The 227,761-nt window shown below is 39.7% G+C and overlaps 13 protein-coding genes and 1 long non-coding RNA gene across 48 annotated transcripts; 8 read left to right on the forward strand and 6 right to left on the reverse strand.

Annotated features, from left to right (window-relative positions):
• The first annotated feature begins 540 nt into the window (after positions 1–540).
• BZW1 (basic leucine zipper and W2 domains 1) lies at positions 541–9,805 on the forward strand. The gene is made up of 12 exons (XM_071434641.1): positions 541–678; positions 1,093–1,166; positions 2,923–3,099; positions 4,708–4,802; positions 5,048–5,113; positions 5,374–5,509; positions 6,083–6,192; positions 6,310–6,480; positions 6,746–6,892; positions 7,212–7,350; positions 8,172–8,294; positions 8,555–9,805. The coding sequence occupies exons 2-12, from the start codon at positions 1,103–1,105 to the stop codon at positions 8,584–8,586; spliced, it is 1,260 nt and encodes a 419-aa protein (XP_071290742.1). The 5' UTR covers positions 541–678; positions 1,093–1,102; the 3' UTR covers positions 8,587–9,805.
• Positions 1,563–21,894, reverse strand: PPIL3 (peptidylprolyl isomerase like 3). Of its 4 annotated transcripts, XR_011680347.1 has the most exons (9): positions 21,692–21,789; positions 21,077–21,123; positions 19,842–19,916; positions 18,936–19,029; positions 18,247–18,314; positions 17,739–17,857; positions 17,129–17,450; positions 10,648–16,889; positions 1,563–2,672 (listed from the first exon to the last, which is right to left on the reverse strand). XR_011680347.1 is itself a non-coding variant. In XM_071434648.1 (7 exons), exons 2-7 carry the CDS (start codon positions 21,077–21,079, stop codon positions 17,324–17,326), a joined length of 486 nt encoding a protein of 161 aa, XP_071290749.1. In that variant the 5' UTR covers positions 21,080–21,123; positions 21,692–21,789; the 3' UTR covers positions 10,624–17,323. The 4 variants fall into 4 exon arrangements, 3 of the variants coding, with proteins under 3 accessions (XP_071290749.1, XP_071290751.1, XP_071290750.1); XM_071434648.1 differs by lacking the exon at positions 1,563–2,672 and having other exon boundaries at positions 10,624–17,450; XM_071434650.1 differs by lacking the exons at positions 1,563–2,672; positions 10,648–16,889; positions 21,692–21,789 and adding an exon at positions 21,801–21,894 and having other exon boundaries at positions 17,052–17,450.
• On the forward strand, positions 21,833–27,314 carry NIF3L1 (NGG1 interacting factor 3 like 1). The gene is made up of 7 exons (XM_071434647.1): positions 21,833–21,972; positions 22,189–22,617; positions 23,332–23,494; positions 23,948–24,074; positions 24,454–24,592; positions 25,987–26,070; positions 26,938–27,314. Exons 2-7 carry the CDS (start codon positions 22,197–22,199, stop codon positions 27,120–27,122), a joined length of 1,119 nt encoding a protein of 372 aa, XP_071290748.1. The 5' UTR covers positions 21,833–21,972; positions 22,189–22,196; the 3' UTR covers positions 27,123–27,314.
• Positions 27,315–28,527: 1,213 nt separating this feature from the next.
• Positions 28,528–96,260, reverse strand: LOC139593573 (hyccin 2). Of its 11 annotated transcripts, XM_071434621.1 has the most exons (28): positions 96,126–96,260; positions 95,568–95,611; positions 81,791–81,897; positions 77,114–77,216; positions 76,165–76,243; positions 74,993–75,094; positions 69,096–69,275; positions 67,153–67,233; positions 66,439–66,554; positions 65,573–65,668; positions 64,611–64,727; positions 63,838–63,925; positions 59,833–59,992; positions 44,136–44,276; positions 43,765–43,851; positions 42,778–42,867; positions 41,473–41,504; positions 40,235–40,292; positions 39,175–39,359; positions 38,471–38,569; positions 37,432–37,541; positions 34,698–34,830; positions 34,201–34,297; positions 32,434–32,580; positions 31,334–31,505; positions 30,995–31,056; positions 30,186–30,304; positions 28,528–29,633 (listed from the first exon to the last, which is right to left on the reverse strand). In XM_071434621.1, exons 5-28 carry the CDS (start codon positions 76,213–76,215, stop codon positions 29,547–29,549), a joined length of 2,610 nt encoding a protein of 869 aa, XP_071290722.1. In that variant the 5' UTR covers positions 76,216–76,243; positions 77,114–77,216; positions 81,791–81,897; positions 95,568–95,611; positions 96,126–96,260; the 3' UTR covers positions 28,528–29,546. The 11 variants fall into 11 exon arrangements, with proteins under 11 accessions (XP_071290722.1, XP_071290717.1, XP_071290718.1 ...); XM_071434616.1 differs by lacking the exons at positions 28,528–29,633; positions 30,186–30,304; positions 30,995–31,056; ... (10 more) ...; positions 43,765–43,851; positions 44,136–44,276 and adding exons at positions 45,803–53,675; positions 58,477–58,644; XM_071434617.1 differs by lacking the exons at positions 28,528–29,633; positions 30,186–30,304; positions 30,995–31,056; ... (11 more) ...; positions 44,136–44,276; positions 96,126–96,260 and adding exons at positions 45,803–53,675; positions 58,477–58,644; positions 95,964–96,048.
• NDUFB3 (NADH:ubiquinone oxidoreductase subunit B3) lies at positions 96,165–99,544 on the forward strand. Of its 3 annotated transcripts, none has more exons than XM_071434653.1 (3): positions 96,165–96,247; positions 97,754–97,901; positions 99,280–99,544. In XM_071434653.1, exons 2-3 carry the CDS (start codon positions 97,756–97,758, stop codon positions 99,434–99,436), a joined length of 303 nt encoding a protein of 100 aa, XP_071290754.1. In that variant the 5' UTR covers positions 96,165–96,247; positions 97,754–97,755; the 3' UTR covers positions 99,437–99,544. The 3 variants fall into 3 exon arrangements, with proteins under 3 accessions (XP_071290754.1, XP_071290753.1, XP_071290752.1); XM_071434652.1 differs by lacking the exon at positions 96,165–96,247 and adding an exon at positions 96,344–96,482; XM_071434651.1 differs by lacking the exon at positions 96,165–96,247 and adding an exon at positions 97,183–97,206.
• Positions 99,545–100,670: 1,126 nt separating this feature from the next.
• On the reverse strand, positions 100,671–102,508 carry LOC139593588 (uncharacterized). Its single transcript, XR_011680348.1, has 2 exons — positions 102,371–102,508; positions 100,671–101,028 (listed from the first exon to the last, which is right to left on the reverse strand). It is a non-coding gene; the product is annotated as an uncharacterized lncRNA (long non-coding RNA).
• An 89-nt stretch (positions 102,509–102,597) lies between these two features.
• On the forward strand, positions 102,598–119,097 carry CFLAR (CASP8 and FADD like apoptosis regulator). 8 transcript variants are annotated; one of them, XM_071434628.1, is made up of 12 exons: positions 102,599–102,780; positions 104,117–104,239; positions 106,000–106,256; positions 107,160–107,265; positions 108,191–108,326; positions 108,490–108,587; positions 109,575–109,626; positions 110,348–110,403; positions 111,367–111,445; positions 113,758–114,253; positions 115,229–115,389; positions 116,799–119,097. In XM_071434628.1, exons 2-11 carry the CDS (start codon positions 104,198–104,200, stop codon positions 115,371–115,373), a joined length of 1,467 nt encoding a protein of 488 aa, XP_071290729.1. In that variant the 5' UTR covers positions 102,599–102,780; positions 104,117–104,197; the 3' UTR covers positions 115,374–115,389; positions 116,799–119,097. The 8 variants fall into 8 exon arrangements, with proteins under 8 accessions (XP_071290731.1, XP_071290730.1, XP_071290732.1 ...); XM_071434627.1 differs by having other exon boundaries at positions 102,601–102,780; positions 115,229–115,376; XM_071434630.1 differs by having other exon boundaries at positions 102,598–102,780; positions 105,825–106,256; positions 115,229–119,097.
• On the forward strand, positions 116,926–127,878 carry CASP10 (caspase 10). 3 transcript variants are annotated; one of them, XM_071434633.1, is made up of 8 exons: positions 116,926–117,057; positions 121,177–121,527; positions 121,671–121,770; positions 122,320–122,455; positions 123,324–123,412; positions 124,855–124,960; positions 125,739–126,243; positions 126,755–127,878. In XM_071434633.1, exons 2-8 carry the CDS (start codon positions 121,214–121,216, stop codon positions 126,924–126,926), a joined length of 1,422 nt encoding a protein of 473 aa, XP_071290734.1. In that variant the 5' UTR covers positions 116,926–117,057; positions 121,177–121,213; the 3' UTR covers positions 126,927–127,878. The 3 variants fall into 3 exon arrangements, with proteins under 3 accessions (XP_071290734.1, XP_071290736.1, XP_071290735.1); XM_071434635.1 differs by lacking the exon at positions 116,926–117,057 and adding an exon at positions 119,812–119,988; XM_071434634.1 differs by lacking the exon at positions 116,926–117,057 and adding an exon at positions 119,871–119,995.
• Positions 127,879–129,322: 1,444 nt separating this feature from the next.
• LOC139593578 (caspase-8-like) lies at positions 129,323–140,576 on the forward strand. Of its 4 annotated transcripts, XM_071434639.1 has the most exons (9): positions 129,324–129,689; positions 133,398–133,727; positions 133,928–134,033; positions 135,043–135,181; positions 136,621–136,694; positions 137,364–137,475; positions 138,494–138,664; positions 138,806–138,983; positions 139,723–140,576. In XM_071434639.1, the coding sequence occupies exons 2-9, from the start codon at positions 133,417–133,419 to the stop codon at positions 139,853–139,855; spliced, it is 1,224 nt and encodes a 407-aa protein (XP_071290740.1). In that variant the 5' UTR covers positions 129,324–129,689; positions 133,398–133,416; the 3' UTR covers positions 139,856–140,576. The 4 variants fall into 4 exon arrangements, with proteins under 4 accessions (XP_071290741.1, XP_071290740.1, XP_071290738.1 ...); XM_071434640.1 differs by lacking the exon at positions 138,494–138,664 and having other exon boundaries at positions 129,323–129,689; XM_071434637.1 differs by having other exon boundaries at positions 129,325–129,689; positions 138,494–138,983.
• Positions 140,577–143,249: 2,673 nt separating this feature from the next.
• On the forward strand, positions 143,250–148,037 carry LOC139593575 (caspase-8-like). 2 transcript variants are annotated; one of them, XM_071434622.1, is made up of 7 exons: positions 143,250–143,743; positions 143,990–144,095; positions 145,258–145,393; positions 145,483–145,598; positions 146,086–146,224; positions 146,687–147,188; positions 147,480–148,037. In XM_071434622.1, the coding sequence occupies exons 1-7, from the start codon at positions 143,265–143,267 to the stop codon at positions 147,613–147,615; spliced, it is 1,614 nt and encodes a 537-aa protein (XP_071290723.1). In that variant the 5' UTR covers positions 143,250–143,264; the 3' UTR covers positions 147,616–148,037. The 2 variants fall into 2 exon arrangements, with proteins under 2 accessions (XP_071290723.1, XP_071290724.1); XM_071434623.1 differs by lacking the exons at positions 143,250–143,743; positions 145,258–145,393.
• Positions 148,038–148,814: 777 nt separating this feature from the next.
• TRAK2 (trafficking kinesin protein 2) lies at positions 148,815–172,743 on the reverse strand. Of its 4 annotated transcripts, XM_071434608.1 has the most exons (18): positions 172,610–172,743; positions 166,733–166,854; positions 166,537–166,645; positions 165,346–165,540; positions 161,739–161,792; positions 160,899–160,969; positions 160,108–160,224; positions 158,755–158,964; positions 158,287–158,365; positions 157,547–157,677; positions 157,268–157,342; positions 156,511–156,648; positions 155,660–155,739; positions 154,573–154,776; positions 154,160–154,458; positions 153,605–153,889; positions 153,280–153,379; positions 148,815–152,741 (listed from the first exon to the last, which is right to left on the reverse strand). In XM_071434608.1, the coding sequence occupies exons 3-18, from the start codon at positions 166,571–166,573 to the stop codon at positions 152,063–152,065; spliced, it is 2,754 nt and encodes a 917-aa protein (XP_071290709.1). In that variant the 5' UTR covers positions 166,574–166,645; positions 166,733–166,854; positions 172,610–172,743; the 3' UTR covers positions 148,815–152,062. The 4 variants fall into 4 exon arrangements, with proteins under 4 accessions (XP_071290709.1, XP_071290707.1, XP_071290708.1 ...); XM_071434606.1 differs by having other exon boundaries at positions 166,537–166,854; XM_071434607.1 differs by lacking the exon at positions 172,610–172,743 and adding an exon at positions 172,458–172,574 and having other exon boundaries at positions 166,537–166,854.
• Positions 172,744–172,961: 218 nt separating this feature from the next.
• Positions 172,962–182,773, forward strand: STRADB (STE20 related adaptor beta). 4 transcript variants are annotated; one of them, XM_071434642.1, is made up of 12 exons: positions 172,962–173,098; positions 175,653–175,709; positions 176,048–176,128; positions 176,466–176,565; positions 177,189–177,310; positions 177,789–177,897; positions 178,357–178,480; positions 178,943–179,114; positions 179,536–179,640; positions 179,871–180,100; positions 180,669–180,711; positions 181,172–182,773. In XM_071434642.1, exons 2-12 carry the CDS (start codon positions 175,698–175,700, stop codon positions 181,322–181,324), a joined length of 1,251 nt encoding a protein of 416 aa, XP_071290743.1. In that variant the 5' UTR covers positions 172,962–173,098; positions 175,653–175,697; the 3' UTR covers positions 181,325–182,773. The 4 variants fall into 4 exon arrangements, with proteins under 4 accessions (XP_071290743.1, XP_071290744.1, XP_071290745.1 ...); XM_071434643.1 differs by having other exon boundaries at positions 177,819–177,897; XM_071434644.1 differs by lacking the exon at positions 180,669–180,711 and having other exon boundaries at positions 181,172–181,344.
• A 4,716-nt stretch (positions 182,774–187,489) lies between these two features.
• Positions 187,490–202,375, reverse strand: TMEM237 (transmembrane protein 237). The gene is made up of 13 exons (XM_071434655.1): positions 202,331–202,375; positions 200,012–200,043; positions 199,082–199,092; positions 198,502–198,558; positions 197,368–197,481; positions 196,877–196,991; positions 196,156–196,313; positions 195,414–195,537; positions 194,240–194,431; positions 193,252–193,325; positions 192,675–192,768; positions 191,749–191,870; positions 187,490–190,212 (listed from the first exon to the last, which is right to left on the reverse strand). The coding sequence occupies exons 1-13, from the start codon at positions 202,358–202,360 to the stop codon at positions 190,145–190,147; spliced, it is 1,191 nt and encodes a 396-aa protein (XP_071290756.1). The 5' UTR covers positions 202,361–202,375; the 3' UTR covers positions 187,490–190,144.
• A 1,080-nt stretch (positions 202,376–203,455) lies between these two features.
• MPP4 (MAGUK p55 scaffold protein 4) lies at positions 203,456–225,026 on the reverse strand. Its single transcript, XM_071434654.1, has 21 exons — positions 224,972–225,026; positions 224,302–224,423; positions 223,328–223,405; positions 222,539–222,619; positions 221,855–221,986; positions 219,779–219,860; positions 218,557–218,642; positions 217,503–217,574; positions 216,895–217,091; positions 215,734–215,798; positions 214,939–214,956; positions 213,875–213,913; positions 213,128–213,148; positions 211,877–211,891; positions 210,392–210,433; positions 209,421–209,591; positions 208,586–208,666; positions 207,539–207,632; positions 206,628–206,736; positions 204,886–205,020; positions 203,456–203,917 (listed from the first exon to the last, which is right to left on the reverse strand). The coding sequence occupies exons 1-21, from the start codon at positions 225,003–225,005 to the stop codon at positions 203,726–203,728; spliced, it is 1,866 nt and encodes a 621-aa protein (XP_071290755.1). The 5' UTR covers positions 225,006–225,026; the 3' UTR covers positions 203,456–203,725.
• Positions 225,027–227,761: the final 2,735 nt, after the last annotated feature.

Consider the following 227,761-nt stretch of genomic DNA (forward strand, 5'->3'; position numbering starts at 1 on the left):
CAGACAGACTGCCTACAGCCAGAAGGTATGATGAGACCTGCTGAGGTGACTGCTAGTGACAGAACCCGTGTTTAAACAGCAGTAGAGCAGGCCTGTGCTTTGCTGTGTGTCAGACGGGCACAGCTTGTAACTGATAGTCCTGTCTGCACACACTACAGTACGCCAAGTGCTTGTTACCACCAGGGTCTGAAAGAAGAAATTATTACAACTGCAAAGCAAATCTAGGGTCCAGTAGCACAGCAGGAATGGTACTGAAGTTCGATATACCGCGGGTTCTGGCGCTGGACCCGCACTTATCACCCGCGCTCCGTGGGCCGCAGATCGGGCCAGAGGGGAGGTGTCCCTGCGGTGTCGGGCTGGCTCCGCCGCAGGGAGCGCGGGGGGCACCGGGCGCGGTCACCCCGGGGCAGGGCTCGGCCGGGCAGCTCCTCTGGCCGGGCAGAGACCCCCGGGAGGAGCCAGGAGTCCGGCAGCACGCGCGGCGCTGAAAGAGCCCGCCCCGCTCCCCGCCCCTTCCCTTCTCCATCCTCTCGGGCGGGGCGGGGCGGAGCGCGGCCCTCCCCTCTTCCGCTGGCGTCGGTTCCGCTCGCAGAGCTCTCGCTGCCACCGCTCCTCGCTGCTGTTCCTGCCCGTCTCCGCTCCGGGCCGCTCGGGCATTTTCTCTCTGCCTTAAAGTCGGTGAGGAGATGGGCGCGGGTGGCGAGCGGCCGGCTGGGGCCGGCTGCGGCAGCCTGGGCCGTAAGGGCCGCGCCGCGCTGCGGTGGAGGCCGGGGAGGGAGGTGGTGCACCCCTTCTTCCTCCCCTGCACGGGTACCCGGGAGCGGGGCAGCCTTGGCGGCAGCGGAGGCACCACCAGCTCGGGCCGTACGGCGGGGCCGAGGGGCGAGAGGCGCGGGCACGGCCGCGGGCACAGGCACTGGCACCGCGCGGGCCCCGGCTCCGCCCTGCGGCCGCCTCCGCCCGGGGAGCCCGGTGCGTGCCGGGAGCCGGGCGGGGGCCGGCGCCGCCCGCAGCCGCCCAGCGCCGCGGGAGCTGGAGGGAGGAGCGGCCCCTGCCCGCAGCGTCCTCACGGGTGTCTCTGCTTCCTTGCAGGGTGTCTTTTATGAATAATCAAAAGCCGCAGAAGCCGACACTATCGGGCCAGCGTTTTAAAACCAGAAAAAGAGGTGAGTTATCGCGCCGTGCCCGCTGCCAGGACCGGCTGCCAGCGATATGTTTACGGTAAAACCTCGGTTTCTGTTAGTAAGCAAACCAGTGCCTTCATGCGTTCACCGTAAATTTTTTACATGAGACGATGCTAAGTGCAGAGTCTTGAGGCTGACTGGAACTTTCTCTGCACTAATAAAAATATTAGTATTTGGCAGTCAGAATTGTCACTGAATTTACTGTAATAACCTTTGCCTAAAAGATGGTCATTCTAGAACTCCTGAGTGTGTAGCCTGCAGGCAGAACGATCTAGTACCCCTGAATTACAGGGGAACTCCAGCACAAGCTTGTTGCAGGTTAATGCATACATCTAAGGAGTATCTAACATAGTAAAAATTTCAGTCTTAGCCACTGGATAAAACTTATATTTTCTTTTTTTTAATTTTTTAAAAATTGACAGAAAGAATCTACAACAAAATCCCACAAATCCACCTACCCACCTATCTTCCAGTCAACATCCAAAAAAACCCCAAAGTATGGGACATTCAGAGGCCTGTCTCTCTGCATGCACAGTTACTTCCATAAGAAGAGTTAGTCACTGAAGAGGTGTGATGAGTAACTTAATGTTTTGTGGAGCTTTTTTCCAGCCTGAAGAGGAAGTAGGGATGCTCTTAGAGTTTCTGTTCAGTACAGTTTTATTTGTATACCAACAGTGTTCTAGCTCTAACAGACAGCTTTAGGCATGCTGTACATGCAGAAGCACACTTGGATTTATAGAACCTGTTTGAATGTCAAAGCACCTCAAAAATCTCTTGAACATTAGAGTTTGCTGTGGTCTGTCCAGCAGATGAATGCCAGCAGCCAGGGGTTTAGTCTCTTTAAGCATTTAACCATAGTTTGGCTGTGAAGCAACTCTTCTGGAAGAATGAGCTCTGTGGTTCTACCCTGGAAAGTAACTGATCCAGTATTTCCAAACTGGCACCCAGCTTTTACCAGTGTGTTTATACTTGAATTGACACTGGACACCAGTATGCCCTACTAGGCTGCTAACAGAATTGGCTAAGCTGTGCTGTAGACAGCACTCAAAATAAGATCTGCAGTTGAGTTCTCTTACCTTTGGAAGCTTCTAATCTCATTATTTCCATAATCTAAGGACAAATTGAGATGAGAAAAAGTTGAAGACCTCTTTAAGGCTTTCTGTTAGTTATATGGGTGGATTTGTTGCATGTTGACTATGCCCTGCCTGTAGTAAAAACAAGGCAATGATCAGCTGATGTATCAGGTGTGAAGATGCATCTGGAGTGTTCTGCTTAACAAAAGCAAAGGTTGCTAAATAGCTCTGCAGTTAAGGCCATTAGGTTAGCTCCTGTGTCTACATTTCCCCCAAGCACTTGAGGAAAAGTTACTGCCTCAAACTCACCTAGCTGCAGGTTAAGATGAGGGGATGGTCTTCACAGCCAAAAAGTGAATTTCCAGGTGACTTGGATGTGATAATGGTACACAGTTTGTCAGTCAGAAGATTTCATCTGAAACAGAGAGACGCCCAAAAAGCTGAGATAAAACATGAGTAATTGAGTTAAATGTACAGAATTATCGGGGCGTGTATTAAAAATTGTCTTCCAGCTAAGTCTCTGGTTTTGGAGGGAAAGTGATCTATCATGAGAAGAGTGTTATAAGAATCAAACTGAGAAGTCAGGTAACCCGTATTAGAGCCAAGTAATGATCATCACAAAGAACTCTTAATGGGAATCTTATTTCAACATTTTTGCTTTACAGATGAAAAAGAGAGGTTTGACCCTACTCAGTTCCAGGACTGTATTATTCAAGGTTTAACTGAAACTGGCACTGACTTGGAGGCAGTAGCAAAGTTTCTTGATGCTTCTGGTGCAAAACTTGATTATCGCCGCTATGCAGAAACACTTTTTGACATCCTGGTGGCTGGTGGAATGCTGGGTAAGTCCCTGTGATGTGGCTGCTGTCAGCTTCATTCACTTCACTCTGCAAAAGCTACATTTCCTTTCAGTGCAAAATCTCTGCTAAAGAGCCCATTGAGTGTGTAGAACGGGGTTTGAGCTAATCTGTGGTAAACCACCTGATCATCTTGGTGCCTGAACAGTTACTGTAGAAATACAGAAATACTCTCTATAACCTGCCTCAGTTTTACTTGAGTCTGTTTGCATTCCTTGAAGTGTAGATTGTACAAACTCTGCTTAGAAGAAAGCACTTTGGATTTTTGGGTGTGCTGGGTGTGGTTGGTTTTGTTTGTTTGGCTAGTTTTTGCTGGTCGGGTTTTTGGTTTGGTTTTTTTTTTTTAACCAGGAGTAGATCTTGACTCTGATTGGGAACACTTCTAACGATGAGAGATGGGTGATTGCTTGTTTCAGATGCATGGTCTGTAGTAACACGACCAGTAGTTGCCCTGAAAGATTCTGACATGTTCCTATGATTTATGCACCCTGCCCTGTTATTTTGGAAAGGAAACTTGTTTACAGAAGGATCTGAAGTGCTTAGTCTTGGACATGCTGTTACAAATAATTTGTTGTTGACAGTAGCGAGGTCATGGGCTCTAGCAGCCATCAGGGAGTGAGAAATAAGAGGGTGGTAGAGTTGGCAGAAAACACAAGGACTGAGGAAGTGAAATGTGATGATGAAAATTCTTGCAAACTCAGGTACACGCTCTGTGTACCAAGAGGAACAGATGCTCACTAACCAGGTAAGCACATGCTGTAATTGTTACAATATGTGGGTTTACATTCAAGAGTCTTAACCAGTGCATCCTCCTGTGTTAGGAAGTGTTCCTTCTAGGAATGAGTCTGATGGGGAAGGGAAGAAGGCATTGCTGTTAGTAGTGATACGGGGTGCTTTACTCAACTCCCTGTCTGTAACAGGTAGCTAAGGAAGACCAGCTTTGATCTACAGTCAGAGGAAGCCACAATAAAAACTGACATCCTGTTGCCTTACCAGCTTCTGGTTTTAAAGTCATGTTTCTGACTAATTCATAACAAAGGAACTCCACTGTATGTAGAATGGCATAGAAATTGATGATGAGGTGTTCTGGCACCAGAGCTGGCGACCTGGATGCACTTTCATTAGTGAAGCAGCCTAAATAACTAAGGTTTCAGGCCCATCTCTGCAGCACTGAATTTTGAACTGTGTGTCTCTTCATGTCTTTCATGCTGTTGTGGCTTACTCTGTCGTGTAAAAGGCACGAAGCAGCGCTATTGCAGCAGACACTGAAAAGACACTTGCTGGAATTAAGCAGCTTCCTTTAAGGGAAGAGGAGCTCATGTGGCCTTGTTAACTTATATGGAAACAAGATGTGTTGTCAATCCCCTTAGCAGTAGGGGGCCAGAATAGTTAAATGTTCAAATTGAAGCTGATTGTAAAGTTCTGGTGCAGCAGTGGAACACAGGGGGATGTAGGGGTGTCTGTGGTGATCAGGTCATTGAGTTCCTCATGACAGGAAAATGTGTTGCATGCTATGGACGCTGGAGTTGTGCTTGGAGACTGCTCAGTGCCCTCACTGGGAGTAGCACTGCTAATGCTGAAATCCTCCTGCAGCCCCGGGCGGGACCCTGGCAGACGACATGACACGCACAAATGTCTGTGTGTTTGCAGCACAGGAAGACCTAGAAACCATGCAAGCATTTGCTCAGGTTAGTGCTGAAATTAGGGCAATTTCACTTAAAGCTGTTTAATGTCAAAAATTAAATGTTTGTGTAATTGTGTGTTAACATAAAAATAACGCATGGCTTTAAGCATACTGGAAGTGGTAGAGCAGCAGTGTTCCAAGCTGTGGTTGCTCTAAAGAGTTCAGACCTATTTTACTGAACTTAGTTTTTTAAAATTCAAATCAAATGATAGTTCACTGCAAAAGATAATGTACTCTATGTCTTTCTAGGTTTTTAACAAGCTAATCAGGCGTTACAAGTACCTGGAGAAAGGCTTTGAAGATGAAGTCAAAAAGGTATGGAGTGGTTTTTTTATCAGCAGACAAATAAACCTTCACATTCTGCTAGTTAATCACTCTGTAGAAGGGCTACATCATAAAATGGATTATTAAAATACAACCCTTCAAAGTTGTTCGTAGAAGAATGGCTGGCTTGCATGACTACGAGTGACTGATGCTTCTGCTAGCGTGATGAAACAGAAGTGTTTAACACAGGCAGTGGCTAAAGTTTAGTAGGAGGTGGTAGTTTTATGCAGCTCTTCTTACTTGTGCTGCAGTTGCTGCTGTTCCTGAAAGGGTTCTCAGAATCTGAGCGGAACAAACTGGCCATGCTGACGGGTATTCTGCTTGCCAACGGGACACTCAATGCATCAATTCTCAACAGTCTCTACAATGAGAACTTGGTTAAAGAAGGTAAGTGTGGCCCAGCTCCTCCCTTAGGAAGGGAGACAGAACCATGACAAGTAGGTGGAAACTGTGATGACATTACATCCGTGCAGCTCACAAGCTTCCTCTGGTGATAGATTGACTACAGGATTAGCAAAGGTAAATGTGATGCCCCTGTGAACCTGGAAGATCTTGTTAAGACTTGAGAAAATGAGTTTCTTGAGAAAGCTTGTGTGTAAGACTTCCCTGCCTGACACTGGGGGCTGCCAACACTAGTGTTGCCCAGCAAGGCACCACTGTATTTTTGAGAGGGACCTTTCAGGATGCAAAATGTGTGTCATGTCTTTAGGTTACTTCCTGAATTGCAGCAGGAAGAGTTGAGTTTGGTACAGGGAAGACTTTGTGATGCTGAGTTGTAGGAAAAGTCCAATTGGAGGCTGCAGTGTCCTTGGGCAGGGAGAGGTGCTGCAGACTGTGCTGGGGTTGGAAGCACAGCTGCTGCTCTGAGCACAGTCTGACAAATGAGGTACCCTGTACTCAGGCCTTATGGTTCCCTGTGTTTTGAATTTCACTAATAATAGAACTATTCTGACTGCACAGGTGTTTCTGCAGCTTTTGCAGTCAAGCTGTTCAAATCATGGATAAATGAGAAAGATATCAATGCAGTGGCTGTCAGTCTTCGCAAGGTAAACATGGACAACAGGCTCATGGTGAGTACCACTGGAACCACTCTGCTGTTCCATAAGCCAGTTTTGTGAACAGCATTTGCCAGCAAAGTACTCAACGCACATTTCTTTTACAAGAGAGTTGTAAAACTTTGTTTTCAGGAACTCTTCCCAGCCAACAAACAAAGTGTTGAACACTTCTCCAAGTACTTCACTGAAGCAGGACTAAAGGAACTGTCTGAGTATGTTCGGAACCAGCAATCCATAGGAGCTCGGAAGGAGCTGCAGAAGGAGCTGCAAGAGCAGATGTCACGGGGAGATCCATTCAAGGATGTAGGTGTTTGTACACGAGGTGCACGTGCTTTCTGTGCCTGTGTCTCTTTCATACTGAACTTAGCTCTCACTGGGAACTGAAATGATGAACTGGGGGGTGGGTTGATATGAGCTTTGTGGTCTTTCCTTAATGTCCTCAATCCTGCTGTATGATCAGGAAGGTTGGTTGTCATTCTGAAACCTTCTGGGTTACCTTTAGAAGAGAAGTTTTAATTTAGCTTAGTGCCATAAGTGGCCTCTCTGCTTACTCTTACTTTCCTGGCAGATCATCTTGTACGTGAAGGAGGAGATGAAGAAAAACAACATCTCAGAACAGACTGTGGTAACCATAATCTGGTCAAGTGTAATGAGCACAGTGGAGTGGAACAAAAAGGAGGAGCTGGTAGCAGAGCAAGCCATTAAGCATTTGAAGGTACTGTAACTTCAGTACAGTACTTTTGCACCCCTTAGGCCGAGCCTGTTTTTCCTTCTGTCTGCAGCTCCATTTTAAATGTTAAAGCTACAACTCTGCTAGTGCAGAGACAGAATGAGATGGGGAATTCTCCCCCTTACGAGGAGTATTACAGGCCTAGGGCCTGAGGCAGAGGCAGTGACTGCTGCAGAGCTGTTCTGGGGTGGGGCTGTGGTTTGCAAATTTCTAAGCAGTGGCTGATGGAAACTGCAAAACCAGCTTTAGTCAGGTGGTAAATAAGAAGTGTTCTGTGTCTGCCAATCTGATGTTCTTGTTACAGCAATACAGCCCTCTACTTGCTGCCTTCACCACCCAAGGTCAGTCAGAGCTGACTCTTCTGTTGAAGATTCAGGAGTATTGTTATGACAACATTCACTTCATGAAGGCCTTCCAGAAAATAGTGGTGCTCTTCTACAAAGGTAACTTTGTGGGGTTGTAGTTCCAGGGGTTTGTAGGTTTTTGGAGGGGCTGGTTTTGGTTGGTTGGGGTTTTTAAAGTTGCTGAAACAGGGGAGATCAGTGCTACAAGATTGCACTTCCTGAGCTAAAGAATTTTCTACCTCATGTTAGTAAAAATGCAGAGGTGCATGTGGCTGGCCCTTTGCACATGGGGAAGTGCAAGACAAAGATGCTGCCTGTCTACAGTAGATCTGCTTAAGAGTTGCAGAACAAAGCTAAATTTAGATTTTTAAGGCATTTTGTTAAGTTCCATGATCATTTATTCTTCTTAGTTCTCTTAAACATTGAGTGTGAGCAGCTGAAGATTGAGACCACCAATATGTTTCAGGCTCTTTTTAAATGTCTGATAAAAGGTGGTACTGAAAAAAACTAAGCTGTGCACCTATGGAAACTTGTTAAACTGAAGACTGTACTGTACTTGTAAAATCTAAACACCTGCACCACAGGAAGTGTTTACTTTGGACTTCAACAGAATTTGCATCTGTTCTTAGCTGTTAACTGAACCTTTGCTTAGTGTGCCATCTCAAATAACTCTAAAACACTCCCGACTGTTAGTGGGAGTGAAAGTGTAGCTCCTGGATACAGTACTGAGGAAACTCCCAGCATGAGGAACCATCCAAAATGCCTGGTTGTCTGAATTTCAAAGCTGAAGGCACTCCTAGTGCAGGTCTGTCCAGCTGTAGCCAGAGGAGTACGTGATGTTCCTAGGAGAGGAAGCAAAGGCTGCCGATCAGGTTCTCAGCAGTTCACTGTGTTAACACTGCTCTTGTCCATCTTTACAGCTGAAGTTCTGAGTGAAGAACCCATCCTCAAGTGGTATAAAGATGCCCATCTTGCAAAAGGAAAGAGTGTTTTTCTGGAGCAGATGAAGAAGTTTGTTGAATGGCTCAAGAATGCTGAAGAAGGTAACCATCGGCTTAGCTCCTATGTGAAGTTTGTTCATTTTGGGAATCCTAATGCAAATAATGCTGTGTTTGGGAGTGGAGGATGTTAATTGCCCCTCTGAGACTAGTGTGCCCCCTCCCCTGGTCCTGGCTAGAAAAGCCTGCCAGGACAATCCCTGTGGCTCCAGCAGCAGCTCTTGTGCAGGATGCAGGGCAGCAGCTGAGCTCAGGGCTGGGGGCTGAGCCATGGCCAGGCTGCTGATGAGGTCTCTCTGTTGCAGAGTCGGAGTCTGAAGCTGAAGAGGGCGACTGACCTGTGAAACTCTGGCCTCAGTAAAGCAAACAGGAGCTGTAGATAAGTGTCATGTCTCATGTGTCCTTCTGATTCTTACATCCTACCTCCCTGTATCAAGCATGATATAAGGGCTCTCATGGCAATTTATTTTAACTGTTTTCTATAGTTAATGGAATACTGGATACTGGATTTAGTTTTTAAAACCATGTTCAAGTAGCTTACAGGAGCTGTTAAATTTGACTCTTAACCTGCATTTGTCCTTTCAGTTACCTTCTACCTCCTGTATTTTCTACTGTAATAATGTAATATAAGGCCTTCCACGGTGAAATCCATGTCATCTGTTGGGATTTCTGTTTGTATTGGAGTAGATGTGATATGGTGAATGAGACCTAGGGCAGTCTGCTTGCAAATTAAACTACAAAAAAGCCTCCCAAGGGAAGAGGCAATGGCTTGTGTGGCACTGCAGTCTGTACCACCAAATAGCCCCTGTCATAGGTGGTTGTCCATGTCCCCAAGTACTTTGTCATCCATTTACCAGACTTCCAGCATAAAGCAATCCTCTATTCCAGCTGTGGGGAAGGTGGGAGCCCCGCTGCTGGAGAGAAGCTGTTGTGGTGGCAGGAATTGGTTACCATGCTGGGGCATGAAGAGTGGCATCTCTGAGCCTGCTGGCTGTCACAGCTGGTGGCCCATGTTCCTGAGGGACTGTCAGGTGCCCCTGCAGCTCTCGGGATGCCTTCCTTTTGCCTTTCCCTCATGGAAGCACAAGCAGTGCTGTTCCACACAGAGCTGCCCAGCAGCTTTCTTGAGCCAGGCACTGCTGCTGACAGGGCTGGGGCAGGGGAGCAGCTGCTTTGTGCTGCTCTGTAAATGCACAGCTGCTGCAACCTAAGGCAGCCAAAACACCACCCCTCCCCCTCTGAGGTTTAGAGATTCTTTTATGCTGGCAGCTCACACGCCAAACCAAACAACTTATCTGCTCCCTGAAACTTTAATTCCTAATGGAAATTCTCAGGACAGTTCAATTCAGAAAGAATGGGGAAAAAAAAGGTGAAGTCTATACTGTTGTAAGCTAACAGTGAGCATTAACCTGAAGTACTGGTAACCAGAGTACACCTACTAAAATAAATGAAAAAATTGGTCATCACAATGCAATCTGTTCAATACTACAGTGATCTTCCTTACTTTGTAACTTTTTTTTTAAGCAAATAAAGGCCATCCTTACACTTAATGCAAAGAGCTGTCTCTGCTCCTTATTTGAAAAGAAAGCAAAGCACCACTGATACTATAGAGTACAAAGCAGTGCTACGTCTTTTGCCTAATTCAAGGACTGTTGAATAAAATTAAATTAAAATACTACTTTGTTGCTATTAGGGTGCTCTTTTCCATGTTGAAAGTGCTAACATCCCCTGAGTTTGAAAACCAGGTTCATCTGTATATTAAGTAAGTTTTATGTCAGTATTTGGTAAGTATCCAAGAAGTCAGACTAAAAAGTAAGGCAGTTACAATATAACCAAATGTTTAAGTTTCTTTGGTCCCTGTGACTCAGCCTGCTTAGCTACAGGAGCCTGTGCCCTCTTTCTGCCTTTCAATGGAAAGAAAAGTGCTGCACGATAAGAGCAGTGCTTGTTTGCAACAAAATCCAGCATCTTCTGAACCACATCAAAGAGGTTCTTGTGGTCAGAATCCTGCCATGTCATGAATGCCTTCATGGAAATAAAATAATGTTTCGTTGTTTATCTCACAGTTATGCTTAAAGCTTCTGTCCTCAAGAGCATTTTCCCTGTCGCATCTTACCTTCAGTGTTGACAAGTATCTGCCACCAGGATTTTGTTCATCCCCATCCAGCTGTCTAAAGAAATTTTCATTTCTTTAGACAAACAGACTATTTTTTAATTTGATATTCTGTTTTGGCCCTTCAGTAGAAGTTTACCAACATTTGTGTTTGCAACTTGGGAACTGATCTGGGAGTAGTCCACCAGAGGAGCCAGCTTGTCAAAGAGATGACTGGGTCTTAAATCTAATCTGAAAATATTGAAAAGAAAACCATAGCAGTCCAGTACATAAAAATATAACTACCTGCTTTTATTTGCCATGTGGTATGGAAAAGACCCCAGTTCCTTGCCATGGCTCTGAAGGAAATCCAGAGAGACATTTTTGTTCATTGTTAGAGGAAGTTACCAATATCAGGAAGTTATCCGTTTTCACTGTACCCTGCAATCAATAATCACTTTCAGATTAAGGAAGAAAGAGGCAGTACTGATCTGTTTCCTGAAGTAAGGTGGAGTGTACTAGGTTTTGGCCCTTGAGGTTTTTTCCCCTTGACCCTCTTTTTTTTTTAACTTTGTTGATTAATCTCAAGTTTCAGCAACACTGTCAAGATGAGATATTTGAATTTTTTGATGGTGACAGATGAAGCTACATCTGTTACTAGCATGGCTTGTAAATTACAAATGTTAAGAAGGTGATCCTTCACACCAAGCTGCTGCCAAAATGTTGACTGAAAGCAATGTGTAGAAATGTTCTGTTCATACCGTTCCCTTGTGCCCACATCTCTTCAATGTGGCACCACGGAGGAAGGCAGCTGAAGTTCTTGCATAAATCATTCTCCTAAATCCCTGCCTCTCCAGCATATTTTGACCCACCTGAGGAGAATTACAGATGCTGCATCATCCTAAGGTTCACAGTAACTTACAGGAACTAGTGCTGCTCCAAGGTAGCAGTCCATGAGAATGCACTGCACTCCTAACGTGTCATGGCTGTGACTGTCCCAGTGCTGTGAAAGGATTCAGAAGGTTCTTGTTTGATACCAGACTCCAACCCAGTCCAAGAGCTCAAGAAAGAGAGCACTGTGCTGCTGGAGCACAGTTCCATGCATGTGACACCTCTCAAATGAGAGTGCAGCCTAACAGGCTGCTGTGGCCACGGCTCACTGCAGGAGCTCTGCACTGGCCTGGGGGCAGCAAAGTGTCTGATGCTTATCCTCAAATACTGCACACCCAAAGCCCATAGCCCTCATCTCTGACTGAAGGCAAAGGTGCCATAATTTTTTATTATTTTCACAGCTACACGTTTGCCTCTCCTGAAGAGATGGGATCGAACAGTGATTAGAAGAGTGATTAGATGAGCAACTATTTCTAATGAAGAATATTCAGATATACATTGTTTATAGCAATGGCAACCTTTTTTAAAAAGGTAGTTTTTTAGTACATGCTGACAATATAACCAACGTTCATCTATGCATAAAATACTAAAATTTTAAATATCAATTCTGAAAACATACACCTTATTATACATCCACCTTATACCTTATTATTGTTCCTAGAAATAAAAAACCCCACCCATCACCCTGTGGTATTTATGTATGCTATTAAAAATGCAAAGCAAACCAAAATAGACTTAAGGATTACCATTGAAGCTATTCTAGATTATTGTTTAAACTGTAAATATCTACTTGGACAACTGGTAATAGACAACTCTCATCAAGGCTGCAAATGCTCTCATCAGCAAATGCTGCACATTTACAGTGAAAAAAGGAAAATAAAAAAATGCAAGTTCTACAGAATAACAATCCCCACTCCCAAAGAAAAAAAGAAAAACAAAAGTCTTCTAAAAGCTCTCTCAGATCTTGCATTAAAAGCACTTACTGTACTGGTTTTGTGTGGCCAGGTTTTGGTAGCTGGCGGGACTTAGAGGGTTGGCTTCTGAGAGATGCTGCCAGAAGTTTCTCCCTGTGTCTGACAGAGCCAATGCCAGCTTTCTCCAGGACACAGGCAGCTGCAGCACAGGGGTGCCAGTGGCCACGGCTGGGCCAAGCAGAGATGGTGCTAACACCTCTGTGATAACGTATTTAGGAAGGAAAAAAAAGTTATGGCACCGATCTAATTGCACTCAGAGAATATGAGGAAGAGAATATGGTGAGAATATGAGGAAGAGAACGAGAGGAACAGCCAAGGTCAGTAGAGAAGGAAGGGCAGGAGGTGCCCCAGGTGCAGGAGCCAAGATTCCCCTGCAGCCCATGGTGAGGCAGCTGTGCCCTTGCAGCCCAGGGAGCCCAGGGATGCAGAGATCCACCTGCAGCCTGTGGAGGACAACACACCAGAGCAGGTGGATTCCTGAAAGAAGGCTGTGACTCCAGGGGAAACCTGTGCTGGCAGGGACCTGTGGAGCTGTAGAGAGGAACCCACTGGAGCAGGTTTCCTGGCAGACCTGTGATCCCATGGGGAGCCACTGGAACAGGCTGTGCCTGAAGACTGCTCCTCACAGAAAGGGAGCCATGCTGTAAAGGTTCATGGAGAACTGTCTCCTCTGGGAGGGACCCCATGCTGGAGCCAGGAATGGACTCTTCTCCCTGAGGAGGGACAGAAATAACTTGTGATACAGTGAATGTGCTCCCATTCCCTGTCTCCCTCCACTGCCTGGAAAGGAGGGAGGGAGGGGAGGATGATGCTATTAAGATTTTACTTTTCAGTATCCTGTTCTGATTTTGACTGGTAATAAATTCAGTTAGTATCCCCAAGTCGAGTCTGTTTTGCCTCTGATGGTATTGGGTGAGGATCTCTCCCTGATCTCATTTTGTGAACCTTTTGTTCCATTTTTTTCTCCCTAGTCCAGCTGTGGAGAGCAGTGACAGAGTGGGTGTGGTTTGGTGGGCATCTGTCACCCAGCAAGGGTCAACCCACCACATCTATCTAAGAAGTTAATAAAGTCTGAAAAATATTCTATGCATCTTGCACTTAGTACATCTCTGAGAGATCAGATCACCCTCTGCATTCTTGCATATTTTCCTTCAATAGCTCTTCTGGAACAGCAGCCAGACTGAGCAGCCAGTCAATGAACTCAAGTGAATTCAGGTCACAAAACAATTCATTCAGCAGGGAGATACTCAGGCATTCAGACACACACCAGGCCACAAACAGCAGAAGCAATTTCAAATTCAGTCCCTGCAAATCCACATAGTTTATGTTACAGGAGGAAAACATGGCAAGAAACAGATTTTCAGGTGAGATACTCAAAGTAGGAAAGCAACAAAAAATTACAATTATTTTTCTTTTAAAAGATTGGTTGACTGAATTTTACTTTATGATTTCAAGATCCCTATATTTTTCTTAAAGCATAGGGATTTAATAATTATCTTTTAGATATATATACACACATACATATTTTTAAAGAGTCTTGTGTCCAAATTAAACTAGCCATCTTAGGCAATCAAGATTAAATAACTTGTATGAATCTTTGGCAAGAAGCTATTTTTTTAAATCATAAAAGATATATGTTTGCTTTATGCTGTCTTGGCTTAAGATCTTAATTCAATTTACAAGTCCAATCTTCAGGTTTTTTAACAGTGTAACAAAAATCAGAAAACCCACCCTGCTAGTGGGAAGGCATCATCCATATTTAATTCTACAAATTTCTCACTGATACTTGAAAAAGTCAGTCTGGCATGACCCCCTTGCTCTTTCAGTGATACTTAATCAAAATCTAATTTAAAAGCGTGTCCTTGCATTTTAGAGTAGAAGCAAATGCTTGTCATATTATAAATTTTGAAGGCATGAAAGTGATGTCTGTATTTCAAGTACTCCAGTTGATGGCTATTGTTCATTAATCTGCTCAAATATATTTAGTGAACAAATAGCAGGACCATGTTCTGTGGTATCACAAGCATATGTACAAATGATACATTTTCACTGAAGGAAATGCAATCCCAGCAAAAAACAGTCAGCTACTAAAAGGAATAAACTTCTATTATCCACAGAATTCCCCCAGACCCACCAATTATTACTGACAGATGAGAATCTATCTTCTTAAAATAAAATAAAAAAAAACAAACTAAATTAAAATTGGTCCTATCACCTGTGGAGGTTTAGTATGACATGTATTATAAAGTGTCTTGTATTTCCTTTTGCCACCAGCTGTCCCATTAGACCAGATCCTTGGCTACTAGGATGCCCAGTGTCGGACATCCTTCCTCGGACTTGTGATTGCAAACTTCAAAACTGTGTCATTGACAACAGCCTCTTTCATTCACAGAATTGGTTTCTGAATCATTACTACAAAAACAAAAAGATCCAGTAAATGTAACTAAAATCATTCTAGTGCCCCTATGAAGGCAGCTTTTTATTTTAAGCTGCACGACATCTTTCTTGAAATACCTTCAACTCAAAAATTAATCTGGTATCGCACGACCTGATCATAATAATAAAATTTTAAAACATGCCTGCTGATATCAGAAGTCCAGAAGTTTTTTACCTGCCAGGAGTTTCAGAAAGATGGTTGCAGCACTTTTTCTCCTGTGCACTTCAGAATGGCATCCCTTTTCCATTCTTAGCACTGCTGCACCTTCTGCAAAGTGTTCTTTTTCTTTTATCCCTCTCAGGACCATTAGTTTGACTGGAATTCCCCAAGTGTAACAAACATATTTTACTCTTCTGAGTTACAATCCACAGACAAACATTTAATTTTCAAAGCCATTAATTATCAAATTTAAACTATAATGACTGTGTTTTTCCTCAACATCCCAGTTTTTGGCTTTTTTCTCTGCTCCTTCTTCCAAGTTATTTTTTCATTCAAGAGCTTTTTTCAAGTTAATTATTTTTGATAGGGGACCTTAAACCTATATCCTTCTTTAAAAAAGCATTTTAAAGACACAGTGTGGCTCGGACACTCCTGCCAACCTCCTCAGGCCCTCAGTGCTACATTACCCTAGGAAGAAGAAAGGCTTCTGTGTGCTTAACAAGGGCAAATATTGCCCGGGGGGTTTTCAAGATTTCAGTGAAGTTTTTCTGTGGGAGACAATAAAACTCGGGTTATCTCCCTGCCAGGCTGCCCATGAGGAAAAGCGAGCTAACTCCTCACCGTTTCAGCCCCAAGCCGAGTGCAGCGCCTCAGGCCGGAGCGCGGCGGCCGCTGCCGGCCCCTCAGGCCCCGGGCGGGCGGGCGGAGCGAGGGGGACGCGGGCCCGGAATCCCCGCCCCGGCGAAAGGCGCCGTGCTCGGCCCGAGCAGGGGCTCCGGGAGAGGCTCCGGGCCCGCCGCAGCGGCCGAGGCCATTTTCTGCCCGCCCGAGCAGGCGCCGCAGAGAACATGGCGGCCTGAGGGGGCGGGCGGTGGTGGGGGGGGCGAATGGGGACTCCGAACTGCGGAATGGCGATTGCTTACCCTGCCGGGGGGGCTGCTAATCGTCTCTGCACTGACCTGAAGACGGCTAGCGCTCCTCTGGAATCGCCTTACCGTATCTGACAGACAGAATACAATTTTGAAAAGTTTGTTTGTAATTTTGTCCCAATAGGATCACTCTCCTTTCAACCCACAACATTAGACTAAAAAAAAAAAAAAAAAAAAAAAAAAGTATCTACATTTAACGTATGTCCTCCAGAGAGCAAAATACTTGGTGCTGCTGCATTTCATACTTTCTATGTAACAACAGCCTTCTCTTTCTGGAGGAAAAAAATACCTGAAATTGTTTCCAGTTCAGTACAATTTTAAATTATTAATTATTTACAGTTCTTTTTGCACTGTAGGAAATTCCCCAGTATGTCCTTCCTCCTGCACATCAGTCAAGTGTGCCATTGCACGCTTCTGTTTACCTGCTACTGCTGCTGGTTATAAGAGATGAGCACAGAGCTAAAAGAATAAAATCCTTTACCTGACTGAAGCATTACACTAAAACATATTAAGCCTGGAACAAGGGCTGGGAGCTTAAAGCAACATTCCATGAAGAATATAGAAACTTCGTCCCCTCGAGCAAGTATTGATTAACTCTTCTCATTAGCTCAGTAATCTGCACCTGGCATACCTTTGCCTTTCTTTTGCAAATGAGTTCTTATTATATTAAGAGGCCAAGTCTCCAAATAATGGTCTGAAGCTGACTGCAAGTCAGCTGGATCTTGAGCCTCCCTAGGGTTACAAATCATATATATAAGAATGGGCTTTGCTAAGGGATGCTCACTGAGTGAAAACAGAATTAGGGGAAGAAGTCCAAAATGGCTCTTATTTGTTCAACACCATGTGACCACAGCCTTTTTGACAGTGCTCTTTATTTTGTTTATCCCCCCCTCTTTGTGCAAAAAAATCATGAAAAACAAGCTATGGTAAATCCATGTTACCTAGTTTCAGTCAACAGCTATGTAAGGACAGAAATACTTACTCTTTCATAGCAATAGTGTTGTGCCAGAAGCAGAAGAAGTTACTCCCATCTGTCTTTTGGGAAGGCTAAAGACGTTATCATTCCAACACAGCAGCACAAAAGCAAACACTCCTTTAAATATGTTCTTTAATCTTCTGGAAGGGAAAGGTTTCATCTGTTTATGACACTGCTCTCACCTAGGGAAAAAAAAATGTGTATCTTACTTTACTCTCTTGAGAAAACTGAGTAAGGAAGATGACACTTTATGAGAAAGTTTAACAAAACTGGTAGCATGAAATTATAGAAAGGACATTGCTTTAACATAACATCACTCAAAAAGATAATGCAAAAACCAAAGATTAGAAAAAAAAATTAAAGCTTTTTTATTTTACAAGTATAAAAAACAATGCTTAAAAACCAAAATGCTGGAAGATACTCTGGAAAATGTAGCTCCTGAAGCAGAAGACTTCTCTGTCACAACTCCCAAACAACATTAAAGATCCTGAAAATTCTGCATTCAATAAGCAAAGATATGATCCAGCTGAAGTAACCCTTTTTGATGGCTCTTTAAACCCCATAATCTGGGAATTATCTGACCAGTCTCTGCAGAATGTGTTGCAGCATTCTGTGGCTACAGAGCAAAGGGGTTGGCATGAATTGTAATGTCTTTAATGCGAACATCATTAAGAGGTCGATAGGTTTTCTCATTCACGGGCAGCTTCTCCAGCTCATCCAGGGTCTCCAAGCCATCAATAACTCTGCAAGAAAAACACAAGTGCTAGAAATTGCCTTCTAGTAATGATTTAAATTTCATAGTTGAGGTATCTCAAAACATTTTACAGTCAAGTATCCCAAGGCAAGGACTTTGCAAGCAAACGATACAAAATAAGACAACCAAAATATTTTATGTGGCAAATAACGTATTTTGAAAGGAAATATTAAGCATCCGTGACAGACTCCGAGAAGAAGTTCAAGCATTTGCACATGCCCTGAAATACTCAGGTCTTTCCCACACTCTGACAGAGGTGTGCAGTTGAATCACTTACTTTCCAAACACCGTGTACTTCATGTCCAGGTGTGGCTGTTTGCCGTAAGTGATGAAGAACTGTGATCCATTGGTGTTGGGACCATTGTTTGCCATGGAAACTACCCCACGGACACTGTGCTGAACAAGAGGAAAAACCTCAGCATGAATACACATCTGTGAAACCAGAACTAACCTGGGCAAAGTGCTCTATGGCCTAGAGCTCTTCCTCAATACCATTATTCAGAACAAATCTTGGTTGCTAATATATTCTATCAGAATCAGTAATTAGCTCCTCAAAATGGCTCTTACAGTGAAAAATTACTTCTTTGCCTTCAGTGCATGAAAAATGCTGTCAGAAATTCTTTTTGCTTCTGTCTTCTGTGATGAGAACACTCAAACCTTACTTGCCAAACACAGATATGCCTGCTCCTATTTTAATAATAAGCTATTGTTCTCCGACCAAGAGAAAATTATTGTAGAGAAAATTCAAATGAAAATGTAAGTGCATATTGAGAGCACAGAAATACCTTTAGATATTCACTGAATTCATCTTCAAACTTCTTGCCCCAGATGCTGTTACCTCCTTTCCCAGTGCCTGACAAAGAAGCACCACAGTAGAAATTATGGGATTTTCAGACTGAAGAATCCAGAAATTATGTTCTGTTACAGCATTTTACAACAAAGACCCTGGACAGCCTGCAATTAGTTTGAGGCAGGTACTTGACACTGCACTAAGACATAACTCTACATAAGGAACCTGTTAAGCAGCAGAACAAAACACTGACATATCCTCAAATTAAATTCAGTATAAGCATGAACAGACACAACTGAATCAGCTTTCTCCCAGACAGCTGACACTGTCTGTGACATTTTCCCCAAATGCTTTAGATGCAGCCTTTCAGGAAGAAACCACACAAAGCTCAGTAGTACCTGCTTCTACTTTGGTCAACAGAACCATCATATTTAGTGGAAACAGTTGGTAAAACTCAAGTTTGTAGAAAGCATGATTACTTAAAATTGGGGTAATGCCTGCACTTCTGTAAGCCCACCACAAAAAACAATCTCATCATAAAAAACACTTATCAACAATACAATAACTCTTATATTTTTACTTTACTTACATTTTGGTTTTAATATGCATAATTCCTATTTATTTCCTTACATGTTATTTTTATGTACATTTTTTCCACAGAAAAACCCAGACAGAAGAATTTACCTAGTGGATCCCCTGTCTGAACCATGAAGCCCTTTATATTTCGGTGAAATACGCATCCATTGTAGTAGTTACTAGCACAAAGAGCCAGGAAATTCTACAAAAATCAAACAAACCATATTAACAAACAACTGAAAAATAGTATTATCTTACTAAAATGGCAGCATTGGCAAGACCAGTGCTTTTATCTCTGCTTGGCTTTGTGACCATGCGAATTCCACAGAGTATTGCCACAGAGTAGTCATAAAGAAATCATAGCTAAAAAACTCCTTTGATAGTGTCACACACAAAGAATAAAAAGCTTTCAGTGCAAGGCTGTCTGACTTGAGGAACAAACAAGAAGTCTAAGACATGCTCTCAAGTATCATTCCCATTCAGCAATTTTATTTGTCACGTGTAATTTTGTAATCAATAACTTAATGCCTCAGCTTTTTCATTAGAATAAATGAAATTTATTTCAATTTCAGTTTATTGCAAAAATTCAAAACTGGGGTTCCTGACAAACTGTGAGTGAGTCTCACTCTTTCAAAGTAAAATCAAGTCTGTGAGGGTATGAGAAAACCCATGGAAATTTGGGAATCGCATGCTAGGTGCTGTATTTCGCCTTAAATAAAGCACCTTAAAGGTGCTGTATTTCCCCTGTATTTCTCACTTTGGGAGATGCTGGAACTTCAAAAGAAGCACCCTTAAATAAACCTTATCAAGAGAGAAACAGGCATGAAAGTCCAGGCAGTATGACAGAGTGCACAAGTTCCAGAGTGGAACAGACACTGCACCACCTTAAAATGTTGGTATTGCATTACATGAAAAGGTGAAATTGCAAAAGCCACTTCGCCTCCTCCACAGTCTTCACTATTTCTACTGCTTTGTTTCACCACTAGGCAATCGTACTCCTGGTACATGACTTACTTCACAAGTCTTTGGAGTACGCTCACAGAATAGTTCAATTTTAATATCTCCCACATCAGTATGCAGCGTGACAGCCTGAGCAAAAGGCAGAAAACAAGAACTAAATCAGCAATAAAATACTAACAGACACTGTTTTATTTCCCAGCCCCATCAAGAACATAAGCAAGTTTGCACTGCATATAACCACTGTTTCAACATTTGGCCATAAGCAAGGCTACTGTCACAACCAATCTGCATTTCCAGTAAAATCACCAGAAAGCACTCGGTTTCATCTCGTTTCAGGACAAATCAAGTTTGCCATGGTAATGCAGTAGCTGTTGCATGCTGTTACACTCCAGAAATACATTATTCATTTGCAAACAGGACCTACTCAGTCACTTGAACGTAAAGGTGAAAAATCAGTATTATATCTATTTTGGATGGTGCACACACCTTGCTGCTTTATAACTAGAGGAGTAACTGATGTCTGCAGCCTTTTGATTAATAAGGCTAGTTGGGAATGGCAGCATATATAATGTGCCTTCACAGACAAGTAAATCTTTAAATTAACTTGCTTTTCTTAAGAATTTATAAGTTACCTTCATAAAATTTAAAGCCAGTTACCCAGTGACCTAATCACATTTATCTCTACAGGCCATATATATCACAGTGCTTCCATGGGAAGTGCTAAACTATGCAAAAACAATTACTGTGGGGATAATCCTATAGCAAAACTAATAAAAATCAGCATCACACCGATACTGGCATACTGCTCCAAAAGCATACAAGCAAAGGAGATAGTTGTCCACAATGTACAAGAAGATGCTATAGAAGGTGTATGATCAGTTTAAGACATATATAGTCTTATCTCTATTTCTCAAATTACTATACTTTTAAAAAAGCCCATGAGTGCAGAGGTTTTCATATGTTGAAGCAAAGGCATGTTCTTGCAACTAGACTAATGCTTCCGTGGCAAAAGAAACCAAACTAGATTATCAAATACATGCCAAAGTAGCATTAAAATCTGGGATCTCTAAAGTGAAAGCATAATTAAGTTTTAGACTGATGTAAATCAACCTGTTTTCCTTTTCACAGTATCTTTTTTTATAAGTTTGAAATTAAAACCCTGAACTTTTCATGACAAACTCCTCACAGCATCAGAGTAAAACATGTATTCCTCTGAGATGGAGAGCAGCTGTTTGCTTTCCAAGAGATGACCATTTCACAAAACATATAAAATGTGCTTTTATTCTTACCATGCCTGCTCATCAAAATCTGAGGTAGCCTTCTGTACAGCGATTTCCTATAAACATAAGAAATTTGTTGGTTTTTTTTTTCCTGCCAATTCCCATTTGGCTTTGATTCTAAAATATTTGTTGGTTACATGCTTTTACACCACACATTTCTACGGTGCCATTCCAGTGACTCTGTGGCTAAATTTTTGCATTAAGCAACTACACAGCATATAAAGAATGAAAAATTACTAGAAAAAGACCACTTGGAGAACGGAGAAGAGGGCAAAAAACTCTTTCCTAGGATGAAAATTTATACTAAGCAATCAGTTTTTGCAAATATTATGGCAGCTGGCAGAATAGTAGATAGCAGAAATTCACAACTAAAAGCCACATGCCAGTACCTAACAGAAGTGTGATTTGGGGCGAACTCGTGACAGCTGTGAGTGCCTGCAACAGTCAGGTAACTGCACCCAATCAGACATTTTAAATCTTTGTAATACTTTCAAATGAAATGTTTAGAATGCCGGCAATAAAACCGCGGCTGCGTAGAAGCCGAGAGATTTACGCGGCAATAGCTCCTCTATACACCCGCCCTCGCCCGTGAAACCCCGGCCCCGTGTCCCCACCTCAACTCACCTGCCCCCGGCTCCCCTCACCCAGGGCAGCCGCAGCTACCGCTCCCTCCCTGCCCGAGGTACCGCCACCGAAATGCCGCGCACAGAACAGGCTCCGAGAATGCCTTAACCTGCCGGGGCTGATGCAGACCACCCCCGCCGGGGAGAAGCGGCTGCTCTCCCGCGGGCCTCAGTTCACGGCCGGCGGAACGGAGGGGCCGCCCCAGCCGCGCTGAGCGCGGCGGAAGCGGCGGGGCCGAGCGCAGGTCCCGCCCCGCAGCGCCGGCCCTGCTCCGGCGGGAGGTGAGCGCGGTGCGGCGGGAGGTGAGCGCGGTGCGGCGGGAGCCCCGGGCCGGGGAGGGCGCCCGGTGCCGGGTGGTGCCGGGGGTGGGGGTGGGTGCGCGGGCAGGCAGGCGCACTGACCGGCGGCGGGGCAGCGTCCGCAACCCGAGCGGCCGTGGCTGCTGTTTGGGCGGCGGGTTCCCCAGACCTAGGCCGGCCTGTGTTTGCCCCGCACAGGTCCCCGCATGCTGCTGCTCCGCTCGCCTCTCCAGCGCGTCCGTGCCTTGGGCCGCCCGCCCATACGCGCCCTCATGAACCTCCGGGAGCTCGTTTCTGCCCTGAATGACTTCGCATCCCCCGCTCTGGCTGAAAGCTGGGACAATGTGGGATTGCTGGTGGAACCAAGTCCTCCCCACACAGTGAACACCCTTTTCCTCACTAACGACCTTACTGAGGAGGTGATGGAAGAGGCAGTGCAGAAGAAAGCGGACCTCGTTCTTTCTTACCACCCTCCTATATTCGCACCGCTCAAGCGAGTAACGTGGAAAACCTGGAAGGAACGGCTGGTGGTCCGAGCCTTGGAGAACAGAATCGGGATTTATTCTCCACATACGGCATACGATGCCATACCTCACGGAGTTAATAACTGGCTAACAAAGGGACTGGGTGAGATTCTGTTAAGAACAAACAAATTAAAATTATTAAAGATGTATGCTATTTTAGGTGGGATCTTTCATCATTTGCCTTCCAGCTTTTACAGGTGTGATTTGAAGACTGTTTTTATTTTTCTTAATATTTTTATGGTACTGTAACCTTAAATACATTTTAGGACATTTATCTTGGTGGTACATGCCAGATAACAAACACAAGAGGATATTTTCAAATGCATGACTCTACTATTGGATGTATCTGGAACTGGTGGAGCATATTTATTGTCCACTGTGGTTGCAATAATATCACTGACTTTAAATCACCACCTTTCATTTATAAAGTACAACATCTCAATGTTTGCAAAGTATTTAAACTATGTGAAATTATTTTAGATTTTTATTCTGTATTGTGGCTCACAGATTACAATAGCTGCATCTTTTCCAGCCTGTCATACAAACTAGGAACTCTTTTTGGTTTTGTACAATCCTTAGGATGAAACTGATGGCATTAAGAATGGCAAATAATACATATCCATCAGCTTCTTTGGACTTAAGATAGACTGTGCCTAATGGAGACAGGAGAATGAAAAGCCCTCAGTTCTGGTCAGGAAAAAAGGATTTGAGTGCAAAATTTGCATCTTTGTGCCACATCTCTTTAAGATAAATGCTAAAACAGTGTTAGAATACTTACCCTGCTTTATAAGCCAGCAATCTTGTACTGTTTTCTCAGGCACCTGTACTTCTGTCCCACTGCATCCATCAACTGCGCCAAGCTCTCCAGCTGAGGGCACTCACCGGGTAGAATTCTGTGCAGATGCTGAGCATCTGGATGCAGTCCTGTCCAAAATCAAAGACATCCCAGAGACCTCTTGTCTCACTACTCTCCCAGTCAGGTATTTGCTCCACTCTCTAGTGTTGTATTCTTCCTATTGTTTGAAACAATAAGTTGCTGTAATTGTATTTTCCTTTCTAATAATTTTGTTCCTCTGTGCATTGCTGCTGTATTTTCCAGCAATAGAATGAGAAACTCAAGGAATGATCCTCCCTCTCTGGGCAATCTATGTCATGCTAAATGGTAATAGCAACTCAAGTCTAGCATCACACAGATTAGGGGTGTTAAAGAAGAGTATTAACAGGAAATTTGATGAGGACAGTTGAGTTAAGTTCCCTTATTTGTTTCTTCCAAGACAAGTTTAGGCTTGAAATTACAATACTGCCTTTTTTTCCTTTCTCAGTGGTAGTACAGCCACTAGGATAAAATAATAATTATAATGCTGTAATATAGTAATTACAATGCCAAAATTTTACCTAGCTTCTTAACAAGCACCAGGCATGTCTTTCTTCAGGGTTGAAGGTGAGGAACAAACACGAGTCAGTCTGAACTGCTCTCAGAAAGCACTGCTGGAGGTGATGGCATTATTGTCCCAGAACAGCCTTCTTTATCACAAGACCGAGATCCTTTTACTACAAAAGGTAACAAAATCACAAAATTTCTTTCTGTGAATGTATTACTTGTGTGAGCTCAGTACCTTAAACACTGAAATGTAGTAGTCAGTGGCATCACAGCTTTCCAGTGCTGCCCCAGTGCTCTGAAATACTGGCATATGGGAATTGGAAGCCACACCCATTTTCCAAAGCAATCAAACTATTTATGTGGCCTGTACTAATTCTTAAATCAGTTCCAATGGCTGGCATAGTTCATACGTTACATTTGAGAACATCACATACATACTTCTTGGTAAAGTTCAGTGTTGTTCCTGCAAGCCCAATATACTATTCATCCTGTGCAGTGTGGAAAGCAATGCAAGCATCTGGAGTCAGCCATCTCACAGTAATTTTCATTTTCTTTCAGCCTCTTCTTCCCCATACTGGAATGGGACGCCTGTGCACCTTGAGCGAGCCGCTCTCCTTGTCAGACACAGTGGAGCGCATCAAAGGGCACCTGGGGCTCTCCCACGTCCGCCTGGCCCTGGGGGCGGGCAGGACACTCGGTAAATGGGCTGCGATCCTCCTGGCCCTGGGGGCGGGCAGGACACTCGGTAAACGGGCTGAGATCCTCCTGGCCCTGGGGGCGGGCAGGACACTCGGTAAACCGGCTGTGAGCCAGACTGCCTGCCAGGACTGGCACTGCAGGAACACAGGGAGCAGCAGTGGGTGTATGACAGTGGGAAACACTGCTGTCTTCACCGGGTTTACTTCCAAGAACTAGAAAGCGCTGTTAAGAAACAGCATCTTAGAATTTTCAGTCGCATGAAAAGAATCTCATCTGTATTTTAATGGGACTCTATATTACACTGGCTGATGTGGTGAAGAAGGACAGTACAAGTTGAATGAAAGATATAATTTTTGGTAATTTATATAATGACTAAATTTTTTTTCCTGCCCAGGATATCAGGCACAAAGTTGTACTGTTTGATTGTATCTTCCCTTTTGTGACTGAATGTTAAAATTCAGAGCATTTTTAAGAGTAAGACACTCTATGTTATCATTATGAACACAGAACCTTGTTTTGATGAAAGGTGAAACTAGCTCAAATAGTGGGGTCATTAGTAAGATGTGGAATAAACATCCTCTTATCCCAGCTACCTATCCTAAAGTCCAAAGACCATAGCTGGTAGAATTTGTGAGAGTAAATTTGTTGAGAGCTCTTTGTAATTTAGAAGGCAGAAATCTTATTAGACTGACAATTGCACTAAAAAATTCCCAAACTACTTCAAAGCCTCTTTTTATGATGTGGTGTGACTCCACTTAAATCAACAGTAATTGCAAGGCAACATACTGTAAAACCTTAATAGATTTTGAAAACTCCCTGTGTTGTGTGTCCCCTCTCCTTAGTGAATATAATATATATGAAAAATTAAAATTCACGTCACTGTCATATATGTAATAACTTGGAATTAGCAATCACAGCAAATGGACAATTTTTATTGGCATGGAGCAGCTTTCAGCTTGCATTAAGACTGGTCTTCTGAGAGCTGAAAGTTAGGAACCAATGTATCTCAGAGGCAAAGAGCTGCCTTAGTGGCATCATTAGTTGGGAAACTAATGGTGGTGGAACATGAGTCCTGCAAAGTGTAGTGGCCTTCAGAAATCTAACTAACACCTCACTAGGAGAAAGGCCACCAGCAGCCAGCCTCTGTCCTGGAGTTTTCTAAAAAGTTTCCTGCCCCTTGGGAAAAATCTACCTATCACAGAGGATTTTGCTGTATTGTCAGAGGTGTTATAGGCCCGTGACTCTTTCAAACTGACAGATGTGTCTCTTCCTCCAACAAATTTACATTGACTCTAAAATCAAGATAGTAGTTAACTGAAACAATTACTAGCAATACACACGAGGGCTCAACAAAGGGGAAGGAGTTTAACTGTGGCACATTGTATCCTGCAGAATCACCAGTGAAGAAAGTTGCTCTGTGTGCTGGTTCTGGGAGCAGTGTCCTGAAGGGAACAGAAGCTGACCTCTATCTCACAGGTAATAGACTGCTGTTTCATTATTTTTTAAAAAATAGTCATTAGAGAAAAAAACAAACCCCAGCAAAAAATAAGAGGGTTGACTGGCTTTTGAAAGATTTGACCACTAAGAACTACCTGTTATTTATAATTGAGAAATAATTGGTTAGTTATTGGAATGACAAACTAACATTAAAGTAGAAATAATGTGGATCAATTGGCAGTGTGGCAGTGAAAGATACTTGAATTAAAATATTGATTTACAGCATTTATCTCAACAAAAAATCAGTGCGGATGGCAGTGAGTTGCAACTTTCATTCTGAGTATTTCTCCTTTGCCAACATATATTTCCTCTTTTCCCTACAGAATTCGCTAATGCAAAACAGAATATAATGTAGTCTACAGAACCTTCCAAAGAAACACCATAGTGTGTCTAGCCAAAGGGCCACTTAGTCCATTATTCTCTCGTCCAGCAGTGGGACGGCTGTCACAGCAATGTGAAAGCTGCCTTGCATTCTGTAGGAATTGCTGCCCCTTCTCCCCCTTGTGTGTAGCCCTGCAGAGCTGACCCAGAACTGCTTTCTTCCATCCTCTTTCCAGACCACTCTGAGCCGAAATTATTTTCTGCCGAAATTGGCAGAATTTACAACTACTCAAAGATGGCAAGGAATTTCTGTGGTTTGACCCAGCTGCATACAGGGTCTTTCAAAGGACCCTGGAACAAGAGTGTTCCACTTTCCTACTGAGCAGGTTGTGTTGCATTTCCATTATGGCCTATATTCCATTACATCACCAGCTTTTAGCTGAGATGCTCCATACATTGCAGAGACCTGGTTACCTGAACTGTACCATTTGTGATCTCCATGACATTTCTTTCTCAAAATGGCAGGAGAGATGTCCCACCATGATGTGCTGGATGCAGTTGCCAATGGGATAAGTGTTATTCTGTGTGAGCACAGCAACACTGAGCGAGGCTTCCTGTCAGAGCTGCGTGATGCACTCACCATCCACCTACAGAACAAAATCAACATCATTGTGTCTGAGAAAGACAGAGATCCTCTCCAGGTGGCATAGGGGGAAAAAATTGGAGAGAGAAAATTCAGTCAATAGTGTTATCTTGCACAGACCTATCCAATTGCGGAGCTTAATGAAGGTGCTTTCAATTGGTCCAGTACAGAATGATTGTACTATATGGTACCTCAAAGTCTGGGGTAGATTTTGTCATGTCAGAAAAATAAATGTTTGTTTTGGAATACCAAAGGTTCATTTACTTGATTACTGGACTGTACTTGAATAAATTTACTGTTACTGCTTCATGTTAGGAGATACAGCTGATAACCATGATACTCAAGGAAAAAATACATTACTTACCTCCAGATTTAAGCTTATGCAGCAGTTCTACCCTACTACAGCTATGTCAAATCATGTCAGTGCAAGCCACTGATATTTTATCTAACAAATTTCAGAAAGACTAGTTAATGAAAGGATGGACATCAACTGTTTGCATTAGCAGTTGTACTAAGGCACCACTCAGATGCAAATAAATACAGAACACAAAGCAAGTTGTTGGTACTAGTATTCAGTTGCACAATCAACCACTAATGCAGCTTTAAGGCTTTTCAAAAGAGAGATTCTCAATTCAAAAAAGCTTTGTAAAGTTGAAACTCAATTCCTTAACAAAGCTGTAAATTCACGTGCCTTTGTCATTTTCTTTTAAAAACAGTTTCTGTCAACTGTGGCTTTTAATTACAGGATTGCTAAAACTGAACAAGTAGTATTTTCACCACTGATAATGAGTTTAATTTTCCAAGTTAGTTTTTTCTGTTGAGATTTTTTTTTTTTAAGAAAAAATCTCACAGTTGTATACCCTACCATCTCTGGATGGTAAATATATTTCATTAGAAATTTGTAAAGATGTTAGCTCTCTCCTTTTAAGTTAATAAAAGTAGTTCATCAAGCAATGTCTCCATCTAATAATTGCATGTCTCGTTCCACTTAAATGTATTATCTGAAGCTACCTAGGCTACATAAAGGTCATAATTCTTACCAATACCATGAAGGCACCTCAATATGCTGAGAAGTGAGAAGGAATTTCTTCTATCCCAAGTAAAGGGAAAGGACCTATATGAAGAATCAAGTTGACAGTGGGGTAGGTAGATGCTCTAGGTTTCTAATACAAAAGTCAGGCCATACATCTCTTGCTTCTGTCAAGTACCAGGTGAGGGGCAGATAAGGTACTATTGCTCCATGGGATGTTTTGGTTCTATTTAAAAGCTATGTACTGGTATTAAAAGGTAGGCAAATGATTCTTGATTTTGATGTAAGAAACATTTAAAATGTAAAATATTTCTACTCCGTAGTTTGAAATCTTCTGCACAGATATTTGACATAATAATGAAAATGAAGCTTTTGCACAACTGCCAAAAGGATCTCGATCTTCCTGTAACATAAAAAGATTGTGAGAGACAAGACAAACTAATGAAAATTAATAAAGTACTTTATTTGATTGATTTGAACTATTACAACACTGAGCTGTAACACAGCTACCAAATATTAGGCATAGAGAGTCCCTGTAGTCTGGCTGGCAGACTACAGATGATGGAACTATAGAGCTTCCTCCCACATAACTGAGAAAAAAAGAATTGAAGAAAAGATGTCAAACTTCAGTAGTCTCCCAACCTCTAAAAGCTTAAAAAAAAGGGAGAGCTTCTAAGTGGCATTTAAGGCCTCCTCCAGGATCAGTGGGCATTCCTGATGTAAAAAATATAAATATACAATCAAGCTTTAAAAAAATAAACGAAAAAGCTTCATAGCCTCTTCATATTCCTGGATTGCACCTTGGAAAGTAGCAGGCAATGACATGAGTCCATCCTAATTTTGATTATCTAAATCTTATAAAAGGATGTTAGTTTGGGACAAGTCCTTCAGTTTTATTGCCAGAATTTACTAAGTCACCTGCAGCATCCCAAACCCACTCATATTCTCCTTTCCTCATGCAGTCAAGACAGGTCTTGTAGCATTATAAATCTTGTCTTCATACACTGGAAGCTAGTTTTGTCTAAATGGTAGAGGAGTACTGGATAGCACTCAGATGGGAGAATTTGCACCACTAGTACAAACTAAAGCTCTTGACCATCTTGTGATTTGCACTTCCCAAGTAAATTGCTCCAATAAAACCTTCATGTCTACTGAGGTAGAGAGCAGAAGGCACAATCTCACCAAGTTTGTTTTTCTGGCTGTGAGGTTGGATGCACAGATAGGAAGAAGGCATTGTCTGAGCTAAGAGACAAAGCAGACAAATCCAACCAGAGCGCAAGAGAGGCCTTGCTTACAGAATCATCATTCCAAACTACCTGAGGCAGTTGAACAATGAACAAGATTCATTAGAATTATTACTTATCAGTGCAGCAGCTGTGAGGCTGGAGAAAGAGATCTGAGCATAGGCCCCTCTCCAGCAGCCTTTGAGAGCAGTTGCTGTAGACACTGAGGACACAGATGTTACACATCTTCATCCTCTTTCTCTAAGAAGTCGGTCAAGGTACTGTCATCGACAGGAATTAGTAAGTATTCCACACCATCAGCTCCCTGAGAACAGACATGCACAGACATTGTCAACACCAGTGTACAGTGCCAGGCAAGCAACTAGACAGCACTGCAATGCTAGCATTTATCTGCAGTCTGGATTAGAGCTAGACAGCATTCTGAACAACTACATTACTGAAAACCTGGAATAGTTCACTGGAGCAACACAGGAAATGCACAAATACTGAGAAAGTCACTAAATGAGAAGACTGATGGGTTATGCTTGTCTGACACTACAAAGCTCCTCGACACTGTGTTCCTCTATCTTGTACTGCTATACTGCCTCATTATTATGGCAAGTCTGCATTCCTTCCTTATAGAAATAGAGGTAATACTATTGGAAGCAGACTGGCAGGCTCCATAGTCTGCTACTTCTCACAGTCTTCAAAGAAGACATGTAGGTTGCTGAATAAGGGTGTTGACAAATTGGAGGCATGGAAAGAGCTGCAATTACAGAATTTCAGCCCCTTGCCAGTTCCTACATGCTTAAACAACACAGCAAGTAAGCACCCTTTTTATTCAAAGTGGCTGAATAGAATTCTTCCCTGGACTCACCCGCTTGGTCCGGATCAGCTTGTGGTCCCTGAATTCTGTCAGCTGTGCCCTGAGTGTCAAGTCACTGTTCACAAGGAAAGCCTCCCGACACTGCTGGTAAAAATCTTGGAAAGACAGCCCTGGAGACAGAAAAAGGCAAGAACAAGAAACTGAAGTAGTAAGATTGTCAGGTTTTTCCAGGTCTAACACCACATATTATCCACCTGAAAGTCTTGCTTTGGCTTAGACCAGAGTGGCTACAGTATCATCACCTCTTGCAAGTATACAGCCAAGGTAATACTTCAATAATTAATGGAAAACAGCTCAATTAACATTTGAGTCACCCTGCTGCCTAATGGAATTTTAATAGGACTTTAAATGCACTTTCTACAATCGTTAATTTCTCTGAATTTCCAACTCGTCTATCTTGCTTTCTTTACCATTAAAATGTTATTCATATCCACTGCAACACCTATTACAGACAATGACAGAATATTCCAATATATTCTTGAAAGCAGGGGTATGTCAGAAGCCATTTATATAGGACATTTAAGTGCAAGTTATACAAATTCAGTCTTCATTTTAAATTTTTAAGCCCACAGTCCCTCACCAACAGTCTCAGTCATGTCTAAGCATGTAAAAGGCAGTCCTTCAAAGCCAGCCAGTCTATTGATTTCCCGAGTCAGACACAGTGCCACTAGAAAGACAGTGAGCCTCACTGAGACAACTGTCTGAGCACTTCTGTTGCTGGATGTGTAACCTGCATACCAAAACCCAGGGCTACTGTGAACAGCAACAGCCCAAACAAATGAGAAAAGGTGGGTACCTACCTGGATAAGATGGATTGTCCTTTTTCTCCAGCTGGTGCTGAGCAAGCAGTCTGAATATCCCTCTAAGTGAAAGGAGGAAAGGGGAAAATGAAAATAATAATATTTTTAAAGCAACCCAAAACTCCCACAGTTAGAAAATATTAACTAATTTTGCCTTATGCACAAAGAACCTGGTTGTCAATCTCATCACTGGATAAGACCTGCTATCCAAATTTAAAGTAACCAATCAGCTGGAAGCCAGGTCCTACCATCTTGGTCTGGAACACTATTATCAGAAAACACAGATTGCAAGGACTGGGTCCTTGGCAAGTGCTACTGTGAAGTGTAACAGAGTCTTACCTGGCATTGAGAGTGAGGCTATGCAGGACATGCATTAGGGAGCTCAAAGCCAAAGATCCAGACTGTTGTACTAAAAGTGAGTTCTCATAAGAGGTTTCTTCCACATAAGGATTAAATGTGGTTGTCTCATACCAAAGCCAGTTATAGAGGCTCAGCTTTGCCTGATCCCACACTAGACAGAGAGAACAGAAAGAGCAGACAAAACTGGGAGATTTATGTTTTCTAAGGTGTTAAACAAGCAATATTAAAATGCTCGTAGTTCTGGTGTAGGATTGAGGAAACAATATATGCTTGTGAAATTCACATTACATACACCCTGATAACTGCAGTTCCAGTAATATAAATTCTCAGCAACAAAACATTTGCAGGCATCCCTCTTCCATAGATACATTGTAAATCCTTCCGGAGTCAGGAGTGTGCAAACAATTTCTGGCTGTAGCTGGGAGCTCTAAAGCTCTACCTAGAGAGGGGGTAAAATAGCTGAAACAAGACCCTTCTCAGAGTGTGTGGAGATTCCTCCCTTGAGTGGGGATACCCCTCAAGGTTACTCCTCCAGGCTGAGCTAAAGAGATCTGCCCATAGTTGTTGGTATGGGTGAGTAAAATCAATTTCTACTTGTATAGTTTTTGCTAGCTTTAATATAATTGCTTCAATACTGCTTTAAAAAAGTGAGCTATACTAATTGTTACAGCTACCTGTGCTGTGTAGTAAATAATTCTGATTAGGATCTTTTAGTCTAATCATAATAGTAATCAATATAAGTAAGTTATTTAAGTATATTTGCTTTGCCATCCTTAATTATCCAACCTCCAATTCACAGTAAGTTCCTAAAATCAAGTGGTGCCAAAAGCTTGGAGTCTATTTGCATATTATGGTTAGTGGTATTTCTCAGTATCTTTACACAGTTTTGGTTCAACAGAGCCACACTCCCAATCAGGACTATACATACATCAACAGATCTGCTCCACACATCAACAGTAATACATACAAAGTAATAGTAATACATAGTAAGCAACATAGGAGCTTATGAAACATGCTCAGCAGCCCCAAAGCAGAACACAAATCCTTCTCTTGGCTAGATCAGGCCGAGGGGAACTCACTGAGAGGAGCATTGATGTGATCAATAGAGGCAATGAGGTAAATGCTAGGCAGGGAGGATAACTGTGCAAGGATCTGCTGACTTCTTTCTCCTCTCAACATCTGGCTGTCCAGGTTATGAATGAGGACATAGAGCTCTAAAGATGAATCTGCAAGGTCAGAAAAAACAGCAGAGAAACAATCAAAGAAACTGCGCACAAGCTGGTTTCCCATTCCCAGTGCAGTGTAGCACAAGTTTATTTCACCACTCTCCATATACATCGCTCCAATATTGCTTTCCTTGTACAACATAGTTTGAAGCTATACTGGGTGTTTCTGAGCACCTAAAAGGGCTTTTCTCAATTCGCTGTCATCACAGTTACAGGATTGGTTTTTTTCAGTTTAAGCTTTTCTGTTATAATCCACTTTCCACTTGCTCACAGCTTTATCAGGAATTGCTCCTTTAGCTGTGCTCCTTTTGCAATTGAAGGTCACTGAAATACATTTTAGAATGGAAGACTAAGCACAGTTTATTCAGATGCTTTTGATTTACATGACTAGGATCTTTAAGCTCCTCCTCACAGTAAAAATGCATTTTCTATTCAAGGCTGGATCTAAAGCATCTTAACTTCATTGAAAATTTTATTAAGTTCTGAAAAAAAGTTAGAGACCTAGCTCACATAATCCAACTGGTAGATGTTAGAATTTCCAGCTAGCTTCTTGCTGCTGTACTTATCCCTGGGAACAACTGTCATAGACAGGTAGAAGAATTATAAAAGAAAGGCCTCATAAAATCAGGCCTGCTCTGTTAAATTAATAGCTAGCCTGTCATTTCTTCTAAGTCCAGCTAAGTAATCTGCAAGTTCCCATGCGAAAACAATCTTGGTATGAGAGCTCATTAGTGAAAAACAACTAGCATCTGCGTAAACAATAAGATCTGTCTCATGAGAATCAAGAAGAAATATGTAAACTAGCTAAAAATACAGAAGTTTGATAGATATGCAAAATACCATGTACTGACCAATGAACTAAGTGTGAATGTATTGTCCAGCAATAAGATCTGACACAGGGCCTCCTGATAATCCTATATGACCCATACAATAAAATTTGGCTTTTCCTGCATGAAGAAAATGGAGTCTCGGTTGATTTATTCCAATAAACAACCATTTCCTGAGTCCAAAAATAATTCTAGAACTGTAACCAGTTTTTGGGCAAATCCATACATAATTGCCTGCCAATGAAACCAGTGAGATCAGCAATAGCAGACTGCAAGACTGACTTATGTACATTCAGGTAGGAACTGCTGTTACCCTGCCTTTTTCACTAAGTCCCACCAGAAATACTCATAAGGTAATGATGAAAACCAGAATGTAAACACTGAAACACCAATGCCATCCATGCACAATTAAGATTCCGTGGCTATCTGTGTATGAATATACAAGCAGTAAGACAGACATTCAGAAACAATTCAGCAAGCCTTTTGTGAGGCAATACCTGTTTAATTTTGCTTTTGAAACCAATTCTAACCTGCTTGTTTGCCACTGCTGTCCTGCTGTAAAACACTGACTGAGCTAACAGCTTACATGGGGTTGTTACACATGTATGTACACAGATACTCCTAGTGCATGCATGTTCTCATATATGTTGCATACATTACAAGCAAAAAAGTATACTAGCTACAATGCACTAAGTGTGACTGCCTCTATAAAAATTGTAGGGGAAGAAAATGTCCAGGCTCTCTTAACAGTAATAGACTCTAATGTTTTTATGCATAAAGTTAGTCATTTTACCTTCTTTGAACCTTTTGGTAATGAATTCTAGTTGGTCAAGGGGGCTGCGGAAGGTCCCTATATGGTCCAAAACCTCCTCTGTGATGGAGTTAAGAATCTGAAAAAGAAAACAGGAGTTCTTTATGAAGAGCTCTGACACCAAAGTGCAGAAAATCTTAAACTGAGCCCTTGGATACCTTGTGAGAGATAATCTGATTATTACCATAAAATCCCTAAATCAGTGAACATAAACAAAAAAAAATTATACCCCTTCTCAAAACAGTGACATAAAACAAGGCTTCAGAGTGATGAGTATCTATTCATGACAGAAATTACTGCAATTCCTTGGAAAATGTATGGGATCATTTCTTCAAAGTATTAGAAGAGAGAGGAACTGCTCTACAGAGTCTGTTGCTATAGAGTGCAGCAGGTTTCCTTAACATTTTACATTGAAAGACTCTAGGGGTATCTGTAACACAGGATGATTACATAAACCCACAAGCTTTTCCCCCACTTACAGATCTCACAGTGATGCTGGGGAAGTATCCATTAACCACCAGGTGAACAGAATCCTGGAGCAAAGAGGTACGAAACTTCTCCAACAGATCACGCTTTGAGCCCAGTCCATAAAGCACAATATTGAAACCCAAGCTGCAGAAAAGTGAGCAAATACACAGGATCAAAGAAATCCAAGTCTGGTTTAGGTCCATACATTCATCAAGCAAAACGATCCACTGCAATCTTGGTGTTAAAAATTTCACGTTTTGTCAACTCTGGGCTTACCTTAAGCTTACAGCTGATAAATAAGGTTAGCTACAAGGAATCTGGAACCTGGTATCCTAGCAAAAGAATCATTTTAGCCGCCTAGAGGCTCATAAACTTAGCAAAACATGGATGAAAGAAAATGCTGTTGACTAAGAAGAGAATACTTGATCTCCAACTTCAGGTAAGAAATGGTGATCAACACTCAGATGCATCCCCTCACCAAGTACTTTTATTACATGTTTACTACAGGTCACAGTAATTACAATAAAAAAAGCAAACCTTCATACTGGTTTCCCACTCTGATCCTCAGGCACAATTTCAAAACAAAATTACTCTATACTCAGGTCTATTCCTTATCCTGATTGTTCCACAGAAAGAGAGGCAGGAAAGCATAAAGACAGCCTGGTATGGAATTGTAGAGACCCAGAAGAGCTGACTTCAGTTGTATCCCTCACCCTCTTTCAGGCTGCACTATGATGTGGGAAATGCTCATTAGGCCTTAGCCTTGATGAACTGCACCTAGACTAAACTCCCAATGTGTTGCATGCCTAAAAAAGCAGTCTAAATTGAGACCCTTTTGAGTTCTCCATTATGGGGGGCTGCTGCATATTCAAGTCCACTCTCTAACAACATTTCAAGCAGTGGTCCAGAGTGAGATCTTTTTGAGTTCTCAATTCCCAGAAGGTAGTTGACTGATAGTATGTCTCAAACACCAATAACCAGGTGGCTGTGAAGCCAACCAAGTGGTAACAGACAAAAATAATTGGTAATAACCAAGGACTACTGGTACTAACATGCTGTGAGAAAAAACAAATTTTGGCAGGAGAAGGGGGCCCAGGTGGAAACAGGGCAAAGCCTTTCCATGAGAAAGAACAATGAAGTACAGTGCTAACACAGCAATCACTGGCAGGAAGTGGACATGGGACTGTAAGGTGGGACTGTGACTACTAAAGAGCCCCAAAGCCCTCTGACCCTTTTCCAGAAAGGCCTAAAAGAACAAACTGTGCATGGTAACTAATTAGCATAGAAAGTGACAAATCTGTCTTTGGGGCAGAGACACCTGCCCATAAAAAGACATCCCCCCTGAACAAGCTCAGGTGATGCCCCCCAGACCCTGGACATCTCATCAGCTGAACCAACACAGCTGGATCATAACTTATGACCTGGATCAATGCTGAATCCCAGATCACCATTCCTTCAGCTGGCTCAATGCTGGAGTGATGGCTGGTGAGCTATTTTTTGCTCTTTAATTCATCTCTCCTTTTTAATATTAAGCTCTTTAGTTTCTCCTTTCCCTTATCCTGCCCCTTTATCCAAAACCCAGTGCTGTATGCCTGTATAGTAGGTTAGGGACTACCGTACCAATTTCCATGATTTCCACACTTTTCCATGAAAGTGTGTGATCTACTAATAAAACTCTGTGATTTTTATGGACCCTCTGACTTCTGTCATAGCTTTTGACCAATAAGCATTTTGAATCTTAAGCACATCTTTACTTTCAGGAGTGGGTCATCACAGGAATCACAATGCTTTGTTTAGGTTTGAGAAGCAGGAAAAGCATTATCTTGATTAGAAAGAAGAGTATCAGGTTACTCAAATAGCACTGGGCAAAGGTAAGGTGTTCAACAGCTGTCACTGCCTTCATTGTCATCAAGGGATTTGTTTCTTCTGCTCTGCCAGATACATCTCTAACCATTTGCCCAGATCACCAAGTGACAGAACTCCTCCTCTTGCAAATCTCCCGATTTCAAAGCTGATGTCTCCTTCATACTCTCTGTCTTCCCCATGGATCACAAATTTCCTTATATTCCACTTCTTGTAAGCTTCCAAGGGTCTTTCTCATCACCAGTACTGGCTCCAGCCTAAGGGGTGGTGGTCTGCCTTCTTTAAGGTGCTTCAGAATCTCAAAGGTCTCTATAGTTTCATTTGCTCTCCTGAATGTTCACCCTTCTCCTTCCCATGAAGATACACACAAAGCCAAATAAAATTTATATTGCCAGTGTTTCCAAAAGCATTAGGGTTTCTTCATGCCCAGATCATTAGGTACCACAGGCACTGAAATAAACTGCTACACCACTAGAGATAGCCATAAACTGAAGACGGTGAGGGTGGGCTACTCACTACTAATTTGCTGCTGAGAACAAAAATGATTCCTCACAAAGAGCACTTTTCTCATAATTCATTTCCCCTGTTCTCTCACTATTCATGTTCCCTGTTTGTGAATGCCCTCTAGCTTGGTTTAGAGAGGCACAGGCAAGCTAAGCAGCTGAATGCAACTTCATTGCACTTCAGACATTCGGTTCAAGGAGTTAGATAGGATTTCGTCTACAGGATGTGCTAAATTAAATTAATGTCACCCACTTTTAAATTTAAGCAAACAATGAAAAAAATTTCCTCCTTAATTCATCCACAGGATGTTACAGACATGACGGGAAAAGGCAGTGCCTTTTAACTAAGCTTCTTCAGTGATTCCCCTTGGATACTTACTGTAATTGCAGCATCCATTTGGAAAACAAGGATTCATGTTGCTGGTTAAGGTCTCTAATTTCAGCAGCATAAGCAAGTGGAGCATTTTTCAAAAGATCATGCAGTGTTTGCTGTGTTGAGAAAGAGATGACAGTCATTCAAAGTTGAGAAGAAGCAAGAGAAACACCTGAAGTCCTTAAAACACCCTTGAGCATGCTCCCTTGTCTAGAGAGAACAGTTTTCATTGTCAGTGCACTCAGTTTGTGGTTAGTTTTTTTTCTCCCCATTAAGACCCCACTAGGCACAGTTTTGCTGCTGGAGATACAAAGCAGAAATTAAGTAACCTTATTATGGTAAACAGCAGCAAGACTAGGATTAAAACAAATGACACACTGTGTATTTTTCTCTTCACACCAAGTATGGAAAAACCACTACAGGAAAACAGATACACATGAAACTTACACATCACCAAGCACTGTACCAACAAGATACAACATCACATCCCTGGTCATGGGAACAAAGGCTCCAATCAATATGCTTAGCAAGGGTTCAGGTGTTTGTCACTACAAGAGAAAGCTCAAAACGCCCACCATCTTAAAAAAAACCTACAGCAGAAAGGATATAATTTGCAGCTGATAGCTCAATGTTGAAAAGCATCAAGAATGAAAGGATTAATTCAGCTTTCAAGATATGCTGTGATGCTGATGTTTAAACAGCACAGTAGCATGATAGTCAGCATCAAATCTACACTGGCCTCTCTTTCTCTTCAATTTTAACAGCTTTGCTTCCCACTCCCTTGCAGTAGAAGACAGTTGACACTGGAAAGGCAACTGCAATGTATCAGACAAAGTACTGAGAGACAAAACTGCTAAACCTTCAACTACTTTGAAGACAGCAGTAGCTTTAACACTGTAAGCCGTGATTTCCTCCCACAGCTGTTATGAAAGAACTTGTTAAAAATCCAGATGTTACTTTGGGCAGCAATTCCAGATAACAGCAGGGGAACACTATATCATAGGAATCAAAAACCCAGAGTCGTGTGACTCACTATGAACAGTACCTGATCCAATCTTCTTTTCCGCAGCTTCTGCAGCGTTCGGTCTGAAGTGAGCACTTTGGAACTGCTGTGAGCTTCAAAGTATTCCTCCACCAGATTGCCCTATAAAAGGACAGCAAGGTCAGCAACACTCCTCCTGTTACCAAGTTACCCCTCTCCCTAAGATGGCCAATGAGACAGAGGGCAAGGGTGAATACAGAAAGACAGAAAATATTTGCAAAAATGGCTTCTATAGCAACATTCTGCCAAAGCTAACCTAGTCAGATGATTCTTTCCTGAAGAGAGAGCCAGAAAAGAGATTCTGAGAGAGATAACATAACAGTAATTCTTAATTGGTGTGGGGATCCCGGTGCTGGAAGGAAGTGAGACAATTAAGCTGAACACCAAGCCAGAACAGTAATGTGCACTCCTTTTGGTACTACAGGAATCAATTTCTTCATCCTGTCCCAATACAAGGTCTCCTGCTCCGTGGACATCTTAGACTTCTCCTTGTGAAGCTGCTGATGCCAGCTGTGTTAGCACACAGGTTCACATGGTGCCTATCCACCAAGGATTACTCAGAAGTACAGCAAAAGCCAGCCCAGCTGGTCTGATCTGAAATGGGTTCAGCAGTTCTTCCCCACGGTCAGGTGAGGTCACTAACAGCTTATTGTCACCATACATTCCTTCATGTTTGCTAGCTCAGGGGGATATTTTTGCACACTCACCATCTTTTGCTCCTTATTTTTTTTGGCTAGGCTGTTTCTGGGAGGAGGTGTAGATGCAGCCTTAATTTTTGCTGGAGTCTTTTGATCTGATAAAACAGTGCTGACTTCCTTCTGTTCATCCTCATCTTCCTCCTCTGAGCAGGAAGCAGAATACTCACTCTCACTTTCCAAATAGGGATCTGGAGCTAGAGCATAGATTTTAAGGTTAAAAGCCAGGAATGACTTCTTACACAGAATTCATTTTGCACCATCTCACACACATTCTCTAGATGTTTTACAAGCACATGAATTCTTAATGTATTTCACAGAAAGGTAAAATCAATGCTTAAGAGAACTGCAAACACATATGGCCATTTCTTTTGCAGTTCTAGGATCACAAAGTATTGTTAAGTAAAGCCTCCTCCTTGATACCAACCAAGAAACATCATTGTACCATAAAAAGAGACTAAAAATGGACAATGGAATTCCCAATTTCTCTTAGCATCTCTATGTCACTTTTCCCAAATGCCAATCGAGCAGGCTGAGTATCTTCTACGTCACACTCTCCAAACAAGTTGTTGTGTAATACCTCTGTTAGCAGCATTGATTGAAGAGCACAGATGAAATCTGGCTCAGTCTTGGTCTCTCAACACAAAAGAAACAGAAGATGAAACATCAGGTACTAAACTCTCCTCTGCAATCATTCTAGTTTAGCCAACCAGTTATTGGAAATACTTTGACATGGACATCCCAGCCATCATCCAAAAGTTTTATGCCTGGTTCAAGCAATTGGGCCACACTAAATGTCAGCACAGGTAAGATTACTGAAAGTTTTTGATCATATTACTGAAGTTCAGTAACTCTGTGCTTCTAATCCTTCCACCTCTCACCTTAGCAGCAATCAGCTGTAGAGGAAAGGTCTACATGGATTTCCTTAAGGACATTTCTACACTCTCTGCAGGATAAATCAGGCTGTTTCTGTCACACTGCTATCACAGACAGAAGCTCAACAGGAAAACACTCTCCCTTGAACACAGTGCCTCACTGATTGTGGCAGCTGACAGCAAAGGCTGATCTTTACCTGCTAGTCTCTTTCTGAGTCTGTAAGGTGTGGAAGACACAAATTCTTTCTTTTTACTCTGGAACAGCAAAGAAAAAACATGCATTAAAAGAAACATCTCTCTCCTCTAAACTACCCTCTGCCAAGCAAAGACAGGTTACATTTCCAAACTATTTCAGCCCACATGAAACTGGGAAAGCAGAGGCAGTTAAGTATGGAGAGTTCTTGTTTTCCCATTCAGAGGGAGATAGGATCAAAGTTCCAAAAGGGGCTTAATTCTTTCAGCTCAACATGGAGAGTAGAAAACTGAAATCTCCAACCAAGATCCCAATCTTGACCTCTCAGGAAGAGCCAAACCAAAGCAATGACAAAATGGAAATGCTTCAGTCCCCACAGCAGTCACTTTCCACATCAAGCTGTCTACTCAAAGTCATCTGGAAGTCCTCTATGGAAACAACAACCAGAATGACAGAAGACCACTCAGCATACTAAGCCCAGAAGTACAGCAAAGCAATCCAAGCTGCCTGGGCTCACCAAGTTGTAGTGTCACATTTTCCTTACATATGTTTAAAGCACAGGCCTGACTTGGATACTGGATCAAGTCTGCAATACTTAGGAAATACTTTTGTTGATCCTGACAAAGTGGATGTGAAATCATCAAGCAGTGACTATGGCATCCCCAAAGAGCATGTCTTTTTCAGGTGTATCTCATCCTGGAACCTCATACCAGAAAAACTGTGCACACATTTCTGCTATGATGCTGTACTATTTTAGAAAGCCAGCTCTTTCACTCCATAGCCACCACAACTGGCAGCTCTGCATTGTATCTCTTCTTTATAAACCAATTGGTAAGTAAGAAACTGAACAGCATCACAGTTCTGGAACTCCTGTTCTAACAGCATTTCTTAAAATTAGGGCTGTTTCTTCCTTTAGTGAGAAACTGGAAAGCTGTGAGTTTAACTGTATATGAAGGGATTATCTAGCATCCTCACTTGTGTGATGCAAGAAAATAATTTCCACCCATGACAATTAAGCTGTCAAATCTATTATTTGCCCACTGACTCCAAACCCCATAGTCCTGATTAATGGTTCTCACTTAAGTTACTCCTTCTGGTTAGAACAGAAGAGACATCTCTACTGTGGAGTATGCTTTTCAAGGTCCTTTCTTTCCAGAACTGCAGTAATTGGCTAGTTCAAGTTTTACAAGTGGGGAAAAAAACCCAAATACAAAATCCAAGCAATGTAAAGTCATTACTCACCCTCTGCTGCACTTTGTTTGAACTTGAACGTTCTGAAAAGGAAGAAACAGCATTGTACAGAGTACTGCAAATTTTCAACACTGGCACAAGATGATCCATTAGAAAAACAGGCATTCACTGTTCAAAGGTATACTGGGCCAGAATATCAGCTCCCTAGATATATAATCCTGTGAGGGAAGCCTCTAGTTCCTCACAGGCAGGCAAGGAGAGAACAAAGAGAGTTGCTGGGAGGAATGGGTTAGAAGTGGAAAACTGGCAATGAGAATTGTAAATACGCTCAAGTGACCATGCAGCTGGGGATAGCAAAGACTCAAACAGCAATGCAGACAAACAGATATACCATGTCTATTGCTGTTTACCCTGTATAGGATTTGGGAAGTAGAACATCTGTGTATAGGTAACGCAGGTGTTTGGTAGATCTGGAGGCACCCTAACAGACAGATCAGAACCCAGTGAAGATCCCAGCATGGGGATAAACCATGGTGTGCAAAACCACTGATAGACCGGTGTGAACAGCAGGCTGGTCCTAGCACTGAACCACACATAAGGGTGCCTGCATCTCCCCTCATGTCCCTCTGCCCAGGTGTTGCTTCAGGAAGTTAATAGAAATAAATTTACTCTTTGCATTCTGGCTCTGAGTTTGTGGTGGCTCCAGCAGCCTGCCAGTGTCAGGTCACACAAGAGTCAATGTTATTACCACAGAAGGCAGCTGCTAATTCCTGGTCACAGCTTTGGGAGGCCAGGAAGGAGGAAGGGACTCCAGCTCCAGGAATGAAGCTGAAAAATGAGCTAATGTTCTCTCCCTGAGCACATCAAACTCCATTTCCAAGCATAAATGCACATCCTCTTGCCCGTGTTGACATGCATTGACTTCTCCCACCTGTATTTCTCCCTATAGCACTAGGTGTTAAATATTATATAATAAAGTGTGAATTTACACATGAACACCCACACACTCCTACCCAGTCAGTGTTTAACACACCAGCCCAGCTCGTAGCTCCCTCAAGTGCAAGTATTTCTACTGAACAGAAAGGAAGTCATTCATGTCACAGCAATAGATGAGAGACATGTTCACGTTTCCTCTAGAGCAGCAGGGCAAAGAAGAGATCTGACACCCGGGTGAAGCACAGGCCATGCACATCAAACTGTTCAGCCCATGTGTTAACCTGAATACTTAAACCCTGGTGTTAACTAGAATACTTGAGCATGAGAGAAGCTGGACCTCAAGCATCCACTCCACCACCCAAAGAGAAACATAACCCCCACTCGCTCAGCTTCAGTTCCCCAAACCATCACAGGACTTACTGCTGCTTTGAGGGGTTTTGGCCATCTTCTCAGGGCATTTGGAGTCATCAGGTGCCACATTCTTTTCTGGTGTCTGGGCTAATTGAGAAGCTGTAGGAAATAGGGGGAAGGGAAGGAAGGACATGTCAAGTACAAAACTTCCAGCTCTGGCTAGTCAGAAATGGAGCCATACACCTGAAATGCTCTCTTCATATTAATTCCCTAGATATTTCAGGAACTTCTAGGATTTTCTAACCCTAAAGGTGGCTGTATTCCTCAGCAAAGATTTTCAAAGGCTGAACTCATCAATTAATTAAGTTTACAAATATGGCTGATGGCAGAGCACATTTTGCTCCCTGGAAGACCACATGTCTTTGAATTAGAGCAAGGTTTGGTCAGGCTCACTTAGTACTTGAAGACTGCTCAGCTGGACATAACAGATCATCAGATACAGCAAACACATCAGCTCCCCAGGAAGAACTATTTACCTGTGTCTACTCCTTATCAGTACAGGCTGAAGTTGAATGACTGATGTGAATCTGAAATACCCTGCTAACAGTTCCTACCATTGTGCGACCAACAGCCTATTCCATGTAACAACACTGGCACTAACAGACCGTCACAGTATGACTTTCCTCAGTTTTCAAACTGAGTCATGGCTCCAGGAGGCAGCACCAGTGAAATCCCCCCTGCTGCAGAAGGAGGTCTAAGATGGGAAACACAACTTCCCAAGACACAGCAGAAACTAAGAGGCACCAAAATCAGTTTCTGTATAGTGATTCAGTAGGATGTTCCCTCTCCCTCAGCTCATCCTTTGTAGGACGTATCATTAGCTGTGATAAATAAACACTAATGAAGTTCAGATGATGCTGGACATACAAGGATTCTTCATGTGAGTGACAATCCCTTTCAAGCACCTTATCTGAACTGAAACAGTCCACCCTCTCTGGAACTGCTACCTTCTGCTTGCTTCTCCTAAGTCTGCAGAGAAAGAAGAGCAAAACATACCCAGTTCTGCCATTTTATTGGAGCGTTTGGGAGTCTGGAATGAGTACACTTCACCACCACTTATATTTGAGCCATTTCCCACTGGATCTGTGAAAAGACATGTTACTTGCAGCTATTTTAAAAGCACTGATAATATTCCCAACCCAAGAAAGATGGAATGTAACATTTCACTATTTGGCTTTATACTGCAGGTGATACAAAACAAATATAATAATAAAATCCTAGAATCATAATCTTCCCTTCTACCTGTTACCACAAGCACAGACAGGGCAGATTGAGCCCTCAAAAGCAACTTCACCAGCACTGTACAACCCTAACACTGAAAGAATCTCCTGAAGTCAGAGCTGTGTTAGGTTTTCCCCTGCTAATACCTTGGGCACATATTCCAAGAGCAGCAACATAGTTCTCTTCCAGGATCTCCTGAGCTTCGTTATCAGAAATATTCTCAAGCTTCTTCACAAATCTCTTGACATTGACACTCAGCTGAGCCTTGTCCTTCCGTACTTTAGTTCCTAGAATTGTAATAAAAGCTTTAACCTCCTGCCATTTCATTATTTCTATTGCAGTAGTACACAGCCACCCAACTTAAGAGACCAGGCTCCTGTTAAGCAAATCACTCAACAAATTCAACGCTGAGACGTCCTGCTAAAAGAACAGCTGGTCAATATTTGACCCTATAGCCATTCATCCCTCCTCCACCACAAATGCTGGCTCCTGCAGTCCATGAGGGTAAGACACCCATTTCAGTGAACACCAGCTCCACAGAGAGGAACCGAGAAATGACAGTGGCTCACACATCACAGTATCAAATTGCATGCAAAGGGGATGGTACTCATCAACCCTCATTTTTACCTAGAGAAGAGGAACAATTAGAAAATACCTCGCCTGTAGGCTGTCAGTACACTCATGGGAGACTGTAGGCTGAAAGCCCTCTGGAGACCATCTGCATGACCTTCTGCTCAAAGCAGGATCAGCAGTGAAGTCTGAAAGAAATGCTCCGTGCCTTGTACTGGCAAGTTTTAAGCATCTCCACAGAGGCTCCCCAGCTTAAAAGTAGTCAGAACCGCAGCAGAGCACTCCTACAGCATACACCTGCAGCTTCATTCCTCTTTGCCCGTGCGAGTTTTAACCGCGTCAGGCCCGAGGAGCTTCCCGGCTCCCTGCGCCGCTGCCCCGGCGCCCGTACACGCTGCTGCGGGGGGAGCTGGTACCGAGAGCTCGTACTGCAGCCTGTCCAGTGCCGGGCTGGGACAGAGACACTCTGACGGGAGCAGTCAAGCGGGGCAGAACGACCCCAGAGGCCTCGTCCTCCTGCAGAACCCAGCTCGGGTGTTGCAGAGCCCCTTTCCCGGGGCCGGCCGCGGCTGCTCGGAGCCCTCTCCCAGAGCCCTGGGAGCAGTGGGCGGCACTGGGCTGGGCTATGCCCCGGGCCGGCTGTACCTGCGTCGTCGGAGATGTGCCTGAGGACGTCTTCGTCGGGCACGAACTTCACCTGCAGGGAGCGGCGGCTGCCGCGCATCCCCTCGGGCCGGCTCATGGCGGCTCCCCTCACGTGGGCGCGGCCCCGCCGCCGGGGGGCGCTGCCGCCGGGGGGGCGCGGACCGGCCCCGCCTCACCCCTCTCCCCTCACGGCGCCGTTCCTGCGGGACCGGGGTCCCGCCCGCTCCCCGCGCCCTGGCAGAAGCGGTGGCAGCGGGAGGCGGAACCGGGCTCACGTGCCAGCCCGGGGCCGTCCCCGAGGCAGCCAACCCGGGCCCCGCGCCTTGAGGGACCTGTGCGAGAGCCAACCCGCACCCTGCTCCCAGCCCGCCTCGGCCGCGGGGCGGGACTTCCGCCGCCGGGCCCGCGCGCGCCCCCCGGCTCGTGCCCGCGGTCGCTGTGGCGACGCGAAGCCGCCGCGAGCCCGTTCCGGAGCAGCGCCGCCCGCCAGAGCCCCCTCACGGCTGCCCTCAGCGCCCCCCTCACGGCTGCCCTCGGCGCCCGTCCCGCCTGCACCAGCCTCAATCACACCTCTAAAAACCAGCAAGTCACAAAGTAGTCATTTCTGTTCAGAAACAGCACGATATTTATTTAACATCTTTATATATTTATATATATATATATATAATTTTTTCTGCATTGCAGATTGTGTCGAGTTTTATACATCTCTATTTACAATGATTTAAAATAATTATATTTCTTCTCTGGCAGGTATTTACAAAGTCAATAGTAACTACATTTCACATTTCAACAAGTCAACAGCATGAACCAGCTCAGTAAGACAGTTAAGATAATGGCTTACATGCACCAATAACATGATCTTCAATACGTGCCTTCTTCAGGACTAAGAATGAAGACTTTCCCTGGTCCCCAGGTTAAAAGACATCATACAGCAGAGGTCACGGTTATTAAAAACCTGTTTGATTTAGTCCTTCACCAGTACCGAATCCCAAAGGTCTGGGGTTCACACCAGCAAGCAGGGCTATGCTGGTCAAGAGGGGCTCACACCACCAAGCCATGTCCTTTTGCCTAGTCTTGTGTCCACAAGAAGTGGGCTACGTCCTGCTTATGCTCCTTCTATGAGATTAAATAATGCTAAAGTAGTAAAAATCCTCAGAAACCTTAGTTCAGAGAAACAAACCTGGTATGACGAAAAAAGTAAGAAAATAATCTTTTAATCCTCGCAGAATGTTTTTTTTTTTTTTGCTAGTAAAACTGAGAGCAAGTCCTGTATTCTTATAAGGACAAAAACAGATCAGGGGTAGAAATTGTCAAGTACAGGAATTACAAATTTTAAAAATGCAGCATGGCGTATATATCAATTTAGCTGTTGGGGTCTTCTAATAGCAAATAAAAGCTACCATAGTAAATCTAAAATGTATTAAGAGCAGCTGATTATTAAAAATCTTTATTAGCTTTTTCCTGGAATCTTCAATATGAAAAAAGTGTTAAATGACTCTGTTTTATTTAATCATATGGTATTTGTCCATAAATAACCAGCTAGTAATACCCACCCCTAAAGCATGTACTCTGTGCAAGAAAACAGAAGTAATCATTGAACACTGACACACACACACATCACACACCCCAGTACTAGGAATCTATTACTATTTTGACATGTTGATTTATCCTGAGTGGTTGTTAACTCACATCTACTGTATACTTGAAGCCACAAAGTTTTTACTACTTGCATTTTTCATAAACTAATAACATGAAATTCTAGCACGACCACAGTAACTGTCTAAACAGAAAGAACAGTGTCAATAGCCAGTATTTCTGTTACTCCCAAGTATTTGTTTTAGAACTAAAGGTAAAAGGTTGCTCTACTTTTTCTGTTTCATGATCAGTTCTGGGGAGGATGAAGACTCAAACACATAGGATTCACTACTGATTTGTAAGGAAGTTTCCATGACAAAGCACCATAGAGACACTTTACCAGCAGATACTTCTAAACAGAAATCTCCCCCTGACCATTTTGCCCTCTAAAATCAAAACCTGTGAGAATTCCAAACCACATTTTAAAGCAATTTGAATGTTGACTCCTGAACAGATTATTAATCACTTATTAAAAAGTTGTATCAGAATGCAAAGACAGTCTTCTCTAAAACTGCTTAAACCTTACAGACTGTAAAACACTGGGAGCTCATGCCCAAGTGGCTGCTCAACAAAACTTGATCTCATCACTCTGCTCATCATGCACAAGGTAAAATGTAGGGCAACGTTTTACTGTATGGATACAAAGCTTTAATATACATCTGTTCCCATCAAGCTCCTCACAGGAAAACCTTAAGAATCCTTTATGATAGAAGGGACAATTTATGGACCCATTTTTAATTCAGCTGGTCCCTCAGATACTACCTTTGGTAAAATCTGATGAACACAGTTAAATAAAATTCAGGGAAAGATATAGCCTAGAGAAAAATCAGTAAAAGGATGGAATCAAAATTGTATTTTTTTTTTTCATTAAATCTCAAATACAGATGACTAAAATGGGACAGATTTTTCTTAATCCTTTTCTGAAGCAGTAAGGTACCCTTAAGACTTGCACAGCTTTCTTCTAAACTTTTAATATCACAGGCCTTGACACTTGACAAACCTACTAGCAAGTTTATCTAAAATGGTTGGCAGTTGTTTTAAAATCTTGTTCCAAGATTAATAAAATTTCATAATAACTAGATGGAAAACCTGATAAGTATCAGTCTTGCAAAATCTACTTACTATTTTCAGGAACAAACCAAGTTGCTCACAGCTCACCATCATCTTCCACCACTGTGGAAGAGGCAGGCAAGTATTTTGTCTCTTCAGCTGGCCATGACAGAAATTCTGATAGACTGATACATGTATTCACTAACACAACACCCATGTCCTGATTTTCTACCCCGAATCATCAACAGAAAACTTTTCAACAGCAAAGTTTATCCAAGTGTCAGTTAGGAAAAAACAAAAATAATGAACAGAGATTAAGGCCCATATGCTAGAACCAAATAGCATTTAAAATACTGAAGATAATATAAAATATAAAAAATTATATAAATCAAGAATGTGATGCAAGTACAGAGGATCTGGCTTGTTTGCTTAGCATGCTTGAAAAGGAGTGATATTTTGCAACTTTAGTCCTGCAATTATCCTAAACAAGAAACTGAAATAAAAGAGGTACATTTACTCTTCTGATGAAAACTATTCCTATGATATAAGTATTTGTTACAAATGACATCTAGCTGATGGCTTTAATGTTATGTTAAACATGCCAAGGTAGCAAAATCTTTGGCAGTGAGAGAATTTAAGGATAAGATTATTAGATCTACTAACATCAAAGTAATTTCTTTCGTGTGCAGTACATACGTTTCATTCAAACATATTCCACTCTATTTTCCCCACCTCCTCTAGGATTATGAGCGCAGTACCCATACTGTACAGCTTGGTTTTTATGATTTTATTCAAAAAGTTACTCTGGATTCTCTCTTAGTCTTCAAATTAATTTAAATTTGTAAGCCAAGATAAACGTGTCTGGTTTGTGACCAAAGTTAAAATGCTGAACACTTAGAGGAGATAGCCATTGGTTCATGATAAAATAGGACAAGTTCAAACTCTTAGGTTAAAATACAGCCATAGCATAGAATTATCTATTCCAAAATTAATTTTTCAAAATATAATTCTCTGAACATGTTATACATTAAATATTGAGGAAAATTTCCCTGGAGCTACAATTTTCCAAGAACACTAATAAACTTCATTAAAGAAGTAAAACAAACCACATAGTATCTGAAGACAAAAAGCAGAGTTGGGGTCACCTTACTGCAGAGTAGCTTTACCACCACTAAGATGCAGGTTTCCCCCTTAATCTTGAAAAATACGTTCCTATTTACATACAGTATACACACAGTTGAGGCAATTGATTGTCAACACGTGACAAATGTATGCACCTACTCACACACAAGTAAACCTCACATGGTGAGAAAAAACCCTGTCCCAGTAAACTCCAGTATTCATAAGTAGTGCAAATAAATACTTTGTCAGAAAATATCTTTTTTTTTTTTCTCACTATATTGATGACTTTAATTACGTTAAAGCTAGCAGGAGTATGTTGGAAATGCATTTAAGACCAACACACTTGCAAACTACAAATACTAGATCTAATGCTTACTGGCTGCAACATGATGTTCAGCATTACAGAATGAAGTATGCTGTTAAAAAACTTCAAATTCACATCAGAAAGGGTGTTCAAAGAAAACTGCATTTAAAATAGACAGTGATACCAAAGAATCCATTTTATAAAATTTTCCAAATGAAAACTAAAGGGATAATACAGAAATTGAAACGGTCATTTTGCAACAATAATTTTAATAGGTATTTTTACTGCATCACTTTGCTCTCTGCTGAATGAAAGCATGATTCACCTTTCAAACACCTTTCAACCAAAAAGCTTCTCACAATAAATCCCTGAAAAGGATAATCAAGCTAGAGTTCACAATCCCAACATTTTGTATTTTCTTAAAATGATAAAGTAAAAAAAAATATATTGCAAAATGACAGCATATTGTGATGTGTATCAAGGAACATTTCATTTTTTCCTACTGAAGTATATGGATACATCAGAAAATAGAATCTACCCTTCCTCACCTAAGAATTGCATGTATGTGCATGCTTGCACATATATGGAGGGGAAAATCATAGTTTTCTGCTTCTTGTCCTTTTATAATGATGCAGTTGCACTCAAACAGCACAGAAATCTAAATCTAGTGCCTCCAGTACCAAATGTTCTAAAAGAAGACAGCAGAGTGAATTTAGGATAAGGAAGTTTGATTTAAGTCTAAACATTTGTCACAGGTGTCAGAAAATTTAAGTATGTTTTGTACTTTGTTTAGTCTTTAGCATATATAATCAGAAACCCAGCAGATTATTCCCTCCACCCATATCCCAAACACTTTTAATTTTATTTCTGTCACAGTACTTTGGAATGCACTGAACATAATGTATAAAGATTTGCTATGATCTTGCCACACCTTAGAGTGGTTTGAAACACAGCAGTAATGATAAACATGATACACAGCACTGCAGAGCCTCCTACTACAGCTGGTTTGGAGATACTTGGGATTACTCCATTGGGAAGGTAAATGTTCAACAGTACTTGGCTGAAAAACAATAAAACAAGCTCCCACAACTGAAACACTGCACTGAAAGGGTAATTTTTGAGAAGTCACAGATGTACCACATCAGCAGATAGAAACCATAATATTTTTAACAGGGATAAATTTGAACTCTTTTTAAATAGACTGATATGCAGTAGGTATATATACACAAGAACAAACCAAAATACAATGAATGAAACCAGAAAAAAAGGCACATGATCAAAATGAGAAATGTAAAAATAATTTAAAAGGTAGTTTGACTGAAGTTTTTGACAATTTGAATTTACACATGTACATTTGACTTCCCTATCTGAAGTCAGTAAAGCCATCTCACTTTCCTGAAATAGTTTTCGTAGTGTGGGACCCCACAGAAAAAAATTGCTTTTAAAAAAGGTTGTAAAATTTGACCTGATGCCAATTAAGTGCCCTAAAACTTCTGGAGAAGTGCATCTAATGACAAATATAGAAAGTAGAGAACCTTGCTAATGAACAACTATACTTTTTAAAATACTAAAACTAAGTAATTCTTAGAAAATTACCTGACACTCCTGACCTTTTCCTTCCCAAATATTTAAACAAACTTCCTTTCTGATAGTCTCTACAAAGTATAAACTTGGTACTTCCAGTCATGACTTATCAATTGTCTCCACTAGGAAAATTTTATTTTATAAAGAAGATTTTAACCATATACAGCTTTTGACATTTTTACAGAAATGTAAGCCTTGTAGCTTCATCTCAGCGTTGCCTTAGTTCCATTTGTGCATGACTGGTGGTCCTTAAAATCTATTTTCCATTTAGAAACTGTCAGGTTTTCCTTCTGATGAGTCTATTTACTCTTTACCTGAATTTCTACATCAGATGCCACTAAATTCACTTTATGAATGTATGATATGAAGACTAGGCTAGCAAAGTGACTCATCAAACCACAAAAAAAACTTGAAACATTTTAATGAATTTTAATGTAAATTTGGAAAAAAATCTATTTTAAATAAAGCTTTAAAAAAATCCCCACCAAAATCAACTATCAGCAATACCACACTATGTCGTTCATTGTTCTGAATATCTTAAAGAGTATCATTCAAAGGCAGCCTGCTGTTTGTAACTGCTTACATTTATCCTTCACAGTGACAGTGAAACAAAAGTGCCCACATAAAAATTGTAACTCTTTCCTGAAGGTTTACAGTTTGTAAACTTCCAGAATATCATACAGGACTTGAGCAGAGAGGATGAACTTTCCCCTTTTCTATCAATCCAAAAAGAGATACAGAGAGATGGAGAGAGAATGACGAACATTCTCCAGAGTAACCAGAAATGTGCTTCTAAGCAGTGTCCTCTGACATAAGTACCAGCCAGTGCCCACACACCAGTCATATACATTCGAGGCTTGGCTCAATGGCACGAGTTCTGCATTTTCTAGGGCAGGGCCAATCCACAAAAAATAAGAGTTAAAAAAACTCAAAAGATTATATATACCAAGGCAATGAAGTGTGATCCTTCTGGGGAAAAAAAAAAATGGACTGTCAGTACCCCTTTGCACAAACGGCATTGCTAGAAAAGCATTTCACATTGAAACTACAATATTCCTAGCAAAATATTGTCTCTATCCCTGAGACAGCACCTTGAGAGTATGGTCTGTCTGAACTATAGGATTCCTCAAATGACTCCACCACTGAATTCAGGGACATTGAGAAAGTAGCTGAAAGGGGTGGGGGTGTCCCAACAGCCACGGTACAAAAGACAGCAGCCTGAGAAATACTCTTTACCCGAATACACCTTTCAATTCGGTGATCAGCACCTCACAACAAAAACAGCAACAACAAAAATGAAGCAGAGCTAGCCATTATTTCCTGGGGAAGTAGTGTCTCCTTCCCACTTACAAACCAAATTGCTTTAACAGCATGGTGGTGTCTAACTTTTAGTCTAAATGCAGAATGACCCTGTGTCCTGGAGGGGAAGACATGTAACATTACAAATGGCTACAACGCCATTAGAAGTGCATTGTAACCTACATTATCAACCTAGAATCCTGTCTCCGAGGGAATACAGCTTCTTAATATGCATGTCTCAGTTGCTGAACATCAAAAGCTTCTGGGATGAGAGACTGGGGGCAGTCAAGAAAAAACTACCCTCATTTAATGAAAAAAGTGCTGTAGGCAGCCAGGAGCAGCAATGACAATCCCCTCCCCAGAATTGATTGCACAGACTCAGAGAGGTCCAAAGTCACACTAGAATCTCTGAGGCACTCCTGGTTCTGAGAAAGACAAGTCAGGATCCAGTAGTCTTTGCAGTACTGTAGACCGAGAAAACAAACCCGTTTCTATTTCTTAACAAAGCCAAAGCATCATCTCATAGGGATCACATTCACCATTTCCGCCGGTGTCTCCAGTCTCACAGTGTTGAAATGGGACTGATCAGCCTACGATGGATTGCACATCACCCAAAGAGAAAGGAAGGCATGGAAAAAGGCGTACAGTACATGATATACTGCTTCACAACCATGTTTACAAGGGGGAAGGAGGATGAAGGTGAGGGAAGAATTATTGCTGTTTCAGTAATACAGTATGATAGCTAAACCAAATGAAACGAGATCACAACAGTCAGTATTTTCACACTGTGGGATGATGGTTCATGTTTTGCCTAAGGATGAATTTGCCAGGGATTAAGGGGGAAGAGGGAATACTAAGGAAGGGAGTCAAAGTTACACCTGGGATATCAGCTGCATATTGAAACTTGGAGATCGAGACTGCTTGGTTAGGGGAGCTCCTGGGGAAAGGAGATCTTTACCTTCCCCAGCTTGGCCTAGCCGGTCCTCCTGTAGGCTGATAGTTGAAAACCGATTGGTGTTGCCAGCCGCTAGACTGGTAAAACCCTCTGTGCCAGCTCCAACACTGGAGCCTGCCTGACTGCCATTCACATAGTCAAATGATTTACTGGAGGAAGCACTGGCGGTCCTGATCAGGCCCAGACTGTTGGCTTTTGGCACCACCTGCCCAGCAGGCAGGCTGAGGTGTTTCTTAGTAGGTGTCATCTCAATTACATCTCCATCCAGGTCAGATGATTGGTGCGTGTACTGCTTTCGAGCTACTGAATCCCGAGGGCTCTCATTGGATTTTGCTGCAGAAGAGCTTTCTTTCTCCTTAGCAGAACGCCCACTTGCTGTTTTCCTTAAGCTGCTCTTCTGGGATACAGAGGATACAGGTTTGGTCCCAGCTGGCTGGCTGCTGAGGGAAGCTCCTGATGAAAATCCTTCATCAGCATCATTAAGGTTTACAGACTCCTCTCTTCCATTTACACCTTCAGTATCTATTAAGAAAAAAAGAAGCAACCAAAAAATCCCCAAACCAATCAGAAAACAGAGAATGCATTCAAGTTACATGAAGACAAAGATGTGCACAGAACATCAAAACAAACCTCATTTGCTAATCCGCTTGGATTCCACTTACCTAATTTTTTTTGGATTCTCAGCCAATTTTCCTGCCATATTTAACAGAGTCTAACAGTAAGTGCTCCCTGAGCTTGATTAGCCTTTCATCTGTAATACTTTTATCAGTCAGAATATCGTTCCCAAACTTTGTCTATAAACAAGAATTGGGCCCCATTTGGCTAATTTGTTTTAGCTTGGTCTGCAGATACTACTACTACCCATTCTCCTACTACATGCTCTTAAAAAAACCAAACTAAAACAAACCCAGCACCCTTTCAGTCTATTTTTATCCTATTTTGAGGCAAGATCTAAGGATCTCTTTCAGTCAGAGTAAGTTCTCGTGAGTGCTCAGTAAGCTTCAGAATTAGGCCACTTCCTAGTCTAACAATCACAATGTTCCAGCAGAGGTAGAAGGCTTCTCTTGTGTGTAGCTCGCACTGTGAACAACGTGACCATACTTTCTATTGGAGATTAACCTAATTCCTAGTTCTCTCTTCTCCAAAATTCAATCCTCCTTGAATTTACAGCAATCCCATCCAGGTATTTCTACCATATTTGCTTTTATCTCAACACCTACATTTTTCAGAGGGAAAAAAAAAGGAAACCCTTGCATTAAGAGAAATTAAATCTCTGAAACACTTTATGTTATAAGAACTGTGCTTTTGACTGGAATCTAAAAGGAAAATAAAAGCATTACAATATTATTTCTTAAATCCTTATTTTTAGGCTTTAAATATGATTAGGGCTGCACACAAATATTTTTTATCTTTTAATCTTATTCCAGCTTTTTTCTAAGCTCCAAGTTCTCAGAAGTTTTTGTTTTAGTAGAAAACTGAGCAGCATTCAAATTTCAAAACTAAAAATGGAGCAACAGTTTTTCTCTGTGTATCTCATTTCAATAAGAAAAAGGCATAAATTTTAACCATGTTAGCAAAAAAGGAGTCACGCAGACTACAAGAATTTTGCCTTTCTTTGTAAAAGCAGTAGAGTGTGATTATTTGGAGAAATACAGATCCAGCCCGGCTAAAGCCACTGTGGTGCTCTACTGTTAAGATTGTTGAACCCACTTGCTGCCAAGCAAAGACATTTAAATCTTTTTTGCAGAGTGGGAAAAACATGGCGGCAAGTATTTGAGAGAGTCTAATATTTGAGTGGAAGCTCATTCTCTCATGCTGAGTGTTAGCTAAGGAACATTTTACATCGTGGCAAACAGAACAGACAGAAAGCTTTTGGTGTTGTAGCTGCCTCTGTGTAGCAGGAATACTGCCTGATCCCATTTCACATTTCTGAGGTGTAATGCAAACCCAAAACTTTCCAGGGAGGTTTCATTACTCTGCTCTACATTTACTACTTCTTTTCAGGAAACTTTGCCCTGGAATTACCATCGCTGTGTATCGGCTTACAAAAGATATTTAGACATCTCCAAATCAAACCACTCTCAGCCTCTCTCAAAACAACGCAATGAGAGATGATTCTGTAGTTTTCAATAGTTCTACTTGACTCATTGGCCTCCCAGAAGCAGAAAAATAACATAGTTCATGTTACTGCAGTCTTTCTTCCTTGGTTAAGCCTTTTGCCTTAGAAAAAGAAGGTCCTTAGGTTCCCAGAGCAACTATTAAAATGAAGGCTGTGTTACTTGCTTTAACTTCCCCTAACCATATTTTAAATGCACGTACCTTCCCCACTTCCTGACCACCTTGTTTGGTAAAACTAGGCCTTCTTCTTCTCCTTGACACATACCTGTCTTTTCTTACACTAGACAGTGATATATTTTATCCACAATCCACACTGACATTCCCCCCTCCAACCTTCCCACACACAATCAAAGTTACTGATAAAAGTCAGACATTACTGGAACATACCAAAAGCAAGACCACTTTTTCAATTAACCAACATTTATGTTTCTTTAATATAACCATGCAAAGCTGGATGAAAGCATATCCAGTTACAAGCAGCAAGAGAAGCAGCTGAAGCCCCCTCTCAAGCCCTTCTTATTCAACATAAAGATGTGGAACTTGTAAGAAGTTGTCTCCAGACAACACTGCTAAGATTTTTATTATTACAAGAACATCAGTAGTTTTCAAAATTTATGTTAAAGCATTGCTGAGTAACAGGATGCTGAAGCACATGTCCTATTCAGGGACTGTGAAGCAGTCACACTGAAAAAGTGGCATTTTATGCATAGGAGACTTAAAGATAAGACTGAGAGGGGTTGTTGCAAGCTTTTGGTTGCTGCAACTATACAGAGGCCCAAGCTGCTCAGCAGTGCTCAAAAATGAAGAAGATAGAGAAGATAACATGCAAGAGAGTGTCTGTCTAGTCAGACCCACATACCTACAGAGGTTCCCAATGGGATTAAAGTAATTCAGCAAACACATTCTTTTCCTAATACATCTTATTTTTCCTCTAAAAACTGCCCTCAGAAATAATAAAAAATGTTTGAGTCCTTACATACTCTGGGAAGGAAAACAGAATGATGTAACGATGAAGTTTTCTCTTTTTTTTTGTTTGTTTGGTTTTTTGTTTTATGTTCCAATAGACCAATAAGACAATTTCAAAAGGAAATAAAATCTAAAAATCTACTCCCTTCCAAATGCTCTTTATTTTAAGGCCAAAAGAGAAAGTGACAGTGCAACCCAACAGAAATCACATCCATTGCACTACAGTGTGTATTCAAGACTCCCACTGTTCCTTATCAGAATAAATCCGTCCTCAAATAATTTGCTATTTGTACATATACACAACTAGTACTTTAGATACAGACTCAGTGTTCTCCACTGACCCAAAATAATGCACAAAACCACAGCTGCAATCACCCAGAAGCAGAATAGCTTGCACTGCATTACTGAGTTATCCCTGAAGTCTTGTCTTTTTCTACTAAAGGGGTCAAAACACTGATCTGAAGAAGGGGTTTTATACACCTTTTTAAAATGACTTTTAGCATGTTTATCCTTCCTCTATCTGAAGATTGAAAAGTCACTACAAGTGATCAGTCTTTCCTTGTGCTGTTTGACATCAAACTGGTATTTGTAAGAAAGAATTTTCTGGCTGAAGCTTTTTGTGAAATCAGCATTAGAAAACAAACAGAACCCTGGATATACATCCACAATTTTATGTCGATAATCAAGGCAAACTCCTTTCCTTGGCATTCTCCCAGATGCTATCAGCTGGAATACTCAGTTGGATCAAGAATGTAATTATACATTGCTAATGTTACAGAAGTAAATGGTATTCAATCCATTTGTACTGAAGCAGAGAATGTGGAATGATATGGATATATATATATATCCAATAATATGCCATATTATATCAATGGCTTCAAACAAGACTAAAATGCATCATCTTTATCAACTTCTCTTCCCACTTCCTGTCTGTCCCAGAAAGTTCTCTGCAGCTCAGGACTTCTCTATATCCTTCAAGTCATGCACATGCAAAGAGTTATAAAACGGAGTAAGATCAAGTGGAAAGTGAGTTTAAGAGAAGACAGGATCATTTACTGAGCATGCTCAAATTCACAATGCACCAAGTAGATTAAAAACCTGCACTAAATATTTTTATGCCACTCTCTTCTACTCTTTATTGCTGGATAGCAACTTTGTTCTGTGATTCTAAAATTAAGTCTCCAAATTCTCTCGATTGTTTCCTGAAAAACAAATCTGAAGAAGAAAAGTAGCCCATATCTGAATGTGCAAATAAATCTTATTCATGATCAACTAATGTCTTTATAGAGGCTGGAAACACCAAAGTTCACATACAGAAGAAGGCTTAAGATAGGAGAGTACTTGAAAATATGTTCATTTAAATCTGTAAGAAATTAATTCTCATCTCTGAGGAGAAATCATGATTCAAGTTCAGTACTTGAAACTATGTCTTTCATCAAGGAAATCCTCTTTACTCAAAAGTAGATGAACTTAAATAAAATTCTGCCACCTACTCTATCTGCTATTCTTGGCTGCCAAGCAGACCTCTGAAGCCACACAGCCCTTCATTTGTGTGGACAGCACAACTAAGAAAGAAAGAGTAATGGCTTCTAAAGTTTTTATAATTTCTTCCTGAAAACACAAGCACTTTTCTGGTGCTTGTAGAGCAGCCAGTTCTAAATGACTTGCACAAATATGACATTTCAATGAAAAGATGACTGACAAATAAAACATCAGTAACTGTATGCCTGTTTTAGATAGGCTTGACTTTCAATGGCAACAGGAGACTTCATTCTTGAAAACTTAAAAACTGCAGACTAACAAGACACTATTTTAACTAAAATGGAGCCAAATCCATTTATATTCTGTACTGTCTACTTTTCAGTGCTAGATTCATGTTCATCTGGTGCATATTTTTTCTTCTTAATATCAGATTAAACATGCTCAGTAATAGAGACTTTCCAAGCAATCCCAAAGCTCTTGGATATTACCCCTGTCTTTTTTTTTTTTTTTTGTGCCATGCCAAGCAGTGTTTCACCACACAGATGCAAGCCCCAGGCCAGCCCACATGATAACAAAAGGTAGTTCCTGACCTGATGTTAGGTATATAGGGGATGTGTGTATTGCAAAGAAAGCTAATACACCCTGGGATAGCGGAAACACACACTAGAATGGAAAGAAGTTCTGCTTGGGGATAGGGAGCCAGGATCCTCCTCCAGCAACTGCCTCACTGACTTCTGCCTCCTCATCTCTGTCCTACCCTCTGTTGTGGCTGCTGCCAAGGTGGGCTCCGGGAAGCCATGCTCAGGGGTCCTGCGCAGCAGCACCTCCCCCTCTTGCTCACGTTTGATCCCTAGGTCTGTGCAGCCGTGTTGGATCGGTGAGCCAGGAATGCTTGAGTCAGCCTCGATTGAGAAGTCAAAGCCATCTGGGATTCAACATATAACATTTTAGTGCTTTTCTATTCCTTTCTTGGCATTCCAACCCAGGCAGGGAAAATAGAAAGTTTATGCTGACATGGAACAAACACAAAACACTGCCCATGCGGAGTTAGAAGTGGTGAGAACACCCACAGAAAGGGACAGGTGGGCTGTACTGTAGACCAGAGACCAGCAAATGAGTAGAATGGCTGAATAGAACTACAGTGAAGACAAACACGACGCAGAGTCCTGAAAACAGGAGACAGCTACTTCTTGTCCTGGACATCCTGATTCAGCTGAAGACCAGAGGTCATCAAATCCTCTTGCACATGACCAAGAAGAATAATAAAAAATAAAAGGGGAAAGAAATGTACCACAGGAAAATATGCAATTCCTGTCTGCAGACTTTTTACTCTCAGTTGATTCTTATGTTATTCTCCTTTTTACCTTCATTGATTTATGCAGCTTTTTAAAACTAATATTTTATACATGAAGTAACAAAGCTTTAAAAGCAGACAAAGTGATTTCAAAGCAAGTTTTTTGCTACACCTACACTGAAGATGTCATCACATCAAGGTAAAGATCGCTACTTTTTTTTTCTTCATACAGTCAAGCACACTTCCATATGATGTAAGTACACACTGAGGAAAGACTAATTCTAAACTATCCAAACCTATTTTAGAGCTCCCCAATAAACTGGGCCATATGATGGCAGGTGTGATGTTCAGTTTGTCACTCTCCCACTGCCATCAGTAGCTTTAGGCAGCTGGAATCCTATTTAGGTCTGGATGTTAGCATTCATTCCCTGAGCTATTTACAATGGGAAGCAGTTGAGTTTTAGTGCAGATTAAACAAAGAACTCAAATTCTAAGCCACACTTTATCCCTACAATTTCACACAGTGTTACATGGAGAAAAAAGAAGCCTTAATAAACATTTTCCAGTTTCTCCATTTCCTCATCTACCTCACAGTTTATCACAAAATCAAAACCAAAACAAACACCCAAAATATTCATGTTCATGCAGTGCTCTGAAGATGTAAAGTATTATATACTATTATGGAGTATCACTTTTAAAAACAAACAAACAAAAAGCCCCCCCCAATGTTCTGTAAACATTCAAACTCAGAAGCCAGATTACAGTGACGATGATGATTACAGTAGGTAGTAATATGTGCTCCTGGCAGAGAAAGCTCACCTTCTCTCCTCCAGCGATGACGACGGATGGAAGCTGTAGTAATAGCACTCCGAGAAATTCTTGGAACTGTTGGAGTAACTTCTACTTTCAGTACCTTCTGGCCTTCTTGTGATGCATCAGGAGCATCAAAAGGCAGCGAATTCTTCATGGCATTTGCAACCTAAGACAAAAGTAAGATGCTGTACTACTACTGTCCTTGACTGCACTAATGGCAATATTGGATCTCCTGCTGGATACAGAAAGGAGAACAAGTAAGAATTGGTAATTATGTCAGATTCCCCTCAATGACCCCATGCCCAGGATTCAAGTTTGATTACACGGAAAAGCTCATCATAAACCTATTTGCAAAACCAGAGTTAATTTCTCCATTTTTTCGAGGTAATTAATTTTGTTCTATCTTTGCCATCTGTAGTGACAGACGTTAACAACATATACAGGAAGGTCTCCCTCCAGAAGAGACTGCAATATGACAAGGCAAATACCATTTATGTTTTATGACAAGGGTGTCAATATAACTAAGTCACAGCCCAAGCCAATGCAAACAGCCAGTGGCCTTGTGCACAGGGGGACAGGGCTGATTTCCACCACACCTTTCCCTATACCGCTCCCCATTCCTCCCTAAAAACAAGCCAAACAGAACCTAACCAAGAGGATTACACTGCAGGTACTTGCAAGATTTATTTAAGGGAAAAAAATGCAACCTAAGCAATGAACATCAAGTTATTAAAATACAATTAAAATAGGTTTAATAAAGATGAGTGTAATAGCCTATTATAAAGTCAGAAGTTATGTTTTGCAGCTTTGAGGAGAACAAGTGACTTCTTTTGACTTTGATGTTTTAATTGCTTCTTTGAGTTTCCCATAAAATGCTTTTGGGATTAGAGGTTTACTTCAAAAAAGACAAAAACAACTTTCAGCAATGTCTCTTACTTTACAAGTAAATTGTTCAAAAAAAGTGAACTTGTGTACCAGCTCCAGAAAAGCAAACTGCTTCTCTATGGCACGTACAATATTCAACAGTAACAAAGCTGATGCACACAAAGCGTTACTTAAAGCTTCAAAATCCCCCCTAAACCACAACCCACAAAATGAACACACCTTGATTTTCCAAAATCTTCTACTCACTGGAGCTGCTACCTTTTTTAAATAGATACTCTTGTCAGTATACCAAAAAAATCTAAAAATTCATAGCAAAAGATTTCTGCACTATGACAGGAATCGTGACAGAGCATTTCTGCTTGTTGAACCTTTTAACAGCTGGCCCTTTCTAGCAGCACAAACTGTACTTCTGGGGACTGAGGAAAACCATATGGAGATAAAAATCAATGCAACAGTAAATCTTTGAAACAATCTAAACAACCAGTCTGAATGAGTCACAGTCCTTGTCTGACAAAAACACCCTCAAAACCATGATCTTTCAGGATGCAAAAACACTTGCTCACGATGTCTAATCCAGCCCTGAAAGGCAGGAAAACAAACACACAGCACAATTCAGACTTGGCAAGCCAAGTCTGCAGTTATCAATTACAAAGGAAGGTTGGTTTCAGGCCAGATATCCACTCTTGCCTACCAGAAAGGAGCTCTAAGGAAAGAACATTCAATAAGAGCAGTAAGTGCATCAATAAAATACATTGGATAAAGCTGCTGTCACAATAGGGACTTGCTGATCCATGGGTCCTGTGCCCCAGACTTGGAAAACCTGTGTGTCTGTGCTCTGAAGACTGGGATTTCTGTGTCTGAAAAGCATGCAGAACTCTTTGTTCAGAGGAAAAGACTGACTGGAACCAGTCTGCTCCCCAGGTCCAAGGTGCTACTAATTCTGACACTTGGTGATTAGTTTGGCTCTGTAGAAACTCTCAGGTTTCTTGACCAGTACCCAGTGTTTGTTAACAGAAATACTTTTCTTAAGCCAGAAAAGGCTTTTCACTTGTGTTAATTCCTACTCTTTCCACTGCAGTCTCTGTATAAGAATGATTGATAGAAGACCACTTCTACATTACAGATATTTCACAGCTTTCTGATGCTCTTTTTCCACTTGGCTTTTTTTTAAAGCTTAGGGTTTTTTTCTACAGGCAGTAAAACCCTAAGTAAATAAGAGCATGGATCCACTAAATGGTCAAAAATGTTTCTCAAAGAAACAAACACAGGGATCATGATGTTCCTCATTTTAATGATGACTGATGGTATTCCCATAACTACACAAATAGGTACCAGAAAACAGGTATCTAAAAATAAATCTAATGTGGGGGTTTGCCTTAATATTAAATAGACTTCAAAGAATTTGCTGCTCTTAGGAAATCCTAGGCAGAAGCTGAACTTAGCAACTTTCCTGTGAAGCTTCCCAGATGATAGTTATTTGGCACTAGTAGTTTTAGGTTTAAAACACAGAATTTTATACTGCTGCTAAATTATACACAACTCATGAAGAATGCAAGGAGAGCAAAGGGCTCCAATCTTTGAAAATGTCAAATTGCTTGAATATACAGCATTAGGGAAAAGACATGCAGGTAATTATTTTAATAAAACGGACAATTTCTTCAACCTACTTTTAAAAAATGCTAGTAAAACAAGACAGGAAGCAGACAATGATCAGAGTATTTAAAAAAAACCACCTCTCTGAATAGGCCTACATGCATATGCAGGAAAAACCTGACAATCAGGAAGGGGTAAAAATTGGTGATATCATGATGTCACAAACAATGGGATAGAGAATCAATAAGAGCTTTAGAAAAAAAACAAAGACATTCTAGAAGATTCGTACAACTAGAAGTAATCTCTAAGAACAAATTGATTAAAAACGAACAATGAAAACTAAAAATTGTCATATCATCAAGTTCCAGATGCTCCTACACGCTTTTCAAGTGTAGTAGTTTGATAGGATGGCCCAATTCAGCAGGTTCAATATTTAATTTAAAACTTTCAATCTGATGGAGTGATGAGTCAGTTCCAAAAGAAACCAACTATTATAATAATTCAATGGATAGCAGGCATTTTAAATGCAGCAGTGTCAGAAAGCCTGTAGATAAATTGTACAGCCAATATTAATACCTTTGGAGAATAATTTGATGCAATTTAGTTCAGAAAAGAGTGATCTCAGATTGCCACATAAAAAGATTTTGCCAATCCGCTCCTTCGTCAGTTATGTCAAAAGCAGTGACATTTTACTGCTGTTAGCTCAGAGGAGGACTAAAGGCTTCTAGCCACAATTCTGATGCAGAAACTGAAACAGCAATCTAATGTACTTTATTCTCCTTAATTTTCCCTCTTCTTTTGATTCTCATTCCTACATCTGACAAAAATTTCTCCTTTCTCTCTTTCAACCTTCTCATCCTTCCCAATCACATCCACCTGCTTCCAGCCCAGTTTCACCACTTTCCCCATTTCTCTTTTTTCATGACTGGAACAGCAAATACGGTGAAAACTGAAGAAATCCCCACCCCAATGAGAACTACTTCATTTTACTGCTGGTCCTCCAAACAAGGTAAAGATTAGGATTTGTGTGATTTTTATCAAACAAAATCTGGCATTGACTCTGAGACTGGAGCTCCTTTTCACTTTCAGCTGCATCCTGCTATTGCTTTCTCTACTTTGTTATCAGTTAAAACCCACAGCTTATTCTCAACCCTAATGCAGGTCTAGAAGCAAAGAAAACACCTTTTTTGCAACCAATGCCCTGTAACATACAACTATTCAGTTAAGCTTCTTTGAACCACTCATCAGCGGCATATGTCAAAACAACATAAACATTTTGAGCCAACTATAATATAATAGCAAAATCCTAGCTTTCAATCTCAATGAGTCCTAGAAGATCCCAACACCCTGGCTTAATACTCAGCAGAAAAAGTATGGTATAAATAGCTACGTTGCAAACACCAGCTGTTAACAAATCACTTGCATTTGATTGTGCAGTGAATGGACACAAAAGCTTTCATTACCAGCCCACTTCAGAAACACTTCCATACTGCTCTTAACCAGGCCCATAAATCACAGTGGATTGTTTCTTACCAGCAGGGGCTGTGAGTAGAGTTCAAGCTGTGCTCTGTAAATTATGTCCTCCAACACCTCCTGGCCAAGCTCCCACTGACCATTATATCTAAAAAGTAAAGAGAGACATTTATCTTCTGCATCTTATGAAAACAAACTTGTCCTTTTTTCTCCCCAAATCCAGCTTTGCACTGCTCAGCTTATGCAGAAAATTCATCAACTGTATGTACACCACAGTGTACATTCACTTCTTTTAGCACTACAGCATATTTTGTTAACTTCTTGGTGTAACAAGAAAGCTCTTCCATGTTCCCTCCAAACAAGACAGAATTGATGCCATAATCAGGACAAACTTTAAAAAAACAGGGTCAATATGCAAACGCTAATGCTACTTAGCAGAACTGAATTTGCTCTAGAAATTATTTTTGCTACCTCAGATGCTCCTGACATTTAAGAGGTCTGCATTTCATCGGTTTATCTTGGCATCCAAGCTCATTATGCTTGTGAATGGAAGGTATCTGTGGTACTGGCAAGATGGAAAAAACTGAAACCAGAAGCCTAACTCTTTTCAGCACCTACTGCTGGCCCTTCATCACCTAATTCAGTGCTGACAAAAATATTTTCAAATTATCTGTTGGCTGAATAAGCAAGTAATGGGAAATATACTAATTGATTACAAACTTGTGTGCTATGAATCTAAATATTTTTTTCAATTATAAACCAAGTGGCATTTATATTTTAATTCATGTAAAAGCAGACCTTTCTCTTCAAGTAAGAAAACCCTGCCCACTTACATGGCGTAATAGACACCTGTGAGCAGCTGCACCATGAAGTCAGGGTCTAACACCACTCTACCACAGTGTTCTTTCCAGCGTTTCTCATGCTGCCGTGGAAATCCACTCACACACAGCCTAAAAACAACACCATTACAGGAAAGTATTAACTCCACAAAGAATACAAATGTCTTTATATCACAGAGATTTTAGTTAGTTTCAAATTTATTTTTTAAAATAAACACAGAACATTCTTATGCTGCAGTTTTGTAGCAGTGCCTTGATATGCAGCTCACTGAAAGTCCAGTGTTACTCCCATGTAGCCAATAATTCCTCCACCTGTTTTCCTCAAATCATAACCAGCTTCTAAAGAACAAGATGTTCTCCACTACCAGCCAGGAGACTCTCCCTAAAATTCAGTAACTGAAACTAATTTTCTCTATAGGAAATATTTCAGTGGTACAGAAGAGAAGTATGTCACCTCCCATCTAAAGAATAATGACAGCATGCAAGTCACCTTATACCTAAAGCAGATAACACACATATTATAGTCTTGATAACTGCTCTCAGCTGCCTTGTAAGAAATATTTCTGACTCTTGAAAAAAGGATCTGTCTTCCCATATACTGCCTACATTAAAACCAGGATAATTTATTATATCCTTATTGCATCAGTTTCCCATCTGAATCTTCATCATAGAAGCAACACATGGCCACTGATACATAGCAACTGTGGCACTGTCTCCAAAACAACAGAAATCTCCTGCATATAAAATGTTGTCTTGCTTCTCTACTCAAAGAACAGATATAATTTTCAGATACAGGAAAATTAAACATACTTGGCAAATTTAGCATAGCCACAAGTGAAAATGATGGAAGCATACCAAGAACCAATCTATCCCCATCAGAAAGTACTTTTCTTTACTGGATGAATATTTTAAAATCTACATGACCCTGAAGACTACTTCAAAGGCAAGTGTCTCACCTGGAACCCATCATACAAAGTGACTGGTAAGAAGAAGCAGGCATGTAGACAATAGCTGAATTGTAACACAGCATAAGAAAGCTCAGCACCTCAAACCTGAAAAGAGGAGAGCAAAATCTTACATTGTTTATATTCTTAATATTTCACTGAAATTAAACACAAGAAATCTACAATTCAGGCTCAAAAAGCACCCTACAGGAAGGGGTGTCAGAAGTAAACACACAAATCCTTTAATCCTCTTTCATTATAATTCACTAACTTGAAACAGGCTATCAAAGGTTCACTATAAACACTAAAATTTATTCTTCTGAAAATCCTGAAAGCCCTTAGCATATGCAGGAACTATGCAGGAAATGAGATATGGCATAATATTCGGACAGTTCTAGAAGTGGAAATGTCTGCAATGCATTCAAAATTATTTTATCAGTTTTCCCAGTGCTGTCTTTAGACACAGGTAAAGCTAACAGTCATTAAACAGCAGGGCAATTTCTCTCACTCCTGTTCTGTCTATTCACTTAGCTCCATTCCCTTTTTCCAGTAGAAAAAAGACTCACAGCCCCTGATCAAAAGCTGAATTTTGTTACACTTCCAGGAAAAATTCAATAGACAGCCATAAAACGAAAGATATTCCTTGAATCTGTCAAAGAAATGACAGAGAAGTTATTCTTCAAAATTAACTAGCAGAAGAACATACAAGGATGGAACAAAGAAAAAGAGAATTATACTCATGACTACTAAGGCTGTTCTCTAGATTTATTGCTGAGCACCTACTGCTGAGAAAGGACTGATCACAAAATAGTTTTGTTTTCTTTCAGGACTTGTCTCCCTAGTGAAGCACCTTTAATATTAAGAGTACATCCACCTACCTGTTCTGTGCTGTGAAGGTTTCTCTTTGAGGATGAAGATCACTGTAAACTACTCTGATAAGATCATGCTGACTTAATGCTCCTTCAGTTAAAGCCATGGATCCAATGGTAGAGGGCTACAAGTAGGTGGTGGGAGAAGGAAGGAAGGAGGAGAAGTTAAGTTGTAAGTAAAAATTCCCCAAAAGCATTAAAGCTCCCAACTACCTAAGGCAAAAGACACACTTATCTTGTGATCTGTAAAAATGGAGATTACTCTAGAATACAGTGGATCTAAAAACATTACCTAGTTTCATTGTTATAAAGTGTACACACTTAGAAGTAATACAGCAGTATTATTCTTACATATCCATGTACAGTTTGTCCTAATCACACAGAAACATTAGTGAAAGAAATACACAGCTGCAAGTTCTACCTGAACTAAGGAAGAGTTAGAAGGAAAACTGCTTTTATGCTAACATGTCAGAGGTGAAAAAAAACAGTTGCAACTACAACATAACTAACTGTATTAAAAATGGGCAGTCAACGAAGATTTTTGAACATTTATATACCTGTTCTTCTACAAATTCTATAGCATTCTATTACACCAGCTGCAAGCTACAGACATTCAAAACTTACTACAAGAAGATGCATCTAAAATGGCCTGTGGCATCAAATGGATCCAGTTTCAATTCCTCTAATAGATCAAATTTTAATTTACCATAGTAGCTCTCTTACCTCATGATATATTGAGGGTTTAGATAATGAAGGGATGGTGAAAGACAAAACTTTGTTATTTCCATCTTTGTCAGCAATTTCCTGCATTAAGAACAAAATCAGAACTCAAACAGGAGTAAGGAGACAGGAGTGGAATAATTTTCAGCTCTTAGAAGGAAGTTAACAAATAAGTTAGATGTCCTGATCTGATAAGACTATTAACACCCCAAGGACTTTGTGCATTTGCAGAATATCAACAATATCAACATACATATTTAACAAGTGGGAAAAGACCTCTATCACAAACTGCTCTGCAGAATTAGTGTGCAATACTTTAAAAAAAACCCAGCACTGGCTCTTTAATCAGTGAGACTAAAGATACTGACACAGAAGGTCTGATGAGTCGCTTGCTGACAATGGGTAGTATTTCATAATAAATGCACCACAGAGAAAAGGTGAAATCAAGGGGACTGGCAAAGTTTCCTCAGGAGGAAACACACACAGTGTTTTCTTCAAAGGCTTTCAAACTGGTCAGATTTTGTAGTTGCTAGGCTACTACATAAGCAAACCCTGCAGTTTTAAAAGAAAATATACTAGGAGCAATTACGTAAGACAACACCAAAAAGGAGTCTAAAATCCTTCCTTTGCACTTTGTACAGCAAATTTTCAAACAATAAGCTCCAGTCATTCCAGTTTATGTAAAAGTTTAGCCCAGGGCAGCTCAGTACTTGTAGCAGGCTTCAAGGATTATAACAGGAGAATGGCTGACAGAATTTGTCAGAACACAGAAGATTTATTTACCCCTTTCTCCTTTTAAGTATTCAGAAAATAACTTCACTCTCAGTCTATGTGCAGAAAAATATCAGTTTCATTAAAGAAAAAAAATAGTGGAAGCCACTGTTCATTTTGAGGTCTCTTTCTTTCTGAATATGGAAAGAATGGAGAAATTACTGTCCTTAAAAAATATGAATCACCAACATGACTTTCAAATGAACTGCAGAACATTCTAGGAGGAGGAAAGACAAATGTACTACTTCAATCTAATAGACAGCACAAAAAATCCATTTCCAAGCAGTTTCCAGTGTTTTTTCTATAAAAATGAATCTAAAATAACTAGATCATCCAATTGTTGGAGCTGATCTACAGACACATAACTAGAATACATTTTAAGAATCACAGTTTGGCTATTCTGTGTCTTATGTGTAGAAATACAATGCACAACTGAAAGGAGGGGTTTATAATGACATGAAAGGGAAGGGTGATATTCAGTAGAGTATGTTTTAAGGTCCTATACCACAGAAATTCCCACTGGAGAATGTCTCTTGTGGAAGTATTGCTGAATTTATCAGCCTCATAACATGAAAACAGAAAACATTTCCAGGCCAGGGTAAGGATGTAAAAAACTGCTTTTACATCCAATAGCCAAATTTAATAATTTACAGTTACTTATTCTTAAAACTACAGTTCCCCTCAAGACAATTATCTGACTCAAATGAACACATGCATATATCTGAGTGCTCACATGCAGAATGGCTTCACCATCAAACTACCCCCTTAAAAAAGACATGTTCAGAGTACATGGGAGGGCAGGGGAAGTGACACATCAAGACTGACTAAGTACATGACCCTGACAATCATAAGAAGTCTTATTTTGCAACATTAAGAAGGCCTACCTAATTTCCTTACAAACAGAAGTATATAAAAGTGTGAGAAAGTCCATGAGATGATCCTTTGCAGTGCAAATATTTTCTCCAAAAAAGAAAATTTTAAAAAATATATTTTTGCAAACACATCTTTACTAAACCTTCGCTACATTATGCTTTTCCCTGTATTAAATACACTTTCCTTTAAGTGTATTTTAATTTTAAATATGTTGTTCTAATAATTTACTTTATTCCTAGCGGTCAGTGATGCAAAACTTCAGATCAAAGCTCTCCTCAGCCATTGCCACTCATCTCACTTACCAGGTTGTAAATGCCAAGCAGCAATGCCTCAATGCAGCCATTGCTCTGCCTATCCCTGCTGGCAGTGAGACGCAGATAAACCCAGATCAGCTCTGGCAGAAACTGCAGCGTGAATCTCTTGAGCCGAACTTCAGAACTCCGATAAAGTTCAAAGAGCTGGTGGCAAACAGGCTCCAGGAGCTGTGGAAAGGCAAAAAAGCTAATCACTTACTGGTAGGCTTCTCTAATAAGGGAGAGTGAAACAAATCAAGGGGCTATATCATATAGCCACTGCAGTCAGTACAAATTGCATTTCCTGCTGGCAATTGAGTGAATGAATCACACTGGTATCTGCATTCTGTTTAAGGAGATCCATAAGGACAGACATGAGGGACACTGGTATGCAGTGTTTGGACATGTGGCCACTACAGCCACTATCATGTGTGCTTTGATAAGATTCTTCTCTAGGGCTGTCAGTACAAGATTTATTTTCTGTACAGGTACTAATTTAAGGCATGTGACAGACGCAAGGTTTGAACTCTGTGCACTGTCAAACTTTAGTGCAGTTGTAAGGTCTATGAAAGCACAAAGGTTAAAGATCAGCTGCTAATGACAAGTCCATTAACAGAAACATGAATTAATTTCTTACCTACACCTTTTGAGTCTCAAAACCAATAACTGAGTGTGTTCATTACAATGCAAACTGATCTTTCCATTTTGAGTTGCAGTTCAGGTTTCACTACAAGAATGAAAATAAAGGCCCCTATCCAGTCAGTGTGATAAAAGCATGAGGTAAACCTGCCATTTTAAGAGCCTATAATGCTAAACCAATACCTAAGACTCATCCATGGAACTGTTAGGGAACAGGAAAAAAAGCAGGAAGAACCATACTGAACAGTCTCATTCTTTCCTATAACTAATCAAGTTTTTATTACCAAAATCAAAACTTGAGGGGAAAAAAATCTAAAAAATTCTTAAATTCCCATGACAAACTTTTGTAATGTTTGTGACTACTATCTAATATTGTGTTGTACCAAATGTGATGATCTGACATAAGTATTTATGGGATTCACTGCCCAAAAAGACAGAGGCATACATGTAACCTAAGGCATCCATATTCGTATAGAAAAGCTACAGAGTCAGAAAATAGAGGCCAGAATCTCAAGTCCTCTTTCTAAGAGTACATGCTTCATGCAGCTCTCTTAGATATACAGACATACAGATTAGATAAGGCATAAATGACCCTCCTTTCACTCCCAGGCATATGCACCTGGGACTTTCAGAGCATTAGCAGCATATTTCATGGACTTTGATGCATTCTTTTTTCATTAATTTGTCTATTCGTCATAATCATAGTACGACAAACTTCCTGTAGAATTGAGAGTCACACTTTTGCTATGCTGCACAAAGATATATTTCTGTGGTCTACTGTGAACCATCCATCCTCTTAAAAAACTTAGGAGTCCCTTGCTAACAGCAGAGGGACCAACATTTCTGCAAGTGAATAGCTGGAATGTTCGATAAATGTGCAATGCCACAAAGCTCTACAAATGTACAATTTCACATACCTATATTTACACTTAGATATTTTACACTGGTATAATACAAACATAAAACATAAATTTGACATTATTATCTATTAAGAGAGCATCAGCCAGGAAACAGTTTCATTTCCAAGACACAATATTCTGGTCAATGTAGCACACCATATTTAACCAGTGATTACGTAAGCCATAACATGACATTTACGTAAAATAAAACTCAGCTGTCAGAGAAATCTCTTCTTAAACAAGACTCTGGTGTAAGTACCTTGTGTAACAAGGTTCTGATTGACAGACTTCTTACTCTAAGCTAGAAGCCAGCGTTTACAACAGAAGCAAAGAGAGACTCTACAAGGAGAGTGAAGAAAGATGACATTGACAATGTTGATACCGAATGAGAGAAGCCCAGTCATTTAGAACAAATGGATTTTTACAAGCTATACAAATCTGTCTATATGCATAGACATCCATATTTATATGCATGTATAGAAAGACAGATAGATAGAAAGATATAAAATAACCAACCACTTAAGTTTTGGCTTGGGATCTAAATGAAATTAGAAGTCTGTAAAGCTTCTATTAGAATCACTTAAAGGAAAAAATGGTACAGCTTCTGGTAGTATATTTATTCCAGTATTTCATACATATATAGCACTTTATGATCAAAAGAGGCATAAGTATATACTTTCTTAATCATTATTTACTTAGTAGAAACTCCTATCTAAAAGTAACAATAATTATTAAAACCAACTGTTACAGTAAATGTTCTAATCCTCAGAAATAGAACTGTATCCTTGCTTTATGAACGGCCTATTTCAGACGTTCAAATTTAAAAACAGGTTACTAAGTAATTTGGACATCACTAAATAAATTTGTAGATTTTTCTTTAAAAGAAAATATGATTAAGAGGAGAAGAGAAAGAAGAAAAAAACCCTCTGAAAACAAAACATGCAAGTCTCTCTGCAGTGAGATGACAAGTGCAAGAAAAGCTAAAAATATTATCTGAAACCAGATATATACAATGGCAATGCTATAAATAGTACTCGTATTAGATTAGAGATGACAGCAGCCTAAAGCTGTTTCCTATTTGAAATCAGCCAGTCTAATCCAAGTCCCATTGGAAAGAGTGGAAAAGAAAAATTTATTTTAGCTAAGTCAGATGACACTCAACCAGAGCAGTTACTAAGTTTATTCTACCTACATTCAAATGAAAATTTTATAAAATTAGTCTTTTAAGCCTAGGGAAACCTTCTCCCTAGAAAGATATAAGCAATATCTAGTCAGTGGTGCTGCAAGCATTCAAATTCTCCTTATTTTTAGTAGTTGTCATATTTGTTGTGGAAAATGTTTAACAACTGCAATTACTTAGGTAAAAACCTGTGACTACTATAGCACTTCTGGGGTGTTCAGAGTTGTAAGAAAAGCTGTAAGCTTTTTCCACAAGAAAAAGCTGCCATCACAAAGATGCTACAACACCAGTATTTTCAAAAGCACAACCACCCAGGATTTTCCTATCAAACTACAGTATGATAGCCTCCCACCTGGAGACACAAAATTTGACACTGAGAAAGAACAAATGTTCTCCTTACATCCTAGTTATCTGGCTTTCCAAAGAGCCAGCCTCTTCCAAGTAATTCTCTGAAAATACACATACTGAGAAGACAGTGGATAAACAGAGGAAATTGAGCTTTTGTCATCAGTAATGGATGTATACATGAACTGGCACACATTTTTTAATCCCTAAGATCTTTCAGTCCAAAGTTAAAGCAAACTGAGTAGCACAGAAGTCAGAAAAAAAAAATCCAAAGTAAAATATCTCTTACAATCCTCTCTTTTTCCTGACAAACAAAATAATTATAATTACAAGATCTTTCCTATTAGCATAAGCAGCAATAAGCATTAAAAAAAGACATTTTTACTGGCTTAAACATGCAGCCTGCATCAATGATCTAATTTTCACTCTTCATTTTATACCTCACAGAGATGCAAACCAGTCCTGTTTTAAGGAAGATGATGAATAGCCTTCCTTTGGCTTATTTTACAAGTTTTCCAAATCCTAAGAGTCATAACCTAAGTTAAATATAATGTTTTAGAAATTGAATGATAAATATTGGAAATACTTGCCTTTTTGAAGAATTAAATTGTAGACAATAACATGTGCTTACTTTAAACTTAACTATAACATAATGGTGGAAACCATTTATTTCAAGAGTACTGGGTCTGGGCTTGCTTGGCATTGCAAAGGTGATCTCACTCTGTTTCACAGCTGCCCTGAGTTAAACCTAATTAGCACTCCATGAATATTCAATATTTGAATTTCAGTAGTGCAGTAACTTGACATCCATAGAGTATTGTCTACAGCCATAAACCAACCCTAAAAATTATAAAACTATCTGAAAAACAGAACTTCAAAAGCACTTTCCTTGTGAATTCCAATACTACACAAAAATCAATGTATTATTCAGTTAAAGTTGTTTATGAGCAGTATCACTCTCTACACTTTTAGCAAATTTCTACTCCAGTCATCTTTATCTTTACATTTAAAAGCATCAGGGCACTTCCTCAAAGGCAAATAGCAACAACTGTATTTAACTTATCAATATGCTTGCCTTCATTTAATAGCTCACAAACAGTAGACACCTGCAAAAAGAAACAGCTTGGTTGTTTGGTTCCTAAATATGCTGCTTCCATGTTAAATTAATAATCCTGGTCTTATCAAGATAGAATGATGTGATTCTCGAAAAAATTGTGTTTGCCCTAAACAGTTTGCCACTTCCTAGAAGTTTTAAAAATCAGTCAACTTTATGATTAAACTGCACTAAAGAATTACTTGTCCATCAAGTTTAAGAACCCAGAAACTGTACTTTTATAATAGTCTACCACATGTACTTAATCTTCATAAGCCATGAATTACCCTTCTAACAAATAACGCCCTATAAAGCATATTTAAAAACCCCTCTTGGTTAGAGACAAATATTACTACAGAACTATGTAAAGTAATGAATTCACTTTGGTTATATTCCTCACAAGCAAATAACTTTGGAAGAAGTACAACAAGGAAATACATCCTGCCTTAACAAGTAGAACCTGAAGCTGGACATCTTTGTGTCTAGGATTGTTTATCTTACACGTGGTAGCAGAATCAGGCTGAAACTGCAACAGCTGTTCCAAAGAGTAATATTTGACAAGCACCAGTGAGCAGTAACATAAGATCACCCTAAAAAGATTGCAAATCTGGTTCTTTGCTCTTTAAATAAAATAAATCAAATGCTTATTCTCAAAACAATGAGAACCTTTCACATTTTCAGGACTCTACACAAATACATAGACAGCAGCAATGGTGGCTTCAGGTTGAAGAGAGAATAACAGCAGCTTTTCAGTACAAAGAAAAAGGTCACTATGCAGGTTATTTATAATACTGAAATGAAGCTGACAGCTATGAAGCCTTTTTTTTTAATTGCATGAGCATTATGCAATCTCCTTGAAGCTCAATCAAGCATTCAGCTTTCTAAAACAGCTGAGCTGTACTTGGGAAAATAAAGAACTTCCTTGCTGTGTACACTACCCATTTAATTTATAAATATATGAAAAGTCACAGATGATACACCAAGTATTTGTAAGCATTTTATCTACAGTAGTTGACATGTCAGAGGATGGTATGCTTGCACAATTTATTCAGAAGTTATTTTTCACACACTTGCCCAGAAATGCTCCTCACAGAAGCCAATGGGTTGCAAAGCTCAGTTTAATGTCACTTGCAAAATAAATTATGTACAAGGGTAAGCTAAGTTTGCATTGTGTCTATTTACATTTTGGGGCCCTGGTTCTGCTCTTGTTTACAGCAGTATAAACCAAATTACAGAGAAGTGATACTAGTATAAGCACGAGAAGATCTTGTTATCTTAATGGCATTTAAAAAAAAGGTTCCACCTTCCACTGCAACACGCCACCACACAAGAAGTACATCGGACTTTTTGAGTTTCATTATAAGGCTTACTTTGTCTCAGCTATGACTGAAAGGTGGTTTCTGGGAACTGGGAAAAAAAAAAAACCTAAAAAAAGCCAAGCTTGAAACCCCCCAAATAAAAAAAAACCCCAAACCAAAACACCAAAACCAACCCATGCCAAAAAAACCACAACAGTCAGCTGTGGCAAGGAGAACCTAGCAGACAGCATAAACATTATTTTTGGAAGCAGATAAGATTGTGTCTTACTAGAAAGGCATTAAAGTAACTGTAAAAAACAAGAGACTAAACAGAGGGATGATACGCATGATAAAAAAGAATCAATCTTCCTCTGCTTTAGTTTCTCCAGTTTCAGTTGTAGAGGTGAAAGATCCAGGAATGAGAATAAAAATAGTTCTTTAAAATCTCCTACCTCATTGTTTGGGTCTTGAATGACCTTATAAAGAGCTGGTACCAGTGGTTTTTTTCGGTGCAATGTAGCTGCATAGCTGGAAATTTGTGATTCAGGTAATGCCTAAAGAAAAAAACAAAAAAACCCAAACAAACAACAAACAAACAAACAAAAACATAAAAAAACCACAAATGAAGTCTCATCTCAACAGCCAAGAAACGTCCTGAAGTTCAGTAGTTCAGTAAATTTTCAGACTTCTAACCTAACTGTTGAGTACAAGTCCTCCTCCATACAAACGGCATTTGGGAGCACTTAACCATTTTCAGGCTTAAATCCAAAAACAGTTTAGATTCATCTTCCACAAATCATTTGCTTTAGTTTGGTATGAGGAATCTCTTTCTTGATAGCCTGTATTTAACAGGATCTTTTTGAAGACTTTATCAAATCAACTCAACTTATTTAAGAGGTGTCAAGAGTATAGAATGAGCATGGAATGCCTCGAGTCTTCCCTGAGCAACCATGTTTGTGGATTTTGCACCCTTGGAACTTAAGCAAATTTCCAACAACAGCACATGATGACTTACTCTCATCAATGATTGAGGAACTACTAATTCTTAATTTAAATAATAGACTAATTTCTTATCAGTCATGAAATCCCATTTTCTTGTTTATGCGTTATCTTGTATTTCACTCAGCATATTTATCAACATGCAAAATAGCTTAAAAATACTTCAAATTCTTCATGATGAAACAATTAATCTTATGCTGCTCATGGGGGGGAAAAGTAAAGTATTTTCCTTTCTTTTTTTTTTAAGTCCAAATAAATATATACTAATTATTTTTAAATTTAAAAGTTCCTCAATTGCAAATTTGGGCAGCATTATCCAGCTGTTAGTTAAATTCTAACAGCTTGACCTACACAAAACACACATTTAAAAGACCACATTGCTATTGCTGTGTTCTGCTCTACAATAACAAACAATAAAAATAAACTATTATTAGAATTATGCATTACATATTATGTACCAGCCAACTCAATTACACAGACCTTTGGATGCTTTAGGAATTATAAGAAACTGAAAGATCAAATAATAGATATTTAAAATGTTCATAATTTGATATTAAAAAACACCACTACTATGTTTGGTGGAATTGAGCCAATGGTTTAGATATCATTAATCTTCCCAGTTCACCTTGAATTCTGACAGCCATTCTTCCACCACACCTCGTTCTGATCCCAGCATTTTCTTACTTCTTTTGCTTCTCTCTTACCTTTAGAAGGAAAAAAAAGAAGTTAAATATTAGTTATGGTAGGAAAATTTAGTTTTTTACAATCCTACCCAATGAAAAGCTGTTAATACCTTTCCAATAATATATAATACAAAACAATAAAAAGTTGCATTTTGGACAATCAGTCCCATTGTTTAACAGTACTTTAACTGTTTTCTTTGTTTAGTCTAAAATGCTGCAAATAAATGGGGAAGGAGGAAAAAGAAGGATTCAGTGCTTCAGGCCAGTTGTCTTTCAGCTGTGTTTTGAAAATTACTTAGGTTCAACAAAATTTATATATTTCACATACAAATTATATCATGGAAGTCCTACAATAAATGACCTTTTAATAGCCCGACTAGATGACTGGAATCATCAATTCTCTTCTCAGAAATTGTTTTTGTATTTATTTTGTAACTTATTTGTATTTAAGAACAATCAGTATTTGTTAAATGAAAAGTGAAGTGAAATAAGATAAAAGGACTCCCAACACGTTTTTTGAGTTAATGTATCATTTTTTCAATGGCCCTTGGCAGGAAGTCATTAAGAGAATACCAACTCTCTTGTGGGCAAGGAACTGCTTCAGATTTCTAAAGCATGTTTAAACATCCTAAAATACAACAAATTCAGAAATAACATTAAATTCAAGTAACACTTGAGTGACTTATTTCAGCAGAAGCACTGAAAAATAATTCTGTAAAATAACAGAACTAATTGGATCTCTGCAAACAAAAGTTTACAAAGACATCCTGATGCCATGTCAGACTGATACATGTATTTAATTTAATTTAAAACATCATAACACAAGCTACAGAAGAATCTGAGTTCTAGTTCAGTCTGCCTGGAAAAAAAACCTGCAACATTCAACTTTACCTCTTTAAAGAAGTCAGTTTTCTAAAGGAGGAAGAGGAGAAGGAATGCAGAAATTTTTCAACCTGGGATGCATTTGTCAAGCCTTCAAGTACTGCCCCGTTTTCTAAAAGATAAAAAATCCATATCATGATCACAAAATCTGGAAAAAATATAGTAAAGTAAAACAAGCATTTTTTGGCCTTATAAATTGAAGTTTACCAAATCTTTCAAAGCCCACAAGAATCTTTCTGCAATAAAGCAATTTGCCATTCAAAAAAAAAAAAAAAGCTCAGTATTTTAGCAGGAGGAAGGGAGGAATTGCCTTCATCCAAATAAAAGACTTTTGCCACTTATGTAGAAAATCATTCTGTATTAGTGAGGCACAGTACTTACAAAGAGCAGCGTAAGACAAAAGAAGAAAGTAATAATTTCATAAAATGTGAACTGAATTCATACCCTGACTTTGGAGAACATGCAATTCTTAAATTGACTCTATTAAAGACTCTCCCATACTATAATTTCTTAGGTACATATTCCTTACAGAGCCAAAATTTCAGTGCTGTGAAAATCAGGCATTAAACTAAAGTTCACCTTTTGCTGAAGAATCCCTTCATAGTGAGCCTGAGGAAAACAACACACACAGGAGCAAACTCTAGCTATATTAGTGGTTTTGCCATGCATTGAGCCTCAAGCTTCCCTATTTGGGAACTTCTTTCAGTGTAAATCAGCTGGAGAACCACAACTGCTGTATCAATGCAGAAGCACTCTACATCTGGTCTGGTTACAGTCACTGCCAGTTCAGTTTTAGGACAAATTGTCTCTGCCTTTCAAATTATTTGCCTGAATATTAAAGATATTTTAAGGACTTGTACAAGATAGGCAGGGGATGGAGTGCCAGCACACAAGCTGCAGTGACCCTGCAAGGAGCAGTGAGGAAAAGCAGGGTGAGCCCCTCAGCTCGCTGCCCCATCCTGCTCCGGCCAGGCTGGGCTGCAGCGGGCACTGCTCCAGAGGCACAGGAGCACAGCAGCTGTGGGGCTGCCCCTGCTCACACTCAGCTGACTCTAGGATTTGCAAATGGCCATATGGAAAGCACACCTCATGCTTACACTCACTCCCTGGCTTGCTATACCTTTGGGGGGAAAATATAAATATACCAAACACTGTGTGGGTGTGTCCCTAAAGTAAACTGGTTCAATACATTAAACCCTGTGCATATTTATTCAAGGCTGAAGTAGCCTGAACCAAGAGTATTGAATTTCATTTCCAGAGTGTTCACATCTCTCCCAAAGCAAACAAAATACAGGGAATATAAGACATGTCTCATGTTTATTTTAAAAACATTATTATTTTTTTCTACTATGATTCAAAGGTTCTTATAGTATATAGGAACCATAAAAAACTAATCAAAAATTTAGTTATTAGTAACAGTAATAATAAAACATACCAAAATATTTTTACATATGGTCTGATGAAGATTTCTTAAATACTAAACAAATAATCAAGTTTGAATTCATACTAAAGCATGGAACAGGAGAAGTTAGAGTTAGGAATGCAGTCACTCAATGTTAAAATCAAATACAAAAAATCAATTACCAAAAATCTTCCCCACAAAAGCACCTGAAATGACAGTTTGAGTGTTTTCTCCTAAACTTACTCATTCGGCATAAACGAGCAGAGTATGACACATAAGGCTGTCAAATTAGACCTGGAATCTTTATACTTAAAATTAAAGCTATAATACTCTGTTCTGAAGGAAGTCACAGTCTTGCACTGTGCATCTGTCAATTACAGTTAAGAAACAGAACTTTACCAAGTCAGAGCACTCTCCTTGATCATGCTATGCACACAAATCATGGAATCATAGAATCATCTTGACTGGAAATGACCTTTAAGACCATCGAGTCCAGCCACTGTGCAAAACAGCACTGCCAACTCCACCAATATACCACGTCCTTCAGTGTCACATCTACATGGGTTTTTAAATTCCTCCAGGGATGGTGAACTCACCATTCTCAATATTTTTGCCTTTGAAAATACAAAAGTTTGAAAAAAAGTTTATTCCAACAATATACTAGTGGAATAATGAAACTTGAAAAACTCAAGTAACTCCAGAAGAATTTTTGACTAAAATAAAAGAAATAAAAGAGGGACAACTGTGCTCATCAGAGAGCTTGTTTTCCACTTAAATTTAGAAGAAACACATATTGAATACATTATTATTTACCAGTCTGCATTTAAACCAAGACTAACCAAAATCAACGTGCAACAGCAAAATGATTACCCAGATAATCTGAGCCACTACCACTTACTGCACTATCAACTATAACAGTGGGGACTAGAAAGAAAAAAAATGTCACTGATTAGACATTCATAACTGATGATATTTAAGAAGATATCATTATTCAAGTATGCAGAGGGGTTTTTGTTGATGGTTTCTATTTTATTCAGAGTTTTTGTCTGTATGTTTGTTTTAAAGAGGCCAGTAGTTTATACTGGTTTAGACATACATGGGAGAGATTACATTATAGGACATGCACTTCAAAAGGAGTCCAGTTCTTGGCCATTTTATACTAGACAGCAAAATGCATACAACACAATTTTCATACTAGTTGCACAATGAATGAAAATATTATGTATTTTTACCTTAAAGGCCATGAGAAGAATAATTTGCATTTAACACCTGAACTGTGTCAGCCAAAAGAATAAAACTTCATGCTACACGATTTCTTCACAGTGCCATTTGTGTAAGAGAATATTATGGAGTGACAAGTCCAAAAAAACAAAACTATTATCAATTATAGCTCGTTCTTCCAAGCTACACTCCTCTCCTATCTATAATTGATTACTGAGCACGGAAAGAAATATATTTGAAGAAAGATTTTTCCATGCTGCCTCTGTAAAAAAAATAGTGTGGAAAGCATCAAGAATGCACCCTTACTCTGAACTAAACACAATTTTAGTTTCTTTGATTCGGCAAGTTCATAGCTCTGTAAGAAGAGCACCTGTGTTAAACATGATTAAGACCCTGGAAAGCAGAATAGATAGAAGACAACATAGGATGAGGTGGTCAGAAGTACACAGGAAAGAAGCTTCCCCACCACACACCCACACTAACGAGACTGGGAAACTCTGGAGGAAGAAAACCAGGCAACATGCTGATAAATGCAGATAACAAAAGCACAATTTGAACTTCTCGTGATGAGCTATTCCTGAATGCAGAGGTGTAAAAGACTAGATAATATATTTGATGATGCAATGAAAACATCTGTTCAGGAATGCATCAGCAGCCAGGCAATAAATCAAGATGTTTGATCACACAAAGTCATTTAAAGTAAATCTGAAAACATGAAAGTAGAGAGGACAAAACTGGTAATATGCTCTTATTTGAATACTGGTAAACATTTGTTGCAAACAAAAGAAATATGTATGAGGTAGAAAAATGTTTAAGAAGCAGTTGAAGACAAGGATTGTGAAAAATAACTTCTAACCTGGATATGAGAATAATTTTTTAAAAACAGAGGAAATAAAGAGCTCCTTGTCTTAGAAGCTCATGGAATTAAGAGGCTGAGAAGGTAGAATGGACTTTTTCTTGTAACAGAGTAATAAAAAATAAAATGTTTGAATGCACCAAGATAGAAATCTTAGACTGTTAACAGTGTACTGCTTCCCACACTGTAAGTTACTATAAAATATCATGAGGACAATAAGAAGCTATTGTAGGTAAACACTGTAATACCTGTTTTACATAGTTACTTCTGTGGTAGAACAAGAGTAAAGAAGAAAACTTAATGCTGTCAACTAGCACTTTTCATTGATATGCTTTACAAAAAAAATTCTCTTAAAAGCCACTCCTTGCTTAACCACTCAGTATATAGGTGTATATAGCTTCATCCAGCTACTCTGAAGTTATATACCAGAAGATATTAAATAGCCACAGTATGGTCTGTTTCCACACTAGCAAAGGGTCTGACTCTCATGCTAATCTAATCCCAAGAAAAAATAAAACCAGCCTTGGAAATGTTCAATTTCGGTGGATGGCTTCTTGTACTTAAAAGTATATGCATTGTAATATACATCTCTTTTGATAAATATAGTACAAATACCTTTGTCATTTCCCTGTATCCATATACATAAACATATTATTCTACCAGAAGCCTATTTAGGAGACACTTACTTAAATTGTCATTTTGATAAGAACATAAAATAATACATTTAAAAACTATTGTCCTCAACAAATCAGAGCTACAACCAGAACTTGCCATTTGAAACAGGTTCAAACATTCTGCCAAAATTCTCTTGGCTATACAGCTCCAGAGTACAGAGAAACAAGGTAAAAACTGACAAAGACAGAAAGAAGCAAAACCTCCTCAGAACAGTTATTATTTTAAATTGTCAGTTCAAGCCTTCTCCTTAATAGAAAGGGCACTCTTCCAACTCTAGATTTTAGGTAATTTAATTGCAAGCATCAGCAGACAGGCATGCATTCCAACTTTAAAATATAAATGCTGATGTATTCTTTATGTGGGATTTAGGTTGCCAGCCTTATTAGACAAGCCTTAGTCATGCAAAACAACTTGGATAAGACATTACTTCCCTGCCCACTCTGACTCACTAGTAAAAACCAGGCTAAAAAGCTTTCTTTTTGGATACCAGCAACACAGAAAGGTATGTGAAAACAATGGGAGAAAGCCTTACCACAGAGAAGTCAAAGATGATTGATAATAGTCTTGTAAACTTTCATGGTACCATACTTGCACGGTAAGATCCATTTCTTATCAAAAAGGTCACATCAATTTCAGCAGCTGCCAAAAAAGGGGTAAAGAAAAGGTACAGCCCATCTGTTCCAAAAAGCCTCCTCTAAGTCATTTTAAGCTCTAAATTATCTTCTTTTCCTTTTCAAGCACCTCAAAGCTCAGCTGCCAACCTTCTTTTTACCATTCCTACAGTGAAACTACTTTATAGATACAAAATTGCTGAGGATAAACAATTAGGGCAGTGGGAATGAAAATACAACACTGAAAACAGACACTATATAACAGTTTAAAAAACAACTTTAAGGCTGATGTTTTCATAGTATTACACAGAGTAGTTGTAGAAAGCTACAGAAGTCAGGTTACTCTACAGAGAAAAATTTAAGTGCCTCATAGAGGCAAATAAGCAGAACCTGAATTAAACACAGTTGTATACTCAGAGCTAAATCCCTCTCCTAGGAGTTCATGCAGCAAATAAAGCAGAAAAGAGTTGAGATAATCAAGAATGTGGAACAGGAAATTTATCTTCTTTATTCAAAGAAAACACTCCTCTACATTACTTACAGGATTTTGGAAACAATAATAATAAAGACATTATCCTGCAGCCTTAAATACCACAAAACACACATTAATTATTCTATTATAAGGACCTGACGCACTTTAAAATATATATATACACACACACACGTAGGTTAGCCACAGAAAAGTTACCTTGTTCTCTCAGCACCAGTTTCCTTAGAAACAACTTCACATAGTCATCCTACACAAAACCTAAAACATTCTCTTGTCAGGATCCTGGTGATAACCCATCCTACGCCAGACAATACAGGTTTGTCCTCCCTTTGCATCAGTTCATATGCAGTAACTCTTCCTATGCTAGTTGGTCTGCATTAACCTCTTTACTTACAAAAACATTTCCATGCAAATTACTTTCCGTGTAACCCTACCCCTCCCAAACACCTTCTCCTTCATGGTTTTGGTTCATGAAGTAAATTAAATCTAGAGAAGTAAAGATGCAAAATGCATAGTAAAAGAAGGAGCCTAAAAAAAAAGCCTCAGCCAACTAACACTTGCAAAATCACTGTTAAGGTGGTCTTTTTAAGGCACTCAGTGCTAACTACTAAAAATGAATAGACACAGGCTAAGAGAAATCTCAAAACAGAATTTCTGTGGGAACAAAACCACAACAAAATTCAAACCCAAACCAAAACAAATCAACAGAAAGACACACTACCAAAACCTCCCCAGTATGCACTTGGAATAAGACTGCAAACATTATGCTAAGATCACTATCTGGTCTGTAAAGGAAAGAAATTCATGCAGAAATGTTCTAGAAATACCAGCTGAATATTTTAAGCAGCTTCCCACTTTTGAGCTGTAATATCGTCACTTGAGAAAAATAAATGTCTGTTATATTACAAAAATATCCATCAAAAAGTTGAAGTCAATTCCAGACCATATCTAAATTCCAATACCAGTATATATTTCTCATTGCAGTATTCCCTACCAACTGTAATTTCCACAAAATGGAATTTAGGTTACATATTCATTAATTAATTTACCTAACCTCCTTTTTTCTAACCTATTCTCAAAGAGATCTAACCCAGAGGCTCCTCTGCTGAAAGTAATGAAATCCCTTATTCTAATCTTTCCAACTTCCAGATGGTAAAGCCTCCACCTCCAGGAAGAGGAGTGTAAATAGATTAAGCTGAAGTGACAAATTTCCCCCCATCCATACACTTACTTACACATTCACAAATTCTTAAATGAGTGTAATCTCCAAATTTATCTGAATTTACCTCAGTTATAGCTAAAATTATGTCATCTTGCTGACTTTTAAAAATGATGCGGTAAGAATACAAAGTTCCAAATAAACTTTCAAAATGGCAGAGTTAAAATAAAGATCCATAAGAATTAGGACATTGTTTTATTGCACGATGCCATAAATTTCATATCTGACTCAGATGCTTCATTCACATGAAGATGCATGGTTTTCAAGGATAAAATTAATTCTGATTGATATGCTGGTCTTACCTTTCCATTACAATTTCCCAGACTTTAAAAAGCAAACTTAACAAATGTAGTTAAATGAAACATCACTGATCACACCACTGCTCATCAAGATGACACAATTTCAGAACAGCCCAGATCTCTTCTGCTTGACCTAATGGAATATATGAGCGAGTTGAACCCTACACACTTACAACAAGGCCTTCAGTCACATACAGAGGATATTCACTATTCAGAGGTGAAGCACAGTAGCATCAAGCATTCTGAAATCTAAGATCTGCTTCAACATTCACAGTTAAAACTGTAACTGCCTTTATTACTTCCAAGTGTCACTGCAGAGGAAGCAACTTGTCTTCTCCCATGTCATGCATCACAGCATGATTTCAGTCAGTCATTTTCAGTCTCACACTAGTTTTCTGAAAGTTAGAGAGGGGTTTTAAGAACTGCAAAGAACAATCTCACCAAACAGAGAGAAAACCACTGTTAATTTTATATTGAGATTAGACAGACTGTACAAGTCAGAATACAAGTCCACACATAAGAAATAAAACATGTACCTGACCATGTTAATTCTATATAATGCAATCCATTAAGAGCTGTGTGAACATCAATGATTAAGATATTTGACCCAACTGATTAAGGTGATTGTACTACAAAAATTGATGCTTATGACCAGCCCTCCTATTAACTTCACTAGGATTCCTCCAGAGCAGGAAATTACACAGCCTTTTTGGACTCTCCTTCACAGAAAATGGGCAAAGAAACTGTGTCCATAAAGAAAGTGTAACACTTTGACATCACCTTATTAGAAGCTCTCATGAAGCTCTGAAACTCAGCTTACTATAATTGGCACTCTGTGGCCTATTACTTGGAAGCATAAGCTGCTTCTCAGTGAAATAACTGTGAGAGAATTAAAACAGTAGTAAATGTAAATTAGTGCAACAACTACACCAGGTACCCCCTTTGTCTTGCTATGAGTTTAATAATTAATCTTCACTGCTGAATAGTTAAACACAATGCATATTGTTTACAGTCATTATTCTTCTACTCTTAGACCAACGTTACGACAGAATGCAAACCAACCGGTCATCAGAAAGGACTAATGAATATTTTACTGTGAAATTGTTCATTTTTCATGTATTTTTAAATAGTGAGGACACTAAGTTACTAACATATGTGGGGGTACTTGGGGAGGGTGTTGGGATGGTTTTTGTGGATTTTCTAATCTGAAATTTAAACAATCCTTTTTCTAGAGCAAAACTTCATATATTAATATCTTTAGGAACATGACGTAAATACAGAAGAAACAACTTAAATCAACCCAATCTTTCATGCACCATATTAGGCAAGATTTTCCACAATATTTTTCATTTATCTAAGCTATAGACCAGTATAAAAAATAAAGTAGTGTAAAACCACAACAAAACGAAACAGAGACAAAAAGAAAACAGCCTTCCACAGGTGCTTGATTACTCCAATTACTCCAGTTGGAATACACAGCCTTTATTCCTCCTCCCCTCAACACTGCAGAAACAAGAGCAGGATCTTAATGCACAGTACTATTTTCATACATATTTTCTATTTATAACCTGAACAAAATTAAAAGTTTTTGTCAAATACTGTCCCAACACATATTCAGAAAATTTGAGTCTTTCAAGATTATGAAACATTACAGATTTGACAGGCAGCACTGAAAATCCATGCAGCAAGCTTTACAGCTAAGCTTCCCCAAGTTTTTTTGTGAAGACAGGGGAGTGGAATTTATGTAGAGATGGTTAATTTTACAGTGTTCTAGGTTTTCAAGCATATTTTCTTGTGCTCCAAAAAACCTCACTGAGGACTCAATGTTCTAATCTTCAGGCACTTTTACATAACCTCATTCGTACACAGAGATACTCTGGGTTTTTGTTTGTAATGCTGAACAGTTTTCCAGCTAAAAAAAAAAAAAAGGGAAAAAAAAACCAACAACACAAACCACCTTCAAAAGCAGTTGGTAAAACAGAGTTTTTCCTTTCCTCAAGTTTCTGGATAAATTTACCCTTGGTAGAAGTCCAGAGATGGCCTTATATGCAAACTTTTAGGGGTTATACTACTACTTTTTGCAACATTAATCATCTTTGAGCAATTATTACATCTACTTCAAATGGAAATACACCCACATGAACTATACTAAACATAAACAGTTTCTCTAATCCTTAACAGGTACTACCCATCGGGGAAAGAGTTATGACCTTCTACTTTTTTATTAGTTATTCTGGCATAGAGCAAATTCAGTTCATTCTCTTCAAACACAACCAAAAATTTTTAATCAAAGCCTGAGTTTAATTAAAAGCCTGTTTCCCTATGCAATTGTGCTGATAGGGATCAGCAGCACTCACCAAAGTTCAAGCAGCAGGCACCTGAAATTGCTAGATTACACATTTTTGGTGTAAGTAATACACTCATCTTTCATAGAGCATGCTCCACAAAACAGTCTTTCAAGGGCAACTTAGACAGAAGGTTTAGAAATACTGAGGTCATTGAAATGCACAGTGGACCTGCAGAGAGAACATGGAGTAACTTCTCAAAAAGTAGGGCTGATCCGGGATGAAGGCAAAAAAAAACTTGAAGAAAAACCCACACCGCCAAGAACAAGCCAAAACCAACCTGCACGGTCCACATGTGACTCCTTCAGCACATGAAAAAACTGTTCTGAACAAAATACACACCCAAACCTAACACCCCTGTACTTGACATTATGTTCAGATTTGCAAGTTAAGATGATTACACCATAATTATTTCTTATCAGTGAGCAGCAAGGGTTTCATACTTGGAGGGAAAATCCTCATGGTTTTTGCCTTATCTGCCAGCTATCCAACTGGCAAGTTGAGAAGATTTTCATAAGATATTTTAATAATTTTACTCCCTAATCAGTTTTATCTATTTCATTTAAACTATTAAAACCAAGAAAATGCCAACTTAAACATTCCCCTGCAATAAAAAAGGAAATGCTAATAAAAGCCCTTTTCATTTTCTATAGATGTGACACATGTACATAAGCATGCAGAATTTACTCATAGCAACCTTACATATATCAGAAAGCTCTAAAGTCTGCATTCAGAAAGACAAAGAGACAATCATTTCAATCTATCCAAAGTCAGCACACATTACTAAAGCAGAATGCTCCAGCAGTTCATAGAAATAGCAATAAAATTACTACTACTAGAATTCTGCAGAAAGCCAAGAAAAGCCTCCATCCTTTCCCTGTAGGAGAGATATTTTGTCTTTCCCACTGGAATATTAATTTGAAATATATCAAAACTTGATAGAGCTGACAACGGTCAACACAGTAATTAAGGTTTCCTAATTAGCATGATAATGTCCCTTTAAGATTTGCTCCCTCCTCTCTCTCACAAGACCAAAAATTTATTATCAAAATAAGCCATCAAATACAGTAGTTGGCAATCATGGGAGTATCATCAGCAGAGAAGGGCAATGGACCATCACACCCATACACATCTCCACCAGCCAAGTGTGACAAGGTTCCCACAAAATGTTTCAGTCAAATGACGAGAAGCTGTGCTGAAGCAGCTCTTTTCTAGCAGTTGACAGAAAAAAAAAAGGCATAGCAGTCCACTTCCCCACTGATCAGCAAATCTTTAAGTGTTCTGTATTTATTAGAAAAAATTAATAGCTACAGGCACTCTATTTCAATTTTTTTAAATTTCCTTCTACTTTTCATATGTTGAACTACCTAGTTTTCTGTCTTTAGCACAGAGCAGAACCTGCAAGTCAAAGAAGAAGGGCACAGAGGAAATAACAGAACTAACCTTTGAACATTTAGTAAATTTTAAGTTGCCAAATAAAAGGGGGGAGTGGAGGGGTGGCACAAAACACAATCAGCACAATACTCAGTTACACAATTTCAGCAGCATCAATGCCAATTAGCATTGGTTGCTGACCCCTAATTTGATCTGGAATGCATCCACAATCTTAACCTGATTAGGACTTTGTGCACAACAAACGTGAAATCCTACTGTTGCACATTTATTTTTCTGCCTTAGCATCCTAAGTTTTACTCAATTTAAACACTGAAGTAGCTAGGGGAAAAAACTACAAGGTTAACATATAAGCATTATTATGGAATTTACTAGAGCATCTTCAATCATTTCCCTAAAAATGTCAGAGTTTATTTTTGGGGTAATTAGGCATGTTAAAAACTAGATATATAGGGCCAACATTTTAATTTAAATTAAGAAGTAAAATTAGTGCTATAGTTTTAGTTATGCTATGTAAACTGCAACATTAACTGTGAAAAACCATATTAACATATTAAACCTGCAGCTAACTGAAGGGATTTAATCTATAGAGAGGAAAAAGCAAAGCATGTAGTCTCTCTCTCAGTGTTTAACACCATGATTCCTGGGACACAAGGTATGTATGTGGAACACAGCTGCCATTTGAATGATTTAAACACCCAGATGCCCCAGTAACATTTTGCTATGAGGAAACAAATGCAACAAAGTCACAAATTGCAACAAATGCATTTTTCTGAGGAAACAAATGCAACAAAGTCACAAATTGCAACATCAAACACAGTTTCATTTCTGCACCCACAAGGAATAACTGCAGGAGTATTTTCACCACAGATGCAGAAAAGGTGCCTATTCTGAAGGTAGAAATTGTTTTGACATGACTGTGCATAGTCCAAGTCCACTCAACACCTGCACAAGCAAAAGAGCATCTCAGTTATTTCTGCAATTGGTCCTTTGGAGACACAAAGACAACAAGCCATGCCTAAATTATTTAAAATTTTTATTTGCTGTCTCAACTTCTAAGATAAATTGTAGAGAGAAGAAAGAAAATCTTGTTCTCTCCTTCTCCCCAAACAAAAAAAAAGCAAGCTAGGAAGTTCTTATTCGAGAGATAAACAGAGGCTTCTCAAACTCCTGTGGTGTTTACACTAACAGAGGTGAAGGCAAAGCTGAAGACTCAGAACACATGAAACACATCTTGGCAGACACACAGAGCTAAGCAAGCAGAAAGGCAGTAGCCTGTTCAATGGAGAACCATGCAATGCATGTGACACCTGTGATTTTAAGGAAAGGTTGCTGTCACAGGATGTCTATGAAAATAAACAGTGCAGATATGCAGTTTATGAATGCTTAGCTGAAATTCATTTAGTATTTTAGTTATTTCTTTTCTATTTGCATTCAAGTTAACCTCCAGTCCAAAACTCCTATCTCTATTTGTATGTCCATAGCTAACACAGAACTGTTTCAGAGATTTTCATGAAGCTCTTGCCACTCTGACATGGAAAGACTTGCACTGCAGTCCATTAACATAAGGGAAGCTTTCAGAATGGCTCATATGAAGTCTAACAAAATTATCATCTCTCTTCCCAAGAAATTGCCACAAATATGGTTTAGTAACTTCCAGAAGCTTAAGGATGCTACTATTTGAAATTATTGCACAGATGCAACACTGGAGACCATCAAGTATGGTGGTTTGTCAATTACATAACTACCAAACACAACAAATACATAATTAACAATCTAGAAGCAGTTTTGGAAGCTCAGCAATTTTGTCTAAGGCCTGTTCTAAGCTAAGAACAAGAAACAAGCACCTTAAAAAAACCCAAACCCACAGGCATAAGAATCTAATAATTTTTCCACTTCACATTTAAACCCCCCTTGCTCTCCCCCTCTGTGTCCATATTTAGCTTACATCTCCTATGCTGTTCTGGCTCAACAAAACATCTTTAAAAAAAAAAAAGGAATGGAAAGTTCTCCACTGTTACACAAAGAAATATGAGCTTGTGCTGGGATAAATCCTTTGTCAGCATGCCTTACATTTCTATGTAAAAGGGCACATTACTATCACTTAAACTCAATCACTTCTTGTGTAAGATGACTACAGCAAATGGACTTTAACCAATCATCTGTCCATCCCACTGCTGCAGATACTAAAGACCAGTACAACATCCATTCTACATAGGGAGCTTTTTTTAATTACTATTTTTAACTGGATGTGTTTCCAACCCTAAAGCATGAGGAAGCACAGTGACACACTGAAGCATCAAGTGTCCTTTCAAAAAAAGTAGACCTCTAACCCAGAGTAATAAACAGATAGCAGAACTCAAAGTTGAGCATTTGGATTTTCGTTCTTTGCCCTGCTCTGATGGCATGTACCAGGGTGCTTGATAAATTGCTCACTCCACCCTCTCTATAACTAAGTTTACATAAAAGCCTCCTACCTTCTGAAACATCTCTTGTCTAAAAGGTGATTGACCCTCATGTTCAGCCATCACAGTGCTAAATGGGATGGTGGAATCACCACTGTACCTTACACATGGGGCACCCCAGCCTTAAGATACCACACCTCCACAAAGCACATGTTTAAAAAAATTAATTCTCATTCTAACTAATTTTTCACACGCAGGAAATACAATATTCAGATTTACAGATACAAGCTAACTTGAGCTATTTCTACAACAAAATCTGTTATGCTTATGCCCATGTGTTTCCATGATCTTTCTTATCTCTAGGATATTTAGGATATCCTTATCTCTAGGATATTAGGGAAAGTTACTTGAGTAAGTACTATGGATTTCTTCATAACCTTTTCTAAATCAACTTTTCTGCCTTGTGAACCTATTCCAAGTCAGAACAGAGGGAGGCATGCAGAGGGGCTGCCCTCCAGCCTCTCCTTAAGCTCAACATATCCTTAAACCTAAAGGAAACAGAAAAGACAAAGCAGAAAATAAGAGGAGATTTAAAGAAACAGAACCAGAAGTCTCAGAAAAAAACAAACTATTTGAATAAAAAGAAAATAAATAAAGACAGGAAGGAAAAATGCAAGCAAATTTTACACATATTTCAGCCCATTATCATTCAATCCAATATCTTCTCAGCTGAATGGCCATGAAAAATAAGATTATTCTTTTAAATTCTCTCACTGTCTTTCCAGATAGATGTCAAATAATTCCTCCAGTTCACATATGGGTCAAGGCAAGGCAGAAGAGGGGAGGAAGACCCTAAATAAAATTACAATTAAAAATTTATAAACTACTAAATATAGGGAATGGAAGCAGAAAAATATTCCAGACTTATCAATTTTGCCCTGTATGAATCAGCAAACTGCAGTCATGCAGTCTGCACAAATGTCCATGTCACACATTTCAGTTAAGCAGAATTCAGAGGAACAGCAACGTGGAACTATTTAAAGAACTCACAAACCATACACAATGCAGACACCATTAAAGGAGATCTAACCATTTCAGTTTTCTGAAGAATCACAGAAATTCCAATAAAAACACAGTAAGATTAGCTAGAGTATGGAGATTACACACAGAAACACACACTCTGCACTTTTGAAATGCTAGCCAAATGCTTGTGTAACAATACAATATAAAATGAGAAGTCATGAACTACTTTGTCCTGTAGAAAAAAAAGCCCCACAGAACATACAGATAAAAGAATTCCTGGAAGAGTGTTTTAAGATATTTGAACTGCACCAACCATCTCCATCAGGCCCTGTGCAGAACAATGTTACACAGCCAAGGAATTTGGTGTTTTTCAATGTCAAATGATAGCAGTGACAATCACTATTAAGAGATAAATAAATAAATAGTTTACCACTTTGCAGTAGTTATACACCAAACATTTCTCTCCCCTAGTGGGATCTCTTTCCAAATGCCACTGGCTCTCTATTTTCAGGCAAACTTAATAAATTTGACCATAAAATCTGTATTTCTCTACAGAATCACACCAAGAGGTCAAGGCAGCAGATCTGACACAGGCAGTAGGCAGCAGAGGCAAGCTGGACTGCTTGCAGAACAGAAAACAATCAAGGAAGACTGAAAAAGTGACTAGCCAATGGTATTTTTGTCTTTCACTAATCATCTGAATTGATTAATAATAAAACATCTGTTGAACCCGGTGCCCAAATTAATTATTTTTTATAGAAAAATGTAACATTAACAGAAGAAAGAAAAAGTGTTGTGTAGCCATTCATCATACAATAAAAAGTTTTTACTATTATGGATAATCAGCAGCATGGACTGAAACAGTTTGCAAACTATATACTATTTTACCCAGTCCCTGATCTTGGTTTTTATGTTCTCTTCTTTGTAGCACAGCTGGCAAAAGAGAATTTAGTTTTACAGTTGGGTTTTTCTAAATAACTATTTTATTTCATCAGAGGTGCCCCTTTACCTCTTGAGCTTTTATTTGAAGCTTAAAAACTAAAGTCAGAATTCTATACAGAAAAGGAGATCCATTGAGTCACTCCATAAATCTGTCCTATGACTAAATTAAAAAAAAAGACACTTGAATTATTTGTCTTGCTATTAGAAGCAGGAATTATCCAAACAAACGTGCAGAGAGAAAAATTCAACAGCTTGCCATTTTATCTACAGAGAGCTATACAAGCATAAACTCTAACTACTTTCTTACTCAAAAAAAAACCATTAGAAAACAGCATTAAATAAGTCAAGAATTACTTCTCACACTTGCTCTGTTTGGAAATGAAAATAAGAGATTGAAGTAGCAGTCAAACTATACTACCTGTGACTGCCCCTGCTCAGATCAGTTTTGCCTGAAAGGGATTTCTTTAGTGATTATTACTATGGCACAGATGTCCTTCAAGAAGACTCAGCTGGGGAAGCCTTCACTTTCACTTCTTGATATTCATTCATATCTTAATACAAGGAAACAAGCATCAAGAAAAATAATGGAATCAAAAATTCTTTTCCAGCCCAGACAAGTCTTTGAGGGAACACATGACCCAGGTCTTTAAAGATTCTCAACTCATATTAAACTGCTTGGTAAAGAGCAAACAGGTCTGCCTCTCCTCATACAGAAAACAGGGAGTATCACATGAAGTTCTCAGGTAACAGCTCAGAACAGAGCAGAGGAATGCCTTACTGACACCCCACATGAAGTACAGCTCTTATTGACAGAAAACATGGTAGCTGCAAAAACCATACATGGGCCCTAAAGTTTTTATAATTTAAGTATATCCATGAAACAAAAATCCATACAACACATCATCCCCACTGAGACTGGGAGAGCTGACCTAAGGGGTAACCCTATATTATATCTAGAAAAGAGTGTAAGAGCAAAGCACCTTTGTCAAATGAGCACCTGCTGAGCTGTGGCAGAGGAGCAGAACTCAGAACAATGATCCTGTCACACCCCAGGGTCTCAGAGCCTTAGGCTTCAGCAGAGAATAACAGATCAGACCAGTGTGGCCACTCCTGGGAAAAATCATCTTTATGTTGCCCAAAAAGAACACCTCAAACAAAAACCAACCCACCAGCAAACAAACATCATAAACAGAAAGAAACTAAGACTACTGCTCCAGCCCATCACTGCTCTAAAACAGAGGTGAAACAGTGACTGTGATACTGTCCATAAAATATTTAGTTCTCTAGTGATGCCTGAGAAGATAATTTCTTTCCCCACCATTCATTGAGTGCTTTTTTTAAAAGCATTCAAAGAAACCAAGGTGAACTAAAGAAAGATCTTTTCCATCCTTATTGTAATTAAGGCAGCATTAACTATTTTATTCAAATGACAAGAGGCTTCCAGTGACATAACTGACTACTAATACAACACCACAGTAAGTAACATGCAATTTTGGGGGGAAAAGGACGCAATATTTAACTAGTTTGAATATGTCTTCTGATATTAAAGGGGAAAAAAGCAAAAGAACAACCCCACAACCCTTTCTTGTCATCTCAAAACTGCAAACAGTTCAAGCCACTGTCAGCCACACAGCTCTCTACTCCAGAAAACAATTATGAAGAGCACAGCAAACACTGTCCAATGCTAGAGAGAATACTGGATGCACAGGCAGAGAAGAGTGGTTCCTATAATGACTCTCACAATCTGTTAATCCAGAATGCACAGCAACACAAATTGCTGGAAACATGGACTTTTGAAAGCTATCCAAGAAACCCTGCAGCCTTCCTCTGGCTCAACAACACAAGCAGGAATCCCAGCAAATCATAACTAGCATGGTTGCATACAAGCTAAAATAACTTTATCCTAGAACACCAAATCTTTGCAGTAATTATCACCACAACTAATTAATAATAATAAAAAAATAGTGCACAAAAAACCCCACCAACTGCGTAAGTCACAAAATGTACTGATTATTTGTACGTGGAGTCTCAATGACCTTTCCTTCCTAGAGGACATTCAGTTGTTTGTTGGGGTTCTTTTACACAATATAGAAACTTCTTTTATGTTATTTCCTTCTGCATATTATTGATTTCTTCAGACTGACACTGTAATTATGGTGAAGCTTCCTTCTCAAAACACACTGTAGCAACACTTCTGGGCCCCTTGAAATTATGCAGACTCACTTACTTGAGGATACAGCATCAAAGAGCTTACTATATTCCCAAAATATCACATCCCTCATATTTGCAGCCTTATTTTTAAAAGAGTATAGACCATTCTGAAAGAAAAGGAAATGCAGGAAGCAGAACATGGTAGAGCAGATCAACTGACTGCACAAGGTTTTTCTTACTGTAAGTTATGTACTTGGGGGGGTGAGGGGGACAGCAAAAACAGCTACTGAAAACCTTGGTAAACTTTTAAACCTGTTAAACAATTGTGTTCGTGCACAAGACATCACACAAGGCCAATGCTCTGGGATCAGAACTGAATGTCCCTGGTAACATACTCAGCAATACCAGCATAATTTTGTGTCTAATATTCAAGTCAGGCTTCCAAGCACCAAGAAAACAAAACAAAATAAACAAAAACAACCCCCCCAACAAATAATAAGAAAAAAAGTACCAAACATAAATAAAACTGTGAGTTTTTATCTTTCTCTCAAAGCATAAAACCAAGGTTATCTGGTATCTGACATGTCTATGGGCCACTAAAAAAAAAATTCCGAGAAAAATATACACATTCCTCAGCACCACTGGACTTTGGACACATACACATTAACTTTCAGCCACAGCAAGAAACAAGAAATATTTTGCAAGTCTCTGACAGAATTGCATTCTCTGTAAGACAGGGATTTAAGCACCTCACAAATGAAGAGCCAACAATTCCAAAACCCCCATACATTACAGAAATGTGTGTCTTCTCACCCTGAGAGAAGACTGCTCTGAATCTTCCAGACTTTATCTCACAGTGAAAAACATTCAATGCTGAAACCAGACTGAGGCAGTCTGGATTAAACAGATGGCACTCTATTTAGAACAGTTTCACTGTTAATAACATGATAATGGCATTCCTCCTGGAAATCTTCTCATGCGCTTCCAATATCCCCATTAAGAAACCCTGAAACCCAGAAGTCGATTTCCATCATAATATATTGGAAAAAGGCACTACAGTCTACCCTGAAATTTCACTGGCATCATGCTGTAATGTTTACTCTCATGTTAATAGGAGTATCGATAATTAAGAGAACAGTTTGTATTCTGCTAAAAAGAAACAACATTGTATTGCATACAGCTGAGAAGTAATTAAAGTCTTCATAAGTCACTGACTGTGTAGTTAACTTTTACCAGTCTCTTTCCAGATGAAGCAGACTATGTGCTCAAGTTTGACAAACACAAAAATAATTGTAATTAAGCAGATACTAAGGCAATTGACACTTCACAGTCACACAGCCACACACGCAAAACGCCGAGCTCCTGACACAAGCACCCAGTGAAACCAAGCCACCGCCTCACTCAGGAGGCAGATTTCCTCACTTTCCCTTACCTTTCAGTGCACTACCAGGATTTTGGGACGCTTCCCCGCTTCTCCTATGGAAACAAACACCAGTGTTCTTTTAGGACAAACCCATTGAAAGCCGAAACTCGGCTCCTGGCGCCAGCCGGGCTCGCTGCGAGCTCCGATTTCTCCCCCAGCTTCTTTCCCCGCCGAAGCGCGCCCCGAGGGCTGGCAGCGAGCGGGCACTGCCCGGGCCCGCCGCCGCTCCCCGCGGGCAGGGAGAGGGCCGGGGCTTACATAACCGGGGAGGGGGCGGCTGTCCGAGCCAGGGGAGCGGGAAGGGGCGGCAGGATAGGGAACGGAGCTGCAGAGGCAGGAGAGGGAACGCGAGCAGCGCTGCCGGCGCGACTGCCGGGAACGCTTCGCGCCCCCGCACGCACAGACCCTGCGGCGCTTCCGTCCCTGCCCGCGGCGCCGGCAGCGCAGAGGGCGGCGAGCAGCCCGCGGAAGGTGGGAGATCCTGTTCCCGTTGCCGGCCCTCACCCCGCCACCCCCTCACCCCGCTCTCCTCCTCCGTGCCACCTCCAGACACCGCCAGCCCCGCACCTCAGCAACGCGCCCGCCCATTGGGCCACGCCCCCTGCAAGAAGCCGCGCACTGATTGGCCGCCTTCCGCTCCGCTGCTCCTTCCCCCCGGCCCTCAGCCCGAGCCGGCGGCGCTGCTCCTGGTGCGGGCCTGTCCTGCTGGGCCGTGCTGGGAGCGCTGCGGGGGCAGCGGCACGGGGAGGGGATCAGAGAGCGGCTCCACGGCCCCCGTGTCCGCACCGGGCCAGCGGGAAGAGCCGGAACGAAAGCTTTGCGGAACCTGTTTGGCTGGCTCGCGCTTCCTGTAGCGGCTGGTCCAAGGCTGGGTTCCGGTTCCGGGTGGCGGCCGCGTCCTGAGCAGGGTCGCGGAGCGGGCAGGTACCGCGGGCGGGGCTGGCACCGACACCGACACCGGCACCGGCACCGGGCCGCACTGCTGCCGCCACCGGCGTGTCCGTGTGCGGGCAGGGCAGGCGGGGCGGTAGTGGGAGTGGGGATGGCTGTCAGTGCGCGTTGTGCCTTCCCTGCCCCGCTCCGTCCGACCTCTGGGCACAGCTGAGCTGGTTCTGCTTGCAGAGAGCGCCCGGCCGGCGCTGCAGCACAGCCCGCTGGCCGCGGCGTTACCTTCCCTCTTGTAAATCGTGAATACAGGGAGGAGAGAGGCCTTGGGTTTCTATCACAGGGCTGGAGCCTGGCGTCTAATTTAGGGGGAGCTTTTCCGGTAATGACAGCGTTAAGGCTGCTCTCCAGGTTTTCTCAGGCAGCGAAATCTGTCTGCTTGCCTTCACGGCCTGGAGTCATCTTCAGTAGTTACAGGCTTTTGAAACTGCATCCTGCATTCCAGTCAATTTTCTAAAAGTTAAGGGCAGTGAATCTGTTCTTTGCTACCTGATAGGTGTTAAAATGGGAAACCTTGGCTCAAGGAAGACTCAGGTGCTTTGTGAAAATGGAGCCTTAAAATCGATCATTTTCTTCTGGTTCTTAATGATCTCACTGAAAATGTTCCACTTCACATCTGTTTTAAAGAGAAACTTAATATTTTTGTAGTTCTCCAAGGTGTATGTAAATAGAACATACATTTTTCAGCCTCATCAAGCAATGGGTAAGGTGCATCTCCTTGTCCATGCATCTCTCCTGGCCCTGTTGAATGTCACAGTTATATCTGACTGAACTGGAGGCAGCTAAAAGGAGCTGAGGAGCCAAGTCTTTGTTTTTCTTCAGAGCTTAGCAATCACAGCTTTCCCACACCTAAGTCAGAAATTTTTGCTCTGATTTTTTTGTGATTTTTCTGGAAAGTCTGGAAGTAATGGGGGGCTGGTGTTGTTGAAGTGCATTTATAGACATGGAAACCATTGGTTTTCTTACACTCTTCTCTGGCACAGAGGGTTGACATAGGTGCTCCATGGATGTAGCAATGGTTGTGACTTACAGCACAGTAATGCTTAAGTTTGCTTTACTGTGTGTAATCACCCAGCTCTGAAACACAGCACAAAGTCCCTTGGCTCTTTGTTTTACAGAACAAAGCTCTTTGTTCTCTGTTTCTTCTTGCTGCCTCCCTGTTTTTCCTGTACAGGGGATTGTTCTTTGCAAGTGTATAAAAATAAGATGGTGCTGCTCTCTGCCAAGTAACAAACTGACCTTTTCCCCAGGTATGGGACACGGAGGTGACCACGGCCACGGGCACGGCCATGACAAAGTGGAGCTGCCTGACTACAGGCAGTGGAAGGTGGAGGGGACTCCCCTCGAGGAGGTGCAGAGGAGGCTGGCAAAGCGCGGGCTGAGGGACCCCTGGGCTCGGTAAGTGAAGAGCCTCAAAAATCATTCTGATGTGGCATCAACCAGACCTTGGCATTGTAGGTAATTCTTTCTTCAGTAAAAGCAGTGAAAATTATCAGAATTTCAGTAAAGTCTTGAAGGGGATTGAGCCAATCATATCAGGGTTCAAATAAAGAACAAAGCATGAGATGATTCCTTCTGAATTTTTTAAATTTCATGTAAAGTAGTATGTCAATTCTATAGGACAGTACAAGCATCATGCCAATTTTCCTTAACAAGTGAGAAATTAAGGTATCATGCTACTTGCTTCAGTAGTCTGGCAGGAGATTGTATTATTAATGTCTTGCACCACAAATCTTCAAAGTCACCCTCTCCAGAGCTCCCTCCCCTTTGGAATGCTGAGTTCATTTTAACAGGGAATCTGCTTTCAACCTTTATGGCAAGTGCACATTAATGTACATATGAAATACAAGATAAGCTTTGTGAAAGATGTCCTATTTGGAAACTTTGAGTCTGCATCTATCAGGCCCTATACTGGCACCTAGAAGATACTCTTCCATGCCAGCATGCTTTCATCCTGAGTCACAAAATCCATCTGCACAAAAGGATTATCTGTGAATATAAATATCTGCCTCCCTTGTTTTAAACCCTGGTATTTTCTCCCAAAATGACAGTTTTTATTTTATAGCTTAGTTATTTTTCCTTTTCCTAAGGACTTCTGAGTCCTTACAAGAGACAAACTACACCCATGTCCATAGATTACACTGGTTGTGCTATAAATAAATAAATATTTGTAGTCAGTTAGAGCAGTGATTAACATTTCAATAATAATGGAGGTCGAAAACAGCCAGGCAAAACAGTGTGAAGTTTGCACATACTCTGTAGCTCAAGCTAAACACCATCTTTTCAGTCTTTCTTTTTAAAATAATCTGACTTTCATATTGCTGTGTGTTATTGTGAAATAGAAAGTGCCTCCACACTCAGATGAGCTATCTATGCCTGGATTGTAAGATTTGACTGTGCTGCATACTGTCTAGCACAGTGACCAGCCTTTGTAGTTGGTAGTCCAATCCATGCAAGTGCTAGTGGGTTCTGAAATGTTACAGAGTAAAAACAGAAGAGTACAATTACATTATTTCAGGGAGGTGATTCTGTTCCTATAATTGTGTTGTTTGCTGGCAGTACTTGTATCTCAAGTTATATGGTAATGGTTAGAGTTCCTATCATGAACTTTTTACCTGTAATTCCTGATACTTAAATGACAGAACATATTGTACAGCCTCAATGTCTACCTAATTGAAATATCTTCATCATTCTTTGATATATTTATATTCTTGTTAATTTGTATCACAGTGGCTTCACTGATCTTTTTTCCCTTTGGTTTCATTTTCCTTTCTAGTAATGAAGCGTGGAGGTACCAGGGTGGCTTTGCAAGACCTATCACTGTAACAGAAATCTTTACCAGGGGATTCAAGTGGGGAGCTGCAGCTTTCATCATAGCTCTGGGCATTGAATATTCACTGTTTCCTCCAAAGAAGAATGGAGGCCACCACTGAAGATCAAATATGACAACTTAATACTTACTAATCATAAGCTGAAGCGTACATAAGCCTGCTGCTCACTCTGTACTTATAATATGCATATTAAAGTCTATCACAGGCAAACCAGTGTTTCTTTGATCTTATTATACTCCTGTAGAAGGATCAAAAAACATGGCCAGAGCAATTTAACTGGCTTCAATATGGGGGGAAAAAACCAACCCAAGATGGCTCTTGGGTTTGCTCTGCCGTCTTTTGAAGAGCAAGATAAACTATCAGAGCAGCTCTTTCCAAGCCCTGCCTAGATTCTGTTAAATGAAATTGAGAAGTTTGCTGCTTTTAAGAGAAAAAGCAACATACATATACATAAATAAATATGTTGCCTTATTTATTACAGGTTTAATAACTATTATTTCCCAGTAAGTAGTAATGAATGACTTGTCATTTCTTAGAAGTGTTGGTTACTATTTGCTCTTATGTCTCTAAATAAAAATAAATATTAACTTAAAGCTTTAAGACCAATTCCAGACTGCCTCAAAGTATATGAAAGTACCAAAGCTTATACTTAACCCTATTGAACAATTAGCCTGGCAGACACTATGCACCAGAATAATCTGCTGTGTAATATCCAGACATCAAAAATTACATTGCTGCCAAAAGTAGAATAAAATGTTTAACTTGGCAATAACTGTACCTTACCCTAAAATGTCTTCCACCATACTTGACTGTAATGTTAAAAAAGAGAACAATTTTTTTTTTCCTTTGCTCTGGTGTATTTATAGATTTATTTATTTTTACATCTAGTCTCTTTTAGCAATTTGTTTTAAATGTCCTGGTTTTCTGTAAATTATCTTAACAGCTTCTGGACTGCTTTAAAAATGCCTGGACTGAATACTAAAGCAGAAAAGGACCTGTGGGCAGTATATGTCCTCTGCAGTATCAGGAATTATAATTGTCTGAATATCCTACTGTAAGTTTTGTTATGTTATGCCATTAGTAACAAAGTAAGGAGGCTATGTTACATAGCACAAACAACAGAACACCCATCCTAAAATGAAAAGCAAAATTAGACAAGTGAGAAATGGTAAATGCCACTAAATAATTACATAGTATACTTCCATGGTGAAGAAATTTAAGTTTTTAAGTAATCCTGTCACAAATTGCAAGTTTACAAAAAAGCTGAAGGTCCTACTAAAACATGGCTAAAATATCTTTTTTTTAAACATACATATTCACACGCAATCCTCCTGAGTGAGATTATAATAGAGCTTTATTTTCAGAGCCAATAAACAACATCTGCTACTGTGCGAGTGCAGATGTACAGTTCAGCAGAGTTTGTCATCTTTGTATGACATTGCTCAAGGCACTGTTCATAGTGCAAACACTCATTTTAGTAAACTCTTGCCTAATCCTTTTCTCAAACATTCCTATCCAGCTGCATCATTCCCTGAAAAACCAAGAACCTACTGTGTAAGGTCTGTTGCATAAAACATATCTATTGTCCCTTAGGTACTCTTACCCAGAATATGCATTTTCAATGGCTGGTACTCACTGCTTGTTTTCTATCTGGTTCCAAGACAACTTTCTAGGGAGTACTGAATTTCAGATGGCTGTTCAGGAAAACAAGTAACGCAGTTAATTACTACTATGTTAATAATTTTTACTATGTTACTAATGTTAATAATTACATGAAGTAGAATGAGTCTTTTCAAATGGTATAAGCCTGCCACTTCACTGATATAGTAAATATATTAAGCATATTCAGTTAGAAAGACTAGTTTTGGTAAAATGTATGCATTTGTGAATTAAGGTGGTATAATTTGGTGGTTTAATAGCCAGATGGCAGCCACTGCCCTAAATGACTGTCTTTAATTTATGATGAACATATTTTGCTAATTTTGCAAAATACGTCTCATCATTATTACACATACAATACTCATAAATATTTTCTTTCACAGGTATAATAATACCAATCCTGCCTGTGGATGGAATATTTCTTGTGTATTAAAATAATAGTACCAAATGTGTCTTCACTGTAACCATGGCAATGTCTGTCCTTATATGAGAACAGCCTTTCTACCAGCATAGATATTTTACTGGCAAAAACCAGGGTCACAAACAGCAGTGGCACCAGCAGGTGAAGAACATACATTATTGTAATACCAGACAGGAAACTCTTTTTGTATCACAAAGTCTGAAAAATAAAACTGATGCTCCACTTTTTGTGTGGAACAGATCCAAGGACAAATTGTGCATACTGATTCACAGTAGGTAGCTGGTTTCCTTCTGAATCAGCTACATTTTAATAGCAGGGATACTGTGATAGCCCTGAATGATTGATACTACGGTGAGAGCCTGACCATACAATTTCAGTAAGAATACATGGATTTTTTTTCAGAACACAGAGCTGCCACTTGGTACAAATTCTAGCGTGGGTGAATATTTTCTGTCTCCTTTTTCCCTGCAGTTCCAAAGACAGCGTGACTCTTCATGTGTGCTACCTCAGAGTACTGCGCTTCCACTGCTTTATTTTTAGCAGCACAGAAAAATGACTCACTGTTTCATAAAGGCTTTGAAATCCACTGAGCTGGGAGTTACATGTGTCTGATTTCACCATATAGGGAGGTGGCTTTTGTCTAGTTCAGAAAATTTTAGATTTTAGGCCTTTAGGAGAGCAGCTCCAGCTGCAATGCTAGCATCCCGCAGTAAATGGCTTCATGGAAGTTGCTAGTTTATGTCAAGGAAATAGCAACATCCAGTTTTCAAGAACAAAGCGTTACGCAGTGTTTACTTAAGATTATACAACAGGAAGCTTACAACTTTCACACAGCTGTACGTTAGCCTCACTGTGAACGAACAAATTCAGAGTGAGCCATGAGCCATACGAGGGCTTACGGCTGAACTCCTGTCAAAACACGTGCCCGCACTGACCGCAGGTCTGTAACCGCTCACCGAAAACCCTGCTACGACTTCATAGCTCGCAGGGCCACCACAGAGCCGTTCTGTGTGTCCCCAAACCAGCAGCAGGACACAAACACCGCCTCCGAACGCCTGTGCACCCGCTGAACCCGGCACCGCGCCGCCGCCACGGCCCCCCCCGGCAACGCTGCCCCGGCCGCCGTGTCCGTATACCAGGGGGAGGTACCGGGACGCGCCGCAGGCCCTGTCCCGCCTCCATCCGCCGTGAGTCGGTTTTGTTTGTTTGACTCCGGGGTACAGCAGGAAACAAAACTAAAACCAACATCCTGCCTCTCCCCGTCCGCCCCTGGCCTGGCGCTGGCCAGCGGGCCGGTACGGCCCCGGCTCCTCCCTGCTCCAAATGGCGGACCTGGCTGCTGTAGAGACCTCCCCGACGCGTGCGGGTGCGTTCTACCTTCCCCCGTTCCTTTCCCCCCTCCTTCCCTCGCACTTCCCTTCCCACCGCGCGCTCTGAGCACAGGCGGCCCAGCGCCGCTGCGAGCGGGACCCGGGCTCGGTCTGAGCTCGTGGTGAGAGCCGAAACCGAATGTGATTTTAAATGACGCACTTAGAAAAATTACTGGAAATCTGCATAAGCCACGTTTAGTAGTTGGGGATTTTTTGATTGCTTTTGGGGTTATTTTTTGTTTTGTTTTGATTAAGAGGACTGGGACCTTAAAACAAATTAGCGTCGTAAGGAATGTGGTGATCCCCGCAGCAATTCCCAGTTTTTCCTGAGTACCTTGCACAAGTTCTGTTGAAGGCCGTAGGGCAGTGAGGCAATAGGGGAATTTAAAAGGCGTGGAGCATGCTCTGCGACTTTGAAAAATGCCAGATGAGCCTCCTCCAAGTGCAGCCGTTCCAGCACAGCAGCTAAGGCAGAGCGGAGCGCAGCCCGAGCCCCCCCGGCAAGGTCATCTCTGTTCTCCCCTTGCAGCACGGCTCTTCCGGCCGAGCTCGTCCTGTGGAAGGAAGATAATTTCCTAAATCAGAACGACACCCACTGGAGTTATATCCTGGTTTTGTTGCTGCAAAGATGACTGGGAAAGGTTCAAGATGCAAAATGCCAGCAAGGAGTTAACTGGAGCCTTGTGCATCTTTGTGTGAAATTTTAGGATGTTATTTCCTGCTCCTTTGCAAGGGTGTTAAAAAAAAAAAAAAGCCTAATTAGACATGCACATGAGCACAAAAATTATTGAGGCAACTTTATCTCTGATGACCATGAACTTTTTTATTTTGTCTTATAAAAGATAGGCTGATTTATCTATCTCTCCTCTTTGTAGAGAATTTATATTCAGTAAGTCATCTTGTTGCAAAGTCCAGATAATCAAAAGCCAGGCTGCTGGGTGTATGGTGTGATTGCTTTTTTTCTTTAACTTTTGCATCTATAATGACTGTATCTGTTATATTTGAAAAAGGGGTCATCAGATGGAACGGTGGAGCATTATGCCCTTTATGGCATTATGCCCTTTATGGCAGAGTGGATTGGCAAAGTTACAAACTGTTTTAGTTTATACTAAAAATTCACTTCCTGTTGCTTTTACTCATTTCCCACACAGTACCCAATGAATGTTATCTGCACAGCTGGTTTTCCTATGTAGAGCTATGTAGAGCACAATTCCTGGTTCACTGCAGTCATACAGGAGAATGACTGACCCTTGGTCATTTTCTTTGGTTTTCCCACCCCATAAAATTAGGAAGTAGCCCCCACAGTAATTTGTGATCTTGACATTTGTCCAGCAGAGAATGAGTTAATGTAGTCACTGGAAAATTCTGGATGGAAACCAATGTGTTCAGCATCAGTGGTTTGGCAATGGTCAAATGCCAGTTTTCCCGTGTTCTTGTGAACAGTTTTACATACAGGTAAGATAATTTCAAGACTGAGTAGAATCAGCATTTTTTTATAATGAGCATGTAATGTACCATGTATAAAGGAAATTCATGAGAGAAGAGGATTCATATGTGTGTTTTAAAGGCAAATTATTTTTAAGTTAATATATAAACAGTAATTCTGCATGTCTGAAATTCCAACTCGGTGGGAAATTCCCTGATAACACACACCCTTCCTCTGTTTTTTTTTAACTGGTTTTAAAAGATTAGATAAAAATCAACTGGAGTAGTTAAAAAGTTTTTCTGGTATTTCCAAAACTGACCAAAAGTTGTTAAATTCCTGTTTTACTTTAAAGTTAAACTATTACTTCAAGGTCTTTTGAAAGTCCCAGCGGAATGTACCTGGGAGATGCTTTCATATGAAGATGCTTTGTGCCTCCCCCTTCTTGACTGCATTATGTCATGAAAACAGTGTCATTCTATAGAATTCTCACAAATGTTTGATGCTAGATTGAAAATAAGTTATAAATATAAAAGCAATAAATATACTTTTCTTCTGATAGAAAACTTTCCAAAACACATTACGGTGCATGAGGGGTTCCTCTGTTTTAGATTAATTTATCTCACCTGCTTAATTATGGACACAATATGTGACATTTTTGATTGCAACTTGTAGAATGTGTAGCAAAAGGATGAAAATGCTGCAAAAATCTAATTCAGGTGCTAGAATCTTTTGGTATATTAGGCTTTGAAGTTGAATTGGCATTTGCTTTCCAGTATGGTGTAAATAAGACTCTGTAGTATAGTGATCAAACTCTGTGGAAGGACTAAGATTTGTCTTTAGGTTTGCTCATCTGCCACTTCTCCGTATATGTAATGGAGGTCAGAGGAGGTTAGATAGAATTTCCATAGTTGGTGGCAGTGGAAATTGAGCACAGCACCCTCCTGATTTTGTTAATCACGAGGCTGGGGGTTTTTCTAGGTTTGAATTTTTGTTCCAGTTTTCAGCATGATGGTACATGAATGTTTAGTGAAGAAAAGATGGTCTATGGCTTAGCTATACCTTCAGAATGAATGAATTTGCATATTTAAGGTTGGAGTATTTTCTTTGAGTGGGTTTTCAATCTTTTTGAGCATGGAGGGTATGTGTGGAAAATCCTTTTAACTCCAGATTAGAATAAATTTAAATTATATTAATAATAAGAAAATACACACACTCTTGAATTTACAGATAATTAGTAAATGTTATATTGTTGCTCGGAAAAGGGCAGAGCTTTGGAAATACTTAATCTAACACCCATCAGCAAGCTGATGACTTTTGTTTCAAGCTGATGACATTTGTTTCAAGCTGATGACTTTTGTTTCACTTCCTATGGAATATACAGACTCATGGTAAGGTAATTTACTCTAAAAAGAATTTGCATGTCTTTCTGATTAGTATGACCTTCCAAATACTTTTAGTTTTGTAATGAACAACTGGGAGATTCCCTTGAATAAAGAAGGTCTGAGTAGTGTGTGTTGGAGTGTTAGTTGAAAGTTAAATGCTTCAGATGGGAGAGTTAACTGTGGACTTGTGCAGAAGGTCACTGATTTATTGCCTTTTAATTCTCTCCCACAGAACTGTCCTTGTAGAAATGCACCTAGATAAGAATGAACACGAGAGAGGTGCTATGGTAGACACAGGCTTCATGTCATGCTGGTTTCCAGTTTAAAAACCTGTAGGCTGGCAATTTTAAAGGAACAGCAACAAAGTGATGACCAGGTACCAAGTGCCAGCTTTCCTTATTCATCAGATTCAAGAAGAATTGGGTAAAGAAGAAGAAGAGATGATGGTTTTCCTGTGCCGAGACCTTGCTCCTGACTTGGCCAATGCTGATCTTAAAGAGATCCTGCTGGCTTTGAATGAGAGGGAGAAACTGACTCCTGTTGGCTTATCTGAGCTGTTGTACAGAGTTAAGAGGTTTGACTTGCTGAGGAGGATCCTGAACACTGAGAAAGCAACAGTGGAAGCTCACCTTGCCAGGAGTTTCAGACTTATCCCTGATTACAGGTAATATATCTATTGCAGATTTCAAAGCTATGCTGTCTTGTTCAAAATATGTGGTTTGTTTTTTTCCTTTGTTTGGAGGGGTGGGAGCAGTGTGGGTGAGTTATTGTTTTAATTTTTTTTTTTTTTAATTTATTTAATACTTCTCAGATTCAGAGAGTATTTATTGAGGGTAGAAGAAAAGCAGAACAGGACATTATATCTTGAGTTATAGTTCAAAGAAAATGTCAAATTTAGTCCCTGAATTAAGCTTCAGTAGTTTCTTACTAGTCATGGCATTAGAAGCATCTGTATTTAAGGAGTTTGTGTGTTTGTGAATATAAACAGTGATGTTTGTAGAGTTCTAGATTAGCAGCTAAAAAGGACACTTTAAAAGAATATCGTTGGTTAGACATATTTTCTTTTCTGGTTTGCTTTGGGGACATAGCCATGTGGTATAACTTTTCTCAAGGGACCTCTCTCTTACTTGTTTTAGTCTATTAGTTTTGAGAGGCTTAAATTAAGAAATTCCAGTTATTTTCTTTGAGAGACTTCAGAAAGAAATCCATATACTCATAAGGAAGATTTTCCTGTATTAAATTCTCACTAAAATAAAAATCATGTAACTAAGAGGTAAAAAAGTTAAGGATGTGTTCTGTTGTCTCATTCTCTCACTTAATCTCTGTCAAACATTAAAGAAACTTCTGTTTTCCTAACAGTAGCTATTACGCTGTCAGTCTGAAAAACACAGATGATGATTAGCAAGAGTATTTTCTAATTGGATCTTGAAACAGGGTACATTTTTTACCTGTTTCTTAGTTAGAAATCGTAGATTAAGACTGGAACATGGGGAGAAGTTGAGTAGTTGGGAAAGGGAGGAATCTTGCTGCAAGCTAATAATTTAGAAATATCCCAACTTTATTTCAGGGTACTAATGGTAGAGATAAATGAAAATCTGGAAAAAGATGAAGTGGGTTCTCTTGGTTTTCTACTCAGAGATTATGCACCTCGTATGAAAATGGCAAAAGATAAGGTATGTTTTCCCTAATTCTGGCATTCTCCTCTGCAGCAAAGAGACATTAAAGTAAAAAAATCTGTAGCTAGACAGCAAAGGAAAGGAGTCAGTACTTCAAGGAGTATTGAGGCAGGAGTACACAAACATCAGGAAGCAGACGAGGAGTTGCGGCTTCTGTTTGATTTTGTTGAGTTTTAATTCAAGGAAAGAAGCATGGAAAACTAGTAAAAAAGTAAGAGGGAACAGTGCTTGTTATAGTGTATGATGGTTGAATGTACTTAATGGGCAGGCATTTTACAGAAGTCTTTCTTCAGTATTTCTGACCTGAAAGTTTATGTAAGAATCATCTCAAACCAGTAACCATTTGAACTGTATCTTGAATTACAAAGTCACTTTTTGTTTATGCTCTGCTTCACTTGCAAAAGAACACATATATTGTAATTACGTCTTTATAGCTTTGCATTCTGAATATTTTTGTTAAGTCCTCTGAGAAAGCAGAAATTCAGTAGAGAGGACTCAGAAACCTTGACCACCGTGCAGAGAAGACTGAAGATTTCTGTCTTCTTTCTTTGAGGTTTTTTCCTTTTCTATCTTCAGTCAGAGAAGGAGAGAGGCCCTGAAAATTTCCCAAAGCTTTTCTTGCCTCTTGCTTTGTGGCATGTGAGTGGCATTTGCAGTGGCTGGCTTTGTAGCAAAAACAAAATGCAAAACAGTTTCCTCAAAAACTTAAGATTGATTTTTAAGAATATCACTTTGTAGTTTCTATTAGTCCTGTGATAATATCAAGGATTCATATGTCTCTCAGATAATTTTCTTAGAAGGTGTAACATCTCTAATTGTTTATACAGCCTTTATGACCTCTCCATGGTATTTTCTGTGTTGCTTTGTTGCATTTGGTGGAGAAAAAGACACTGATATGTTTGGGTTTATGTTGCTATTCTAGAGTTTTCTAGCTCTTATAATTGACCTAGAGAAGCTAAATTTGGTGGCTCCTAATCAACTGGATTTGATAGAAAACTGTTTTCGAAGTATTCACAGGATAGACTTGATTAGGAAGATTCAGACGTACAAACACAAAGGTAAGATGCTCTTTTTGCACTGGTTACTCTTGATAGCAGCAATCAGATGTGCTGAAGATAAAACTATGACTTAACAAATAAGGGCATTTGCATTCTTCATAGATTTAGATTTTCAAAACTGTTGAAATATCATGGTGTATTTGTGTTTCTGTTAAATTTGCAGCTTCAGTGTCCTCCGTTCATTGTCAGCCAGTTTATGTAAATGCTCATCAGGCCTCTCTCCCTAATGTCAATCTGATTGAGCCTCCTTATCACTCAGGGGTAAGTATACTAGAAGTGAAACAAATCCTTTGCTTCTAAATATTGCCAGACTTTAAAAGGAGATCCATCTTTCAGAGCCTGAGGAATTAGAGAGGGCTAGTGACTAAAATATTGCTTGGTTTACTTCTGTTATTCCTATTATTTTCTGAGTTTATGGTCTGATTTAATCTGCCTGAGAAAGATGCCATTTAAAGGACTTCTGTGAATTTTTTCCTATTTGTTGAACATATAAAATCTGTATCTTGGAAGTTTTTTTGTATTACACTGTGGAGGGAGCAGTTTTGCTTTGTTTGCTTTTTTTCCTTTGCAAAACATATTCTTCTTATTTGTACCTTTGGACCTTTCCAGGAAAGTAAAGCTGAAAATGATAGCTTTCTTAAGAAGAGTTTTTCAGGGCTTTTTTTTTGTGGTTTGTTTTAAGCTCAGTTTAAGAAGAAATCTCAGTATCTGAAAAGTCATCAAATCCTATTGCATGCAGTATTCTTTATATTTGAGTTAGCTCTGATACTGTATTAGTATGACCTTTCTTGAAGTTTTTAACCTTGCTAAATGTGATGATATTCATTGTCATGTGTTCAGTAAACATGCAGCTCCCTGCTGCTGTATAGGAAACAAAGTTCACATCTTCAGAGGCTTTTCCTTGCTGTTGATGACAAACTGGCGTTTTTTGGTTTTTGGTGGGGTTTTTTTGTTTGTTTTTTGGGTGGTTTTTTTTTGTTTGTTTGTTTGTTTTATTTTGGTTTGTTTTTTCTGTGGGTTTTTGTGGTTTTGTTTTGTTTTTGTTTGTTTGTTTGTTTGTTTGTTTTTTTTTTTGTCTGTGCTCTGGGTAGGTTTTTTCATCTGTTATGTTGTATTTCTATTTAGCTGATAGAAATTAATCCAAAATATCATTTTACTGAGGAAGAAATACTGCTGTGTTTTATTTTGGAACATGTTTATTAATTCTTGAAGGAGAATAGGAAAATTAGGCCTTTTTCTTAATTTCAGATTCAGGATGAGAGCATGAAAAAATTACAAAATGGATCAAGTCTTACTCTGGGTAAGAGCATTTTATCTAAAAGAGCCAAATGATGAATTTCATTACATCAAAAGGACTGCTATTTGATAATTGTGTTCATGGCTAATCCTGTTAATAACATCAGGAGCAGACAGTATTTGATATCTCTCAGAAATGAGCCTGGCCTTACTGGTTGGTCTTGTATTTGCTTTACTTGTGCTGCCACATCTTAAAGCATTCTTAAAAATTGTAAGCTTCCACTGTCAAAACTTCTTAACAGAATAAATATTTTATTAGTAAAACCATGGATAAAATTGGCTAGCCAGCTCTGGAGGCCTGTGTAGTGCAGTTCTGCCCATTAACTCTGGAGAAGGAAGTTTTTGTGTCAGTTCAGCAGTGAACTGCCCACCAGGCCAGCCAGGAAGTTGTGCATTGAATACCAGGTTCTTTCCATGTATATTGTGTTATCTCTGGAAACCTCAAATATGATGATTTTTAAAATTAGTTGGGTGAATTCTTTCAGTGTAGAAGAGATTCATTGTTTCTTCTAGTCCCAAGCAATGCAGAATGAAATCCAGCTAACATTTTAGAGGTGAATAATTTAGGGATTTTTAAACTTCAGTGGCATACATAGAACTCACCATTGGGCAGTCCCAATGGGTGAGAACTTTGCTGAAGTAGATACATTCTTCTTTATAATTGATCTGGTGATTAAAAGATATCACTGGCACTTGCATACTGAGATTGCTTCTGTATGTTTTAGCTGCAGCAGAACCACTTCACATGTCCATTGAGGAGTCAGGATCAGTGCCACATAAGGTATATTCTTGTGTATACGTATGCATGTAAATAAATATAATCTCTGTGAATATTTTCCTTAGTTTTCTTTGTGTTTCATTTTGAGATTTCCTTGAGTTGTGTGCAGACAGAACAATGGGTACATCCTCAGCCATAAACAGGTTCTGTGAATTGTTTTTGGACAATATATTTGAAATATAAAATATTTGCTGCTACTCTGGAAGCAGCAGTGTGCAAAATACATGTATATATGATGTGCACACAGAACTCATACATTTTTTAGTGGAGGCCAAGTTAAAACCTGTTGAAGTTCAGACCTCTTGCCACCTGCATTAGAAATCACAGAGCTTCTTTGCATGCAGTAGATTTTGTTCTTGATTCCCTCCTCACCCCTTGCTCTCGAGGCAGAAGACAGACATTCTTTGGGAATTAATGATAAGGATGGCCAACTGCTATTTGCACTAGTTCTGCTATAGGCCAGGAACTAACCTGTAGCAAATTGATTTGCTTCAATCAGTTCTCTTCAGAGGGGAGAGGAATTGTGATGGAGTCATTATGGATGACTTAGGAATAAGGAGATTGTTCAAATAAATAAGGAAATGAATTTTCTGATGAGCAGTGCTTGCTTGCACACCTGAGGAATACAAAAGTTCTCCACATTTATTGTGTTGGCAGTATGAAGCTTGTACAGTTTTAGTCTCTGTTTAAGAATCTTTATGGTAGTGAGATTATATAACACAAGTACACAAAAACTAAGCCTGTACTAGAAATAGAGGGAAAAGAATCATTAGTCCCTTTCTCCTGGATTTTGTTATATAGATAAGATACATTACAACCCAGTAGACAGATTTCTGCTAGCTACTTGGTGGAAAACAACAGAATGTTATTTAATATATCTAAAACATAAAATTTGAGAAAATAATATGGTCTAAAAGTTGAGAAAGTGATGTATTAACTTCGTAATTGTCCTTTCACATTTCTCAGATGTCTGATGATTCCTACAGAATGCAAAGTCAACCTTTAGGAATATGCCTGATAATAGATTGTATTGGCAATGACACTGGTAAGTCTCTGGAATTTTAAGTCTCTTAACTTGTTAATCTCAGATCATTAGAAGAATTTAGTATAAAAAATATAATGTACATTTACCAGCCAGATTAGGGTAGTGTTGTCTCAGTCATTTAATCTACCAATTCTAATAAGAGTTCAAAGAGTTGGAAGGGACAACATCAGGTTAAAGCCAACTGTCCTAATTATTGGAGACAATGTTTGGTTTTTTTGGTGCAGAATCTCTGAAAGAACTTGGAAGAGGATAGACTGAATTTTGGGATGGGCCAAAAGGATATTCAGCAACCAACAGAAAAATTAGGCTTACAGCAGTCATACAGTCATACAGCAGGTTATTTGCAGAAGTGGTAGTGTTTCCCACCAGCTAACAAAACCAAAACTGTTGTGGATTTGAAGTGCAATCATATTGGACACCAGAGATTTTCAATAGCCATGAGGTCCTTTGTTAATGATGCACCTGGGCTTCTGTCCTGTCTTGCACAGTTTAGCTGAAAGTGTCACCACAGTGAAACTGAAAGTGTCACCTCTGCTGGCAGTGTAGTCACTGCCATGGTTGAAATGTGGGGGTTTCCTAATTGCCTTTGTAGAATCCTAGAATTAGATCTTTGCACAGTCAAAATAACCCCTCACTCTCTAAGCACTGTAACACATGAGGCTAAAAATAAAAATGAAGGGAGTATTTGCAGCCAGTTCTGTAAGAGGCTGGGAGATGTAGGGAAGGAGAGGCTTTTCAGGCATGTCTTTTGGTTTTCTCAAATGTAATGGTCCAGCAGGTGAACTAACTTAGAATTGCTGATGTAGTTGAAGGGCAGTGTTTGTGGAGCTCACATTCTGAAAGTCTGTATCTCAGATGTATGAAGTCACAATGTCAGCATTTAACATGATAGAAGGCAGGACTTGCACTGAAGTACATTATGGTGCTAGTGGGATTCAGAGGAGATGGGGCATATGGCATTGCTTAAAGGAGTTTGCTAGAAAGGCAGAAATAGTTGTGCACACTATCCTGATGTCTGAGTACACTAAGAAAAAGAAGAGGGCAGGGAAAACATTAGAAATTGTATCTGTGGCATCCATTAGAATCTGTAGCTGTCCCAAGATTTAATCTCAGGAAAAGGAACCAGTAACAGATACTGTAGGATCAAGAATTACAACACTTGATAATGCCCAGTGTAAACAGCATGACTTTATCAAATGCTGATAAAATTCAAATAGAAACGCACCTTGCTCTTCTGTAAATAGCTGCTTTTGACTTTTCCATTTGGAAATCAGTTTCAATCCTTACATTGTATAAACAATGAGGGGAGAAAAGCCTAGTGTTTTATGTAGAATGGAGATGCTGAAAAATCAGTGCAGGTTTGTTGGCAGATGGCTAGTGTTGAAGAAATAGGTAGTTTCTGATCTCAGGCTGCAGCATTCTTTTCCTACCAGAAGTAATTCTTTTCCTACCAGAAGTTGTGCATGGGCAATATATATGTGCTTTATACTAAAGATCCAATGCTAGAAGTTATAATAGTAGCTTGTGGTTCTCTGAACACTTAATACCTGTGGTTTTAACCACCATGTATCTGGTTTCAGTCCCATATTAAGAAACATCCAAAGTAGTTATTCAGATCTTAACACTTTTTCCTGCAGCACAGGTTAACACAAATACAGTAAGAGTTAAGTCTTGTGGTTTGACTACCTACAGTTTTAATTTCTAACTCGATTGAAAGAGTTCATTATTCAGCTTTTGGGTTTTTTTGCCTGAAAATGCCATTCTGTCCCAGTTAAGACTCCAGTGTCCACTCTTCACCTGGAGCTCATCACTTAAAATTTTAGGAAGCAAAAATGACTGCAGCAGGTTCATTTTTGACTGATGAAAGAGAACCTCTGTGTTTCTTATGCAGTTCTGTGTATCTATAATAGCCATTCAGAGTAATTTAGACCAATTAAAAGGTGGAGCAGACTTCCTATGCTGTCCAGATCACTCTTCATCATTTCAAGTGTGGTTTTCCTTGCCTTATATTTTAAGTCTTAGGAATTTGGAATACTAGCTCTAAAGGAAAACATTTAAGTGTCTGTGGAATGTGAAAGATACACAGTGTCTCTGCTGTCATGAAACATGTAACTCTCAGGAAAGACAACATGCATATAGCACTGTAAGTATGCAATGTACTGTGCTCAACACCAAGTACTCCTGATTTTTTAATTATTGTGCTAAAATAAACTACTTAGTTTCAATAGAAAAACACTGTAAGTACTGTAATTCAATATAGATGAGATTGGGCCTTGGTGTGCCTTGGTTTAATTACTTCTTGCTTCTTTCAGATGTGTTGGAAGAGACCTTCAGAGGCTTAGGCTATGACGTTCATTGTCACAGATATTTAAATATGAGCTCCATGAATCAAACATTGCTTGAAGTTGCAAGGTGGCAGAAGCACAAATATTGTGACAGCTTCGTTTGCATATTGGTCAGCCGTGGAAACTCTCGGAGCATCTTCTGTACAGATCACACCTTTTCTGGATTCCCTTTGGAACAAATAAAGAAATACTTTACAGCAGACTCGTGTCCTGGACTCCTAGGAAAACCAAAGCTTTTTTTTATTCAGAGCTATGTTGTGCCAGAAAATGAGCAAGAATGTACCTGTCTGTTGGAAGTTGATGGCAATGCTGATAATATCAGAGCTAAAGTCACTATTCCCCATACAGCAGACATCTTTTGGAGTCATTGCAAGGTGGATGTGTCTACACTAGAACAATCCCCAACTTCACCTTCAAAATATCTACGCTGTCTGGCTGAGCTACTCCGTAATCCTTATAAAAGGTAAATTAAAGTAAGAGGAAAGAAATATATATATTATATATTATAATAATAAGCTATAATATGACAATATTATAGCTTATTGTCATGGAGAATGAGAAACCTTAAATTTCAAACCATCTGCTCCTGAAATGTGTTTTCTTGCAGTGTCATAGTCTAAAAGACAAGTATCCTCACACAATTGCATAGAAAGGTAGCCTAAACTAGGAGTGAAGTTTCTGATGTTACAGTGTAAAGTTAAAGTGTGTTATGGCATTGGGGTTTGCAGAGTGAGAAGGGAAGAACCTGTCCTGGATAATGTATGTCAGTGCTTTAGACAGGATTGGAAATCTTCCTTCTGCAAGATAAACAGGCTTCTGTTAAATTGAGGATTGCCATGTACCATTAAGACAGCTGTGCTTGCAAATGTAAACAGTCAGTGCTTAAGTTCAGGACAAAGGCAGTAGAGAGGGAAGGATTTTCTACTTTCTCTAAATTTAATTAACCCTTTATTCACAGAGCAAATTGATTTCCAATATGTAATCTTGAACTTAAACTATCAGAAAACTTTTGTCTGTTTAAAGAGATCAAAAGGAATCTGTGGAAAAGTCAGATACATTTGGATATATAACTTACCTACAAAGGCTTTATTTATACAGCCGATCTACCAGGGAACTAACTGTTATTCAAGGTAGTTGAAGTGCTAACATTTAGTACCTTTTTACAAGCCCTAAAGCCTTGTCCTGAAATCACAGATCATCATGTCAGCGTAATCAATACCACAGCAATGATTTGGGTCATAAGAGTTTGTCTCAAAATGCATGTGCAGCCTTGTGTGTTAGAGGTCTTGCAGTAGACTGAAATTGCAAATTTTCTGCAGTAGACTGAAATTGCAAATTTTCTCCATGCTGAGTCTGAAGTTATCTTCTCTCTTGTGAATTCTTAAATGGTGTCTTGCTTCATTCTCTAATGGAATGCTTTTGATTTTTTTTGCTGCAGGAAACTCTGTATATTGTCTATCCATATGGAACTGAACAAAAAAGTTTATGATGGGAATGTGACTGCTGACCCAAACCAACAGTACTCACTGCTGCTCCAGCACACACTGAGAAAGAAACTTTTTTTCCCACTTGATTGCTGTTAAAAAGTACATATCTGAAGTTAGTAACAAGAAGCATTTGCTATGATGCAAACAGTTTAATGCATACTTTTATTTATGCATTGTTATTTCATGTATATCTAAAGTGCCTGTTGCTTCAAACACAGGAATTTACAAGCATTTTAGTGTGCTAAGACACTAGATTTTGTATTTTAATATCATAGTCTCTGAAAGCTTGGATGAGAATGGTAGCTATTGTATAGCAGTGCAGCATATCTTGTTACTGAATGCCACGGGTAAACAGAGTGTAAAGAGATCTAAACTGTATAGCTGTTGGGTTTTCCAAGAAAAAACAGAAGTGTTTTTATTGCTTCATTGGTGGTTTTTAACATACCTCCTAGCAGTTAATATTTGAACAAATATACTGAAATGCATTGATTATTTTCCCCTGCACCTAGTAGTGGCAAATGGCTCAGGAAAGCATTCCTACCCAGTAATGCCAGATCTTTGCTAACAAGTTCTGGCTTGCATGCCTCTATAGACTGGCAAAACAGAAGGGAGAGAAAGATGGTCTTTTCAGTAATCTGGATTCCATCTGTTTGCTGCATTAAATATTCCATTGTTAGAACTGTCCACTGCTCACGGGGGTTCTGTGTTAATAAATGAGACAGTCTGCCATGCTTTGGGCCAAGTATGTTTTCTGCTAATGCAAAAATGAGTGTACATGTGACAGGACATTACAGTAATCTGCCACACAGTTAAAAACATGCGGGATTTTGGCAGATGTCTCGTGGAAGCTGAAACATGATTCACACTCATTGTACCAGGCATAGTTGTAAAAAGATACTTCAAAATATTTCAATTTAAATGTAGCATGTAGCAGCCATGGGCCTTTAAGACTATATTAAGTTGAACACGCCACCCTTACTGCTTTTGCTTATGAAAAAGAATATGCCTCTATTAATTCATTTTTTCCCAAGTGCTCTTGTTCTTGTGAAAAAATAAAAGGGAAAATTGTCCTAAATACAAAAATTTTTCTCCTATGTAGGTAGCAGTTGCCTAACTAAAAGTTAACTGCCTTAAAGTTCAGTTAGCCTGCTTGTATAACCTGGATGGGTTGTATTGAAGTTTATTGTCACTGAACTTAGTGACAATAAAGTAGGCCACTTGTAAGTATTTAATTTTTACTCCTAATATAGTGTCCTATGCGGGAAAATAATTCAAGGTCCTGGTATTCTCTGCTTGGTTTCTGTTTACATTTTTAATGGAAAAAGAGAAGGATACAAAATCACAGATATAGAATCTTAGAAGTTACTTCCTGTGGTGGCTGGTAAATGAACTAAATGGTGAAACAAACATTTCCTGTGGTTGTAGAAATAAGGTGTCATTTCAAGTTACATGTATCTAAGTAATGTTAAAAAATGTGATGTTTTTCACAGATTAACTTCACTTTCCCATTTCCTTTACTAGCTTTTGCATTTGACAAGCGCCTCTGCTACCCTATAGACAACCAAAAGCAGGGAGAATGGAACCAAGAGGAGACAGATGAGGAAAAGAAATGTGAAAATTTTAAGCAGGAAAAAGGAGGGAATGGTAGGGAGCATCAAGAGAAGAACAAGTAGGGGAAAGACGATACGGAGGAGAAATACAGTATTAATACTGGAAGGAGAAGAAAACAGGAAAAAGGAAGTGAGAATAATAGTGGCTGTCTTTACAGACTAATGATGTGGTGAGTTGGTTGATGTTTTGTGGATTGGTTGGTTGGGGGTTTTGAGTGATGCTAAATGCAACTATTTACTTAAAATATTAGCAGTAGAATATATTCTGCTTTTAGTTTTGTGACAAATTTGATTTGGGGGTTAAGAAGGATACATGTTCTTTGCCTTACTGCGAGACACAATAAGTAAAGTCCATGTCCCTTTCATTAAGAAATGATGCAGAACTGCTGTTTTGAAAACTAGAGGCTCATGTAACCAACCCTTTCAGTGGAAAAGCAAGGGACTCTCTTTGTGAATGGCGGCTTGGTTGGAAGTGGTTGTAACCCTCTAGAGTTGTGGGGACAGACATGTATTGTGCAGCCTTCATGGGTGTCAGATACAGATTTTTTACACTGATTCTCAGTACATTCTCATACTGTAGCTATACACAATCTATAACCATACATCTAAGCATTATTTATTGCCTTGACACATCTTTCAGGTGTGGTATTCAGGCAGGCTGGTTCCCTGTACCTGTTGCATAGTGACTATTTATGCAGGACTTCTGTGATGGCAGTTGTCCTTTGCTTCTCCTGTAGTTTATAGAATCATGGACTCATAGAATCCTGTTTATAGAATCACAGACTTATAGAATCTGCTGAGTTAGGAGGGACCTGTCAAGATCATCTAATCCAACTCCTGGCCCTGCACAGGACATCTCAAGAATCTCACCATGTGCCTGACAGTGTTGTCCAAAAGCTTCTTGAGCTCTGCCAGGGTTGGTGCTGTGACCAACTTCCCTGGAGAGCCTGTTCCAGCACCCAACCACCCTCTGGATGTAGAACCTCTTCCTAAAATTTACCCTAACCATCCCCTGACACAGTTTGATTTCTCCAGTCCTGTCAGTGGTCACCAGAGACAAGCACTTGATAACCTCTGCCCCTCTGCTTCCCCTTGTGAAGATGTTGAAGACTGCAATGAGCTCTCCCTTCAGTCTCCTCTTCTCCAGCCTGAACAAACCAAGTGACCTCAACCCCTCCTCAGAGGGCCTCCCCTCCAAACACCCTTACCAGGTTTCTATGTTTCCATACACATGATGGGGACTGTTTCTTCTTGCGGCAGTGTGCACTTAAGTGGATGCAGGGTGTGGACTACATCAAGTTGTCCCTGTACTGCAGATAGTGAAATGATCTCAGGTTAAATGATCCTTTAGCCAAAGGAAAAGGAGGAAGAGAATTTTGGATGCATCATGAGTTAGGGTGTTAGCACAGGAACATAGAGAGTGACGTGCTGGTGAAATTTCACGGTCTTGGACTGCCGAAATGTCTGGTTTTCAGAACCTATTCTTGAAGGAGGTAAAACAAGCTACACTGCTCCTGATTGTGAGAGGTTGGAATAAGGCTACCAGAGTCACTGCTCTGGCACTTAACTACCATTTTGGTTTCTCATAACTGTGAAAAAAATTTCTTGTAGTTCTGTATGTGCTCTGTGTATGGAAGGTGATGCCTTTAAGTGGCTCAGAAGTTGTACTCATGAGGCAAGAGAGTCGATGGTGTTTTGTACCAGACTTGAGTTGCATGCTTTTTCTCAGCCACCTACACTGATGTGGCTGAGCCATAAGTTGAGTTTACTTTGCACTGTTACATATTTGTGTATTACATTATCCAAAATAGAAGTTATGTTCAGGAGGATGTTACTGTTAGAGCACTTGTAGATGGAGTATGCTGTATGGCTGATCTCCCCTTTGAACTCTGCATAAGAAGTAACAGTGGCTCCTATTACAAATACCTGAGTCAGAGAAGCTTTTTATGGGAGTTTCTGAGAATTCTTTTCTGCTTTCCAGAGTTTCAAGTTTCTGACAAGCAGAACAGTATTGGTGAGAAGAGGCTGCTGTCTGTGTGGATAATCTATATTCAATTTAAATTAAATCTCCTTTGACAGCTTTTCTGTGGCTGGTTTAAATAATGTCTATTTTTCAGCTTCTGTATTAGAAACAATAATAAGACACTATAATTGGATACAAATGCTGGGTTTCATGCTCATATTCTGAATAAAATTTCTGTATGCAGTCAGACTGATTGTCCCTGTCTTTCTCTAGACCATAGAATAACTAGACCATAGAATAACTCTGAAATTCTTGATCTATTTATCTTGCAGACCTCTATAACTTGTTAAATTAGGCTGTGAAGTTTACAGCTCTATAAAAGCGAGATGACATAATAAAGGACAGCAAGCCTTATAGTTTGAGCAGGTAACTCAACTGCTCTTGGTGTGTTGGACAACAACTTTTGGCATGAGCAATCAGACACTTCCCATCCTGTCTCCATTGACCCGAGGTTGTGGGGGGATACAGGTGAAGGCCCCGAGGAGCCTGCACTGAGCAGAGTCTGCTCACCTTCTTCCTCCCTTTACTGCAGCGGACACAGACCTACGTACAGACGGTACTGCAGCCCTCTCCCACAAGCACTGCTCTTCGAGCTTCCTTCCAGTGGAGAAACAAAAATTTAAATAATGTACCTAAAATGTTTGAGGCCTTTTTGCGATGTAGCCTGCTTTAAAATGGCTTGGCAGCAAAAGCGAGGCGAATTACGGGTCATGTCTTACACTTGGTACCCGAGGCGCTGCCTGAAGCTTTTCCCGGTCGCTGGCAGCGTTCCCCGAGCTCACGGGCCCGAGGCCGCGGGCGGGCTCCGGCCGGGGCTGGCCCGGCGGGGTGGGGCGGTGCCATCGCTCGTGTGAAAGCCGTGGCGGGCGCTGGCAGCCGTGCCCCGCTCCTCGACGGGCTCCTTCCCTCGCATCCACCTGATCTCGCATTCCGCCCTGCTGCTGACGCTGCCTCCCGCCGCGGGCGGGAACTGGGCGCGCCTCCCCCGCCCGCGGCCAGCCGCAATAGGGACCGCCAAAGGGGCCGCGAGTCGCCGTGCCGGGCAGCTGCCGGGACAGGGATCGGGACTGGAATTCGTGTAAGAGGTACCACAGTGTGGGGCTGAAATGGAGAGGGAAGGAAGGAAGGCTCCATCTCCCGAGCCCAGAGCGTAACTCCCTCTCGTTTTGTGTGTGCTGCTCCCGGCTGCGCGCGGCCTCCGGGATATTCCTCCCACGTGGGCTGAGCTTTCGGCGCTTGCGGGCGCTCCGGCTTTGCATTATATCTAAACCCTTGGGGCAGTGCTCCAGGTCATCTAACACAGTTTAAAGAAAAGGTAACCCTTATCCTGCTTATTTCCTACGATTTTCTTTCTCTGAGGCGATATCTGAAAGCATACATCAGAGATGCGGTTTGGTTACTTTTCTGCGTCGATGCCCCACAAGCCTGGGCAGCGAGCAGATCCTGCACTGATTGTGCTCCCTCGTGTAGAAACCTTTGCTTCCAACTGCTCTAAGCAAAAGATTGAAGACCTACCAGCCAGAAGGCACTGAAGCACCTTCTTACCTATTTAACCTTCCAGGGGCAGAAGCCTAGGCAGAACTGCCTAGGCTACATGGAAGAAGTTGGTGTAGTGCAGGGTTGATTAGTCTCTATTAAACCTGAGTAAGCGTGAGTTGCTTGTGCAGAGCCTATTTACACTGAGCATTGAGTGCTATTACATTTTAACTGCCTGTTACTTGTAAGGGAGGCTTATAAGGGTTTTTCTATGCCAAATGTCAAATACAACGTGGAAGCAAATTACAGCTGGGAGTGGATGGGTATTCCACAGCTTCAGCTTGAGTGTTAGCCAAGGTACAGAGGAACACCTCCCTGCTATAGCCAGAGAACAAGCTCTTGGACTGCAGATCAGGGAATACGCATGAACCACTGTGCTGTCTCCATTAATAGCTGTAATAAGTTACTGTAGGGACTCTTCCCCATTACAACAGAAAGAAGCAAAGATCTGAATGTGGAAGATGTTCAAAAGAAAAGAAAATTCAGACCTTGAGATCATCTAACAAAGTTTTTAGCTCAGAGCAGGGCTAACTCCAATTATAGACTGGGTTGTTCGGAGCTTCTGCCAAATCTGGTCTTTTTGTGGTCTGTGTTTAGACAAGGAAGTAAATTTCAAATTTATTTAAATTAAAAGGTAATTCAAGGCTTCCAAACAACCATTGGGTAAAATTTTAGAAGAATTGCTGTATTGAGGATTCAAGTGTTACTAGTGTTTGCTTTCTGCTTTCAGACAGAGAGAAGCTGTTTCAGCTGTTGGTTCCAGCAACATGGAGAATGATATCAGCTTGAAGTTCCATCAGCAGCTTTTCCTTATTAGTGAAAATCTGGTGACTGAAGATGTAGCAGCTTTAAAATTTCTCTGTACTGACTTGCTCCACCTCAGTAAACTAGAAGGTGTGAAGTCAGCAGCAGACATCTTCAAGCTCCTTATGGCTCAAGAATATCTGAATGTAGAAGACACTTTCCTACTAGCTGAACTCTTATACAAAATTAAATGTCACTCCTTGCTTGAGAAACTTGGTTACACAAAGGAGAAAGTACAAGAACATCTGAGTGAGAAGGGAAGAATATCTCCATACAGGTAAGCTGGCAGTGGAATTCTCTTCCCTCCATTACTGCTATCTATGCCATACTGTTTTCCTTTCCATTTTTGAATTATTGGATTGCCTTTGGTTTTTATACCATCTTCTGTTCCACTTTTATCTCACTGCATCTCTGTTACAGGCAGATGCTGTATGAATTGTCAGAGAACATCACCAGTGTGATGTTGAAGGATATCACATTTCTCCTGAGAGACCATCTTCCAAAGCGATGCATGATTCTTGTACGTGAGGAGTGAGCCAAATGTGTACATGGTGGGAAGGGAAGAAGGAAGGTGGGAAATAGAAGAAAAAGTGGGAGAAGTGTTTGGCAGAATAGAGCATAATATACAGCTAGGCTGGTTGTATTCACAGGGATAGCAAGAAGGAAGATGTTGACAGGCAAGAGTAGAATTTGGTCCCTCGTGCCAAGGTCAGTCGCTGACAGTTCACAGAGTATAAAAAGGTGACAAATCAAATCTTTTCCCTGCTTGAGCCATATGCAAGGGAGATTCATGTCACTGGTACTGTTTCACAGCAATGAAGCCTCTTGAAGCCATGAGTCATTAATATGGTTTGGGTGAATCTGTTTAAACAAGACCATACCAAATAAAAACACAACCAGTGGTTTTCCATGAAGCAACATTTCTGCTTTTACGGTGATGTAAAATTGACTGGTCCCTATTGGTAGGGAGCAAAGCAGATAAATAATGTGATTGTTTGAGACAGGGCTGAAAAGCAAGTTTTGATTTCTAAGGAACAATAATATTTTACTCTCTCCTTTTGGCTGTCAGTCTGCTTTGGATTTGCTGACTTTATTGGAAAAGCAGGGCCTTTTAACTAAAGACAATGTAAAGATACTGGAGGATGTCTGTATGACCGTTTCACCTGATCTCCTGAAGACAATAGAGCTCTACAAAAAGGGAAAAGGTGAGAAATTCATAGTCTAGGAGTAGGTTTGCTAAAATGCAGAAAGCACTAGATGTGTTTGGGCTACCAAGCTTAAGGTCATATATGTGTATTGCTGAAATGGGAGCTAGAGTGGCATAAATGTGGTGTAACAATTCCTTGCCTGCATTACTTCCTGGCTGAATTCCTGAAATTCAGTAGAGGGATGTGCTGGAATATCTAAGGCCACACAGAGCAGCCCAGCACATACAGAACAGGCTGGGAAACTGAAAATCTACTTATAGCTATGTCTCATTTCTCCATTTCCCCAGTAATAGTATTGAGATGATGACAACTGTCCTGTAAAAGGCACTTTGTGATCTGTGAATGTGCACTACATAAAGGCAGTTGCCTGCTAACAGGCTGGCAAAACAAACTGTGTGTGCATGTGTGTCTGATTCATGGGCTATGAGCATACAGATGATTTTTGATTTAAAATTAAAAAAAGAGATTACTGATTCAGGAGAAAATAAACAAAAAATATCAATTTCAGTAGTAAGAATGCAGATTCTTAAACACAGGTAATTTCTAAGCTGATATCCAGATGAAAAATTAATTTGAATGTCTTGGGGAGAATCTATCTTTGTACCATGGGTATCTTTATTTTGCAATATTGATACAAATTGAAGCCTTTCCTTTGTCACAAAAATAAATATAATAAAAATAACCAAAAAATATTCAGAATAGATCTACTGAACATGATCATGCTATCTTGTGTGGAGGAATTATTCCTTTCTGTGAAACAGTATTTCAGATGCAAAAAGTTATATATTGTAGCTAAACTCCTTTTTGCTGCATCCACAAATATTTGACTTATCTTCATAAATATCTATGCTGGGTTTTTTTCTAGATAACAAGGCTGCTAATTTTACACGAGGCTTCCCTGAAGTAAACCTGGAGCTGTTTGGAGAATTCAGCAATGTAGAAAATGAATCCAAGGTTTGAGACAATCTCTTAAATCTTTTTTGAATACCTGGGGGTGTGAGGTTTTCATCCTCTCTTGTATGACATTCATCATGCAAGGACTTGTGAGATATCTGTATGTCTCATAAAGTTCCTTGACTGATAATTCTGAATGTTTCAAAGGATATTTTTAACCTTGGAGGCCAGAAATTTAGCAATATTGACAGGTGTGTTGGAGGCAAAATGGACATAATACTTTTGAAGTTATTCACACATCAGTGCATGTGCTTATCTTCCTGAAAAAGGCAAAACATTTTGCATTTGTCTAAGTTGTGCATTTTGGAGATGGCAGTAGAATGTGCAAGGGACAAATGGAGCTTCACAGTTCTCACTTTTTGCATCTGGTTTAGAAAAGGTCTCAGGGCATCTTGAAATTAGAAATCATAAGGGGTAGCATGCAAAGCCCTTGTTAGAAGGATTAAAAGGGGGCAAGAGTTTTTCGTAAGCTATTGCAGAGGTCTTGGTACATGAGAAAAGATCTCTTTTGTGAGATCCCTTCTTAGAGGCCTTGTGTGCACTCCTAAACCATAGCAGTGTAACCACTGAATTCTCCCTCTGGCCTTTTCTTTGTGATGACCATAGATACTGAAGGAGCAAGTTGCTCCATTTGTTTATAGCTATTTAATTTCTTGAAGTACTGTGCTGTAATATCTTTTCATTACCTGATGTTCATACTGCTGCAAAGCTGTTGAAGGAACTTGGAGTGCTGCCTTCATTTTGTCCTACTAAAATGCACAAAAGGAGGTGTGGAATGCTCTCTAGTGAGGAGGAAGGAACTCCAGTGGATGGAGTTTTTTATTTCAACCCAAGGTTGGACTTAAATACATAGTACTTGAAGTTTTGGTTCTTTTCAGCTTTAATTTTTTTTTTTTTTTAAGTGGGAGGTAATTTTAAATCTTAACCAAAAAACTTGTAGTGTGATAGGTTTATGCACTTCTGAGATTTCTGTTCTGCTTGCATCCTTTTCCAGTGGATCAGTATGAATCACCTACTCCAGGTATTTATTACTGTTCTCAAAAAAAGCCAACTCAGATGTCTAACTTCCCATAGCTTCAGTGGGATCCCTCTGCCATGAAGCTAAAACACTGTTTTGACATTCGAAACACTTGAGGTCTTCTGTCCCCATCACCAACTCAGATTGCACAGTTTGGCTGCTGAATCCTGCCTTTTGCATACAGATGAGAACCCAGATGCTAAATCCTTCTTCTGCAGTTTGATAGGATGGTGACAGTGTGCTTGGAGTTTCACTGATGTTTTTTCACAGAGGGAGGCACAATTGAGTTCCAGATGGTTAAAAATAGCCCACAGTCTTAGGTGCCTCTAACTCCTGGATGCCAATTTTGAGACATGCTAAGTAAATATGAGTAAGTTGAATAAATCCATTGAAACTGTAAGCTTTTTTCTTCTCCTTTCTACAGACTATGAAAAGCTACAAAATGGATGGGCCACACAGAGGATTTTGTCTCATTATTAATAATGTTAACTTCAATAATTCTCAGAGGAAGGGTTCTTGCAAAGATGCTGGTAAGTTACTGAAGTGAGATTTTTGGAGGATCTCTGTTTCCCCATGTGAGTTGATTCTGTAGTACTGCACTATATTTTATTGTCTATGGTTAGTTAATATTCTAAAAGAGTGAAATGTTTGATATGTGTTAAATTATGTCATTTGTTTATCATGGGGAGAGGATAAAGGACAAGTAACCACAGGGTTTTTCTGTTGGATTATTCTTGAATAATTTTAAGAATCACTTTTTACTTATCCTTTATCTACAGCTATAGTAAAGAACTAAAACTGAACTAAATTAAACCATCATTCATAGTAAAGAACTAAAACTGAACTAAATTAAACCATCATTCTACCTAATATAATGCAAAAATCTGTAATCAAGCAACTCTGTGCAAACTTCTTACTTGGTTCTGTTTCTTCTATTTATCTCTTATGAATAGTCAAAACTGCAACTGAAAAATAATGATGTGAGAAAGGTTTTGCAAGACTTTTCTGAAACTGGGAAAGGGCAGATTCTTTGTGTTTTCAAGTGTCATTTGCATGCTCACTTACAATGACAATGTATGCACTATTTTCTGAAGCTTTTCTAGAAATATCCAGGAACTCTGTGTTTGAGCTGATGCCATCTTTTTTTAGTCCAGTTAACCTTTAGTTGGTACTAGTATGAGGATGAAGCTGCAGAAGTGTCAGGGTGTAAGGTCTTTCCCCCTCCCAGATTAGCTTGCATGGTGACTGACTTCATAAAATATTTTTCTCTTGCCTCAGATTTTCCTTTTATCTTTTATTTATTTACAGAGCAACTGGAGAGAGTATTCACGTGGCTTGGTCTGGATGTGAGGACTTACACAGATCTGATGTCTGGGGAGATTATCAATCTCATGGAAACTTGGCAGCATGTGCCAGATCACAAAGACAGGAACTGTTTTATATGTTGTATTCTATCTCATGGAAAGTCAGGAGCAATCTATGGGACAGATGAAAGACCTGTGCCAATCCGTGTGCTTACATCCCACTTCACTGCCAAACAATGTCCCCAACTGGCTGCAAAACCCAAACTCTTCTTTATCCAAGCATGCCAGGGTGACAAGATACAGTGTCCTGTCTATGTTGATACTGATGGACCAACTCCTGACTTGTCTTCCATGCAAGAGAGAGTTTTTCTTTCTGAAAGCATTCCTGAAGAGGCTGATTTCCTCCTAGGCATGGCCACAGTTGATGGATATGTCTCTTTCCGGCACATGGAAGAGGGCAGTTGGTATATTCAGGCCCTCTGCAGCAAGCTAAAATTGTTGGTACCAAGGTAAATCCTTGCCTTAGTTCTCTGATTAAATTTTTCTTCTCCAAAGGTAGTTTATCTAGGAACACCCACCCATGTTCTAAGGTAGATGGAATTAGCTGAAGTGATGATTTCACACTGATTAATTTACATTAACTCTGCTAGTACCATACATGTACTGTAGAATGTGAAGTTTATTATGAAAAAACACTCAAAACCTCACATCTATAATCTTTAAGATAGCACAGTTATGATAGGTTAAAATATTTTATGATAGGTTAAAATATTTCATTCCACTATTTTTCTTTATTGGTCAAATTAAGCAAGACAGCAAGAAAAGGTCTTTTGTTTTTAGTATGACTCAAATAAGGACAAAAGAGAAATTTGGAGAAAACTGTGTTTTCTTTTTTTTGTTTTAAATGTTTATACTCTATCTTCTGGCTGATCAGGGAGATGTTAAGTGGATTGCCATCTGCTCACTAATAACTAATTTCTTTTTCTTTTCTTTTTTTTTTTTCTCTCCTTCTGGCTGTAGGGGTGAAGATATTTTGTCAATTCTTACACAAGTTAATGAAGATGTGGCCAGACGTGATAGCCCTTCAGGGACAAAGAAGCAAATGCCCCAACCAGCATATACCTTAAGAAGAAAATTTATATTCCCAATACCTATGGCCCCTCCTCCTTCAGAGCAACATCAGTGCTTTTAATAAACATGATTTTATCATCTCATTTAAATGCAGTTCATCACACTACCTATTTTAAGATACTTAGCCAAAACTTTGAGAATCTGTTAGCTTCGATGCAAGGCCTTATAAATTTTTTGTCAAACAAACTGGGAAACTGGAGGAGACACAATTAAAACAATCAGTGTGCCAGCTATTTACATCATCTCTATATTCTGAGTTATCAGTGTTGGAAAAACCACACTGAGTAACTCATGTTAAACATTTTTTTACCTGCACAGGCTGCAGATACAATAGGTTTTTCCTCACAGCATAGGGATTGTATGTAAGCTTTCATATTTAAACCAGGATTGTGGTTTAAATATGGTCTGGTTTAGATTCATCAAGTTTAATTTTTCAGGCTAAAAATTTTAAATCCTGTTTCTAAATCCACTAGCTATGTTCATAGAGAGAAAAAAGTGGGAATGAAGAGACAAAACCTTAAGTAGTAAGTGGAAAAGGATTTCTTCAATCTCTAATGAAAATTACATTTAACTTAATAAAGAACCACTTTCCAACAGAAATCAGCAATTTGTTCCACAGTGCCCTCAAATGTCTAGCATAAGCTTCAAGTACAATGAAGTTTTCCAAAACTGAGTAAAGCCAAAATGCGGCTTATTAGGATAGGATGATGTGAAGCCTCTGTGAAGCCTTGTGAACTGTTATTTCCCCATCACTTCTGAGAAAATTTACGGTAGAAGATTTGCCTGCTATGAAATACAGCAGTCAGATTAACTTTGTTAAGCATTACAGTTTTAAATTATCATTTGTTGGTTTAGGATCTAAAATGCAACCAATTTGTGATGGCTCCTATGGACTAAGCTGCTGACAGAATTTTGTGAGTTAACTGAAATAATGCCATGTTGTTTTGTTATGAATACTTACTACATACGTCTGTGTCTTTCCTGTTATTACATTAAATTCATACTTTTTAAGAGCTTGGTGAGATAAAAATTCTGTATTGGGGTAAGGGTTTGTCCTTGTTTCTGACTGATTCCTGCACTTTGTTGGGCTTCATGAATCAGTGAGGTTTTAACTGCTTAAGGGTTTAAGCTGAAGTGTAACTTCATGAAAATACTCATTGTTATATAAGATTAGCAATACCTTAAGGTGAGGATAGGAAAAAGTAGTGCTATTGGGTGCAATTTATAGCTTGCACTATTTTTAGGAGGGGAGTTTTGCATCATACAGAGCATATTGAAATGCAGCCAGTTTTCCAAAACATGATGGTCCCTTTATGATAATAAAGTGGTACTGCATTTTAATACCCATTGCATTTTAAGTCTTCTGAGATGGCACGGCTGCCATACTTGAAGTCACATTTATGCCACAGATAAGAAAAATGTTTCATGCTTTAGTGGAATATATAACATTGGGATGGAATTGTGATGTTTCTGGCTTGCAGTTACTGTTCAGACTTGATGCACTCATTTTGTATGTTTAGGAAACAAATTTTTATCAGTCTGGAGTAACCATTGACTTAGTTTTGTGGGATCTTGTTTTCATTTTTAGTTTGGTAGACAGGGAATGCTATCATGCTCTTTTTCTTTTTTTGTAGAGACTTCTGTCTCTGTGTAATCACTGAGATTCTGTGTAATCACTGGGTAATCTCCACTGGGTAATCTTCAGTGAAATCATAGATAGGTAAAGGCAGTCAGAAGAATCTGAGCTTACTGAGCCTTGACTTCCATGGCGGGAGGGCTCCCCTTGGGCTCTCACCCTTGTGAAGTGTGAGACTGGTGAAATCTCCCTTGCTCATAAGAAGTTTGTTTAAACCGAGTTTACGTTATCCTGATTTGGACTATTCAGTGTATTTCACCTGTGTGTGTTGAGGGCTGTGTTTATGTGGCTGCACAGTGTAATACCTGGTGCATGCAGTGGTATTTGTCAGCACCAAAGGCAGGGCAAGCTGGAACTGGAGCTGCAGCTGCCATCCAGACACTTAGGCATTTCTGTGTGATCTCCGGCAGGGTGTTGTGAGATGGAAGTTTGAAACTCTTGGGGAGAGTGGGTTGGTTTTGTACAACTCAGGTATTCATCAGTCCTTGCTGTCCACACTGTACACCTTCCTGTATCCAGTGATACAGAGCTGTGCCAGAAAGATACTGGTCACGAACACAAACAAAGAAATGTGGTCGGTTGCTGTTGAGGCTTATTGGTAGCATACAGACCCATGCACCCATTCTCTGCCTACAGAATTAAGGAAAGGTTGTGTCTTGTGCAGCCCCTGCATAGACAGATTCAAGTGGAACTAGTGTAAAAAGTCTTCTGGGGAAGTTGCTGTCTTGGCAAGATCATGATCTTAAAGTGGTAAAAAAGTTTCCTGGTCTCCTGTCCCTCGTGTCATTTTTGTGCAGGAGCTGTGTGTCCCGCCCTGTGACAGTGCAGGTGACAGTCGTTCCAGTTGCTGAGCAGGCAGGAACTGCAGCAGTTTTTCTTCCTCAAGATCACCCTTTCTAGGGCGATGAAGTTTTGGCAGGCTGTACAAGGAAAAGATTGGGTCACTGAGACAGTTCTGGAGGAAACCAGAGTGCAGGGGAGCCGAGGGAAATGAGGGAGACTAATTTAACAAAAGGACAGTAACTTTTCCAGGGAGGCCGAGAGGAAGAAATCAAAAGTGAAACTAATAGTGCCAAAAAGGGGTGGACCTTCAAGCTGCTGAACGAGAGGAGAAGCCATTATCTGTCTGTCATAGTGCCTATCACGGCACGGGGGCTCTTTCAGACTGCAAGTGAAGTCTTGGTTCAGGTAAGACACAGAAGAAATTATGGACGGAAAGAGATGCTGAGACTTGGAATGGCATGGAGACTAAAATTTTGGATCTGAAGATGAAAGAGTACTTGTGGTGTTAGCCTCTGTGCTGTTCCCAGCCTTTGGATGGTGGTGCAATTCCTGCCAGCGAAACAAGGATTTCTGATCTGTTACTCGAGTGTGCCTCTTGGAAGGAATTTATACACTTCATTCTATAAACGGATACGGTATAGTCTTGAGTTTGTAAAGATAGATAGGTTGAAATCCATGAATGACTGTTTTCATTGCAAAATTTTAACAAATTTTAGCACTCCTAACTCTCTTCATAATGCTGCCGTGAGGGTCTGCTGAGAGTCTGGTAGCCATACTGAGTGCTGTTTCATTTCCTGCTTCATGGAAGATTCCAGCGACTCGCATGCCGGGAGCCTTTTCCTTGAAGGCTAAATTCTTTACGTTAAAGAGAGTGAAGATGTAAGAAGTTAATTATGTTCAAATTCTCCTCTAAATGGGGAAGTATAATACATGAATAATTTCAGAAAAAAATTTAGTTGTTGATTTCCCTGCATTTACTGAGTGCTGCTACTGAATTTGGTGCTAATAGTTGGCTTTTTTAAAATTTAAAAAATATCGTCCTGTTAAAAATAAACTGGAGTGAGTTGAAGAGGGACTTCAGAGAAAGGGAGTAAGTCATGACAGATCTTGTGATATAACAGGGCAGTGGGACTGAGATATTTTAAATGAAAATATGTAGATTCAGCCATCTCTGCTTTTTAATTAGGATTTGTGTATGAAAGCAAAAGTACTGAGCTGTGCTTATGCTAGAAAGCACTAGGTATGCCGCTTAGTTGTTGCCGTAAAACAAGAGCAAAACCTGATTACTTCATGGCTTGTTTACCACTTTTTTCTCACAAGTTCTGTAATAATCAGTTTTCTGAAAATGGAAGTAGCTGAAGTAGGGTTCTCCTGCTTTATTAGCATTTTATTCCTTTATTAGCATTTTATATATGTTGTTGTAACATATTTCTTGGAAGTCATGTGATAATACCGTATTGTAAAAAAAGGCAGACTTTTCCTGGAACTTTAGAGATTGGCTGTCTCACTTTCTTCAGAGTTGTTCTCCCATGTAAGTGATTTAAAATTATGACTACAATTAATATTATTTTTACTGGTATCAGTTGTGCCTTTAAGTTAGCAAACTGGAGAAAAAGACAGTGGCACTTAAATATTGTTTTAATTTTACTCCCTGTAATTACAGACAGACTTAAATGTAACATATAGGTGGCACATCTCATCTAACTGTAGTAACTTGATGGGTTTGAAACTTACAGCCTTTGGGAAATAAAATGAAAATTCTCTTTACAAGAAAGATTTGCTTCTATAAGCAATATCTCTTGTATCTTAAATGAAAGGCATGATTTATGTGAGAAAGAAGATAACTTCATAACTACCTCCCAAGAAAATATTATTCTTTCCTTTGTAGTTATAGAAATATAAAGTAATCATTGAGGTTAAGCACAGTAAGATACGACTGGCTTATATGGGCTGAAGGACATGGATTCTTGTCTGTTTAAAAGTTTGGTTTGAGTGGATTTAAAGAAATCAGTATTTTGGGGCAGAACACAAATTGGACGTGCTGTGTCACAACGTGTTTCACTGTTTATCAGTTTACTTGAAATGCAAAGGTTTAAGATCCAGTTATACATTTACTAGATTCACTTGTACATTCACTCTTGCTAACCCACACAACACTGACCAAGGGCTTGCCACAAAAAGCTCCTTTGCTGTCGAGTGGTCCTTGGAGGAGAGCAAAATACAATTGTCTGCTAATTATTATTTCCAGTTAGTCAGCTGGACTACCTTGGGGTACTGTTGCTGAAACACCTGCAGTAGCAGTAAGTAAAATGGATTGCAGTATTCCAGTAGTGCAGGAATAGGAAATTCTCTTTTGTCATTGCTGCCTTTTCTGTCTCCCATTGCCAGTTGTCTATAAGACAAGAGACCTGTTCTGAATGCATTTATATAGTTTCTCTTCAGAGATTCCCAGGTGTCTGACACCTTGGGCAGAGAAAGTAAAGTGGCAAATGGGTATCTTACTAGAAGGAAGAGGAGACAGGTCCTTTAAGTGTCAGCTGTAGGCTGATTTGTCTCAAGCATGCTAAGCATTGCTACAGGAGAGGTGTGATCAGGGGAGAGGGTCCTGAGGCATTGGGGCAGCACTGGGCTGAGGCAGCTCCCTGCTCCACCCTGAGATTTGTGCTCCATCCCCCAGCCCAGCTCCCTTCTGGGGAAAGGGTGTCACTGCACACGTGAACAAAACACATGAGTCTAATTTAGATAATGGCCATGCAGCAGGTTAACTCCAGCAGGACATGGACTGGGCAGATTGGGCAAACACCCCTGCCCCCCTTTATGCCCTCTCTGTTCTCGCTCCATCTCCAGACTGTCCATTTGGCAGCATCAACACAGAATCTAAGGACTGGGGATATTCTTTGCTTTCTTCTCTTTCTTGGCTTGCACAGCTATAATTAATATTTTACCCCATATTCTGTTTTGAAGTTTGTTGTGGGAGGGAGGAGCTTGTGGAGATTTTTGTGGCTCAGGAGCCAGCACCTTTTGAGGAGTTTGTTGTGGGATTTGTGAAGTGTACTGTGCAAAATTGACGGCTTGTTAGCCTCCCCTCTTGTGGGAGTGTATTGTATAAATTTAAGGGCAGGTTAGCCAATACCTTTTGAGTTTAAATATCAGGCTGGGCTGGTTGCTGCAGTTAAGACGATGGTACAATCAAAAAATGAGACCTCCTGACACATGTTCAGTGTCTTTGTTCAGCTTGAAAAGAGTTTGTAACAGACACCAACATGCCCATGGGTTGTCTCATCAGCGGAGGTAGGTTCCTTCAGTGTCAGGGGGAATAGCTGGAAGGTTTGGAATTTTCTAACTTCCTCTTGTGCTCAAAAGTTGAATCCATAAGCCAAGTTAATTATTTCTAAAGCTGATGGAGAAAGTGAAGGAGAAGGGAGGTGATACTCTATGCTCAGTGAAACAGCTAGTTTGATAAGAATTCTTCATGGGCCTTTGTAAAAGGGATGACATGATCTGTATTTGCTTATAATATTACAAATTCATTGAGAGCTGGGAACTGAGTTTACTTGATTCAGATAAACCAAAATAGGAAGAGGTGCTTTGGGTAAGCTGGCCAGAAGCAGTATGAAAAGAAAGGAGAAGCCAGATAGCTTAGAGTAGCTATACTCATGTGGACTCTCAGTCCTGTTATGGTGTAAAATTTGGCAGTCTCATTTATTACATAGTCTACATTTCAGACTGGCAAGTGGCTGTTTCTCCCAAATGTTATCAAACTTCAAAAACCCCAAACCCAAAGAAAACCAGCAGCAGCCTGCCAGGATTTTACATCCTACACATTAGTACTCCCCACTGTCTAGACACACCATAGGAAGCAAGAATAATCTATGACTTTCTCTGCTAATGTCACTTAGTAAAGAGGTTTCAATACCCTTTGTAAAGTCCAGAGAACTGAAGGAGTTAAGCATCAAAGCTATGATAGCAAGACAGCCGCTCTCTATGGAAATACTTCTGACTGCATGTATTAATTTTGGGCTATTGTACACAATGTGATTGATACCCCTTACATAAATCATGTCGTTGCACTAGTCTTACTGACAGATGAAATCAACTGCTGTTTGTGTTTAGATCCAAATCCTGATGTGAAATGAGTACAGAGTTCCGCAAACTGCTTCTTGAAGTTTCTGAGGCTTTGGGGACAGAGGAACTGTCAGCTCTTAAATTCTTCAGCCTGGACTATGTCGCCAAGGGGACGCTGGAAGCCATCCGTGACCCCAAGGCCTTGTTTGAAGTTCTGCAGGAGAGATGCATGATTGGGGCAGGGAACCTGTTCTTCCTGAAGGAGCTGCTCTACCGGATCCATCGGATCGACCTCCTGACTGCTCACCTGGGATCCAGCCGGGAGGAGATGGAGAGGGAGCTGCAGGTCCCGGGCAGGGCACAGGTGTCAGATTACAGGTAAACACGGGAGCATGCACAATACAACAGTTCAGTGTCAACTGTCTCTTCTGTCTGCACTTTCGTCTTGTAAATATCCCAGCATAACTGTGTTTATTACACATGAATTCCTGCCATTGTGAGTTTTACATTTTGCAGTTCAAATGTTTAATTGTGGTGTTTACTTCCTTCTTGAAGGTCTCTCTGTTGTTTATTGTCAGGCAACTGCTGTATGGAATTGCAGAGGATTTGACTTCAGAAAATGTCCAAAAAGTGAAGTTCCTGCTCCAAGGACCACTACAAAAGAGCAAGCTCCAGGAAAATGCTGTATGAAAAGTAGTCTTGAGAAGTTTTTTGCAAGGCTAGTTCAGAGTCCTCTAGTTCTTGTAAGAAGGGAGGAAAGAGAAAGCAGTCTGCTCTCATGAAAATCTGGTTTGAAAGAATTGTGATGTTAGCTAATAACTGCTGTGTGAAAGAATGGATCCTTATTTTTTGCATTGTATCTTTGCCTTTTTTTCTCTCCTGATTCTATTTTCGCTCCAGCAGCTGTCTCTTTAATCTTATCTTCTTGCAAAATCCATCATGATCTTCCTTGAATCTTTGCTTGGCATTTATAAGACAAATGTCTTTATAAGAAATATGCTATACCTAAGAAGAGTGATGTTCACTAAAGGAAAAACAATGTTTTGGAGACAGAAAATCAAGTTCTAATGTGAGTTGAATCACAAATTTTTGTGTGTCAATGGGTATATTTTCTTATTTATTATAATTTGGAGTAACAACATACTGTTAAGTTTTCCCAAAAGTATTAAGACGTTGAGTGAGCTAGTTTAATATTTGTAATGAGCTGTGTTATAAAAATGCTTGGTATTATTAAGAACCTGCCTTAAAAGTGCCATTTTTATTGTAGAGGAAAATTAGCAGATTTACCTCCAACTTGGTGGACAATAGAGCTTTAATAAACAAAATTAGTATTGAACAACTTTCCTGTGATGGAAAATGGCATAGCTAAAGGACTTAGCAGCACTTCATCAGAACACAAAGGCACAACAGGATGTTATGTTATCCTCATCAGTGCTTTGTACTGCTGAAACAAAGCAGGATAACCTAGTTAGCAATTTCTAATTGTCCTGCTTTAACCTTAGTGATGATGGGTTTATTCAGTTGCATTGCATCTTGACCCTTGCTTTAATGAGTTTTGGAGGAAAAAGTAATAGGTCTTTAGCTGGTCCCTGGGAATGAGGATGTTGTCTTCTGCCCTGTTGCAGAGCTGCCTGATACTGCGGTTATCAAAGGTCACTGGATGAGTTTGGTTTATGTGTTTTTGTTTTACCAGTCAATGTTGCAGGTCTTTCTGGAAATGGAAATAAATGAGATAATTAAAGAAGATAACCTGACAACGCTGAAAGATATATTACAGGGATTTAGAGCTGACTTAAAGAAAAAAATTGATGCCTATGAAGGAAAAAAAAGAGGTAAATTTATTTAAGCTGTTTAAGAACAGATCTGGGTTCTTTTGTGGGTTTTATACCTCCATCCTTGGCAGCTTAGAAGTCCAGTAAAAAGGAAGAGACCTTATGGTACCCTAGGACAGGCAGAACAGCTCTGGAGGACTCTGATTTTTGAAGTTTTCTGCTACTTCATTATCCCATCATGGATTTTTGTATCTATCCTTGAAGTATGTTTTGTCCCTTGTAAATGGCCTTCTTCTGCCTTCTCTTTGCCTTAAATGCAATTTATCTGTTCAGGAAAAAGTGCTGGTTTTGGACCAGCATAACTTCCAAGTCACTGCAAGAGACAGGAATTGACAGGTGACTCAGGGAAACTTGTGTTGGGAGATTGTCAGCACTATCTCCTGTTAGCCAGGCCCTTTGCTCTCAGTCAAAGGGAACTCCCTGAAAACCAGTCACTTGGTTAAAGTGTAACTTTCTGTAACCAGATGGGACATTTAAAGCACTTGATGTATATCCTGGCTGTTGCAGCTGAGGTGGTGCTTTCTGGCACCACAGCTGGGTGTTCCTTTGGGAAACAGGATGTCTCACTCAATAGCAACTTCCTTCTGAAGGACTCAGTTCATGAGTTTCCTCAGAAACATTTAAACAATCCATGCAGTACCCTGCAGAGCTACCCAGCAGTTCTCCCTGCATGTCTTTGTGCTGCTCTCCTCTGCTGGTGTCTCTGAAAGAGCAGAAGATAATTGCTAAGGTAGGCTGTTGCCAAGCAAGTTCTGTGTTGGGGAATGGCTCTCTAGTAGTATTGTTATTATCTTGTCCTCTTGATAAGTAGAAAAAAAAGCATGTTTTGTAGAGCCCTGACAATTAAATTTCATTTAAACACATTTTTTTAACTTCTAAAATGAGTACTGTGATTTTGTGTCCTTGGTTAGAGTCGTGGGTTTGATGATTTCTTTACTTTTTTCAGAAAGTTGTATTCAAAGAAGTGCTCTGAGGAGATCTTTCATTATGCTGGTATTTTGCATCCCTGCATCCACTCACACAGTAAACTTCTCTGGAGAAGGGACAGTAGCCTCAGAAGTAAATGGACCAGCATTTTTTACTATTGTACAGAAAGGGGTCTCCTCTTTCACTTATATATCCCACAGTTGAGAGGCTGGTGAATGGCTTTCCTGGGATGACTAATCACATTTAACCTTTTATTATCTGTATCTTGCTAGCAGTTGAAGAGCAGAGGAGCAGAGAAGCAATGGAGCACAGGCCTGCATGGCTTCTGTAACAACCAGTAGTCTGTGAAACTGGAGCCAAGCTTGGCCCAGCTCTACAAAATGCTGGTGTCTCACTGCTGTGAAAACCCCTTGCACCTCACTCCTTGTTCTGGCTTTTTGAGTGTTGAAATATGCACAGTGGAAGATTTATCCTTGTGGGTTTGAAATGTTTGTTTATCTTCTCCTTCTTAGAAAAGTATTCTAGGGAAGAAGTCCGCTATCCTGTGTCTGTGTCTGTGTATCCAGAGGAACAAGGAGCAAAACAGGTGAGAAATGCCTCAAGAGTACCTTTAAAGTATTTATCCATTTCCTGGGAGAGGGAACATAAATTCATAACACTAAGCAGGTGGAACAGCCAAGATGGAGGGGTAGGCCTTGGAACAATTCTTATTTTCCAGACAAGACCGAGCCTTCTTGGTGGGGACCTGATTGTCAGCAACCTTTTAAGCAAGATATGAACAAACAGTTGAGTGAAGAAACCAATCTTAATGATAATGGAGACTGGGACATTAAAGTCCTGGCCAGGATACTCCTGAACAGATGTGAAGGAAATAGCAGAACCCCCTACCTCACTGGAATTGCACAAGGACCCTCAGAGGAAATGGTGGGGTGCAGGAACTTTTCCTATGCATACGCAAATTTGTGTTTCTGGATCCCTTATCCCACGTCAAAATCATATCCTGACTGAAGAGAGAGAGGAGAAGGGGTTCAGGGAGACAATGAAGATTTCTGTCCTCTGTAGCTAAATTGTATCCTTAGGCTTTTCCTTTCTTGTTTCTTAGCCTTTGTGATTTTCTTTTGTGCTTAGATAATGATGGACCAGCAATCTGTATATAGTGTATTTCTCTTTTGAATGTCTGGCTCTGCTTTCCTACCTGTGGTTTTGTTTGTTTGTTTGTTCGTTTTTGGTTTTTGTTTTCTTTTTGTTTCTGCAGTATGGGGAAATATATAAGATGGAAAATAACCCCCATGGTTACTGCTTAATTATTAACAACCACATTTTTAAAAATCGACGTCACAATAGAGAGGGAACATTGCAAGATGGAGGTAAGTACTTTTTAAATTCAATTACTGGTTTGGGTTTTTTCCTCTGATCATTCTCGAAAACAATAATCTAATCTTTGCTGTGAAGAAGAATCATGTCCATGGTACTCCTTGGCTTCCAGAGACTGGAGTGACAGTCATGGTACCAATTGGAAATATGTCACTTCCAGCATTTAGCTGATGGCATAAAGAAGGATCTACTTTTTGTTCTAGGAAAAAGGTATTGTCTTAATTGGTTGTATGTACAACTAGAGAAAAAGTGATTATTATTCCATCTTTCCAGTTCTTGATTGTTTTCAGTTCTTAGCTTAGAAAAATATTTTAAGTCCTCAATTTCTCTTCAATGCTCAAATAAATGTAACTTTCCTTAAAGCCTGTCTTTCTGCAATCACTTTTAAGGTAAACAAGAGTGAAAAAGAAAAGTCAGGTTCCTGAAAGGACATGTCACAGATATTTTAACTCCATCCAGCCCATTTACAAGCTGCTTTCTTCCCAGCTACTTCCTCTCTGCCCATACAACAATTAGGCCCCCATTTGCTGAGAAGTCTTCCTAGCATTTGTGAGCAGGTTACTCTGATTCCCTTCTTGCTGCATCAACCATTCTCACAGAATGAAGGGCCTGCTTCATTTAAGAGTGGCAGGATTTGTCATTCTAAAGAGGTGGCACTTCTTTTAACTTGCCAAGTGTTGTTCTTAGACATTTGAGACTACTATGCAACGCATAGTTAAAGCTTGGGTTAACACAGTGAACTTCACTAATTTGTACCAATACAACACAGAATCTAAAACCTGTTTTTGTGTTAGACAGCATGATACTTAGCCCAGTTGTGTTTAAAAAAATAAAATTAGGCAATTTAGGCATTTGGGTTTTTCTAATAGGATTTGGCAGGCTAAAAGGTGATTTTACTGGTGGGATCTGAACACTTCTGCTAGTATCTGATCTACTACAAAGACACTGACGTTTCAGCATCTTCCTTGTCACTGTGTATGTTTAACAAGTTCCTTCTGATTTTTTCCCCAGAGGCTGTGAAGAGGGTCTTTAAGTGGCTTCAGTTTGAGACAGTTGAGTACATGGATCTAGAAGGAAAAAAAATATATGACACAGTTGAAGAATACAGCAAGAAAGATCATAGAAATATGGACTGTTTTGTTTGCTTCATTTTCTCCCATGGTGAAAAAGACAAAATAAAAGGTGTTGATGATGAGTGTGTAAATATTGAAGCTTTAGTCTCCCGCTTCACTGGAACTAACTGTCCTTCTCTTGCTGGCAAACCCAAGGTGTTTATTATCCAGGCTTGCCAAGGCTCTGAACATCATCCGTCTGTTGCAGTAGAATCGGACTCTTCTGGACATCTTGAGGTGGATGCTAGACCTCCAACTTCCATTCCTGATAGGGCTGATATTCTGATTGGCATGGCTACAGTGGAGGACTACTTCTGCTACCGCAGTCGTAGTACTGGCAGTGTTTACATTCAATCCCTCTGTGAGAAGATGGAGTTGCTTTGCCCACAGTAAGTACTAGTTCTAATTCTTGTACATTTAGAGTATTGCAGATGTGCATACTTAAGCATGCTATGCTGAAACACAGTGGTTTGCATTTGTGCAATTAATGCTTTTGCCATTCAGGACAGTGGAGAACAGTATTTATTTTGAAATTGGGCACTGTCAGTCTTCTACAGATAAGCCAAAGTATAAGTGACTTCCCCTGGTTATCCTGTGACCAAACCAGGGTTGTAATGCTGCAACGTTACACACAAACAAGTGTGTGTATGTGTGCTTTTTAACATTTTTTGACTGAAAATTTTTTTTTCTTCTGGTGATACCTGACTAGAGGTGAATTTGTTGAGTGATTACACAGACAAAACCCCCCAGTGCTGTGCAGGCATAATTTTCATTGTTGCCTCCCACCCATCCCCTCATAAACTTCATTTAGAAAATAGAATTTCCCTTCAGATATCATTTTCTCATGACGTCCAGAAGAAGAGATGGAGAATGTGTAGGTTTATTTCATCTTGGTGACTTCTTCTGGCTGTAACCAGAGCAATGCTACATGGAGGTTGCTTTTATTTCCCCCAAACACACTGAATTCTGTGGTTATTCAATGGAATGTGCAATTTCAGTGGCAATAGGGTGAGGAAGATACCAGCCTTCCCTGGGATACCACTTTAGTGGGGCAAATACACATCACCTTCTTGGCTGAGCTGCAAGTACCATGTGTTTCAGTGTAACTTCTCTTCATTTTTGCTCAAGGCGCATGGATCTCGCAAGCATCCTGACAGAAGTGAACAGAGAAGTGGCCACAAAAGACATAGAAGGATTTAAGCAAATGCCAAAGATAACATCAACGCTACTGAAGCTATTGATCTTTGAAGTTCCACAATGAAAAGCAGACAAGTAAGAATACACTCGGATAGGAATGACATCTGGGCTTTGACCGGGAAGAGAATTTACATGAGAAATTATCTGGATCTATGTAGTAGGCCTAGCCCTTTAAGGAGGCATAGGACCTAAATTTTTCAAATTCCATATTGAATCAGTCTTCCAATACCTGGATCTGTAACAGTTGGGTAAGGCTGTGGAAAACTACAAATCATCAGGTTTTTTTCCTGCAGAAGCAGTGGAGTATGTTCAATCTGGGTTTCAAGTGAGAAAGGACTTTCAAGTAGTACTGTAAAAGTTATTGGAATTGTCAATGAAGTCCCATTTGTGTCTGAGTTAAGTCCCTAAAATCTGCAAAAAAAGAACAGATTCAGAAAGCCGGATGCATTCCCAAGCAGAATGTGTTAGGTTGTAACTGCCTTACCCAGAGGTGAATCGTTGTCTGTCTTTGGAAGCTACAAATGTTCATGGAGAATAACATCCTGCTCCAGAAGGACCAAAACCCCATGATTATGTTAGTTTGGTTCTTTTCTTCTAAATACTTGGTTTATGTCAATCATCTACTTGAATAAGCAGCCCGACTGTAAGTTTTTCAATAATAAAGGTTCTCACTTTGCTATTTCTCAGTGCTCTCAGAGCACAGTGTCTTGAATGAATATGGAATACTGGAAAGAAGTTCTGTAATCATGTTTCTGTTAGAATAAATTCTCTTGGTTTTTATATCACCTCAGTTTGCGGTGTGTTCCTCTTTTGGATGAGCTTTCTGAGGGACAGTCAGCATGACAAGCACTTTTACCCCACAGAAGTAATTTTGTTCTTGTTGGAGTGCTTGTTGTCAGCCACCCTAAGGGGCAGCAGCTGGAGATATGGTAGGAAAGAATAAGTTCAGGACTGTCATGATAATGGCAGCTGATGCCAGTAGGACCATTCAGTAACTGCTTCCTCTGTGAGAAACATGCTGGAAGGTTGCAGCTGCTGCAGAAGTGAAGTTGTACATCTACAGCATTTCTGTTTCTCATATTTCTGTGTCAGAGTTCAATACACTCAGACCAAGCTCTTTCAGCTATTCTACATGAGACAGATCAAATTTAATTATTTGGTATCTTTGGGGATACACAGGATTTTGATTTGGTAGGGTAAGACAGCTACATAGATGTGCTATCTGTCATGACCCTGCACATTCCCAGTCATGGTGGAATGTGGGTGGAAGCCAGCTCAAGCCCATTGTTCTTTTCAAAGTTTAAATGTTGTATCAGTTGCCCAGGTTTTATACTTTTATGATGGGTTGGGGCCTTTTATACTTTTATGATGGGTTGGGGCCACTTATCCACACCCTCCATGGTGGTCTGGCTTGCTCAAGAGGGCATTATTCCTTGTTAATTGTCTTGGGGTACCTGATGATTCACAGATGCAAATGTCTCCTCTAAACCTAAGGTCACTCTCAAATCCTGATGTTGAGGTAAATTGGACTTTCTTTATTATCTGTTCTTCCCTGAGATGGTGTGGGTTTTTTTGTCCTTTTCGTCTGAGCTGTCCTTCACTGGAAGGGGGGGGTGAGGTCTATAGAGGGTGCTGATCAGTCACACCCTGATCAGATTTAAATTAATTTAAGTGATTTGGTACTTTGTTCTGCCTATTAAAATCCAGCTACCTCCATAGTTTACCATTATCACTTGTGGATGAAGACCTACTAGGAGGAAGAGACAACCCATCAAAATCCTTTAAAGAATCACAGAACAGCCATACTGTGAATCAGCCAAGGAGAAAACACACTTTGAGTTTTGCAGTTCTGAGCAAAGTGTGGCTGGTGGGTTTTTGCACATATTTGTGTCCCTCCCACAGAGCTAAGTGGTAAGAAGGAAGTTGATTTTGCAATTTCCTGAGTGTTTTTTCTTTCTAGTACAAGCTAGGCAACAGTGAGGGGCAATTACTTTTTCTCTGTGAAGGCCCTCACCTTTGTTTTTTACTTTGCCCTTTCTTTCCTACCAGCTCATGGCTGGGAGGCCAAATCCAGTCAAAAGCCTGGCACTAAATTCTATTTTGTTTTCAGACAGCAGAAGCACTGCCACCTGAAAGTGGGGCCAGAAGTCTCGTAGGAAAGAAAAACTGAAAGCAGGCAAGATCAGAGTGGTGCTATTTGAAAAGGAAAACACTTGTAAGAGTTGAGCTGTTAGCTAAAGAAGAAATAATGCTGTTCAGGGGCATGAGTCCTTGTCCAGTCATTCACCTATTCTTTCAGTTTAACAGCAGTGTTGAGTGTTCAGCCTTTTTATTCTGACCCCTAAAAAACATGGGCATTCTCTCTGAAATTATTAAAATCTGCCTCTTTTCAACTAGAGATATTTCAAATAATGAACAGAGAATGGCATGTTTAATCTTCAATGACTTCTTTGCAATGTGCTAAGAAATATAAGTGAGATCTTTGGGAATTCATTCATTCTGTGTGTCCTTTCTGTAAGTGTGTCTTTTCTTGTCACTCTGTCCTGACAGCCACTGGAACTCCCCAGGCCACAAACATGGCTGGCTCTTGTGGATGCCAGCCACACATGGCATGTTATCCTGGACACATCTCCTGAGCTTTGCCTAAGTCTTCCATGTTAGTTTTATATGTGTAGCCACTTTGCGTTTAGGCCTGATTTGTCCAGGTGTGTGAGTGCAAAGATGGATCCATATGTCCTTAGAACAAGATACGAAGATGTTGAAAAGTGCCTTGCTTTTTGGATTCTTTCCACCTTTGACCCAACTTGCCATGCATATAGTAACCAAATATCTTGCATAGGGGTTTGAACATTGATAAGGCACTTCTAGGATAACAATGTACAGATTTCTGTTTAATATATTGTTAAAGTATTTTTTACTGGATTTTTGGGAATGGGATGCTGGTTTCAAATCAGTGCTTAGCAAAGATAAAGAACATTGGTTCTTTATTGTACAGTGTGGATGTGCTGAGGGTTGCTCTCTGGCTCAAAGTGAGCATTAAGTGAGTTTTCAAAAGGATGGAATTCCAGTTGGTAAAATCTCTCCCCTCCTGTTGTGAAATACCATCTATCCACGGTGCTGCACCAGAAGGTGAAGTGGAGGTGGTGCAGCATCCCAGGGCCCTTCACCAGCGCTATGCCTGCTCCTGTTGTAGAAGTGTCCTGAGCAGATGTGGGACGGGTGGGAAGGGAGCTGTTTTCCATGGCTGGTGGCTGTTCGGGGCCGAACGCCTGCAGTGAGGGTGCTGTATTTTCTGACAGCAGCCCAGAAGGCTCGCAAGGAGGAAGGCGAATCAGTGGTGCTATAAAAGCTTTCTTCTCCTTGTATGAAAATCGCAGTGGTTTGGCCTGGGAATCAGCGAGAGGCGACAGCAGGAAACGCCCGGGCAGAGGGAGACCTTTGCATCCGCACTAGCCGGTTCGGTTTGCTCAAGAATGGGCTCTAGAACAGGCGGAATTGTGAACAGACACGTCCCAAGACACCCCGTTCTCCAAGGAACTGTGGAGGTGTTTCGCTCCGGAAGTTTAAATCCAGAGGGAAGCACCGCCCCGGGTCGGGTCGGGCTCCGCCCTTCGCCCTCCGGCCTGCGCGGCTGCGGCGCGGCCATGGAGCTGCCCCGGGGACGGCTGCTGGCGGTCAGCGACGAGCTGGACGGGGCCGAGCTGGCGGCGCTGAAGTTCCTCTGCCGGGACCATGTCCCCTGGAGGAGGCTGGAAGCCGTCCGGACCCCTCACGACTTGTTCGAAGCGCTGCAGGAGAAGGGCCTGCTGGAGCCGGGGGACCTGGCCTTCCTCAGGGAGCTGCTCTACCGCATCGGGCGGATGGACCTCCTGGTTACCCACCTGGGCTCCAGCCGGGAGCAGGTGGAGAAGGAGCTGCGGGCGCCGGGCGGGGCGCGGGTGCCACCCTTCAGGTGGGTGAGGGCGCCGGGCTGGGCCGGCCCGGCTGCCCGCCTCGTTCTATCCGGGACAGCCGTCACCTCCGCTCAGCCGGGCTGAAGGGTTTCACTTCAGGCAGTCCTGGGCCTTGTGTCCTCCTCAAACGGGAAAAAAGGGGATTATGTGCTGGGGGGAGAGTAGACAAGAGGAGCGGTGCATAGTACGGAGTTAAGTTGTACTTGGAAACACGATGAAACAATGCCCTCCACTTCCTTTTCTAGATACTTGCTCTTTCAGCTGTATGAAGATGTCACCGAAGATGAGCTGATGTATTTCAAGTTACTTTTGGGCAACGAATTGCCAAAAAGCAAGCTAACCCGTGAGGCCGTAAGTATCTCTGTAATACTTTTTAAAAATTATTACTATAATCCATAGAGGCAATTGGGTTGCTTATGGGGAATGAGCTTCACTCTTCTTTATGGTGTCACTCTTAAGATGAAAACACCACAAGAAAAGGGGTGCCCCTGGGTGCACGTGGGACTTGTTTGTGCTGGTGTCGGGCACAGCTTTTTCAGCAGTGTCACAGCCAGCTGTGCCAGGAGTGCCAGGCACGGAGGCCATCACATCCAACACATCCAAGCATCACAGGGAACTTGGGGCACTCAGCGTCCTTAATAAACAAAAAACTGATAAGCACATTTACTTATCTTACCCAGCAGACTTTTTTTTTTCTCAGTCATTATCAAATGTAGAAAGTGATCCACTGTGGATATTATTTTATATGTTTTTTTAAATGCCAAAAATACAGATCTAAGCAGCAGATTCTTCTCAAGGCTAAGTCAAATGAGTTGGAAGTAGCCTTGCAGATCCAATGCTTTTATGTTGTCCCAGCCTGCAGTTCTGATTCCTTGGTACTCTGTTCTGTCTAATAAAAGTTTTGAGGATTTTCCTTCTTTTCTTAGAGGGGAGACTGTGAGAGCTGTTCTAGTAAATTCTTGGGGTGACCACTGTGCTCTGCCACTCAGTGATGAGTTTCTGTCCCTTGGGTTCCCTTTTGCTTCAGAGCAATCTCTATACCTCACATGATGGTGTAGAGATTGCTCTGAAGCAAAAGGGGACCCAAGGGACAGAAAACCCTTTTTGCCAGTGCTTAAGATGGTCACTGCAGTGACTCTTCTGTTTCAGTTGAGTGCACAATAGCCACTGAAAGTTGAATGAAAGGAATCATTAAAAATATTGCTACATTCCTGTATAACCACTGTTAGATGTCCTGGGTTAGGTCTTAATTAGATCTTGGCACCTCTGAGTTACAGAAAGGAAATGAGTATGTTTTGAGAAGATGTTGGTACTTAACAATACTTGTAGGTTTTGTTGAACTAGGATTAACTGGCTCAGCTGAGGTCTCACCTGAACTCCCAGTCAGCTGGATTGACTCTGTGGGTCACATGTGCTATCAGTACATTAAAGCTTTAGGTGCACATGCTGCAGCTTTGCTCCCAGTGGCAGCATGGAGGTGCCCTAAGAACAAACTGCCTTTCTGATTACCCAGACAATGCTTGACATTCTCACTGAGATGGAGAAGAAGGGCCTTCTGGGGAAAGACAACCTAAGTATGCTGAAGAGTCTCTGTGAAAAAATTACCATCAGCCTGTGGAACAGAATTGAAGATGGATTAAAGCTGTTTGGTAAAACAGAACAAACCAGCCTCTTCCCCATAGTTATTCTTGAAGTGATGTATAGGTGTTGTACAGCACTGATCATGAATGCTTTGCAGGCCAAGAAGAGATGCTTATCACAGAGGAACAGAGGAGCAGCACAGGATACCCTGAGGGACATCTGGTGTCATCTGTAGCACCTGGTCCTCCTGGCAGTTTTAATGAATCTTCCCAGGTAAGTTAGTTTATTTCTTAGAAACATCATGATTTTATCTTAGAAGAACTCACCCCTCCATGAAGTGAACAGTTGTTTTAAGACCAACTGTTAAAAGCACTGTCTAGAAAAAGAAAAATGCACAACTCTGCATCCTTTATTCTGAAGCTGTGTCACAGGCACAGCTGCTGCAGTGTTGTACTTCAGAAACATCTGCAAGGATAGCAAGGTAGGCTGAGTTTAGGATACCAGGAATTAGGCAGCTGGCTTGGCACCAAGATATGAGTGAACAGAGCACCTTGTTTGGGCTGAGCCTGACTTTGGTGGTCCTGCACAGACTGCCAAAGGCAGTGGGGCAGGGCACTGCCAGGCCCTGGGAGCAAAGCTGTTGAGGGAGAGCTGCCTGGAGAGGAGGCCAGCTGGCTCTGGACCCTGCTCTGCCACTCACAACAGCTAAGGAGCACTTGGAGGAGAGTGTAGGAGCTTCACCAGGAATCTTTCTTTTCAGCTGCTTGAAGCTTACAAAATGACCAGCCGACCCTGTGGAGTGTGCCTGATCATGAATAATCACAATTTTGCAAAAGCTAGGGAAGGAGTGCTGGAACACAGACACATGAAAGATCGGAATGGGACAGACGTGGATGCAGGTACAGCGAATGTTAAAGATGAGTTTGCCAATCTTTAAAATTAAAAATCTTGTTTCTCTTTCTAAAGGTCTGAATTTCAGTCTTCCCTTTCTAGGATTACTTTTGTTGTAGTGGCTCAGTTGGCTGGGTTTACTGTGCTGACAAGTCCTAATCAACTCATCAATTTTTTAGTGCCTGACACTGAACAATTCACTTGCATTTTGCAGTTTTAGTGAGGTGACTGAAACCTTGAGCAGCACTCTGAGCCTGGACTTTACAAGCTAGGTTAGCCTTGCATCAGCCTTATGCATACTAATTCTAAAATATGCAGAAATATGCAAGAAAAGCTTTTAATGCCAGTTAAGGGAACACAGTAGAGATATGATGAATGATTAGACTATATCTAGAAATGCAATCTGCAGTTGCAGAGTCCAACTTCCATATAATGAAATGTCTCAAATTTCCCTTCTCTTTGCTTTCCAGCGGCTCTGAGGAATGTCTTTAGCAAGCTTCATTTTACAGTAGAAGAATATAGAGATCTCACTGCAGAAGAAATCCGTGAGACTGTGAACATGTTCCGGAGTGCAGACCATGAGGACAAGGACTGTTTTGTTTGCTGTATCCTGTCTCATGGGAAAAAAGGCATTATATATGGTGTTGATGGGCAGGAAGTATCTATCAGGGAACTGACCACTTCTTTCACTGCACAGAATTGCAATTCACTTGCTGGAAAACCAAAAGTTTTTTTTATTCAGGCCTGCCAAGGTGATGCTTTCCATCAAGGTGTGACCATCGAAACAGATTGTGGAGAGCAAGATTCTTCTGTGGAGCAAGATGCAAGGCTTCAGCTCGAGTGCATCCCTGCAGAGGCAGACTTCCTCCTGGGCATGGCCACCCTGCAGGATTATGTCTCCTACAGAAGTCCCAAGGAGGGAACCTGGTATATACAGGCATTGTGCCAGCGCTTGGAGTACAGCTGTCCTCGGTACCTATGTTTCCAAAAGATTATTTTTGGCAACACCTGAATTTTTCTTCTGGATGACAAGAATTTGATTTAGATGTAGAGGTTGATGATACGAAGTGGGAATACTTGCTCAGAAAGAAAACAGTGATGTAGGACAGAGCAGCACCATGCAAACTGTTCCAAGCAACTTAGGGAAGTGCTCTGAAGCCTATTAAAAACAGGAGCTGTTAGCACTGGTGTATATCAAGATAGCAAAAATGTTATTTTGCTGATGTTAACTGCCTAACACAAACTGTACTTGTTTCTTTGCAGAGGGGAAGATATTCTCACCATCCTGACAGCAGTAAATCAAGAAGTGAGCAGAAAAACTTGTGAGCGGGGCGCAAAGAAGCAGATGCCGCAGCCCAGTTTCACCCTGAGGAAGAGGCTCATCTTTCCTGTCAACTAAATGGGAGGCAACTGCAAGCCAGAGAGAGCTGCTGCAGCCTGGAATTGGCTGGTTTCAGAATTCAGTCAAACATAACAGACTTTCAGTGCCTGCTCTTAGCTCAAGGGCAGATATTTTTAATTTAAACTACAACTAAGGAGAAAAAGCCTTAAGAAATTCGTATTGATACATTAATTTGTATTAATACTTTATACTTGAGAACATCTTTGAGCTGGTCTCTGATTTATGTAGCTGATCTCTCTCAGTGGTTTGCTGGCAGAAATCTATTCGGTGTCTTCTTATCAGCTGTACCACATTACTATTGCTTTCATAAGGTGTTTACAGGGCAACTTTTAGAAGACAACTGTTATAAAGCTTTGTGTACTTTATGCCTAACTTTTGCAAAATAAAGGGAGGAGTGCTGTAAATTTTATAGGATATAATCAGCTCACATCTGTGTGTTTTGTTACTTGTTTCCATGACTTAGAATCATCCATTCTTAGTGGCTTGGTACACTTCAAGATCAAGTTAAGCATTTGTTACCTGGCATCCTCAGCAGGATGTGTCTCTGACCTGGATTTCAGTGTATCCTCTACGTAGAGTAGTCTCAACAGCGAAAATCAGTTGCTCTGGTACAGCTTCATGGTTGAAGAGGTCCAGTTACCCTATGTTCACTTACCTTTAAGTCTTAGTTCTAAGCACAGAAAAAGTCACTAGGTAAGTACCCAGCTCCTTAAACATTTTAGAAGCATGCACAAAACTGCTTCAATGTCTATTCCCATCTGTCACAAATCTATAGGGCTCACTTAACATCAGCTACTGAGATGAAAAAACAACTGTGGTGGTGTTAGTCAATAATGCAGTGCTAACACTGTAATGCTAGAGGAACACACTAGCTGCTCTAAAAGAGGGGAGGAAAAAACCCAAAGCACGACCCATGCACAAAACCCCCCAAGGTACCAGAAAATATGAACAGATTAATTTAAAGTGAGGCTCGACACTTAAATACTGTCTATATCAACACTTAAATACTGTCTATATCAATTTATTGGCTTCTAAAGCCACCTTTTCTGTAGATACCAACTCACTTCACTAAGCTTGTGTACAGAATAATAATCACTATAAATTTTAGCCACAAAAAAGGCCCGATTTTGGGTTTGTTATAGACCACTGTACTAGAGAAGATGACATCTGTAACAAACCACAGAAGATCAGCAATATACTGAAAAATGGCATGTTATACATGTTTATTATCAAATTTACATTCCACTATGAAACAACTGTAAGTGCAAAAAGCAGATGGAAAAAATACCATGAAAATCCCAGACTCTTCAAACACTGTGTGTAATCCCCTTGTGTAACAGCCAAATGAAGCCCAAATGCAATTATTTTCCTTCCCTCTCTGTTGCTATTCAACTGCAGTAGATGTTTAACTTTGATCACAGGTATTTTGAGCATGCAGGTATCACTGAGTTTATTAAAAACAGTGAAACTAGAAAGGTTTAAGTTTGTGCTTTAAGACAATTGGAATAAGGTAAATACAAGAATTCCCTTCTGTCTCTTGTAACTTGCACAAGCATGGTAAGTCCTTTCTAGCATCTGTGTTTGACTCAAACCTGCAAGATAACAGAACCCTGCCAAAATGTAATTCTCCATTCCTTCTAGGTCTACCTCTACTCAAACAAAAGATCTGGTGCAGGATGTCAGCCATGTCAACCTCTCACCCCTCTTATAGGAGACAATGAAAGCCAAATCATTCCTAAAATCATGGTAACTTCTAAAATGTTTTCAGAAACACATGTTGTTTAAAAAAAAGTTTATCTTCTAGGTTTTGGCACAAAATGGTAAATTTGGAAGAAGTATCAATTTTCCCTGTTACTGCAAGCCAGGCATGTATATCCAAACTGTGCATGACGATCCAAAGGCATAAATGCATGACAGAATTTGAACAACACTGCACCACAGCATCAACCCATTGGGTAAACATACACAAACACCATGGTATAGAGATTCTTCCATTTTCTTTTTGCCTTATGTAAAGTATCTGATGATACACCTCAGCTACAGAACAAACTGACCTCTCAACATCCACAGCATTGTTTGAACTGAGCCAGTTTGTATTGCTGGGCTATGGAATAGGGAAGCATCCCCAGGAGACACATGTATTTCATTTATATGCTTGTAGATTAGTTTTACCTGAACCATGGTCTGCCAAAGGAATTCTGCCTCAGCTGATTTGCTACTCTGCCGATCCAGTGCTGGAGTTATCTTATGAAGCGGTTAGAAACACAGTGTAGTACCTTCAAAAATTTATCTGTAACTCAGGTATTCCTACAATAAACACATAAAATGGACGGACTTTTGACATGCTACACACTTCTCTGTTGGTACCAAACTGTCTAAGCTTTTGCTAACTCGTTTCCCTGGAAATTAGAGATACACTGCAGACATACCCGTCCCAGGCCACTGGAGACCAACATGGCACTCCCTCCTTTCACTCTAATCTTATGTAGCTAGGCAAGACACCATGCGCAGCTAAGTATGTACAACATAAATACTTACATGAAAAAATTAAATATTTTTCACTTAAAAAACAAAATTAACCCGTATATAGTCTTTTAAATAAAATTCACCTTTTGTAAGTGTAAGATTTTGCTTAGAGAGCAAAAGGCAACTCCAGGAGTTCCAGAATATTTCTGTGCGCTGCTGACAGACAAGCTTCTGCTAAGAATCCCTGTGCAAGTTTGAAGTGGTTACTCCTTTTCCTTTTATAAAACAAAAATATCAAAAATCATCACAAGATCTAAAGAACTGTAAAATCAGAAAGGCCACGTTACAAATTTCCTATAAACAAGGTTAAGAAGCTTTCTTTTCCTGCCCTACTCCATTCACCCCTGCAGCAAAGAGGGTGCTGATTATGGAGACTGTGCCTAAAGGCAAATGCAAATCAGTGTGATTGCACTGATGCTTCACACCACACCCCCAGACAGCTGCCAGCTATGGTAACAGGCAAGGTAAACTTAACTGCTTAATCTAATTCTACGGAAACAAATCATTTTATAATGTTGATAGGTACAGTGAAAATTTATATGATGACTAAGAAGCTGTTTCTATTCAGGTCACTAGCAAAGACAACTTTTTCTAAAGCTACACAAAACATCTGTTGTAGATTGTTCACTTATGAACCTTGGACAGGAAGGAATCAAAAAAGCAGCATGGGCAGTAAGATTTTTATAATTAACACCCAGAAATCAGATTTCTGAAATGAAGTTCTTTTTTGAGTTGGAAAGTCTGCTCCAGCTATGTTCAGAACCACACTCCCTCACTGATCACTGGATTTCAATATTCATTAAAATGCTACAAAGAACACTAGCTTTTTTCCTCCTGTTTCTATATAGAGACTGGCAAATTTTGCTCTTAATGAAATCTTTTAAACAAAATCCTGCTTGAAATGAGAAATAATTGAATGAAAGGCATAAAGTTTACTGAGAACTCTCAAATATACAGAATGTGTACTTGGCAAGACAAGAGGCAGTTTGCTAAACTTCCAACAATTTCCTTGAAGTAAATGCTCTCCATTTAAGTTTTTAAAAAGAAACCCTGAATCAAGCACCTAGGGTAATATTTCCTTTTGCAATGCTGAAATGTGCCTGAGATATTTGTGTGTGTGTGTGTGTGTGCACAAAACTATCCTCATTTAAATAGATGCACACTACACTTTGGAAAGATTTCTTAGCTGGATGTACACACTTTTCTGCTTCTTAATTCTTATTCATTGCACATTTCTCTGTGTGCTTTGCTCACAAACTCTGGAAAGAAATTAACTTCTGTTAATACCTACCTAACACAATTGCACTCTTTCAAAATATAAATCCTGTGTTTGTAAACGGAAGTATTTCTTTCTTACACAGAGCTAAAGATTCTCTCCCCTGCTTCTCAAAGTGAGGAGGAGTTCAAAAGAGCAGTTTCTGAAATGGAAAATAAAATAATGAAAAAAAAAATCAAAGTTTTCATATTTGTTTGCTACTGAGAGGAACTTGGGCTGCTAATGCTGGTCAGACTGATTGTTATTTTAATATTATATTTAAATTATGTAGTCTGACTGCAAACAACTAGTAAATACTATGGGTGTATGATGGAAAAAAATAAAATGCCTACACGTACAGGTTAAAGGGTTAAAACACTGAAAATGTCTACAATAGTCTTCACTTCTGACTAAGTTAAGACAAGATGCTGAAGGGGGTCTTGAAATAAAGCTTTGGTTTTACCTTTCTATCTCCCACAAAAACCTTCTTCCTCAAACCCAAGCAATGTTCCTTTGCTCCTTGGTCCCAATGCTTGTCTCTCCCACATTTTAACATGCACATGCCTTCTCCAACGCTTCTGTAACACACCTAACAATGCCTGTACTGGATGTTCATCCCTCAAATTATTTACTGTGCTCTAAGTCAAACACCTTTCAGGCCAGTTAGTCTTCCTTTAGTATATCCATTTTTGATGACTGTGTGCAAACAGGAGCTCCCAGTGCTCCAATCATGGCTGGAAGACTCTGGTTTCTTCTCAGTCCTGCCATTAAGTTGCCACCTGCATTTAAAAACCCAGCTGAGTCCTGCCTCTGCAAGCCAGCCTCTGGCCCCTGATTCTTGCCATGGTGCTGTGTTTCAGGGGGCTTGATCACCCTGGCAATGCCCAGCCTCTTCAGTCTGTCCACGAGGCTCATCTTCAGCTGGCCTACGTCCGGGACGTTCCGGGCGGGCTTTAGGCCATACATTTCCTGCAAAAATGTTTCTGCTGGCCGAGAAGCCAGGAAATTCTCTGAGTGATGGACTCGAGGCTCAAACAGAGGTGGGGAAGGACAAGGCGAACGTGAAGGAGAATTTGGTGGAGTAGAAGGAATGGGAAGAGTTCGGGAGGGTTGCAGCAAAGGCGGTTTTTCTAACATGGGGCTGTCGTAAACCTTGGCAGAGATGCCTCGTTCTTGCAAAAGTTTAGCCAGGCTGCTTGTGCTGCTGAAAGTAGTAGTTGAGTCTCTTCTGTTGGTGAGAAATTCTCCAATACTTAGTCTGTAAGGAATGGCTGGAGTGCTCACTACTGGGTTTCCAGTACTGCTGCCAGTATTCCCCAGTGAAAATGAAGCACCCATGGAGCTGAAAGAAAATAAAAATTAAACAGAGAATATACACACATTAGACATTTTTATAATTTTTATACCTGTTCTTCATTTGCCTTTTAGTATACAGAAGACTCAAGAAAAACCTTAACTATTGCTATCAGCTGTGACAGCTTCAGTACTCATAATTATTGTCCTGCAAATGTTTTTCTGTTCTACCAATGAATTTACCTTCTGTGATCACCTATACTCTATTAGCTAAAATATTAACATACTTGTCCCATTAATAAAAAAAAATAGAATCGGAAAATAAATCATCATGGAATCTTTTTTTCCCCCGTCAGCTGTATGATACAAGGCAACTGCTACTTAAGAGTTAAAATTTACCTGAAGTTACCTTGTTTTAACTCTCACTCCAGAGAATTCCAAGTTTTCCTTCATAATTACAACCATTTTTATTAATAACATCCTATATGTTGCCTAACTGCCTTAGTATTTTTAAAACTGTATCAAAAGCCAGAAAGTAACTGTTTAATCCCATACAGCAGCATTCAGGATGTTAGCAGTCCTCATACCTGGGAGTAACTTGAGTGACATCAGATGGGTGAAGGATCCTACAGGTAGTGAAGGTAAATGTGGAATTTGTTGAAGATAGACACTTCCCTGGATTTGAGGCTGCAGTGTGAAGAATTTACATCCGTTAAGGGTAAAAATAAAGACATACAAGAATGAATCAAAGTTTAAGACAATGTTATTATCACTGTTAATTTTTTGAGTCCTCTTTTTTGAAGTAAAGAACAAGAACAGCAAAGACAGCATTACCACACAGGCTAATACTTTCCATAGAGAAAAGGACACTGCTAAATAGACTCAGGAAGAAACACTAACCATGCTTCTTACCAGTGAGTGGTACTGCTGCTGAAGTAATAGGTGGCAGGAAAATCCCTGCCACTGGCTTTGCCAATGCACATTTCTTTTCCTCTGGGAAGGACTGTTGTGCTTGAAATGTTATACCTCCTTCACCTTCTTCCTCATCATCTTCCTCCAGGTCAGAGATGTGGTGCACAGATGTAGTATCATCAGACAGAGGGGTAAAGCCTTTAGTAACAACACCTGGTCTTGGGTCAAGAATGGTGCCAAGGTTGGGTCGAGCAAGCTGCTGCCAATGAAAAAGGGTCTGAGATCCTGGTGTGACAAAAGAGAAGAGATTCAGAGAGCCATTACCTACTACTGTATCAAGTTACAAGAATGCATTATAAAACCAAGTGCAGCTGGCTGGTGCCCACACTGTGGGCAATGCCGTCCAGTGAAGAAGCAGCCTAACACCAGCTTGGAGCCCACCAAATACTACTGCTTCCTGTTACTGCACATCACACCTAGCTATACACACCATGATTTAGCTGGTAAATATAAAATCCTTTTCTGATAATGAGAGAAGGAAGATCATCCTCTCACCTTCAATGGGTTTGACAATTTGCAACTTCTCCGGTAGGAGAACACGGAGATTACTAGAGCTGGCGGAGAGATCTGTGAATTCTGAGTTTGTACTTGGGGAAAAGGAGCTTTCTGTTGGTGTACTACAGCCACTAGCCTCTTCCTTCTGCTCAGCCAGCAAATGCATTTTTCGGTCCCACTCCTCCTCGAAGAACTGCTTCTCACACAGGTAGTTCTGACGACGCAGGGACAGCCTGTGCAGAGCTGTGACCAGGTCATTGTCTCCAGGGGTTCCCGGCTGGCCAGGACTGTGAGCATCTCTGTGAGAAACATCAAATAATAACAGATATTAAACCCATGAGATGTACTATTTCTCTATTACACAGCAGAAGTCCAGTTCTTTTCAGAAGAAGGTAACAGGCTGTGCTTCCTACTTTAAATTCTTCTCAGAGATGCTGCCTGGGACCATCCGTGCGTGGCTCTCCAAGTGGTGCACGCCAGACTGGAAGGGCTTTGCTGTCATAACAGCACTCGAGCGATTTGATCCAGGGATTGGCAACGGGGCAGGAAAGGACGGGGAGCGGCCACGGATGATATTAGCAACCTTGACAGTGTCAAACACTCGCTTCTGTTGATCCCTGTGGAAAAGACAAACAAGCTAACGTGGTTTTCAGAAGTAAAAAAGATATAATAAAGAAAAATGTCTGAAAACCAAAGTTTGAAAAGTTTGTGGAGACCCCACTAAAAAGATGTTTAGAAAAACATGATTTTCTAAAACACTCATGTCTTCAAGAGATCTACTCTATTAAGCATCAGAATTACCACTTCTTTACCTGAAAGACCTAAACCTCTACTGATAACGGCTTTAGCCTATTCAAAAGTATATATTTTATTTCCTTAATTTGTATATGCTTTCAGAAACACATATCCAGTTTATTACTCCTTACTCAGAATTATGAGATCCAAGAACAGTCTTTAGGGTTTTGAAAACTCTTATGTATCTTTCAGCTATAATGTCATTTGCCCAGCAATTTTTCTATAAGCATTAAAAGGGGTAAAACTAGTACTGTGCATCAGAGAATTTGGATCAAAAAGCCTCAAACAATGAATGAAACAACATCCTTTTAGCAAGGATGTTATTTTGATTCTCGTTATTATTATATAATTATTATTATATAATTTTATAATTTATATTTTCTATAATTTATATTTATATTTATATTCAGTTTTCTATAATTTATAATTTAATTCGTTATAATTTATAACTTCTATAATTTATAATTTTATAATTTCTTCTTATTATATAATTTTGTTATTACTTGATTCTTCATAGAATCAAATAAGAATAGCAGGTTTCAAAATTGAAAAGACTACCAAATACTACAAACCTTTTTTTATTTACAATGAAAACATTATAGAGGGAATATATGCATTTATGAAGTCCCAGAAATCAGTTTCACCTTAATTCATAAAAGTCTATGGATAAATATCAAAATAGCACATGGAGATCTGAAAACATACTTTTGCTTGGAGAGAACAGATTCATCAGCCTGACTCAATTCCTTCCTCATTGTCCCTTCAATTTCTGCTGCAAGGGAATCCTAGAGAAAAACAGAAACCGTAAGAGTTGACAAATTAGATTCAAGTCTTCCTTCTGACAATTTCAGTAGAAAATATCTGTAAAAATTACTTTTAATGATCAGCATTTGTTTGCCCAGTATCAGTATGCTTTGGACAAACCCTTCTGCCTCTGAAAAAAGGGCATGTGGGACAGTTTTCCACCATAACTACACCCATGTGTAACCAGGATGGGTTCAGTTTTCATTAGCAACAACTGCTTTTTTTTGGTGTTTCTTTATGTACTCTGTATGTTGGTTGCTTTAGTTAAGCTACAAATTTTAAGAGCACTTCTTACAAGTGTACATGAGTGATTCTGTACACACAGAGCAACCAACCAAAACCTGAAGAATTCCCAGATATTTTGAGTATGTGACATGCTCTGTTTCTTAAAGAAACACTGCTGAGTTATAAAATTCACACCCACATCAAACAAGACACTGGCACAATTGAGCATAAGCTATAGAACATGCCAATTCCCTTATTAAACAGAAATGGCATATAAAAAGGAAAAATAATTGCAGTGTCACAGTATGTCAAGTGAACAGTTAGTTTCCCAGCTAATTTCCTAAATTTCTCACAAGTGTACACACTGAAGAATTGAAAAACCAACAGATCAGCTCCTTTGCTACTACAAAGTAGTTCTGGCTGGAGTAGTTCCTTTGCAGGAACTGCTCCTAGAGCAGTGGTGCTGCTGTGCTCCTAGAGCTGCTCAGTGCCACAGCGGTGTGTGCCACGCTAGAGGTGTTGGTTACCACAGGAAATGCTCCACGGGACTGCGAGTGGCACAGACAAGCGACAGAGCTAGCTCTGCTGCGCAGCAACTTCACTTCCTCCTGGGACTCGTGCAACATGCCCAGACACTCTGCATTCCGGTCCTGAAACTCATGGAGCTGCAAGAGAAGAGAGCCCATCACATGATCTCTTCAGAGAGAAGACAAAGTGAAACTGAATGAACTCCTACAGTAACCTAGAATGGCTGATTGGACACTGTGAGATTCCTTCAGCTGCGGGGCACATGCCCACAACTAGAATGGACAACACTCAGCACCAGCACCCGTAGCAGTTTTAGTGACAAAGCACAAAGACTCAAAAGAGGAAAAATATGATGAAATTCAAAGGAAATTACATTGAAAAAATGCAAATACACTAACTACTAATGCAAAAGAAGCAAAAAAAAGAGAACTGCCTTAAAATCTAATGAGCCACAGTACTGTTGATACAATCAGTAATATTCACACTAAAGCACTCTTTTTCTCATAATTAAGAATAGTAAGACCTCCCTATTTGAAACACTCTCCTTGCCTTTTATACTCCTGTGAACTGCAAAAATATTTGTGTAGGGTTAAGTAACATACGTATTCTTTCCCTTCAATCATATGACTTAACAGAATGAAAGATTAAAATCCTACATAATTAAAAAGCAGTAGTTCCCACTGTCTCTCTGTTTTCTTTCTCATGTATTCTATGCCGAATATTTATCTAAATGTATGTTATAGAAGTGTTAAGTACCTCTGCTGTCAGTTGTCTCTGAGCATCTTTGGAGGCTTGTAAATGAAGTTTCAGCTCTTCTTTCTCAATTACATTCTGAAAGCACAAAAAGGTGCTCATCATTTTCTCAGCTGATTTCCCCAAGAGACTGATCCTCTGCCAGACTTTCCTGGAACAGCCACTCTCTTGCAGTGCAACCCCGTGGCTTGCCAAGTCAATTTTTGCCTGCTGTGAGCACTGGCACACACATGCTGCACAGAGACCTGTGCACACACGGACACTTTATCAGCATTCCCTTACTTCTTTGAGTTTCTGCTGAAGATCAACAATCTGGGACAAAAGGGATGAGATCTCTTCCTGGTAGCGAATCACCTCCTCACTCTTCTCTGACAACTCCTCTGTTATCCTGGAAATCTGAGCATTCGTTTGCCCTACAAAACACAAAAGGAACTTAGTCAAGACCTTCTCCCACCAAAAAAAAACCCGACCAAACAAAAACAACCCCAAGCCAAACCTAAATCCCAGAAAGGATGAGTGAAAGACAACAACAATCTGCAAAACCACCAATTCTCTTAGGAAATCAATTCATAACACAGAAAAGTAGGTACTTAGAACATCCATAAGGAAAAGACTAACAGTGGGGAGAAGGAGGAAAAAAAGTTGATTTCAAATGCAGGTATAACACATTAAGAACTAAGCATGCAGAATCTGAAATACACATGATCAGTATGTGAAATGACCACAATAAAACAATATTGTTGATTTTCTAGTGTCTGTAGGCTTCAGTTTAGAAAGTTATGGACATCACCTTTTATATTCATTTTTCCTTTCTAAACACAACACACAGAGCTGAATTTGAATGCCAGAGTGAAACTTGATGAAATACAGAAACAACCTTGCACTTGGGCAAAGGGTAAGACTTCAATGATTGGCATAAATTACTGAAGCCCATTTTTGGATTCAGGATTAACTAAGAAGGTGTAGGCACCAGGTATTTCACCTACCATCCTGCCATTGCAAAATGCAGCCTGGATACTCACGGAGTTCTTTGACACAGTCATTGACCAGCTGCTGCTCCTTCTCTTCATATGTAATGGTTTCTGACTTCAGATGGCAAGCCTTTGAGAAAATTATTCATTTATCAATAACAATTTCAGTTTATCTATAATGTTATCAATTTTTACATCTAAAATTCTCGCAACTGAAGAGTCTCCCCTCTCCTTAAAAACTCTACGCAACTGTGTTTTCCACCATAACCTGTTTCCCAGAATTTTACAGATGTTTTATGTGAAAGACAGACAGACACATGAACAAAACCTGATGTCTTGTCTCTAATAAAAAAAATTGTTGCAAAAAGACAAAATTTGGGAAAGTGCTCAGGAATGATTTGCATACAGTGACACAAAATAGCCCTGTGCTTCAAGAGAAACCCTGCTGCTGGATTTTGAACACCCTCATTATTTGTTTCACACTCAGCACATACAGCACGTGCTGTCAGTCGGACGTACCTTGGATCGCAGAGCCAGGTTCTCCTCCTCCAGCTCTCTCAGTTTATCCTGCAGGACATCCAGCTGCAGCGGGTCATGGCACACAGTGAAAGACTCGTTGAAACGCAGTGGTGTGGAACAGCTGGAATCCGTCTCGCTCTCCTCAGAAGCAATGGAAACGATTCGCAGCAGGTCATCCTTCTTTGCCAGCTCATGCTGCAGCTGGTTAACCTAGGACAAGTGAAGATCACCACCACGTGAAATACATTTTACATACACAATATCATACTGTGTTATTTATGCAGCCTCTGGAACATCACTGCTCCTAAGAGCTCACACCTCCATTTGTTCACAGGAACTTCGCAAAATCGTAATTTTACCACAGCAAGGGAGACAGAAAATTCAAGACACCACAAAAATGAACAACAGAACCTACTTTTTAAATAGTTTACTGCAAAATCATTTTCCAGCTGTCTCATACATTATCTCATTTTAACATGCTAGCTATCATTTTGATTATGACCATTACTCTGAATTGTTGAGTTCCTGGAGAAAAGGATTGAGAGACAACTATTTACATGTACAGAGTGGTACCTTCCAGTTCTGCACATTAAATGACCCATAGGACAATTAAAAACAAAAGAAGAGATAGATCTCATTTAGATAAAATCTATTTTGCATATCTACATTTTTATATGAATACCTAAGTTTATGCAGTCCTACAGCTGATTATGAGTACATCATTGTCACCAGCATATTGTTTTATACAAGCAGCTAAACCCATTTCACTGTAGCTTACACTACATCTCTTGACCACAGAGTTATTTGTCAACTATTTAATTATTTTTTAAGAAAAAAAAAAAAAACAAAGAAAAGGTTAGATCGAGAATTTGTGCTTACAGGAAGAGATGGAGTGAAGATCTTGATCAGAATTCACTTTTCATAACATTTTATTTATTCATTTGTTTACTCTTAGTGTAAGCACCCCATTAACCAGCTCACTTTCTGTCTATTTCCTCACCTGTGAAGTTATGTAGCAGCTCATGTCAGATATCAATCTCTTATTTTGACTTATATTAGTCTATTTTTAGTTTAATGGTCTGATATACCCTAATGATATCTAACATTCTCATAATTTCTCAGTAATTACAATATGTTGTCTTCATATTCAATTCCTGGACTACAAAAAGTGATTCAACAATGATTAGGAGAATGACATCTAAGCACACTTCTGTAGTCCAAGAGCACAAATCACCCCAAAATTATATATTTCTCTTAATCCTCTTACCACCATCATAAATGGGAAAAAATGAGATAAAAAAATGGAAAAAAAACCTAAATAAAGGAAAAAAAGAAAGAAAAGCAACTACTTACTCTGTCTAGAGTTTGTCCTAACTGTTCTTCCAGTGATTCATTCTGCTCCATCAACAGATGGTTGCGTTTAAGGAGGGCTTGTCCAATTCGTGCTGCCAGTTCCAGGTCCCGATCCTTCTGCTCTCAAAATGAGAAAAAAATGTTTCCTTTTGATCATGTAAGGTTTAAATTCAGAGTAGCTTTAGATTCTCCTAGATTTTGCTCAGTGCATCAGCACTCTGAGATCCCCCTTCACTCTCAAATGGATCAACACTGTTAGAAAATTATTAACGCTTCATCACTTGGATCCAGAACACACCCATAACTGTATTTTTTGATACAGCATATTCTCTTCCACATCCATTTGCAGTAACAGAAGGGGAAAGCACCAAACCTGGGGACAGTTTTGGGTTTTGTGCTGAGTACAAAGATTATGTGGGCTCTGTTGCATCACACACACATACACACACACACACACACACACAAAAATCACACTTAGGCCTGTGGCCTTCCCAGTGACACTTTCTCAGAACAGACTGCTCAGCCTAAAAAGTGGTGAAAGGGTGCAAGCAGAGGAGCACCAGGAAATCAGAAGAAAGCTGTTTCTTTCTTATACTCACTAGCTTCATGGGTGCCCATAGTTCTGTTACATTTTGTTTCTGAGGTTGTGCAAGCAAATGGGTGGCTTCTCATTACCCATGTGTTTGATAAGCAGCTCTTGAAATAACTGAATCAAAATGGTCAGCAGCTGAATAAAATCATCCCTTAAACACGCTCCCTTTACTGTATTAATACAGCAGAGACAAGCATACCTCAGCTAACAGACGTTTGACCATGTCAGCTTCACCGTAGTCTTTCTGCTCCACATTATCTGTGCCACGCACTGAAGAGAGACAAACATGCTTATTTTACTGAAGGAAAGATAAGGAGATTGTGGGAAGTGGGAGAGCTGAATTCAGAGGATGTTGTTATATACAAATACAGTACTTGGTTGATGAAGCTAGCAGAGGCTATGAAAATGCATCTTCAATTTCAGAAATGTGAAACAATATTTGTTTGGGAGACTGATAAATGAGGTATTGAACATTTGCACCTTTCAGCAATGTTAGCTAAGACTTGAGGTGCTCACATATCTTTCAAATTTAGAAAAACTCCTAAGAGCAACTTTTTGAATACAGCTAAGCAAATGAATCCTCCAGCCTGCTGGGGAGAGAAGGAGGAGTATACTGGAGAATATCCAAATATAGTTAAACACATACTTTAACCCTGAAGCAAAATTCCCACTAGGCTGTGTGACAGCTGTACACAGGAAGTACAGAGACCCCTGAGACAAGTAATGAAAACGCATTTATTAAGGGCTTGACCATCTTGGAAACAATTAAGAAGAAATGAGATCATGTATGTCTGGGGTTGTCATGTAGCAGTAAATGCTATCTTAGTAATCAAGTAACTCCAATGTTCGAAGAGTTTGCAAAACTATTAAAAAACTGAGAAACAGTAGATTGGAAAAACAAGACTGAGTGAGGAATAAGCAAAGCGTGAAAAATTTGTGACACCTCTGAACAAAACACAGTGCTGGAACTGCAAAGCATTGGTCTGCTCTAGTTCATGTCCTGATAAAAAGATGGTAGTAACAAAGGCATCTTAATTACCTGGTGCAAATTTGTGAGATCCATCCAAGGAGGAGGAAGGAAGTTCAATAAGAGCTAGAGTGACAGATAATGAAAGATATAGAGGGGGGAAAAAGAGAACAAAGAAGAGAAAGAATTAAAATGTAAGGAAATAGGTAATTTTGTGCCATGCATCTACCACAATCAAAAAATAAATGCATGTGCAAACATAGTTTTTGCACTATTAACACTTTCTAAGGCCATTTAGGGAACCATTTAAATGTAATATTCTTTAGAAGCAGAATTATAAATCTCTCTATCAGGTGATGAATGTTTGTGCTAAGATAAACAGCAATTTGCTATTTTTGCTTTATGAAGTCAGGATCATTAAAGTGAAGAAGGCAGCAATATAAATTTAAGAATTACAGAAGTAGCAGCTTCAACTGACTGTTTAAGTTAACCTTTTTCAGAATTAATTCCATCATCACTGAACTGCAAAATGAGATTACTATAGATTTGATCTCAATTTCCTTCACTCTTTCACCTTGTTTAAACCTCATTCTTACCCTGAATACACAGTGGTATCGATTACCAGTTCTTTTCTTTGTTCTGTTGAGGACTGCAGACCCAGTTATGAGATAGTAAAGTGCCAAGCTAAAGTGCACACTAACTTTATTTATATATGTTATATAAGCTGTCTATGCCCTTTACATACATAATGCCCACAATTAACCTTTTAAAGCATAACACTACACCTATACTAAGATCAAATCCAAGTTGCATTTAAGTAACAAAAGGAACTTTTTTGTAATTTTGAAAGACAGGAGAACAGGAAGAACAACACAGAAGGGAAAAGTTTTACTGTTTCTCTAAAAGCTTAAAAGTAAAATATATCAAAGTAACAAACCAAATGCTTTTCATCAAGTAGATCAGTAAGCATAAAAACCCAACACATGCTGTTTAAGCATGCAGGAGCCTTGAACTTACAGAACTGTCACTTACTAATTGTATTTCTTAGCAGGGAAAAAATAGAAACTCTACTAAATTTTAAGCATGTATCTATCAGTAGCATAAAATGCCTTTGGAAGACAATTTTACTGTACTACTTGGTTGGTGATACTGGCTGCTGAAAGGGGGACTCCAAACTCATCTAGCTTATTTGTATTTGGAAAATTAACTGCACGTACATAACTAAGTTACAGCCATTACATGCAGAATATTATAGCCAGCTCTCCTGTGGTAACTGTTCTTTGCAGGTGATTTCAAGTTTTAAGTTTCTATCCAGTCCCTCTAATAAAAATTTACACTAATTCCGTACTAATCCCAAGGTTACTCAGGTAGGTAAGTTCCTAAAATCAAGAGCAAATATCTGATAACTAAAATCACAGAAGCAAGAGCTTTAAAACTTAGCTCTATATAAATTCCTGTGTTTTCTCCCCGTACAGGAACAAAACTATACACAGTTTATTAGAATTCTCTCTTGAGAAGACATGCATGTGCAATACTTACCTTGCCAAGTGAAAGTTGCAATTAACTCTTCATTTTGGTTAAAATTCTTGTTATGTTGTGCCATGACCCTTTATTCACACATACAAAGTAGTTTTAAAGAGAGACCTTTCGTAATTCAGGATTTCTTATGCTAGCACAGTTGAAGCAGAAGATATTCTTCCACCTCACTGAAAACACTGCCAATGTGAACCCAGCTGACAGACCTTCTTATAGGCAGCAGCAGCCATAAAAAGAGGAGGAGCTCAAGCACAGTAACTACTGTGTTCTTTTGGGGCTTTTTTCTCAACTAGAAATTCACTCAAACCATATATTTAGCATTCTCTCTTGGAAAAAGTTATAAAAATGTTTCCATACATATATATAGGGGGAGGAAGATACACAGCTAAAACCCCCATGTCATGCTTCATGTCACATTTATTCCCAATTCCAGGCAACAAAGAAAGATTAAAATTTCACCTAACAAGTTATTCAACAATAATTATAGCTAGAATTTGATTTATATCTGTATTTGTCTGGGACTCTCCCAGTATGTCCCTGTAGGTTACTAGTCTCAAAAAAGCTACCATGATTTCAAGTGTCTGGACAATTTCTAGGTGAAACATAAACCATATTTATCTTGAGTTTACAAGACTCAGCAGTTACAAAAGTGGTCTTAAATGATACAAGAATTAGTTTTATATGTTATGCTTAACAGCTATCTTTTAATTCAATTTCAGTCATTGTTACAAAAAACATTTAAAAATACTTAAAGAACTCCTACAAGCAGTTTTTTGTTTTCAGAGGACACCTTCTCTATTTGAAAAGAACTTCCCTCTGGGAGAACTAGGAATACAGCACTTTCTGCAGTGCCTTCACAGCCAAATAATACACAACAGGTTTCATGAAAGCTTTGTTGATAAAACCCCTCCCTTTCCTGCAGGCTGAAAATGCAAGCTCACCCTGACTGAAGGTCCTCTGGAGCCCTGCGCTTCGTCACGCAGGTGAGGCACTGAGCCGAAAGGTCCAGCAGAGCCACATTTCATGTCAGGCATGGATAGACTCTGATCCCACCTCCTTATAATTAACACTGACAGACAAGTGCACACCCCTCCAACCACATGACTGCTTCCAGTGAACTACAAAAGCATGCACTCAACTATAAAATCATTTATGCTTGCAATATAAATATCAGAAACAGTCTGAGCAATAAACATGAAGAGACTTTCCAATAACTTTCCACAGTTAGGAGTTCAAAGCCTTCAAGTTCAACTCATAACAAGGTCACTCTAAATTGTTGAGTACTGCATTCTTGGGAGGTGATATTCTAATCTTTGTTATTCCTTTGCTATCCACCCTTGGGAAGTTTAAACTACACAGAACAATGACAAAAAAACTCCCTTTTAGAGGTGGTGTGTACAAGGAAGAAGTAATCATTACAGATTGTACATAAATAACAAATTCACTCTTCTCTGTGGTTTGTTCCAGTAGTTCCAATATATGGAGGAAACAGGACTTCCCCATTTCTCTGAAGAGATTACAATGCATTCTCTTCACAAGAAAACAGTTAGAAATTACAGGCAATTAAGTGTTCAATTATTTTGGCAACTTTCTATTCATTTGATTTTAACATATTACAGGTTTTTTCATGTGACTGAAGCTGTCCATTTTCCTCTTTATCACTTGATAGATTTAGGAGTAAGTTACTTAGTATTTTCAGAACTGGAAGGCAGTGATCAGCATTGATCTAGTACCCACCTATCTGCCATTTATTCCTTTTCTATCTCCAGAAGAAACCACCACCAGCACTTCACAAACATTACTGACATAAAACATCACCAAATCAATAACAGCACCATCAACATTCCTGAAAACAGAACTGCTTCACACTTGTACGTCTTGTATGAGGTATACATCTCTTCTAGCACAGTTCTAGGTTCCTGCCTCTTTTTCACTATCACATGATCCCATTCTTACTTCAGTGTGTAATCTGATGATCAGGCAGTCATTAAACATCCTAAGTCAGCCATTAGAATTGCAGTGTGAACCACAAGCACGTCCCCTGAAATCAGCCTTTTCCAGATTTGACCATTTCCTAATACTAACACTAAATGTGTATGGAGATGTTTATCTGCAGTATTTGGGGCAGTAACTCCTGACTCACTCATGTAACGGAAGGAGTCCTCCTCACGAGCTGGAGAAGCCACCTCTGGCAGCCGGCCGTGGGCAGCCACGGGCTGCATCCAGTCTGCATTCTCATACAGGTACAGAGAGTCCACCCGTAACTTGTAATCTGGCAGCTGCTCTTCCAGCATGCCCACCAGCTCCACCTCAGGAAGGTCCTCACTGGAGCACCCATCTGAAAGAGTAAATGTCAGTAAAGTGCATTGTTAAATAGATGGAAAATTTAATAGTGTCGCCACAGTACTGTGCAGTTTATGTACTATAAAATACTTCATAAATCTTTGGTAGATTTGGTAATAATTATTCTCTACCAGACAAAATACCAGAATACTTGCTGAATCAATGCTTGATTTATACTGCAATACCTGTAAGTTCCTCACCCCTAGCTGATCCCAAAACTTCCTGAAAAGATGGTATACTGTGTCCCTCCAACTTCCTGAATATAATGTATGCAATAAGTTTGAACTTCTATCTTTGCTTCTTCATTGAGCTAAAACACAAATCTACATTTTACCAGCTAAAGTCTCATTGACTTTTCATAGTTGTTACACTTCCCTTTTCTGAATGAAATTCACATTTTTCTTGTTCTTCTGTTTTATGCATTGGTTTGATAACGAATGTAGATGTAAACAATCTTAAAAGTAAGCAAAATCAATTGAACACTGCTTTGAAATCAGGGAACAAGTATAAAATTTCATTATCATCCTTACGGAATCCCACTCTGAGAAACATGATACCAAACCCCCTGCAATCCAAGTGTATGGTACTTGGATTGTCACACAGTAATTGTGACGAGATTAAGGTACACACAATCTATGTTGTACCTTAATCTCATCACAATTATTGCAAAAAACCCCACATTAATACTAAATTGGTAAAATATCAGTGGTATGCAATGATTATCTTTGCAAGATTGCCACTCAGGATGAATACTATCTGCAGTACCTTCCAATGGAAAAACACCAGTGTTGACTCTTGACAGTAAGAATTTTACAAACAGTATTTTACAGTGCACAGTGACTTTACAAGTGAGTCTAATGTCACTGTTTTTGTTGCTCTGCAATATCACATAAGCAGTACAAAGAATGTGAAACATAAGGTTGTCTTCACATCGGTGCTTTATGACATGTTAGACACATTCAAGATTTGTAATAGTAATTCTTCAACTTACCAGGGATGCTGTCCAAGCCCCTGGGATCAAAACTCATGAGTCCTTCCTTCACAGTTCACTTCCTTGCAAAGAGCATTCTGTAATCAAGCTGTGCACCATTCCTTTATTGCTTTGGTAAAAAGATGCCTTTGGTTTAGAGACAGAGTAAGTGAGAGCCATCCAGCCACAGAGACTCACAAATCTGGCATCAACTCACTTCTTCAGGCTGGTTCAAACTCCAGATCTACTGCCATCTTAGGACATGCCTATTTCATCTGGGCTACTGATCAGTAGAAGTGTTTCATGTGAGCTTCAACAGCTTCTCAGCTCACCCATCACCTAAACATAAAACAAAGAGAATGCCAAGGTTTAACAGATTTCACTCGTTTAAGGGAGACAGGTAAATTGGTGTGACTTTGTCTTTTTCAGTCTGAATTTCCCCTCTGTACTATAATTAATTACTAAAAAAAAAAGCCAAAGATGCATTTTTTTTTTCCAGTTACACAGTATATGTAAAAGGTACCATTAAAATATGTTTTCTCCCTGCAGACATCTCACCTTAAACATGGACTTGGTCAGATATCTCTTTGTCTGTACTATGCATCTTTTTTCATATAATATTTAGTGTATTCAGGTCATTCACTGAAACGAGGCATTTCCTTTTTATGCTAACTGACAGCAGCTCCAACTAAACAGAGATTTTCTTCAGGCCACTACATTTATTTAAAGTGATGGATTCTAAAGGCAGGATTTTAAAAACATCATCCTTAACATTTCTATTGTTAAAAAATTTAAGTTTTACACAACCATTTGCTTGAGTCTCTTTTCCTTTAGGAGTCTGTTAATTAAAAATTGGACCTATCAGAAATTTACTTTGTGAATTGTGATAAAATTTGTGTTTTCTCTTCAGCAGGGACTCAGGTAAACCAGAAATGAAACTACTGTAACTGATTCAGATGAGCTATCAGAAGAGTTTAATGAAGTTAAAATATACTTTTCCTTTGCCAAGAGTGATGAATCACCTTACATATAAAACAGTAGTTCTAGATGACAGATATAAAACTGAAGAGAAAACAAGTGTCCTTTTCCCTCCTTTGGCATTCAATTAACATAAAATTCTCTTAAAAGCCTTCATTAATTTAAAATTTGCTCTTAACAGCTTCCCCAAGATCTCCAATCATCAAGAACAACAATCAGAGGTTTGTTTTGCTGTCTGTAGCAACCTCTTATTTGACAAGATTAAAATGGACAGTGCAGGAGCTTTTTAAAGCAAGCCTGGAGCCTGCCAGTTCATCTGGTTGTAGACTTTGGCAGGAGATCAAAAAAGAACTTTCTTCCATTAAGGTCAACTGATACTTGTGTGCAGTATCTTCTTGTTTTGTCATTCATTTCTTTATGTAGGTAGCCTGCTTATCAGCTGTAATTATTATGCATATTAAACACTTAATAAAAAAGAAACACTTGAGATTTCAGAAACATTTTCTATCTGAATGTGTAGATGTTTCTAGCACTTTAAAAAAAAATTCTAGAGGCTGTTTTTTAAATGGATTGCTGAAAAGCATAAACTATACATTTCCCCTTGTCTAAAGCAACTTAATACAGCATAATAAAAGCCATTTAAGAAGACTGCTGTAGATCCACACATGCAAATGACTTTATTTTGTAATAAGAAGAGTCACTATACAACTAGACAAAGTTCAGCAGCATAGGACAGTTTCTTCACAACTCTAACTCAATCTTTTTCCTTTGAGTTTTAATAATGTAAAAATGAATGCTGCTACTTCTCAAGATTGGTTTTAATCTCTCTTCTCAGTGCAAAGCAGAAGCACTATTTGTAGCAGGTCAATCGCAGTTCAGCCAAAGAGAGGGGGGGTGAAAAAAAGGTGATTTGGCTAAATGTTTTCTAGAGCATCAGGCCAACACCAAGCTATTGAATTGAAAGGGCAAACTCATTTGTAAAACCTTTGAGAAGTTTACTACATAAGCAAACACCATAAAAGTTAATGCTTGCATTTCCAGTGCTTCTCATAGCTTTAGTTTCCTGTACCATGGGGCAACTTCTGTAGAAATTCAAGCACTGGGCAGTTCCACTCTGAAAGTGACTCCTTGACCCTTCTACACTGCAGCTATAAAACTATTTCCTAACTGCAGATTCCTCCTGCAAGTCAAAACTATGATTAAATACATTTAAATAAACCCCATAAAATTTATAATGTGACTTTAAAATATATGACCATGCTATAAAAAGATGGACCAGAAATTAAAATGGTTAAATCATGCAGAAAGACATGTCCAAAAGAGAAGCTAGAAAACTTTCTCAGATATTGATTTAAATCTTTATTTATAAAGATTATTTCCACTGTCAGTTTACTATATTCATTCTACACTGATCTACATCTTATCAGTTTTGTTCCCCTACTCCCTCAAAGGCCAATTTCCCATTGATGTTCACATCTTTTACTAATAGGTTAACTGAAAACAGGAAAAACAAGGCAAATTCAGATACTGGAGAATAACCCATATGCAGGGGTGGTGCTCTCAGAAGGCTTTCTTCAAGGAGGATTCATGAGAGATGAAAATATCAGACAACATTTTACATACACACCTATCCCAATCTTAGTGCTTCTGTACTCTCTAGATTAAATTTTACTTCCCGATATGTTTCTGGCATTTCAGCTATCATTTGGCTCCAAACAGTGAGCAAAACCTGGAGTACATATAGCACACTTCTTGTAGAAGTCAAAACTATTCCTGCACCTTCTGAATCGGCCCAAGTTGCTCTAAAGAGATTTTATAAATTTTTCCTTCAGTGAGTCAGAAGACGCTAGTGAAGGTTAACTTGAAAAAACAATATGGACTAAAGTCTTAGAAAAAGATAATATAGTTATAAAGCATTGAAAATTGTTCTTGTCTTTGTAAAAGTATCACTTTGAGCAATTTCAGATGGATGCAGAAAGAGTTGGGGCACCTCAAGATAGAATATAATTCTGAAGACATTCTACTTCTACCACTAGAGAAACTCTAATTCAAATCTGAATTATGAGAAAGGTGAGGGACTCGCCTTACAACTGGAAACCACAGACAATTGTATGTGTTATTCCTTTGCTAAAAACATATGCAAAATATTGGCACCTATATTGACAATATCCAAACTTCAACATAAATAAACTGTTATTCCTGCTATTTTTCATTTGTTGAGAGCAGCTGACTCCTCACAAGTACTCGGAAAGACTAAACTAGGTCTGCTCCTCTGTACAATTCCAGGATGCAAGACATTAGGCCACAAGTAACACAAAATTTTAACAAAGAAGGGTCTAACAACAAAGAAGATCCTAACTAATGATTGAGAGGACAACATTCATTTTCCAAAAGCAAGCCAAATAAATGAGCATACTTTTCTCAGATGCCAAATTTTAGTGCCATGTAAGTATGCAATTTAAAAAATTGTATCAAGTCATTAACACAGTACTTTTTCCATTGCTAAAATTGGAATGCTGTCAAGCCAGCTAATAGCAATCAACATATTTTGCATCTCAAGGTTAATGAAACAGTTCTATTCTTATAGCAAACATGACCACACTGAATTGCTGCCAAAACATTCCTGGGACCAGTGCTCAGAAGCAGAGGCCAAATTCTTCAATACCATCCAGCAGGAGATGAAGGACAAAGGATTATCAACTGAAAAACAAATCTATGTGAACACAAACATTGCCTATCACAATTAACATTTGCTGTGTGCCTAACACCTGTTATTTTCAGCCAATACTATCCCTACAGAAAGCTATTTAGTGCTTGTGTTTCTCTCATGTAAAGAAAAAATATTTAAAAGAGTATGCCAACATAATCCTAAAACCAACTGCAACAATCATAAACAACCCTGCAACAGACTTTCAATCATTAAAAATGGTATAAGAAGAAATTAAGAAAACAAACAAAATAACCCCGCCCCCATCTTCTGGATTGTTTTTCTTCTGGGATGAGGGAAAGGCTTCAGAGGGGAAGCTGGAGAACACCTCCGGGAGAATCATGAATCACATGGAGATCATGAAGCCGGCCACAGCATTCCCTCATCCTGTTTTATCTACAGTTACACCAAACCAGGCTCACTTATTCTCTTTGTCTGTCATTTGTAACAGCTTATGTTCTCTGAAGTGGCAACACTACCTGTTAAATACATGTATATATGCTTTATGTACATGTATACATGAATGCTGTTGAATAGCACAGCTTGCTAGCTAGGATTTAAGTCCTACCCGTTTGGAGGTTGTCTATAACACCCTTAGTACAATGTAAAAACAGCAAATGCCTAATTGAAGTCTGAAATTTAGTCTGAAACTATGAGTGTTACCTACATTAAAAACACACGCTATGTTTTATTAATTCCTAATTTTTTTATGTAAATACACAATCAAAACATTACTATGTGTATGCATCTTTTCTCACAAATTTTCTTTTTTCAGAAGAAATTATGTATATGCGTAGTTATGTTATGATCTCAAAGGAATCAAGAACTATCATGAATTGCCTATTTGTTTGTTAGACTATAAAATACAATAAATGCTCTTAAGGCATTCTGCTAATGTCTCATTCTGCTAAGTTATCTGCTAATTTTCATTATAAAGGTTGTAATCAGCTTCTTTTAAAACTCAAGCTTATTTTGTATAAAGTATACTTGAAGGGAATTTGAATAAAATTTAACTGAAATCACCAAGTTGATCCATGGCTGATCACCCAAAAAAGTAGTTTCAGTTCCTTGACATACACCCCAGCCAGTGCTCAGCATTTTAAGTCATAATTCTGTATTAGAACTAATCAAACTCCTCTATATGACTCAGTCACCAGAATATCACTAGCAATCAAACAAAAAAAAACGATGCCTTCTTTTTTGTAGCCATATCTGTGAAAATGCTCTATTTGTGTCTTCTTGGAAAACTAATCAACAAATCACAATTATCATTGCTGAAAGACAGCACTTCTACTACACAGTATTAATTCCAAAAGCCCGCTATTAGAGGCAAACCACCTTCAGGAAAGTCTGTGGTTTTCCAATGCTCTTCAAACTACATTTTCAGATACTCATAACAGAAATTCAATAAACAGATACCGCTCTAATAACCACACTGCCATTAGAGTGGAAAAATTTCAGGTATTGGAAAATATGTTTTTTTTAATTTCGCTCCAGTGTCAGCAATGTAATTAAATAAGTTCTGCCTATTTTAACAAAGAGCTACATCTTTTGAAAGAACACAAGTATCCAAAAACAAACCTAAAATCCACTGTTGCTTTCTAATGTTGCCTTAATTTATTAGTGTATCAAATATCTGCATCAGACTGTCATAATCAGTCAACAGGAACTGTGAAACATAACCAAGAGATAGGCACCTATGCAACAGCTGAAGATTGCATTGAAGATAAAAACACGAGCACGCCACTCCACATACATTTCACCACTAGCACGGACGACAGAGTAAACGACACTTACTGACAGACATTGGTATTCCAGTTTAATCAGCTGGTAAAAATGTAACAATGTGATTAAGAAGTTGCTAGCAGTCAAAATTTCCTTCCATAGCCTTCCATACACAAGCAAGACAACAACTAAGATGTCACCGAGGGCTGTCTCGTGTTGCGGTGACACGACCCTGCAGGGAGCCCGCTCGGTGAGGGCACCCCGGGCCGCTGAAGGTCACCCCGGCACCGCCCGCGGGCACCGCCACCCCCGCTTACACTGAGCAGACGGAGCACAACACAGCGCTACGCTACATTAAAGCATCACCACCGCCAAAAGAGTCCTGTCAGTCGCCAACCCGGACAGGCGCCGGAATTCCTTCTGCCCCCGGGACCGCGGGGCCAGCCCCGGACACCGCCTCATGCTCGGGCCCCGCGCTCCGACCCCAGCCAGCCTCAGAAAGCCGCCGCACGCCCGGCGCGGCCCGCCGTACCTTCCAGCCCGGATGGTGCCGCGGCCCGCCAGGGAACGACCCCAGGGGCGACAGGAGGGAGGGTTAACCCTGCAGGGGTGTGAGGCACGGAGCGCGCCGCTTGCCCGTGAGGCGGCAGAGCAGCGCCGGCCCGGCGCCGAGTGCTCGCTTACCCAGCCCAAGCTGCGCTCCCTCCGGTACCGCTCCTTCCCGCCGCAGCCCTGCATGCAACAGCGGCGACTGAGGAAGGGCCCCGATAGCTTCCGCTCGGCTCCCGCCCAGAACTACAGCCCCCAACGGGCCGCTGCCAGTGACGAGCCCCACAATGCGCCGGGCCGCGTGGTGCGGGGGGCCCCCGCCGCTGGGCCCGGCGGGGCCGGGAGCGGGGCGGGGTTCTGGCGGGAGGCGAGGTGGCGGCGCCGGCCCCCGGCCCTGAGTCCGGCGGCGGCGGGCAGGAACGGGCGCTGCCGCCCTGTAAGGCTGCTCGGCTGCGCCGAGGCTCCGCGCCGGCCGCGCCCTCTGCCCCGCTGCGGGGGCCGCCGGGCGGGCCGGGGAAAGGGAGCGGCGCCCACCGAGCTCGGCAGGCGGCTGCGGGAAGCGGAGCCCTGTCCCGGCCACCGCGGGAGGCCAGAGGGAGACGGGGGCCCAGCGAGGAAGGCGAGGTACGAACTTAACGGAGCGAGTGAGGAACTGAGGGGGAGCCTGCGGGGCGTCCTTCCGCACATTGCGGTGCTTTGTCACGGACGGATCATTTCACTCGAGATACACGACCGAGAGCTGCCTCAGTCGCTGCGAACGCTGAAGTAGGAGCTGCAGCTCAGCGTCAGCAGAACTCAGTAACGCGCGTTCCCCGTACCAGGGCTCGGCTCCGGAGCCTTCACGCTCCCCTAGCTCACAGACACAGGTTTCTGTGGGTTTTTCTGCCATGCACTGTTTGCTGGCTGAAGCTTTGGACAAAGAGCGATGAATGTATCGTTTTACCTGTACAACACTGTCACTATCTACAGTACAAAAAAAAAAAAAAGTCTGCGATACAGAAGGAAAAATGTGGGGACAGGGAAAAAGTTTATGTGGGGATATGATCCAAAGTCATATTGAAAGATGGAAACAATGTCAAGCTACGTAAGAAAAAAAAATAAAAATCTTAAAATTGTAGTGTTATTTGAATAAATGTACATCACGGATGTTTCTGTTGGCTGCCTATACATCTTTGAAGCAAGCCTACAATAATTTGACTTTCCTATATTATAGTTATTAAGACTGAATTCTTTAGCTGAGCTTTCATGGTTTCATATTGCAAGCAGCAGACTAAATTGTCTTGTGTAGCAGAATGAGGCATCTTCTTTCCAGGTAGAAGGATGCTGTAGCCATTACAGTAGTAGGCAGTATCCTGAAGCACCTGCATCCTTTTTTTTTTTTTTTCCTACTCTGCTACAAACTTCCTTAGTGAAATAGTGAAGTTGTGAAGTTGTTTAACTCAAGCACAGATCCTCTGAAGATGCCCAGTACCTGGTAGGGACTGACTTTTACCAAACGGATGTCTCCATTTGGTATCTCTAATAAGGAATTACAGCAGATCTTTGGGGTAAAAATGTTACTGGAATGGCTTGGATATTTGGCAGTGAATGGAGTGGAGGGGGCTTGTTAGCTTTTCAAGAGTGTTCCCTTGATTAAGTAGCATAAATAATTTAAATGCAGGATATACTCAAGCTTAGCTCCTTAATAAACAAAATTATCAGTTTCTGGTATAGTGCTTCAGTTTTTATAAGTTAACTCTCCTACAAAAACTGCATATTAACATGGAACTATTACCTGTATTTGACGTTTTGTCAGCCACCAAGTAGGATTCCTCATGGTGGCTGGAAAGCTACCTCTCAGGAAAGGACCTGGGGTTGCTCTTTGACAGCTAGCTGAACATGAGCCAGCAGTGTGCCCAGGTGGCCAAGGCCAGTGGCATTCTGGTTTGAATCAGCAGTAGTGTGGCCAGCAGGACCTGAGAAGTAATTGTCCCTCTGTACTCCCTGGTGAGGCCAGTTTGCATCTCAAGTTCTGCATTCAGTTTTGAGCCCCACACACGAAGAAAGACATTGAGGCACTGGAGGGTGTTCAGAGAAGGGCAGCAGAGATGGTGAAAGGAGTGGCTGAAGGAGTTTAGCCTGGAGAAGAGGAGGCTCAGTCAGGGGGACCTTCTCCCTTTACAGTTACCTGAAAGGAGATTTTAGTGAGGTGGGAATTGGCCTCTTCTCTCACATAACAAGAAATGGGATGACAGTAACTGGCCTCAAGTTGCACCAAGGGAGGTTTAGATTGGATGTTAGGGGAATTTTCTTCACTGAAAGGGTTGTCAACCATTGGAACAGGCTGCCCAGAGAAGTGGTGGAGTCACTGTCCCTGGTAGTGATCAAAAATCATGGAGATGTGGTGCTTAGGGACATGGTTTAATGGCAGGCCTGGCAGTGTTAGGTTAATGGCTGGATTCTGTGATCTGTGAGGTCTTTTCCAACCTTAATGATTTTACTGTTGAAGACTTGCTTATGGCTAAGGTAAAATAGTCCCATTCTGTACTTACGGAAGCTTTGATATGCTTACCAGACATCTCTCCCACTGCCTAAGCCTCCAAAGCATAAAATAATTTTGCTAGAGGAGTTTCAGAGAGGCTACTCTGATCTGTGAGGGAATTGCTTCTCTCTCTTTTTTTTTTTTTTAACTGAAATCCCTTACAATACTATTTCCTACCTCACGTGTGAAATGTAAAGTGCAATTGCTTCTGCCTTGCTTTTTTTGTGAGCTAGTTCAGCTGCTCACAGCCAAGCCAAGATCTGCCTAGCACAGCTGTGCTCCTTTAAAACAACAGACAATGATTTCTTTTCCAGCAAACTGCCAAGGATTCGTAAGTCTGTGCTTTTTGACTTTTTGCACTTGTGCAGTTAACTTGCAATTAAATTGTTTGGTCAGAACTGGCAGTAAAATTTCTAAATCCATAAATTAAAAAGGAACACCTGAGTTGACGTGTAGTCCTCAGTGTGGAGTTTGAAATTGATATGCTACTTAAATAGAAGCAGACTTTTGCTGAGCTGGAGTTCTGGGGTTTTTTGTGTGATAGCTGACAGGAATGCCTCACAGTTCTGATTAAGGAGATTTAAGTTTATCACAGGTTTATGTATCATCTTACTTTGCCACTTTATTTTTTACTTTGCCACTTTATTTTTTTTCTAGGATAAATGGGTGTGTATGACTTTTCCCCTGATCTAAAGCGGTTCCATGTCTTGTTTGGTAAGTTTGTCTAAAAATTTTGGCTGTTTTACCTTGTTACCCAGCTATACCTCAATATGGAAAGTCCTGGTGAAATGTCTTGTTTGTGGGGATTTCCACAGTGCTGACATGTTTGAACTTCATTGTGTCAGCTTTTGGTGAAGGAGACTTTAATGTCTCTTCTCTCTAGGTCTGCCATGTGTGTGCTTTATGCTATTTCTTAACCTCTTGATTGATTGACTTGCAGCAGAAGACTTTCTGAACTGCTGCTTATAAGACCTACTTTTTTACATTTTTGCACTGCCATATTTAATAAATTGCAGCAACTGCACCAACATTCACTTGTTTCTGTTCTTAAGGACTGCTCCTGTATTCTGCGTACACAAGTTGAATCAATCAGACCAGAAGAGCTATCTCAGAGCAGCATCCATGAATGTCTGGTAAGAATAGAAACTTTAACCCCCCAGGTTAAATATAAAGCTGGTGCATATTAAAAATAGCCTTATTAGGGAGTACTTCTTGAAATGTTGACAATAAAAATAGAGAGTACTTTGGGGTTTCCACTTTGGTAGAAGACCATAGGTATCTAAGTGTTAATCTTGTGCACAAAAGTTGTAACTCATAAAACTAAGTCTTAATAATGGTAAAAGTACCAGCTTGAATGTTCTTATTTGAGTACTGGACTTTAGCATTAATAATATTTTTGTATTAATTTTAAAACTAGAAATGATTTTAAATTGCATAGTCATTTTGAGAACTGTTTCTTCTCTCTATTAGGCTGATTCTGATCTAGCCTGGATTCCCCCATCTACAGGAAAGAATGAAATGGTATTTTGCTCTTCTAATGTCTCTCATTATGAACTCCAGCTGGAAATAGGTAACATAAATGAACCTTAAAATATTTCTTCTTCCTTATCGATAGTTTATTGCTAACTGCAGTAAATATTAAGTTTGGAACATGAAGGACTATTCCTGTGTCTTCTTAGTTGAGAAAAGTGCAGAGCATTGCTTATATTTTAGTAATCTCTTGTTTCAAGATATAAGACAAATCAACAATTACCTGAAATTGTCTCTTGATGTTTGTGCATGTACTTATGAGTTTTCCAAATCTGTGGTATGTGACAATAAATACAGCCTTAAGTAACATCATCATCTTGTAACTTGGGTACCCATGTTGGTTGTTCTAAGGATGGCTGCCTTAGATCCATATGCCTGCATATGTTTATGTGAATATGCATACTAAGTGTTCATTTGGATGTATAATTGATGCTGATATATGTTCAAACACTTTTAGTTGTTCTCAAAATAGCAGAGCCATGCTTCAACTAATTTGCTGCATATATTTTGCTGCAATTACTTAAGGTCTTGGCATTCTGAAACAAAAGGACACACTGCTATCAATTGCAATTTTAAAACTGGAAAATGATCTCTAAACATGAAGAAGACCATGTGATGGCTCATTATGCTTTCCAATGTTAAGGTAGCCATTTCTGGTTTCAGGAAGGAGGTTCAACAATTTAACTTCAGTCTACCTTGCACGGCATACACCTACAGACAGGCAAGTTGCTGTAAGGATCACAGACCTTGAAAATTGCTCTGAAGAGCACTTGAAAGCCTTACAGGTAAAGGAACAGCATTTCTGCACAAAGCCCAATGAAGATAGTGAGGAATACATATGAGATTACTGAGCAAAGGTAGCCTTTGTTTGAACTGGGTAATTTCAGTCTAGTTTTTCCCTCCAAAGGATTAGAATATAATAAACATAATGCATGTGTAGATTTGAGAGTTGCTTTCTGAAGACCACAGCTGACAATTGCTTTAAAAATTGCTTCTGTAATTGTACAACTTATTTGAAACATCTTCTGTACTGTTATTTAACACCAGAAGTTTGGACTATGAACAAACTAGATTTACTTCTGACAAATGCAATTATGGATAAGCTATTTACATTTCTGTTGCAGGCTATGCACATCACCTGCAATCATAAATGTGTATAAATGCAAAGAAACAGTTCTCTTTACTGATTACTAAATGTAGTTAATGCTCTTGGTAGGACTGCTGGTCTGTGGTTAACACATCCACTTTCATTTAATTCCATAGAATGAGGTGGTTTTATCACACTTTTTCCAGCATCCCAACATAATGACATTTTGGACAGTGTTTACAGCTGGAAGCTGGCTTTGGGTCATCTCCCCATTCATGGCCTATGGTAAGAACTGTTAACTGCAATTTTGGAGTAGGAGAAAGGACTGATACAAATTGGACCATGTGGTCCGTGAGAGTTTTCTCTTTAATCATCTCCTGTCTTGCAGAATAAACAGACTCTCCCAAACCATTTGTTTAGAGATTTCCTCCCCAGTGAAGACTGGTACTTGAACTGCATTAAATTCCACTTAGCCCTAGCACCCACCCTGTGAGGAATGGTAACTGGGAGATGTATTTGACTTTCTACAGCTTCTGCTAACCTAAATAGAAGACCTATTTACATTGAATACAGTTTGGGCAGAGACTTGCAGTTAGCAGAAGCATGACATGGGGCATCAGTTACATCCATGCACCAGAGTCAATATAGAATGCTGCTCTTGATGAGTCTATACAGTGAAGGAAACACAGACAAGTCATTTAAAAAGACTTGTTAGGCCTAGCTAGGTTTTTTTTTCACTTCCAGGTTCAGCTAGACACCTGCTGAAGACTTACTTTCCTGAAGGAATGAGTGAAGCTTTGATAGGGAACATTCTGTTTGGTGCAATCAGAGGATTAAATTACATGCACCAGAATGGATATATTCACAGGTAGGAGAATGTCAATAGGTAAGAACTAGGACTAGGACACAAGAATTAGAACCAGCATCTTACCTTAAGTATTTTTTCCTTCCTTTTCCTCTATACCTTCTTATATCAGACAGTGCACAAGTAACAATTTTTTCAATAATACAGCAGGATTAATTTTAACAGGAAATGTGTTTAAACATTTCTTCAAGCCACTTATTACAAGGATTATACATCTGCCTGGCTTTGTCTCTTTGAAGCAGAAGAAAACCAGAGTTATAGAAGGGGTTTCCTTAGTTGACACCCCTTGCAGGGAAGAAGGGCCCTTCTCCAATTTCTGGCACTTTTTTCCTGATCATCTCTCTTAATAGAGACATGAACTCCATGCTAGCATCTCACTATAAGTCAATGAAATATGAAAGCTTTTTTGTTCTAGTAGTACTTAGAGTAATTCTTATCGCTAAAATGTACCACTTTATGTTACAGGAATATTAAAGCTAGCCACATTCTGATTTCAGAGGATGGGCTGGTTTCTCTCTCTGGCCTAAACAACCTCTACAGTTTAGTTAGCAATGGACAGAAGTCAAAGGTGGTGTATGATTTCCCCCAGTTTAGTACATCTGTGCTTCCTTGGCTGAGTCCTGAACTACTGAGACAGGTTAGTATAAATTACACATAATTTTTCCAAGTCAAAGTTAGTAGCAGTACTCAATTTCCAGCTTAAGTCTGCTTGTAGAATTGCAATGAAATATGTTGAACTTCTAAAATATGTAACTTCTAAAAATATATGTACATCCTGAATTTTTAGTTCTTCTAGAGAGAACCACTTCTAAAGCTGTTGGTAAGGTGATGCTGTACTAAATCTCTTTACCCAAACCTCCTGGAAACTACTGCAAATCCTGAAACTTGTGTTCAGTACAGCCATCAGATTTCTGAAAAGTCTGGGGTTTCACAATTCAATTGCTTCAATAGTGTGCAGGTTATGGGGTATTAGAATCTTGTTTTGAAGCAGGCACTTGTATTCTTGTTGGCACTGCTCAATGGCCTCAGTGATCAGTAATGTCTTTCTTCTCTCACAGGATTTGTCTGGCTATAACATGAAGTCTGACATTTACAGTGTGGGAATTACAGCATGTGAATTAGCCAATGGACATGTTCCATTTCAAGATATGCCTCGCACTCAGGTATAATGCTAAACTTTATCTCTAATTAAAAACATGCTGAGAATTTTTTTGTTTGTTTGACTCACAGGAACCAGTGCTATTACTGCTGAAGTAGTGGCTGCTTTTTGTTACTTCAAATACACATGCCTCCTTCTAGAATAAATAATCTCTCCATCCCTGGAGTTTCATAGCTTATCCTGAATAGGTCTGGATAGCTGTTGAACTCTCATACTGCTCTGCCTTCCTACTAGATGCTGCTGCAAAAGCTGAAAGGTCCCACCTACTGTCCTTGGGATATAAATACCTTTCCCCGGGGGGAATCCAGGATGAAGAATTCCCGATCAGGTGTTGATTCTGGAATTGGTGAGAGCATGACACGCACAATGACCAGTGAAAGACTTCAAATGCCCTTTTCCAAAACATTTTCACCTGCTTTCCACAACTTGGTAGAACTTTGCTTGCAACAGGACCCTGAGAAAAGGTAATGTCCTGGTGAAAACTAATTTTTTTGTCACTTCCATCTAAGACCAAGTACAACTCACAGTTTAGAATACAGTAATCAGTTGAATGCTGTTAGAGTCAGAATTTCAGAGCAGATGTACTGTGTGAAACCAGACTTGTATTGTAAGAAATGTCTTGTCTGATAAAGGAATCAAACTTTTAAAGTCATTTGGCCCCTGAATTTCTTGTAATATAACTGTTCTTTGTAACAAGTAAAATTAACTTTTAAACATTTACTTTGTCCAAGGAAAAAAAACCCCGAAATCTGAAATATATGTTTTCAATTCTATGTCTCTTTTGAATGAGGCATTTAATTCCTTGTTAAGCGGAAACATGAAAAGGCCTTTATAAATAGATTTCTTCAGTAGTGCTTTCACTAGAAATTGAGGCATAGAATGTAGGAATTGTGTGCTGCTTTTCTCATTCTTCACATTTGTCCTGTGGAGGAAAACCCACAGGGCTTAAATTTATTTCTCAATCTGGCCCATTCTCCAAATGCAGTATTTTACTTTCCAAAACATAATTATATTGTTCATTTTATGATTCAGGCCATCAGCAAGCAGTTTGCTTTCGCATACGTTCTTCAAACAGGTGAGTTTACTATATTTCATTAAATGACACAGCTATAACCTAAATAAGCCACAAAAAGAGCTAGATTATAAAGTAATGAAGTTACCTGGAACTAAAAGGCATCCTATAAGAGCATACCTGCTTCCCAATTTTTTTTTTAACAAAATGGTATTGATAGAGTATAGGAAGCATAAGATTAATCAATTTCCCCATTGATTAGGTGGACTTAACTTAACTAAAGGCAGCCTAACTAATTTAAAAAAAACCTATTAATAGTCTTAATTTAAAGCAGAAATGCACAGCTGGTTTCATTAGTCTTGAAAGGCTAATGGAGTGGTGAAAGAAAAACCTCTCATCCTTTTACTTTCAGTATTGTAACATGCAAGAACATGGCTCTGATTTCACATGCTTTTAATGAAGTCAGTTGCGAAGTTAATGAGACTTTTTTGTGCAGCTTTATTTTAACTTTTTTTCTTTCTAGGTAAAGGAACAAACACAGAATTCACTACTGTCCCTATTACCACCTCCTATTCAAAATAACAGATCAGAGTTCTTGGCACTGCCCTCAACAGCAGTTGGAACTGAACTTGGACGTATTGCTACAAATCAAGATGATACAGACTGGGAATTCTAAATAAATACCAATGATACCTCTCCAGTGTTTCAGACAAGGAAAATGTGATTTGTATTTGCTGCTTTTGTATGATTAAAATACAGTTAGACCAAGTATACTTGAAATGCCATGAAGTGGCTATAATTCATTAACTTCCTCTTGGCATCACAAAATGCAGCATGCCTCACTCTCTGACTGTAAGGAAAACTGTGTATAAAGAATGGCTGAGTGCTCACCTCTCTCTTTCAACATCTTCCTTAACAAGAGAGTCCCTGCTGTAATCTTACTCTGTATTGTATTATCAGCTCACAGTGCTGCAATCCACATGCCTTTCTGAATTCAGGCCTGGGATTTGGCTGTGATCTTACCTAAACATCTATTTGTCTTTTCATTATGACCCAAATCATTTTAATAAGGAGAAATCCTCCACTTCCAAGTTGAAATTTGAAATTGCACAGATTACTTGCTTATGTAAATAAATGTTCTCTCTCAAAAGACATTTTTCTCACTTGACATGCTGTCATATTTGCCAAAAGTTAGGTATGCATCATTTTTCATGCAGTTCTAATACTTGTGTGTTTCCCAAAGAAGTTAAGCTGCTTGGAAGTGGGACTCCATTCTTAGAACAAATCTGGGCTTTTGCACCTCTGTTTATTGTTGTGTCATTTTAGCAGTTAATCTGAGGATGTCTCACTATGCAAAGTCTCAAGTTCTAGCAGGTACGGGTTCATTTTGAAGAGTCATATTAAATAATCTAAAGTTACTGTACGTATTTTTATTTATACTGTATTCCTGTTCACCACCAGAATTTACCAGAACCTAATACTGTTTTCTTAGAAGAAAAAGGCAACATGCATTAAGCTTCACTGGCCCTGCTGCTGCCAAACAACCCTCTTCTGCAAGGCACAGTTAAATTCCCGTGGATCAATTCAGCCATACTAGGATTCTAGTGAATTTACCTGTTCTAAGTCAGATGAAAAATCTGTCTTCTCCCTACAATTCAGTAAAATCTGACCTCTCATACTGTACCAGACAACTCAAACTGAACAAAACCAGCTTTTTTCTTTTAAAAACCTGGATATTCTCATAGTGTTGTAGCAAAAGTTGTGTCCCAAAGGCACTAATACTCTGCTGATGGAAGCATGATGGTAGTAAAAAAGTATAAATAGATATTGAAAGGATATATTTTAAATTTTCAACATAAACAACATTCCACATAAGTCTTCAAGTCTTCCATAGCTGAGCAGGCCTGTAGCCAACTTTGAGAATACTGCTGTATTGCCAGCAGCTTTGCTACAAGGCCTTGAAGACCAAATGACTCAAATACAAGCCTGAGAGACATAAAATTCTAAATGACCACAAAAAGGTATCAGCAAAAAAGTTGATTCTACTCATTATGCTGTGAAGAGAGCTCTATATTCCTAAACTTAACATGTGAAACTTGATATTAAAGACCTATCAATAAACTTACCCTATCTGCCTCCATTTTTATCTGTAATTCTTGGACTTCTGTTTTCACCATAGTCCAGCCATACTAACAGCTTCGTGTTACTACAGGGAAAAAAAATCATATCTATGTCAATCGTTAGGTAAGGAAATAGTTGTTGAAACTAGAAAATTATTCTGATTAAAAAATATTAATAACTTAATTGTCTACTCTTGGAAAAGATACTATTTTCATGTGAACCCCATATTTTTGATTCTTTGCCATTATAGATTTGGACTGTTTGCAAGTCGAATACGTTAGACAGCATCTACAAGTAACTTTTGACTAACATAGTACACGTAAAAAAAGCAAGTCAAGTAAGTGAGAACACACATGAAGTTCTACATATGTTAATTACACACCTCTGAAAAAATATTACTTCTATCAAAACATGTAGAAAATTTCAGGCAGCTTAACTGCTAGTATTTCCAAACTTCTCTTGCAAAAAGTGCCGTGGACTATGAACTTGGATACTAATAACAATGTCAGTACAAAGTTATTCAAACCACTGCATGTTCCAGTGGAGTTACTTTGCTGCCCTCTCTGTGGAAAAAAGATTAAAAACATTTCTAAACACGTTCCAATTTCTGTACTGACATTAAGAAGAAAAATCAAATATTTTAAAGCTAAAAGCCCACAAGTCTTTACTCTTAGAACTGCTTCTCAACAACTGTGTGTCTTCAAAGAAAAGCAATTAAGAGGCACTGTGACTTCTTAAAATAACCAGAAATACTTGAAAGTACTCCCTGGATTATATTTACTGAAAGGTTTGATATAATTTTGCTCATTAACTGTGATGCTTTCTATTAATCTCTAATGCAAAATCAATATTATTAGGAAAGAAGATGTATAATCATATTTTTAAGGTTTCAACTACCTGCCACTGAAAAGATGATCTGGGAAACAATTGTTCTGAAAGTCTGAAGTTTTTGCATACAGTTAAGTTTTCAAAATCTGAGGTTGATGATCTGCATTGTTAAGATTCAAGTTGCAGAGACTTTCTATTCCAAGCTGACGGTTTTAAGCACAACAGTTTTTCCTTGGGTTGTGTTTTTTTCCAAACACTTGTTTAATCTTGCTCACACCAATGATGTGTGTTATCAGCATATGAATTAAAATTAAACTTGGACTTGAAATTTCCAAGTATCTTGCATTTAGGCTCCATATGATATATTTTCAAAGGGGCTTAGAAAACCTATACATTTGCAAAATCTCATGGCCAATGAAACAGAAACCTATCTAATCTGGTTACTTTTGAAATACTTGTGAAAACAACCCAAATGGTTTTTTTGCAGCCACCTTTCATTATGCTAGCATTTAGCACTGTATAATAATAAATACCTGTATAATAGAAAACTTCTGTTAATTAACATTATCCTGACCATATGCTCAATGCTGTTGAGTGTCTCACTGTCTTGATCTGATACCACAGCAGTTTGTGCATGACTGAATGGATGAACACAGAAGAAAATGTGATCTACTCAGAATCAACTTGCTCTGATACATTAATTCCTCACTTTAAAGAGCATCAATGCAACAAGCACCCATTGAAGAGAGAACAGTTTCTTCCACTTGATGAACAGAAATAAATATTTTTTTAACTAACAGTTTTACCATACCTCTCTCTTTCCCCTACCCCTCTCCTTCTCTTCAAGTGCTATCAAAGTACTTTTTAACCCAGAGGATGGGTAAAAATATGGGAAAGCATTTGAAAACCACCGTTCTGAATGTCTCTTGACAAGAGGAAGGTACCAAAGTAGGTGATTTACATACCTACTTAACATGCCTTTCATGCTATTAAGTAGCTTTCCTGAAGTATATTAGCTTGTCTAATGAAACTCTGAAACAACCAAGGTAGCAGTAATGGCCTGTCCTAATTATAGCCATCCCTATCCTGTATGAATGAGAAAAAAACTATTAAAATTCAGAAACAGTACACATTACAGCAAAGACCTCAAAGGACTGTAAGAACCATAATTTGAAATTAAACGATCGGATGTAACAAACAAAGAATTGAGTTTATAAAAGAAGAAACCACTGAAAATTGAGGTGGTCTACTAATAACCTGATAGCACAATAACATTTGGTATTTAACATAATTAAATCTATCCAGGAACTTGAGGTAGGATGAAGGAAAGAATATTAGGTTTAAACAGGTGCCTGTGGAAACCTCCATAATTCCCAGATGAAAACAACTAGTTCTACTCTATAAATTAGTTACACATATGTTTGTTTCTTAACTGAAAGACTATCCCAGAAACTTATGGAAAAATGCCCCCAAAGCCCATATGAAGTTAGCTGCAATCAAGTGGCAGTTTTATTTTTAGATATGATTATAGAATAGACCATTATTACTGCATTTACCTACACACCCAGATTCATGGAATTCGGTTGTCCCCTCATGAAATCCATCTGCAATGGAGGAGAATGGATTGCTGGCAGGATGCAGAGGTTTTCCTCTGTTTTGTCAAAATTTACATGACATATGAGTCATGAGTATAATTGCTGAGTTTATCTAGTACATTATATTTTAAAAGTTTGCTTATTCTACATTCACTATCAATTATCTTTCTAATTCTCACATTTCATGCAGTCAAAAGAAAAATATTCTTACAAGCAGATTTCCTTTTTCCCATTGGAAATCTGGCAAGTCTGTTATGGATGAGTTTTTTTAAATGCTTTCCTGGTTTAAGGTGGCTGTTGTTCTACAGTAGCTGATGGAGCCGTCACAGACTTGTGGAATTATATATTTCACTGGCTGTCATGCTTTTTTCTGCTCCACTTTCTGCTTCAAGTTTTCCTTATCATGGGAGAACACATGATTTTGAATCCTTGGATTCAAATGTGATGTTGAAAAAGGTGATTCAGCATACTTTCCATGATTTTTCTTCACTACATTACTAGATGTCCTCAAACTAGTTTTGAGAACAAAGTAGTTTGGTTTTCCTTCCTAAATAGCATATTTATTAATATTTGACCCAGATGCTAGTGGCATGGCAATGCACATTTCCCTACATTGCTTCTCTTTTGATATCCAGTCAGGTTTTTTTGGGCAACTTTTCTTTTTCCTTATGTTGGACTTGTAAAATGACCCATTTTGGGCAGTTTGGTGAGCCATGGCCTACAAAGGTGCTCTGCTTGAATATCAGCATGACAAGCATTTAAAATGGAAGAATTTTACTGCTTCAGACTTTGTTCTTACTCTTTTACTTTGAGACTTTTTAACAATTTCAAATTTAGTTATTTATTTTTTCTTTTTCCTTTTTTTTTTTTTTTTCCCAGAAGTGGTTGTTGGCTGGTTTGGTTTGGGATTTTTTGGGAGTTGAGTTTTATTTGTTTATTGGGGTGAGAAGGGGTGGAGAGGGTCATCTCCCCCCCTCCAAAGTACATTAATCTGTTTATTTTCACTGTGGGGATTAACTACTACATCTGGCAGTGGGTATGGATGTTTATCCGTTTATCTTGCTTTTTGTCTCTGTATCACTGTTTGAGGCCTGCTTGTGTAATAGCCGTGCTCTCATGGTTTTTTTACTGAATACAGCACAGGCAGATTGTACAAGCAATTTTCAGCTACGGAGAGCTCTACAACTTGTACAGTTTGAAGAAATGGTTACATAAATTTCAAATACAGAATTATTAAAACCTACAGCTTGCTTCGTGTTTAGGAGCACGGGAGAAGTTTTCCTTTTTTGACTGGGTTTCCCACTCAGATCGCATTGCCCCAAACCACCGACCGACGAGAGCAGCGCGGCCGCTTCCCTCAGGCCGAGTCCGACATGGCGGCTCCGACACCGCCCCCTGGCGGCCGTTACCGCTGCCCGCGCGGCGCGAGGGCAGGGCGGGAAAACGGCTGAGGGGAGACGGGGGGCCGGGGCAGGGCTGAGGGGAGAGGGAGGACAGGGGCAGGGGTGAAGGGGACCGGGGGGACCGGGGCAGGACTGAGGGACAGCCAAATGACCGCGAGGGAAATAAACGCACCGGGGACGGGGACGGGAGGGCGACACACGGCAGGAAAAAACATCCCCTAAAGCACCTGTCCCCAGAAGCAGCAACCGGCGGGTTTCAGGCTGGGAGGCCTCCTTGCCCGCCGTGGAGTAATACAAAAGTAGTACGGTACAAAAATAACACCCAGGGAAAACAGTCTGTCTGCGAGTATCTAGGGACTTATACAGCAGCTTCAAGCACAGCCGCCCTGAGGAATGCAATAGCACCGTCCACACCGCTATGAGAAAAAAGGGAGACACGTAAGGCTTAGGCTTAGCTGTAGGTATTTACCTGATGGTTTTCTCTGATCTCCCAAAGTCTTCAGTCATTTAAATTAATTCTGCTGGAAATATACAAGCGAGTAATTCTCAACTAATCATAACCCTCCTAAAGTTTACCTCAGCAATACCAAAACTACTTTAAAAAGACACTCTGCAAATTAATGTCCTCTTGGCTTCATTTTGAGAAAACTGCCTTGAGAGAGTAGCGTTGAAACCAAGTTGAAATGAACCAAATATTAAATTACTAGAACAATTTAAGTAATTAAAACAATTTAGCTTTGGCGTCCAGCCTCTGATCAGGCTGAGTGGGGCTTTGTCCACCCAAGACTGGAGCAGCCCCATACAGCCCCTCAGCCTCCCATCCCAAATCCTCAGACAGAGTGATTTATTTTAAATGGACTAAACAACTGAAAACAAGACAAAGTAGTACCATCATTTCTAACTAGTTTACAGCAATTGTTTAATATATGTTTCATATATGTAAAAACAAGAACTTGGCACCAACATATCTGAAAACTTCATTAACACAAATGCATTAAAAACAATGATATGGAAATGCACTAAGGCATTTCAGTTAAGGCTTCTACAAATATTGTGTGTTCTAGAATTAAACAATTATTTTGTAAACTTCTTCTAAGATTTTACAAGAAACTAAAAGAAAAGCTCACTTAAACTCATATTCCACTGTGAGGCTTAATGGAATGAAAAGTATTTTGTAAAATAGATAATTAGCCATCAAACTGTTTATTGTGCTTTTTATATGGCAACCTGAAAACTCATTAATTTAAATATGTATATGCTCAGACCCTCCTAAAAATATACACTGGAAAGGCAAGCCTGGCTTGAAATACTGATTACATTAAGATCATTAATTCAATCCCTGCTCAACCATATAAAAACTACTATATTTCACAATAAGAATGCATCTGGCTCTTGGCTGGCACCACTTTGTCTAAGGGATAGTTGGAAGGCCAGTTCCTAGTGTTAATGTTAGAAATCAAGCAATGATGTTATCCAGTCTTTTCCTGTACTGATATGAGTACATATAGTACTTAGCACAGTTCTGCTCAGCTCTGTATTTTATGGGCAAAATTATACTTCTGACCATACCAAGATGAAAGAAAAATCATGCAGCCATGCCATTAATAATCTCATCTTCAGAAGGTAAGTGACAATGCAAGCAAACACACAACATCAGCAGAAAGCATGGTGGCAAACTATACAGGAACACTTCCTGTCTCATCCTGCATCTCCTACAGCCAAATAAATCATGGCAAGAACATCCAGTGCACAACTGAAGGAGATCAGCACCTTGAATCTCTCCATTTTAATGCACAATGCAGTGCCAGCCCTAATTTAGCTCTAGTTTTACAAAAAAACAGACACAAGAGCCACAACAGTTCACTAAAGAGGCTAAGGGCTCCTTCCCACAGCAAACTGAATGCCTCAGAATGCAGCCAACAGCTGTGGAACATCTTTTAGTTCTCACAGATGGCTTTTTCCTCCCTGCCAAGATTACCACAGCATTTAAAAGATGCCACAAACACTGAATTTTTGAATAACTTAAATTTGCTGAATGGACACAAGTCCTCAACAGGGCAGCAACAGCTGCCCTGACATTCCCATGTTTGTTTTGAAGCAACTCGGGTAACAGCACAAAGTTAGCACAGAAAGCATTGAAAGCTCTTTGACATTTCCTTTCAAGTCTTATCTGGCTACTCTTAACTTCACTACTAAAAAAGTTCAGTAATTCTTCAGTGACCTTTGACAAGTGCTCCCCTTTTACAACCACCCACAGACACACTTATTAAATCAAACAAGGCAAAATCAATATATGTTAAGTAACACATACAAAGAAGTTTTGGGCTTTAGGTGATCTTTTCTCGATAAATGGTTTTCAAACTAGACCTTATCTGTTTACTAAGGAGATTGTTTCTTCCTGCAATATATCTGTATTTTTTCACATCTGCAATGCTTTCATTTTGCCACTTTAATATAAAGGAAAAGGGTGAATCTTGTCAGCAAAACCCACTGCCTGCCACAATTACTGCTACGTCACTGCATAGAAGGTGGGTTGCTGCAGACACTTTGGGTTGATTTAATAAGCATTTTCTTGTAATTGTAGGAAGAAACTTCCCATTCTATCCTAACACAAAACAACAATTTGGAAGAAAACAATCTCCATCAAAATAGGTAGGAACATTTTTAACATCTGTGAAATCCAAGTTTGTTTATAAAGAGCAGTGAATAAAAGGATTGCTCTTGCCATACCAGATGAGGAGAAATTAGAACACTATTCTTGTGAGTGGCTTTGGAATAATTACACTTCCTGACTGTTAAGAAATTACAGGACACGGATACATCCTATTGGCAACACAAAAACACCCTGTTTGATGAGAAGATGTATTTAGCTGACCAAACCTTTGCAACATTAAAACTTCTTTGTCTTTTATCTACATCAGCCTATAAGAGCTTGTTATCATCAAGATTTTTGTCAAGATTAAAAAAGTGGATTTTAATAATCCTCTTTTATAGATTATTTTAAAAAATTCCTGTCAATTTAATCTTTTATTCTAGAAAAATATTTTATGACAAATAAATGTAGATTATTTTAAGATTACTAACTTGGTGGGGTTTATGCTTGCTAACTGTTTTGTTATAAATTTTCCTTAGGCTACTTTTATTGTAAGATTTTTTTTAATCTCTAGAAAATGTTTAACCAAATCAGATAAGCTAACTGCAGTTTGCATTAGTAACAAAGCAGGTTGTTGAAGAGTTTACAGCAGTCAAAAAAGCACTGAGCACCTGATCTGCATCCCTCTAGTGTCTTTGGCTATGTAGGTAGCAGTATTTACAAAATCACCTTGACCTTATGCAGTAGGGATAATCTACTTTGTAAAATAAAAACCAAAAGTATAAAAGTTTTCAATCACATTTGGAAACTGTAACATACATAAAAAGTTCAACATTAAATATATACAATATAAAAATACATTTTTTTCTTTATGAAAATTATAATACATAGCTATAATACACAACATGTTGAGCCATCAGTCACAGCTACAATATATGCAGATTATTGTTCCACACTTATGGCTGGACTCTGGGTATGACATCTCCGTGAGGAAATTCCTCAATTTCAGAGTGAAACATCAATTCTAAAAGAGGAAGGAGAGAATTATGTTTTGTTTGAAAACTTTCACTGAATACAATTCTATTACTCCTGAAAAGTACCCTGGCATTCCCCCAAGCCTCCTGCTTTTCTTCCCAGTCATATCATCAACAACTCAGCGATGGCAAGGGCCACCAATATTTTTAGAAAACTACTGCTGCTCCCCAAAATTGACAGAATTGGTGACAATGTTAGCAGTAGATCATGTGTAGTACCATTGTGCACTCAACATGGACACTGAAACACAACTCTGAATTAGACTGAGGGATTGTTAAAGTTTTGAGAGTGTCAGACTCAGGAATGAAAGACTTCTCTTTAGAGACTGGTTCATTTTTATAAGTCTTTGCTCTGTGTCTGACAGTGGTAAATTAGCATATCCTATCCTTAGCAGACTAAACTTTCTCTACTGTTTGGAATAAGTACTAATCAATTTCTCTCTAGAAATTTCTCAAGTGATTTTCCAGTCTTAGTAGGCACATGTAAGTATCAAAAAATTTAATCAAAACCTGAGTAAAATTCTGCCACTCGATTGTGTAAGCCTTTATTATTTATGGGTTTAAAATATGATTTAAACATCTATCATAAATTTTATCATTGAGGACTGTAAAGGCTGCCACTTAGTTGTCTGGGGTTTTTTAACTCATTAAATGATTTCTTAGAAATAAACACAGTAACTGGAGCCAGCTGAAATACAAATGCCCGTACATTAAAATTCAAAAGTAATTTGAAAAGGCCTGTTGAATCCTCAGCCTCCCAAACACATATCTGTGCTTCAATTCATGGTGTTCTTAGGAAACGTTTTGACTTTAAAGTTGAAACTTAGGATTTTTATGTACAGCATCCCTTCAAGTGACAGGCTGCACACACTTGACAGGAACACTGAGTTAGGACACACCTTTTGGACCCCAGGTGGAACACAAAAGGAAGAAGGCCCAGTTTCTAGCCAAGTTTATTCAATGAGAAGAACTTGCTCTCCCCTCCTCCAGCCTGGACCAGCACAAGCAGTCCTCATCTGAAGTACTGTGCTGCAAGCACAAATCTAACTTTTCAAAGCTAGGGAGTTCCCAAAACTACTGCAATGTCCTATTGAAAATAATACTGAACTTGTATCCCATTTAGCACTTGCAGAAGGAACATTAATAACACTAGGGAGTTTTCTAAGACACACTAGGGAGTTTTCTAAGACACACATAGGATAAATACATTTCAAATACTTAAAATACTATTAAAGTATTTGAAATTATTTTTCTCGTCATTGAAAAGAGACATTCTGTAATGTTTCCAAATTCACGTTGCTTCAGACAGGACAAATAAAACTTTTCTTTTTAAATTAATGTTTATAATACCAAACACAGACACCAGCATCCTAAGAAGCATTTGCTGTGCAAGGTTGCTAGGAGATACTTGTTCTTCCTCAGTCACAAAATTTCTCAGGACTAGTCCTGAACACCAAATGCATAGCACAGCAGATAAAAACCCAACAACTTGAATAAACAACATTTTGCCTATTAATGTGTCCTACCTTCACTGTGGTCTAGCTCTGGTCGGGAACTTAAGAAGATCCAACTTGTCCCAACTAGAACAGACACTACGAGATTCACCACAACCCACGAATGAACAATTTCTGCCTCTGTACCTGCGGTCCTGGGAAAGGCACATCAAACCATCAGTCATCACTGGTGCACAGAAACTACAATAAGAATTGCAGCAGAATAACATCAAAATAAGTTTTCTAAGCCAGATGTGAAAAGAGAGCTACTTGTACCATCTTTTACAATGCAAGACCATCATGATGGTCTTGCATTGCAAAGGCCTGGTAAAGAGAACAATTACCCAAGATCACAGAAACCCTAAACCTCCACCGCCCCTAAAAACTAACTGCCCAAACCAGCAAATTTTCACATAAATGCTTTTGTTCTACTCCTCCTGGTTTACTTTAAAAATTCCTGCTACCAGAATTTGAGTCCATTAATAGGTACTCAGAAAGGAACAGCTTTGGATGGGATCACCTAACATGAAATGATGGTTTATATTTAAATGCCAGCTGTGTCTGCTAAGCCCATGCAGCCTGTGGCAGACTCCTTCAAAGACAGTGTTGACTGTCTACAGAATGTCCTGCCCTTGAACCCAAAATGGTTACTTACCTCAGTAGGGTCCCACTCTCAAACAAGAGATTCTTAAGGTTCCTGCCAGATGACATTTCCAGCATCTTTCCAACTCTTGTTTGAGGTATAATGGATTTGCAAACAACATGACCAAACTCATCCCTGAGTTTTTAGTTTTCAGTGAAAGTATCAAATATTCAGGACAATCTCAAAGGCAGGTTCAGAAATAAAATCCTTCAATAGTTTCTTACATATCTTGTACAATCTCTTCAATCTGCCAGTTTGACAAGGTCCCTAAGTGAGCTATGTTATAATTTATGGATTATTATTCCTTGTTTCCTACCAGATACTGCCATTTTCCGAAGGTGGTGTGTAGAGGTGGATTCTGTCACACGTCATCTGCTGGCTTAAGGATAAGATAAGAGCAGCAAAGTACACTGGAAGAAATGGAATTAGTAGTGTCAGATATAAATCCCAAAATGCTGTCTCATCATGACATGGCACTAATCACTGCATTTTCTTTCCTTCTACTCCTCTGCCTCCAATCATAGTATGCTTTAATTAATTCTCTTCTCTTTAACATTCCCCTGACCTATCAAAATCTGGTTTCTGCACCTTTGCAATCCATGAACTAAATCAGACTTACATTTTGTGATTCTGTTTTTTTGCTAGTTTTGTGTTCTATATTCAGAAATGGAAAAGAACTACCTCACTAACAATCCCACTAATGCTACTATTGGAAATGCTTTTAAAAATATGGAACAAAGTGTTTATGGCCATTGCTATTATCAACTACTGAGCAAGTCATTTATTCCAAAGCAGAAAATAACCTGGGAGGAAGATTGCAGTAAAAAGAGTATGGAGGAGTTTTACATTTACCATATTTTCTGGACAGCTTCCCATCCACTTCAAATACTTACAGAAAGAAGCTAGTGCTGCTGGGTCTAGGGTCAGAAAGCCCCTCAGTGCAACTGATGCTTTTGCCAGATCAATCCTGATAACAAAATCAAGAGTCATTAACACAGCCCAGTAAGACAATGATATTGTTCCTCTAACAGCATTCTATTGTTCTTTTACTTTTTGCAAGGTATTTTTTTCTGCCTCTGTAACAGTGCCTTAATCTACAACTATATCCCACCCAATGGCAATGGTTCCCGTTATGTCAATTCCAGAAGGAAGGAGGATGTTCCATGAGGTTTCCCACTGCAGACCTTTCTGAAACAGGGAGAACCTGGGGACATCTGTCCCCTCTAATCCTTGCCATTCAGTTCAGTGGCCATGCTAATGTAACTGCTTACAGGAGCAAATGTGAATAACTTGGGACTCCTCCCTGCCATCCTGGGAGGGAAAGAAGTCACAATTTTTTCATAGCACCAACTCCCTAGTGGCTCGTCCTACCTGTAACTAAAAGAAACATTTGTAACATCCATTAATTTAGTCTAGTTAATGACCTTTTTTGAGCTTCTTTCTTTTCATTCCCACTCTTAGTCTGTAATGCAGAAGCCCCAGCTAAGCCAGGGAAACTGTTCACTCAGCTATGCTTCAAATCTGACTAGGCAATGGATTCATATGAAAGTGAACCTGATAGAAATATTTGTTGCACTCCACCCCTCTTCAGAGTCCCACCACAAAAAACAAGTCAGCTCTTACATTTGTTTCACCACCTCATCCCACTAACAGCAGGGTGACATTGTGACATTGAAGTAGGGTGCAAGCACCAGACAGAAATGATTACCACAGGTCTGGATGCACAAGTACACCCTTCTGTGTTTAGTCAGCCATGTGAAAAATCATTCGTTGAGTATATCAATTAAATCATCAACAGCAAATCACCATGTGCCAAAGGAGAAAGGAACATCATATACACAAATTACATATATACACCTTTCAAATACAAATATGTTTTACCTGTCAAAGGCTGAGACTGTACTGATAGACAGCAAAAAGTAGAACAAACTTTGAGCTGGGTATGCTATTGTCTTATACTGCTCAAGCAGGTTAGAAACCATGGAAAGCTCATTTCCTGCCAAAATGTAGATAACCACGATGTTCCATACAGCATAACCAGCAAGGAAGCCATGGGTGAAGAGGCCCAACACCCTAAATGGAGGAAAGAACATTAGACCAGGTTTAACATCTTGAATTAGCTATAGACAGAAAAGGCCTATGAATCCATCTATTCAACCCTGCTTTTCAAGGCCTTTCAGAGATTGTTTCTGAGTGCTTTTTCTGATCTAGTTTAAAAAATTCTAAGCAAGAGTTCTGTTTGCTCCTGTCACACCAGATGCACCAGAACCTGAGCACTTAAAGAAAACAAACATGTTTTGCCTTCCCTTCATTACAGCCACAGGCATCAAATACTTTCACCTGTAGCTGTCTGCAGTTTCCCAAGACCACTGTCCCTTGCACTCACACAACATTCTAACTTGTCTCCAAGGCACTCTCTTCAATATCCTCTTTGCTAAGTAAAAGCTTGAGCACAGGCTCATGCACAGGCTTCCAGCTAAAATACACCACAGAAGAACATGGCTGTTATCTTCCCATTTCTCTATTACAAAACAATTGCATATTTAAAAAGTAATGGTTTTGCTATTATGTGCAAGCTTATTCCCCCAGTTCAATTTCACTCCTCCCTCTTTCCCACCAACCAGGATTTTTCTTTGAGAACTGTCTGAATTCAGACATTTTTATTCTGGTAATACACATGATGGGTAAGTCCTACTTTCTAACACATTTCTCTAGGTAAATAATGCTTTGGTTATCAGCTCAACCCCTTGCTATTGGGATTTTGTCTGAATCTTTGCAATATGGCTTTCTTGGTTTCTTTTTATAAGCTGTATTTCATATGTGATGTCTACACTGGAAATTCATAATCTTGACAACAAATACCAAAAGCTAGAGGACTGATAAACTTTATACCTGTTGAATCCAGAACGACCATTTATTAGGAATATCCAAAAGAAATAAAAATATACCACAACTGTAGAGGAAAGACACTAATTTTCAGGGAGGAAAAAACTGCCAAAAACTCAAGCCAAACCCCTGATTTATGTTTATTTACATCAGAACATTTATCTTTCACCTGAAACTTCGGTGCACTGAGAGGGCAACATCTCTAGTAGTCCATGAAGCCTTCACATCCAAAAGTACATTGATATTTTCAGTGGTTTTAATCAATTCTGCACGGTCAGTTGCATGAAAACGCCCTGAAAGGATAAGGAGATCAGTTTTAGAGAGCTCTGTTTCCTTTCACCATGATTTCTACATTAATGCTTATTAGTGTTAAAAAGCTGTTAAGAAGCATCAGAAATTTCTTCTCCCCGCTTCCTGCCCTTTGTCAGCTTACACTGATACAGAATGCCTCTGGTCAGAATGATGCATCCTGGTGGGTCAGGTTATGGAGTTAACAATGTGCAAAGCACTTTGGGAAATGACTCAGTGTTCCCTGGGACAAAAAACCCCCAAATTAAAACAACAGAAAAACACAAACGCCCTGCAAAAAGCTTCCACTTGAAAGAATCTTTGTAGTTGTTTCTTCTCAAGGTACTGTGACAATATTAAGTCAAAAAAGCTCAGCTGGGTACTTTGAAACCTTTTTCACTCCCACCATGGAATTAAAAAATCAAACCAAATATATCAGCACAGCAACACCACTATTCACTGTTGAAAAATTATCATGTGCATTTATTTCCAAATAATTTCTGGTTTGGAAAACTTTTTAAAAAATTCTTCCCAATACTACAGTATTTAGATTTTAGATACAATAATGCTTCTTCTAATTGCAAGAATGTTCTTAAATTACTTAAATCACAATATGAACTCACGATTTTTTTCAACAAACACTTTGCTAACAGGCTGACTAATTCCAGTGGGAGCAGCAAACACAGGCTGCTGATCTGGGCTCTTCCTGTGCTCATCTTCAATGATGTCTTCCTCTTCCACTTCCAGCTCATTGGAGCTCACTTCGGCTGGCCGAGGTTTCCTGTTGGCACAAAACACACAATGGGACAGAGAAAGAATAGGAGATAATGTGTAAAATCCAAAGGCTCGTTTAACATGCCTAACCTGATTGATAAGAAGCCATCAGACTATGACCTGCATAATATTATCCTGTTCATAATTTTAAGGACTAAAGTTCCCATGGAGGTAGTTGACTAAAATCATAAGATTAATTCCATATCAAGGGATTAACGATTAGAACATATTAAAATAAAACATATTAGAATAATTGGGAAAAAAACTGCTAACTTTGGTATAATTAAGATAGTGAGAATGATAGAAGGCAGTTCCAAATTCTAATTTCTTCATGTCTGTGACTGAACTATTAGGCTCATGAAAATGTATTTAGAGCTGTGATGCATCCAGGTATGCATAGAATGAAGAAGTGAAAAAACCCTTAAGCCTGGAAAGAACTGTGCACAGGCTGAATGGTACTGTGGGCTTCAAGATTTTTACATTTTTGCCAAATGACAATGTAAAATACTCCTGAGCCACATTCACTGCTACAGTTAGTCCAGACCATGAGCTCTACTAGTTTTGTCTCACTTTGTCCTTTTTCTCTGTTTGCGGATCACCGTTTCTTCAGCTTCAGGGACATCCATGCCATTTCCATTCTGAAATAGGGATGCCACATTCTGCTGGGTAAAAGAGGTCTCAGAATCTGAAGATAAAAAAAACACAACCCAACATGAAAGTTTTAGAGCTTTCATAAAAATGGAATACATTCACCTAAATACATAAATAGCTATGATATAAAAGGAGTGGCAAATAAATAATGATGTGAGCTTTGAATGATGTTAAGTACTACAGAATTTCCAAAACTGTATATCCATTATTTTCATGGAGGTTTGTACCCTATGAAATCTGAAACCAGAAAATGAAACTCTAAGCTACCACTGACCCAGAAATTACTTTCAGCTGTTTTAGGTAAAGAAGCACATGAAGTGTTTTAAACCTAAATACACGTGGTCCAGTAATATTTCTGTGTTCCCAAGTTTTATTCACTTCTCTTTCCCATCTACCACTATCTCACGTACCAGTAGGTACTTTCTTCTTCTTGCGTTTCCTCTGAGGAGGGGCATCAGGGGGCTCAGGGGTCAGGGGCTCGCTGCTTTCAGACTGCCGACGAACTGCCGCTTGCACAATGCCATCTACAAACCACAGGAAAAGAGCCAGCAGCCTGAACTCAGAGCCACTGAGAAACAGGCAAAAGAAAGTACCATTTACTACGGTACTTTCAACATTTACTATGTTGTCACCCAGCTGAGCAACAACTGAGATGAAAATTGGCTACAGGAAATGTAAGAGATGAGAATCAATGATGAGAAGTAGAAATATACAAAGGTATTTCACAGTAAAACAGTATCATGTTCAGGAGAGAATTTAGGTATCCAAGAAGCAGCACAATTCCCATTTGGGCATACAGCAGAGGACTGCCTGAAAAGAATCCATCACTGGAAAGAACTACACCTCTGTATTTTCTTTTCTATGTGCAAAAATTATAATGCAAGAGGCAAGAAAAAAAGTAATAGTTTATTACAAGGTGATCCACACAGATATGTGCTAAGGCAAAATGGCATCACATCAAAGGAAAATTTAAATGCTAAACATACAGCACAAGAATAAAAAAAGGAGCAGAAAAAATCCACTGAAGGATATTTACTCCAGTCTGAGCGATTAATTATTATACTTGGAGGAATTATATTTCTATGAAAGGTTAAAATAAATCCATATTATAGTGCAGTAACATCATGATCAGATGCAGAAAGACAGAATTACTTCTCCATTTTACATCGCACCTGCTTTTTAATACCACCTTCAAGGACTGCAATTTTTATGGTAACAACTGAATCTTTATATCCACTTCAAAGTCAAGTTTACCCACCTTTTATAAACCTTTATTCTGCAAAAATGTAAAAGCAACCAGCAAATAATAATCTTTTACAGTCAAGTCTTCAGTGATAATGAAGTGATTAACTTGTGACTTTATTTGGCCAAGAGTGAAATTGAACCAGACTGGTAAATTAGTTCATTCAAAAATTCAATGCTTGACACATTCAACATAAGCAGTTTACAGCTGGAAATGTCTACTTAACGAATTATGCAAAGAAGTTAGAAAGGAAAAAATGGAAAGAATAAAAGAACAGTTTTTAGTCTTGGCAGGACCTTACCTAATGGAGTCTTTCCTTTGGGTTTCCTTTTTTTGGGACGACTGAGTGGAATTTCATCTGCATAACACAAAACAGAAGTATGGGTGCACAGCAAGGAAAAAACCTCAATTTCCTTTTTATAACAGCCATCCTATTGCAAGTTAAGAAATACATTCTTTTTTACAAGTTATGACATCCTTTGTTTTTACAGGTAAGATGACAATTCACGAGTTCACACAAGGAGGAGTACAGAAGATGGTAGGAAAACAGCGTAAAAAAATCAGAGTAAGAAGTCTTACATGCAGAACAGGCACAATACATACATGCATGTGTGTTAAGTGATAAACTGAAATACTCTGAATAATGCTCTGAAAAAGAAACTTATTCTTTAAAGCACAGCGACAGCACTTCAATTACCTTGATGGAAATAGCTAACAGTAAAGAGAGCAAAGAAAAACAACAGTTCTAACAATGCACAGGTATCCAGTTTAAATAATCAGCCTGCATTCAGGAAAAGTATAAGGCTCTCTCTATCTTTAAAGAGAGAATGAGTGGCACCAAAAGGAACTACCAATGTTTGTAGCTCTCCTTAATAACTCACCTTGGCTTCCACTTCATATTGAAGAAGGAAAGTTGTTGACAAGCAGTGTAAAAAGATGAAAAGAAAGTTAGCTTTGAATCAATTACAATTCACAACCGTGAAATTCACACTGCTTTATGGTTAATTTATGGTTAATTTCCTTATCCCCCTCCTCTTTAGGAGCAGATGTGTATAACAGGGTTAAGGGTACGAAGCAATCAGCAAGATTCAACACTTTGTTGGTGACTACGCACAGTTCCTTGATTGGCTAGCTGTGGATCAGATTAAAAGCTTTAATCACCTGGCTAATTAAAACTTGTCTTACTGCCTGGTATATAACAAACCAACAGAAGTTATGAAACATTTGAGCTCATACATCACTAAAAAGACATCATCTGTTGACAATCATAAAACAGCACATTTACTTGCAGGTACTTTGAAGGAATTCTGAAGTACCATCCCATAAAAACTATATAATTGCTTTTCCTTTCACACTGAAAAAAAGCCCAATTTTTTCCCTATACTACACCAAACTAATAGAGACCTAACTCCCTAATAAAGAATATCTAGCCTAATTCCAGAAATTCCTGGTTTTAAGTATTTGTGATTCAAATAAACTAAAGAACACATAATAAAAGAGGGATGAAGAAGAGATTAAAGTTAACAACAATTAAGCTATACTAGACATTCAAACTGGAATATTTATCTAAAAGTTTTTAAAAGGTTTATCTCTCATGAGTATTAAAACTGAGGTAATATGGTAAAATTTCCCGGCTTTTATAAAACTTTAAAATGTTTTGCATTCCATGTAAAGCATTTTGGGACAATAAATTAGCAAGAGAAGCAATTTTACTGCTCAGATGTTTATGAAACTTATTTCTTTTAATGTTACTACTTTCAAAATCTGCATTACAGCATCATGATCAGTTCCACAGAGTGCAATGATTTTACCTTGGCACTGGAGGAAGGGCACGAGGTGGGCACTGAAAGACAAGAGAGAGACAAAAGTCAGCTTCTGCCAGTATGAAACCACCTCTGAGAAAACAGCTTCAGATCAGAACATTCAAGGTATGTTTTGCTCTGTATGCCTCCTAAATGGCCAAACATTGCTAATGGAGATGTGATATAAAAGCAGGATGTAAAAGATGCTGGACTAATATGCCTTTACCAGAGTTCTGATGAGCACTGCAGTAGGAAGATACAGCTAAGCTTTGTGTGTGAGAAACAGCTTGCATTACAGCTTCAATAATTTTCACTTTTCATGTCAGGTACCACTTTCACTAGAAAGCTTATTAGTCATTCTATTTAAATAAATATAAAATATTGTAATAAATTATGCATTCAGTACAATTTTACAGTATACGACATGAGCTGAGCATTTTCTATTAATGAAAATGTAAATTCAGAACAATAAGAAATAAAAGGAAACAAGCTCACTTATGAAAATACTTTAAAATATTATAAAATATCATTTTTCCATATAATTTTGAACATATTTACCAGCAGGTCAAACACCTAAAATCTAAAAGGATCTCCAGATAATCTGAAACTGAGCTCGTACCTTTCTCTTATCCAGAAAAAGGAGTTAACTTTCAGATTTTGTATTACACAATTATATTGGAAGAATATACACAAAAAAGTATTTCCCATGCTCAGAAAATTCAGATACCAGAAATAAAAAGGGCCGTAAACCTGGTAAGACTCAAGGATCCAAAAACTCACCACTTGTTTCTTTCCCATATCATCTGAAGTCGTTCCCTGGAAGAGGCACTGTGAACTGGTCTAGGCTCCCTCACGCTGCTCACATTGAACCTCAGCTAATTCTGAACTAAAAATAAACTTCAGGCAGCCAGGATTAGCTGGAGCTGAACCCTTCTGCCCCGGGGTTAGGACCCAGAACTACTCCCATTTGAAACAAGGGCAGGTTGTTCAATGGCAGCAAATATTACTTGCACTAACAAACCCTTCACTCTGCATGCTGGCACAGGTTCCTATAAGCAAGTTTTACATTGGTTTGTTTACCCAAAGCAAAGGAGATACTTCGTGCAAGGCAGGGTTTGTGGGATTAGACCTCAAATCTCTCACTTGGATGTTGGCCATGCTGAAGACTGACAGCAAGTGCCACTTACACAGGTAGAGAACTGCACACCCTAAGTGGCACCCTGCAAACTGGTGGGCACTGGTCACACTATATTGGTGCACCATAAGTGAAAAAAATATTGGTAAAGGTCAGATCGCATTACTTTTATTGTTTCCAACATTCTTGTGGCAGTAAATAGTAAATATTTAGGATACTTGGTATTTAAAAAACCCTAAAAGCTAAAAACTCCATAAAAACAAACAAAAGCCACAAACCTTTTATACAGCATTCACTGCCTATGCAGTAGTAATTCTGCACTCATTAGTACCTCTTTATTTTATTGCCTTCTACAAAACAACTGGCAAGTGCATTGATTTCTGTATCATTTATTCCTTGCAACACAGGAAACCCTATGCAAGCAGCCAGTCGTAAACACTCATCTGTCCATCTGTGTGCCAGTCCCCAACTCTGCCATAGAGCTATCAGCTTTGCCTATTTGAAGTTTCACACAGAGGTAACTCACCCCAAATTTCACAGAAAGGGTGAGTTTGCGGACAGGTTCCCATGGACATTTTGTTATGGGCAGAAGAGCCGCTGAGTGCTCTAAAGTGTCCCGAAACCAAGAGACTCCGACAAACCAGGCAGCCACTGCCTCGGTCAAACCCTGTGTTTGCAAGCCTGAGCCAGGCTACGAGACAGTGGGACGCACCTGGAAACTCGGGGAAAAACAAACTACCCAGCTCCCCGGGTGTCCTTTCCAGGATGCGGAGAAGGAAAGTGTAAATGTCCAGAATATTTAAAAACACTGAAGCAGCCTTCACAGATTTGTTAAAGCCTTGCAGATTTTTTTTTTTTTTGAGAGGTTTATATGAAAAAATACAACGAGGAAATGCTTGTTTGCTTCCGCAACAAAGATGGACAGAAAAGTGCGACCCTACGGCCTGTTACATTCCCCCCTCCCGCGGGATGCAGCAGGGCGGGCATGCGGGAGCCGCGCTACGAGGGCGCTCCGCTCCCGCGCCGCGCTTCAGCTCCGCCTCCGGAGCAGCAGCTGTGGCGGCGAGCGCCCCGCCACATCCCTTCAACAACAGCGCTCAGGTGGGCCAAGCTCCCGCCGCCGGACCCCCCGCGCTGCAGTCCCACGGAGGGGTTCGCGCCCCCCTCCCGCTCCGGCCCCACCACCCCCTCACCACGCCGGGGCCCGCCCGCCGCGCCGCCATGGGCCGCGCCCGCCCAGCTCCGGCTCTGCGGGGAGGAGCCGCTGCTCCTTCCGCCCCGCTTCGCCCCGCGGCTGCGCAGCCCAGCGCCGGGAGGGCCGGCTTCCCTTTGCTTGGCTGCGCGCGCCTCCGCCTTGGCGGCTATTTGGTCGGAGTGAGCGCAGCTCCGCGGCCCCGAGCGGTAGTCGTCGTCTCTCGGCCTGCAGACAAGCAAAATCAAGGGGAAAAGGGTTCTGGACTACTTCAGCTTGTAGCTAGGGTCTCAAACTGATAAATGAAGTAATCGGAAAAAACAAAACAAAGCACCAAAAAAGTAAGAAATAATACATGGAAAAAAGACAAAGAGTCGACAAATGCTGGACTAGAAAGAAGTGGGGAGCCTGGTCATGGACCACCAGCAGAGAGCTGGCTGCTATCTCACCCTCTGTCAGTACTTACCCACATCAATGACATACTGGGGCTTGGGTCTCTCCCATTTTACCTCTAAACAGGGAATACAAGCCCTGGCTCTAGAACAAGCAGGGTGACTGTAGTACTTATCTTTAAATAACCTCTTTTTAGACTGCTTAACTCACTTTTGTTGGTTTTCCTCCAGGATGAGGTAGGCCAACAAAATAACCATCCATGTACCTCAGGCAGCAAGACAGCTACAAATAGGAGGTGGAGTGAGGAGCTCAGTTGCCACAAGCATTGCACCCTTTGATGAGGAGACTGTGCTACCACAGACCAAACCAAAAACGGAAAGGTTTTCTGATTATCTTCCTCTTTGCTAAGTCCACATTCTATCAGTTTGTACTCACCTAAGTTGATGGAAGAGCAGAAAAGATATATTTACACGTATTATGACGATAACTGGGTTTTGGAGTCATTCATATTATGCCAACACCGCTCCTAAAAAGGTAAAAAGGATTAGCAACAAACCAGTACCTTCATAAATAACACTCTGTTGACAGACACCATGCAAAAAAAGCACATTCTGACTTAATATAGTTTGTAAGGCTTCCAGAATGTAAAGGCATCACAGAACCAGAACAAGCATAATAAAAAGAGAGAAAAGGACCTTTCTGAACTTATGTGTAAGTAAATAACACAGATACATGCAACAAAATAGATTTTTCTTTATTCTTGTAATTGAGTACTCACAGTATTTCCTTTTTTTTTTTGGTACAAAAGTGGATCCAAGTGTAACATAAAAAGCTCAAAAGCTACACAGAACATAGTATGATTATATCTCCCATTGGAGCTTCCTTCCTAATCCTCTTCCAAATCCCTCACGTACAAAGATAAATTCTTGCAATCCTGACATTAGGATTATTCTTGAAGTAAAACATAAGCTGTAATCTTTCTGAAGCTGCCTGCTGCTTAGAATTAGGGCTGATTGTCTGAGCATATCCATACTGCAGGGACCCACTGGGGCTCATCCTGTGCACGATGTACTGCAGAGAGCAGCTGCGCAGATGCTTCTTGTAAATTGTCATTCACAATCACGTGATCAAAGAACTGACCAAACTGAGCTTCCATTTTCTTAGCTGATTCTTCCATCTCCTGTAAATCTTCTTCCTGTGAGACAGAGTAAGTCCATAAAACTGCAGTGTTGTGTAGAGAAACATACCTGCACAGCATCTGCAAGACACCTTGGTCCACATAAACAAGAGGTGAATAGATAATGTCAGTCTGCTTTATTTCATTTACAGTTTGCTATAATAAAGTACCTCTGCTACAGTCAGTTCCAGGTCTCAAAAACTGAGCTGCCTGCCATATGCTTCCCAAGGAAGTACCTTGTGTCTCAGGATACTCCATTTGCCCTAAAACAGTTACTCTAATGATAAGTGCTGGCAGAGAATGTTAGGGACTGGAAGATAAATCTACTAATGCTTGTGTTCTTACTCCAAATTTTAGTTTATTTCCCCCTGTCCATGTTGCTTTCTGTCATAGCAATCATGAATCATTTCCATATAGTTATAGACGGAGGTCTCCAAAATGTTAAGATGCTAAATTTGATGATGATTTGCCTGGAAACGATTGTGTCAAAGTGCTGTATATATTCTAAATATAAGAGATGCATTTCCTACAAGCAGGATCGGTGTTTTGTCTACAGAACTTAATATAGGATTGATACTGGCACTAAGCATACATTCTTATAACTGTGAAAAAAATAATAATACTACTGAACAAAGCACATTCCAAGTATTTCAATCAAACAGTAAATATATGTGTTGACTCAAATATTGACACAAGACAGCTAAATAAAACAAAAATATGCAAAATAGTTTCTCCTCTAAGACATTTTGAAGCAAAGTGCCTCAGCCCCCTAGGTTACAAATTACAGCTCTTATGCTTCAAAGCCAGTCTGGAAAGGGAAAAGAAATCCCAACAAAATCCACAGAAAAAGATAATAATTAGATTTGATCCTAAAGACACAGTACTGTTTTTTTAAGAGTTAACAGCGTAACATAGTAGAATGCATTATGTTCTAGTAACAGAATCTCAGATTAATAAACTCAATCTCTTTTATTCCCAAATCTCACCTTGAACTTCATGTTCACATAATAATCTGTAATGATCCTGGCATTTTTACGAGTCTGCCTCATGCAGCCTATGCTGGGTGGCTTGATGAATATAATGTAGGGCTTTAACTCATGGGTCCGGGCTATTTGTATACCCTACAAATGAAGAGCAAAATAAAGTATTTCAAGTGCATTCATCCCAGCTTTACTCCCATAAAAAGCCAGTTGTTTACAACATACTGTGATCTCCAGACCTAGAAGACACTTTTTTTCAGGAACACTTACTTGAAAAAGATCTCACTAATAATCCCTGGAGCAGACATTGTTAAGCAACTGTAGCACACAATTACTTAATTCTGCTTGGTAGCCTCATTAGGAGATGCTTTCAATACCAGTGAATGATGGAACAGTGTCACTAACAGATCTGTACAATCAACCACATAAAAGATGCATTTGAAACCTATTCTTTTTTGACTCTAAGGGAGCTACTTTTGGAACAAGTACCTCTCTATTGTTCCATGCTGGAAGAAAGTATCCTGCTTTCAGAATTCCTTTACTGTGTAACATTTCCTAATGCTAATAAGTATTTTTAAATTACTGCAGAGCGCTATAGGGAATGAAAAAAAAAAAAAAAGAAAAACTAAAGAAAATCATAGCATGTAAACTTGGTCAAACCACCAGATTTAAATAAAGTATGCAACACAGCAGTAGTTCTGCTACCTCACTGGTCTTACTTAATACTCTTTCTAATATTTTTCCTTTAAACTCGCACCCTAAAAAAAATCTTGTCCAAGTGGCAAGATTACACACCCCACACCACATCACCCCTCTTTTACCCCTTTGCCTAAAAATGTAACAGAAGAAACCCAAAGGACAGTTTCTAAGGTGTGACCTCATCTACCTCGTACAGCAGTTTCAGTTTTTGAGTAGTACAAATCTTGTAACTTAATTTTTATTTTAAGCAGCACAAGCCACTGCCAGCCTAAGGCTCAGACACATTGGCTCTGCATAATTAGAGGGAAATATCCAAGCAATACTGAGTTATGGTGTCGCTCTTTACATTCAGTTAGAGGAGATGCTTAAACAGCATAGCCCAAACAGCTCCTATGTACTAAATACGCAAGCAATTCAGAGAAGGTTAGCAAGGTTTAGCCAGACACAGCTCTAAGTATCTTAGATATTTACAAGCTCAGGCTTTTATTAGCCTTATCTTCATCAGCAAATTCAGTGCAAAAATAGAAGGAAAAAAAATACAAAGAGAAAGAGTATCTAAGTGAAGAAGCAGGTTACTAAGTGCTGTAACTGCTGGAGAGAAATGCAGGCACAAAGGCACACTAAAATTTTCAGCATTTACTTGATTACTTTAAGTGTTGCTGCTTTTACCAAAGGGTGTTCTGAGATTGCTAATACAAAGACAGAACTCTCAACAGTAGGGCTTGGAGGAGGAATAAATCCCATGCAACAGGTGTCCATATGAAAGACTAATCCTTACTTTAAGTAAGTATGAAAATTCATTTCCATACCATCCAAACTGATAATGCAGCTGCTGGCTTGGTAAAAAATGAACTGTCTTAACATACTTGTCACTGTAGTACCACCACCGCCACCCCCCTAAGACACATTAAAAGAATAATCTGTTATTAATAAGCTCCATGAGGTAAAGTGAAAAACAAGACAAAGCAACTAACACTGTTCCAATGGCACAAGAATATAGAGAAAATTATTTTTCCTTCCAGAAGATTCCCTGCCCCTTTACCACTCACCTGTGGTTCTAAATCTATGACACAGATCTTCCCTGCATCAAGGACTGTTCTCACTGCATCAATACTGGTACCATACAGGTACCCTTTGTACTCCCCATATTCCAGCATTCTGCAAGAGTGGTGAGGAAGAAGGAAAATGAAAGAGCATTTGAGTTTCAAAAAGATTCCATTTAAAAGTGAAATCTTCAAATACAATCCAGTGATCAGGACTGAATAATCATAAAATTCACTGAATACTGTTCACCTTTGCTCTTCCCTGCTACACTAGGCACAAAAACCGTTACAATTCATGTCCAAAACCTGCATTTTTTACTCATCATGGTTTTATGAATTTTGTGTTTAGAGGCTGTGATTTTACTTGTCAATGTTTGTCAATTACATACTACAAATAACTTCTTAAGTCTGAAGATTTCAAAGCACTTGGCACAGTTCAATGAGTGTCTCTTCCGTAGTGCTGAGCTGGTCTGTCTTAGAGAGATGATTGATGCATAGAAAGGAGCAGACACTTGTGAATATTTAGCCCTTACAGTTTAACTACTCGTGTGTCATCACTGCAGAGATCCTGCAATGGAGTTGCAGGTCAGGAACAGGTATGATTTACTGCTCAATTTTCAAAAGCAGTCTGGTTTCCTGGAGAGTTAAACTCATAACTTACGAGCACATTTAATGAGCTCAGGACTAGAGGGCCCACTTCCTTTTAGAAGGATTCTGAGATTAATTGTGGAGGAGCTATTTGCAACTGCACAAACACAGTCTTTGAAGAAACAGTCTCAAGTAGTTTGACACAAATTTACACCACACATACACAGTAGAAGTGGAGGAGCCCAGACTTGGGATCAACGACAAAACTGTACTTCTTTGATCATGTTGCATTTTAGGTAATAAAGATGTGATTCATCTCTCCTACTCACCTGTGACTATACACCATGTTTTCAAAAGTTTCCTTCGATATGTAGTGATATTCACGACCATTCATTTCATAACTTTTCTGAACACGAGTGGTGTCTGAAGGATGATATAACACACAAAAAAACCCCAGCTGCAACTAAATTATTGTAACTTTATTAAGTGAAAATGAGAACTTCATGAAGAACTATCAATCAGTATTTTCATAAATAATATTAGTTATTTCCATTTGTTAATCCAGAACAAAAACCCCATATCCTGTAATGGTTTGCCAGTGACAAGTCATTAAAAGTTATCAAGGCACATCTGTATTTCTAGGAATGGAAGAGTAGTTTAATCCAAATAGTCGTGATTCAAAGCAATCAGGAACTGCCTTGGAACTGGTTGCACAACTCTTTATTCTTCAGAGGCAATTTTTTTTAAAGTTCATTCAGAAAAATCCCACGAGTTTCCCACACTTGCACCTTCCCCTCATCTGGGACCTTAAGTGCTGAGTCATGACTTTTCAGCTAGCTTCAGATACATAATTTGCAGTTTGGTTATCTAAATTACAAGAACCAAATAAGCACAGGTAGAAATAATTTCAGTTGTTACGTCAGAAGTTAAGCTGCATAAGTCTCATCTGAGACTAGAAGGCTAATAAGGAAAGCTGCAAAGCCTATTAAGCACCAACTTCTGTTGTCTTCGTTCTCATACCTGAGTACTTAAACCCTAAGAACTTGAAATATCACTAAGAATTTTTTTTTTAAATCCAGGAAAAGCAAACACTAAAGTTAAACCAAATCATGCAGATAACTTTTAATCTCCATAAAGCTTTTAATGGTTTCAGAAGCTGGAACTTGAACATACCTTTGTCTGATTTGCCAAAGTGAGATAGATAGTATTTTAAACTAACCCTTAAGAAAGCAAACAGTACTGGCTTTCAGCAGAGCTGAAGAAACAGCCATAGAGCAAAGAGTGTATAAATACACAAAGGCAAGAGGAAGGTGCTTGGCATTTCCTATTCATGTTTGAATTGGGGTAGGGGAAGAAAGAAGAAAAGCATTACATACGAGGTGTGGCACTTTGAAACTCTCGTGGGTTACTTGTGATTAGCCTTCGCCGTAGCTCATTCACACCAACTCCTGCGGGACCTGGAAAGTTGGAAGAGCAGCTAATATTACTGACAGGGTAACAGCAGCTAGTGTTACTGGCAGGGTACAAATCACTCCACAGCAATATAGCCACACCCAGGAGGCAAATCAGCAGTACTATTTTAAAACAAAAAACTTATCAAATACTTCCAGACTTAGAAAGGACAGTGGATTTGCCTTGACTCAGTTTGCTTTATCAGGACCATAGAACAGTGCAGAACAGCATCCTCCCTTACGTCGCTACAATTAAAGTCTCTTTGAGAGCCTGCAGCCCACTTAATGCAGTATGTCCTACAACAAGCATTATTAAAGGTATCTTTCCATACTGTCTATGATTGAGATTGTGCTAGTCTGGAGTTAAATATTCTTCTTATTATTGTCATATCTATACATTTAACACTGGTTGTAGAAATGCCGCCATGTAAAGAATCTTTCTATTAAGTTACCAATGACCAATGTTTTCTCATCATTTTTAGTCCCAGTTGAGTATAAAACGGAACCATTTCCTTAATTAAATCCATTATCAACCAGCATTCATAACCAGCTTCTTCTAAGGACTTTATTATTACTGTTTTTTACCACTCACTGTCTCAAGCAGAGAAGATGATACCTGCATTAAACTTTAACCTAAATAATGGGGTCAAATGACAGTAATTCTTGAAGTGTTGCTTTGAGAGCTGCCTACACAGCCAGCACTGCCATCAGCAGCAGGAAACCCCTGCTGGAATGTGCCTGGCAAGGGTTAAGCTCTTACCCACGAGGATAATTAGCCGGTGCCGGTCTGTCGGGTGCCGCTGGTACCTGACCACCTCTTCGTAGGGAGCGGCCAGGGCGCTGTAGCAGCTGCTGGGGCAGCGGGAGTAGCAGGACTGCTGCTGGAGCCGGGCCTTCCTGCGGCACAGCCGCATGCTCCTGCGGAATCCAGCTGCAAAGGGGGCAAAGGCACACCGCTGGAAAATACAGCCCACGTGCAGGCAACTGGCTCCTTAGCCCAGAGGGCCTCTTGCTAAGGCACACAACATATTACCTCTTCTGAGGTTTTTGCAAGGTGAAGGTTAGTGAATTTCATTGCTGCACTTGATATGACAGCTTGGTAGAATCTCTGAGCATTACATGACAGCTACAGAGTTGGTAAAATCCCATTGAAAGTCACCTGAAAATTAGCCTGGAATTAAAGACTTCTGAAAGATCCCCCAAACAAGCTGGAGGAGAAGTTTCTGACTACCTGACGCCTCCCTAGGGAACAGGTCAACTTTTTTTGATAGTGTAGGTGGTTCACTCTCACGAAGCAAGTCTGGAACATTTGCTCCAGCCTCCAGAACATGTATTTTAAAGGTCACTATGGTTTAATAACCACAGAGTGGTTATTGGTTTGTTTCTCCACTTGACCATCCAACTCTGAAAACTTCACATATAGGTGCACTTTTCTAATGAAAGCCCTCATGATTATTCTCAGTGATTACAGACATTACTTTAGAGCAAAATTAATCATGAAGTCAAGTTTAAATAGCAGTGGCCAAGTCTCTGTAGAAACCTAACAGGAAGAAAGATTTAAATGGAGAGATTGAGCATTATTAGGAAGAGACTTCCTGATGTTTGCAAAACAGAGTAAGCTGTATTCCATTTAGTAAGTCTTTAAGTGATATAAAGAGCAAAGATTTTTACTGAACTTCATTAAGCTAGATCAAGCCCCAAACATTTCACTTATCTTTAGTCATTGCATACCAATAAAGACTCGTTGACCAAATTCACCAAATTCTTCCTCTTCTAGAATACAAAGAACAAATAGCCATGAAATAAAAAAGAAAAGAGAAAATTAAAAGCTAGATGCAAACAATTATTGCTGATCCTAAGGAAAAAAGGAGTTTCAGTAAATATGTGGAAGTATGATGCTTAATATAATTTTAAAAGCATGATACTCTATAACATCAAAGTATTTCACATGACCAAGGACCAATTCAAAAGGGTTATTGTAAGAAAAAATAAACATAGAACATCTTCCTAAATGAAATTTGAAACTTAACATTCTATTTGTTTCATTCCCAAGATATCTACATGCCAGACATTGTTTTGAAATTGAAATTAGTGAAAAAAACCTCCACATAATTTAAGCTTTTCAGGTGAAATCTATCTTACAAGAAGTCTTTAGTTAAAACAATAGTAACAAGTCAGTAGCTCAAAATTAGAAACAAAACTTTGTAACTCAGTTTGTGCCCCATAGCATGTTTGGAAAATGCAACTTGTGTCTGCTCAGATATTTCAGGCAAAACGAAGACCTGATTTTATTACTTCTTTTTATTGATTGGATCAGTAATATCTGCTCCAACCTGTGAGCCTAACCTCTTTCCTCTAATTCTTTTTGTCCTCATTCTCATGCTGTTCATCATGAAGGCTTTACTATTCAGGTGAGACTTCTAAAACTCTGTATTTTTTAAAAATTAAATCTCTCATAAAAGGCTCAAACATACCAATTTTCCAATAAACCAATGTTCAGAAAGTATAGAAACAATTTGAGAAAGGTGATTTGAAAACAAATCAAGGAAAAAAATTGTGCCAGTGTTTAGCTTTCTTTTCAAAAAGTACTCCTTATTTTCCCCTAACTACATATGTAGTTATCCAAATTGTGCATTCCCTTTACTTAGGCCTTAAAGCAAGGATGAGATACAGAAGACACAGGCATGTCTTTAAAAGCAGTATTTGTTCCAAGGAAAAACATCATTTTCATTTGCAAAGCTTTGAAATACTTTTAGCACTCTTTGATTTACAGTTATCTCATAAGCATGGAAGTATTGAAACAAAATTAGATGCATGTTAATTGCCCTTTCACATCTATACACTCTTCATTACTTGTACCTTTACAATACAGTTTTTTTCCTACATTTCTGTATGTACTAACAACTAGTTAATGACTATGGGAAAAATTCCTTATCACAAAACTGCTGATTCAGGGCAAGATTCAGAGTAATGTTCAGCTGATACATGCCCATCTATCTTCAAGTCTCTTGAGTCATCATTCAAACATGTTTAAATCTTTCTGCTTTATCTACCCTGTCTTCTGTGGTATGGTGTGCAGTGTAGAATCCTACAGGGAACAAGCAATTCAGCTACCAGGTATTGCAAGAAGAGTGGTAGTTCCTGCTAAAGCATAAACACAGATAAATTCTATTAGATTACTGCTACAGGAGACAGGGAGAAAAATGTTAGTGTTACCTTCTTTAAGCTCCTCTGCAGATTCAGATAGAGACAGATATAAAACAATTAGCTTTGAGAAGACAGTCTATACTATGTTCTAACAAAAAATCCAACCAACATTGTCCAACGCATTTAGGGAATGTAGAAAACAGGTACTACAGACATTAAATCTAAAATATGCTTCTTTGAGCATGAATTCCTAGTTCCCAAAGAATGCAAGAACTGCAGCATCTATTTCAGTATGGTAGTGCAAAATCTGCAACTACTTAAAGTGGTTAAAGTGGAAGGTAGGATAGCAAATATTTGCACCTTTATTCCTCTGACTGTGTGGACACAGCAGACAGCTGACTCAGCACTGAGCAGGATTTGCAACAGTAATCCCCAAGTGCAGCTATCAGAAACATCCTAGCCTGAAAACAAAAGACTGCCCTGCAGACCTGCTGGTTATGCCTAAAAGCCTTGGGCATTGCTGGAGAGGTAGAAGAGAACTAACGCCTGTGATAAGAAGGTGCAGAAAGAAGAACTGGCAAGTAGAGACCTTGTGGAGAAGAGCAAATCTAAGGTAAAATAACACTCTTCTCCACAAGATTACTGAATACTTCAAATGAGAAGTTTAGCAGTAGTTTTTTAGGGGAGAAATTATTTATTAAGAAAGATTTAAATTTTGCAGAACTGTCAACGTGCTGTAAATAAGCAGCTGCTTCCTAAATGAATCAAACAACCAACCAAAAACCCCCATATCAGCTTAGTCAAATAAGGAGTGCTTATTGATTGTATTTTTTATACATAAATAATGAATTTGATAAGCATTTTTCTTTCCTGTATGTCAGCCATGCCCACAATCAGGAATCCAGAAGCAGCTTTCCTCTTTACCACATCAACTCCTACAGGCACTGGGGATTCAGGCCTGCATATTACTGAAGGTAATCCAATTACCTGCTGACATCAGTGCAGCCCCTGCTGTCACAGCTTGCACGGGTACAGCTGACGAGGGTTGGATAAATAGGTCTGCTACTGATGCACGAGAAGAAACATTCACACTCGTGGGATAAGAGGACAGAAACCTGACTACTAAGGTAATCAGAGAATAAGAGGAAGACTTAAAGCAACAGGATTTTACATAATGGCTTTTCAAGCCAGAATGGCTCCTGAAGCTGAAGTGGCATTTTGGTTTTTGCCACCTGCTTGTTTCTAAGATGCTTCTCTCTGGACACCCTTCTCACAGCAGAACAATTGCAAGGAACTCAGAGTTAGGTCAGAGGAACTTACCTGACTCAAATGTTTCTTCATCTTGTTTAGTAATCCAGATAGCAAAGATATTAAAATAAATTCAAAATTTAATTCTTTTCCTTCTAATGAATATCAGAAACAGAAATCAGTTTTCAGGCTTCTGTCAGTCTGTCTCACATATACTTTCCCCAGCTGCTTCCACCCCGAGGTGGCAAAATACAGCTCACCATACTTGAATTACCTGCTTCATTTCTTTTCACACAGTCCTACAGGACCACATCCCTCCATGAGAGCTTCTCAATTACCTTGGAGAAGGAAGAATGAACTGCACTGCTTTAGGGAGCAACTCAAGCTACCAATTTTTACACTCAGTGTTCACAAGCAAAAACCTATTCTTGCTCCTTGTTCTCCCAAGATCAGGGATTTCTTGACAAGGAATTGTGTGGGTTCTCCAAGACCACAACAATCCGTGCTGTTAAATATGCAATACGCAAAAAAGTATGGTAACTTTACAGCCACAATCCAACACCTGAATCAAAGCAGTTGCATCTCATTCAAGCAAATATTTTTGTGCTGGTCAAAGCACTTGACTATAAGCACTGTACACCAGAACTGCAAACAGCTCATTTTAATACACTAATACAAGAGGAGTTTTCCAGGGTATGAAAAATAGAGTTTTCTCCCATTAAGTTCACTAGGAGAATGAGTGGTTTTATCTAGGAAATGAAGCTTTAAACTAGCTACTGCCTTGAAGCAAATAAAATAATCTCAAGTGAATTCAGTTACCTGTTTCCACACACTTTTCGTCAATCTGCATGTCATCCTCTACAGATCAACACAAGGGAAAAAAATTCATCTGAATCAGAAAACCACCAGAGAGGAAAAGCACCCTTACAGATCTTACAAGACTGAACTCAGACATCAGAAACAAGATAGGTGAAGCTCAAATCATCTTTAGACATCTCTAAGAATTTTAACTCTTAACTCCAATTTAGTGAAGTTCTTTGTATTACAGTGAACAAAAACTCTTCAATGAGTGCTCTGAGGGCAGAGAGACAAATGCATCTAACTTGAATTCTCCTCTTGAAATAATGAAAGGTTTAACATGCCTGTCAATCTGTTTATCCAGTAGATATCTATTTATTAAGTATTACCATGAGGGAATATAATTTTCTGTCTTATAGCTTTTAAATATCTTTCCAACTTGCTACACTCAAGGAAAGTATTTTGCTTTTTATTTTTAATTTTTATTTATTTATTTTTATTATTACTTTTACAAGGAAGAAAAGGAAAAGATCAATTCAGCTCTTTCTCAATCCCCAGACTACATCAATTTATGTCCCAGAAATGTGATCACACGAGCTTGGGCAATCTCACAGGCTGACAATACAGCTCTGTGTTTTGTTCTTGCACATCCTTCCAGATAGGCCCAGCAGGAGCTATTTTCTAGTTACAGGGCACTTGTCAGGGTATCTGTCAATCACATTCTGCCCACATGTATCCTTTAAAGAAATTCTCTCTTGGAGCTGCTCTAGGAGAGAAAGAAGGAGAATAATGGAGAAAGAGGAAATTTTGTCTTTCTTTCCTCAAAGAACCCATTCAAACTGTCACTTCCCTGACAGATAATGCACAGCTAAGGTTTCCACTTTAAGACAATGTATGCATCTATAGGTGAAAAAAGGCTGGATTTAAATTATGTTAAGCACACAAAATGCCAAGAACTTGGGCTTCTTCCACATGTATTTATCAAAATGCTTCATTCCTGACAACTTTTTAAAAAGCCTGTAAAACCATGTGTCATATTGGTTCCAGGTACAGAAAGGCAGTGCTGTCCAGGTGTGATTCCCTACCTTCTTCCACAGTGCTTACTGCTCACAGCATATCCATTGAAGCAGTTAAAATGCAATAAAATTATGGTGAAAGAGAGCCTCAGGTCTAGCAAGCAATGCAATCAGTGCAAGCAGAATCCTAGGGAACGTAACACATGCCCCCTGGGATTTATCATGAGAGAAAAATTTTATACTTGCATAAAGAGCCATAGAAGGAAATGGGGGCAGAAGAAACAGGAAGGACTTTTTTTCTGGGAATAATTGCATATTTACAGAAAATTATAGTTGGCAGAAGGTAATATTTCTGGATTGTTACCATGAATAAATTCAAGGGCAGCATAGCTTATCTTAGACCTCAAGAAAATAAGTTCTATTATTTTCTCAATAGCTTTGATGGCAAAGAAATATTCCAAACATGGCACTTCTCAGTGGCAGAGCTGGTATCTGTGTCTCCAGAAATCCAGGCCAGTACAATTGTCACCTCAAGACTTACAGCTAATTCTCCTTGAGAGAACTGGCTGGCCTAGTGAGGTCCCAGAACGTAGAGACTTTAGAAGAAGTTGAATTCACAGCTTGTCTTAAGGTCAGATCTCAGGTACACTGGAGACAACCATCTCCACCATCAGTACTCCAGGTACAATTATCAGTAAGTATTTTCTTTTCAGTGGATAGTTAACACAGTTGAAGGTTACAATATGGCTCCAGAAACAATGTGTTTGAACTAAGCTGAACTGCATGAGCTTTTATTTCAGTGTCCCTGAAACAGAGACAAGATCTTTCTTTTCTGCTGTATTGCTCAAGTAACTTTTCACTCACACATTGATGATTTGAGACAGAGGTGGGGCTGGAAGGGCTGACACCACCAGAACTCTCGCTGCTTCCTACATAGAAATAAATTTATTACAGTTAAAGAAACAAAACAGTCCACAAGCACATTATGCTCCAGTCAGATTTACTGCTTACATGTAAGATTGATCAGTACTGAACTGAGAGAAGACAGCAAGAACTGAAACATTACCAATGTTTTAGCTCACTGCAAAGACCTAAAATAAAACCAATGTGCTATCAGAAGTATTCAAATTTCCAAATCAGCAGCCCAGAAGTACTAAGAATTTATACAAAAGTACAGGAAGATAAGCCATACAGTGGTACAGACTCCTGGAAATAGAAGAGTGTGCTACTGGTAAGAGTAGTAGTACTACTGCCTCCATTACTGCACAGAGCCTCTTGCAGCCTGAGTCACAACCCAGTTTCATTTCGCCTTGCATTATACAGCCTGCAGGTAAACTTATATTTATTATAAAGTCAAGTTTATCATGTGCTAGTGCATGGCCTTACGTTATCCTGAGGTTACCACAGGACATGTGGTTAAAGGATCAGATTGGAAAGTTTGCTACAGCAGTGTAAGAACTCTGATTCTGAATTCATGTAGCGTAAAAATAATGGTCAATTTATGCAGAAAATTATGAGCAAGAGACCCTTGTTCTTTCTTGAGTGTTTGTTTTTCTCTGTTTCTGTAATCTGCTCTACTCAGTTTTGACCAAAGCTGAAGAGGTTACTCATGCATCAAAGGACATCTTTAAAAATATACTATGCTTTAAGTATCCCTCTTCCCCTTGCTTTTTTTTTTTCATCACAGATGATGGTCATTTAGTAGTCAGGGCCCTCAATTTCAGCTGCTACACTCCACCAGATGTCTTAGCAACCAGCATGGAGACTGGATAAGTGCTGCAAATTTCCTAAATGGAAATTTGAGATTATACAATCTCAATGGCAATTTGAGATTATACAAGAAGCTTTCAAAGCTTCTTCTCACACAGGTGCTCTTCCGGGAAAAATAGCAAGAAGTCAGAGATCAGAAAGAGGAAAGGTGTTTGTCAGATGTCACTCTGAATCATACTGCTACAAAACTTAGGAAAATTTTGAATAACTGGCTGATTTTTGAATCAGAAATCAGGAAAATGATGATTTTTTTACCTTTTAAGAAGATGATTTGAGGGTATGAGTCCAGCACAGGCACTGAGATCTGAAACTTTCCTGGCCTGCCACCAGAGAGCATCATTCTGATCCACAATCTGGAGTATTTCACCCCTCTTGAAAGGCAAACCTGCATCAGCACATGGTATGGCAGGATCTTGCAAGGGCCAGTAATCTGCCATTGCTCGCACGTACACCTAGTAAAAAAAACATACAGGAGTGAGCAGAAGCCAAGTCTAGAATGGATACAACACATGATTTACAATTTTCAGTCTAATGATGAAATCAAGTTTTAAAAACCAGATCAAGCCTTAAATGCTCTCTGTTCATTAAATGAGGAAAAAAACCCGTTTATCTCATACATTATGAAAAGAACTGACCTTCAACTTGTAGATCACTCAGAAAGTGCCTTTATTACACAGTTACATCTCTTACTGTCTTTACTGCTTCAGCAACACCAACCACATTGATGTCAGCTGAGAGGCAGCCATAGAGGCAAGGTAACACTTTAGGGATTGCAACAAACTTCCAGGTAACACCATGTCTTTGTATCACACAACTGGGCACTACTGCTACCAGTCTGGGAAAAGAAAAAGAATGTTTCTTACTGTTGTTTGGTTGCTGACAGGCCGATCAGAAACTGGAATTAATTTGAACATAATTGTCCCCTGAGACAGGGCCTAAATGATTAGAAAATAATTAAAATATGGTTGTTATTCAACACAAGTAAACAAACATAGGCAAGACAGAGCATGGCTTTGAGGATACTGCAATTTTTGTGTCACAGATAGAATTCAGGTAGACAGAGTCAATGCGATAATGCTATATTTTTTCCAAAAGAAAACTCAAGAATGAAACATCAAAGTTTTGTTAAATATTTTAAATTTAATGCAACATATGTTTCATTGTAAGTATACGTAATTTCAGCATTGATTCATACCAAACTTTTCTAGTGAAATCTTATTTAAATTAGCAGCAGAGTCTGGTTAGATGGGTTATATAAAGGGGGAGGAACTTAATTTAGTAATTAAACATTTCCAATGGCGTTTGTATTTCTTATACCTAGAAATGGTACAGCCATGGCAATGGCACAGAGACTTGGTATGATTACACACAGAAATACCTCACTGGCTGGCACTTAACAGTTAAGAACCCTGAAAAACTGTGCACAAAATGACAAAACAGGGACACCTCAAAAGATTTCTTCATGAGAATTTTGACAACAATAATTACACTGCCCTTTTCTTGCAAGGTAAGGTGTGTAGCTTACAAGCTCATTTACTCTGCTTTAGTGCATTTTGTAACATGGACTCTTACTAGAATAGCAGCTTTCCACTACTTTCTTGTGGAATATTTCTGAGTGGCACTTCTAGAAAAAGTTACGAATCAGTGAAGGCTGAATAAATTAGTATTTTTCCCAGAAGCTGCAGATGGAATGGTAACAGTTAAGGTAATTTCTGCTCAGAACAGAAGTTAGATTTAATTCTGCTTTCATATATTCTGATTTCATGAGCAGTTGGGAACTTCATTCACAGTAAGGAAACATCTGAATTTTCTGTTAAAAATTTCAGGCTTTCTCATGTACAAGAGCGTGTAAAAGAGCGAGCATACAAATAATCTTAAGGTACAAAGTAGAAAACATATTTAAAAAATATTAAATACCAGAATATTAATGACTTGCTCAGGCTCAAGTCCCTCAACAGGAACTCCATTTACTTCCACCAGTTTGTCTCCAGCATACAGCAACCCTACCATGAAAACAAATATGAAAACAGCAGCAGGAGTTTTATCACAGCATGATTTATCTCAAATAGGCAAGGCAGGGTCACAAAGAAATATCACAGGTTTTAAGTCAGCATTAAAATTTTCCTGCACCCTGTATGGAGGAAGGCATTTTGGATATCCAGGAGCTGCACTGCTCCTGGATAGGACTGCAGACTGCTGCAGGTCACAAGGAGCTTGCATGCTTCAGCTTTCTTAATCCTTCCCACTCCCCCATATGACATCTTTGCAATCTACTGATTATATGCCTTAAAATTAGCATAAACATTTTAATATTGCTCCATTTCTCAAAGTAAATTATGAACCTATCCTATATTAATAGACCATAAGACTTGGAATCAGACCCCTAAAAACTCCAGGTGCAGTGGGAGCTCCTGGGACTCCTCTCTGTCCTTTATGGTAAAGTCTTCACAATATTGTTTTCTTTTCCATGTTCCTTTAATTCAATAAAAATATTAGTCAAACTAGGAACTTAATCAACTATTTTCTGCAAGTTGAGATTTTTTCTCTATACAAAGGCCAGAAAATACTAAAAGGAACTATTTTATAATGATTGCAGTTGAATTTTACTTCTGATGTTTTACATTTTAATTACATTACATTTCCTAAGGGACATGGAACACATTCAATTCTAGGATGACAAAGTAGTAACATTTCCAAGGAAACTCCTTGCAAGATTGCTTAGCTACTAGTGCTAAGCAAGGTGTTTAGCAGAGTAGTGTCAAAAAGTATTATTACATATTCCTTAAAGCCCTTTATCTGCTAGAATCACCAATTATTGATGTTTACCATTTCTCCATTAGGGAATGTGCTGCATTTCATACTACACTGCAATTTGGGATATCCAGGTACTGGTGCCAAGAACATATAATGAAAACTGGATTTCTTCATCAACTTAGTCTAAAACAGCAAATTCATCTGAAAATCTATGAAGTCAGAGTGAAAGTCACTGCAGTGCATCACTGCTTACAGTGCTGTCCCATGTGCACATCATCTTGCTCTGTAATGGAAGATTAACTGTAGAAGCTAAGGTATTGTCTTACTTCAAATATCTTATTTCAAGTTCAGTTTTATGTATCACTTTGTTTCAAATTCCACCTACCACTTCTGTCTGCCAGCCCACCATGGATCACACGGGCAACCGTTATGTCACCTGTTATCTCATGGCGTTTAATGGTGGCACCCTGGCAGGTAAGAACACAGAAAAAACACATTGATCACCAAAGGACCCCAGTAAGTTTCCTTCCATATCACAAGTCTGATCTTCAGGCTGACACAAAGATATTGAAGGATACAGCCTTTTTACCACAACATGGATATAGCAGTAACCACAGAATCACAGAAAAACTGAGTTGGAAGGGACCACAAGGATCACTGAGTTCAACTCCTGGCCCTGCACAGCACCATCCCCAAGAGTCACACCCTGTGCCTGAGAGCATTGTCCAAATGCTTCCTGAGCTCTGTCAGGCTTGGTGCTGGCACCACTTGCCTGGGGAGCCCATTCCATTGCCCAAACACCTTCTGGGTGAAGAATCTTTTTCTAATATCCAATCTAAAACCTCCCCTGACCCAGCTTCAGGCCATTCCCTCTGCTCCTGTCACTGGTCACCAGCAAGAAGAGATCAGTGCCTGCCCCTCCTCTTCCCCTCACAAGGAAGTTGTGACTGCAGTGAGGTCTCCTCCAGGCTGAGCAGACCAAGTGACCTCAGCCACTCCTCATACAGCTTCTCCTCAAGGCCCTTCACCATCTTCCTGGCTATCCTTTGGATACTTCCTAATAGTTTAATGTCTTTCCTATATCATGGCACCCAGAACTGCCCCCAACACTTGAGATGAAGCTGCCCCAGTGCAGAGCAGAGCGGGACAATCCCCTCCCTTGCCCAGCTGGAGATGCTGTGCCTGATGCCCCCCAGGACACACTTGGCCCTCCTGGCTGCCAAGGCACTGCTGATTCATATCCAACTTGCCACTGACCTAGACCCCCAGGCCTCTTTCCACAGCACTGCTTTCTAGCACCTCATTCCCCAGTCTGTCCATACATCCAAGGTCGCCCCATCCCAGGTGAAGAATCCAGCACTTTCCCTTGTGGAACTTCACATGGTTGGTGATTGCCCAGCCCTCTCCTTTGCTGAGGTCTCTCTGCAGGGCCTCCCTGCCCTCAAAGGAGTCAACAGCTCCTCCTAGTTTTGTATCTCCTTTGAACTTGCTCAGAACCCTTTCCAGTCCTGTGTCTAGGTCATTTACAAAGCTGTTGAAGAGCACAGGGCCAAGGATGAAGCCCTGCAGAACCCCACTAGTGACAAGTGCCCAGTCTGGTGTAACACCAGTCACTGTAACCCTTTTCACCCAACCCATGAGCCACCTGCTTACCCATCCCATAATGTGTTTATCCAGCTGTGTGCTGGACATTTTGTCCAGAAGGATGCTCTGAGAGACAACATTGAAAGCTTTACTGAATTCCAGAAGAATTACATTAATTGGCTTCCTCTGATCAGCTAGCTGGGTTATCTTGTCATAAAAGGAAATCAGGTTTGATAAGCAGGACTTTCCCCTCACAAAGTGCTGGCTGTGACCAATGACTGTGTTGTCCCTCAGGTGCTTTTCAGTACCTCCCAGAATAATCTTCTCTGTAACTTTACCAGACACTGAAGTGAGACTGACAGGCCTACAGTTTACAGGGCTGTAATGTTTTAGTAGTAAGTCCTTCAATGTCTTCAACTTCCATCACACTAAAATAACCACACTGATTGGCAGTTAGAAATATTTTTTTCTCCAATATTACAGCTATCTTTCTCTAAAACAGATTAGCTAAGCTATACAATGTTTGCTGCTTATAAGTACAAACTATTACTAAAGAACTCTCCTCCCTTCCTTCTGTTTTGACTCTGAGAATAACTCTCAATCCAGTTTGGTTTTATCTCATATAATGAAAATACATCTGCCAAATGTTCAAACACTGAGCAGACAAGGCACTGAACAACCTACACCCACACCATGCATGGCTAGGTCCTTTCTCAGGTCCTTTCCAGCCTCAACAATTCTTGTGATTCTGTAAAATCTGGACAAGAATGCACACAATCCCCATGACATTCCTGGGAAGAAACCAATAAGCATCCAATGCATTATTAATTCTTTCTAACTTAAAAAAAAATTGACAGACACAAGAAAGGTCCCTCACCAGAGGCTGGTTGTTTTTCACTAAGCAGACAATCCTCATAGCTTCTTCATTTTCAGGTATGTTTTCTGGCAATGGTGGAAGGGTTGGTTCAAAATCTTTCTGGGCCACAGTATCATGAGCAGATAGCAAGGCCTGTTACAAATGGAAACAAGCAAACCAACCAACCCATAAGCAAAGATCCATAGCAGAGCTTTAAACAGTGACTGGTCAGAAACCAGATATCACTGAATGTGTTCCTTTGTGAACACAGATTCCTTGCATATATTGACATTTTATTCTTTCACCAATAAAATCAAACCATGAAAGTTTTAAGAACAGTTCCTCTATTTCTTGTGGAAAACCTTCAAAAGAGGAAAGAAATATTTCTATTTGGAGCTCTTGGGTTAAGAATGCAGGTTCTGCAATTTCAAGGAAAATTTGATTTATATATCTGCATTAACTGCCCATAATTAAAAACTTTGTAAGAAATGTGTTTCAAAGACAGCTTTAAGTAAAATGCAGCCCACTGCAGGTACTTCAGATACATAGTCCACATTTGATCTCATGATCAGATTAGTTCATCATTAGTAAACTATGTCTCCTCTGGCCCCTTTACCAATTCTTGTGAACAGCTGCCCATCCATTTCCATTCCCTCTGCAGAGACCTCCATGAGCAAACTTTTTCTTTCCTTATGCAGGACTTGCCTTGAAGTGTGGAGAACGCAGTAGCCGTCTTAGCTCTTTGACCTCTCCTGACGGAGGGGCTTCATGCAGCAACTCTACCACCTGATAAATGTAAGAAAATAAGCACAGAGATGGATAATGTAAGAAAATAAGCACAGAGATGGATTCTAGAGGAAAATTCTTTTGGAAAGCTCTACACTGAATGTAAAGGAATGGAGACAGTGTAAAGCCCGCCCCCCATTATGTGAATCAGGGGATGTCCATATGGTATGCTCTAGAACTGGACAATATGACCACAGCTGCACAACACTCAGCCAGGCTTAATTTAGTTCAGGCACAGTGCCATGTGCTCTAAATCAGTTTTTGCTCCCTTCTCTCAACCAATTTCATCACTAGTCTCAGTTTCTCTACTTCATCATTAACTCTCCCACTAATTAAAAGATTTAGAATTCAGCTATTATAATTAGAAAAATCTAAAAAGCTTTTCAATATCCTCATGTCAGTCTGCTTGATTGTAGCCATAACACTGAACCACAGAGTTACATGGGAAGAAAAATACATGGTCAGTGATGAAACAATTAACATGTGTGTTCATTACACTGGCCAGGATTTGCATAGACCAACAGCCACAGCTGTGCCCATTTCTCATGCTGCCCCCAGTAAGGGCTGTTGAGTAGTTTTACAGATGTGTAAGGAGAGTTTATATACTGTGCTTAGACCTGAGACACAGAATCAATACCAGAACACTTTACTGCAGCAGAGTGCTTTCATTTGGGTAAATAAAGCAATAAACTGTGCATACAATCTCACCTCACGACTCAACGCACGTGCCTGCAGCGTGACTGGAGCTGGTCTTTTTCCAAGATATTGTTGGAGGCATTCATAAATCTGTTGCATGCCATGACAGACAAAACAAGGCAATGATGACATTGACCAGTTCACATGATTGTATAGATACATACATAACAGGCAATGGACAACACTATTTCTGGAAACTTCTCGGTCCAACTACAGCTCCAGAGTCTGCAATCTCAATTCTTAATATCTGACACATCTGAAATTGAGTCTTGAACTCAATGTCTTTCCATATTATCAGGCAGCTAGCCAGTTACACTGTAGTTTTGAATTTTTCTAGAAGAAAAGCTGTCTACACAGGTAAATAGCCTGATAGTAAATTCTCTGATTAGTAGTCTCTTTCCTTCCTCTAGTTGAAGGCATAATTGCTGCATTTAAAATACCCTTATGAGCGTTCTTATCCAGTAAAAGCTCCTCTTTAAAAATCAAAGACTTTAAAAATCCTTCTTAAAGAAAAGCAGAATTTTTACAGAATTTGTCTCAGAGATAAAATTCTTCTCAAGATAGAAACACCAGTCAAAACTCTGTTCTCTAACAATATGAGATCTTCAATTACACATCAGATGAACGGAATGTAAAATAACATACAGTGTCACAGGCCAAGAAGTGGGATCCATAGCCATACAGAAATTTAAGAACAGGAAAGACAACTGAGCAATGATGTGTTCAGTGTCTGTCCCCTGTCCTCAATACAGACAGGTAAAGTAGAAGAGCCTAAATGTCTAGGATATTATGGAAGAGAATACTTTATTTTCCTTAAAAGCATAAAAGGTTTCATCTACTGTGACTGCTGATGTTAGAACTGACATCAGGACTATCAGCACTTAGTGTAAATAAGCATTTATTGTCCTCATATGGCAAAATCAAGTGCTATTCCCTAGAGATTGTTCTGTAGGTGACCTTGCTCTCCCAGCTGTGTGGCAGCTTACCTTGAGCAGTGCTTGCAGCCAGCGAGATCTGAGCAGCTCATAGAGCATGCCCACGCCATTGACATCCCTCTTACAGAGCAAGCTGAGCTCTTGCAGCGCTAGAGTCAGAACATGAGATACACCTGAGCCCAAGAAACAGAAAAGCGCAAGACACTTCAGTACAAAGAGAACACCAACCAAAGCCAAACAGTGACCCAGACCTTTGCAATGCACCTTTCCTCAATTTGTACTTCTAAGAAATGCACAGACATTTCCTGTCTGCCTTGCCTTTTTTCCTGCAATCAGCTCTGTTGCATAAGAGCTATTTTACCACGTTATTAGCCAGCAGGTTAGGTCAATGCTAGCAATTTGCAACTGACCTGGGAAAAAGCCATGCAGGCAATCTCACATGTAACAGTCTGGGTTCAAGCTCATAACTCCTACCAAAAAAAGGTGAAACAACAAAAAACTCCTTGCCTTTATAAGCCAGAAACAAATGCCAGGTATTCTCCTCTGATGCTCTCTCAAGTTAACTGCATACCACCACTGAACATCAAGAATCATTCCAATTGTTGAGTAGTAATACTTCAGACACATTAATGTCTCTCATGACTCAATGGAAGAGTCACAGATCAACGAATAGAACTTTTTGAAAAGAGAAAGAAAACTGAAAAAGAGATGCAAAAGTTACCATTATCTTTACTGCTGACTGGTGGCACCTCCATCTTCTCCTTAATTCAAGGAGATTCCACTCACTTTGAATACTGCATTCACACCAGGTTGGTTTCACAAAGAAAGATGATGAACTAGAGAAAAGAGCACCATCATATCAGAATACTGTCAGGTATTTTACACTGATAAGAAAGCAGAATTCAAAATAAAGGAAGGGGTGGGCAATAATTTGTATTTAAAGTGCACCATGGGTATAAAAAATAAATATAGGAGTCCCACCTGTAAATTCAGCCACCCAGTAGCACCTAAGATGCAGACAGACAACTCAACTGCAGTATGGCATTTTAATGTCTTTATAGAATTGTCATTTGCTTGCTTCATTAAGTCATGGAAAACAGAAAGCTGTTTGGTCTATCTTCTACCTCTCCAGTTTCTTAAGTGTACCACCATGAGAAATTGTAATTTTTTCTAAAGACTGATATCTTGTTTTATACCCATATAGCTTGGAAAATAATCATATTCAAGGATACATTACATTTAATTCCTCTTAATATTGACACAATATTAAAACTGAAAGACTGGAGTTCCTACTGAATTTTCATTGAGCAAAGACATGATTTTGAAGAAAGGGATCCCTGTCTCTATCACTATTAGAGTTTAAGGTCTTTGAAGGATTTGTTCCACAGAGATTTCATTATTTTTCTCTTATTTCCTCACAATGAATTAAAAACCCAAAAGCCCAGAGAGAAAACCCTATTTCTTACCTTGCTGGTATCATCATCTCTCTCAGGCAATTTATAATAGGTTGTTACTTTTAGAAATAGAATCAAAGAAGTTATTTGCTAAACTAAAAAAAGTATTGCTGATTTCTTTAATTACAAAAAGCAGCATATACTTATTTTTTTCTTTAGATTTTAAAATCAGCATTTTTAAGCAATGCAGGAAAGCAGCACTTACTAATTAATATGTATCCATGTTGCATGACCTTTCCACAAATAAAATATGCACCTTCTAAAATTTTCTTTCAAATTCCTTCACTCCCTTAAAATTCTGTGGCAACCTATCACTAGCCTATAATGTTCTCTTAAAGTAAAACTGGAAGTTCTTCAGTCTGCTGTTCATGGCAAACAATGCAGTACAGGATTGCTTCAGAGAATTCTCTGAACTCTTCTTCTCAAAGTAGTATGGAAATTCCCCAGGGAACACCACACACTGCAGTTACACCCTAAAGCATCAAGAATCTATGTATGAAAGCTCTTAGGTAGTTCAAAATCTTCATTACATCCTAGCTGATTTAACTTCACACTTGATACAAGTGTAAAGGTATTGTCCTGGTTAGCAGTATTGTAGATTACTCTTAAAGAATTAAATATTTCAACTGGCCACTCAAGAGATAACTCAAATACCTGAGCATCTCAGCCAATAGTGAACCCCCGTGTGGCACAGTGAATGTGTTACACCAAATTCTGCCAAATACACAGAAGGTTATCTCCTGGATGAATAAAGTAAAAAGGCAGCCATTTTCCTCTAGATTGCTCTGTAGACAGAAAACAGCAAAGGTACAAGCAGGAAAAGTATTATCTTGATCTGCTTACAAAAGCAGAAGGCATTACTGTCACTTTTACTGCATTTAATACTTATTTTCAGAACACACTTCCTCTCTCTCCTGTTAAATCATAAAACTGCTTTCAAAAGGCAATGGAAATTAAGGGAGAAAAAAAATCATAAATTATGAGATTATGACTCAAACATCTTATTACTGAGCCTGGGCAATTAATTTCTAGTTACTTCTACAGGATACTCAATGGTACATCTTACTGAAATTCTAACCTGAAGACTGCTTTTACAATTACGATTTTTTTCTTTTGAAGATCCACAAAAATATAGTTTGATCCTCCCCCAGTACAACTGGGGTTTGAGCTGCAATTACTTAATATTTTTCAATAGTCTCAGTTCTTTTCCTTAAAGAATCTGCCTTCCCCATTTTTAAGCTTAGTTGATCTGCCTAATGATGGATTTAACAAAGCAGGACATATAAATCTAGTCATGAAAACCTGTTTCTTAATGGAGACAAAGCATTTGGAAACAAAAAACATTTCTGGAGATGCTAAAATATTTCAGATTCTGCTAAAACACAAACAAGAACATTGCCACTTAAATATTTTAAAGGTATTGATTTTTTTTCCCATAGAGCATTGCAGCTTATGGTATCAGTACAGCTTCCATAGAGAACATATTTGGGAGCAACTTGAGTGTGTTAGCAATTTTGGACACAGTTTACCTTGAAGGTGAACCTCAGATTTCCCAAAAATCTGGGAAAGCTGCTGAAGGTTTTGCTTGCCTTGTTGAGTGAAACCCTCAGCTACAGCTATCAGAGTTCTAGGAATAAACCTTTCCATCCATTGCTGTCATCTTAAACCACAGAGTTTATGCTCACACTAACAGAAGAAGCATTTGAACATGAAAATCTGTCAAGTTCTGACCACCACGGCTCACCTCAGGCATAAATTAGTAGCTGTTTTGTATTTACACAGCAAAAGGAAAGCAGCTTCCAACTGTGAAGCCTGGTTTTAGAAGCTGTCAGTAGTAACAGATGCCAAAAAAATCACTACCAGAAGAGAGGAAGAGTTGCTTCTTCAGAAAGAGACCTACTGGATTGCTTGCTCAAGGGCAAAGGTCAGAGCTCAAATACACATAGAATTACTACTGTGCCTTTATTTCCTGAGACTTATGTAGACTCCAAGGCCAGAGCTCAGGGTCTCCTCATCCAGGGATCTAAATAAATTAGATGGAAATTCTTGCTAAAAGG

Source organism: Agelaius tricolor, unplaced genomic scaffold (assembly GCF_023055355.1).
Source record: "Agelaius tricolor isolate 1412-34295 unplaced genomic scaffold, bAgeTri1.0.p SCAF_10, whole genome shotgun sequence".
NCBI lineage: Eukaryota > Metazoa > Chordata > Aves > Passeriformes > Icteridae > Agelaius > Agelaius tricolor.

Bases quoted from the DNA above. Each gene is read 5' to 3' on its own strand.
- NIF3L1 (XM_071434647.1), top strand. From the start codon at position 22,197: ATGCTGCTGCTCCGCTCGCCTCTCCAGCGCGTCCGTGCCTTGGGCCGC. The intron at 23,495-23,947 runs GTATTTGCTCCA...GTCTTTCTTCAG, and splicing joins CTCACTACTCTCCCAGTCAG to GGTTGAAGGTGAGGAACAAA. The intron at 26,071-26,937 runs GTAATAGACTGC...TCAAAATGGCAG, and splicing joins AGCTGACCTCTATCTCACAG to GAGAGATGTCCCACCATGAT.
- CFLAR (XM_071434628.1), top strand. From the start codon at position 104,198: ATGCCAGTTTTCCCGTGTTCTTGTGAACAGTTTTACATACAG. The intron at 106,257-107,159 runs GTAATATATCTA...ACTTTATTTCAG, and splicing joins AGACTTATCCCTGATTACAG to GGTACTAATGGTAGAGATAA. The intron at 111,446-113,757 runs GTAAGTCTCTGG...TGCTTCTTTCAG, and splicing joins TTGTATTGGCAATGACACTG to ATGTGTTGGAAGAGACCTTC.
- LOC139593578 (XM_071434637.1), top strand. From the start codon at position 133,417: ATGAGTACAGAGTTCCGCAAACTGCTTCTTGAAGTTTCTGAGGCTTTG. The intron at 134,034-135,042 runs GTATGAAAAGTA...TTGTTTTACCAG, and splicing joins GCAAGCTCCAGGAAAATGCT to TCAATGTTGCAGGTCTTTCT. The intron at 135,182-136,620 runs GTAAATTTATTT...TCTCCTTCTTAG, and splicing joins CTATGAAGGAAAAAAAAGAG to AAAAGTATTCTAGGGAAGAA.
- STRADB (XM_071434642.1), top strand. The intron at 176,566-177,188 runs GTAACATAAATG...TTCTGGTTTCAG, and splicing joins TGAACTCCAGCTGGAAATAG to GAAGGAGGTTCAACAATTTA. The intron at 178,481-178,942 runs GTAGGAGAATGT...TTTATGTTACAG, and splicing joins CAGAATGGATATATTCACAG to GAATATTAAAGCTAGCCACA.
- NDUFB3 (XM_071434651.1), top strand. The intron at 97,902-99,279 runs GTAAGTGAAGAG...TTTCCTTTCTAG, and splicing joins CTGAGGGACCCCTGGGCTCG to TAATGAAGCGTGGAGGTACC.
- MPP4 (XM_071434654.1), bottom strand. From the start codon at position 225,005: ATGGAGGTGCCACCAGTCAGCAGTAAAGATAATG. The intron at 219,861-221,854 runs GTGAGGGACCTT...CTTACCTGCCAG, and splicing joins TGAAAAACAACCAGCCTCTG to GGTGCCACCATTAAACGCCA. The intron at 209,592-210,391 runs GTATGCAATGAC...CCCCCTTTGCAG, and splicing joins TGGTCAACGAGTCTTTATTG to CTGGATTCCGCAGGAGCATG.
- TMEM237 (XM_071434655.1), bottom strand. From the start codon at position 202,360: ATGGCGGCGCGGCGGGCGGGCCCCGGCGTG. The intron at 197,482-198,501 runs GTAAGGTCCTGC...TGTGGTTTGTAG, and splicing joins CAAAGGAAAGACTCCATTAG to ATGGCATTGTGCAAGCGGCA. The intron at 195,538-196,155 runs GTGAGTTCATAT...TTATCCTTTCAG, and splicing joins AGTGTTTGTTGAAAAAAATC to GGCGTTTTCATGCAACTGAC.
- TRAK2 (XM_071434608.1), bottom strand. From the start codon at position 166,573: ATGAGTTTTGATCCCAGGGGCTTGGACAGCATCCCTG. The intron at 165,541-166,536 runs GTAAGTTGAAGA...TTACTCTTTCAG, and splicing joins GGGCTTGGACAGCATCCCTG to ATGGGTGCTCCAGTGAGGAC. The intron at 153,890-154,159 runs GTGAGAGGATGA...TTGTCACACCAG, and splicing joins AATTGTCAAACCCATTGAAG to GATCTCAGACCCTTTTTCAT.
- LOC139593575 (XM_071434622.1), top strand. From the start codon at position 143,265: ATGGGCTCTAGAACAGGCGGAATTGTGAACAGACACGTCCCAAGACAC. The intron at 143,744-143,989 runs GTGGGTGAGGGC...TTCCTTTTCTAG, and splicing joins GCGCGGGTGCCACCCTTCAG to ATACTTGCTCTTTCAGCTGT. The intron at 144,096-145,257 runs GTAAGTATCTCT...CTGATTACCCAG, and splicing joins GCAAGCTAACCCGTGAGGCC to ACAATGCTTGACATTCTCAC.
- CASP10 (XM_071434633.1), top strand. From the start codon at position 121,214: ATGGAGAATGATATCAGCTTGAAGTTCCATCAGCAGCTTTTCCTTATT. The intron at 121,771-122,319 runs GTACGTGAGGAG...TTTGGCTGTCAG, and splicing joins CAAAGCGATGCATGATTCTT to TCTGCTTTGGATTTGCTGAC. The intron at 124,961-125,738 runs GTAAGTTACTGA...ATTTATTTACAG, and splicing joins GGGTTCTTGCAAAGATGCTG to AGCAACTGGAGAGAGTATTC.
- BZW1 (XM_071434641.1), top strand. From the start codon at position 1,103: ATGAATAATCAAAAGCCGCAGAAGCCGACACTATCGGGCCAGCGTTTT. The intron at 4,803-5,047 runs GTTAGTGCTGAA...ATGTCTTTCTAG, and splicing joins CCATGCAAGCATTTGCTCAG to GTTTTTAACAAGCTAATCAG. The intron at 8,295-8,554 runs GTAACCATCGGC...TCTCTGTTGCAG, and splicing joins GCTCAAGAATGCTGAAGAAG to AGTCGGAGTCTGAAGCTGAA.
- PPIL3 (XM_071434648.1), bottom strand. The intron at 19,030-19,841 runs GTAAGTCATGTA...TGATTTTTGTAG, and splicing joins GTACTCCAAAGACTTGTGAA to AATTTCCTGGCTCTTTGTGC. The intron at 17,451-17,738 runs GTAAGTGATTCA...TTTTTCTTGCAG, and splicing joins AAGTACACGGTGTTTGGAAA to AGTTATTGATGGCTTGGAGA.
- LOC139593573 (XM_071434621.1), bottom strand. From the start codon at position 76,215: ATGCTGGGATCAGAACGAGGTGTGGTGGAAGAATGGCTGTCAGAATTC. The intron at 64,728-65,572 runs GTGAGACACTTG...TGTTGTTTTTAG, and splicing joins CTTTGTATGATGGGTTCCAG to GCTGTGTGTGAGTGGATTTC. The intron at 44,277-59,832 runs GTGAGCTTTCTC...TTACAATTCTAG, and splicing joins TCATCGCTGGAGGAGAGAAG to GAACTAAAGTACGGAAGGAC.